The sequence below is a fragment of the Carcharhinus amblyrhynchos genome, chromosome 2 (genome assembly GCF_965287045.1).
Source record: "Carcharhinus amblyrhynchos chromosome 2, sCarAmb.v2.hapA, whole genome shotgun sequence".
NCBI classification, from domain to species: Eukaryota; Metazoa; Chordata; class Chondrichthyes; order Carcharhiniformes; family Carcharhinidae; genus Carcharhinus; species Carcharhinus amblyrhynchos.
The window spans coordinates 150,127,039-150,362,145 of record NC_137325.1 but is presented as its reverse complement, the minus strand read 5'-3'; the positions used below and the strand labels follow the sequence as shown (position 1 = coordinate 150,362,145).

At 46.9% G+C, this 235,107-nt stretch overlaps 1 protein-coding gene and 1 pseudogene across 2 annotated transcripts; both read right to left on the bottom strand.

The window, feature by feature from the left end:
* Positions 1-6,591: 6,591 nt before the first annotated feature.
* On the bottom strand, positions 6,592-110,836 carry LOC145360068 (nuclear receptor-binding protein 2-like). The gene is made up of 19 exons (XM_080215003.1): positions 110,825-110,836; positions 106,636-106,851; positions 98,420-98,542; positions 86,037-86,198; positions 77,162-77,251; positions 76,685-76,725; positions 55,327-55,421; positions 54,141-54,164; positions 48,058-48,141; positions 44,865-44,923; positions 39,701-39,796; positions 34,074-34,206; positions 30,566-30,668; positions 21,595-21,645; positions 17,305-17,440; positions 15,572-15,625; positions 12,861-12,924; positions 12,711-12,766; positions 6,592-6,876 (listed from the first exon to the last, which is right to left on the bottom strand). Exons 1-19 carry the CDS (start codon positions 110,834-110,836, stop codon positions 6,778-6,780), a joined length of 1,698 nt encoding a protein of 565 aa, XP_080071129.1. The 3' UTR covers positions 6,592-6,777.
* Positions 110,837-115,214: 4,378 nt separating this feature from the next.
* On the bottom strand, positions 115,215-138,475 carry LOC145359636 (plectin pseudogene; annotated as a pseudogene). The gene is made up of 2 exons (XR_013889609.1): positions 138,419-138,475; positions 115,215-119,217 (listed from the first exon to the last, which is right to left on the bottom strand). The product of XR_013889609.1 is annotated as a plectin pseudogene (transcript).
* Positions 138,476-235,107: the final 96,632 nt, after the last annotated feature.

Sequence of the window (235,107 nt, the reverse complement as noted above, 5' to 3'; positions counted from 1 at the left end):
GTCGTTTGGAAAACATGGACTGGATTTTGGAATGGAAGCCAGAGATGGAAAGCATTGTTGTGAAAGAGGATTTTAAAGTGTATTTTTTGGAAGTGGAATTTGGGAACTCTCACGTGACAATCAGGAGAAATCCACAGACATTCACTTGGATTCAGAGAAGAGAGCTGTAAACTGTTTAAGATATATTTTGTAATCCATATTAATCCTAAAATCTGTGTGTATCTGAGAGGTTACTGGGTGTATTGTATCATAATCCAATATTTTAATGCTTAATAAATTTTTTTGTAGTTAAAACTAATTAGCAGCCCTGCGACTCTTCTTCCATGTTTGATAAGAAATATGTCAAAGTTACGGTCTTTCATTCTGATTTATTCTGGGATCTTCCTGTTCAGTTAGAACATCAACCAGCATTGTTGCAAGAAGATTTTTGAATGGCATTACATGTAAAGGAGGAACCTATAGCTTCCCCACAGGGCCTGAACAATGAAGACCAGACACAGGAGACTGTCACATCAACTGCAACTAACCTTCCCCCAGGAAACACAAAGAAACCACTCTAAATCAATCTCTGAAGTTAAATATAATTTTACTTCTTAATACATTTTCTGGAAATATTATCCAAGTATCTTATTGCCTTGTTCAATCAAGAAGTTACATTGTTGATTAAAGATGGTATTGATAGGATATTGAGGAAGGATATTAGCATAGTTAATGTGGAATCTGTATGGATCGAGTTAAGAAACAGCAAGGGGCAAAAAACATTGGTGAGGGTGTTATACAGACCACCAAACTGTAATGGTAATGTTGGGAAAAGTATTAGACAGGAAATCAGACAGGCATGTGTTACAGGAACATCTGAGATTATGGGTGACTTTAATCTGCATATAGATTGGGAGAGTCAAATTAGTCACAGTACAATTGAGGAGGAATTTCTGAAGTGTAACAGGGGATGGATTTCTGGAGCAACACATTGAGGAACCAACAAGGGAACAGACCACCTTGGACTGGGTGTTGTGCAATGAGAAAGGATTGGTTAGCAATCTAGCTGTGAGAGAACCCTTGGGGACGAGTGACCATAATATGGTAGAATTGTTTGTCAAGGTGGATAGTCCTGAATCTCAGTAATGGGAACTATGATGGTATGAGGCATGAATTGGCCATGATGGACTGGGAAAGACAGCGGACAGGCAATGGCAGGCATTTAAAGGATGAATAGATGAGCTCCAGAAGTTGTTTATTCCTGTTTGGAGCAAGAGCGGTAAGGGAATAAGAACATAAGAAATAGGAAATAGGAGCAGGAGTAGGCCATCTAGCCCTTCGAGCCTGCCCCGCCATTCAATAAGATCATGGCTGATCTGTCGCTGCTCAGTTCCACATTCCCGCCCTCTCCCCATAACCCTTAATCCCCTCGCTTATCAAAAACCCATCAACCCACGTCTTAAAAATATTTAGCGAGGCAGCCTCCACCACTTCAACGGGCAGAGAATTCCAGAGATTCACCACCCTTTGAGTGAAGAAGTTCCTCCTCAACTCCGTTCTAAACCGCCCCCTCCCCCCTTTATCTTGAGGCTGTGCCCTCTAGTCCTACTGTCCTTTGAGTGGGAAGAGTCTCTCCACCTCTATCCTATCCATCCCATTCATGATCTTATATGTCTCAATGAGATCTCCCCTCATTCTTCTAAACTCTAACGAGTACAAGCCTAGTTAATTCAGCCTCTCCTCATAGCTCAACCCCCTCAACTCCGGCATCAGCCTAGTAAACCTCCTCTGCACTCCCTCCAAGGCCAAAATATCCTTGCGTAAGTGCGGCGACCAAAACTGCACACAGTACTCCAGCTGCGGCCTCACCAATGCCCTATACAGCTGCAGCAAGACCTCCCTACTTTTATATTCAATCCCCCTCGCTATGAAGGCCAGCATCCCATTCGCCTTCCTGACCACCTGCTGCACCTGCAGGCTGGGTTTTTGCGACTCATGCACAAGGACCCCGAGGTCCCTCTGCACCGTCGCCTGCTGCAGTTTTTCGCCCCGTAAGTAATAGTCCTTCCTACCATTATTCCTACCAAAGTGGACCACCTCACATTTGCCAACATTAAATTCCATTTGCCAGTTCCTGGCCCATTCGCCCAGCCTATCTAGATCCTTCTGCAGACTCTCCACACCCTCCGCACAATTTGCCTTTCCCCCAATCTTGGTGTCATCAGCAAATTTCGACACCCTACACTCGGTTCCCTCCTCCAGATCATCTATATAAATGGTAAAAAGCTGAGGCCCCAGCACCGACCCGTGGGGCACTCCACTAGTCACCATCCGCCAATCCGAATAGCACCCATTGACCCCCACTCTCTGCCTCCTATTTGACAGCCAATCCTCCATCCACGCTAACACCCTACCCCCAACTCCATGCCCCCTGACCTTCTGCAATAACGTCTTGTGAGGCACCTTATCAAACACCTTCTGAAAATCAAGAAAGACCACATCCACCGGTTCCCCTCTATCCACCGCCCTAGACACATCCTCATAGAACTCCAATAAATTCGTCAGACACGACTTCCCCTTAATGAAACCGTGCTGCGTCTGCTCTATCAAACCATTCTCCTCAAGATGCCTCGCTATTTTCTCCTTGATCACGGATTCTAACATTTTTCCTACAACAGACGTTAAACTAACCGGCCTATAATTCCCTGCCTTTTGCCTGCCACCCTTCTTAAACAATGGCGTAACATTAACTGTTTTCCAATCTTCCGGCACTTCCCCGGAATCCAGCGACGTTTGGAAAATAATCACCAAGGCATCCACTATCACCTCTGCCATTTCTTTCAGAACCCTCGGATGCATTCCATCCGGTCCTGGGGACTTGTCCACAATCAGCCCCTCCAGTCTGTCGAGCACCGCCTCTCTAGTAACAATAATGTCATTCAGGCCCTCCACTCCTACCATCTTTCCATCGCTAACACCCGGCAAATTACTCACGTCCTCCTCCGTGAAGACCGATACAAAAACGTTATTCAGGGCCTCAGCCATTTCCCCATCCCCTACCACTAAGACCCCCTCTCATCCTCTAAGGGTCCAATGTTCACCCTAGCCATCCTCTTCCTTTTTATGTATTTATAAAAACTCTTGCTATCCTTTTTTTATATTAAGCACTAGCCCAGCTTCATAGTTTCTCCTACCCTTCTTTATCAATTTCTTTGTCATTCTTTGTTGACATTTAAACCTCTCCCAATCCTCTTCTCGTCCACTACTCTTAGCTACTCTAAACGCCTCCGCTTTTAATTTAACACTTTCCTTCACCTCCTTCGTTATCCACGGCTGATTACGTCTCCTCCTACGGTCCTTTTTAACCATCGGAATAAATTTCTGCTGAGCACCAGGAAAGATCTCCTTAAAGATCCTCCACTGTTCCTCAGCAGACCTATCTTGCAATGTGCTCCCCCAATCAACATTCGCCAATTCCTCTCTCATCCTACCATACTCCCCTCTGTTCAAACAAAGGACACATGTCCGGGAACCCACTTTCTCCTCCTCCATTTGCATCAGAAACTCCACCATACAATGATCACTCTTCCCAAGAGGATCCTTCACCACAAGGTCCCTAATTCTACCCGCCTCATTACATAACACCAGATCCAAGATAGCTCGCTCGCTCCCTCGTCGGCTCCAACACACACTGTTAGAGGAAACTATCCCGGCAGCATTCCAAGAACTCCTCCTCAAGCCCACCGCGTCCAACATGGGTCAACCAATCAATATGTAGATTGAAATCCCCCATAATTATTGCTGCTCCATTCCTGCATGCAACATTTATTGTGGCCAAACCGTGGCTTACAAGGGAAATTAGAGAGTGTCAGATTCAAGGAAGAAGCATACAAATTGATAAGAAAAAGCAATCGGTCTGAGGATTGGGAGCAGTTTAAAATTCAGCAAAGGAGGAGCAAGGATAGATTAAGAAGGGAAAAACAGAGTGTGAAAGTAAACTCATGGGGAACATGAAAACTGACTAAAAGTTTCTATAGGTGTGTAAAGAGAAAAAGATTGACAAAAATGAATGTAGGCCCATTACAGTTAGAAATGGCCCCAGCAATCTCCTCTCTTGCCTCTCTCAATAACTCAGGGTAGATCCCATTAGGCCCTGGGGACTTATCCACCTTAATGCTCTTCAAGATACCCAACACCACTTCTTTCTTGATGTTGAAATGTCCCAACATATTACCACACTGCACACTAATCTCACTACCCCCATGTCCTTCTCCTCGGTGAATACCAACACAAAGTCCTCAGTTAGGATCTCACCCACATCCTCTGTCTCCAAACACAAGGTCCTTCCTTTATCCTTGAGTGGTCCTACCTTCTCCCAAATTACTCTCTTATTTCTAATGTCTATATAACATATATCGGGATTCTCTTTAACCTTACTTGCCAAGGTCACGTAGAGAATTATTTTTCAAACCGGAGGCCTGTGACCAGTGGTGTGCCTCAGGGATCAGTGCTGGGCCCACTGTTATTTTTCATTTATGTTAATGATTTGGATGAGAATATAGGGGGCATGGTTAGTAAGTTTGTAGATTACACCAAGATTGGTGGCTTGAAGAAGGTTACCTAGGATTACAAAGGAACCTTGATCAATTGGGCCAGTGGGCTGACGAATGGTAGATGGAGTTTAATTTAGATAAATGCGAGGTGATGTATTTTGGTAGATTGAACCAGGGCAGGAGTTACTCAGTTAATGGTAGGGCACTGGGGAGAGTTAGAGAACAAAGAGATCTAGGGGTACATGTTCATAGCTCCTTGAAAGTGCGGGCAATTGGGACTAGGTTAATAGCAAAAACTGGGTGGCATGGACAATTTGGGCCGAAGGGCCTATTTCCATGCTGCAAACCTGTCGTGGTCCCTCTTTGCTTTCCTAATTCTCTGCTTGAATTCTTTGCTGCTTTCTTTAGTACTTTGGTAGAAATAATAGTAGGAGGGATTACTATTTAAAGGGCGAAAAGCTGCAGCATGCTACGGTGCAGAGGGACCTGGGGGTCCTTGTGCACGAATTGCAAAAACCCAGTCTGCAGGTGCAGCAGGTGATCAGGAAGGCGAATGGAATGTTGGCCTTTATAGCGAGGGGGATAGAATATAAAAGCAGGGAGGTCTTGCTGCAACTGTACAGGGCACTGGTGAGGCCGCAGCTGGATTACTGTGTGCAGTTTTGGTCGCCGCACTTACGGAAGGATATATTAGCCTTGGAGGGAGTGCAGGAGAGGTTCACTAGGCTGATACCGGAGATGAGGAGGTTGGACTATGAGGAGACATGAAATAGACTGGGTCTGTACTCGTTGGAGTTTAGAAGGATGAGGGGGAATCTTATAGAGACGTATAAGATAATGAAGGGGATGGATAGGGTAGAAGTGGAGAGATTCTTCCTGCTTAGAAAGAATAGCAGGACTAGAGGGCACAGCCTCAAGATAAGAGGGCGGGGGGAGCAGTTTAGATCAGAGTTGAGGAGGAACTTCTTCACTCAAAGGGTGGTGAATCTCTGGAATTCTCTGCCTGTTGAAGTGGTGGAGGCTATCTCGCTAAATATATTTAAGTCACGGGTAGATAGGTTTTTGGTAGGCAAGGGGATTAAGGGTTATGGGGAGAGGGCGGGAATGTGGAACTGATCCACTTCAGATCAGCCATGATCTTATTGAATGGCGGGGCAGGCTTGAAGAGCTAGATGGCCGACTCCTGCTCCTATTTCTTATGTTCTTATGTTCTTTTGTTCTTTAAATTCCTCAGGGGCTCTGTCTGATTTTAGCTTCCGAAACCAGACAAATGCTTCTTTTTCCCTTCTGAATAAATCCAAGACAAAGCTACCCATTTGATGGGCACCCTACCCACCACTGATGCAAAGTAACAGCATAGAGTCACAGTCATCAAGTCATAGTGATCTAATGCACAGAAAAAGTATCATTTGGCCCATCGCGCCTGTACTGGCCAAAGGCAAACCACCCAACTATTCCAATCTCATTTTCCAGCACTTGTGTGCTTTGAAATCGCAAGTGCAAACCTAAATACTTGCTCAATGTTATGAGAGTCTCTGCCTCCAAAACCCTTTCAAGCAGTGGGTTCCAGACTCCCACTGTCCTCTGACAGTGAAGACCGTTTACTAGATGCACTGCAGACACTTGTCAACCTTCCTTCAACAGCAACTCCCAAACTTACCACCTCTACAGCCACCATGAAGGTCAAAAGAGTCCTGTGTCCTGGGAGTGTTTGATGGGGACAGTGTAGAGGGAGCTTTACTCTGTATCTAACCCCGTGCTGTACCTGTCCTGGGAGTGTTTGATGGGATTCAGTGTAGAGGGAGCTTTACTCTGTATTTAACTCTGTGCTGTACCTGTCTTGGGAGTGTTTGATGGGGGGACAGTGTAGAGGGAGCTTTACTCTGTATCTAACCCCGTGCTGTACCTGTCCTGGGAGTGTTTGATGGGATTCAGTGTAGAGGGAGCTTTACTCTGTACTTAACTCTGTGCTGTACCTGTCCTGGGAGTGTTTGATGGGATTCAGTGTAGAGGGAGCTTTACTCTGTACTTAACTCTGTGCTGTGCCTGTCCTGGATGTTATGAATTAAATAATGAATTGTGAATATGTAAGTAAAGACAGGCGTAGGCTGTGTACAGCGGGTTGTATTTTATTGAAGCTGGGAGGTGAATCTTTGGTAAGACTTGCTGCTTTAGAGTTTCCTGCTGAAATGCTGAGGGTGCAGGTGAGGTGTGGCAGTGTCTGAGAGTTTCCAGTTTTCTCTTGCTAATCTTTCATCACCTGCTGTGAGTGGGCTGCAACACCTTTTCCTTCGCGCTTTCTGAAAGTGTCTTCTAGAAAGGTGGCCAACTTCTGACAGTCATCCTGGAGAGGGAAATGAGAAGAGAAATTCTTGTTACTGAAACAGGTGTTTGATCTGAATGGTAAAACTCAAAATGGGTGAATTTGTGGTGTCTGCAGTCTGACTGTAACTGAAACAAAGTGCTGGAAAATCTCAGCAGGCCTGTGGAGAGAGAATCGAGCCAAGGTTTTGAGTCTGGATGACTTTTTGTCAGTGTTTCCACCGAGGCTGTCAGACCCGCTGAGATTTTCCAGCATTTTCTGATGCAGATGGAGGAGGAGAAAGTGGGTTCCCGGACACGCGTCCTTTGTTTGAATAGAGGGGAGTACGGTAGGATGAGAGAAGAATTGGCGAATGTGGACTGGGGGAGCACGTTGGAGGGAGGGTCTGCTGAGGAGCAGTGGAGGATCTTTAAGGAGATCTTTCTTGGTGCTCAGCAGAAATTTATTCCGATGGTCAAAAAGGACAGTCGGAGGAGAGGTAATAAGCCGTGGATAACGAAGGAGGTGAAGGAAAGTGTTAAATTAAAAGTGGAGGCGTTTCGAGTAGCTAAGAGTAGTGGGCGAGAAGAGGATTGGGAAAGGTTTAAATATCAACAAAGATTGACAAAGAAGTTGATAAAGAAGGGTAGGAGAAACTATGAAGCTGGGCTAGCGCTTAATATAAAAAAGGATAGTAAGAGTTTTCATAAATATATAAAAAGGAAGAGGCTGGCTAGGGTGAACGTTGGTCCCTTAGAGGATGAGCGAGGGGACTTAGTGGTAGGGGATGGAGAAATGGCTGAGGCCTTGAATAACTTTTTTGTTTCTGTCTTCACGGAGGAGGACGTGAATAATTTGCCGGGTGTTAGCGATGGACAGATGGTAGGAGTGGAGGGCCTGAATGACATTATTGTTACTAGAGAGGCGGTGTTTGACAGACTGGAGGGGCTGATTGTGGACAAGTCCCCAGGACCAGATGGAATGCATCTAAGAGTTCTGAGAGAAATGGCAGAGGTGATAGTGGATGCCTTGGTGATTATTTTCCAAATGTCGCTGGATTCCGGGGAAGTGCCGGAAGATTGGAAAACGGCTAATGTTACGCCGTTGTTTAAGATGGGTGGCAGGCAAAAGGCAGGGAATTATAGGCCGGTTAGTTTAACGTCTGTTGTAGGTAAAATGTTAGAATCCGTGATCAAGGAGAAAATAGCGAGGCATCTTGAGGAGAATTGTTTGATAGAGCAGACGCAGCACGGTTTCATTAAGGGGAAGTCATGTCTGACGAATTTATTGGAGTTCTATGAGGATGTGTCTTGGGCGGTGGATAGAGGAGAGCTGGTGGATGTGGTCTTTCTTGATTTTCAGAAGGTGTTTGATAAGGTGCCGCACAAGAGGTTATTGCAGAAGGTCAGGGGACATGGAGTTGGGGGTAGGGTGTTAGCGTGGATAGAGGATTGGCTGTCAAATAGGAGGCAGAGAGTGGGGGTCAATGGGTGCTATTCGGATTGGCGGTTGGTGACTAGTGGAGTGCCCCAGGGGTCAGTGCTGGGGCCTCAGCTATTTACCATTTATATAGATGATCTGGAGGAGGGAACCGAGTGCAGGGTGTCGAAATTTGCTGATGACACCAAGATTGATGGAACGGCAAATTGCGCGGAGGGTGTGGAAAGTCTGCAGAGGGATCTAGATAGGCTGGGCGAATGGGCCAGTAACTGGCAAATGGAATTTAATGTTGGCAAGAGTGAAGTTGTCCACTTTGGTAGGAATAATGGTAGGAAGGATTATTACTTACATGGAGAAAAACTGCAGCAGGCGACGGTGCAGAGGGACCTCGGGGTCCTTGTGCATGAGTTCCAAAAACCCAGCTTGCAGATGCAGCAGGTGGTCAGGAAGGCGAATGGGATGCTGGCCTTCATCGCGAGGGGGATTGAATATAAGAACATAAGAAATAGGAGCAGGAGTAGGCCAACTAGCCCTTCGAGCCTGCCCCACCATTCAATAAGATCATGGCTGATCTGTCGTGGCTCAGTTCCACATTCCCGCCCTCTCCCCATAACCCTTAATCCCCTCTCTTATCAAAAACCCATCAACCCGCGTCTTAAAAATATTTAGCGAGGCAGCCTCCACCACTTCAACGGGCAGAGAATTCCAGAGATTCACCACCCTTTGAGTGAAGAAATTCCTCCTCAACTCCGTTCTAAACCACCCCCCTTTTATCTTGAGGCTGTGCCCCCTAGTCCTACTGTCTTTTTTGAGCGGGAAGAGTCTCTCCACCTCTATCCTATCCATCCCATTCATCATCTTATACGTCTCAATGAGATCTCCCCTCATTCTTCTAAACTCTAACGAGTACAAGCCCAGTTTATTCAGCCTCTCCTCATAGCTCAACCCCCTCAACTCCGGTATCAGCCTAGGAAACCTCCTCAGCACTCCCTCCAAGGCCAAAATATCTTTGCGCAGGTGCGGCGCCCAAAACTGCACACAGTACTCCAGCTGCGGCCTCACCAATGCCCTATACAGCTGCAGCAAGACCTCCCTACTTTTATATTCAATCCCCCTCGCCGTTGAAGTGGTGGAAGCTGCCTCGCTAAATATTTTTAAGAAGCGGGTTGATGGGTTCTTGATAAGAGAGGGGATTTAGGGTTATGGGGAGAGGGCGGGAAAGTGGAACTGAGCCACAACAGATCAGCCATGATCTTATTGAATGGCGGGGCAGGCTCGAAGGGCTAGATGGCCTACTCCTGCTCCTATTTCTTATGTTCTTATGAAGGCCAGCATCCCATTTGCCTTCCTGACCACCTGCTGCACCTGCAAGCTGGGTTTTTGCGACTCATGCACAAGGACCCCGAGGTCCCTCTGCACCATCGCCTGCTGCAGTTTTTCGCCCCGTAAGTAATAGTCCTTCCTACCATTCTTCCTACCAAAGTGGACCACCTCACACTTGCCAACATTAAATTCCATTTGCCATTTCCTGGCCCATTCGCCCAGCCTATCTAGATCCTTCTGCAGACTCTCAACACCCTCCGCACAATTTGCCATTCCCCCAATCTTGGTGTCATCAGCAAATTTCGACACTCTACACTCGGTTCCCTCCTCCAGATCATCTATATAAATGGTAAAAAGCTGAGGCCCCAGCACCGACCCCTGGGGCACTCCACTAGTCACCAACCGCCAATCCGAATAGCACCCATTGACCCCCACTCTCTGCCTCCTATTTGACAACCAATCCTGTATCCACGCTAACACCCTACCCCCAACTCCATGTCCCTCGACCTTCTGCAATAACCTCGTGAGGTACTTTGTCAAACACCTTCTGAAAATCTAGAAAGACCACATCCACCGGCTCTCCTCTATTCACCGCCCTAGACACATCCTCATAGAACTCCAGTAAATTTGTCAGACACGACTTCCCTTTAATGAAACCGTGCTGCGTCTGCTCTATCAAGCAATTCCCTTCAAGATGCCTCGCAATTTCCTCCTTAATGACGGATTCTAACATTTTACTTACCACAGACGTTAAACTAACCGGCCTATAATTCCCCGCCTTTTGCCTGGCACCCTTCTTAAACAACGGCGTAACATTAGCCATTTTCCAATCATCCGGCACTTCCCCGGAATCCAGTGACGTCTGGAAAATAACCACCAAGGCATCCACTATCACCTCCGCCATTTCTTTCAGAACCCTCGGATATATTCCATCCGGTCCTGGGGACTTGTCCAAAATCAGCCCCTCCAGTCTGTCGAGCACCGCCTCTCTAGTAACAGTAATGTCATTAAGACCCTCCAGTCCTACCACCTTTCCATCGCTAACACCCGGCAAATTATTCACATCCTCCTCCGTGAAGACAGAAACAAAAAAGTTATTCAATACCTTAGCCATATCCCCATCCCCTACCACTAGGTCCCCTTTCTCATCCTCTAAAGGACCAACATTCACCCTAGCCAGCCTCTTCCTTTTTATATATTTATAAAAACTCTTGCTATCCTTTTTTATATTATGCGCTAGCCCAGCTTCATAGTTTCTCCTACCCTTCTTTATCAACTTCTTTGTCAATCTTTGTTGACATTTAAACCTCTCCCAATCCTCTTCTCGCCCACTACTCTTAGCTACTCTAAATTCCTCCGCTTTTAGTTTAACACTTTCCTTCACCTCTTTCGTTATCCACGGCTTATTACCTCTTCTCCTACTATCCTTTTTGACCATCGGAATAAATTTCTGCTGAGCACCAAGAAAGATCTCCTTAAAGATCCTCCACTGCTCCTCAACAGACCCTCCCTCCAACGCGCTCCCCCAGTCCAGAATATAAAAGTAGGGAGGTCTTGCTGCGGCTGTATAGAGCATTGGTGAGGCCGCAGCTGGAGTACTGTGTGCAGTTTTGGGCGCCGTACTTATGCAAGGATATTTTAGCCTTGGAGGGAGTGCAGAGGAGGTTTACTAAGCTGATGCCAGAGTTGAGGGGGTTGAGCTATGAGGAGAGGCTGAATAGATTAGGCTTGTACTCGTTAGAGTTTAGAAGAATGAGGGGAGATCTCATTGAGACATATAAGATGATGAATGGGATGGATAGGATAGAGGTGGAGAGACTCTTCCCGCTCAGAAAGGATAGTAGGACTAGAGGGCACAGCCTCAAGATAAAGGGGGGGGGGGGCGGTTTAGAACGGAGTTGAGGAGGAACTTCTTCACTCAAAGGGTGGTGAATCTCTGGAATTCTCTGCCCGTTGAAGTGGTGGAGGCTGCCTCGCTAAATATTTTTAAGACGAGGGTTGATGGGTTTTTGATAAGAGAGGGGATTAAGGGTTATGGGGAGAGGGCGGGAATGTGGAACTGAGCCACGACAGATCAGCCATGATCTTATTGAATGGTGGGGCAGGCTCGAAGGGCTAGATGGCCTACTCCTGCTCCTATTTCTTATGTTATGTTTTTAGATTCCAGCAGTATTTTGCTTTTATCACGGTCTGACTGTGATTGGCTACAATATCAAGCTGGCCAGGGGGTACAGTACAGTGAGAGGGTGAAGTGATGCTTTGGGTGGTTTAACAAGGGTCGGGAATACACAATGAATGGTAGGTCAGTGTGGAGTAACGAGGAGCAAGGCAGCTTGGTGTACAGGTCCACAGATTCCTGAAGGTGGCAGCACAGGTAGATAGAGTGAAGAAGGCACATGGAATACTTGCTTCCATTGCCGGGGTTTAGATTATAGAACTTGGTACAACTTCATAAAACATTAGTGAGGCCACAGCTGGAGAACTCACTATCGGGAGGACGTGATTGCGCTGGAGGGAGATTCCCCAGGACGCTGCCTGGGATGGAAAGTTTCAGCCACGGGGAAAGACTGGATAGGCTTGGATTTCTTTCCCTGGAGCAGAGGAGGGATCTGAGGGAGGGACAAAAAATGATGAGGCATTGTTAGGGTAGATCATTCAAATCTTCTCCCTATGACAGAGATGTCTAAGATCAGAAAGTTTAAGGTGAGGAGTAAGTGGTTTAGAGGGGATTGGAAGAAAAATCTTTTCTCCCGGAGGGTGGTGGGAATACGGATCACGTTGCCCGAGGTGGAGACACGGACTCTTACAACACTGAAGGAGCATCTGGACAAGTACTTAAATCACCACGGAATAGCAGGCCATGGACCCAGCACTGGGATTATGTAGACTGGTATTGGATGATTAGCAGAGACTGGGTGGGCCGAAGGGCCTGTTTCTGTGCTGGGTGACTCTATGACAAGGATGGAAGGATAGGAGAATGGGAGAATTCCCAATGGGAGTGTGGGAGCAGGGCAGGCGAGAATGAAGATGCAGGAGTGTGGAGAGGGGAAGGATGAGCAGAGAGGTGAGTGACGGTGGGAATACGGGAATGAGGGATGAACTGCTGTGGTTACCTGGTTGATGAATCCAAACCGGACCAATTCCAGGGCCAAATCCCGGGAATCATCAGCTGTCAGAGAGAGAGAGAGAGAGAGAGAGAGAGTCAGGTCACTGAGTAACGCTGATGCAGCAAGACATCGAGGTACAGAGACAAGGGTACTTACTGGGTAGAAGGTCACAGGTTAGATGTCTGTGCAATCGATCATCCAACTTCAGGGAGAGAATGAGCTGCAGTAAAACCAGAGAGAGGTTAGTGTGGGCTCAGTGTGGTGTAGAGGGGTCAATGTGGATCGAAGGGTCAGTACAGTTTACCCCTCAGACTGTGACCCCTGGTTCTGGACACCCCCACCATCTGGAATATCCTCCCTGCTTCTACCCTGTCTCGTCATAGAACACAGAAACACAGAAACACAGAACACAGAACACAGAAACACAGAACACAGAAACACAGAACACAGAAACACAGAACACAGAAACACAGAACACAGAAACACAGAACACAGAAACACAGAACACAGAAACACAGAACACAGAAACACAGAACACAGAAACACAGAACACAGAAACACAGAACACAGAAACACAGAACACAGAAACACAGAACACAGAAACACAGAACACAGAAACACAGAACACAGAAACACAGAACACAGAAACACAGAACACAGAAACACAGAACACAGAAACACAGAACACAGAAACACAGAACACAGAAACACAGAACACAGAAACACAGAAACACAGAACACAGAACACAGAAACACAGAACAGTACAGCTCAGTACAGGCCCTTCAGCCCTCAATGTTGTGCCGAGCTATGTCCAATCCCAAGATCAAGCTATCCCACTCCCTATCATTCTGGTGTGCTCCATGTGCCTATCCAATAACCACTTGAAAGTTCCCAAAGTGTCTGACTCCACTATCACACCAGGCAGTGTATTCCACACTCCAACCACTGTCTGAGTAAAGAATCTACCTCGGACATCCCTCCTATATCTCCCACCATGAACCTTATAGTTATACCCCCTAGTAACAGCTACATCCACCTGAGGAAATAGTCTCTGCACATCCACTCTATCTATCCCCCTCATCATCTTATAAACCTCTATTAAGTCGCCTCTCATCCTCCTCCGTTCTAAAGAGAAAAGCTCCAGCTCCCTCAACCTTTCCTCACAAGACCTACCCTCCAAACCAGGCAGCATCCTGGTAAATCTCCTCTGCACTCTCTCCAATGCTTCCACATCCTTCTTATAGTGAGGTGACCAGAGCTGAACCCAATATTCCAAATGTGGTCTCACCATGGTCCTGTATAGTCGCAAAATAACCCCACGGCTCTTAAACTCAATCCCCTACCATGAGTCCAAAGGAAGAAAATGTCATCGATGTATCTAGTGTATAGCATCGGTTGAAGATCCTGTGCGATGAAGAAGTCTTGTTCAAACCTGTGCATGAAGATGTTGGCATATTGAGGTGCGAATTTGGTTCCCATGGCTGTTCCATGTGTCTGGATGAAGAACTGGTTGTTGAAGGTGAAGACATTGTGGTCCAGGATGAAGTGGATGAGTTGTAAAATTGCATCTGGAAACTGGCAGTTGTCAGCGTTGAGTACTGAGGCAGTTGCAGCAATGCCATCATCGTGGGGGATGTTGGTGTAGAGCACCAAGACCATTGTGACGAGGAGTGTCCCTGGTTCAACTGCTCCATGTGTGCTGAGTTTCTGTAGGAAGTCCGTAGTGTCGTGACAAAAGCTGTGGGTTCTTTGTACAGTGGGTTTCAGGATGCCCTTGATGTAGCCGGAGAGGTTCTCGCACGGGGTCCCACTGCCCGATACGATGGGACAGAACCATGGCAGCTTTACCTTTAGATTTGTTGTAGGTAAAAGGACACCTCTGAGACTGTTAGTGAGTCAAAGTGCAGTAGTTTTATTACAAAAGCTTTTGGGAGAGATCTGGCACCTAACAGCGGTTTTCCAGGCTTCTCACTGAACATAAATAAGTGTGGGTATTTATACATCATAGTTTCCAGCACCAGTCATGATGCAAACTCCGGTATCAGTCAGGACCTGCAACGCTTCCGACTCCAGTCACGGTGCAGCCTCCGGCTTCAGCCAGGACCCGCAGTTTATCTGGCAGCTTCCGTCACGATGTAGCCATCGGTACAGTCATGACCCACAGCTTTTCCAGCAGCTTTGGCAGCTTCTCCATTGAAGTAAGTTGTGTGATCGCAGCTTCCCAGCAGGAGTCCTTCTGTCAAATAGCTGTTATCGCACTCTACCATCTGCAGCTGTTTAACTATGTTTAGCTAGTACAAACAGGTAAGGTTTGTAATGTCTGTAAAATAACATTCACATTTAACTATCTGTCTTTACAGAAATAAAAGTTAAAGAATGAAAGACATGAACCAGTAAGGAAAACGTGAATCAATCATTTTGATTGATGCCAGGAGCAGTATAAGCCTGGAGAGATCAGCTACGAGGAAGGGTTATGTTTGTGATAGATACAAAATGCATTAAATTCATTAACACTTTCCCTACTTCAGACTTGAAGAGACTGTTAAAAAGACTAGGGGGAGGTGAGGAAAATGTTTTTCACCCAAAGGGTTGTGGGGGTCTGGAGTTCAGTGTCTGAATGAGTAGGAAAAAGTGTTTGGAAAGGCACCTGACACACTGTAACTGACAGGGAAATGGAGCAAGTGCTGGAAGTGGGATTAGTCTGGGTGGCTCGGATATCCAATCAGCACAGACAAAATGGGCAGAGTGGCCTCTTTCAGAGTCATAAACTTCCTCTCATCCCATGATATTCTCTAATTCACATGCTTACACTTCCTGTGTCTCTCTCTGACTCTCTCATACTCACTCTAATCAGGTTGGTACTTACATGCCATCTTGTGTTGTCCTCGTGTAACTCCAATTGGCACTGCATCTGAATGACCTGTGAGGGAGAGAGATTTCAACCCAAAATATTCAACACAGTGACACACTCTCCCCAATCCCGCCTCACCATCTAACATAGATAGGAAATATACAGTAAATGGCAGAACACTTAAGAGTATTGATAGGCAGAGGGATAGAACATAGAACACAGGCCCACGAGTTGCGCCGATCACATCATCACCTACCAATCTATAGACCTACCTATAACCCCCAATCCCAATAAATCCCATATACTCACCCAGAAGTCTTTTAAAAGACCCCAGCGAGTTCACCTCCACCACCACTGACGGCAGCCGATTCCATTCACTCACCACCCTCTGAGTGAAAAACTTACCCCTAACATCACTTCTGTACTTGCCTCCCCGCACCTTAAATCTGTGTCCTCTCGTAGCGACCATTTCAACCCGGGGAAATAGCCTCTGAGAATCCACCCTATCTATTCCTCTCAACATTTTATAAACCTCTATCAGGTCGCCTCTCAACCTTCGTCTCTCCAGGGAAAAGAGTCCCAGCTCCCTCAACCTAACTTCATACCGCATGCCTCCCAGTCCAGGCAACATCCTTGTAAATCTCCTCTGTACCCTTTCAATAGCTTCTACGTCCTTCCTATAGTGAGGCGACCAGAACTGCGCACAGTACTCCAAATGAGGCCTGACAAGGGTCTTATAAGGATCTGGGCGTACAGGTCACAAAGTGGCAATGCAGATTGAGAAGGTAGTCAAGAAGGCATACGGCATGCTTGCCTTCATTGGCTGGGGCACTGAGTTTAAAAATTGGCAAGTCATGTTGCAGCTTTATAGAACCTTAGTGAGGCTGCACTTGGAATATAGTGTTCAATTCTGGTCGCCACACTACCGGAAAGATGTGGAGGCTTTGGAGAGGGTACAGAAAAGATTTACCAGGATGTTGCCTGGTATGGAGGGCATTAGCTATGAGGAGAGGTTGGAGAAACTTGGTTTGTTCTCACTGGAACAACAGAGGTTGAGGGGGGATCTGATAGAAGTCTACAAGATTATGAGAGACATGGACAGAGTGGATAGTCAGAAGCTTTTTCCCAGGATGGAAGAGTCAATTACTAGGGGGCACAGGTTTAAGGTGCGAGGGACAAGGTTTAAAGGAGATGTACGAGGCAGATTTTTTTTACAGAGAGTGGTGGGTGCCTGGAACTCACTGCCGGGGGAGGGAGTGGAAGTGGATACGATAGTGAGTTTTAAGGGGCATCTTGACAAGTACATGAATAGGATGGGAATAGAGGGATATGGTCCCCGGAAGGGGAGGGAGTTTCAGTTCAGTCGGGCAGTGTGGTCGGTACAGGCTTGGAGGGCTGAAGGGCCTGTTCCTGTGCTGTAATTCTCTTTTGTTTGTTTGTTCTTTTCTATCCCATTCACTCACTCATCACCTTCACCCACTCTCCCTCACACTCTGATTCACTCCACCAGTTGCTGCAGATCACAGGCTGAAGAGTCAGAAGCAGCATGGGGGGGGGAGCAGAGACCAGGGAGAGAATTGGGTCTCTGCCTACCATACCTGCGGCCTCAGGTTGATGGGGGTCTCTCTCCCCAGAGCCCCTGTGCTCCAATTTGTTACACAATCTGAGATCAATATTTATGTACAAGGGTCTCTCCACACACACTCTCCCAGCACTGTGACAAGGAGCATAGCCATATACAAACTCACCTTCCTAGTCTCCTGTCCATGAGCCTCAGCAATAGGAGATTTCACAAACTCTGTGGCTTCAGGGAGATGGGGATGAGCCCAGAACAAATGAAGCGGGCGACTGGAGGAAAAGTTCATTAAAGGATAGATTCCATTCCTAAAAGTGAACAGAGAGAGGTACAGAGAAGGAGCTGACTGCTGGAGTGAATGATAAGAAATCATTGTACCCTGCAGGAGGAGGCTATTTGGCCCATCAGATTTGGTGGCTGGCCAGCAAGGACTATAAAGCCATTCTCCAGCTCTTGGCCTAACAAGTGCATATCCAAGCACCTTTTAAACATTGAGAGGTTGTCTCACTCAAATCCTCCCTTTTTTTGACTTATTCTTTCATAGGATATATAGTCTGGTAATTATAGGCCGGTTAGTCTTATTTCATAAGAACATAAGAAATAGGAGCAGGAGTAGGCCATCTAGCCCTTCGAGCCTGCCCCGCCATTCAATAAGATCATGGCTGATCTGTCGTGGCTCAGTTCCACATTCCCGCCCTCTCCCTATAACCCTTAATCCCCTCTCTTATCAAAAACCCATCAACCCGCGTCTTAAAAATGTTTAGCGAGGCAGCCTCCACCACTTCAACGGGCAGAGAATTCCAGAGATTCACCACCCTTTGAGTGAAGAAGTTCCTCCTCAACTCCGTTCTAAACCGCCCCCCCTTTTATCTTGAGGCTGTGCCCCCTAGTCCTACTGTCCTTTCTGAGCGGGAAGAGTCTCTCCACCTCTATCCTATCCATCCCATTCATCATCTTATACGTCTCAATGAGATCTCCCCTCATTCTTCTAAACTCTAACGAGTACATGCCTAGTTTATTCAGCCTCTCCTCATAGCTCAACCCCCTCAACTCCGGTATCAGCCTAGGAAACCTCCTCTGCACTCCCTCCAAGGCCAAAATATCCTTGCATAAGTACGGCGCCCAAAACTGCACACAGTACTCTAGCTGCGGCCTCACCAATGCCCTATACAGCCGCAGCAAGACCTCCCTACTTTTATATTCAATCCCCTTCGCTATGAAGGCCAGCATCCCATTCGCCTTCCTGACCACCTGCTGCACCTGCAGGCTGGGTTTTTGTGACTCATGCACAAGGACCCCGAGGTCCCTCTGCACTGTCGCCTGCTGCAGTTTTTCGCCACGTAAGTAATAATCCTTCCTACTATTATTCCTACCAAAGTGGACCACCTCGCATTTGCCAACATTAAATTCCATTTGCCAGTTCCTGGCCCATTCGCCGAGCCTATCTAGATCCTTCTGCAGACTCTCCACACCCTCCACGCAATTTGCCATTCCCCCAATCTTGGTGTCATCAGCAAATTTCGACACCATACACTTGGTTCCCTCCTCCAGATCATCTATATAAATGGTAAATAGCTGAGGCCCCAGCACCGACCCCTGGGGCACTCCACTGGTCACCAACTGCCAATCCGAATAGCACCCATTGACCCCCACTCTCTGCCTCCTATTTGACAACCAGTCCTCTATCCACACTAACACCCTACCCCCAACTCCCTGTCCCCTTACCTTCTGCAATAACCTCTTGTGAGGCACCTTGTCAAACGCCTTCTGAAAATCTAGAAAGACCACATCCACCGGCTCTCCTCTATCCACCGCCCTAGACACATCCTCATAGAACTCCAGTAAATTCGTCAGACACGATTTCCCTTTAACGAAACCGTGCTGTGTCCGGTTTCGGTGGTCAGTAAGTTAATGGAAAGGGTCCTGAGGGATAGGATTTATGACCATTTGGAAAGATTCAGTTTAATCCAGGATAGTCAGCACAGTTTAGTGAGGGGTAAGTCTTGCCTCACAAATTTGATTGAATTCCTTGAGGAGTTAACTAAGTGTGTAGATGAAGGTAGAGCACTTGATGTTGTATACGTGGATTTTAGTAAGGTGTTTGATAAGGTTAGAACATAGAACATAGAACATTACAGCGCAGAACAGGCCCTTCGGCCCACGATGTTGCGCCGACCAGCTTTTAAAAAAAAACAACACTAACCCACTAATCTAAACCAATCCCATTTCGTCCATAAACCTATCCACAGATCTCTTAAACGCCCCCAAACTAGGCGCATTTACAACCGCAGCAGGCAGGGCATTCCAGTCCCTCACCACCCTCTGGGTAAAGAACCTACCCCTGACATCAGTCCTATAACTACCCCCCCTTAATTTAAAGCCGTGCCCCCTCGTGCTAGCTTTCTCCATCCTAGGAAAAAGGCTATCACTATCCACCCTGTCTAAACCTCTAATCATCTTATATGTTTCAATAAGATCCCCTCTTAGCCGCCTTCTTTCCAGCGAAAACAACCCCAAATCTCTCAGTCTCTCCTCAAAGGATCTCCCCTCCATACCAGGCAACATCCTGGTAAACCTCCTCTGCACCCTCTCCAAAGCCTCTACATCCTTCCTGTAATGTGGGGACCAGAACTGCACACAATACTCCAAGTGCGGCCGCACCAGAGTTGTGTACAGTTGCATCATGACGCTGCGACTCCTAAATTCAATCCCCCTACCAATAAACGCCAAGACACCGTATGCCTTCTTAACAACCTTATCTACTTGATTCCCAACTTTCAGGGATCTATGTACACGTACACCTAGATCCCTCTGCTCATCCACACTATTCAAAGTCCTCCCGTTAGCCCTATACTCAACACATCTGTTATTCCTACCAAAGTGAATTACCTCACACTTCTCCGCATTAAACTCCATCCGCCACCTCTCGGCCCAGCTCTGCAACCTGTCTAAGTCTTCCTGCAAACTATGACACCCTTCCTCACTATCTACCACACCTCCGACTTTGGTGTCATCAGCAAATTTACTAATCCACCCAACTATATGTAGTATATATGGACTTCAGCAAGGCATTTGATAAGGTGCCCCATGCAAGGTTTATTGAGAAAGTGAGGGGGCATGGGATCCAAAGGGACATTGCTTTGTGGATTCAGAACTGACTTGCCCACAGAAGGCAAAGAGTGGTTACAGATGGGTCATATTCTGCATGGAGGTCGGTCACCAGTGGAGTGCCCCAGGGATCCGTTCTGGGAGCCTTACTCTTTGCCAGTTTTATAAATGACCTGGATGAGGAAGTGGAGGGGTGGGTTGGTAAGTTTGCTGATGACACAAAGGTTGGAGGTGTTGTGGATAGTCTGGAGGAATGTCAGAAGTTGCAGCCAGATGTTGATCGGTTGCAAGACTGGGCAGAGAAGTGGCAGATGGGCTTCAACCCAGATAAGTGTGAAGTGGTTCATTTTGGCAGGTCAAATGGGATGGCAGAATATAACATTAATGGTAGGACTGTTGGCAGTGTGGAAGATCAGAAGGATCTTGGGGTCTGAGTTCATAGGACGGTCAAAACAGCTTCGCAGGTAGGGGATGTGGTTAAGAAGGTGTACGGTGTACTAGCCTTCATCAATCGAGGGATTGAGTTTAGGAGTCGGGAGGTAATGTTGCAGCTGTATAGGACCCTGGTCAGACCCCACTTGGAGTACCTTGCGCAGTTCTGGTCGCCTCATCACAGGAAGGATGTGGAAGCCATAGAAAGGGTGCAGAGGAGATTTACAAGGATGTTGCCTGGATTGGGGAGCATGCCTTATGAGGATAGGTTGCGGGAGCTCGGCCTTTTCTCCTTGGAGAGATGAACTATGAGGGGTGACCTGATAGAGATGTATAAGATGACAAGAGGTATTGATCAAGTGGATAGCCAGAGGCTTTTTCCCAGGGCTGAAATAGCTGCCGCAAGAGGACACAGGTTTAAGGTGCTGGGGAGTAGGTACAGAGGAGATGTCAGGGGTAAGTTTTTCACTCAGAGGGTGGTGGGTGAATGGAATCGGCTGCCGTTGGTGGTGGAGGCGGATTCAATAGGGTCCTTTAAGAAACTTTTAGATAAGTACATGGAACTCAGTAAGATAGAGGGTTATAGGTAAGCCTAGTAATCCCTAAGGTAGGGACATGTTCGGCACAACTTTGTGGGCTGAAGGGCCTGTATTCTGCTGTAGTTCTTCAATGTTGCTATGTTTCTAAATGACAAAATTTCACTTGCCTTTTTAATTATTTGCTGTAACTGCAGGCTAACTTTTCCTGATTCGAGAGCCAGGACACCCAGATCCCTCTGTAGCTCAAAATCCTGAAATCTTTCTCTATTTAAATATTATGATGCTAAGGTTATCAATTGGAATTTTAGCAGACAGAAACACACTGTCAAATATCCAATTAAAACAGCCTGGTTTATTTCTGTATAATTAATTCAAATACTTACTTTACATCCTCCAGAAACTTATCCAGTTCCAATGTGGACACATGGGAACACCTGGAATAGAGAATGAATCACTGATGATCAGAGAATGCAACAAAGTCTGATCCCATTGTGCTGACCCCTCGACCCCCGAGTGCTCTGTGAACAAAGAAAATTACAGCTCAGAAACAGACCTTTTGACCCTTCTTGTCTGTGCCAAACCATTTTTCTGCTTAGTCCCACTGACCTGCACCTGGATCATATCCCTCCACATCCCACTCATCCATGAACCTGTCCAAGTTTGTCTTAAATGTTAAAAGTGAGCCCACATTTACCACTTTATCCGGCAGCTCATTCCACACTCCCCCGACTCTCTGTGTGAAGAAGACCCCCCCACCCCAATATTCGCTTTAAACTTTTCCCTCTTCACCCTTAACCCATGTCCTCTAGTTTTTTTTCTCCCCTAGCCTCAGTGGAAAAAGCCTGCTTGCATTCACTCTATCCATACCCATCATAATTTTATACACCTCTATCAAATCTCCCTTCATTCTTCTACGCTTCAGGGAATAAAGTCCTAACCTATTCAACCTTTGTCTGTAACTCAGTTTCTCAAGTCCCAGCAATAGATGTTTCAGTAAGTGTAGGGAAGGCAGTAAACGAGGTGGAGGAGTAACATTGTTAATCAAGGATAGTTTAACAGCTGCTGAAAAGCATTTCGAGGGCGATCTGTCCACTGAGGTAATATGGGCTGAAGTTAGAAATAGGAAAGGATCGGTCACGTTATTAGGAGTTTTCTACAGGCCCCCAAATAGTAATAGAGATGTGGAGGAGGAAATGGCAAAGCAGATTATGGATAGGTGTGGAAGTCACAGGGTAGTTGTCATGGATGACTTTAACTTTCTAAATATTGATTGGAATCTTTATAGGCCAAATAGTTCAGATGGGACACTTTTTGTACAGTTTGTGCAGGAGAGTTTCCTGACACAATATGTGGATAAGCCGACAAGAGGTGGGGCCACATTGGACTTGGTACTGGGTAATGAACCGGGCCAAGTGTTAGATTTGTTTGTGGGGGAGCACTTTGGAAATAGTGACCACAATTTGGTGTCCTTCATTATTGCAATGGGGAGGGATAGGGTCACACGGCAGGGCAAGATTTATAATTGGGGCAGGGGTAATTATGATGTGATTAGGCAAGAATTAGGGAGCATAAGATGGGAACAGAAACTGTCAGCTATGGGCACAAACGAAAAGTAGAGCTTTCTCAAGAAACAAATACTGTGTGTTCTTGATAGGTATGTCCCTGTCAGGCAGGGAGGAAATGGCCAAGTGAGGGAACCATGGTTCAGAAAGGAAATTGAAAGTCTTGTTAAGAGGAAAAAGGAAGCGTATGTAAGGATGAAAAAACAAGGTTCAGTTGGGTCGCTTGAGTGTTACAAGGTAGCTAGGAATGAGTTAAAGAAAGGACTTAGGAGAGCTAGGAGGAGGCATGAGAAGTCCTTGGCTTGTTATAAAAGAAATCTGCAAGGCTTTTTACTCGTATGTAAGAAATAAAAGAATGACCAGAGTGAGGTTAGGGCCAGTCAAGGATAGTAGTGGGAACTTGTGCATGGAGTCAGAAGAGATAGGTGAGGCGTTGAGTGAATACTTTTCTTCAGTGTTCACTAAGGAGAGGGGCCATGTTTTTGAGGATGAGTGCGTGATACAGGCTGATAGGATGGAAGAGGTTGATGTTCTGAGGGAAGATGTATTAGCAATTTTGAAAAACCTGAGGGTGGATAAGTCCCCTGGGCCAGATGGGATACATCCTAGGATACTTTGGGAGGCAAGGGATAAGATTGCGGAGCCTTTAGCTTTGATCTTTGGGTCCTCACTGTCCACAGGGATAATGCCAGAGGACTGGAGAGTGACAAATGTTGTTCCTCTCTTCAAGAAAGGAAATAGGAATGACCCTGGTAATTATAGGCCAGTTAGTCTTACATCGGTAGTCAGTAAGTTAATGGAAAGGGTCCTGAGGGGTAGGATTTATGACCATTTGGAAAGATTCAGTTTAATCTGGGACAGTCAGCACGGTTTCGTGAGGAGTAAGTCGTGCCTCATAAATTTGACTGAATTCTTTGAGGAGGTAACTAAGTGTGTAGATGAAGGTAGAGCTGTTGATGTTGTATACATGGATTTTAGTAAGGCATTTGGTAAGGTGCCCCATGGTAGGCTCATGAAGAAAAGGTGGTGTGGGATAGAAGGAAATTTGGCCGATTGGATAAGTAACTGGCTGTTTCATAGAAGACAGAGAGTGGTGGTGGAGGGAAAATTTTCAGACTTGAGGCCAGTTACCAGCGGTGTACCACAGGGATCAGTGCTGGGTCCTCTACTATTTGTGATTTTTATCAATGATTTGGAAGAGGGGGCTGAAGGGTGGGTTAGTAAATTTGCTGATGACACCAAGATTGGTGGAGTAGTGGATGAGGTGGAGGGCTCTTGCAGGCTGCAAAGAGACATTGATAGGATGCAGAGCTGGGCCAAAAAGTGGCAGTTGGAGTTTAACCCTGATAAGAGGTGGATGGGGGTAAGGCAGTTGACGTGGTATATATGGATTTTAGTAAGGCGTTTGATAAGGTTCACCATGGTAGGCTTCTGCAGAAAATGCAGATGTATGGGATTGAGGGTAATCTAGGAAATTGGATCAGGAATTGGCTGGCAGATAGGAGACAGAGGGTGGTGGTTGATGGTAAATATTCGTCATGGAGTCCAGTTACGAGTGGTGTGCCTCAGGGATCTGTTTTGGGGCCACTGCCGTTTGTAATTTTTATTAATGATCTGGATGAGGGTATAGTTGGGTGGATTAGTAAATTTGCTGATGACACCAAAGTCGGAGGTGTGGTAGATTGTGAGGAAGGGTGTCATAGTTTGCAGGAAGACTTGGACAGATTGCAGAGCTGGGCCGAGAGGTGGCGGATGGAGTTTAATGCGGAGAAGTGTGAGGTAATTCACTTTGGTAGGGATAACAGATGTGTTGAGTATAGGGCTAACGGGAGGACTTTGAATAGTGTGGATGAGCAGAGGGATCTAGGTGTATGTGTACATAGATCCCTGAAAGTTGGGAATCAAGTAGATAGGGTTGTTAAGAAGGCATACGGTGTCTTGGCGTTTATTGGTAGGGGGATTGAATTTAGGAGTCGCAGCGTCATGTTGCAACTGTACACAACTCTGGTGCGGCCGCACTTGGAGTACTGTGTGCAGTTCTGGTCCCCACATTACAGGAAGGATGTGGAGGCTTTGGAGAGGGTGCAGAGGAGGTTTACCAGGATGTTGCCTGGTATGGAGGGGAGGTCGTATGAGGAGAGACTGAGGGATTTGGAGTTGTTTTCGCTGGAAAGAAGGCGGCTAAGAGGGGATCTTATTGAAACATATAAGATGATTAGAGGTTTAGATAGGGTGGATAGTGATAGCCTTTTTCCTCGGATGGAGAAATCTAGCACGAGGGGGCATGGCTTTAAATTAAAGGGGGGTAGTTATAGGACGGATGTCAGGGGTAGGTTCTTTACCCAGAGGGTGGTGAGGGATTGGAATGCCCTGCCTGCTGCGGTTGTAAATGCGCCTAGTTTGGGGGCGTTTAAGAGATCCGTGGATAGGTTTATGGACGAAAAGGGATTGGTTTAGGTTAGTGGGTCATTGTTTTTGTAACTGGTCGGCGCAACATCGCGGGCCGAAGGGCCTGTTCTGCGCTGTAATGTTCTATGTTCTAAGTGTGAGGTGATTCATTTTGGTAGGACAAACTTGAACGCAGATTACAGGGTCAACGGCAGGGTTCTGAGGAATGTGAAGGAACAGAGAGGTCTTGGGGTTCATATCCATAGATCTCTGACGGTTGCCACTCAAGTGGATAGAGCCGTGAAGAAGGCTTATAGTGTGTTAGCGTTTATTAACAGGGGATTTGAGTTTAAGAGCCGTGGGGATATGCTGCAACTATACTGGACCTTGGTGAGACCACATCTGGAATATTGTGTTCAGTTCTGGTCACCTCACTATAAGAAGGATGTGGAAGCATTGGAGAGAGTGCAGAGATGATTTGCCAGGATGCTGCCTGGTTTGGAGGGTAGGTCTGATGAGGAAAGGTTGAGGGAGCTGGGGCTTTTCTCTTTAGAGTGGAGGAGGATGAGGCGCGACTTAATAGAGGTTTATAAGATGATGAGGGGGATAGATAGAGTCGACGTTCAGAGACTATTTCCTTGGGTGGATGTAGCTGTTACTAGAGGGCATAACTATAAGGTTCATGGTGGGAGATATAGGAGCGATGTCCGAGGTAGATTCTTTACTCAGAGTGGTTGGAGTGTGGAATGCACTGCCTGCTGTGATAGTGGAGTCAGACACTTTAGGAACTTTCAAGTGGCTATTGGATAAGCACATGGAGCACACCAGAATGATAGGGAGTGGGATAGCTTGATCTTGGGTTTGGACATAGCTCGGCACAACATCGAGGGCTGATGGGCCTGTGCTGTGCTGTACTGTTCTATGCTTCTACAGCATCCTTGTAAACCTTCTCTGCACTCTTCCAACCTTATTAATATCCTTCCTGTAATTAGGTGACCAAAACTGCACACAGTACTCTAAATTCAGCCTCACCAATGTCTTATACAACCTCACCATAACATTCCAACTCTTATATTCAATACTTTGATTTATAAAGGCCAATGTACCAAAAGCACTCTTTACGACCCTATCCACCTGAGACGCCACTTTTAGGGAATTATGTATCTGTATTCCCAGATCCCTCTGTTCTACTACACTCTTCAGTGTCCTGTTTACCTTGTATGTTCTACCTTGGTTTGTCCTTCCAAAGTGCAATACCTCACACTTGCCAGCTTTAAACTCCATCTGCCATTTTTCAGCCCATTTTTCTAGCTGGTCCAAATCCCTCTGCAAGCTTTGAAAACCTTCCTCACTGTCCACTACACCTCCAATCTTTGTATCATCAGCAAATTTGCTGATCCAATTTACCACATTATCATCCAGATCATTGATATAGATGACAAACAACAATGGACCCAGCACTGATCCCTGTGGCGCACCCCTAATCACAGGCCTCCACTCAGAAAAGCAATCCTCCACTACCACTCTCTGGCTCCTTCCATTGAGCCAATGTCTAATCCAATTTACTACCTCCCCATGTATACCTAGCGACTGAACCTTCCTAACTAACCTCCCATGGGGGACCTTGTCAAAGGCCTTGCTGAAATCCAGGTAGACAACATCCACCACTTTCCCTTCATCCACTTTCCTGGTTTTTCCTCGAAAAACTCTGATAGATTGATTAAACATGACCTATCACGCACAAAGCCATGTTGACTCTAATAAGTCCCTGTCTATCCAAGTATTTGTAGATCCTATCTCTTAGTACTCCTTCCAATAATTTACCTACTACTGACGTCACACTTACCGGCCTATAATTTCCAAGATTACTTTTGAGCCTTTTTTAAACAACGGAACAACATGAGCTATCCTTCAATCATCCGGCACCTCACCCGTGGATACTGACTTTCCTTGACTGGCCCTAATCTTACCCTCGTCATTCTTTTATCCCTGATAGAAGGCTTTAGGGTTTTCCTTGATGATCCCTACCGAAGACTTCTCATATCCCCTCCTAGCTCTTCTTAGCTCTGTCTTTAGGTCCTTCCTGGCTAATTTATAACTCTCCAGCGCCCTAACTGAGCCTTCACGTCTCATCTTTACGTAAGCCTCCTTCTTCCTCTTCACCAGAGATTCAACTTCTTTAGTAAATCATGGTTCCCTCGCTCGACCACTTCCTCCCTGCCTGACAGGTACGTATTTATCAAGGACACACAGTAGCTGTTCCTTGAACAAGCTCCACATTTCAGTTGTGCCCATCCCCTGCAGTTTCCTTCCACATCCTATACATCCTAAATCTCACCTAATCGTATCATAATTACCTTTCCCCCAGCTATAACTCTTCCCCTGTGGTATATACCTATCCCTTTCCATCACTAAGGTAAACATAACCGAATTGTGGTCACTATCACCAAAGTGTTCACCTACCTCCAAGTCTAACACCTGGTCTGGTTCATTACCCAGTACCAAATCCAATGTAGCCTCACCTCTTGTTGGCCTATCTACATACTGTGTCAGGAAAGCTTCCTGCACACATTGGACAAAAACTGACCCCTCTAATGTGCTTGAACTATAGCTTTTCCAATCAATATTTGTAAAGTTAAAATCCCCCGTAACAACTACCCTGTTACTTTCGCACCTATCCAGGATCATCTTTGCAATCCTTTCCTCTACATCTCTGGAACTTTTTGGAGGCCGATAGAAAACTCCCAACAGGGTGACCTCTCCTTTCCTGTTTCTAACCTCAGCAGACAAGTCCACATCAAACCTCCTTTCTGCCACCGTAATACTGTCCTTGACTAACAATGCCACATTTCCCCCTCTTTTACCACCTTCTCTGATCTTACTGAAAAATCTAAACCCTGGAACTTGCAACAACCATTCCTGTCCCTGCTCTATCCATGTCTCTGAAATAGCCACAACATCAAAGTTCCAGGTGCCAACCCATGTTGCAAATTCACCCACCTTATTCCGGATGCTTCTGGTAGTGTGGCGACCAGAATTGAACACTATATTCCAAGTGTGGCCTCACTAAGGTTCTATTAAGCTGCAACATGACTTGCCAATTTTTAAACTCAATACCCCGGCCGATGAAGGCAAGCATGCCATATGCCTTCTTGACTGTCTTCTCCACCTGCATTGCCACTTTCAGTGACCTGTGTACCTGTACACCCAGATCCCTCTGCCTATCAATACTCTTAAGGTTTCTGCCATTTATTGTATATTTCCTATCTGTATTAGACCTTCTATGCCACACCGTGCCTCTCCACCTACCCCCACTCATGCCCTCTAGGTCAAGCTATGGCACTCCCATGCCCATTTACCCACGATACACCGTTTAGACCCAATAAATCCATTTGTGACAACAGGATGGGTCACTTTCTCAGTTCAGCTGGTGTGACTCAACCCCCTCCCCCAGCAATGACGATCCTGCATTTGTGAGGCCTTCTTCCCGAGACAGACATGCTGAGTTGGGAATTGTCCCGAATCCCGCTATCTCCCAGTCCCATTTGGCAATTAAATAGAACACGACAGCACAAACAGATCATTCGGCCCACAAGTTGCGCTGATCATATCCCTACATACCAGGCCTATCTATAACCCTCAATCCCGGTAAATCCCATATACTCATCCAGAAGTCTCTTAAAAGACCCCAGCGAGTTCACCTCCACCACCACCAATGGCAGCCGATTCCACTTACTCACCACCCTCTGAGTGAAAAACTTACCCCTGACATCTCCTCTGTACTTGCTTCCCAGCACCTTAAACCTGTGTCCTACTTTCAGTAGCTCGCTGAGAATTCAAATCAGTTTAAAGTTATTGGTCTCTTCGGGAATAACAAAACCCCGATTGGTCAGTACTCACTCTCAGACCTCTGGTTGGTCAGTGTTCATCTCTCAGACTCCCAATTGGTCCGTGCTGACCCCTCAGAGCCTTGATTGGTCCCTGCTGACCCCTCAGAGCCCTGATTGGTCTGTGCTGATTTAGTTTAGCGAATGTATATCCTACTGCAAGGTTACTGCCTGAATTTGTGCTGAGCTCCCACCTCCCTCCTGTGTCGATCCAGTCTGGGGAAGTTATATGATAAAGGGTAAGCCCGTAAGGAGTACAGAGTCACAGCGAGACCTGGGGGTGCAAGTGCACAAGTCTTTGAAGGTGGCAGTGCAAGTGGAGAGTGTGGTGAAGAAAGCCTATGGTACGTTAGCCTTTATAGGAAGGGGTATAGAATATAAGAGCTGGAGTCTAATGTTGCAGTTGTACAGAACGTTGGTTAGGCCGCATTTGGAGTACTGCGTCCAGTTCTGGTCACCGTACTACCGGAAGGACGTGGAGACTCTGGAGAGAGTGCAGAGGAGGTTTACCAGGATGTTGCCTGGTATGGAAGGACTGGGGAATGAGGAAAGATTGAAGAAATTGGGGCTTTTTTCCCTTGAAAGACGCCGACTGAGGGGGGATCTAATAGAGGTATATAAGATTATGAAGGGTATAGATAAACAGAGGTAAGCTATTTCCTATAATAGAGACACGTAGGACAAGGGGCCATGGACTTAAGGTGAGGGGGGGAGCAGTACAACACAGATATTAGAGGGAGGTTTTTCACACAGAGGGTAGTGGGGGTATGGAATGCTCTGCCAAGTAAGGTGGTGGAGGCAAACACACTAGTCCTTTAAGAGTAACTTAGACAGGCACATGACTGAGTTGGAGATGGGTGGATATAGGAGGTTGTTTTAAATAAGGCTCATTAGCATTGGGGCGTCCCTGGTAATGTAAATGGGTATGGTATGATAATAATGTTTTTTCTCTTTTCATTCACAGGTTTTAAGTCGGTCCACCTCGTGTCCAACGAGGGGCATACACGCGATGGGTCGTACTGGGGCTGCTCTTGGTTGTTCGAGATTGGCCTGGTGCTTCATGTCGTTAGTGTGTGCATAAACTGGACAAAATACTGGGCAAGACGACAGCTCAGTGACTATCACTGATTGCTGTGCAGACACATGGATTTGGGCCGGTGTCTGTGGGAGTTTACGCATTCTCCCTGTGCTTGCGTGGGTTTTCTCCGGGTGCTCCGGTTTCCTCTCACACCCCAAAGATGTGCTGTTGGGCTGATTGGCAGGAATAAATTGTCCCTAAATCAGTTTCCCTCAATCTGGACGGCCATAAAACATTAGATAGGGGTCATGGGTAGAGAGGTGGACTGGTGGTGTTGAGATGGCGGTGTGGGCTCGTTGGGCCTGTTTCCCGGGCTGTTTTTGTTCTTTCTTCTTTGTTCTTTGTAGTCTATCATTGGTTTACTGTGAGATTGACGGTGCGTACCAGTTTCTCACTGGTTACTTTATGAGCTGTGGATGGGATTGGAACAATCACTTACGTCCATTGTACCCCAGCACGGTCCCTGTGACGAATTTCTGCTATCACTGTGCTTCTGTTAATCCTCTTGGTCATCTCCTCCACACAGTTTTCCTGCATCAAATCTGGAACAATAATCCAATCTGCAGTTACAATCAAAACATTCATCATTTATACAGTCATTTACTATACACAAGGTGGTCATTCAGACCATTGGGTAAATGCTGGCTCCCAGTCCATCAGTCCAATCAATTCCACTCGCCCCATTTAAACACATTTTCCTTCAAATGATCATTTAACTTCCTTTGGAAATCATTGCTTCTGCTTCCACTACCCTCTTCGTGAGTTCCAGCTCATCACCGCTCACTGGGTAATAAAAATTCGTCCTCACAAACAGCCCCCCCCCAACACCCCCATGTCTCTGCTTTCGTGCACCATCAGCCAATGGGGAGAGTTTTCCTTGTCCACCTTATCTAAACCTGTCACAGTCTTGTACACCTTTACCCAGTCTCTCCTCACTCCCCTTCACTCCAAGGAGAACAACCCCAGCTTCTCCACCTGAACCTTGTAACTAAAATCCCTCATCCCTGGAACTATCCTGGTCAATCTTTCTCCGCACTCTCTCAACGTCCCTCACATCCTTCCCAAAGTGTGGTGACCAGAACTGGACACTATTCTCTAGTTGGGGCTGAATCAGGGTTTTAGGTCTATCACATGTCTGTCTGACTCTCCAGTCACCCTCCAGTCTTTGTTCTGGTTAGCGAGATTCAGGTTTCTGGAATAAGGGAATCAATGTCCAATTGGATAAAAGATTTGGTTTAAGGACAGGAAACAGTTAGCGATGGGAGATGGTTATTATGCAGACTGGAGGGTGATCGATCGATATTGATGTTCTCCGCGGGTCAGTGCTGGGACTCTGGATTGGTTCGATTTATAATAAATGACTTGGATCTTGGAACATGGAATCAAATTTCAATTTTCTGATGATACCAAACTTGGAGGAGTGGCCAACAGTGAGGATAATACAGATTAGCTGTAACAGCTTTGAGACACTCACAGAGGGATTGAATACAGAGACGTGTGAGGTGATGCATTTTGGCAGGAAGGATCTAGAGAGGCAAATATAGAGTTAGACAGTTCTAAAGAGTGCAGGAAGAGAGGGAGCTGGGGATTTGTGTACCCAGATCATTAAAGGTGTCAGGACATATTGTGGGAGTGGTTGGCAAAGCTTTTGGGATCCTGGGTTTCGTAAGAGTCATAGAGTCAGAGAGATTTACAGCATGGAAACAGGCCCTTCAGCCCAACTTGTCCATGCTGCCCTTTTTTTAAACACCTAAGTTAGTCCCAATTGCCTGTGTTTGGTCTATACCCATCTTACCCAATGTAACTGTCCAAATGGTCCTATTTTTGGATCCCTTGCCTTTCCCCTCGATTGGATATACCTACCCTGTACCTGAAGCATTGCTTCATTGAAGATCATTGTTCCATTCCCATTCCTCCTTTCAGTCTCTGGTTCCATTTTACTTTACATCCCACTGAAATTCGCCCTCTTCCAATTTAGTAGTTCTACTTTAGATTGTTACTAACTTACTAATTAGACTTACTAATCTAAATCTTCCACACAATCCCTACAAGTGCACAGGAGGCCATTCGGCCCATCGGGTTTGCACCATCCCTCTGAAAGAGCGCTCTACCTAGGCCCATCTCCGCCCAATGCCCAGAACCCCATCAATCATGGCTAATCCATCTAACCTGCACATCTTCAGGGCATAGGAGGAAACCGGAGCACCCGGAGGAAACCCACACAGACATGGGGAGAACGTGCAGTCTCCACACAGACAGTGACGTAAGGCCGGGAATCGAACCTGGCTCTCTAGCACTGTGAGGCAGCAGTATGCCACTACACCGCTCTAATCTCATGATACAATGATCACTCTTACCCAAATGTTTCCCCAGACACTTGGTCCACTTGGCCCATCTCATTCCCAGCACCAGATCCAACAATTCCCCTTTCCAATTGGGTTGAGAACATACTGAACGAGGAAATTCTCCTAAATATATTTCAGATACTCCGCCCCCCTCAATCTCAGCCTTTAACATTTTCCCTATTGAAATGTCACTTCACTATACTTCTTACGCTCTGAGATTTTCCTGTAGACTTGTTTCTCTCTTCCTCTCCAAAATGAAATAAGAACACAAGAAACAGGAGCAGGAGTAGGCCTTCTAGCCCTTCGAGCCTGCCCCGCCATTCAATAAGATCATGGCTGATCTGAAGTAGATCAGTTCCACTTTCCCGCTTTCTCCCCATAACCCTTAATTGCCCTGTCTATCAGAAACCTATCTACCCGTGACTTAAATATATTTAGCGAGGTAGCCTCCACCACTCCAACGGGCAGAGAATTCCAGACACTCACCACCCTTTGAGTGAAGAAGTTCCTCCTCAACTCCGATCTAAACTGCTCCCCGCCCCCCTTATTTTGAGGCTGTGCCCTCTAGTTCTGTTTTCCTTTCTAAGCGGAAAGAATCTCTCTACCTCTACCCTATCTAGCCCCTTCATTATCTTGTAAGTCTCTATAAGATCCCCCCTCAGCCTTCTAAACTCTAACAAGTACAGACCCAGTCTATTCAATCGCTCCTCATAATCTAACCCCTCATCTCCGGTATCAGCCTGGTGAACCTCCTCTGCACTCCCTCCAAGGCCAATATATCCTTCCACAAATAAGGGGACCAAAACTGCACACGGTACTCCAGCTGCGGCCTCACCAGTGCCCTGTACAGTTGCAGCAAGACCTCCCTGCATTTATATTCAATCCCCCTCGCTATAAAGGCCAGCATCCCATTCGCCTTCTTGATCACCTGCTGCACCTGCAGACTGGGTTTTTGCGACTCGTGCGCAAGGACCCCCAGGTCCCTCTGCACCGTAGCATGCTGCAGCTTTTCGCCCTTTAAATAGTAATCCCTCCTACTATTATTTCTGCCAAAGTGGATAACCTCACATTTGCCAATGAAATATTTCACACGTCTCTGTATTAAAGCTCATTTCCTCCCCCTAATTGTTAGCCGTTTTTTTACCAGCAGGTTAACATACTCCTGCAGTTTCTTTTTCTGCTCATTATGATTTAATACATTGTTGAATTTGCTGTTATTTATAAGTTGTGATAATCTGCCCTGTGTACTCAGGTCTAGGTCAGTAATACATAAAGAAGAGCAGTGACCTTACTGACCCTGGATGTGTGTGTGCCTCCCTCCAGACTGAGGAACGAGCCTTCACCACTACCCTCTGTACCCACAATCAACAATCACAAAACAGGAGCTTGGGACCCCAGAGTCAGAGAGCCTGTGAAAGCCCCCGGACTTCTCCTTCTCCCCCACCCATGTCCCCACTATCCCACACCCAGGAAAAGGGGTTCAAGCCCTGAGAATGAAGCGGGAGCTCTGAGGATGAGGGAGGTACACTGAGCCAGCGATGAAGGAGATATTGAGTAGGTGTTTCTCAGACACTGCTGCCAATATGTACACGAGGCACTCACACTGGTTGTTGATGAAGGAATGAGCAGCCAGCAGTTTGAGTGAATGAACCTCGAAGAGAACTCGATGGAAGAGAAGGTCGTGGGCGCTTGGTCGTTCTGAGGGGTCTCGAGCCAAGCATTTCTGGATAAATTCCTGAAACCAGAGAAACACACAACAGTTACTGGGGGAATTGAAATGAGGCTCGTGGTTTTTAGCATTCCCCTCACTGAACCAGAGACAGCCTCAATATCTCTCACCATGTAAAATACACACCATCCACTCTAACAGTACAGCATAAAACACCAACCTTTTAATAATGTATACAGACTGAATGGCTTGCTAGGCCATTAGTGAGGGCAGTTGAGAGTCAACTACTGTGGCTCTGGAGTCATATGTAGGCCAGACCAAACCAGATAAAGATGGCAGATTTCCTGGATGATGGGTTTTTAAGGCAATTGAGGTTCACTAGGCTGATACCAGAGATGAGGGAGTTGGACTACGAGGAGAGATTGAATACACTGGGTCTGAACTCGTTGGAGTTTAGAAGGATGAGGGGGGGATCTTATAGAGACGTATAAGATAATGAAGGGGATGGATAGGGTAGAGGTAGAGAAATTCTTCCTGCTTAGAAAGGATAGAAGGACTAGAGGGCACAGCCTCAAGATAAGGGGGGGCAGTTTAGAACGGAGTTGAGGAGGAACTTCTTCACTCAAAGGGTGGTGAGTCTCTGGAATTCTCTGCCCGTTGAAGTGGTGGAGGCTGCCTCGCTAAATATATTTAAGTCACGGGTAGATAGGTTTCTGTCAGACAAGGGGATTAAGGGTTATGGGGAGAAAGCGGGAAAGTGGAACTGATCCACTTCAGATCAGTCGTGATCTTATTGAATGGCGGGGCAGGCTCGAAGGGCTAGATGGCCTACTCCTGCTCCTATTTCTTATGTTCTTATGGTGGGATTTTCATTCCAATGGGGAAACAGTGCTGCCAATCTAGGAAAGTGTCACAGGCAGCCACACAATCTGTAAGATACCCGGGTGGGCTGTCTAAAAGCGCCCCCTCGCAGCTGTGGGACTTTGTCCCAGCTATAATGAAAAAAGTAAGATCTCTAACCCTCACCTTGAAATCCCATTATGTATTCTTGGCTCGAGAGCCCAGAATCCATTAGACTGTTGAAACAGCTGAGCCCCAGACAAAACATTGCTTGATTGACAGCTCTGACTCTCTGATCTCCTCTATCATTTTCACAATGTTTATTTTCACAAGACAAAGTGGTTTCAAATGCTTGCAGTTTCAGCTATTGACACTATCGTGTACCTGGACAACTGACACTTTTATTGGCCTGTAGTAAAAAGGAGCTTAAAAAAAAAGTAAAAATTACACAACCTATGGCATTCTTTAGTTCTAAGAACAAAGAACAACCCAGCACGGGAAACAGGCCCTTCGGCCCAACGAGCCCCGCCGCCATTTCAGCAAAGCCTTTTCCTACACCTACCCTGCCCTGTGTGTATTTGAATGGTACCCCTAATGTAGCCAGATTCAGGGGAGATTCTGTGCCATGAATGTGCATGAAAGTGCTATACTTTGGTATAGGGGAACATGAGGGGGCATAGAGGGTGGGCAGGGGGCATATATTCGCATGAGGGAGATGAGGAAGACCTTCTGAACTTATCTTTTAAAAGGTTCCCTCATGCAGACTATGGTTCATGACTTCTCTAAGGAACCACTCATTAACAAATGGGCCCGACTCCCTGAAAATTAGGATGGACTCTGTGTTGTGAAGTTAGTGTTTGTGAAAATTATAAATACTTGTAAAATGCTAAGAGTTGCAAAATTGTCTGTTTAAAAGATGGTTTTGTTTCCTTCTGCACCAAAGAACTGCACATGTGCCCAGTACCCAGACTGAAACATTTTGAGAGGCAAAAACAACAGGATTGCTTTGGTAACAGATAAGATAGAAGCAGGGAAGTTGTTTTCACTGGTGAGTGAAACTAGAACTCGGGGGCATAGCCTCCAAATAAGGGGAAGCAGATTTAGGACTGAGTTGAGGAGGAACTTCTTCACACAAAGGGTTGTGAATCTGTGGAATTCCCTGCCCAGTGAAGCAGTTGAGGCTCCCTCATTGAATGTTTTTAAGGCAAGGATAGATAAATTTTTGAACAGTAAAGGAATTAAGGGTTATGGTGAGCAGGCTTTAGCATTTGAATCAGAACATGGTTTTGAATTTTAGCCAATCAAAATGAAATAGGCATTTGAAAAGCAGTAGCCTATCAGATTTGAATTTTGATGTTTTGAGAACCCATGAACCAATCCTATTGTGTCAAATTTTGGTGTGTCACTGGGGGTAGAAAACCAGTTTCCAGCTCCAAACTGCCTGTGTCAGGGAAGCTGTCACAGTTCATAGCTCTCTCAGACAGAGACAGGCAGACAGCAACCTCCTGCCAGTCTAACAGCCACATTCTATGTCTTAACAGAAAGTCTCATTTCATCTCAGAAGAACAAACCAAGGGAACACAGGAGAAGTCAACAAAGAGGACAGAACGTTCTGGAAGTCGACAAACCTGACTGTATTTTGAGAGTGACTAAAAATTCTATTTTCTTTGTTAATGAGTGAGAATTGTTAATGAGTGAGAATAATGAGTGAGCATTCCATTCGAATCGTGTTGTATCAGCTTGTTAATAGATTAATTAACCTGTTCACTGTGAGTTAGCTAAATGAAGTGTAACAGAGTCACAGGGAGTTATTTTAACTACTGAAACTTGCTGAAGTGCAGGTATTAATCACACACATTAACAGATTAGGAAGCGAGTTACTTCTCTTTGAGTAGTTACGTGTTAGTTCTCAGGGAGAACATCAACCTCCGCTTCATAACGCTATGTCATGCCCGTCTCTGTAATGGAACCAGCCAGGGAGGGAGTGCTGAGCTCAGGCACAGAGCAGCTCACAATGTTCAAAGGTTTTAGTGAAAATCAGAAATGCCAGACTTGGCTCGGGAATGGCTGAATTCATTCCTGACCAGCACTCCTCAGGCAGCACCTTCTGAACCTGCAACCTCCACACATCTAGAAGGACAAGGCAGCAGATAAGAACATAAGATCTAGGAGCAGGAGTGGGCCATCTGGCCCCTCAAGCTCAGCCATTCAATAAGATCCCATGGCCGATCTTTTTGTGGACTCAGCTCCACTTACCTGCCCGCTCACCATAATCCTTAATTCCTTTACTGTTCAAAAATTGATCTATCCTTGCCTTAAAAACATTCAATGAGGTAGCCTCAACTGCTTCACTGAGCAGGGAATTCCACAGATTCACAACCCTTTGTGTGAAGAAGTTCCTCCTCAACTCAGTCCTAAATCTGCTCCCCCTTATTTTGAGACTATGCCCCCTAGCTCTAGTTTCACCTGCCAGTGGAAACAACTTCCCTGCTTCTATCTTATCTATTCCCTTCATTATCTTATATGTTTCTATAAGATCTCCCCTCATTCTTCTGAATTCCAGTGAGTATAGCCCCAGTCTACTCAGTCTCTCCTCATAAGCCAACTCTCTCAACTCCGGAATCAACCTAGTGAATCTCCTCTGCACCCCCTCCAGTGCCAGTATATCCTTTCTCAAGCAAGGAGATCAAAACTGTACACAGTACTCCAGGTGTGGCCTCACCAGCACCTTATACAGCTGCAACATAATCTCGCTGTTTTTAAACTCCATCCCTCTCGCAATGAAGGACAAAATTCCATTTGCCTTCTTAATTACCTGCTGCATCTGCAAACCAATTCCTTGTGATTCCTGCTCAAGGACACCCAGGTCCCTCTGCACAGCAGCATGCTGCAATTTTTTACCATTTAAATAATCGTCCATTTTGCTGTTATTTCGAACAAAATGGATGACCTCACATTTACCAACGTTGTACTCCATCTGCCCGACCCTCATCTACTCACTCAAGGGATATAGATATAGATTATCGATATCCCTTGCCAAATCCTGGGCACCCTCCCAAACAGCACTGAAATGGTTCATCTTCTCAAGGGCAATAAATGATGTCCTAGCTAGCAAAGCCCACATCCCATGAATGAATAAACACAAATGTGTAAACTAACTCTGATTTCTAACATTACTGTCAGATAACATGTAGGGGACAAATAGGAGGGATTTAAACATGGATTTCCAGGAAGGAGGGACATGGATTTGAGAGGCAACACGAGGCAAATGGTATGCTGGCCTTTAAAGAACACAGAAAATTCCAGCACAGGAACAGGCCCTTCGGCCCCTCCAGGCCTGCACCGACCATGCTGCCCGACTGAACTAAAACCCCCTACCCTTCCGGGGACCATATCCCTCTATTCCCATCCTATTCATGTATTTGTCAAAACGCCCCTTAAAACTCACTATCGTATCCACTTCCACTCCCTCCCCCAGCAACGAGTTCCAGGCACCCACCACCCTCTGTATAAAAAATCTGCCTCGTACATCTCCTTTAAACCTTGCTCCTCGCACCTTAAACCTGTGCCCCCTAGTAATTGACTCTTCCACCCTGGGAAAAAGCTTCTGACTATCCACTCTGTCCATCCCTCTCACAAGAGGATTGGAGTATAGGAATAAAGATGTTTCACTACAATTAAAGAAAGCCTTGGTGATACTACACTTGGAGTAATGTGTGCACTTTTAGTCTCCTTATTAAAGGAGAGGTATACTCGCTGTATAGGGAGTGCAGTGAGGATTCTCCAATCTAATTCCTGGGATGAAGGAGCAAATAGGCGGGGCCTTTACTCTCTGGAGTTTGGAAGAGTGAGAGGTGATCTCATTCAGCCATCTAAAATTCTTCCAGAGCTCAGCAGGGTAGACTAGAGGGCACAGCCTCAAGATAAAGGGGGGGCGGTTTAGAATGGAGTTGAGGAGGAACTTCTTCACTCAAAGGGTGGCGAATCTCTGGAATTCTCTGCCCGTTGAAGTGGTGGAGGCTGCCTCGCTAAATATTTTTAAGACGCGGGTTGATGGGTTTTTGATAAGCGAGGGGATTAAGGGTAATGGGGAGAGGGTGGGAATGTGGAACTGAGCCACGACAGATCAGCCATGATCTTATTGAATGGCGGGGCAGGCTCGAAGGGCTAGATGGCCTACTCCTGATCCTATTTCTTATGTTCTTATGTTCTTAGATGCAGAAAGGATCTTTCCCCGGCTGGTGAGTCTAGAACAAGGGGACACGGTCTCAGAATAAGGTGCAGGTTATTTAGAATTGCGATGAGGAGGAATTTCTTCATTCAGATGGTGGTGAATGTTTGGAATTTGCTGCCAGAGAGGGCTGTGGAATCTCAAACATTGAGCATGTTCAAAGCTTTCTAAATATTAAAAATACCAAGAAATATGGGGATAGTGCAGGAAAATAGTTCTGAAATATATCAGCCACGATTTCACTGAATGGCAGAATTAACTTGAAGGGCTGAATGGCCTCCTCATGCTCCTATTTCTTATGTTCTCAATATGTTCAAGTTGTTTCACCTAAGATAGAAATATATCCTTCCCATTTCACAATGCACGATAGAAACCCTTTGCTCTCTCAGAACACGAGTATATACCTTCCTCTCTCAGGTTAATTGCCTTTCCTCTCACACTATAGAATCTATACTGCCAATGGCCCTCCATACCAGCACCAGTTCTCACCTTCATCAGAGGATTCTCCAGAGATCGGCTGGCATTCGTGATAGAATTGGGAGGCACACTGTTGTCCGTATTCCTCTGTACCTCTAACACAGCCATCTAATGGAATAACAGCAAACAGATTGGCAACCATCAAATGCACTGCTCTCTGGTTATCTCAAAGACATTAACATCACAGCAAGTGTGCACAGAGTGTGACACACAGTCATACACTGACTGGCACAGAGAGACACAGAGACTGACACAGAAGCTGGAATATTCCATCCCCTCCTGCCAGAGCGATTTTCCAGTCCTGCCAGGCTGAGCAGAGATCTGAATGCCTTGCCACATCCCCTATAGAAAATGCCAGCCAGAAAGGGGAGGCTGTGGGAGAGGCTGGAGTTAATTCAGGAGAGTCTGCAGGAGTTTGAAAGGCAGGTCATGGTTGATTGATCAAATTAAATTTTCTGATGAAATAACAGAACGTGGATGAAGGGAATGTGGTAGATTTTGTCCAAATGGATTTTAAGAAAGTGTTTCACAAAGTGCCACAGGAAAGGCTGGTTAACAAAATTCAGGTTTCTGGAATAAGGGAATCAATGTCCAATTGGATAAAAGATTTGGTTTAAGGACAAGAAACAGTTAGTGATGGGAGATGGTTATTATGCAGACTGGAGGGTGATCGATCAATAGATATTGATGTTCTCCGCGGGTCAGTGCTGGGACTCTGGATTGGTTCAATTTATAATAAATGACTTGGATCTTGGAACATGGAATCAAATTTCAATTTTCTGATGATACCAAACTTGGAGGAGTGGCCAACAGTGAGGATGATACAGATTAGCTGTAACAGCTTAGAGAGACTCACAGAGGGATTGAATACAGAGACGTGTGAGGTGATGCATTTTGGCAGGAAGGATCTAGAGAGGCAAATATAGAGTTAGACAGTTCTAAAGAGTGCAGGAAGAGAGGGAGCTGGGGGTTTGTGTACCCAGATCATTAAAGGTGTCAGGACATATTGTGGGAGTGGTTGGCAAAGCTTTTGGGATCCTGGGTTTCATAAGAGTCATAGAGTCAGAGAGATTTACAGCATGGAAACAGGCCCTTTAGCCCAACTTGTCCATGCTGCCCTTTTTTTTAAACCCCAAAGCTAGTTCCAATTGCCCACATTTGGCCCATATCCCTCTATACCCATCGTACCCATGTAACCGGCTAAACACTTTTTAAAAGACAAAATTGTACCCACCTCTACTACTACCTCTGGCAGCTAGTTCCAGACACTCATAGAACCATAGAAAAATTACAGCACAGAAACAGGCCTTTTGGCCCTTCTTGTCTGTGCCGAACCATTTTTCTGCCTGGACCCACTGACCTGCACCTGGACCATATCCCTCCACACTCCTCTCATCCATGAACTTGTCCAAGTTTTTCTTAAATGTTAAAAGTGACCCCGCATTTATCACTTTATCCGGCAGCACATTCCACACTCCCACCACTCTCTGTGTGAAGACCCTCCCCTAATATTCCCTTTAAACTTTTCCCCCTTCACCCTTAACCCACGCTCTCTGGTTTTTTCCTCCTCTAGCCTCAGTGGGAAAAGCCTGCTTGCATTCACTCTATCCATACCCAACAAAATCTTACACACCTCTATCAATTCTCCCCTCATTCTTCTACGCCCCAGGGAATAAAGTCCTAACCTATTCAATCTGTCTCTGTAACTCAGCTTCTCAAGTCCCAGTAACGTCCTTGTGAACCTTCTCGGCACTCTTTCAACCTTATTTACATCCTTCTTGTAACTAGGTGACCAAAACTGTACACAATACTCTAAATTCGGCCTCACCAACATCTTATACAACCTCACCATAACATTCCAACTCTTATATTCGATTCTCCGATTTATAAACGCCAATGTACCAAAAGCACTCTTTACGACCCTATCTACCTGTGACACCACTTTTCGGGAATTATGTATCTGTATTCCCAGATTCCTCTGTTCATCTGCACTCTTCAGAGTCCTACCATTTACCTTGTATATTCCAACTTGGTTTGTCCTTCCAAAGTGCAATACCAGCTGGATGAAACAATTGCCCCTCTGGACCCTTTTCTACTTCTCCCCTCTCACCTTAAACTTATGCCCTCTAATTTTAGACTCCCCAACGTTTGGGAAAAGATATCGACTATCTAGCTGATCTGTGCCCCTCTATTTTATAGACCTTTATAAGGTCATCCCTCAGCCTCCTACGCTCCAGAGAAAAGAGTCCCAGTCTATCCAGCCTCTCCTTATAACTCAATCCATCAAGTCCCGGTAGCATCCTAGTAAATCTTTTCTGCACTCTTTCTAGTTTAATAATATCCTTTCTATAATAGGGTGACCAGAATTGCACACAGTATTCCAAGTGTGGCCTTACCAATGTCTTGTACAACTTCAACAAGACGTCCCAACTCCTGTATTCAATGTTCTGACCGATGAAACCAAGCATGCTGAATACCTTCTTCACCACTCTGTCCACCTGTGACTCCACTTTCAAGGAGCTATGAACATCTACCCCTAGATCTCTTTGTTCTGTAACTCTCCCTAACGCCCTACCATTAACTGAGTAAGTCCTGCCCTGGTTCAATCTACCAAAATGCATCACCTCACATTTATCTAAATTAAACTCCATCTGCCTTTCGTCAGCCCACTGGCCCAATTGATCAAGATCCCATTGCAATTGGAGATAACCTTCTTCACTGTCCACTATGCCACCAATCTTAGTGTGATCAGTAAACTTACTAACCATGCCTCCTATATTCTCATCCAAATCATTAATATAAATGACAAATAACAGTGGGCCCAGCACTGATCCCCGAGGCACACCTCTGGTCACAGGCCTCCAGTTTGAAAAACAACTCTCTACAACCACTCTCTGGCTTCTGTCAAGAAGCCAATTCTGTATCCATTTAGGTACCTCCCCCTGGATCCCGTGAGATTTAACTTTATGCAACAACCTACCATGCGGGACCTTGTCAAAGGCCTTGCTAAAGTCCATGTAGACAACATCAACTGCACTGCCCTCATCTACCTTCTTGGTTACCCCTTCAAAAAACTCAATCAAATTTGTGAGACATGATTTTCCACTCACAAAGCCATGCTGACTGTCCCTAATCAGTCCTTGCGTCTCTAAATGCTAAATATAAGGAGGATGTGGAAGCATTGGAGAGAGTGCAGAGGAGATTTACCAGGATGCTGCCTGGTTTGGAGGGTAGGTCTTATGGGGAAGGGTTGAGGGAGCTGGGGCTTTTCTCTTTAGAGCAGAGGAGGATGAGAGGTGACTTAATAGAGGTTTATAAGATGATGAGAGGGATAGATAGAGTGGACGTGCAGAGACTATTTCCTCAGGTGGATGTAGCTGTTACTAGGGGGCATAACTATAAGGTTCATGGTGGGAGATACAGGAGGGATGTCCGAGGTAGATTCTTTACTCAGAGAGTGGTTGGGGTGTGGAATACACTGCCTGCTGTGATAGTGGAGTCAGACACTTTAGGATCTTTCAAGTGGTTATTGGATAGGCACATGGAGCACACCAGAATGATAGGGAGTGGGATAGCTTGATCTTGGGATTGGACATAGCTCGGCACAACATTGAGGGCCGAAGGGCATATACTGTGCTATACTGTTCTATGTTCAAAATATCTTCCAACAATTTCCCCACCACAGATGTGAGCCTCACTGGCCTGTAGTTCCCAGGCTTTTCCCTGCAGCCCTTTTTAAACAAAGGCACAGCATTTGCCACTCTCCAATCTTCAGGCACCTCACCCGTGACTATCGATGATTCAAGTATCTCGGCTAGGGGACCCGCAATTTCCTCCCTAGCCTCCCACAATGTCCTGGGATACACTTCATCAGGTCCCGGGGATTTATCTACCTTGATGCACTTTAAGACTTCCAGCACCTCCTTCTCTGTAATATGTACACTCCTCAAGACATCAGTATTTATTTCCGCAAGTTCCCGAACATCCATGCTTTTCTCAACAGTAAAAACTGATGAGAAATATTCATTTCGGATCTCACCCATCTCTTGTGGATCCGCACATAGATGACCTTGTTGATGACTGATGTGCAGATCCACGTAAATGGAGTTGATGAGTACAGAAGTAAGGAAGTTTATGCTGAATCTTTCTAAAGCTCTGGTTAGGCCCCAACTAGAGAACAGTCTCCAGTTCTGATCACCACACTTTAGGAAGGATGTGAGAGACATTGGCTCCAGTGATGAGAGATTTTATAATGCTGCAACTTTATAAGACCCTTGTCAGACCCCACTTGGAGTACTGTGCTCAGTTCTGGTCGCCTCACTACAGGAAGGATGTGGAAGCTATTGAGAGGGTGCAGAGGAGATTTACAAGGATGTTGTCTGGATTGGGAGGCATGCCTTATGAAGACTGGTTGAGGGAGCTCAGTCTTTTCTCCCCGGAGAGACGAAGGTTGAGAGGCGACCAGATAGAGGTTTATAAGATGTTGAGAGGAATAGATAGGGTGGATTCTCGGAGGCTATTTCCCAGGGCTGAAATGGTCGCTACGAGAGGACACAGGTTTAAGGTGCTGGGAAGCAAGTACAGAGGAGTTGTCAGGGGTAAGTTTTTCACTCAGAGGGTGGTGGGTGAGTGGAATTGGCTGCTGTCAGTGGTGGAGGCAAATTCGATAGGGTCTTTTAAGAGACTTCTGGATGAGTACATGGGATTTAAGAACATAAGAAATAGGAGCAGGAGTAGGCCATCTGGCCCTTCGAGCCTGCCCCGCCATTCAGTAAGATCATGGCTGATCTGTCGTGGCTCAGTTCCACATTCCCGCCCTCTCCCCATAACCCTTAATCCCCTCTCTTATCAAAAACCTCTGCACTCCCTCCAAGGCCAAAATATCTTTGCATAAGTACGGCGCCCAAAACTGCACACAGTACTCTACTGGTCTCTATTCTGAAAAACACCCTTCCACTGCTACTGTCTGTCTTCTATAACCAAGCCTGTTCTCTATCCATCTGGCCAGCCCACCCCAAATCCCATGTGATTTTAGTTTTTGTACCAGTCTGCCATGGGGAGCCCCGTCAGAAGCTGAGGTTGTTCTATTTGGAGTGAAGGAGTGTGAGGGGAGATTGGATGGAGGTGGAGAAGTTTGTGACAGGGCTTTGATTTAGCATTTCTCCCAGATTCTTACCTCCAAGGCACAGATTCCAAATGCAAAAATATCCAGTGCTGTTGTGTCCTTATCCTGAACTGGAAACATAAATGAACAATGAGTAGAGACAAGGAATTGAAACAACTCAAGATATAAACTGGTGGCCAGAGGACAAGATTTAAACAGAAGCAAATCTGGCAGAATATTCCCTGGGGATAGGAATAGGAGTAAACTCTCCCGACTGCCACTGGAATACTACCGGGAGGGGGGGTTTGGGGGGGGCAGAGAGAGAGAAAGGGGAGGGGAGAAAGGGGAGACGGGGGAAGGTTTTCCAGTGTTTTCTGTACCAGCTGATCACCATCAGACTAAACTCCTCACTATCAACAACACTACCAATTATCGTGGCGGCTGCTAACTTCATAATTACACCTTCTACATTCACATCCAAGTGTCCACAGCCACCATCATACTGAATGGTAGAGCCTAGCAGCCTACTCCTGCTCCTATTTCCAATGTTTGTAAACAGAATGTATTCTCAGCTATTCCAGGGTATCCTGTCCAGGACATGGGATTTTCCCCATTATCAGGATCACCATTTCTCCCAATCCAATCTTTCGGGAGCACCTTATTTCCAGGAATATTTAACACCCAGTTCTGCTCTTCTTTCAGCCAGGTCTTTGTTATCGTAACAATATCATATTTCCAATAAACTTACTCTGTACATTCACATGCAGAGTAAACCAAAGGTAGATTTTACTCCTTTTTATCCCTGAAAGTTGGCACCCAGGTTGATAAGGTTGTTAAGAAGGCGTACGGTGTGTTAGCTTTTATTGGTAGAGGGATTGAATTTCGGAGCCGTGAGGTTATATTACAACTGTACAAAACTCTGGTGTGGCCGCACTTGGAGTATTGCGTACAGTTCTGGTCGCCGCATTATAAGAAAGATGTGGAGGCATTGGAAAGGGTGCAGAGGAGGTTTACCAGGATGTTGCCTGGTATGGTGGGAAGGTCTTATGAGGAAAGGCTGAGGGACTTGAGGTTATTTTCATTAGAGAGAAGAAGGTTATGAGGTGACCTGATTGAGGCATACAAGATGATCAAAGGATTGGATAGGGTGGACAGTGAGAGCCTTTTACCTCGGATGGTGATGGCTAACACGAGGGGACATAGCTTTAAATTAAGGGGTGGTAATTATAGGACGGATGTCAGAGGTAGGTTCTTTACTCAGAGGGTAGTAAGGGCGTGGAATGCCCTGCCTGCAGCAGTTGTGGACTCGCCAACATTAAGGGTGTTCAAATGGTCAGTGGATAGGCATATGGATAACATTGGAATAGTTTAGGTTAGAGGGTCATCAGATTGGTTCCACTGGTCAGCGCAACATCGAGGGCCGAAGGGCCTGTACTGCGCTGTAATGTTCTATGTTTCACTCCTATTTGGATTCCAGACAATAACTGACTACTCCCTACACCAGTGTATCCACCTCTCCCACTATGTCTGCACATCTTGACATTCCTCTCCAATACTATCTCTTGGTTCCCACACCCTTGACAAGTTTAAACTTTCCCCAACAGCAGGAACAAAAGCCCAGCAAGGATCTCAGCCTGGGCTCTGTGCAGGTGTATACTGCCTGGCTTGTACAGAGCACATCACCCCCAAGACTGTCTCTAACACAACATCAGAAATCTGAAGCACTCCATCCCATTCCATCTTTGCAGCCACATTTTCATCCCAAACAATGATCCCTGATTTTTAATGCCATGAGATGGATAGAAAGCTGGTTAGCAGATAGGAAGCAAAGAGTTGGCATAAATGGGTCTTTTTCTGATTGGCAGGCAGTGACTAGTGGGGTTCCACAGGGATCTGTGCTCAGACCCCAACTGTTCACATTATATATTAATGATTTGGAAGAGGGAATTGAATGTATTATCTCCAAATTTGATACAAAGTTGGGTGGGAGGGTGAGCTGTGAGGAGGATACAGAGATGCTTCAGTGTGATTTGGATAGGCTGAGTGTGTGGGTATCTGCATGGCAGATGCAGTATAATGGAATAAATGTGAGGTTATCCACTTTGGGAGCAATAATAGGAAGGCAGATTATTATTTGAATGCATGTAAATTGAGAGAGGTGGGCATTCAGTGAGACCTTGGTATCCTCGTGCATCAGTCACTGAAGGTAAGTATGCAGGTACAGCAGACAGTAAAGAAGGCAAATGGTATGTTGATCTTCATAGCGAGAAGATTTGAGTATAGGGATTGGGGTGTTTTGCTGCAATTGTATAGGGTGTTGGTGACGCCACACCTGGAGTATTGTGTACAGTTTTGGTCTCCTTATCTGAGGAAGGATGTCCTTGCTATAGAGGGAGTACAGTGAAGGTTTACCAGGCTGATTCCTGGGATGGCAGGTCTGTCATATGAGGAGAGACTGAGTGGGTTAGGATTATATTCACTGGAGTTCAGAGTGAGAGGGGATCTCATAGAAACGTGTAAAATTCTAACAGGGTTAGACTGGGTAGATTCAGAAAGAATGTTCCCAATGGTGGGGGAGTCTAGAACTAGGGGTCATAGTTTGAGGATAAGGGATAAACCTTTTAGAACTGAGGTGGGGAGAAATTTCTTCACCCAGAAGGTGGTGAATGGGTGGAATTCACTCCCACAGAATGTAGCTGAGGCTAAAAGTATTCACACAGGAAAAAGACAATGTTGTCGAGGAGAATACTGAGATACTACTAGACTAGACGGGATTGAGGTTCATAAGGAGGAGGTGTCAGCAATTCTGGAAAGTGTGAAAATAGATAAGTTCCCTGGGCCTGATGGGATTTACCCTAGGATTCTCTGGGAGGCTAGGGAGGAGATTGCAGAGCCTTTGGCTTTGATCTTCATGTCATCATTGGCTTCAGGTATAGTGCTGGAAGACTGGAGGATAGCAAATGTTGTCCCCTTGTTCAAGAAGGGGAATAGAGACAACCCTGTAATTATAGACCAGTGAGCCTTACTTCTGTTGTGGGCAAAGTTTTGGAAAGAATTATAAAGGATAGGATTTATAATCATCTAGAAAGGAATAATTTGATTAGGGCTAATCAACATGGTTTTATGAAGGGTAGGTCGTGCCTCATACGCACACGTGTGCACACAGTCACACACACGCGCGTACACACACACACACACACACACACACACACACACACACACACACACACACACACACACACACACACACACACAGTGTGTTTACCTCCATATTCTGGTGCAAAGAAATGTCGAATCTTCTGCTCCACTCTGGGGCTCCTGAGTGAGTTCTCCGGAGATTCAGCAATAACTGGGAGGAGAAGCAGAACAGTAACCATCCACTCGCCAGAAAATCACCCAGACAGCATCAAAACAACAAGCTTCATATTTCCTAAACAAAGAGGAGACTGTCACAGGGGAGATGCTGCCTCCCTAACAGTCCCCTGGTCACTGTGAGTTTACAAGCTGCCTACAGCCAGACTGAGGTCAGACATTGAGTACATCTTTGAGGGCAATGCTCTGTCCACTCTGCAAGTTACCATCAAGATGTGGACTCTGGGTAACTGCACTGTTCTGATGTGGAGATGCTGGTGTTGGACTAGGGTAAACACAGTAAGAAATCTCACAACACCAGGTTAAAGTCCAACAGGTTTATTTGGTACTAAAAGCCACTAGCCTTCGGAGCACTGCCCCTTCGTCAGGTGAGTGAGGACTTGTGTTCAGAAACAGGGCAAATAAAGACACAAACTCAATTTATAAAATAATGATTGGAATGTGAGTCTTTACAGGTAATCAAGTCTTAAAGGTACAGACAATGTGAGTGGAGAGAGGGTTAAGCACAGGTTAAAGAGATGTGTATTGTCTCCAGACAGGACAGTTAGTGAGATTTTACAAACCCAGGCAAGTCATGGGGGTTTACAGATAGTGTGACATGAACCCAAAGTCCAGGTTGAGCCCTGGGACTGTCCTGTCCCCATGGCAGGAACAACACCAAAGCTGTGGGCACAGTGGCAGCACACACTGAGGAAAGGCTATTCCTTATGATGGGATCTCAGAGCCCACCCAGGTCCTGGTGTTGATAGCCAGAAGCTATTACAGCCCAACTCTCCACCCCATTCAGAACCTACCGTCATCCAGAGGCCTTCCTCTGCTTCCTCCAAGGGAACCCCTCAACACCCTTCACGACATCCTCATCACAGGAGATGTGCTTCTGGTCTACCACCCCCCCGCCTCCCATCCACCTCTCTCTACCACTCCCCCTGCCTCTCTCCTGCCTCCTCTCCACCTCTCCCCTCCTGCCTCTACCCCCCCACCTCTACCCTGCCTCCCCCCGCCTCCTCTTGACACAAAGGTGAGCAGGAAAGCAAATTGCGTGGAGGGTGTGGAAAGTCTGCAGAGGGATCTGGATAGGCTGAGCGAGTGGGTGAGGACCTGGCAGATGGAGGAGAATGTTAGCAAGTGTGAGGTTATCCACTTTGGCAGAAATAATAGTAGGAAGGATTATTATTTAAAAAGGTGAAAAGCTGCAGCATGCTACGGTGCAGAGGGACCTGGGGGTCCTTGCGCACAAATCACAAAAACCCAGTCTGCAGGTGCAGCAGGTGATCAAGAAGGCGAATGGGATGCTGGCCTTTATAGCGAGGGGGATAGAATATAAAAGCAGGGAGGTCTTGCTGCAATTGTACAGGGCACTGGTGAGGCCGCAGCTGGAGTGCTGTGTGCAGTTTTGGTCCCCTTATTTGCGAAAGGATATATTTGCCTTGGAGGGAGTGCAGAGAAGGTTCACCAGGCTGATACCGGAGATGAGGGGGTGGGCCTATGAAGAGAGATTGAATAGGTTGGGCCTGTATTCACTGGAGTTTAGAAGGCTGAGGGGGGATCTTATAGACACTTACAAGATAATGAAGGGGCTAGATAGGGTAGAGGTAGAGAGATTCTTTCCACGTAGAAAGGAAACAAGAACTAGAGGGCACAGCCTCGAAATAAGGAGGAACTTCTTCACTCAAAGGGTGGTGAATCTCTGGAATTCTCTGCCCGTTGAAGTGGTGGATGCTATCTTGCTAAATATATTTAAGTCACGGGTAGATAGGTTTTTGATAGACAAGAGAATTAAGGGTTATGGGGAAAAAGCGGGAAAGTGGAACTGAGACACGACAGATCAGCCATGATCTTATTGAGTGGCGGGGCAGGCTCGAAGGGCTAGATGGCCGACTCCTGCTCCTATTTCTTATGCTATGTTTTCCCCGCCTCCTATACTGCCTTCCCCCACCAGCCTCTCATGCTTCCCCCCCTCTTCCCCCTTACCTCCTCCGCCGCCACCCCTATTTCCTCCCTGCCAGCTTCCCCTGCCTCCTTCCCTACCCTCCCCGTCTCCCCCAATCCCCTGCCAGCCCTCCCCACACCCCTGCAGCAGCACACCACAATGACCCGTGATACTGGGGGCTCCAGTTGGTTGCACCATCACAACTGTATCTTCAGAATGTCAGTTACCCATTGCACCAGCCTGAATTTCAGCACAATCTTCACCCACTCCCTGCTGCACTCTGTAACTGCTACACAAACATCAGCAGCACATCCAGAGGGGGCACCCCCTGTCCCAGAGGAGCCAACCCTGGAGGCACAGTGCTCCCTCTGGTATCTGAGCACAGCCAAGGATGTAGCTGTTGTGAATACTCCCCAAGACACTCCCTGTGATACTCGACACACTCCCTGAGACTATTCCCAGGACACATCTCTTTAACCTGTGCTTAACCCTCTCTTCACTCACATTGTCTGTACCTTTAAGACTTGATTACCTGTAAAGACTCACACTCCAATCACCATTCTGTAAATTGAGTTTGTGTCTTTATATGCCCTGTTTGTGAACACAACTCCCACTCACCTGACAAAGGGGCAGCACTCCAAAAGCTCATGGCTTTTGCTATCAAATAACCTGTTGGACTTTAACCTGGTGTTATGAGACTTCTTATAGGGGATCTCCGAGAGGATTGGAGAATAGCCAATGTTGTTCCTTTGTTTAAGAAGGGTCGCAAGAATAATCCAGGTAATTACAGGCTGGTGAGCCTTACATTAGTGGGAGGGAAATTATTGGAGAGGATTCTTCAAGACAGGATTTATTCCCACTTGGAAATAAGTAGACGTATTAGTGAGAGACAACATGGTTTTGTGACGGGGAGGTCGTGTCTCACGAACTTGGTCAGGTTTTTCGAGGAAGTGACAAAGATGATTGATGAGGGTGGGGCAGTGGATGTTGTCTACATGGACTTCAGTAAGGCCTTTGACAAGGTCCCTCATGGCAGGCTGGTACAGAAGGTGAAGTCACACGGGATCAGAGGTGAGCTAGCAAGGTGGATACAGAACTGGCTCAAAGAAGACAGAGGGTAGCAGTGGAAGGGTGTGTTTCTGAATGGAGGGCTGTGACAAGTGGCATTCCTCAGGGATCAGTGCTGGGACCTTTGCTGTTTGTAATATATATAAATGATTTGGAGGAAAATGTAACTGCTTTGATTAATAAGTGCAGATGAACAAAGGTTGGTGGATTTGCGGATAGCGATGAGAACCATCAGAGGATACAACAGGATATAGATCAGTTGAAGTCTTGGGCAGAGAGATGGCAGGTGGAGTTTAACCTGGACAAATGTGAGATAATGCATTTTGGAAGGTCTAATACAGATAAGAAATATACAGTAAATGGCAGAACCCTTAAGAGTGTGGATAGGCAGAGTGATCTGGGTGTACAGTTACACAGGTCACTGAAAGTGGCAACACAGATGGAGAAGGTAGTCAAGAAGGCATACGGCATACTTGCCTTCATCAGCCGGGGCATTGAGTTTAAAAATTGGCAAGTCATGTTGCAGCTTTATAGAACCTTAGTGAGGCTGCACTTGGAATATAGTGTTCAATTCTGGTCACCACACTACCAGAAGGATGTGGAGGTTTTGGAGAGGGTACAGAAAAGATTTACCAGGATGTTGCCTGGTATGGAGGGCATTAGCTATGAGGAGAGGTTGGAGAAACTTGGTTTGTTCTCACTGGAGTGATGGAGGTTGAAGGGAGACCTGATAGAAGTCTACAAGATTATGAGAGGCATGGACAGAGTGGATAGTCAGAAGCTTTTTCCCAGGGTGGAAGAGACAATTACAAAGGGGGCACAGGTTTAAGGTGCGAGGAGCAAGGTTTAAAGGAGATGTACGAGGCAGATTTCTTACACAGAGAGTAATGGGTGCCTGGAACTTGTTGCCGGGGGAGGTAGTGGAAGTGGATACCTGAGTTTTAAGCGGTGTCTTGACAAATCCATGAATAGGATGGGAATAGAGGGATATGGTCCCCGGAAGGGTAGGGGATTTTAGTTCGGTCAGGCAACATAAGAACATAAGAAATAGGAGCAGGAGTAGGCCATCTAGCCCTTCGAGCCTGCCCCGCCATTCAATAAGATCATGGCTGATCTGTCGCTGCTCAGTTCCACTTTCCCGCCCTCTCCCCATAACCCTTAATCCCCTCTCCTATCAAAAACCCATCAACCCGCGTCTTAAAAATATTTAGCGAGGCAGCCTCCACCACTTCAACGGGCAGAGAATTCCAGAGATTCACCACCCTTTGAGTGAAGAAGTTCCTCCTCAACTCTGTTCTAAACCGCCCCCCTTTTATCTTGAGGCTGTGCCCCCTAGTCCTACTGTCTTTTTTGAGCGGGAAGAGTCTTTCCACCTCTATCCTATCCATCCCATTCATCATCTTATACGTCTCAATGAGATCTCCTCTCATTCTTCTAAACTCTAACGAGTACAAGCCCAGTTTATTCAGCCTCTCCTCATAGCTCAACCCCCTCAACTCTGGTATCAGCCTAGTAAACCTCCTCTGCACTCCCTCCAAGGCCAAAATATCTTTGCGCAGGTGCGGCGCCCAAAAATGCACACAGTACTCCAGTTGCGGCCTCACCAATGCCCTATACAGCTGCAGCAAGACCTCCCTACTTTTATATTCAATCCCCCTCGCTATGAAGGCCAGCATCCCATTCGCCTTCCTGACCACCTGCTGCACCTGCAAGCTGGGTTTTTGCGACTCATGCACAAGGACCCCGAGGTCCCTCTGCACCGTCACCTGCTGCAGTTTTTCGCCCCGTAAGTAATAGTCCTTCCTACCATTCTTCCTACCAAAGTGGACCACCTCACACTTGCCAACATTAAATTCCATTTGCCATTTCCTGGCCCATTCGCCCAGCCTATCTAGATCCTTCTGCAGACTCTCCACACCCTCCGCACAATTTGCCATTCCCCCAATCATCAGCAAATTTCGACACTCTACACTCGGTTCCCTCCTCCAGATCATCTATATAAATGGTAAAAAGCTGAGGCCCCAGCACCGACCCCTGGGGCACTCCATGGTCGGTGCAGGCTTGGAGGGCTGAAGGGCCTGTTCCTGTGCTGGAGTTTTCTTTGTTCTTAGCACAGATATTCATGGCGGATGATGGATTCTTGAACTCTCGGGATCAAGGATTATGGGAATGGGACAGAAAAATGGAGTTGAGATTGGCAGGTGTCTATTGCCGGAATGTTATCAGGGCCCGTTGCCTCTGCAGTATCCAGTGCCTCCAGCCGCTTCCTAATATCAGGTGGACTGAACTGAATTGGCTGGAGACCGGCATCTGAGATGCTGGGACCACTGGAGGAGGCTGAGATGGGTCATCCTCTCGGTACTTGCTGCGAATGCTTCAGCCTTATCTTTTACACTGACATGCTGGGCTCCTCCATCATTGAGGGTGGGGATATTTGTGGAGCCTCCTCCAGTGAGTTGTTTAATTATCCACCACCATTCAGGACTGGATGCGGAAGGACTGCGGATCAGTGAGTGACTAGCACGGTGACTGGTACCCGGCACGGTAGCACAGTGGTTAGCACTGCTGCTTCACAGCTCCAGGGACCTGGGTTCGATTCTCGGCTCTGGTCACTGTCTGTGTGGAGTTTGCACATTCTCCCCATCTCTGCATGGGTTTTCCTCCAGGTGCTCCAGTTTCCTCCCGCAGTCCAAAGATGTGCAGGTTAGGTTGATTGGCGATGTTAAAATTGCCCCTTAGTGTCCTGAGATGTGTAGGTTAGAGGGATTAGTGGGTAAATGTGGGGGTAGGGCCTGGGTGGGATTGTGGTTGGTGCAGACTCAATGGGCCGAATGGCCTCTTTCTGTACTGGAAGGTTTCTATTCTATGAAACAGACTGTCTTCAGCAATCAATAATGAGAAATAAGAGAATCACAAATAAAAACACGTACCCCAATAAATCTAATAAATCTGAATGAATAATGATATCTGCTACTCACCATTCATAAACATCCTGTGCCAGACTGTCACCACCAGTGAGTCCCGCAGTATAGAGTGAGAGAGAGAAATGGGTAAATGTACTAATATTTCACTCTGTCATATTCCCAGATTCCATCTGATTTTCTTCATCTTTAACCCTTTAACCACTGAGGAGACGTGTGAAGACCCGGCTAGATGATGGGATATAGGATGGGTTTTCCAGGTTAGCAGACTGAGGGGTCGGACAGTGGCCCAAACGGTGTAAACCCAACAAGTTCCATCGTCAAACTTTTCCTCCCTTCCAGCTGGCAGGGTCTACTGGTCTCACCAATAGAAGACACCTCCCCCCCGGCTCCCCACCCCAGTGCTGGCCAATGATGGACTGCCTCCAGCATTGGAAATACACCATGCTGGGTCTGGGGGTGGTGGTGGTGGTGGTGGTGGTGGTGGTGGGGTTTGGTGGTGGTGGTAAATGATGCCCTGTGAGTGAAGGGAATCAGTGACTCAGTATCTCTGCTGCCAGCAACAGTTCACCAACACACTGCAGAAAATAAAGCAGATTTACAAATCCTAACTGTGATTCCTACATTGCTGAGATACAATAAAAAGCGCTCAACTCAAAAACGATTGGGTCGTGTGAACTCTGACCTTTCCACTCGGTTTAAAAGCGTTTGGGCAGCATGAACTCTGACCTTTCATAGAAACTAGAAGCAGGAGGAAACCATTTGGCCCTTCGAGCAATTTTGATCATGGCTGTTCATCAAATTTAATATTCTAATCGCCCCCTTTCCCCCCCTATCCCTTTAGCCTCAAGAGCGAAATCTAATCTCTTCTTGAAATCACACAATGTTTTGACCTCAACTACATTCTGTGGGAGTGAATTCCACACATTCACCACCCTCTGGGTGAAGAAATTTCTCCTCACCTCAGTTCACAAAGCTTTACCCCTTATCCTCAAACTAAGGCTCCACTCGGTTTTAGAATGATTGGGCAGTATGAACTCTAACCTTTCCCCTCAGTTTGAGTGTGAATGAGAGAATGGACAGTGTGAACTCTGACCTTTCTAGCTGGGGACTGTTGTCAGTCGCTATCGTCCCTCATCCCTTTCCCCACAAAACCTGACCCCAAACAAGCAGAGCCTTCTGTCCCTGAGCCAAAGCCCCACTCCTTCCTGGGACAAAGCAGGTTAAGGGAGAGAGTTGTTACCTGCTCCGATCTTGATCAGTCCATTGTGTTGAATGAAGATTGTGTCACAAGTCAGGGTCCCATGGATAAGGGGAGGCTCCCAAGAATGTAGGTAACTGTGGGATTGAAAATGTAATCAGACGTGACTCTCCGTCAATACACCTCGCTCTGTTCATGAGACAAAAGGCGAGAATTTACGGGCCCTTCATGCCGACGGGATTCTCCGCTCTCCCTGCAGTGAACGGAGAATTGACCGAGCACCAAACTCTCTGCCCTCACTTACAGGGGCAGCGAGGTGTGAACAGCCACAAAATTCCAGCCAATATGTTTAACCCCCTCTTCCAACATCCTTCCCAGTTTGATCACAATTCCTTCTGAGTGGCACAGTGGTTAGTGCTGCTGCCTCACAGTGTCAGGGACCTGCCTCGGGTCACTGCCTCTGCAGAGTCTGCACATTCTCCCCGTGTCTGCATGGATTTCCTCCGGGTGCTCCAGTTTCCTCCCACAGTCCGAGAGACGTGCTGGTTAGGGTGCATTGGCCATGCTAAATTCTCCCTCAGTGTAACCCGAACAGAAGCCAGAGTGGAGCAACTAGGGGATTTTCACAGTAACTTCATTGCAGTGTTAATGTAAGCCTTACTTGTGACAAGAATAAATAAACTGAAAACTTAAACTTCTGTACACAGTATAAAATCCCACCTGGCCACTTCCTTCATTTCTTCCTGGGATGATTGTGGTCTTGGCTGTTTGGAATTTGAAAGAAAGCCGTATTACATATCTGATTCCCTTTCACAGAATCACAGACTCCCAACAGTGCAAAAAGAGATCATTCGGTCCATTGAGTCTGCACCGAACACAATCCCACCCGGACCCTATCCCCAAAACTCTAGCTAATCCCCCTGACATCAAGAGGCAATTTAGCATGGCCAAACCACCTAACCCGCACATCTTTGGAGTGTGAGGGGAAACCAGAGTACCCGGAGGAAACCCACGCAGACATGGGGAGAATGTGCAAACTCCACACAGACAGTGACTCGAGCTGGGAATCGAACCCAGGTCCCTGGAGTTGTGAGGTAGCAGTGCTAACCACTGTGCTACCGTGTGGTTTGCGGTGGTCATGTGACCTCTGCCACGAGGAAAAATCAGTTCAATGAAGACAGAGTGAGGAAACACTGCTGGTATCATAGAACATTATCATAGAACCCTACAGTGCAGAGAGGCCCTTCAGCCCATCGAGTCTGTACCAAACACAATCCCACACAGGCCCTACCCCAATATCCCTCCACATTTACCCACTAATCCCTCTAACCTAGACATCCCTGGACACTAAGGGGCAATTTCTTAGCATGGCCAATCAAACTAACCCACACATCTTTGGACTGTGGGAGGAAACCCACACAGACACGAGGAGAATGTGCAAACTCCACACAGACAGTGACCTGAGCCAGGAATTGAACCCAAGTCCCTGGAGCTGTGAAGCAGCAGTGCTAATCACTGTGCTACCGTACTACCCCAGACGTGGATTCACAATAACATTTTAAAATCTGATGCTGCTACAGAAAGGCACTAAAACCTCTTAAATACCACAGAAAGGAGCAGGAAGCAGTGGCTGGGATCTTCCACGTGACCTGCTGCAGGTCTCACAGCAGTGCAGCCTACCATTGGCTGGCAGTGGAATCCTCTGGATCCACTGGCTTTCCCACTGATTGGATCCTTCACCGCAGTGAAACCCAGGGCAGGGCTGCCATTGGAGGAACCTGAACAGCCCGCCAGTGGGAATAAAAAACACAGAAAATTCCAGCACAGGAACAGACCCTTCGGCCCCTCCAAGCCTGCACTGACCATGCTGCCCGACTGAACTAAAACCCCCTACCCTTCCGGGGACCATATCCCTCTATTCCCATCTTATTCATGTAGTTGTCAAGATGCCCCTTAAAACTCACTATCGTATCCGCTTCCACTCCCTCCCCCAACATTGAGGTCCAGGCACCCAGCACCCACTGTGTAAAAAATCTGCCTCGTACATCTCCTTTAAACCTTGCCCCCTCGCACCTTAAACCTGTGCCCCCGAGTAATTGACCCTTCCACCCTGGGAAAAAGCTTCTGACTATCCACTCTGTCCATGTCTCTCATAATCTTGTAGGCTTCTATCAGGTCTCCCCTCACCCTCCATCGCTCCAGTGAGAACAAACTTAATTTCTCCAACCTCTCCTCATAGCTAATGCCCTCCATACCAGGCAACATCCTGGTAAATCTTTTCTTTAGCCTCTCCAAAACCCTCCACATCCTTCTGGTAGTGTGGCGACCAGAATTGAACACTATATTCCAAGTGCGGCCTCACTAAGGTTCTATAAAGCTGCAACATGACTTGTCAATTTTTAAACTCAGTGCCCCAGTCGATGAAGGCAAGCATGCCGTATGCCTTCTTGACTACCTTCTCAACCTGCATTGCCACTTTCAGTGATCTGTGTACCTGTACATCCAGATCCCTCTGCCTATCAATACTCTTAAGGGTTCTGCCATTTATACATCATAGCTCCTAGTACTAATCCAAGCTCTAAGTTCATCTGCCTTACCTGTTACACTTCTCACATTGAAACAAATACACTTCAATCCACCAGACTCTCTCTGATTAGCAATCCCACCCTGCCTGTTGTTTCTCTGAATCTTACTGCCTGGTTCCCCTTCTGTCTCTGGTTCCCCTTCAGCTAATTCATCTTTACTCTGGTTCCCACACTCCTGTCAAACTAGTTTAAATCCCCCCGTGTGACACTAGCAAACCTCCCGGCCAGAATATTTATACCCTTCCAGTTTAGATGCAACCCGTCCTTCTTGTACATGTCCCACCTGCCCCGGAAGAGACCCCAATGGTCCGGATATCTGAAACCCTCCCTCCTACACCAGCTGTTTAGCCACATGTTGAGCTGCACCATCTTCCTATTCTTAGCCTCACTGGCACATGGCACAGGGAGTAATCCTGAGATTATAACCCGAGAGATCCTGCTTTTTAACTTTCTACCTAACTCCCTAAGCTGCTGCTGCAGGATCTCATCACTCTTCCTGCCTATGTCGTTCATACCAATATGTACCACGACCTCTGGATGTTCACCCTCTCCCTTCAGAATGTTCCGGTCAGTGTGTGATTGCAGTAATACAGCTGACAGAATCATCTGAATCTGGGTAGATAAAAGCAGATCAAATATTCTGAGGGATACAAGAACCCTCTGTGAGGATTTGATTTGATTTGATTGAACCTTTCCTTCTCTATGAACGGAATGCTTTGTATAGCGCGCAAGAAACAATACTTTTCACTGTGTCCCAATACATGAGACAATAATAAATAAATCCAATCAAAAGGAGCTAAGCACTGGATGGAGGGAGCTGGGGTTAGAACAGGCACTTTGTTAACCTTGGGCTGGCATGGACGAGATGGACTGAATGGCCTCCCTCTGTGCTGTAACTTTTCTGTGGTTCTATTTGTGTTCAAATACTGCAAAGGATATCACACAAAGGAAAGTAAGGACTGGCCGGCACGGGGAAAACAGTGTTTTAACAGCAAGGTGCTGAATAATTTTGCACAGGAGAGACTGGCTAGAAAATAGCAAAACAGGTCTGTACAGATGGCCCTGGAAAAGATATCAGCAGAAGAATCTGATGAATCACCACACACAATACCACAGGAAGGTTCCATCATGTTTCTAGATGATAAATAGGTCGTGACTGCTAGAATGCTTAGTGTATAAGAACATCAAGTGCAGAAGGGGCGTTGGATAAACACCGGTACAAAAGTATCTTTATGATCTTTTCAGTTCTGTGAGAAGTGAGTCAACGTGGTAATCTGTAAAAGGAACCTTTGAAAGTAAGGTTGAGGCTACAGAATGACACAATACTCAAACTGAGAGAACAAATTAGTCTGAGTGCCCAAGACTTTCCAGATCATAGATGGAATACAACAGCCAATCATCTCAGCTGAACCTAAAGCCTGAACTGATATCAGGACAAAATCTTTATTTAAAATCCTTCCCACAGCCTCTGCGTTGACACGCAAGTTCCCTTCTTCATCTCTGATATGTTCCACCTTTTCCTTTAGTAACCTTTTACTATTAATATATTAGTTAACGTATCTTTGGCTTTTCTTTAACTCTACTTGCTAATTGTTTTCCACGCTTTCTCCATTTCCTCATTCTCTTGTTTATTTTGCCCCCTGTGCTTCCTACATTTCTCTAGTCGATCTGCAGCACTCAGTTCTTTGTGCCTATCGTATACTTTCTTCTGTTTGAGCTTCCTCTAGATAACTGGGAGGGGTGGGGGGGGGGTTGGTCTAAATTTCACCGCTCTTATTTTTGGAGGGGACATGGCTACCTTGTGCCATTAACATCTTGCTTTTTATCCTCGATCAGTGCTGTCCAGTCCACCTCAGCCAAGTCCCTTCTCATTCCTGCAAAATGTTCCTTCTGCCAGTTCAAAACTTTTACTCTCTGCCTTTTTCCATGGAAATAATAAATCTAACAGAATTGTGATCACTATGCAATGTTAAAGCTTTTGCACTGCTGTGCTGGGCTCCCCTAGCAGTGAGGCTGGGGATTTATAAATCCACTGATAATGAAGTGTATGCTGGAATTGTGAGTGAGGGAGGGTGTTACTGACTGAGGAAAGGTTATTATTCATCAATACAAGAACAGGTCTGCACCTGGGTCAAGGTGGATAGGAGGAGAGGGGAGCTGGTTTGTGTGAAGAATGCTATGTTAATGAAAGACTGGCTTTTTCCCAGACTGGATGAGAATGCGTCAATATGACAATTGTGGAGCTGCTTCCTCTGATTAATTATTTAATTTTCCACTGCCATTTCCTTCCAATCCTCCACCTGAGGAGAATGTGGAATCCCACACAGGTAGCTATCTGTAGCAGGGACTGTGGTGCAAAAGCAATCTTTGTCCAAATACAGCAAGATCTGGACAATATTTACAAAGACACAAGCATGGCAGAGGACCTGCCACCCATCGAGTCTGCACTGATCCCAGTTTCGAGCACTTGGCTTACTGCTTTGAATGTTCTGACATTTCAGGTACTGGTCCTTGTACTTTATAAAGTTTCCCATCTCTGACACCCTCTAGGCAGTGGATTCCATACTCCCTCCACACTCTGACTGGAAAGAGTTTTCCTCAAATCCCCTCTAAACCTCCTGCCCCTAGCCTTAAATTAATGCCCTTCATGATTGACCCCTCAACCCAGGGGAACAGCTGCTCCCTATTCACCCTCTCTGTACCCCTCAGAACCTCATACACCTCAATCATGTCCCCCCTCAGCCTTCTCTGCTTTATAGAAAACAATCCTAACCTATCCAGTCTCTCCTTATAGTGTAAACGCTCCATCCCAGTGAATCTCCTCTAGTGCAATCATATCCTACTTGTAATGAGGTGACCAGAACTGCACACGGTACTCCAGCTGTGGCCTCACCGATGCTCTGTATAATTCTAACATTACCTCCCTACTCTGAGAATGTGAGCGCACATGCTTGCTTTCTTCGCTTTTTGCTAACTGGCACTGCATTAGGTGGCACGGTGACACAGTTCTGACCACGACTGCCTCACAGCACCACGGACCCGGGATTAAGTTCAGCCTCAGGTGTCTGTCTGTATAGAGTCTGCACACTCTCCCCGTGTTTGTTGGAGTTCTTTGAAGATGTGACTAGTAGAGTCAATGTGGTATATTTGGACTTTCAGAAAGTGTTTGACAAAGTCCCACACAAGAGTATTATTGTTTGCAGGGAGCGGTCGGAGTTGAGTGTAACTGGGAATATAAAATTAACTTACCAGCAAATCTGATTGGTGGTTGCAGGTAAGATTTGCATAGGTGCAGTCACTGCGACAAGGTGGTGGTTTGTGGAGGAGTTATTGTAAAGGGGACGGTTAAACCTCAAACACTACTTCAGTGTTTCCCTCCCTACCACCAGTGGCACACAGTAATTTTTGAAGCATGTATATAGTTTTAAGTATTGAAATGAAATAGCTGTAATTTGTATAGAACTGTAAAAATGTTTTATTCTGCACTGTTTGCAATTTATGGACATGTAGATTTGCAATGTTTTAATTGAGATTTTTATCAATAAAGTATATTTTTAGGAAAAAAAAGACGTTGGGAGGGCCACAAGCAAGGGAGAGGTAGATTGAGATTCTTTTATCTGTTTACCTGTATAAGGGCAGTATGGCAGCTAGGGCAGTGGTATGCTCCTCCTGCCAGATATGGGAAATTAGGGAGTAATCGAGTTTCTCTCACAACTTTGTCTGCAGGGAGTGTGTCTAGTTGCAGCTGCACAGACTGCATTGTTCGGTTGGAGCAGCAGGTGAATGCCCTGCGGAGCGTACAGGAGGCAGAGAGTGTGATGGACACCAGTTACAGGGAGGTTGTCACACCACAGGTTCAGTAAAGTAGATGGCTCACTGCCAGGACAGGCAGGCAGGTAGTGCAGGAGTCTCCTGTGGCTATTCTCCTTTCAAACAGGTATATCATTTTGGATACTGTTGACGGGGATAGACCGTCGGGGGGAGATACCAGTAGCAGCCACGCCTGTGGCACCACAGCTGGTTCTGCAGGAGACCAGGGTCGGGCAAAGAGCAAGCGAGCAGTAGTAATAGGGGTCTCGCTAATTAAAGGCACATACAAGCGTTTCTGCGGCCACAGTCGGGACTCCAGGATGGTGTGTTGCCTCCCTGGTGCCAAGGTCAAGAACGTCTGAGTGATTGGGGGAGGGTGAGCAGCCAGAGGTCATTGTACATATTGGTACCAACAACATAGGTAGGAAAAGGGATGAGGTCCTGAAATGTGAATATAGAGAGTTAGGCAGAAGGTTAATGCGCAGGACCTTGAAGGTAGAAATTTCAGGACTACTACTGGTACCACGTGCTAGTGAGAGCAGGAATAGGAGGATTAGGCAGATGAATGCCTGCCTTGAGAGCTGGTGCAGAGGGCAGGGATTTAGATTTTTGGATCACTGAGATCTTTTCTGGGGAAGGGCTGATCTGTTCAAGAGGGATTGATTACACCTGAACTGGAGGAAGACTAACATCCTGGAGGGGAGGTTTGCGAGAGCCACTTGGGAGGGTTTAAACTAGTTTGGAGCCCGAAGCAGTAGGGAGACAGAAGAGAAGGTTGAGGACAGCACAGAAGTTAAACAGAGCACATTAAATAGTAAAGGCAGTGTCAGTAATCCCAGTACCAGACAGATCAGACAGAAGCAAGACAGAGAGCAAGGGAAGTCCAGATCAAACTGCATTTATTTCAATGTAAGAGGCCTGATGGGCAAGGCAGATGAACTCAGGGCATTGATGGGTAGGTGGGACTGGGATATTATAGCAATTACTGAAACATGGCTAAGGGAGGGACAGGACTGGCAGCTCAATGTTCCAGGATTCAGATGCTATAGGAAAGATAGAACAGGAGATACATAAGAACATAAGAAATAGGAGCAGGAGTAGGCCATCTGGCCCCTCGAGCCTGCCCCGCCATTCAATAAGATCATGGCTGATCTGTCGTGGCTCAGTTCCACATTCCCGCCCTCTCCCCATAACCCTTAATCCCCTCTCTTATCAAAAACCCATCAACCCGCGTCTTAAAAATATTTAGCGAGGCAGCCTCCACCACTTCAACGGGCAGAGAATTCCAGAGATTCACCACCCTTTGAGTGAAGAAGTTCCTCCTCAACTCCTTTCTAAACCGCCCCCCTTTATCTTGAGGCTGTGCCCCCTAGTCCTCCTGTCCTTTCTGAGTGGGAAGAGTCTCTCCACCTCTATCCTATCCGTCCCATTCATCATCTTATACGTCTCAATGAGATCTCCCCTCATTCTTCTAAACTCTAACGAGTACAAGCCTAGTTTCTTCAGCCTCTCCTCATAGCTCAACCCCCTCAACTCCGGTATCAGCCTAGTAAACCTCCTCTGCACTCCCTCCAAGGCCAAAATATCTTTGCGCAGGTGCGGCGCCCAAAACTGCACACAGTACTCCAGCTGCGGCCTCACCAATGCCCTATACAGCTGCAGCAAGACCTCCCTACTTTTATATTCAATCCCCCTCGCTATGAAGGCCAGCATCCCATTCGCCTTCCTGACCACATGCTGCACCTGCAAGCTGGGTTTTTGCGACTCATGCACAAGGACCCCGAGGTCCCTCTGCACCGTCGCCTGCTGCAGTTTTTCGCCCCGTAAGTAATAGTCCTTCCTACCATTATTCCTACCAAAGTGGACCACCTCACACTTGCCAACATTAAATTCCATTTGCCATTTCCTGGCCCATTCGCCCAGCCTATCTAGATCCTTCTGCAGACTCTCCACACCCTCCGCACAATTTGCCGTTCCCCCAATCTTGGTGTCATCAGCAAATTTCGACACCCTACACTCAGTTCCCTCCTCCAGATCATCTATATAAATGGTAAAAAGCTGAGGCCCCAGCACCGACACCTGGGGCACTCCACTAGTCACCAACCGCCAATCCGAATAGCACCCGTTGACCCCCACTCTCTGCCTCCTATTTGACAACCAATCCTCTATCCACGCTAACACCCTACCCCCAACTCCATGTCCCTCGACCTTCTGCAATAACCTCTTGTGAGGTACTTTGTCAAACGCCTTCTGAAAATCAAGAAAGACCACATCCACCGGCTCTCCTCTATCCACCGCCCTAGACACATCCTCATAGAACTCCAGTAAATTTGTCAGACACGACTTCCCTTTAATGAAACCGTGCTGTGTCTGCTCTATCAAGCAATTCCCTTCAAGATGCCTCGCAATTTCCTCCTTAATTTAGCGAGGTAGCCTCCACCACTTCAACGGGCAGAGAATTCCAGAGATTCACCACCCTTTGAGTGAAGAAGTTCTTCCTCAACTCCGTTATAAACCGTCCTCCCTTTATCTTGAGGCTGTGCCCCCTAGTCCTACTGTCCTTTCTGAGCGGGAAGAGTCTCTCCACCTCTATCCTATCCATCCCATTCATCATCTTATACGTCTCAATGAGATCTCCCCTCATTCTTCTAAACTCTAACGAGTACAAGCCTAGTTTATTCAGATAAGAGAAGAGGGGGAGTTGCACTTTTGATTAGGGAAAGCATCACGGCCGTACTGAGAGGGGATATATCTGAGGGTTCAGCCACTGACTCTATATGGGTAAAACTGAGAAATAAGAAGGGGAAAATCAGTTTGATAGGATTGTACTATAGCCTGAAAATAATTGGCAGGAAATTGAGGAGCAAATATGTAAGGAGATTACAGATAGCTCCAAGAAAAGTAGGGTGATAATAGTCGGAGATTTTAACTTTCCCAACATTGACTGGGACAGCAATAGTATTAGAGGGTTGGATGGAGAGAAATTTGTTGAGTGTATTCAGGAGGAATTTCTCATTCAGTATGTGGATGGCCCGACTAGAGAGGGGACAAAACTTGACTTCCTTTTGGGAAATAAGGAAGGACAGGTGACAGAAGTGTTAGTGAGGGATCACTTTGGGACCAGTGACCATAATTCTATTAGTTTTAAGATAGTTATGGAGAACGATAGGTCTGTCCCAAAAGTTAAAGTTCTAAATTGGGGCAAGACCAGTTTTGATGGTATCAGGCAGGAACTTTCAAAAGTTAATTGGGGGAGTCTGTGGGAAGGAAAAAGGACGTCAGGTAAGTGGCACACTTTCAAAAGTGTATTAACCAGGGTAAACACATTCCTCTTAGAGTGAAGGGCAAGGCTGGTAGAGGTTGGGAGCCCTGGATGTCTCGGGATATTGAGGCCCTGAACAAGAAGTAGAGGCACATGACATGCATAGGCAGCTGGGATCAAGTGAATCCCTTGAAGAGTATAGGGGGTGTAGGAGCAGAGTTAAGAGAGAAATCAGGAGGGCAAAAAAGGGGACATGATGTTTGGGCAGATAAGGCAAAGGAGAATCCAAAGAGCTTCTATAAATGCATAAAGGGTAAAAGAGTAACAAGGGAGAGAGTAGGGCCTCTAAAGAATCAACAAGGTCATCTATGTGTGGATCCACAAGAGATGGTGAGATCCTAAATGAATATCAGTCTTTACTGTTGGGAAAAGCATGGATGTTAGGGAACTTGGGGAAATAAATAGTGACGTCTTGAGGAGTGTACATATTACAGAGGAGGTGGTGCTGGAAGTCTTAAAGTGCATCAAGGTAGATAAATCCCCGGGACCTGATGAAGTGTATCCCAGGACATCGTGGGAGGAAATTGCAGGTGCTCTAGCCGAGATATTTGAATCATCGATAGTCACGGGTGAGGTGCCTGAAGATTGGAGAGTGGCAAATGCTGTGCCTTTGTTTAAAAAGGGCTGCAGGGAAAAGCCTGGGAACTACAGGCCAGTGAGGCTCACATCTGTGGTGGGGAAATTGTTGGAAGATATTTTGAGAGACAGGATCTACAGGCATTTAGAGATGCAAGGCCTGATTAGGGACAGTCAGCATGGCTTTGTGAGTGGAAAATCATGTCTCACAAATTTGATTGAGTTTTTTGAAGGGGTAACCAAGAAGGTAGATGAGGGCAGTGCAGTTGATGTTGTCTACATGGACTTTAGCAAGGCCTTTGACAAGGTACCGCATGGTAGGTTGTTGCATAAAGTTAAATCTCACAGGATCCAGGGGGAGGTATCTAAATGGATACAAAATTGGCTTCTTGACAGAAGCCAGAGGGTGGTTGTACAGAGTTGTTTTTCAAACTGGAGGCCTGTGACCAGCGGTGTGCCTCAGGGATCAGTGCTGGGTCCACTGTTACTTATATTAATGATTTGGATGAGAATATAGGAGGCATGGTTAGTAAGTTTGCAGATGACACTAAGATTGGTCACACTACAGTGAGGAAGGTTATCTCGGATTGCAATGGGATCTTGATCAATTGGGCCAGTGGGCTGACGAATGGCAGATGGAGTTTAATTTAGATAAATGTGAGGTGATGCATTTTGGTAGATTGAACCAGGGCAGGACTTAGTTAATGGTTGGGTGTTGGGGAGAGTTACAGAACAAAGAGATGTAGGGGTACATGTTCATAGCTCCTTGAAAGTGGAGTCACAGGTGGACAGAGTGGTGAGGAAGGCATTCGGCATGCTTGGTTTCATTGGTCAAAACACTGAATACAGGAGTTGGGACGTCTTGTTGAAGTTGTATAAGATATTGGTAAGGCCACACTTGGAATACTGTGTACAGTTCTGGTCACCTTATTATAGAAAGGATATTATTAAACTAGAAAGAGTGCAGAAAAGATTTACTAGTTTGCTACCGGGACTTGATGGATTGAGTTATAAGGAGAGGCTGAATGGACTGGGACTTTTTTCTCTGAAGCGTAGGAGGCTGAGGGGTGATCTTATAGAGGTCTATAAAATAATGAGGGGCACAGATCAGCTAGATAGTCAATATCTTTTCCCAAAGGTAGGGGAGTCTAAAACTAGAGGGGATAGGTTTACGGCGAGAGGGGAGAAATGCAAAAGTGTCCAGAGGGGCAATTTTTTCACACAGAGGGTGGTGAGCGTCTGGAACAAGAGGAGATTTACCAGGATGCTGCCTGGTTTGGAGGGTAGGTCGTATGAGGAAAAGTTGAGGGAGCTGGGGCTTTTCTCTTTAGAGCAGAGGAGGATGACAGGTGACTTAATAGAGGTTTATAAGATGATGAGAGGGATAGATAGAGTGGACATGCAGAGACTATTTCCTCGGGTGGCTGTAGCTGTTACTAGGGGGCATAACTATAAGGTTCATGGTGGGAGATATAGGAGGAATGTCTGAGGGTAGATTCTTTACTCAGAGAGTGGTTGGGGTGTGGAATACACTGCCTGCTGTGATGGTGGAGTCGGATACTTTAGGATCTTTCAAGTGGTTATTGGATAGGCACACGGAGCACACCAGAATGATAGAGAGTGGGATAGCTTGATCTTGGGTTTGGACATAGTTCGGCATAACATTGAGGGCCGAAGGGCCTGTACTGTGCTGTAATGTTCTATGTTCTATGAAACTAAGAGTAGGAATTAATGGGTGCTTTTCTAATGGCCGGCAGTAACTAGTGGGGTGCCACAGGGATCGGTGCCGGGACCCCAGCTATTCACAATATATATTAATGATTTGGATGAGGGAACAAAATGTAACATCCCAAAGGTTACAGATGGTACCAAGTTGGGTGGGAGGGTGAACTGTGACGAGGATACAGAGATCCTTCAGAATGATCTGGACAGGTTGGGTGTGTGGGCTAATCAATGACAGATGCAGTATAATTTGGATAAATGTGAGATTATTCACTTTGGAAGCAAAGACAAAAGGGCAGATTACTACCTGAATGGCTGTAATGGGAGAGGGGAGTGTGCAGAGGGATCTGGGTGTCCTTGTATAGCAGTCACTGAAGGTAAGCGTGCAGGTACAGCAGGTGGTAAAGAAGGCAAATGGTATGTTGGCCTTCATTACGAGAGGTTTTGAGTACAGGAGCAGGGATGTGTTGTTACAATTATACCAGGGCCTTGGTGAGGCCACACCGAGAGTACTGTGTGCAGTTTTGGTCTCCTTTTCTGAGGAAGGATGTTCTTGCTCTCGAGGGAGTGCACTGAAGGTTTACCAGGCTGATTCCGGGGATGGTGGGACTGATGTATGAGGAGAGATTGACTTGGTTAGGATTGTTTTAACTGGAGTTCAGACAAACGAGGGGGGATCTCATAGAGACTTATAAATTTCTAACAGGATTAGACAGGGTAGATGCAGGGAGGATATTCCCGATGGTGGGGGAGTCCAGAACCAGGGGTCACAGTCTGAGGATTCAGGGTAGACCATTTAGGACGGAGGTGAGGAGACATTTCTTCACCCAGAGAGTGGTGAGCCTGTGGAATTCATTCCCACAGGAAGTAGTTGATGCCAAAACATTGAGGCAGCTGGATATAGCACTTGGGGCGAATGGGATCAAAGGTTATGGGGAGAAAGCAGGATTAGGCTATTGAGTTGGATGATCAGCTATGATTGTAATGAATGGTGGAGCAGGCTTGAAGGGCCAAATTGCCTCCTCCTGCTCCGATCTTCTATGTTTCTATGTGGAATTCCACTGGGGTCCGATTTCCACCCACACTCCAAAGATGTGCAGGTTAAATGGATTGGCCATGCTAAGTTACCCCTTAGAGGGTTAAATCGGTGGGGTTACTCAGATAGAGCCTGGCTGGGATTGTGGTTGGTGCAGGCTCGATGGGCTGAATGGCCTCTTTCCACACAGTAGCAATTCTATGATTTTGTTCAATTAATTTGTGGGACATGGGTGTTGTTGGCTGGACCAGTGTTTATTGCCCATTCCTAGTTGCCCTTGAAGGGCAGTTGAGAGACCAACAATGCTGTGGCTCTGGAGTCACAGGTTGGCCAGGCTAGATAAGGATGGCAGACTTCCTTCTCAAAAAGATATTACTAATCTATGCCATAACTGATAAAAGCGAATGCACCGTCTGCTTTCTTAATTACAGATATATCTTCCTGCAACCTAATAACTTCTTGCTCACTGATAACCATCCTTTGTGTCATTCACAAACTTACTTCTCCCACGTTCTCATCCAGATAATTTGTATAGATAACAATCGCGGAGAGTCTCAGCGTTGATCCCTGTGGTATACCACTGGACACTGGCATCTGGTCACACAAACTGCCTACTGCCGCTACCCTCTGTCTCCTACACTAAGCCAGTTTTGGATCCATCTTGTTAAGTTACCTGGAGAATCCCATGTGTTTTTACCTTCCTTATTATTCTCCCATGTGGGATCTTGTCAAAGACTTTGCTGAAATCCATATAAACCACATTCAACTGAAATCTTAGGAGACAAATTCTCCAGGATGATACTTTATGTCACATCTGAAACACCAATTCACTTTCTCTGGGATTCATTTGTCTATTTTTGCTGTTTCAGTTCTGTTTTTTGCTGGAATAGTCAGATCTGTGGAAGATATTCTCACCTCATTCTGCCTGTTTTCAATGCTTCGATTGTATTGCCTGCTGATGCAGTGTCTGGGTCATTTTGCAAGTTGGCAATCATTCATCCCCTGACTCTGTGTCACAGTGGAATGTCTCCTTTGTTCCACAAAGCCTGAAGGAAATGACTGTTCCCAATTAATATTTTCCAGCCAGTAGCTGTCGAGTCAGATAAGGTCTCGAACACAGAAACTGGAGACAGCTGACAGTAGGGAACCTGTGCACATGAGGCACCGGAGAACCAGCCAGCAATTTAAACATCTGGAGCCATCCCAACAGTGAAATTTATCAATCTTTTACACAATCAGTTTGAATTGGTAATATGTTCTTCCCTGGACAGAGAACCTGTTTTCTGAAATCTCCCTGTCTCACAGACAATCAGCAGACCATGCTGTATGTAAGTTTTACAGAGGAACTGGTCATGCCTGGTATGGAGGGGAGATCCTATGAGGAGAGACTGAGAGATTTGGGGTTGTTTTCGCTGGAAAGAAGGCGGCTAAGAGGGGACCTTATTGAAACATATGATTAGAGGTTTAGACAGGGTGGATAGTGATAGCCTTTTTCCTCGGATGGAGAAAGCTAGCACGAGGGGGCATGGCTTTAAATTAAGGGGGGGTAGTTATAGGACTGATGTCAGGGGTAGGTTCTTTACCCAGAGGGTGGTGAGGGACTGGAATGCCCTGCCAGCTGCAGTTGTAAATGCGCCTAGTTTGGGGGCGTTTAAGAGATCTGTGGATAGGTTTATGGACGAAAAGGGATTGGTTTAGATTAGTGGGTTAGTGTTGTTTTTTTTTAAAAGCTGGTCGGCGCAACATCGTGGGCCGAAGGGCCTGTTCTGCGCTGTAATGTTCTATGTTCTAAACCTTTCATACTATTGAACTGACAGGAATCTCGCTCATAAAATACTTTGCCTGTTGGAATTAACGATGGCAAGGCCAAACCTTGTAGCTCTTTGCTCAAAATCTAACCCAGGTCCACATGTCCCCTTCAATCTTCCACTTGAACACTGGAGGAAATCCCGACATTTTACACATGCCATTGCTGCCCGGATTGTGGGAAAAAAATGTTATCATTTCCAACCTCCACACTCCTGAACATATACTCTGTTTCTAGATTCTTCCATTCAGCTCTTCTAGCCTGCTTCACTGTTCATTTTGACCACAGCTGATCATCAAGTCCAAGATCCTGTTCTGTGTTGCTACGTTGGTGAACATTTTGGTGATAGTGACCACAATTTGGTTACGTTCACCATAGTGATGGAAAGGGATAGGCATGAACCTTGGGTCAGTAGTTTTAGCTGGGGTAAGGGTAATTATGAGGCTATTAGGAGCGAATTAGGGAGCATAGGTTGGACTAGGAGACTACAGGGGCTGGGAACGTCCGAAATGTGGAGTTTATTCAAGGAGCAGCTACTGCGAGTCCTTGATAAGTATGTCCCTGTCAGGCAAGGAGGAAATGGTCAAGCTAGGGAAGCGTGGTGCACTAAAAAAGTTGATTCGCTGGTTAGAAGGAAAAAGGAGGCTTATGTCAGGATGAGGCTTGAGGGCTCAGGTAGTGCACTGGAAAGCTATAGATTAGCCAGGAGGGAGTTAAAGAGTGAGTTAAGAAGAGCTAAAAGAGGACACAAGAAGACTTTGGCTGATAGGATTAAGGAGAATCCTAAAGCTTTCTTTAGATATGCTAAGAATAGAAGATTGGTTAGGGCAAGATTAGGGCCAGTCAGAGACAGCAGTAGGAAGTTATGTGTGGAACCGGAAGAGATTGGAGAGGCACTGAACAAATATTTCTCTTCGGTATTCACGCAGGGAGACGTAAATGTAGTTGTGGAGAACACTGGGTTGTAAACTGGATAGTATTGCAGTAGATAAGGAGGATGTGCTAGATACTCTTGGGGGTTTGAAAATAGTTAAGTCCCCTGGGCCGGACGGGATTTACCCTAGGATTCTCTGGGAGGCAAGAGAGGTGATTGCAGAGCCTCTGGCTCTGATCTTCAGGTCGCCGTTGGTCACAGGTATAGTGCCAGAAGATTGGAGGATAGCGAATGTTGTCCCATTGTTTAAGAAGGGGAATAGAGACTTCCCCGGGAATTATAGACCGGTGAGTCTTACTTCTGTTGTGGGCGAAGTATTAGAAAAAATTATTAGGGATAGGATTTATAGTTATTTAGAGAGTAATGGATTGATCGGAGATAGTCAGCACGGTTTTGTGAAGGGTAGGTCATGCCTTACTAACCTTATTGAGTTTTTGAAAAAGTGACCAGAGGTGGATGGGGGTAAGGTAGTTGACGTGGTATATATGGACTTTAGTAAGGCGTTTGATAAGGTTCACCATGGAAGGCTTCTGCAGAAAATGCAGATGTATGGGATTGAGGGTGATTTAGTTAATTGGATCAGGAATTGGCTAGCTGATAGAAGACAGAGGGTGGTGGTTGATGGAAAGTATTCGTCATGGAGTTCAGTTACAAGTAGTGTGCCTCAGGGATCTGTTTTGGGGCCACTGCTGTTTGTAATTTTTATAAATGATCTGGATGAGGGTATAGAAGGATGGATTAGTAAATTTGCTGATGACACCAAAGTCGGAGGAGTGGTAGATAGTGAAGAAGGGTATCATAGTTTACAGAGAGACTTGGACAAGTTGCAGAGCTGGGCCGAGAGGTGGCAGATGGAGTTTAATGCGGAGAAGTGTGAGGTAATTCACTTCGGCAGGAACAACAGATGTGTAGAGTATAGGGCTAACGGTAGGACTCTGAATAGTGTTGACGAACAGAGGGATCTAGGTGTATATGTGCATAGATCCCTGAAAGTTGGGAATCAAGTAGATAAGGTAGTTAGGAAGGCATACGGTGTCTTGGCGTTTATTGGTAGGGGGATTGAATTTAGGAGCCGCAGCGTTGCAACTGCACAAAACTCTGGTGCAGCCGCACTTGGAGTATTGTGTACAGTTCTGGTCCCCACATTATCGGAAGGATGTGGAGGCATTGGAGAGGGTGCAGAGGAGGTTTACCAGGATGTTGCCTGGTATGGAGGGAAGGTCCTATGAGGAGGGACTGAGGGATTTGGGGTTGTTTTCGTTGGAAAGAAGGTGGCTAAGAGGAGACCTTATTGAAACATACAAGATGATTAGAGGTTTAAATAGGGTGGACAGTGATAGCTTCTTTCCTCGGATGGAGAAAGCTAGCACGAGGGGGCATAGCGTTAAATTAAGGGGTGGTAGTTATAGGACGGATGTCAGGGGTAGGTTCTTTACCCAGAGGGTGGTGAGGGATTGGAATGCCCTGCCTGCTGCAGTTGTAGATGCGCCTAGTTTGGGGGCGTTTAAGAGATCCGTGGATAGGTTTATGGATGGAAAGGGATTGGTTTAGGTTAGAGGGTCATTGCTTTTTTCTTAATTGGTCGGCGCAACATCGTGGGCCGAAGGGCCTGTTCGGCGCTGTAATGTTCTATGTTCTATAGAGGGAGTACAGCTGATTCCTGGGATGGCAGGTCTGTCATATGAGGAAAGATGAAGATGGATTATATTCACTGGAGTTTAAACGAATTAAGGTGATGTCATGAAAAGTTATAAAATTCTAACAAGGTTAGAATTCAGAAAGAATGTTCCCAGTGATGGGGGAGTCCAGAACTAGGGGATCATAGAATTAGAAGTACAGTACAGCACAGGAACAGGCCCTTCGGCCCTCCAAGCCTACACCAATCACATTGTCCTATCCAGACCAACCGCCTGTATCCCTCTATTCCCTGTCTGTTCATGTGTCTATCCAGATAAATCTTAAATGTGGCTAATGTATCTCCCTCAACCACCTCATTCCAGACCCCTGCCACCCTCTGTGTAAAAAACATCCCACTGTACATCTCCACTGAACCTTTTCCCCCTTATCTTGAGCCGGTGTACCCCATTGTAATCGTCATTTCTGCCGAGAAAAAGCTTCCAACTGTTCACCCTGTCCACACCCTTCATCATTTTATAAACTTCTATCAGGTTGCCCCCTCAGCTTCCGTTTTTCCAGGGAGAACAATCCTAATTTACTCAATCATCCCTCGTAGCTAACACCCAGACAGTATCCTGATAAATCTTTTCTGTACTCCTTCCAAAGCCTCCACATCCTTCTGGAAACGTCACAACCAGAGTTTTATACAACTGTAACATAATTTGCTAACTTGTATACTCAATGCCCCGTCCGATGAAGGCAAGCATGCCATATGCTTTCTTCACCACCTTTTCCACCTGTGCTGCCACTTATAAGGATCTGTGGACCTTTACTCCCAGGTCTCTCTGTGTGTCTATGCTCCTGATGGTTCTGTCATTTATTTTATGGCTTCCACCTGAATTGGATCGACCAAAACGCATCGCCTCGTATTTGTCCAGATTAAATTCTATCTGCTATTTCTCTGCCTAATTTCGCAGTCTACCTGCATGTGCTGTATTCTCTGACAATCTTCATCACTATCTGCAACTCCGCCAATCTTAGTATCATCTGCAAAGTTGCTAATCAGACCAGCTACGTTTTGTTCCAATGACCATTTAGATACCCTTAATGTTGGTGAATCCACTACTGCTGCAGGCAGGGCATTCCACGCCCTTACTATCTCTGAGTAAAGAACCTACCTCTGACATCCGTCCTATATCTGTCACCCCTCAATTTAAAGCTATGTCCCCTTGTGTTAGCCATCACCATCCGAGGAAAAAGGCTCTCACTGTCCACCCTATCTAACCCTCTGATCAGCTTGTATGCCTCAATTAGGTCACCTCGTAACCTTCTTCTCTCCAATGAAAATAACCTCAAGTCCCTCAGCCTTTTCTCATAAGACCTTCCCACCATACCAGGCAACATCCTGGTAAACCTCCTCTGCACCCTTTCCAATGCTTCCACATCTTTCTTATAATGCAGTGACCAGAACTGTACACAATACTCCAAGTGCGGCTGCACCAGAGTTTTGTACAGTTGTAACATGACCTCACGGCTCCGAAATTCAATCCCTCTACCAATAAAAGCTAACACACCGTACGCCTTCTTAACAACGTTATCAACCTGGGTGCCAACTTTCACGGATCCAAGCACATGGATTTCTCTGCTCAACCACACTACCAAGTAAGTTACCATTATCTCAGTACTCTATACTGAGAAAGGATATTCTTTCTCAGATAAGGACATCCAAAATGCACACAATACTTCAGGTGTGGCCTCACCAATGCTCTGTAGAATTCCAATAAAACATTCCTATCCCTATACTCCAATCCTCTCACTATGAAGGCCAACGTTCCATTTGCCTTCTTTACTGCCTGCTGTACCTGCACGCTTACTTTCAGTAACTGATGCATGAGGACACCAAGGTCTCACTGAATGTCCACCTCTCTCAATTTACACCCATTCAAATAATAATCTGTCTTCCTATTATTGCTCCCAAATTAGATAACCTCACATTTATCCACATTATACTGTATCTGCCATGCAGATACCCACACACTCAGCCTGTCCAAATCACACTGAAGCATCTCTGTATCCTCCTCACAGCTCACCCTCCCACCCAACTTTGTATCAAATTTGGAGATAATACATTCAATTCCCTCTTCCAAATCATTAATATATAATATGAACAGTTGGGGTCCCAGCACAGATCCCTGTGGAACCCCACTAGTCACTGCTTACCAATCAGAAGAAGACCCATTTATGCCAACTCTTTGCTTCCTATCTGCTAACCAGCTTTCTATCCATCTCAAGACATTACCTGGAATTTGCATAGTAAAGTTAAAACACATGGGCAGCACAGTGGTTAGCATGACTGCCTCTCAGCGCCACAGACCCGGGTTCAAATCCGGCCTTGGGTCGCTGTCTGTGTAGAGTCTACACGTTCTCCTTGTGTCTGCATGGGTTTCCCCTGGGTGCTCCGGTTTCCTTCCACACTCCAAAGATGTGAATGTTAGCGTGATTGGCCATACTAAATTGCCCCTAGTCTCAGAGGATTAACAGGTGGGGTTATGGAAATAGGGCCTGGGTGGGATTGTGGTCGGTGGTGACTCGATGGGCTGAATGGCCTCTTTCTGCTCTGCACAGATTCTATGATAGTAGTGTGTTAGGTGAGACTTTGGTGAACCATCCGCTGCTACACTGTGTTCTAAATCAGACAGGCAGCTGCTAAAGGATAGAACTGTAACCAAATTTTTATATAATTACAAGCTTTTATTCACAGGCACATATTACATAACCTGCACCTCCAACTGAATGATCACACTTTCAGCCTGCTCCTGTATCAGGCAAAGCTCAGATCAAATTCACACACAACAGCAATTTAACAGGGAGAGAGAGTGAGAGAGCAGAGTGAAGGAGAGATGGAGAGAACAAAGAAAATTCCAGCACAGGAACAGACCCTTCGGTCCCTCCAAGCCTGCACCGACCATGCTGCCCGACTGAACTAAAACCCCCTACCCTTCCGGGGACCATATCCCTCTATTCCCATCCTGTTCATATATTTGTCCAGACACCCCTTAAAACTCACTATCGTATCCGCTTCCACTCCCTCCCCCGGCAGCGAGTTCCAGACACCCACCACCCTCTGTGTAAAAAATCTGCCTCATACATCTCCTTTAAACCTTGTCCCTCGCACCTTAAACCTGTGCCCCCTAGTAACTGACTCTTCCACCCTGGGAAAAAGCTACTGACTATCCACTCTGTCCATGCCTCGCATAATCTTGTAGACTTCTGTCAGGTCTCCCCTCAACCTCTGTAGTTCCACTGCTACCCTCTGTCTCCTTTGACCGAGCCAGTTCTGTATCCACCTTGCCAGCTCACCTCTGATCCCGTGTGACTTCACCTTCTGCACCAGTCTGCCATGAGGGACCTTGTCAAAGGCCTTACTGAAGTCCATGTAGACAACATCCACTGCCCCACCCTCATCAATCATCTTCGTCACTTCCTCGAAAAACCTGATCAAGTTCGTGAGACACGACCTCCCCTTCACAAAACCATGTTGCCTCTCACTAATACGTCCACTCATTTCCAAGTGAGAATAAATCCTGTCTCAAAGAATCCTCTCCAATAATTTCCCTCCCACTGATGTAAGGCTCACCGGCCTGTATTTACCTGGGTTATTCTTGCGACCCTTCTTAAACAAAGGAATGACATTGCCTATTCTCCCATCCTCTCGGAGATCCCCTGTAGCCAGTGAGGATACAAAGATTTCTCTCAAGGCCCCAGCAATTTCCTCCCTTGCCTCTCTCAGTATTCTGGGGTATATCCCATCAGGACCTGGAGACTTGTCTACCTTAATGTTTCTCAAGAACCCTAATACCTCCTCCTTTTTGATCTCAACATGACTCAAACTATCTACACACCCTTTCCCAGACTCATCATCCACCAACTCCTTCTCTTTGGTGAATAACCAGAGATTGTAACATGGAATGAAACAAGACAAGTGACTGACCTGAGGGCAGAGAGGATTTGTGTACACCATCGTCTCCAAGCCTGAGGGCAAAAGAACAGTTAGACTACAGAGAGATATTCATACAATGAACATACATGCATATATGCACATAGATACACACACGCACACAGACACATGCAGATATGCACGCAGACACACGCATGAATTCAGATCGACACATGCACACAGACACACACACGCATGCACACACACACGCCTACAGACCCACACATGCACACAATGACACACAAACACACACATGTTCACACACGCATGCGCACACATGCACACGCATACACATGCACAGATGCAAACACAGATGCACGCAGAGGTGTGTGCATTGACACACATACACAGGTGCATGCACACACAGATGCACACGCACAGACAGACACATATATAGACACAGCAACACACAGATGAGTTGAATTGGATTCTCTGCTGCCATTTTCTTTGGAAACCTCCAAGCTCTCTCACCTTTTCATGCATGGTTTTGCGATTTTTCTTTGTTTTTTTGAGGAACTGTTTCAAACTCCCAGAAGATACATATTCAGTGATGAAGATAACCTGTGCGGAAGGTAATAAAGGCAAAAATTACTGCAGCTGGATACAGACACATGATTACATTCAGCTGCCCCTGGATAATTCCACTGTTTCAGTTTCTGTCTTCAGACACATGGTAAAATTCAAGGCAAGCATAGTTTTGTCAGAGGGAGGTCACGCCTAACAAATTTGACTGAATTTTTTGAGCATGTAACCAGCTATATGGATGAGGGGAGTACGGTTGATGTAGTTAGTCATAAAGTCATGGAGGTTTACAGCATAGAAACAAGCCCTTTGGCCCATGCCAGCCTTTTTTTTAAAACCCCTAAACTAATCCCAATTGCCCACATTTGGCCCATATCCCTCTATGCCCATCTTACCCATGTAACTGTCTAAACACCTTTTGGAAGACAAAATTGTACCCGCCTCTACTACTACCTCTGGCAGCTTGTTCCAGACACTCACCACCCTCTGTGTGAAAAAATTGCCCCTCTGGACCCATAGAACATAGAACATAGAACATTACAGCGCAGAACAGGCCCTTCGGCCCACGATGTTGCGCCGACCAGTTACAAAAACAATGACCCACTAGCCTATACCAATCCCTTTTCGTCCATAAACCTATCCAGAGATCTCTTAAACGCCCCCAAACTAGACGCATCTACAACTGCAGCAGGCAGGGCATTCCAATCCCTCACCACCCGCTGGGTAAAGAACCTACCCCTGACATCCGTCCTGTAGCTACCCCCCCTTAATTTAAAGTCATGCCCCCTCGTGCTAGCTTTCTCCATCCGAGGAAAAAGGCTATCACTATCCACCCTATCTAAACCTCTAATCATCTTATATGTTTCAATAAGATCCCCTCTTAGCCGCCTTCTTCCCAACGAAAACAACCCTAGATCCCTCAGTCTCTCCTCATAGGACCTCCCCACCATACCAGGCAACATCCTAGTAAACCTCCTCTGCACCCTCTCCAACGCCTCCACATCCTTCTTGTAATGCGGGGACCAGAACTGCACACAGTACTCCAAGTGCGGCCGCACTAGAGTAGTGTACAGTTGCAACATTACACTGCGACTCCTAAATTCAATCCCCCTACCAATAAACGCCAAGACACCGTACGCCTTCTTGACAACCTTATCTACTTGATTCCCAACTTTCAGGGATCTATGTACACACACACCTAGATCCCTCTGTTCATCCACACTATTCAAAGTCCTCCCGTTAGCCCTATACTCGACACATCTGTTGCTCCTACCAAAGTGAATTACCTCACACTTCTCCGCATTAAATTCCATCCGCCACCTCTCGGCCCAGCTCTGCAACCTATCTAAGTCTCCCTGCAGACTATGACACCCTTCCTCACAATCTACCACACCTCCAACTTTGGTGTCATCAGCAAATTTACTAATCCACCCAACTATACCCTCATCCAGATCATTAATAAAAATTACAAACAACAGTGGCCCCAAAACAGATCCCTGAGGCACACCACTCGTAACTGCACTCCATGATGAATATTTACCATCCACCACCACCCTCTGTCTCCTATCTGATAGCCAATTCCTGATCCAACTTCCTAGATTACCCACAATCCCATACATCTGCATTTTCTGCAGAAGCCTACCATGGTGAACCTTATCGAACGCCTTACTAAAATCCATGTATACCACGTCAACTGCCTTACCCCCATCCACCTCTTTGGTCACCTTCTCAAAAAACTCAATAAGGTTAGTAAGGCACGACCTACCTGCTACAAAACCATGCTGACTATTTCTAATCAATTCATTACACTCCAAATAACTATAAATCCTATCCCTAATAATTTTTTCTAAAACCTTGCCCACAACAGAAGTAAGACTCACCGGTCTATAATTCCCGGCAAAGTCTCTGTTCCCCTTCTTAAACAATGGGACAACATTCGCTATCCTCCAATCCTCCGGGACTACACCAGAGACCAATGACGACCTGAAGATCTGAGCCAGAGGCTCTGCAATCACCTCTCTAGCCTCCCAGAGAATCCTAGGGTAGATCCCATCCGGACCAGGGGACTTATCTATTTTCAGCCCCTCAAGGATTTCCAGCACATCCTCTTTATCAACCGTAATACTGTCTATTTTACACCCCTGCAACCCAATGTCCTCCTCAGCTATATTCATGTCCCCCTGCGTGAACACCGAAGAGAAATATTGGTTCAATACTTCTCCAATCTCCTCCGGTTCCACACACAACTTCCCCCTGCTGTCTGTAACTGGCCCTAATCTTGCCCTGACCAACCTTCTGTTCTTGACATACTTATAGAACGCCTTAGGATTCTCCTTAATCCTATCAGCCAAAGTCTTCTCATGTCCTCTTTTAGCCCTTCTCAACTCACTCTTCAACTCCCTCCTAGCCAATCTAAAGCTTTCTAGTGCACTATCTGAGCCCTCCAATCTCATCCGAACATAAGCCTCCTTTTTCTTTTTAACCATCGACTCAACTCTTTTAGTGCACCACGGTTCCCTAGATCTACCAAATCCACCATGCCTGACAGGGACATACCTATCAAGGACTCGCAGTAGCTGCTCCTTGAAAAAATTCCACATTTCAGATGTTCCCAGTCCCTGTAATCCCCTAATCCAATCCATGCTTCCTAATTCACTCCTGATAGCCTCATAATCGCCCTTACCCCAGCTAAAATTGCTGACCCGAGGTTCACGCCTATCTCTTCCCATCACTAAGGTGAACGTAACCGAATTGTGGTCACTATCACCAAAATGCACACCAACTTCCAAGTCTAGCACCTGGTCTGGCTCATTTCCCAGCACCAAATCCAATATAGCCTCACCTCTAGTTGGCCTGTCTACATACTGAGACAAAAAACCTTCCTGCACGCTTTGTACAAACACTGACCCCTCTAGCGAGCTAGAACTATAGCAACTCCAATCAATATTCGTAAAGTTAAAGTCCCCCATAACAATTACCCTATTACTTTCACTCCTAACCAGGATTGTCTCCGCAATCCTTTCCTTCTGTATCTCTCCTTTCTGTATCTCTCCTTTCCTTCTGTATCTCTCCCCTCTCACCTTAAACCTAAACCCTCTAGTTTTAGACTCCCCTACCTTTGGGGAAAGATATTGACTATCTAGCTGATCTGTGCCCCTCATTATTTTATAGGCCTCTATAAGATCACCCCTCAGCCTCCTACGCTCCAAAGAAAAAAGTCCCAGTCTATCCAGCCTCTCCTTATAACTCAAACTATACTGTGAAAGGTCTGACACTGAGAAGTCCCGAAGAACAAAAGGTATGTTTGTCCAGGGATTTCTGAAGGTGGAAAGACAGGTTAATAGCATGGTGAAATAGGCATATGGCACACTCGCCATTATCAATCTAGGTGTAGATTACAAAGGCAGAGAGGTCATGTTGGAGTTGTATCGAACTTTGGTGAGGCCACAGCTGGAGCACTGTGTACAGTTCTGGTCACCACATTATAGGAAGGATGTGATTTCACTGGAGGGGGTGCAGAGGAGATTCACCAGGATGCTGCCTGGGATGGAACATTTCAGTTATGAGAGAGGTTGGATAGGCTTGGGTTGTTTTCTCTGGAGAAGACTGAGGGGTGACCTGATTGAGGTGTTCAAGATTATGAGGGGCACGGACAGGGTGGATAGGGAGCGGCTGTTCCCCTTAGGTGAAGGGTCAGTTATGAGGAGACACAAGTTAAAAGTGAGGGGTGGGAGGGTGAGGAGATTTGAGGAAAAACTTTTTTACCCAGAGAGTGGTGACAGTCTGGAATGCGCTGCTGGGAGAACATAAGAAATAGGAGCAGGAGTAGGCCATCTAGCCCTTCGAGCCTGCCCCGCCATTCAATAAGATCATGGCTGATCTGTCGTGGCTCAGTTCCACTTTCCCGCCCTCTCCCCATAACCCTTAATCCCCTCTCTTATCAAAAACCTATCAACCCGTGTCTTAAAAATATTGAGCGAGGTAGCCTCCACCACTTCAACGGGCAGAGAATTCCACAGATTCACCACCCTTTGAGTGAAGAAGTTCCTCCTCAACTCCGTTCTAAACCGCCCCCCCCTTTATCCTGAGGCTGTGCCCTCTAGTCCTAAGGGGTGGGGGAGGCAGGATGCCTCACATCCTTTAAAACATACCTGGATGAGCACTTGGCACATCATAACATTCAGGGCTATGGTCCAAGTGCTGGGAAAAGGGATTAGGTGGGAGGTCAGGGCATTTCATGCGTTGGTGCAGACTCGATGGGCTGAGGGGCCTCTTCTGCACTGGTTGGTGTCTCAGATTCTGTGAATCAGGCAGTGTCAATGCTGCTGTGGAAGGGAAATCATATTTAACAATTTATTGGAGTTCTTTGAAGGAGCTACAGGTGCTGTGGATAAGGGAGAAGTGGTGGATGTAATGTATTTAAATTTCCAGAAAGCATTTAATAAGGTGCTGCATCAAAGTTTATTGTGGAAAATATGAGCTCCTGGTATAGGGGGTAATGTATTGGCATGAATTGAAGATTGGCTGACTGACAGGAAACAGAACTGGTATAATTGGGTCTTTTTGTGGTTGACTGGGTGTGATGAGTGGTATTGCACAGTGATCAGTGCTGGGGCAGCAACTCTGTACAATTTATATCAATGATTCGGATGAAGGGACCAATAGTATGGTTGCTAAAGTTATTGATGACACAAAGATAGTGAGAATAGTAAATGATGAGGACACAAGGAGGCTACAAAGAATCACAATGATAGGTTTACCGGGCAAAAATCTGACCAATGGAGTGTAATATGTGAAAAATGTGAAATTGTCCATTTTGGTAGGAAAATTAAAGAAGCTTTTTTTATATAATTCCTGGGGCATGGGCATCACTGGCTGGGCCAGTATTTATTGCCCATCCCTAGTTGCTCAAGGGCAGTTGTGAGTCACCCACATTGCTGTGGCTCTGGAGTCACATGTAGGCCAGACCGGGTAAGGACCAGCCTGCAGGTGCAGCAGGTGGTCAGGAAGGCGAATGGGATGCTGGCCTTCATAGCGAGGGGGATAGAATATAAAAGTAGGGAGGTCTTGCTGCAGCTGTGTAGGGCATTGGTGAGGCCGCAGCTGGAGTACTGTGCGCAGTTTTGGTCGCCGTACTTACGGAAGGATATTTTGGCCTTGGAGGGAGTGCAGAGGAGGTTTACTAGGCTGATACCGGAGTTGAGGGGGTTGAACTATGAGGAGAGGCTGAATAAACTAGGCTTGTACTAGAGTTTAAAAGAATGAGGGGAAATCTCATTGAGATGTATAAGATGATGAATGGGATGGATAGGATAGAGGTGGAGAGACTCTTCCCGCTCAGAAAGGACAGTAGGACTAGGGGGCACAACCTCAAGATAAAGGGGGGGCGGTTTAGAACGGAGTTGAACATAGAACATAGAACACTACAGCGCAGAACAGGCCCTTCGGCCCACGATGTTGCACCGACCAGTTAAAAAACAATGACCCACTAACCTAAACCAATCCCTTTTCGTCCATAAACCTATCCACGGATCTCTTAAACGCCCCCAAACTAGGCGCATTTACAACTGCAGCAGGCAGGGCATTCCAATCCCTCACCACCCTCTGGGTAAAGAACCTACCCCTGACATCCGTCCTATAACTACCACCCCTTAATTTAAAGCCATGCCCCCTCGTGCTAGCTTTCTCCATCCGAGGAAAAAGGCTATCACTATCCACCCTATCTAAACCTCTAATCATCTTATATGTTTCAATAAGATCCCCTCTTAGCCGTCTTCTTTCCAGCGAAAACAACCCCAAATCCCTCAGTCTCTCCTCATAGGACCTCCCCTCCATATCAGGCAACATCCTGGTAAACCTCCTCTGCACTCTCTCCAAAGCCTCCACATCCTTCCTGTAATGTGGGGACCAGAACTGCACACAGTACTCCAAGTGCGGCCGCACCAGAGTTGTGTACAGTTGCAACATGACGCTGCGACTCCTAAATTCAATCCCCCTACCAATAAACACCAAGACACCGTATGCCTTCTTAACAACCTTATCTACTTGATTCCCAACTTTCAGGGATCTATGAACACATACACCTAGATCCCTCTGTTCATCCACACTATTCAAAGTCCTCCCGTTAGCCCTATACTCGACACATCTGTTATTCCTACCAAAGTGAATTACCTCACACTTCTCCGCATTAAACTCCATCCGCCACCTCTCGGCCCAGCTCTGCAACCTGTCTAAGTCTCCCTGCAAACTATGACACCCTTCCTCACAATCTACCACACCTCCGACTTTGGTGTCATCAGCAAATTTACTGATCCACCCAACTATACCCTCATCCAGATCATTAATAAAAATTACAAACAGCAGTGGCCCCAAAACAGATCCCTGAGGCACACCACAAGAACTTCTTCACTCAAAGGGTGGTGAATCTCCGGAATTCTCTGCCCGTTGAAGTGGTGGAGGCTGCCTCGCTCAATATTTTTAAGACGCGGGTTGATGGGTTTTTGATAAGAGAGGGGATTAAGGGTTATGGGGAGAGGGCGGGAATGTGGAACTGATCCACGACAGATCAGCCATGATCTTATTGAATGGCGGGGCAGGCTCGAAGGGCTAGATGGCCTACTCCTGCTCCTATTTCTTACGTTCATATGTTCTTATTTCCTTCCCTAAAGGACATTAGTGATCCAGATGGGTTTTTCCGACAATCCACAATGGTTTCACGGTCATCGTAGATTCTTAATTCCAGACATATTCATTGAATTCAAATTGCACCAGCTGCGTGGCGGGATTCGAACCCGGGTCCCCAGAATGTTGGCTGAGTTTCTGGATCCCCTATTATCTAAATGGTGAGAGATTGCTCTGAGATAAGGAGGGGTCTGGATGTCTGAGTGCATGGATCACAAAAGGTGAGAATGAAAGTACGGCAAATAATCAGCTTCTATCGAAAGCTGATAGAATATTCAGCGAATCATAGAATCCTTACAATACAGGAGGCCATTCAGCCCATCGAGCTTGCACTAACAACAATCCCACCCAGGCCCTATCCCTATAACCCCCACAATTACCCTGCGAGTCCCCGACACTAACCAGCAATTTACCACAGCTTCTTAACATAGAAACACAGAAGATAGGAGCAGGAGGAGGCCATTTGGCCCTTCGAGCCTGCTCCACCATTCATTATGATCATAGCTGATCATCCAACTCAATAGCCTAATCCTGTTTTCTCCCCATAATGTTTGATCTCATTCACCCCAAGTGCTATATCCAGCTGCCTCTTGAGTACATTCAATGTTTTGGCATCAACTACTTCCTGTGGGAATGAATTCCACAGGCTCACCACTCTCTGGGTGAAGAAATGTCTCCTCACCTCCGTCCTAAATGGTCTACCCTGAATTCTTACTGACCCCTGGTTCTGGACTCCCCCCACCATTGGGAATCTCCTCCCTGCACCTACCCTGTCTAATCCTGTTAGAATTTTATAAGTCTCTATGAGATCTCCCCTCATTCGTCTGAACTCCAGTGAAAACAATCCAAACCTCGTCAATCTCTCCTCATACATCTAACCTGGACCGTGTGTCTTTGGACTGTGAGGAAACCCATGGGGAGAATGTGCAAACTCCACACAGACAGTGCCCCAAGGCCAGAATTGAACCTGGTTCCCTGGCGCTGTGAGGCAGCCGTGCTAACCAGCGCCAGACAAGGTAAGGATGGCAGACTTCAAACAACAAAATACAAAAAGTACAGCACAGGAACAGGCCCTTCGGCCCTCCCAGCCTGTGCCGATCATGATGCCCTAACTAAACTAAACAAAAACCTTCTGCCCTCACTCGGTCCGTATCCCTCTATTCCCTCCCTATTCATGTACCCATCTAGATGCCTCTTAAATGTTGCTATTGTGTCTGTTTCCACCACCTCCTCTGGCAGAGCATTCCAGGCACCCACCACTCTCTGTGTGAAAAACCTCCCCCATACATCTCCCTTAAACTTTCCCCCTCTCACCTTGAACCTGTGTCCCACTGTGTAATTGACTCTTCCACCCTGGGGAAAAGCCTCTGACTATCCACCCTGTCTGTGCCTCTCATCATTTTGTAGACCTCTTTCAGGTCTCCCCTCAGCCTCCGTCTTTCCAATAAAAACAATCCCCGTGTATTCAACCTCTCCTCAGAGCCAACACCCTCGAGACCAGGCACCAACCTGATGAACCTTCTTTGCACTCTCTCCAAAGCTTCCACATCCTGGTAGTGTGGTGACCAGAACTGCACACAATGCTCCAAATGCAGCCTAACCAATGTTTTATATAGCTGCAACATGATTTCCCAACTCCTGTACTCAGTGCCCCGGCTGATGAAGAAAAGCATGCCATATACCTTCTTAATCACCTTGGCCGCCTGTGTTGCCACTTTTAGGGAACTGTGGATCTGTACACCCAGATCCCTCTGTATGTTACTAGTTCATCCTCACATCCCCTCCCATGTCTCTGTTTCCATGCACTATCAGCCAATGGAGAGAGTTTTCCTTGTCCACCTTATCTAAACCTGTCACAATCTTGTACACCTTTACCCAATGTCTCCTCACTCTCCTTTGCTCCAAGGAGAACAACCACAGCTTCTCCAATTGAATCTTGTAACTAAAATCCCTCATCCCTGGAACCATCCTGATCAATCTCCCCCACAGGTTTATAAAAGATTGCAAAAATTTTAAACAATCTAAACTATTGTACCCCAAACCCCAACACTGTCTCTACCCTTATATCCTGTCTGCCTTTACTACACTGATCCAATACGCAATACCTTTCCAGATAATCAACTGCTGCCCAAACTCTACTCACCTTGGTGAGGCTCTCTCCAGCAGGGCTCCCTCTGGAGTGGCTCTCTCCAGCAGATGTTTTCCTGGCAGGAATCTCTCCACTCTCTATCCAGTACTTGTGAAATTTTACTATGTTAGGGTGGTCAAGCTGCATGTACTGTTCAAAAACTAATTTAATATTCTCCTGTTGAGAGAAAGCCAGAGTTAGAGACAGTTAGTGAAACTCACAGAACTAGACAGACCCACAAAACAATTAAGCCTCAACACCACACAGGAAGCATTCTTTCTGGTTGTATCACAGCTTGGTATTTCTCCTGCTGTGCCCAAGACTGCAAGGAACTACAAAAGGTTGTTAATGTAGTCCAATCCATCATGCAAACCAGCCTCCCATCCATTGACTCTGTCCACACTTCCCACTGCCTTGGGAAAAGCAGCCAGTATAATTAAGGACCCCACGCACCCCGGACATTCTCTCTTCCACCTTCTTCTGTCGGGAAAAAGATACAAAAGTCTGAGGTCCCGTACCGACCGACTCAAGAACAGCTTCTTCCCTGCTGCTGTCAGACTTTTGAATGGACTTACCTTGTATTAAGTTGATCTTTCTCTACACCCGAGCTATGACCGTAACACTACATTCTGCACTCTCTCCTTTCCTTCTCTATGAACAGTATGTTGTGTCTGCATAGCGCACAAGAAACAATACTTTTCACCACATACTAATACATGTGACAATAGTAAAGCAAATCAGGTTGGGTGTCATAGAGATAGACATCTTGGAAACAGGCCCTTCGGCCCAACTGGCCCATACCGACCATTTTCCTGCATTTGGCCCAAATCCCCCTGAACCTTTCCTATCCATGTACCTGTCCAAATGGCTTTTAAATGTTGTAATTATACCCACCTCTACCACCTCCTCTGGCAGCTCATTCCATGGCACCACTCTCTGTGTGAAGTTGCCCTCAGGTCCCTTTTAAATCTTTCCCCTCTCACCTTAAATCTCTGCCCTCTAGTTTTGGACAGCCCTACCCTGGGGGAAAAGAGCTTGGTTATTCACCTTATTTATGCCCGGGATGATTTCATAAATTTTGAGAAGTTCACCCCTCATCCTCCTACATCCCAGGGAAAGAAGTCCCTGTCTACCCTGTCTCTCCTTATAATTCAAACCTTCCAGTCCCAGGGACATCCTTGTAAATCTTTTTTGCACCCTTTCCGGTTTAATAACATCCTTCCTATAGCAGGGCGACCAGAATTGTATACAATACTCCAAATGTGGCCTCATCAATGTTTTGTACACTTGTAACATAACATCCCAACTCCTGTACTCAGTGCTCTGATCGATGATGGCAGTTGTCTTGAAGTATGGTTTATAGCCTATGGAGAGAGTGCTTTTAAACATAGAACATAGAACATAGAACATAGAACATTACAGCGCAGAACAGGCCCTTCGGCCCACGATGTTGCGCCGACCAGTTACAAAAACAATGACCCACTAGCCTATACCAATCCCTTTTCGTCCATAAACCTATCCAGAGATCTCTTAAACGCCCCCAAACTAGACGCATTTACAACTGCAGCAGGCAGGGCATTCCAATCCCTCACCACCCGCTGGGTAAAGAACCTACCCCTGACATCCGTCCTGTAGCTACCCCCCCTTTTCGCCATCTGTTTTCCAGCCCTCGCTTTCTTTTCCTTGAATGTTAAATTTGATGGAATAAAAATGGATTTTTTTTTGTTTCTGGGTGGAATGTAAGTGATGCTAACGAGATAACATCTGTTGCTCATCCCTTATTACCCTTGAGAGCATGGCAGTGAGCTGCCCTGTTGAACTGCTGCAGTCCATCTGATGTTGGTACAAATGTCAGAGAGTGATTTCTAAGTTTTTGATCCAGCAACAGTGAAGGAATGCTGAAATGGTTCTAAAATAGGGTGATGTCTGCTTGAAGGGAAACTTGTAGGTGATTGTGTTTCCATGCATCTGGCCTTCTAGGTGCTTTGGAAGGTGCATTGAAGAAGGCTTTGTGAATTGTTGCAGTGCACTTTGTTGATAGTGCACACTATTGCCATTGTGCTGATGGTCAGCTGGGGTGCTGAGGTTTTTGTGTTGTTGGACCCCCACTCATCCAAGTGCGGCGAATATTTCACACTCCTGATTTGTACTTGTAGATTTTGGGCAGATTGTTTTGGGCAATGAGTTACTAACCATGTAATTATCAGCTTTTGACCTGCTGTTGCATGACTGGTCCAATTCAGTTTCTGATCAGTGGTGACCCTGAGATTGTTGATAGTGTGGGATTTGGTGCACATACATTTTTTTCAATTCCTCTGATATGTCCCTTAAAGTTACTAATTTTTAAACTTGCCATTTTTTTAAGAATAATCAAACATTCAGGAATCAGTTGTCATTAGCATCAAAACATTGTGGTTTCTGTCATGCCTACCTATATCCTGTAAATCCATGTATGAGAAAAATTTATGAATATATGAAAATGTCAGATGGGAAAAGACCAGTTGATTCATTAAAAACAGCCCATACCAAGATATCTGGACTGTCCTGGTGAAACACTTGTTCACTATCCCCTTCATCCCCCACTATTCCTCAGCCATGTAATCTCCTGGGATAGAGTCAGAGGTTTACAGCAGGAAAACAGGCCCTTCGGCCCAACTTGTCCATGCTGCCCTTTTTTTTAAAACCCCTAAGCTAATCCCACTTGCCTGCATTTGGGTCATATCCCTCTATACCCATGTAACTATCTAAATGTATTTTAAAAGACAAAATTGTACCTGCCTCTACTACTGTGTCTGGCAGCTTGTTCCTGATACTCACCACCCTCTGTATGAAAAAATTACCTCTCTGGACACTTAGGTATCTCTCCCTCTCGCCTTAAACCTATGCCCTCTAGTTTTAGACTCCCCTACCTTTGGGAAAAGATATTGACTATCTAGCTGATCTGTTCCCCTCATTATTTTATAGACCTCTATAAGATCACCCCTCAGCCTCCTACGCTCCAAAGAGAAAAGTCCCAGTCTATCCAGCCTCTCCTTATAACTCAATCCACCAAGTCCCGGAAGCATCCTAGTAAATCTTTTCTGCACTCTTTCTAGTTTAATAATATCCTTTCCATAATAGGGTGACCAGAATTGTACACAGTATTCCAAGTGTGGCCTTACCAGTGTCTTGTATAACTTCAAGACATTCCAACTCCTGTATTCAATGTTCTGACCGATGAAACCAAGCATGCCAAATGCCTTCTTCACCACTCTGTCCACCTGTGACTCCACTTTCAAGGAGGTATGAACATGTATCCCTAGGTCTCTTTGTTCTGTAACACTTCCCAAAGCCCTACCATCAATTAAGTCCTGTCCTGGTTCAATCTAACAAAATGCATCACCTCACATTATCTAAATTAAACTCCATCTGCCATTTATCAGCTCACTGGCCCAATTGATCAAGATCCCGTTGCAATCGGAGATAACTTTCTTCACTGTCCGCTATGCCACCAAGCTTAAGTCATCTGCAAACTTACGAACCATGCCTCCTATATTCTCATCCAAAGGGATGAGGGAAAAAAGAAGCAAAGTGGGAAATAAGTTCCTCTTTGTCCATTAGATGGCCGGCATACTGCCTTTCTTTCGATTTTAACGTCAGATATACCCTTTGCTTCTTTCTTACTCCCTACCCTGGATCAGAATTTTGTCATTTTGAGGTATTCTATTTTAAGACTGTTCTATTTTAAAACTGTAACTTAACATAATGAAAATGTGGTATATGTTTCCTTGAATATTTTTAACATTTATTACTTTACCCATATCCTCCATGCCCCACTCCCCATCCAATTCCTTTCCATTTTGTCATAGTTCATATTTTGGCTTTACCATTACCTACTGGTTCTCAGATCCATCTTCTGTGGTGCCAATCAAACTCCTAGCTTCTTGAGTGACCCCTCTGAATGTAACCTTTTTTTAGTTGCTGACAGCATCCCAAAAACATGGTGTATTACAAGCCTCTTTTTCTATTCATATGTGCCAACCACAGATGTTTTGATTCCTCCGAGCAGCATTTTGTGTCTCCAACCATTGTCCTCATTTACTCCAATCTGCAGGTGTTGCAGCATCTGTTCCTACAGAGACCTTTTTTTACAATATGTGAATTTTACAATGTGATGAATATGTGCAGATATTGTAGCATCTGTTCCTACCAAGACCAATTTTTTTACGCTGTGATTAGTATCTATTTTATAGTTTATCATAGCATTTTAGAGTAACTTCGTGCATTATACTTTAAAGAGTGGGACCATGTTGACTTGAGGGGCTAGCAGCTAGATAGCTCCTAAAATAGCAGCTGGGCCTGGTTAATGGGAGAGCTGGAGACATAATGTCTACACTTCCTGCAAAGCAGTAAAGAACAATGCTTTACTTTGGGGGTTAGAGACAAATTATTTTAAAAACATTCAGTGAAGCCTGAAAGGCTAGGTTGTCATGGAGATGAGTGCAGCTTAAGAAGGTTCCCTGATTTCGATGTATCAGGCTGTTTGGTATAGTTAGGGCTCAGGAGAAATCCTTGAAGCCTGAGAAGGTGCTGGAAGGACGTTGGTTCAGTGATGGAAACAGTTCAGAGAAGCCATTTATAGCTCAACGCAGCAGGGAGGTGAATTTGGAGAAACCCAGGGGCAGTGTTGGCTAAGTGAAGCAGACAGTTGGAAATGAGCCATGTGGGAGTATAGCTTTGTGAATCATGGACTGAGGTTTCAGGAGATGAGATGAGCAGTCGTTGAAGCAGCCTTGAGTCAGCAGATTTTAAGGGAATTCAGAGGCTAGATCTTTGACAATGAGGAGTTGAATTCCCTCATGGGGGAGGCTGTTTTGAACGAGGTTTTATGTCTCTCGGTCTCTGTTTGACTAGGTTACTAAGAAATCTATCATATCTGTATGTGTGTGCAGTTTTGGGCGCCATACTTACGCAAGGATATTTTGGCCTTGGAGGGAGTGCAGAGGAGGTTTACTAGGCTGATGCCGGAGTTGAGGGGGTTGAGCTATGAGGAGAGGCTGAATAAACTAGGCTTGTACTCGTTAGAGTTTAGAAGAATGAGGGGAGATCTCATTGAGACGTATAAGATGATGAATGGGATGGATAGGATAGAGGTGGAGAGACTCTTCCCGCTCAGAAAGGACAGTAGGACTAGGGGGCACAGCCTCAAGATAAAGGGGGGGCGGTTTAGAACGGAGTTGAGGAGGAACTTCTCCACTCAAAGGGTGGTGAATCTCTGGAATTCTCTGCCTGTTGAAGTGGTGGAGGCTGCCTCGCTAAATATTTTTAAGAAGAGGGTTGATGGGTTTTTGATAAGAGAGGGGATTAAGGGTTAGGGGGAGAGGGCAGGAATGTGGAACTGAGCCACGACAGATCAGCCATGATCTTATTGAGTGGCGGGGCAGGCTCGAAGGGCCAGATGGCCTACTCCTGCTCCTATTTCTTATGTTAACTCCATCTGCCACTTCTCTGCCCAGTTTTGCAACCTATCAATGTCTCTCTGCAACTTCTGACATCCCTCCAGACTATCCACAACACCTGCAACCTTCGTGTCGTCAGCAAACTTAGCAACCCATCCCTCCACTTCCTCATCCAGGTCATTTATAAAAATCACAAAGAGTAAGGCTCCCAGAACAGATCCCTGGGGCACTCCACTGGTGACTGACCTCCATGCAGAATATGACCCATCTATAACCACTCTTTGCCTTCTGTGGACAAGCCAGTTCTGGATCCACAGAGCAACATCCCCTTGGATCCCATGCCTGGTTTGGAGGGTATTCACTATGAGGAGAGGTTGGATAAACTCGGTTTGTTCTCAATGGAACGATGGAGGTTGAGGTGTGATGTGATAGAGGTTTACAAGATTATGAGGGACATGAACAGAATGGATAGTCAGATGCTTTTCCTTGACAAAAGTCAACTACTGGGGACAGATGTTTAAGGTGTGTGGGAAAAGTTTAGAGGAGATGTGCAAGGTAAGTTTTTTACAGAGGGGGGTGAATGTCTGGAACGCGCTGGGAGGGGGCAGGAGCAGGTACCATAGCGGTATTTAAGGGGCAACTAGACGAATACATGAACAGGATAGGGATGGAAGGATACGGAATCCGTAAGTACAAATGGTTTTAGTTTAGGTCGGCATCATGACCAGCACAGGCTTGGGGGGCTGAAGGGCCTGATCCTGGGCTTTGTTTTTTGATTTATCTCCCTCTACACATATTACGACCTCTTCCACCTTCACTTCTGTAAGTGGATGGCTTTTCTAATTTCCAGAGTTCTTGACATGTCTTTCTCCACAATAAACCACTGAGGAGGAATCTTCCTTCAGAATTTCACCTATAGATCATAGAACCCGACAGTGCAGAAAGAGCCATATCCTGTGGTCCCACACAGAGACAACCTCATTGATCTTTAAGGAGCTCCACTCTTTCCCTAGTTACTCTTTTATCTTTAACATACTTGTAGAATCTCTTTGGATTCTCCTTTACCTTATCTGCCGAAACTATCTTGTATCCCTTTTAGCTTCCTGATTTCCCTTTTAAAACTACTCCTACGCTACCTACATCCTCAAGTGGTTAGAATCATAGAATCACATCTGCAGAAGAGGCCCTTTGGCCCATCGAGTCTGCGCCAACACATTAGAAACACCTGAACTCCCAACTAATCCCATCCACCAGCACTTGGCCCATAGCCCTGAACATTAAGATATACCAAGATGCATCCTGCCTCCCCTACCCTCCCAAGGCAGCACATTCCAGACCCTCACCTCCCTCTGGGTAAAAACGTTTATCCTCACATCCCCCCTAAACCCCCTGTCCCTCACCTTGAGTCTATGTCCCCTTGTGACTGACCCTTCAGCCAAGGGGAACAGCTGCTCCCTATCCACTCTGTCCATGTCCCTCATAATCTTGAACACCTCAATCGGGTCGCCCCTCAGTCTTCTCTGCTGCAATGAAACAACCCAAGCCTATCCAATCTCTCTTCATAATTTAAATGTTCCAACCCCGGGCAGCATCCTGGTGAATCTCCTCTGCACCCCCTCCAGTGCAATTACATCCTTCCGATAATGTGGTGACCAGAACTGTACACAGTACTCCAGCTGTGGCCCCACCAAAATTCTATACAACTCCAACATGACTCCTCTGCTTTTGTAATCTATACCTCCATTGATAAAGGCAAGTGTCCCATATTCCTTTTTCACCACCCTACTAACATGTCCTTCCACTTTCAGACACCTGTGGACAAACACGCCAAGGTCCCTTTGTTCCACAGAACTTCCTAGTGTCCCACCATTCAGAGTATTTTCTAGTTAAATTACTCCTTCCAAAGAGCATCACCTCACACTTTTCAGGGTTAAATTCCATCTGCCACTTATCCGTCCATATCCTCCTGTGACCCAAGACACTCCGCCTCACTGTTCACCACCCGACCAATCTTTGTGTCATCAGCAAACTTACTGACCCTTGACCCCAGCTGCCTCTACCTGACCTATGCTTCCTTCTTTTTTAAAGTTAAAGTTTATTTAGTATTACAAGTAGGCTTACATTCACACTGCAATGAAGTTACTGTGAAAATCCCCTAGTTGCCACACTCCAGCACCTGTTCAAGTACATTGAGGGAAAATTTAGCAAGGCCAATGTACCTAACCTGCATGTCTTATGGACTGTGGGAGGAAACCGGAGCACCCGGAGGAAACCCACATTGGAATGGGGAGAATGTGCAAACTCCACACAGACAGTGACCCCAGCTGGGAATTATTGACCAGAGCCTCAATATCTCTCATCATCCAGTGTTTCCTCCTCCTGCCAACCTTACCCTTCACACTAACAGGACCATGCTGGCACTGAAAAAAAAACAGGTCTCTGAAAAGTTCCAGAGATGTAGAGGCAAGGATTGCAAAGATGATTCTGGATAGGAGCAAAAGTAACAGGGTAGTTGTTATGGGGGACTTTAACTTTACAAATATTGACTGGAAACACTATAGTTTGAGTACTTTAGAGGGGTCAGTTTTTGTCCAATGTGTGCAGGAAGGTTTCCTGACACAGTATGTAGATAGGCCAACAAGAGGTGAGGCCACACTGGATTTGGTTCTGGGTAACGAACCGGGCCAGGTGTTAGACTTGGAGGTAGGTAAACACCTTGGTGATAGTGACCACAATTCGATTACATTTACTTTAGTGATGGAAAGGGATAGGTATATACGCAGGGGAAGAGTTATAGCTGGGGGAAAGGTAATTATGATACGATTAGGTGAGATTTAGGATGCTTAGGATGTGGAAGGAAATTGCAGGGGATGGGAACAATTGAAATGTGGAGCTTGTTCAAGGAACAGCTACTGTGTGTCCTTGATAAATACGTACCTGTCAGGCAGGGAGGAAGTGGTCGAGCGAGGGAACCGTGGTTTACTAAAGAAGTTGAATCTCTTGTGTTATCATACAGTGAAAAGTATTGTTCCTTGCACACTGTACAGACAAAGCACACTGTTCATAGAGAAGGAAAGGAGAGAGTGCAGAATGTAGTGTTACAGTCATAGCTAGGGTGTAGAGGAAGATCAACTTAATACAAGTTAAGTCCATTCAGAAGTCTGACAGCAGCAGGAAAGAAGCTGTTCTTGAGTCAGTTGGTATGTGACCTCAGACTTTCGTATCTTTCTCCCGACAGAGGATGGTGGAAGAGAGAATGTCCGGGGTGTGTGGGGTCCTTGATTATGCTGGCTGCTTTCCCGAGGCAGCGGGAAGTGGAGACAGAGTCAACGGAAGGTTTGCATGTCAGATCGAGCTACATTCAGATGCAGATCTTGGTGGTAGTCGCAAATATTCAAACGAGAACTTTGAAGGCCGAAGTGGAGGATGGTTCCACGCAAACAGCAGTTGAACATGGGTCAGTCGGTCCTAAGAGTTGCTTGCGGAACTACAATTAGGTTTGCGTGCTTCAGGACAATTAATAAAAATACAAAATCTCAGGCAAACCAACAACTTTCTAGTGAAGAGAAGAGAGCGCTGATTGATTGGTAAGTGGACCCTGGAAGAGGTATTGCCATGGAAAGTACACTAGTTGATGGTAGCTGATTGTTAACTGCCTAGCACTGTTTGAAATTTAAACCGGGCAGCTTGACTTTGGTCAAAGTATTGTCCTGAGCAATGAACCAGTGAATGGCTATCATTTATTGCATTTAGATGAAACAGGCTTAATGTCTGTGTACAAGACAGAGCAAGGTAATTTTCCATATTGCTGGGTAGACACCAGTGTTACAGCTGGCTAAAGGCATAAGAGGTTTTAAAGCAAAAGCTATTTCTGCAACACTGTCAGAGTCCATAGTCTTTATGTCTACAATGCCTTCAGCCATTTCTCGATTGAACGTGGAGTGAATTGAATTGGCTAAAGGCTGACTCCGGAGGAAGCTGAGATGGATCATCCAGCTCGGTATTCTGGATGAAGATTGCTGCGAATACTTCAGCCTTATCTTTTGCTCTGATGTCATAGAGTCATAGAGGTTTACAGCATGGAAACAGGCCCTTCAGCCCAACTTGTCCATGCCGCCTTTTTTTTTAAACCCCTAAACTAATTCCAATTGCCCTCATTTGGCCCATATCCCTCTATACCTATTGTACCCATATAACGATCTAAATGCTTTTTAAAAGGTAAAATTGTACCCGCCTCTACTACAACCAGCTCTGGCAGATTGTTCCAGACACGCACCACCTTCTGTGTGAAAAATTGCCCCTCTGGACACTTTTGTATCTCTCCCCTCTCACCTTAAACCTATGCCCTCTGGTTTTAGACTCCCCTACCTTTGGGAAAAGATATTGACTATCTACCTTGTCTATGCCCCTCATTATGTTATAGACCTCTATAAGATCACCCCTCAGCCTCCTACACTCCAGAGAAAAAAGTCCCAGTTTATCCAGTCTCTCCTTATAACTCAATCCATTGAGTCCTGGTAGCATCCCAGTAAATCTCTTCTGCATTCTTTTTAATAATATCCTTTCTATAATAGGGTGACCAGACCTGTACACAGTATTCCAAGTTTTACTCAGAGGGTAGTAAGGTCGTGGAATGCCCTGCCTGCAGCAGTTGTGGACTCGCCAACTTTAAGGGCGTTCAAATGGTCAGTGGATAGGCATATGGATAACATTGGAATAGTTTAGGTTAGAGGGTCATTAGATTGGTTCCACTGGTCGGCACAACAGAGGGCCGAAGGGCCTGTACTGAGCTGTAATGTTCTAAGTGTGGTCTTACCAATGTTTTGCACAAGATGTCCCAACTGTGCTGGGCTCCTCCATCATTGAGGGTGGGGATATTTGTGGAGCCTCCTCCAGTGAGTTGTTTAATTGTCCACCACCATTCAGGACTGGATGTGGAAGGACTGCAGAGCTTAGATCTGATCCATTGGTTGTGAGATCAATGAGCTCTACTGTGTGCTGCTTTCACTGTTTGGTATGCAAGTAGTCCTGTGTTTTAACTTAGGGTTCAGACCTCTGGTATGTCTGGTGTTACTCCTGGAAAGCCCTCCTGTACTCTTTATTGGAGCAGGGAGGATCCCCTTGCTTGGCAGTGATGGTAGAGTGAGAGATATGCCAGTTATAGATGATAGTTGTATAAAATTCTGCAGCTATTGACAGCCCACAGCACCACCTTGGACGACAGGATTGTCACATAAGGAGAGACTGGGTTGAATGGGCTATAATTCGCTGGAAGAGTATCTCCTTGAAACATATACATTTCTGACAGGGCTGAACAGACTGGATGTAGGGATATTGTCTCCTCCGGCTGACAGGGAATCTAGAATCAGGGAACACAATCTCAGGATAAGGGGGGAGGCCAATGTGGAAACATTTCTTCACTCAGAGGGTGGTGAACCAATGGAATTCTCTACGACTGAATGTATTTGAGGAGGAAATAGATTTGTAGACTGCACAGGGGGTGAGGGGAGAGCACGGCAGTATGGAGTTGGGATAGAAGATTAGCGATGATAACAAAGAGCAGGCTCCAGGGGTCGAAAGGCCAACTCTTGCTCCTATTTTCTATGTTACGACGCCTAGCTTTGAGTTGTTAGATATAGAACATAGAACACTACAGCACAAACAGGCCCTTCGGCCCACGAGTTGCGCCGAACACATCAACACCTACCAATCCATAGACCTATCTATAACCCCCAATCCCATTAAACCCCATATACTCATCCAGAAGTCTTTTAAAAGACCCCAGCGAGTTCGCCTCCACCACCACTGACGGCAGCCGATTCCATTCACTCACCACCCTCTGAGTGAAAAACTTACCCCTAACATCACTTCTGTACTTTCCTCCCCGCACCTTCAATCTGTGTCCTCTCGTAGCGACCATTTCAACCCGGGGAAATAGCCTCTGAGAATCCACCCTATCTATTCCTCTCAACATTTTATAAACTTCTATCAGGTCGCCTCTCAACCTTCGTCTCTCCAGGGAAAAGAGTCCCAGCTTCCTCAACCTAACTTCATAAGGCATGCCTCCCAGTCCAGGCAACATCCTTGTAAATCTCCTCTGTACCCTTTCAATAGCTTCTACATCTTTCCTATAGCGAGGCGACCAGAACTGCGCACAGTACTCCAAATGAGGCCTGACAAGGGTCTTATAAAGTTGCAGCATTACCTCCCGACTCCTAAACTCAATCCCTCGATTAATGAAGGCCAGTACACCATACACCTTCTCGACCACCTCCTCCACCTGCGAGGCCGATTTAAGAGTCCTGTGGACCCGGACCCCAAGATCCTTCTGCTCTTCAACACTACTAAGACTCTTGCCCTTGATAGTGTACTCGTTCATCCCATTGGTTCTGCCAAAATGGACGACTACACATTTATCCGCGTTGAAGTCCATCTGCCACTTCTCCGCCCAGTCCTGCATCCTATTTATGTCCTGCTGCAACTTTTGACATCTTTCCAGACTATCCACAACACCACCGACCTTCGTGTCATCAGCGAACTTACTTACCCATCCTTCCACTTCCTCATCCAGGTCATTTATGAAAATGACAAACAGCAAGGGTCCTAGAACAGATCCCTGGGGCACTCCACTGGTGACTGACCTCCATTCAGAAAAAGACCCATCCACAACCACTCTCTGCCTTCTGCAGGCAAGCCAGTTCTGGATCCACAGGCCAAAGGCCCTTGGATCCCATGCCCTCTCACCTTCTCAAGAAGTCTTGCATGGGGGACCTTATCAAACGCCTTGCTGAAGTCCATGTACACCACGTCCATGGCACTTCCTTCGTCAATATGTTCAAAATTTATCCCAATTAGCTCAGTGATGGTGCCATACAAAACAACACTTTACCACGCTGAATACGCTATACAAATATAGATTACTGGCGTACTGCTGGAGGCGATTGGGCAGAGTGGGAGTACCTCATGAATCCGGAAGACTCGTTGGTCGGTGAAGTGAACTTCATTCCAAGTTACTTCCAGCCCTTCCTCAGTGTCCATCGCCAGGAAGGTGGTCTCAATCCCGTGGACATTCCCTTGTCTCAACTGTGGGAATATCAGAAATTACAGTGGGTCACAAAGTCTCGAGAGTGTGAGACCACACACTGTTCATCAACAGAGTGAGGTATCACTGTTCCTCAGTCCGCCCCGATGCCCGGCGCGAGCGCAGTGGCTCCTAAACACAATCCCTCTACCAATAAAAGCTAACACACCGTACGCATTCTTAACAACCTTATCAACCTGGATGCCAACTTTCAGGGATCTATGCACATGGATACCAAGATCTCTCTGCTCATCCACACTACCATGTGACTTACCATTAGCCCAGTACTCTGTATTCCTGTACTCCTCCTTCCAAAGTGAGTCACTTCATACTTTTCCACATTAAACTCCATCTGCCACCTCTCAGCCCAGCTCTGCAGCTTATCTATGTCCCTCTGCAAACTGTAACATCCATCCTCACTGTCGACAACTCCACCAACTTTAGTGCCATTCGCAACCCATCCTTCTACACCCTCATCTAGGTCATTTATAAAAATGACAAACAGCAGTGTCCCCAAAACAGATCCCTGAGGTACACCACTTGTAACTGAACTCCAGGTTGAATATTTCCCATCAACCACCACCCTCTGTCTTCTATCAGCTAGCCAATTCCTGATCCAAACTGCTAAATCACCCTCAATCCCATGCATCTGCATTTTCTGCAGTAGCCTACTGTGGGGAACCTTATCAAACGCTTTGCTAAAATCCATATACACCACATCAACTGCCTTACCCTTATCCACCTCTTTGGTCACCTTCTCAAAAAACTCGATAAGGTTTGTGAGGCACCACCTACCCGTCACAAAACCGTGTTGACTATCCCTAATCAATTTATTTCCCTCTAGATGATTATAAATCCTATCTCTTACAATCCTTTCCAAAACTTTGCCCACAACAGAAGTAAGGCTCACTGGTCTATAATTCCCAGGATGGTCTCGACTCCCCTTCTTGAACAAGAGGATAACATTTGCTATCCTTCAGTTTTCTGGCACTATTCCTATAGACAATGATGACCTAAAGATCAAAGCCAAAGGCTCTGCAATCTCCTCCCTAGCCTCTCAGAGAATCCTAGGATAAATCCCATCTGGCACAGGAGGCTTATCTATTTTCACACTTTCTGGAATTGCTAACACCTCCTCCTTATGAACCTCAATCCCGTCTAGTCTAGTAGCCTGTATCTCAGTATTCTCCTCGACAACATTGTCTTTTTCCTGTGTGAATACTGATGAAAAATATTCATTTAGCGCCTCTCTTATCTCTTCGGACTCCATGCACAACTTCCTACTGCTGTTCTTGATTGCCCCTAATCTTACCCTAATCATTCTTTTATTCCTGACATACCTATAGAACGCTTTAGGGCTTTCCTTGATCCTACCTGCCAGACTTCTCATGTCCCTTCCTGCCTCTTCTTAACTCTCTCTTTAGGTCCTTCTTGGCTAACTTTAACTCTCCAGTGCCCTAACTGAGCCTTCACGTCTCATCTTTACGTGAGTCTCCTCCTTCCTCTTCACAAGAGATTCAACTCTGCTAGTAAACCATGGTTCCCTCGCTCGAGCACTTCCTCCCTGCCTGACAGGTACATATTTACCAAGGACACTCAGTAGCTGTTCCTTGAACAAGCTCCACATTTCAGTTGTGCCCATCCCCTGCAGTTTCCTTCCACATCCTATACATCCTAAATCTCACCTAATCACATCATAATTTCCTTTCCCCCAGCTATAACTCTTCCCCTGTGGTATATACCTATCCCTTTCCATCACTAAGGTAAACGTAACCAAATTGTGATCACTATCACCAAAGTGCTCACCTACCTCCAAATCTAACACCTGGTCTGGTTCATTACCCAGTACCAAAGGGTGAGGAAGGGTGTCATAGTTTGCAGGGAGACTTAGACAGGTTGCAGAGCTGGGCCGAGAGGTGGAGGATGGAGTTTAATGCGGAGAAGTGTGAGGTAATTCACTTTGGTAGGAATATCAGATGTGTCGAGTATAGGGCTAACGGGAGGACTCTGAATAGTGTGGATGAACAGAGGGATCTAGGTGTATGTGTACATAGATCCCTGAAAGTAGGGAATCAAGTCGATAAGGTTGTTAAGAAGGCATACGGTGTCTTGGCGTTTATTGTTAGGGGGATTGAATTTAGGAGTCGCAGCGTCATGTTGCAACTGTACACAACTCTGGTGCGGCCGCACTTGGAGTACTGTGTGCAGTTCTGGTCCCCACATTATAGAAAGGATGTGGAGGCTTTGGAGAGGGTGCAGAGGAGGTTTACCAGGATGTTGCCTGGTATGGAGGGGAGGTCCTATGAGGAGAGGCTGAGGGATTTGGGGTTGTTTTCGCTGGAAAGAAGGCGGCTAAGAGGGGATCTTATTGAAACATGTAAGATGATTAGAGGTTTAGATAGGGCGGATAGTAATAGCCTTTTTCCTCTGATGGAGAAATCTAGCACGAGGGGGCATGGCTTTAAATTAAGGGGTGGTAGTTATAGGACGGATGTCAGGGGTAGGTTCTTTACCCAGAGGGTGGTGAGGGATTGGAATGCCCTGCCTGCTGCAGTTGTAAATGCGCCTAGTTTGGGGGTGTTTAGGAGATCCGTGGATAGGTTTGTGGATGAAAAGGGATTGGTTTAGGTTAGAGGGTCATTGTTTTTTAACTGGTCGGCGCAACATCGTGGGCCGAAGGGCCTGTTCTGCACTGTAATGTTCTATGTTCTAAATCCAATGTGGCCTCACCTCTTGTTGGCCTATCTACATACTGTGTCAGGAAACCCTCCTGCACACATTAGAGGGGTCAGTTTTTGTCTAATGTGTGCAGGAAGGTTTCCTGACACAGTATGTAGATAGGCCAAGAAGAGGCGAGGCCACATTGGATTTGGTACTGGGTAATGAACCAGACCAGGTGTTAGATTTGGAGGTAGGTGAGCACTTTGGTGATAGTGACCACAGTTCGGTTACGCTTACATTAGCGATGAAAAGGGATAGGTATAGAAATATAGACTTAGGACAGGGCAAGAGTTACAGCTGGGGGAAAAGGAAATTATGATGCGATTAGGTGAGATTTAGGATGCATAGGATGTCCCACCATCCCCGGAACAGTCCGTTAAACCCTCACTGCACTGCCTCGAGAGCAAGAACATCCTTCCTCATAAGTATAATATTCCAGGTGTGGTCTCACGAAGGCCCTGTATAATTGCAGTAGGATATCCCTGCTCCTGTACTCAAATCCTCTCACTCAAGACCAACATGTCATTTGCCTTCTTTACCACCTGCTGCACCTGCATGCTTACTCTCAGTGACTAGTGCACAAGGACACCCAGGTCCCTCTGCACACTCCCCTCTCCCAATTTATAGCCGTTCAAATAATAATCTTCCTTCCCATTTTTGTTACCAAAATGGATAACCTCATATTTACCTACATTATACGACATTTGCCATTCATTTGCCCACATACACAGCCTGTCCAAATCATCTCTGCATCCTCCTCACAGCTCACCCGCCCACCCAACTTTATCTCATTTCTAAATCTGAATATATTATGTTTTGTTCCCTCATGTAAATTATTGATATACATAGTAAATGGCTGGGGTCCCAGCACCGATTCCTCTGGCACCCCACTAGTCACTGTCTGTGGTTTGGAAAAAGACCTGTTTATTCCTGCTCTTTCATAGAATCCCTGCAGTACAGAAGGCCATTCAGCTCATCAACGCTGCACGACAACAATCCCACCCAGATCCTATCCTATAATCCTATGTACGTAAAATAATAAAAGGAAATTACTGTGGATGCTGGAATCTGAAGCCAAAAGAAATGCTAGAAAAATCTCAGCAGATCTGGCAGCAAGTGTAAGGAGAAAAAAGAGCTGACAATTCGAGTCCAGATGACCCTTTATCAAAGCTAAAAGGCATAGAAAGTTATACTACAGGGTGAAGGAATGAGAGATGAGTTATTCCCATAGAAACCAGGGGAAGACACTGCTAATGGCTGTCCACAGAGAGAATAAAGGGTGTGAATGGCCAAACGGCAGAGAAGCTAGAATGAGGATGTGGTGGTGGTAACCAGTACCTCACTCCCTTGCTTCAGTCTTCACAAAATACAACATGAATAACGTGTCAGAAATGCTGAGAGGGACATGATTTATTGAGGAGCTGAAGGAAATCAGCATTAGTAGAGAAATGGTTTTGGGAAATTGATGGGATTGAACGTGGATAAATCTCCAGGTCCTGATAATCTTCATCCCAGAATACTTAGAAAGTGGCGGAAATAGTAGATCCTTTGGTAGTTATTTTCCACAATTGGACTCTGGACTGGTTATTTCACAAATACCGAGGGTCATTATAATCTGCTGCAATCTAGCCTCCAGAAGAACGAGATCACCCGTTCTGCAACAACAGCCATCTGACCAGAGTCTGATTACACTGGAGGGGAGATTCTCACCCCCGTGCTGTCCTGTCTCATTCTCTCACTCTGTTTATCTGCCTCGCCTCTGCACTGTGCAAGGAACTCTCCTGGCTCCAGCCTGGAGGTGAATGGGTTCAGCTGATACAAACATTGCAAAGAGACTAGGCATTGTGCAAAACTCAAATTCAAAATGACCTTCAGCCTGTGCCAGAACCCAGAACTTGTGACAGCAAATGTAAAGAATCAGAGCCAGGAGTCAGCTGCTGGAAAGAGGCACAAACTGGGGGAATACACAGAACTTAGGAACTAGAAGGCCACTCGGCCCTTCGAGCCTGCTCCGCCATTCATTTTGATCATGGCTGATCATCGAATTCAATATCCTGATCTCCTCTTCCCTCCATATCCCTCAATCCCTTTAGGCCCAAGAGCTACATCTAATTTCTACTTGCAATCAGACAACGTTTTAGTGTCAACTACATTCTGTGGGAGTGAATTCCACACATTCACCACCCTCTGGGTGAAGAAATTTCTCCCCACCTCAGTTCTAAAAGGTTTACCCCTTATCCTCAAACTCTGATCCCGAGTTCTGGACTCCCCACCATTGGGAACATTCTTTGATTCCAACCTGTCTCACCCCGTTGGAATGTTATACATTTCTATCAGATCCTCTCTCACTCTTCTAAACTCCAGTGAATATAATCCTAACCCACTCAGTCTCTCCTCAAACGACAGACCTGCCACCCCAGGAATCAGCCCGGTAAATCTTCACTGTGTTCCCTCTATAGCAAGGACATCCTTCCTCAGATAAGGACACCAAAACTGTATACAATACTCCAGGTGCGGCCTCACCAACACCCTATACAATTGCAGCAATTCATCCTTATCCCTATACTGAAATCCTCTCACTATGAAGGCCAACATATCATTTGCCTTCTATACTGCCTGCTGTACCTGCGCACTTACTTTCAGCAACTGATGCATGAGGATACCAAAGTCTTGCTGAATGTCCACCTCTCTCAATTTACACCCATTCAAATAATAATCTGCCTTCCTATTATTGCTCCCATAATGGATAACCTCACATTTATCCACATTATACTGCATCTGCCATGCAGATACCCACACACTCAGCCTGTCCAAATCACACTGAAGAATCTTTGTATCCTCCTCACAGCTCACCCTCCCACCTAACTTTATCATCTGCAAATTTGGAGATAATACATTCAGTTCCCTCTTCCAAATCATTAATATATAATGTGAACAGTTGGGGTCTGAGCACAGATCCCTGTGGAACCCCACTAGTCACTGCCTACCAATCAGAAAAAGACCCATTTATGCCAACTCTTTGCTTCCTATCTGCTAACCAGCTTTCTATCCATCTCATGGCATTTGCTGCAATCCCATATATTTTAACTTTACATAGTAGTCTGTTTTGTGAGACCTTGTTGAAAGCCTTCTGAAAGTCTAAATAAACCACATCCACTGGTTCTCCTCCATCAAATCTACTACTTACATCCTCAAAAAATTCCAATAGACTCAAAGAACAAAGAAAATTCCAGCACAGGAACAGGCCCTTCAGTCCTCCAAGTCTGCACTGACCATGCTGCCCAAGTGAACTAAAACCCCCTACCCTTCCAGAGACCATACCCCTCTATTCCCATCTCATTCACGTATTTGTCAAGACGCCCCTTAAAAGTCACGACCGTATTCACTTCCACTACCTCCCCCTACAACGAGTTCCAGGCACCCATTACTGTGTGTAAAAAATCTGTCTCGTACATCTCCTTTAAACCTTGTCCCTCGCACCTTAAACCTGTGTCCCCTAGTAATTGACTCTTCCACTCTGGGAAAAAGCTTCTGACTCTCCACTCTGTCCATGCCTCTCATAATCCTGTAAACTCATCAAGCATGCTTTCCCTTTTGTAAATCCATGCTGACTGTGTCTGATTATCCCACTACCTTCCAGATGTTGAGTTATGAAATCCTTGATAATGGATTCTACCAACTTCCCCAGTACCGATGTTAGACTCACTGGTCTGTAGTTCCCTGTTTTCTCTCTACCTCCCTTACATCAGCGACCCTCCAATCTGTAGGAACTTATCCAAAGAACTTCAGAAAATAACTACCAATGGATCTACTATTTCCAGGGCCACTTCCTTAAGTATTCTGGGATGAAGATTATCAGGGGCTGGAGATTTATCCACCTTCAATCCCATCAATTCCCCCAAAACCATTTCTCTACTAATGCCGATTTCCTTCAGCTCCTCACTAAAACATGTTTCTCTCAGCATTTCTGGTACATTATTCATGTCTTCCTTTGTGAAGACTGAAGCAAAGTATAAATGTAATTCCCAGCCATTTCTTTATTCCCCGTTATGAATTCTCCCGTTTCTGACTGTAATGGGCCCACATTCATTTTTGTCAATCTTTTTCTCTTTACACACCTATAGAAACTTTTAGTCAGTTTTCATGTTGCTGCTAGCTTACTTTCACACTCTATTTTTCCCTTCTTAATCTATCCTTGCTCCTCCTTTGCTGAATTTTAAACTGCTCCCAATCCTCAGACCGATTGCTTTTTCTTACCAATTTGTATGCTTCTTCCTTGAATCTGACACTCTAATTTCACTTGTAAGCCACGGTTTGGCCACAATTCCCTTACTGCTCTTGCTCCAAACAGGAATAAACAACTTCTGGAGTTCATCTATTCATCCTTTAAATGCCTGCCATTGCCTGTCCGCTGTCTTTCCCAGTCCATCATGGCCAATTCATGCCTCATACCATCATAGTTCCCATTATTGAGATTCAGGACTATCCACCTTGACAAACAATTCTACCATATTACGGTCACTCGTCCCCAAGGGTTCTCTCACAGCTAGATTGCTAACTAATCCTTTCTCATTGCACAACACCCAGTCCAAGGTGGTCTGTTTACTTCATAGAATTACAGAATCGCTACAGTGCAGAAGAAGGTCATTCGGCCCATCAAGTCAGCACCAACCATAATCAGACCCAGGTCCTATCTCCATAACCTATACATTTACCCCAGCCAGTCCCTCAATACTAAGAGGCAATTCTAGCACGGCCAATCCCCAAACCCAAACATCTTTGGACTGCGGGAGGAAACTGGAGCACCCGGCGGAAACCCACACAGACACGGGGAGAATGTGCACACTCCACACAGACAGTGACCCGAGGCTGAACGCAGGTCCCGGGTGCTCTGAGGAAGCAATGCTAACCACCGTGCTGGTTCCTCAATCTGTTCCTCTAGAAATCCATCCCATTCACACCCCACCCACCCCTCACTCCACCCTCACCCCCCTCACCCCCCCTCACTCCACCCTCACCCCCCCCTCACTCCACCCTCACCCCCCACCCCCCCCTCACTCCCCCCTCACTCCACCCTCACCCCCCCTCACTCCACCCTCACTCCACCCTCACCCCCCCCTCACTCCACCCTCACCCCCCCCTCACTCCACCCTCACCCTCCCCCTCCTCACTCCACCCTCCTCACTCCACCCTCACCCCCCCTCACTCCACCCTCCTCACTCCACCCTCCTCACTCCACCCTCACCCCCCCTCACTCCACCCTCACCCCCCCTCACTCCACCCCCCTCACTCCCCCCTCACTCCACCCTCCAGCACTGCTCCCTCTCTCACTCCCTCCTCCCCCCACTCCCTCCTCCCCCCACTCCCTCCTCACCTCCTCCCCCCTCCTCCACCGCCCACACGGACTTTCTGGAACATTCTCCGTCTCCTCCTCACTCTCTTCCTCCGGAGCCGCTTTCCCGCCACCGCCGCCAGACATCCTCGCGGATCCACTGGATCGCCCCGCCCCCGGGACCGGGACCCACTGGATCGCCCCGCCCCCCGGTACCGGGATCCACTGGATCGCCCCGCCCCCCGGTACCGGGATCCACTGAGGGAGGAATGACGAAAGGGGAAGGGAATGAGGAGAGTGAGGGGATGAAGTGAGTGAGGGGGAGGGAGTGAGGAGGGAGGAGAGGGTGTGAGGGGGATTGTTGAGATAGTGGGTGAGGTGAGGGGAGTGAGTGAGGGTGAAGGTAGAGGGTGAGGGGTAGTGGGTGAGAGGAGTGAGTGAGGGTGGGTAGTGGGTGAGGTTCAGGATAGTGGGTGAGGGGAGTGAGTGGGGGTGGGTAGTGGGTGAGGGGAGTGAGTGAGGGTGAAGGTAGTGGGTGAGGGGAGTGGGTGAGGGGAGTGAGTGAGGGTGAAGGTAGTGGGTGAGGGGAGTGGGTGAGGGGAGTGAGTGAGGGTGAAGGTAGTGGGTGAGGGTAGTGGGTGAGGGGAGTGTGAGGGTGGGTAGTGGGTGAGGTTCAGGATAGTTGGTGAAGGTAGTGGATGAGGGTGAGGGTAAAGGTGAAGGTAGTGGGTGAGGTTTGGGATAGTGGGCGAGGGTAGAGGGTGAGGGTAGTGGGTGAGTTTTGGGGTAGTGGGTGAGGGTCAGGGAAGGGGTGGGTGCCCCTGTTGAGAATAACAATAAGAAGACATAGATGTTGAGTAACAGTTTTTTATTGCAGGAACAGGCCCTTCGGCCCTCCAAGCCCCTGCCAACCCACATCTGGGGCTCCTGAAATTGACCTTTAACAGTCCAGGTGAGAGCGGGGGAGCGGGCTGGTGGTTGCAGGTAAGATCTGCATCGACGCAGTCATTGCGACCAGAAGGTGGTTTGTGGAGGAGCTGTCGTAAAGGGACAACTAAACCCCCAACGCTACTTCAGTATTTCCCATCTACCTCCCCCTCTAACCAAAAAAAAGACGTTGGGAGGGCCACAAGCAAGGGAGAGGTAGATTGAGATTCTTTTATCTGTTTACCTGTATAAGGGCAGTATGGCAACTAGGGCAGTGGTATGCTCCTCCTGCCAGATATGGGAAATTAGGGGGTAATCTAGTCTCAAAGAACAGTACAGCACAGGAAACAGGCCCTTCGGCCCTCCAAGCCTGCACCGCTCATTGGTCCAACTAGACCATTCTTCTGTATCCCTCCATCCCAGTCACTCATGTGACTATCCAGATAAGTCTTAAACGATCCCAGCGTGTCCACCTCCACCACTCTGTTTGGCAGCCCATTCCAGGCCCCCACCACCCTCTGTGTAAAATACATCCCTCTGATATCTGAGTTAAACCTCGCCCCCTCTCACCTTGAACCTGTGACCACTCGTGATCGTCACCTCCGACCTGGGAAAAAGCTTCCCACTGTTCACCCTATCCATACCCCTCATAATTTTATACACCTCTATTAGGTCTCCCCTCATTCTCTGTCTTTCCAGGGAGAACAACCCCAGTTTACCCAATCTCTCCTCATAGCTAAGACCCTCCATACCAGGCAACATCCTGGTAAACCTTCTCTGCACTCGCTCCAAAGCCTCCACGTCCTTCTGGTAGTGCGGTGACCAGAACTGGACACAGTACTCCAAATGTGGCCTAACCAACGTTCTATACAGCTGTAACATCAGACTCCAGTTTTTATACTCTATACCTTGTCCTATAAAGGCAAGCATGCCATATGGCTTCTTCACCACCTTCTCCACCTGTGATGCCACCTTCAAGGACTTGCACACCCAGGTCCCTCTGTGTGTCTATACTTTTGATGGTTCTGCCATTTATTGTATAGTTCCCCCCTACATTAGATCTACCAAAATGCCTCACTTCGCATTTATCTGGATTAAATTCCATCTGCCATTTCTGCGCCCAACTTTCCAGCCTATCTATATCCTGCTGTATTCTCTGACAATATTCATCGCTATCCACAAGTCCAGTTATCTTTGTGTCATCCGCAAACTTACTGATCACACCAGTTACACCTTCTTCCAAATCATTTATATATATCACAAATATTAGAGGTTCCAGTACAGAGCCCTGCGGAACACCACTGGTCACAGACCTCCAACCGGAAAAAGACCCTTCCACTACTACTCTCTGTCTCCTGTGGCTCAGCCAGTTCTCCACACATCTAGCCACCTCTCCTTTTATTCCATGAGATTTAACCGTTTGTACCAGCCTGCCATGAGGGACCTTGTCAAACGTTTTACTAAAATCCATACAGACGACATCCACGGCTCTACCCTCGTCAATTGTTTTTGTCACCTCCTCAAAAAACTGCACCAAATTTGTGAGGCATGACTTCCCTCTTACAAAACCATGCTGCCTGTTCTAAATGTGTATACATTCTATCTCTAAGAATCCTCTCCAACAATTTTCCTACCATGGATGTCAAGCTCACCGGCCTATAATTACCCGGGTTATCCTTGCTACCCTTCTTAAATAACAGTACCACATTTGCTATCCTTCAATCCTCAGGGACCTCACCTGTGTCCAATGAAGAGACAAAGACCTCTGTCAGAGGCCCTGCAATTTCATCTCCTGTCTCCCTGAGCAGTCTAGGAGAGATGCCATCAGGCCCTGGGGATTTGTCTGTCGTCATGTTCCCTTAAAAAACACTTCCTCCCTTGTAATGGAGATTCTCTCTAACGTGTCTCCCTGACAACTTTGTCTGCAAGAAGTGTGTCCAGTTGCAGCTCCTTACAGACCGCATTGTTCGGTTGGATCGGCAGATAGATGCACTGTTGAGCACACAGGAAGAAGTCTCACAACACCAGGTTAAAGTCCAACAGGTTTATTTGGTACTAAAAGCCACGAGCTTTTGGAGTGCTGCCCCTTTGTCGGGTGACTGGGAGTTGTGTTCCCAAACAGGATATGTAAAGACACAAACTCAATTTACAAAACAGTGATTGGAATGTGAGTCTTTACAGGTAATCAAGTCTTAAAGGTACAGACAATGTGAGTGGAGAGAGGGTTAAGCACAGGTTAAAGAGATGTGTATTGTCTCCAGACAGGACAGTGAGTGAGATTTTACAAACCCAGGCAAGTCATGGGGGTTTACAAATAGTGTGACATGAACCCAAGATCTCGGTTCAGGCTGTCCTCATGTGTGCAGAACTTGGCTATCGGTCTCTGCTCAGCGACTGGAGCAGGCGGGTAAGTGGAACTGGTCCACTTCAGATCAGCCATGATCTTATTGAATGGCAGGGCAATCATTATTCTCCTTTCAAACAGGTATACCATTTTGGATACTGTTGAAGGGGATAGACCGTCAGGGGAAGATACCAGCAGCGGCCAGGCCTGTGGCACCACTCTTGGTTCTGCTCTGGGACAGAGTCGGGCAAAGAGCAAGCGAGCAGTAGTAATAGGGGACTCGCTAATTAAATGCACAGACAGGCATTTCTGTGGCCACAATCGGGACTCCAGAATGGTGTGTTGCCTCCCTGGTGCCAGGGTCAAGGATGTCTGAGCAATTGCAGGACATTCTTAATGGGAGGGAGAGTAGCCAGAGGTCATTGTACATATTGGTACCAACGACATACGTAGAAAAACGGATGAGGTCCTGAAGTGTGAACACAGAGAGTTATGATGTGGAGATGCTGGCGTTGGACTAGGGTAAACACAGTAAGAAGTCTCACAACACCAGGTTAAAGTCCAACAGGTTCATTTGGCAGTACTAGCTTTTGGAGCCTCAAGCTCCTTCTTCAGGTGAGTGAGGAATTGTGTTCACAAACAGGACATATAAAGACACAAACTCAATTTACAAGATAATGGTTGGAATGTGAGTCTTTGCAGGTAATCAAGTTTTAAAGATACAGACAATGTGAATGGAGAGAGGGTTAAGTCCAGGTTAAAGGGATGTGTATTTTCTCCAGACAGGACAGTTAGTGAGATTTTACAAACCCAGGCAAGTCACGGGGGTTACAGATAGTGCGACATGAACCCAAGATCCCGGTTGAGGCCGTCCTCATGTGTGTGGAACTTGTCTATCAGTCTCTGCTCAGCGACTCTGCGCTGTCGTGTATCATGAAGGCTGACTTGGAGAACGCTTACCGGACGTACCATGCCTTGAGACATCGCATTTGGAGTACTGCGTCCAGTTCTGGTCACCTTACTACCGGAAGGACGTGGAGACCCTGGGGAGAGTACAGAGGAGGTTTACCAGGATCCTGCCTGGTATGGAAGGACTCGGGTATGAGGAAAGATTGGGTAAACTGGGGCTCTTTTCCTTAGAAAGACGGAGATTAAGGGGGGATCTGATAGAGGTGTATAAAATAATGAAGGGTGTAGATAGAGTAAACAGTGGCAGGCTTTTCCCTAGATTGGAGACAAATATCACGAGGGGCCACGAGCTAATGGTAAGGAGGGAGAAGTATAATTTGGATACTAGAGGGAGGTTTTTCACACAGAGGGTCGTATGGAATGCACTACCGAGTAAGGTGCTGGAGGCAGGCACGCTGGACTTGTTTAAGGTTTACTTAGATAGACACATGAGCGAAACAGGTATGGAGGGTTATAGGAGACGGTTTTAAATAAGGATCAGAGCCTCGGGACGTTCCTGGAGATCTAATGCTACATGTGTTGATGTTTTTGTCTCTTTTACTCCACAGGTGTGTCGGTCCACCTTGTTGTCTAATGAGGGGCATGCACACGGCGGGTCTTGCGTGGGCTGCTCTTGGATGTTTCGAGAGTGGCCTAGTACTTCGCGTCGTTTGTATATGCTTAAAACTGGACCAGCAGATGGGCACCACGACAGCTCAGTGACTATCACTGCTAGCTGTGCAGATACATGGATTTGGGCCAGTGTCTGTGGGAGTTTGCGCATTCTCCCTGTGGTTGCGTGGGTTTCCTCCGGGTGCTCCGGTTTCCTCCCATACCCCAAAGATGTGCTCTTAGGCTGATTGGTGTAACAAATTGTCCCTAAATTAGTCTCCCCTGAATCTGGATTCCAATGGGGGTACCATAAGCATAGACATGGGTCAAGAGAGGTGTAGGAAAAATACAAAAGACTTGTTGAGAAGGTGAGAGGGCATGGGATCCAAGGGCCTTTGGCCTTGTGGATCCAGAACTGGCTTGCCTGCAGAAGGCAGAGAGTGGTTGTGGATGGGTCTTTTTCGGCATGGAGGTCAGTCACCAGTGGAGTGCCCCAGGGATCAGTTCTAGGACCCTTGCTGTTTGTCATTTTCATAAATGACCTAGATGAGGAAGTGGAGGGATGGGTTGGTAAGTTCGCTGATGACACGAAGGTCGGTGGTGTTGTGGATGGTCTGGAAGGATGTCAGAAGTTGCAGCAGGACATAAATAGGATGCAGGACTGGGCGGAGAAGTGGCAGATGGACTTCAACGCGGATAAATGCGTAGTCGTCCATTTTGGCAGGACCAATGGGATGAACGAGTACACTATCAAGGGCAGGAGTCTTAGTAGTGTCGAAGAGCAGAAGGATCTTGGGGTCCGGGTCCACAGGACTCTTAAATCGGCCTCGCAGGTGGAGGAGGTGGTCAAGAAGGCGTATGGTGTACTGGCCTTCATAAATCGAGGGATTGAGTTTAGGAGTCGGGAGGTAATGCTGCAACTTTATAAGACCCTTGTCAGACCTCACTTGGAGTACTGTGCACAGTTCTGGTCGCCTCACTATAGGAAGGACGTAGAAGCTATTGGAAGGGTACAGGGGAGATTTACAAGGATGTTGCCTGGACTGGGAGGCATGCCTTATGAAGATAGGTTGAGGGAGCTGGGACTCTTCTCCCTGGAGAGACGAAGGTTGAGAGGCGACCTGATAGAGGTTTATAAAATGTTGAGAGGAATAGATAGGGTGGATTCTCAGAGGCTATTTCCCCGGGTTGAAATGGTTGCTACGAGAGGACACAGATTTAAGGTGCGGGGAGGAAAGTACAGAAGTGATGTTAGGGGTAAGTTTTTCACTCAGAGGGTGGTGAGTGAATGGAATCGGCTGCCGTCAGTGGTGGTGGAGGCGAACTCGCTGGGGTCTTTTAAAAGACTTCTGGATGAGTATATGGGGTTTAATGGGATTGGGGGTTATAGATAGGTCTATGGATTGGTAGGTGTTGATGTGATCGGCGCAACTCGTGGGCCGAAGGGCCTGTTTGTGCTGTAGTGTTCTATGTTCTATGTACATTGTTAAGATGGCGGCGCGGGCGTGTTGGGCCGAAGGGCCTGTTTCCCGTGCTGTGTTGTTCTTTGTTCTTTGTATCACTTAGTGGCCTCAACCGGAATCTTGGGTTCATGTCACACTATCTGTAACCCCCATGACTTGCCAGTCCTGTCCCTCCCTTAGCCATGTTTCAGTAATTGCTATAATATCCCAGTCCCACGTACACAACCATGGCCTGAGTTCATCTGCCTTGCCCGTCAGGCCTCTTACATTGAAATAAATGCAGTTTAATCTGGATTTCCCTTGCTCTCTATTTTGCTTTTGCCTGATCTGCCTGGTAGTAGAATTACTGACACTGCCTTAACATGCTCACTTTAACTTATGTGCTGTCCTCAGCCTTCTGTTCTGTCTCCCTCCTGTTTTGGATCCCACTGCCATGCCAAACTGAGTGACTGTAGCAAATCTCCCACCCAGGATGGTAGTCCCCTTCCAGTTCAGGTGTAACCCGTCCCTCCTGCCCCAGAAGAGATCCCAATGATCCACAAATCTAAATCCCTGTCACCTGCACCACCTCTCAAGCCATGCATTCGTATCTCTAATCTTCCTATTCGCACTGGCACATGGCACCAGTAGTAGTCCAGAAATTACTACCTTCAAGGTCCTGCACTTTAGTCTTCTGCCTAACTCTCTATAGTAAGAAGTCTCACAACACCAGGTCGAAGTCTAATAGGTTAATCTCACTAACTGTCCTGTCTGGAGACAATACACATCTCTTTAACCTGTGCTTAACCCTCTCTCCACTCACATTGTCTGTATCTTTAAGACTTGATTACCTGTAAAGATTCGCATTCCAATCATTATTTTGTAAATTGAGTTTATGCCTTTATATGTCCTGTTTGTGAATAGAACTCCTACTCAACTGACAAAGGAACTGTGCTCCGAAAGCTAGTGGCGTTTGCTATCAAATAAACCTGTTGGACTTTAACCTGGTGTTGTGAAATTTCTGACTGTGTTTACCCCAGTCCAATGCCAGTATCTCCACATCATGATGACAGAAGCCAGAGGGTGGTTGTAGAGGGTTGTTTTTCAAACTGGAGGCCTGTGACCAGCGGTGTGCCTCAGGGATCAGTGCTGGGCCCACTGTTATTTGTCATTTATATTAATGATTTGGATGAGAATATAGGGGGCGTGGTTAGTAAGTTTGCAGATGACACCAAGATTGGTGGCATAGTGGACAGTGAAGAAGGTTATCTCGGATTGCAATGGGATCTTGATCAATTGGGCCAGTGGGCTGACGAATGGCAGATGGAGTTTAATTTAGATAAATGTGAGGTGATGCATTTTGGTAGATTGAACCAGGGCAGGACTTACTCAGTTAATGGTAGGGCGTTGGGGAGAGTTACAGAACAAAGAGATCTAGGGGTACATGTTCATAGCTCTTTGAAAGTGGAGTCACAGGTGGATAGAGTGATGAAGAAGGCATTCAGCATGCTTGGTTTCATCGGTCAGAACATTGAATACAGGAGTTGGGACGTCTTGTTGAAGTTGTACAAGACATTGGTAAGGCCACACTTGGAATACTGTGTACAATTCTGGTCACCCTATTACAGAAAGGGTATTATTAAACTAGAAAGAGTGCAGAAAAGATTTACTAGGATGTTACCGGGACTTGATGGATTGAGTTATAAGGAGAGGCTGGATAGACTGGGACTTTTTTCTCTGGAGTGTAGGAGGCTGAGGGGTGATCTTATAGAGGTCTATAAAATAATGAGGGGCACAGATCAGCGAGATAGTCAATATCTTTTCCCAAAGGTAGGGGAGTCTAAAACTAGAGGGTATAGGTTTGAGGGGAGAGATACAAAAGTGTCCAGAGGGGCAATTTTTTCACACAGAGGGTGGTGAGTGTCTGGAACAAGCTGCCAGAGGTAGTAATAGAGGCGGGTACAATTTTATCTTTTAAAAAGCATTTAGACAGTTACATGGGTACGATGGGTATAGAGGGATACGGGCCAAATGCGGGCAATTGGGATTAGCTTCTGTATTTAAAAAAAAGGGCAGCATGGACAAGTTGGGCCGAAGGGCCTGTTTCCATGCTGTAAACCTCTATGACTCTATAACGAGCTCCTTTCATTTCTTTGAACAATGAGAACAGTGGCTATAACATTAATTCTAACAGAGCGACACGGTTTGAGATTTTCTCTGCTGCGGTGTTCTCTCGGAGGCAGAATCTGAGATGCCAAAACTTTTCTTTGAGGATAAAGAATTGCAGCTGTGGTCGTACAAGATACTCAGGAGCTGTGAGAACAGTGAAATCAATGGAAAAATAACAGTTTATTGAAATTCAATCTTTATTTAATTCATTCATTTCTTAAGCAACAACAAACAGAGACCAGTCTCTGGCTCTTTAATGCATCTCTTCATCAGCTGCAGGTAGGTCAAGTTCTCTTTGGTGTTGGGGTCAAAGAAACCTTTTGTGTCGTCACCGGCATCTGAAAGGATCTTGTTCATCTCTTCATCAAACATGCCTCGCTTGGAGGCCACGTCGACGGGCAGTCGGTGACTGTGCACTGGGTCAATGATACCTCCTGTGGCAATCTGTGCCTCAAGGAGGCGGATCCCGTGGTCTTTAACAATCAGATCTTTCTTCAGAGCCTGGAACAGAGAGATCACATCACCTGTATAAGGGTCTCTGTAACCAGTGACTGCTCTTTCTGCAGATCGAAGTTTCTGACGGAGACCTGGACTAACAAGATTTTCCTTAACTGCCTCATCGACAGTGAACTTTGCATTCTTCACAGGATCAATGAGGAATCCAGTTGCTGCCTGAGCTTCCAACAGGATCAAGGCTGTTCCTGACATCAGCAGATTCCTCTTCTTTGCCTCATAGATACTCATCTTCTCATTGGTTGACTCCACAAAGACTCCAGCGATGCTGTCGGATCCCTGGATATATCTCTTGACTGATTCCAATTCACTGACCTGTTGCACTGTCTTCTTACCTTCCTTCAGATCCTGCAATGTTTTTTGGTCTATGATCTTAGACTCGACCAGTTCTTCTGCAGAGATTTCAGATCTAAAACCAGAAAAAGTGAGTGACATTTCTTTGTGTGTTTGAGTTTCCTCGAGGATTGTGCGGATGATTGTGATGATTGTCTGCATATCAATCTCCTTTCTTCGGTATTGTTCAATCAGTTCCTTCCTCCTGTCTTCAGTGAAGAGTTTGGAATAGATGAAACACCAGGCAGAGAAACACACCATTTCATTTCTCAATGCAGCTTCAACCTCTTCAGCAGTAAAAGTCTCACATTTGACAAGAGGTGTTTGAGTGACTGTCTCAGTTTGAGTTTGCTCAATGATTGTGGTGATCATTTTGATGATGGTCTTCATATTAATCTCTTTCCTGCTGTATTTCTCAATCAACTCCTTCCTCTTCTCTTCAGTGAAATGTTCCGAATGAAGCAATTCCCAGACTGAGACAGACTTTCCTTTGAATTGACCAGATGTGACAAATATGACTTCCCTCCTGAAAAATTGTTCAACTTCTTTGATGCTGGCTGTCAGATTCTTCTTCTCTCTTTTGTTGGTGATAGGCAACAAACAGAGACCAGTCTCTGGCTCTTTAATGCATCTCTCCATCAGCTGCAGGTAGGTCAAGTTCTCTTTGGTGTTGGGGTCAAAGAAACCTTTTGTGTCGTCACCGGCATCTGAAAGGATCTTGTTCATCTCTTCATCAAACATGCCTCGCTTGTAGGCCACATTGACGGGCAGTCGGTGACTGTGCACTGGGTCAATGATACCTCCTGTGGCAATCTGTGCCTCAAGGAGACGGATCCCGTGGTCTTTAACAATCAGATCTTTCTTCAGAGCCTGGAACAGAGAGATCACATCGCCTGTATAAGGGTCTCTGTAACCAGTGACTGCTCTTTCTGCGGACAGCAGTTTCTGACGGAGATCTGGACTAACGAGATTTTCCTTAACTGCCTCATCGACAGTGAACTTTGTATTCTTCACAGGATCAATGAGGAATCCAGTTGCTGCCTGAGCTTCCAACAGGATCAAGGCTGTTCCTGACATCAGCAGATTCCTCTTCTTTGCCTCATAGATACTCATCTTCTCATCGGAATGCTTTAGAATGACTCCAGCAATGCTGCTGTCACCCTGTAGGTATTTCCTTACTGAGGCCTCCTGAAGAAATTCTGAAACTGATTTCTTGCCTGTCCGAACTTCTTCAAACATTTGGACATCAGTCACTCCAGAATTCAGCAGCTCCAGAAGAGGAACCTTCTTTCGAATACCATCGACACTGATGTCTGTCTGAGTTCTGCATTCTGTTTCTTCCGTAATGCTGATGAAGATGCTAATGATCTGTTCGATTGTTATTCTTTTTGAGATAAATCCTTGAATGATCTCTCTTCTTTTTGTATCTGTGATGTAATCCGAGTTGAGAAATTCCCAGAGTGATATAGTTCTTCCTTGGAATCTTCCCTTTGCAATGGAGAATTTAGCCCCTTGGAACGCGACCATTGTTTGATTATCTACATAACGCAGGTCCCTCAGACACAACAGGCAAAGCCCAGTTTCCTGCTCAATCTTGCATCTCTCCATCAGCTGCAAGTACGTCAAATTCTCTTTAGTGCTAGGGTCAAAAAAACCTTTGGTATCATCACTGGAGTCAGCAAGGATCTTGTTCATCTCTTCATCAAACATGCCTCGCTTGTAGGCCACATTGACGGGCAGTCGGTGACTGTGCACTGGGTCAATGATACCTCCTGTGGCAATCTGTGCCTCAAGGAGACGGATCCCATGGTCTTTAACAATCAGATCTTTCTTCAGAGCCTGGAACAGAGAGATCACATCGCCTGTATAAGGGTCTCTGTAACCAGTGACTGCTCTTTCTGCAGACAGCAGTTTCTGACGAAGATCTGGACTAACGAGATTTTCCTTAACTGCCTCATCGACAGTGAACTTTGTATTCTTCACAGGATCAATGAGGAATCCAGTTGCTGCCTGAGCTTCCAACAGGATCAAGGCTGTTCCTGGCATCAGCAGATTCTTCTTCTTTGCCTCATAGATACTCATCTTCTCATTGGTTGACTCCACAAAGACTCCAGCGATGCTACATGTGCCAGTTAGATATCTCTCTACAGATGCCAGCTGTGAAATCTGTTTCGTAGTGGTTAGTCCTTGTTCTAGATCATCAAATGTTTTCTGGTTAATGATCTGGCAGTCCAACAATTGCTTAGAAGACACCCTGCGCCTCAGGCCACGAAATGTCACTAGCGTCTTCTTTTCTTCCTGTTGAATGATTTTGGTAACACTGGTGACAATTGTTTCAACTGGGACATTTCCTGATTTGAAATTTTTGATAAATTCCTCCATTTGATCTTTGGTGAAGTATTCAGAATTGAGAATTTCCCATAATGTCACTTTCCTGTCTCTGAATCTGCCGCATTTTACTGATACCAAAGTTTTTCTGAAGATCTCCTTGGATTTTTCATCCACTTGAATCTGGATTCCCTCGAGTACCCGATCTGTCACAATTAACAGGCAGAGACCTGAAGAAGGGTCAGTCACACATCTCTGCTTCAATTCCAGGTAACTGAGGTTCTCTTGTGTATTGGGGTCTAAGAACCCTCTGGTGTCATCACTTGGGTCAGAGAGCATCTTGTTCAACTCGTCATCAAATATTCCCTTCTGAAAGGCAACATCCACAGGAATACGGTGACCTGTGAGTGGGTCAATGATGCCACCGGTCGCCACCTGAGCTTCCAGTAAACGGATTGCGTGAGAATGTACAACCAGGTCTTTCTTCATTGCTTGGAAGAGGGAGATGATGTTCCCTGTGTAAGGATCTTTATAACCTGATACTGCTTTTGCTGCAGAAAGCAGTTTATCATACACATCCCTTCCAATGATTCCTCCCTGGAGAGCCTCTGTCACAGACAGCTTTTGTTGTGTTACAGGGTCAATGATAAAGCCAGTAGCTGCCTGTGCCTCCAGCAGCAACAGAGCTGTTCCTGGACTCAGTAGATTCTTCTTCATGGCTTGGTAGATACTCATCTTTTCATTGGTTGAATGAATCAAGAGGCCAGCGATGCTACTTTCGCCCTTTTGGAACATAACACTGTTCTGTTTCTGGGAGGCCTTTGACACAGTGTCATCACAGATGGGTGACCTTTCCAGAGATTGCTTGCTGAGGCCCTTGGCTTTACATTGACTTCCAGGGGAAGAAAGCTCTGTGACCGTATTCATACCAGCTTCTCTCTGCCCTGGTTTGTCCATTGTCTCCGAGTGTTGGTGTCTGTGATGCTGATTCCACACAAATATCAGTGACTATCATTCAAAGACAAAACATCATTATTGGTCACAGCTGGACTATAGTTACAGCTCCTGAACCCTAACAATATACAGCCAATAAACTATTCTGGAGCAGTGGAATACCATGTATTCTATACAGTTCGATTGTAGATTAAAGAAACTCTCAATAATAAGAAAACATAAGAAATAGGAGCAGGAGTAGGCCATCTAGCCCTTCGAGTCTGCCCCGCCATTCAATAAGATCACGGCTGATCTGGAGTGGATCAATTCCACTTTCCCGCTTTCTCCCCATAACCCTTAATCCCCTTGCCTACCAAAAACATATCTACCCGTGTCTTAAATAAATTTAGTGAGGTAGCCTCCACCACTTCAACGGGCAGAGAATTCCAGAGATTCACCACCCTTTGAGTGAAGAAGTTCCTCCTCAACTCCGATCTAAACCGCCCCCCCTTTATCCTGAGGCTGTGCCCTCTAGTCCTATTGTACTTTCTGAGCGGGAAGAATCTCTCTACCTCTACCCTATCCATCCCATTCATCATCTTATACGTCTCTAAGATCCCCCCTCGTCCTCCCAAATTCCAACGAGTACAAACCCAGTCTATTCAGTCTCTCTTCATCGTCCAATTAATCATTGTATTAATCATTGTATTATTCTTACATAAGAAACATAGGAAATAGGAGCAGGAGTAGGCCATCTAGCCCTTCTTGAATAGGAGAATAACTGAAATATGATGGGCTGTTTTAAACTCCAGCCAGGTAAAGTCATGGCCCAGATGTTAACCTGGGCAATGACTGGCTATATTCCCTTTGCCCATTGTGGATCAAGCCTCACTACAGTGGGGCTGGCATGGCCTCAGAGTTCTGGATATCAGTGCTGAACATCAAGTTCACTTTGTGGTTCAGCACCTTTCAGCAATCAGAGCTCCAGTAGCTGGACTGGAGATAGGGCTTGGACTCAGGGCTGAATCTGGTTGGGAATCACACAAGCTGGCAAAGGGTTAGGTTCAGAATTGGAAATGGGAAGAATTGATTCCTTTAAAGAGGAGGTCGATTCCTGGCTGAGATGGAGCACAGTAACAGCAACATAAGTTAATGAGAATTAAGGGTAGGCCATTTGGCCCATTGATGGCTGATGTGATTGTGGTCTTATCTCCATTCTCCTGCCTGTTCCTCCCATAACCCTCAACTCCCCCAATCAAAAATCTGTGCAACTCTGTCTGAAATACGTTCAATGAGCCAGCCTCCACAGCTCCCCGGGGAAGGGAACTCAATGGACAAAAGACCCTTTGAGAGGAAAAATATTCCCTCAGACCCGAATTTGAGTTTCCTCAGGGAGCTGCGCTCACAAATAAAAGACCCTGGTATTTATTGTTGATTCGCCAGAAAGAACTCTCCAGATGTAGGTGATAAAATAAAACTTACTCCACCTTATAAATCAAAAAATAGGTTTAATAAAGAAACTTTATTACTCCAGCACTGAGGCCTCACCCTGGGCCATTCCAAGCTCCCACAAACCCCAGCAGCTGCTTATTTACACTGAGTCAGCTGATCACCACATCATTTTATCATTGGTTACGTAGCTTACTGGGTCAGCTGACACTACAACAGATCATTGGTTCATTCTAACATTTACATGGGTTCAATATTTAAAGTGTGGGTAATTTACATGTATTACTTTCTATTCTCAATCAAAATTGTGCACAGATCACTTCCAGCCAGAAATACCTGCTCATTCGCTCCCCAACATGTTGGGGCCTTTGTAATGGAGTCATGTCCAATAAAGGAGTTCATAAGAACATAAGAAATAGGAGCAGGAGTAGGCCATCTGGCCCTTCGAGCCTGCCCCGCCATTCAATAAGATCATGGCTGATCTGTTGTGGCTCAGTTCCACTTTCCCGCCCTCTCCCCATAACCCTTAATCCCCTCTCTTATCAAAAACCCATCAACCCGCTTCTTGAAAATATTTAGCGAGGCAGCCTCCACCACTTCAACGGGCAGAGAATTCCAGAGATTCTCCACCCTTTGAGTGAAGAAGTTCCTCCTCAACTCCGTTCTAAACCGCCCCCCCTTTATCTTGAGGCTGTGCCCCCTAGTCCTACTGTCTTTTTTGAGCGGGAAGAGTCTCTCCACCTCTATCCTATCCATCCCATTCATCATCTTATACGTCTCAATGAGATCTCCCCTCATTCTTCTAAACTCCAACGAGTACAAGCCTAGTTTATTCAGCCTCTCCTCATAGCTCAACCCCCTCAACTCCGGCATCAGCCTAGTAAACCTCCTCTGCACTCCCTCCAAGGCCAAAATATCCTTGCGTAAGTACGGCGCCCAAAACTGCACACAGTACTCCAGCTGCAGCCTCATCAATGCCCTATACAGCTGCAGCAAGACCTCCCTACTTTTATATTCAATCCCCCTCGCTATGAAGGCCAATTCTCTGCCAATCACTGGATCAGGGCCCTGGTGTTGATGTTGAAGATTAGTACCTCATCACAACAGGCACTAGCACTTCCCTTATGACCCTCACTGGTGAGAATGGCATGATTATCCATCCCCAGTTGCCCTGAGAAGTTGGTGGTGAGCTGGTTTCTTCAACAACTGCTCACAGTGTGATGCAAACTGAGGGCTTGTTCACTGGAAGGTCATCCAGACACAAAACATAGAAATATAGAAAAACTACAGCACAATACAGGCCCTTCGGCCCACAAAGTTGTGCCGAACATGTCCCTACCTTAGGGATTGCTAGGCTTACCTATAACCCTCTATCTTAATAGGTTCCATGTACTTATCTAAAAGTCTCTTAAAAGACCCTATCGAATCCACCTCCACCACCGTTGCCGGCAGCCCATTCCACTCACCCACCACTCTCTGAGGGAAAAACTTACCCCTGACATCTCCTCTGTACCTACTCCCCAGCACCTTAAACTTGTTTCCTCTTGTGACAGCCATTTCAGCCCTGGGAAATAGCCTCTGAGAATCCATTCAATCTATACCTCTCCACATCTTATAAACCTCTATCAGGTCACCTCTCATCCTTCGTCTCTCCAGGGAGAAAAGACCGAGCTCCCTCAACCTATCCTCATAAGGTATCCCACCCAATCCAGGTAACATCGTTGTAAATCTCCTCTGCACCCTCTCAATAGCTTCCACATCCTTCCTGTAGTGAGGCGACCAGAACTGAGCACAGTACTCCAAGTGGGGTCTGACCAGGGTCCTATACAGCTGCAGCATTATCTCCCGACTCCTAAACTCAATTCCTCGATTGATGAAGGCCAGTACACCATACGCCTTCTTAACCACATCCTCTACCTGCGAAGCTGTTTTGAGCGTCCTATGAACTCGGACCCCAAGATCCTTCTGATCTTCCACACTGCCAAGAGTCCAACCATTAATATTATATTCTGCCATCCTATTTGACCTGCCAAAATGAACCACCACACACTTATCTGGGTTGAGCTCCATCTGCCTCTTCTCTGCCCAGTCTTGCATCCTATCAATGTCTCGCTGCAACTTCTGACATCCCTCCACACTATCCACAACACCTCCAACCGTTGGCTCTATTCTCTCTTCACAGATGCTGTCAGACCCACTGAGATTTTCCAGCATTGCCTGTGTTTGTTGTGGCTTGCTCACCCACTTCAGACGTAGTTCGGCCAATTATGTTGGTGTTGGTTAATGTTTCATATAGACCCGACCAGGTAAGGCCAACAAGTTTCCTGTTCCATTAATGAACAGGGGTTTTCACAAAGTAACAGTTTTATCCTCACTTTTAATAACAGAAGATATAGTATGATCAAAAATAGTCAGCACGGCTTTATTAGAGGCAGATCGTGTCTTACAAGCCTGGTTGAGGTTTGTGAAAATGTGACTAAACAGTTTACATTGACGAAGGAAGAGCTGTGGATGTCGTTTATATGGACTTCAGCAAGGTGTTCGATAAGGTCTCCCATGCAAGACTTCTTGAGAAGGTGAGAGGGCATGGGATCCAAGGGGCTTTGGCCCTGTGGATCCAGAACTGGCTTGCCTGCAGAAGGCACAGAGTGGTTGTGGATGGGTCTTTTTCTGCATGGAGGTCGGTCACCAGTGGAGTGCCCCAGGGATCTGTTCTAGGACCCTTACTGTTTGTGATTTTTATAAATGACCTGGATGAGGAAGTGGAGGGATGGGTTGGTAAGTTTGCTGATGACACGAAGGTTGGTGGTGTTGTGGATAGTGTGGAGGGATGTCAGAAGTTGCAGCAAGACACCGATATGATGTAAGACTGGGCAGAGAAGTGGCAGATGGAGTTCAACCCAGATAAATGTGAAGTGGTTCATTTTGGCAGGTCCAATGGGATGAAGGAATATAATGTAAAGGGTAAGACTCTTAGCTGTGTGGAAGATCAGAAGGATCTAGGACTCTCAAAGCAGCTTCGCAGGTAGAGGATGTGGTTAAGAAGGTGTATAGTGTACTGGCCTTCATTAATCGAGGGATTGAGTTTAGGAGTTGGGAGATAATGCTGCAGCTATATATGATCGTGGTCAGACCCCACTTGGAGTACTGTGCACAGTTCTGGTCACCTCACTATAGGAAGAATGTGGAAGCCATAGAAAGGGTGCAGAGGAGATTTACAAAGATGTTACCTGGATTGGTTGAGGGAGCTTGGTCTTTTCTCCTTGGAGAGACGAAGGATGAGAGGTGACCTGATAGAGGTGTATAAGATGTTGAGAGGTATTGATCAGGTGGACTCTCGGAGGCTTTTTCCCAGGGCTGAAATGGTCACTACGAGAGGACACAGGTTTAAGGTGCTGGGGAGTAGGTACAGAGGAGATGTCAGGGGTAAGTTTTTCACTCAGAGGGTGGTGGGTGAGTGGAATCGGTTGCTGTCGGTGGTGGTGGAGGCAAATTTGTTAGGGTCTTTTAAGAGACTTCTGGATGAGTACATGGGACTTAATAGAATTGAGGAGTATGGGTAAGCCTAGTAGGTAGAGATATGATCGGCGCAACTTGTGGGCCGAAGGGCCTGTTCGTGCTGTAGTTTTTCTATGATTCTAAGATTTTATTTCAACTTATTTTTACACTGAATTCAAAATTGCACGACAATGTTTGAACTGCTCTATTGATTATTAGTCAAGAAAAACAACTACTACTTTAGATTATCCTGTCTGGTTCCACTTTTGCACCCTATTATGTAATCTATAGAGACATTATCCATCTAATATAATGACCTAGGGCAACTGACATGCCATGTAATCCCCGATGGTTACTTCGTTGAACCACACACAATAATCAGCAGCTGCAACAAAACTAAATGGATGGTTCCTCATTCTATTGCTAAGCAAAAGTGTTCTAGAAGAGGCTCTTATTGATGAATGGTGTGTGTGAGGTCAGTAAAGTGATGGAAGGGGTCATCGACAGTGCTATCAAGCAGCACCTGCTGGGTGATAACCTGCTCAGTGATGACCGATTTGGGTTTCACCAGGGTCACTCAGCTCCTGACTTCATTACAGCTTTGGTTCAAACATAGACGAAACAGCTGAATTCCAGAGGTGAGAGTGACAGCCCTCGACGTCAAGGCAGCATTCGACCCAGTGTGGCATCAATCCCTCCACCATCAACACACAGTGACAGCCGTGTGTACCATCTACAAGATGCACTGCAGCAACTCACCAAGGCTCCTTAGGCAGCACCTTCCAAACCCACCACCACTTCCATCTAGAAGGACAGGAGCAGCAGATACCTGGGAACACCCCCCACCTGGAGATTCCCCTCCGAGTCACTCACTATCCTGATTTGGAAATATATCGGCCGTTCCTTCACTGTCGCTGGGTCAGAATCCTGGAACTGCCTCCCTAACAGCACTGTGGGTGTACCTACACCTCAGGGACTGCAGCAGCTCAAGAAGGCAGCTCAGCAGCACCTTCTGAAGGGGCAATTAGGGATGGGCAGTGAAGGCAGCTCCCCAGCACCTTCTGAAGGGGCAATTAGGGATGGGCAGTGAAGGCAGCTCCCCAGCACCTTCTGAAGGGGCAATTAGGGATGGGCAGTGAAGGCAGCTCAGCAGCACCTTCTGAAGGGGCAATTAGGGATGGGCAATAAATACTGGTCTAGCCAGTGACAGACACATCCTGTGGTGAATTTAAAAGTATGTTATATAGGAAAATGGAAAGTTCCATGATTCTAATACTAAATTGGACCGCTCTCGTTGTCCCATAAATAGATGAGTGAGATTTCTTTCAATGCAATGTGCTGCTCTGTTTGATGTCTTCCTTTTTGAGATCAGTGCTATTGCTGAGTAGCTCCATACGGGTGGATTTTCCTTCTGAGTACCTCTCAGTGTTCTGGCTGCCACGTGAGTCCCGATTTATCTCTTTTGCCCAAATCTTCCAATGCTCAGAACAATGATATTTTGGAAAATGAGACCTTGCGGACATGCATTGGAATTGCTCAACTTCTGCTGGACTCATAGAATCCCCTACAGTGCAGAAGAGACCATTCAACCCATCAAGTCTGCACCATCTCTCTGACAGAATATTTAACACAGGCGCTCTACCCTACCCTATCCCTGTAACTCACACATTTACCACGGCTCCACCTAACCCGCACATCTTTCGGACTGTGAGAGGAAACCGGAGTACCCGGAGGAAACCCAAGCAGACACGGGGAGAACGTGCAAATTCCACACAGACAGTGACCCAAAGCTAGAATTAAACCGAGTCCCTTGAGCTGTGAGGCAGCGGTGCTAACCATTGTACCATCCTTTACCCTGTACCAATGTTTGAACCCAGCTTTACCTGGGTACTTACCTGGAAATATTGCACTGGTTCACCAGTTGAAACTCCTAACTGAACTGAGAATCCACAACTGACCCATCCAGTCACCTGTCTGACTGGATCACACCCTCACTGACTCAACCATATCCCCCAACCCAATTGCCCTGCCAACCCAATTAATCCCCCCCTTATCTGTCCCAATTATTCCTCTATCCAAGCCAACTAAAAACAAAATAGTTTATTTATTAGTCACAAGTAGGCTTACATTAACCCTGCAATGAAGTTACTGTGAAATGTCTCTAGTCGCCGCATTCCGGTGCCTGTTTGGGAACACTGATGGTGAATTTAACATGGCCAATGCACCTAACCAGCACATCTTTCAGACTGTGGAAGGAAACTGGAGCATCCGGAGGAAACCCACACAGACACGGGGAGAATGTGCAGACTCCAGATAGACAGCGACCCAAGCCAGGAATTGAACCCAGGTCCCTGGTGCTGTGAGGCAGCAGTGCTAACCGCTGTGCCACTGTGCCAACTATTCATCCTGACTAGACTGCCTACCCCACAACCTGACCCAACAGCTCCATCCAATCTGCCAACTCACTCATCCAGCCATCAACTCATTCATTAAAAGACTCGAGATCTTCAGATCAGTACTGGGACAGGGCGGTGAATGTGGTAAACAGGGCCGTGTGCTTTCTTGGCTGGTCTCTGTTATGCTTGCCAGATAGACAGTCTGTCCAGATAGACAGCTCACCTCTGATCCCGTGTGACTTCACCTTCTGCACCAGTCTGCCATGAGGGACCTGGTCAAAGGCCTTACTGAAGTCCATGTAGACAACATGCACTGCCCTACCCTCATCAATCATCTTCGTCACTTCCTTGACTTCCATTTCAGCCTCAGTGGGGACCGGATGTCCAGGATCACTGCAACACAGAACCTTTCTCAGGCTGTGCAGTGTCACTCAGGAGAAGATCTGTAGCTTTCCCCCTTGATGGGTTAAATTTGTCTGTGTAGAGGGAAAGATTTAGAGATTTGAAGAATATGCAGGATGAGATTTGTGTGGAATATTACAAAGAAACAAGAAAATAGAGCACAAGAACAGGCCCTCCCAGCCTGTGCCGATCATGACGCCCTAACTAAACTAAACAAAAACCTTCTGCCCTGACTCAGTCCGTATCCCTCTATTCCCTCCCTATTCATGTACCCATCTAGATGCCTCTTAAATGTTGCTATTGTGTCTGTTTCCACCACCTCCTCTGGCAGAGCATTCCAGGCACCCACCACTCTCTGTGTGAAAAACCTCCCCCATACATCTCCCTTAAACTTTCCCCCTCTCACCTTGAACCTGTGTCCCCCTGTGTAATTGACACTTCCACCCTGGGGAAAAGCCTCTGACTATCCACCCTGTCTGTGCCTCTCATCATTTTGTAGCCCTCTATCAGGTCCCCCCTCAGCCTCCGTCTTTCCAGTGAAAAATGCTAATGACTGTCCTCTGCTCCAACTGAAGGATGGGTGTGACAGAACAATCAGACTCTGTTACTAATGTGTAAAGATAAGGAGACTAAGATAAACAAAATGGAGAATTTCTGGAGAATAATAAACATCAACATGAGGAAAGCAGCGTGAGAACAGGGCATGAGTCCATCTGGATGCAGTGATGATATCAGCCATTTGATGCTAATCACATTTATTAGTAACATATTTTCACATGAAGCTCCCACTCAGTTTATTTGTTTGGCCAAGTACTTCGAAGTCTTTGACCCATGTTGTAGAACAATCATCATGTGTATACAATCATTCCATTGTTAAGGCTTATCAAAAGGTGATGATGAAAGGGGTTTATTATTGAGGTACAGAGCAGAGAAACAATCTGTTAATGGTGAAGGAGAAGGTCGATTCCTAGCCTCTCACCATCTTCCCAGCACTCAATATCCGCCGCAATCAATTTAGAACATAGAACACTACAGCACAAACAGGCCCTTCGGCCCACAAGTTGCGCCGATCATATCCATACCTACCAGGCCTATCTATAACTCTCAATCCCATTAAATCCCACGTACTCATCCAGAAGTCTCTTAAAAGACCCCAGCGAGTTCGCCTCCACCACCACCGACGGCAGCCGATTCCACTCACCCACCACCCTCTGAGTGAAAAACGTACCCCTAACATCTCCTCTGTACTTGCTTCCCAGCACCTTAAACCTGTGTCCTCTCGTAGTGACCATTTCAGCCCCGGGAAATAGCCTCCGAGAATCCACCCTATCTATTCCTCTCAACATTTTATAAACCTCTATCAGGTCGCCTCTCAACCTTCGTCTCTCCAGGGAGAAGAGTCCCAGCTCCCTCAACCTATCCTCATAAGGCATGCCTCCCAATCCAGGCAACATCCTTGTAAATCTCCTCTGCACCCTCTCAATAGCTTCCACATTCTTCCTATAGTGAGGTGACCAGAACTGCACACAGTACTCCAAGTGGGGTCTGACAAGGGTCTTATAGAGTTGCAGTCATAAAGTTATTGCCCATTTCCAGTGAGAGGCTGAATAACACATGTAAGTAGATGGAAAATAGAATTAACATTGATTTAATGATTCCAGGATGCAATTGTCACGACTCACTTATCTCTGTAGCCTCACCTGGAGAGGTTTGTATCAGTGAGGAAAACCCCAGCTCCCCACAAACAGGGAACAGCCATTGTAGCCTCAGCCTAGAACTGGAAGTCATTGAGGCTACCCTGGGGAAGTCGAGGGCAAGGTGGGGGTGTCTCCTGGGCAGTGCCAGCCTGGAACCCTGGCACTGCCTATCGGGTGCCTTGGCATTGCCTGCTGTCACTCTGCATCAGATTGGTGGAGGGAAGAAGCGCGATTGATCTGGGCACTATGGGGCTTGCAATCAGCTGTGGGCCCCCATGAAAGCGGGAGGAGGGGTGGTTGTTGGTTCAAGGCCGTCTGCAGCAGCTCTCAGACCTGTCAGTTTTCTGCTGTTTGCCATTGCGCATGTGCAACCACATAGCGCCCTCTGCTGCTGCAGCAAGCTAGCTGGTGAGTTAAGTTTCACTCCCTTCCCTGACAGGCAAGGAATGGTTTAGCCCATTTTTTCATTCGTGCATAAAATTCGGGATTTGAACTTGCTGAACAAAACGGGTAAGAAACTTTCCTGTTTTTCTGCCAGTTCTGGATTGCCCCCAGTGTGTGGGAATACATATGAGGCATAGGGCGGAAATTCCAGCCACGCTCACACCAAGACTGAAATATCCCACCCAAACTCAACGCACCTTTGTATAGCCTGTGGTGGGCAGGTAAATTTCACCCCGAGACTTTCACAGCACAGAAATTGTAGAATCATTCTATGCCTACATTGCAGAAGGAGGCCATTCAGCCCATTGTGTCTGCACTGACACAATCCCACACAGGCCCTAGCCCCTTAACCACATATATTTACCCTGCTAATTCCCCCTGTCACTAGGGGCAACTTAACATGGCCAATCCACCTAACCCGCACATCTTTGAACACTTCAGCCCGTGGTGTCTGTACTGACCATCCAGCACTTACCAAACAGGAGTGTTGCTGTCCATTTATGCCACGCACTGATGAACCCAGTTCCGATGAAAGATCATCTTGACCTGAAACATTAACTCTGTTTCTCTCTCCACAGCTGTTGCCAGACCCGCTGAGCTTTTCCAGCATGCTTATGTTTCTATTTCAGAGTTCCAGCGTCTGCAGTATTTTGCTTTTGTGAGTGAATGGAAGATAACAGATATGGGGGGAGTTTTCTCTACCTGCCGGGCATGGGGGCAGATCATGCACAGGTCCATTGACCTTGGGTGAGATTAGAATGGGCTCAGCTGGAAAACCCCAGTGTGCAGGGAAAGACAGCCTGATCAGGAGATAAACTAGAAGCCCACACTCTTCACTCACCTGATGAAGGGGCTGCACTCCGAAAGCTCGTGATTCCAAACAAATCTGTTGGACTTTAACCTGGTTTTGTGAGACTTCTTACTGTGCTTAGAACATAAGAACATATTACCCCAGTCCAACACCACATCTCCACATCTTGAGGGTGTTTTAAATAGAGGCAACATAATGTTATGTTCATGTGATGGTAAACCAGAACATGTGAATTCAACTCCCTCCTTCACCACACTGTAATCCCTCTCATTAAACACTGTGGTAATGTGTGCTGAAAATAATTCCTGTATTCATCAACAACTGAAAAACATCCCAGCAAAACAAATTGTGGATCAGCAGGAGGAAATATTTGCCTAATCTCACATTGTGGGAGTGTCAAAGTAAACAGCTGCTCTCGGTGTGACCTTTGCCTGGTTACGATTTACATTGCCTCCATGAAGATAGAAACATAGAAAATTGGAGCAGGAGTAGGCCATTCGGCCCTTCGAGCCTGCTCTGCCATTCAATATGATGGTTGCTGCTCATGTAGTTTCAGTATCCCACTCCCGTTTTCTCTCCATTCCCCTTGAATCCCTTTAGCCATAACGGCCACGTCCAGCTCCCTCCTGAACATATCTAACAAACTGACCCCAGCAGCTTTCTGTGGGAGAGAATTCCACAGGTTCACAACTCTCTGAGTGAAGAAGTTCTTCCCCATCTCAGTCCTGAAAGGCTTACCCCTCAGACTAAATGTGGAGTTGTTGGTGTTGGACTGGGATCGGCACACAAAGCAGTCTCACAACACCAGGGTAAAGTCCAACAGGTTTATTTGGTAGCACAAGCTTTCAGAGTGCAGCCCCTTCATCAGGTGAGTCAAGTGTATCCCAGGACATTGTGGGAGGCGAGGGAGGAAACTGCGGGTCCCCTAGCCGAGATATTTAAATCATTGATAGTCACGGGTGAGGTGCCTGAAGATTGGAGAGGGGAAAATGTTGTGTCTTTGTTTAAAAAGGGCTGCAGGGAAAAGAACAAAGAACAGTACAGCACAGGAAACAGGCCCTTCGGCCCTCCAAGCCTGCGCTGCTCATTGGTCCAACTAGACCATTCTTCTGTATCCCTCCATCCCAGTCACTCATGTGACTATCCAGATAAGTCTTAAACGATCCCAGCGTGTCCACCTCCACCACTCTGTTTGGCAGTGCATTCCAGGCCCCCACCACCCTCTGTGTAAAATACATCCCTCTGATATCTGAGTTAAACCTCGCCCCTCTCACCTTGAACCTCTGACCCCTCGTGATCGTCACCTCCGACCTGGGAAAAAGCTTCCCACTGTTCACCCTATCCATACCCCTCATAATTTTATACACCTCTATTAGGTCTCCCCTCATTCTCTGTCTTTCCAGGGAGAACAACCCCAGTTTACCCAATCTCTCCTCATAGCTAAGACCCTCCATACCAGGCAACATCCTGGTAAATCTTCTCTGTACTCTCTCCAAAGCCTCCACGTCCTTCTGGTAGTGCGGTGACCAGAACTGGACACAGTACTCCAAATGTGGCCTAACCAACGTTCTATACAGCTGTAACATCAGACTCCAGTTTTTATACTCTATACCCTGTCCTATAAAGGCAAGCATGCCATATGGCTTCTTCACCACCTTCTCCACCTGTGATGCCACCTTCAAGGACTTGCACACCCAGGTCCCTCTGTGTGTCTATACTTTTGATGGTTCTGCCATTTATTGTATAACCCCCTACATTAGATCTACCAAAATGCTTCACCTCGCATTTATCTGGATTAAATTCCATCTGCCATTTCTCCGCCCAATTTTCTAGCCTATCTATATCCTGCTGTATTCTCTGACAATGTTCATCGCTATCCGCAACTCCAGCCATCTTCGCGTCATCCACAAAAGCCTGGGAACTACAGGCCAGTGAGCCTCACATCTGTGATGGGTAAATTGTTGGAAGATATTTTGAGAGACAGGATCTACAGGCATTTGAATCATAGAATCATAGAACCCTACAATGCAGAAAGAGGCCCTTCGGCCCATCGAGTCTGCACCAACCATAATCCCGCCCAGGTCCTACCCCCATATATCCACTAATCCCTCTAACCCACGCATCCCTGGACACTAAGGGGCAATTTCTTAGTATGGTCAATCAACCTCCTATCTGTCCCTCTAACCATCGTGTCCCCAATTACTATTGCTCTCCTGCTCTCCTCCCTTCCCTACTGAGGCACAGGGACGGACTCAGTGCTGGAGATCCGGTCACTCTGGTTTACCACTGGTCGGTCGTCTCTCCTAACACTATGGTCTGAAATGCAGGTTTTCACAAACAGACCTTTGTTTCCAACAAAGTAAACTAGACATAAAAATGTTTTGAAAACCTTAAAAAAAATGGTATAGAAGGATATGGGCAGCTGGGAGGAGCTTTGTAGTAAAAACTGAACAGCATGGACAAGTTGGGCCGAAGGGCCTGTTTCCATGCTGTAAACCTTTATGATTCTGTGACTTGAAACTTTTTCTGCCCTCTTTCTAGTTTAATAATATCCTTTCTATAATAGAGTGACCGGAGCTGCACACAGTATTCCACATGTGGCCTTACCAATGTCTTGTACAATTTCAACAAGACGTCCCAGCTTCCTGCATTGGTTTCCATCTCCCTGTCACATTAGTTTAACCCCCCTCCCCGACAGCACTAGCAAACACTACCCCCCAGGACACTGGTTTCAGACTGTCTGGCTTATACTGGTCCCACCTCCCCCACAACTGATTCCAATGTCCCAGGAATGTGAATCCCTCCCTCTTGCACCATCCCTCAAGATATCTGAACTTCAATACAAGGCATGGAGTAAACATTGGCAAAGGATTCCTGAGGCTAAATGACCAGCAGGCTCTCGAATTCTCCCTCTAAATCTGCTCCCCATCCTCCGCCCCGAGATCTCATTTCTGTTTCAAAACACTGTTTAAACTGTGTTTCTATGACCAGCCTTTGATCATCGAACAAATTTTTAAAATATTCATTCATGAGATAAAGGCAACGCTGGATAGACCAGCATAGGGTGGCACGGTGCCACAGTGGTGAGCACTACTGCCTCACAGCGCCAAGGACCGGGGTTTAATTCCCAGCTTGGCTCACTGTCTGTGTGGAGTTTGCACATTCTCCTCATGTCTGCCTGGATTTCCTCTGGGTGCTCCGGTTTCCTCCCACAGTCCAAAAGATATGCTGGTTATGGTGTATTGGCCATGCAAAATTCTCCCTCAGTGTACCCGAACAGGTGCTGGAGTGTGGCGACTAGAGAGAGTCATAGAGATTTACAGCATGGAAACAGTCCCTTCAGCCCAACTTGTCCATGCCACCCCTCTCACCTTAAACCAAGCCCTCCAGTTTTAGACTCCCCTACCTTTGGGAAAAGATATTGACTATCTTGTTGATCTATGCCTCTCATTATTTTAAAGACTACGATAAGATCACCCCTCAGCCCCCTAAACTCCAGAGAAAAAAGTCCCAGTCTATCCAGCCTCTCCTTATAACTCAATCCATCAAGTCCCGGTAGCATCCTAGTAAATCTTTTCTGCACTCTTTCTAGTTTAATAATATCCTTTCTATAATAGGGTGACCAGAAATACACACAGTATTCCAAATGTGGCCTTACCAATGTTTTGTACAACTTCAACAAGACGTCCCAACTCCTGTATTCAATGTTCTGACCGATGAAACCAAGCATGCTGAATACCTTCTTCACCACTCTGTCCACCTGTGACTCCACTTTCAAGGAGCTATGAACATGTACCCCTAGATCTCTTTGTAACTCTCCTCAACGCCCTACCATTAACTGAGTAAGTCCTGCCCTGGTTGTTTATTAAAATGCATCACCTCACATTTATTTTCTCAGTAACTTCATTGCAGTGTTAATCACAGGTTGGTATAGCACCTGCTCTGCCCAAGACTGCAAGAAACGACAACTTCTATTTGTGGTATATATTAATGACTTGGAAGAGGGGGTAGGTGGTGTGATCAGCAAATTTGCTGATGACACCAAGATGGTTGGATTGGCGGGTACTGAGGAGCAGTGCCTGGCAATGCAACAGGACATAGACAGGCTGGTAGATTGGGCAGATAGATGGCAAATGGAATTTAATCCGGAGAAATGCGAGGTGATGCACTTTGGCCGGAATAATGTGGAGGGGAGTTATACAATAAAAGGTAGAACTATCCGGAGTATAGATACGCAGAGAGACCTGGGGGTGCAAGTGCATAAGTCCCTGAAGGTGTCGGTACAGGTGCAGAATGTGATGAGGAAAGCGTATGGTATGTTAGCCTTCATAGGAAGAGGTATAGAATATAAGAGTAGGAGTCTGATGTTGCAGTTGTATAGAACGTTGGTTAGGCCTCACTTGGAGTACTGCGTCCAGTTCTGGTCGCCGTACTACCGGAAGGATGTAGAGATCCTGGAGAGAGTGCAGAGGAGATTTACCAGGATGTTGCCTGGTATGGAAGGGCTGTCTTACGAGGAAAGATTGGATGAACTTGGGCTGTTTTCCCTTGAGAGACGTCGGCTGAGGGGGGATCTAATAGAGGTTTATAAGATTATGAAGGGGATAGATAGAGTAAATGGTGGTAAGCTTTTTCCGCTACAAGAAATGGATAGAACGAGGGGTCACGGGCTTAGGGTGAGGGGGGCTAGGTATAAGACAAATATTAGAGGGCAGTTTTTCACGCAAAGGGTAGTGGGGGTGTGGAATGCACTGCCGAGTAAGGTGGTGGAAGCAGGCACGCTAGGGTTGTTTAAGAGTCACTTAGACAGCCATATGAGCGGGCTACATATAGGGGGATATAGTAGGCCTTACTGAACATTGTAGGCTTGGGAATACGTTTTGCCTCAGGATTGTTAGTCTTTGCCTGTTTAATAATGAATTTTTTGTCTCCACAGGCATTTAAGTCCAGCAAGGGGCATGCAGGCGGCAGGTTGTAGTGGGCTGCTCTTGGATGTTGCTTCGGGAGTTGCCTATTGCTTCATGTCGTTAGTGTGCTTAAACTGGACCATCTCGAGGGCAACATGACAGCTCAGAGACTATCTCTGTTGCTGTGCGGACACATGGATTTGGGCCTGTGTCTGTGGGAGTTTGCACGTTCTCCCCGTGGTTGCGTGGGTTTCCTCCGGGTGCTCCGGTTTCCTCCCACATCCCCCAAAGATGTGCTTTTAGGCTGATTGATTGGGTACTAAAATTGTCCCTAAATTGGACCTCCCTGATCCTCGCACGTTAGGCGTAGACTAAAATCATGAATAGGTCACTGAGATAGTAGGACGGCGGCGCGGGCTCGTTGGGCCGAAGGGCCTGTTTCCCGTGCTGTGTTGTTCTGTGTTGTTCTAAAAGGTTGTGAATGTAGCTCAATCCATCGCACAAACCAGCCTCAAATCCATTGACTACACTTCCCGCTGCCTCAGCAAAGCAGCCAGCATAACTAGGGACCCCACACACCCTGGAAATACTCTCTTCCACCTTCTTCCATTGGGAGAAAGATACAAAAGTCTGAGGTCACGTACCAACTGACTCAAAAACAGTTTCTTGCCAGCTGCCATCAGATTTTTGAATGGACTGACCTTGCATTAAGTTGATCTTTCTCTACACCCTAGCTATAACCGTAACACTATATTCTGCACTCCTTTCCTTCTCTATGAATGGTATGCTTTGTATATTGCACAAGAACAATATTTTTCACTGTATACTAATACATGTGACAATAATAAATCAAATCAAATTAACGTAAGCCTACCTGCGACAATAATAAATAAACTTAAATTTAGCATTTATTGCCCATCCCTAGTTCAGAAGGTGGGGGTGAACTGCCTTCTTGAATCACTGTAGCATCGCAAACTGGGCGTCACTGAGCAGGTTATTGCTGAGCAGGTGCTGCTTGATAGCACTGCTGATGACCCCTTCCATCACTGCGCTGATGATCAAGAGTAGACTGATTGGGCAATAATTGGCTGAGTTGGATTTGTTCTGTTTTTTCTGTACAGGATGTACCTGGGCAATTTTCCACATTGCTGCCCTGGAACAGCTTGACTGAGGGAGTGGCAAGTTCTGGAGGACAAGTCTTCAGTTCTGTTGCCAGAATATTGTCAGGACCCGTAACCTGTCAGCTCCTGCTCTAATAATCAATGGAGTTTGGCAGGTGTTAACTGGATGGTCTCTGCAGTACTGCCCTTGCTGGGAACCCATCTTGTGCCAGTCACAAGGGTACGTCTCCAGCATGTGTCTGAACTGCAAGCCATTCCTGGAAAGCATGGTACCAGACATCTAGTTGGTTCCCCCCATGTCAGGAATTCCCAATGGGGACCCATATGCTCTCTGTGAAGGTGCAGTGATAGTTACCAACTCATCCAGGTGGTGCATGGCAGCAGGGATGGTCTCAGGTTGCCGTTGTCCGCACTCGTTTGAGACATGGATTGCTGGGATGGGGTGCAGGTCCCAGAATGGATAAGCTCGTGGACTGATTCTACACCCCCCCCTCTGCCCCACAGCTCCACACTGGGCAAAGATGGGTTTCAGCATGGAGCCAATAGACCTGGTGGTCATTCTTGTGGCTGCGGAGGAGAAGGAGGAGGGAGACGTCTGTGCACTGGCCTTGGGGAGACTAGAGCACCAGCCAGGACAGAGACCCCAGCATGTTCTTCAATGAGCAGTTGGACACCTTGTGTGCCTGTCACAGGCTCCAGCTCAGTAAGGAGACAGAGTCAGATTGTTATGGACCTGACACCTTGGGGGACAGGGGACCCCCCCACCCTCCTCAGTGGCTGTAAAGGTTACAGGGGCCCTCAACTTTTCCACAGTTGGGTCCTTCCAGACTGCCAGTCCCAATCCACAGATGTGTCCACGAGGTGATGGTGCTCTGTTTGCCTGGGATGCCAGTGCATGAATTTTGACATGGCCAGGCCCAGCAGGAAGCCTGGGCTGCAGGCTTTGCTGCCATTGACAGAATGCCACATAGGCAGGGGCTAGTGATTGCCCACATGTCACCCTGCAGTCCCCAAAACATCAGGCATTGTCTCCGTCAATAGAACTGTTCCACTCCCTGAATGTTTAACCGGTTTGCGACCACGCAATGAACTTCATGAAGGTGTCAGTGTGGAGATACTGGAGTGGTTCATACTTGTGGGTGTGATACTGATGTGCAGTATTACCTGAGGGGCAATGCAGAGGGTGCCCTCCCTGGTCCATATTTGTCTCGTAACCAAATTATAAAAACGATTTGTGGTCACTATGATGGACCCGGCTATTGTGTGTCTTACATTCCAACAGTAATTATACTTCATAAATCACTAAATAAAACACTGAATACTAGATATACTCATCAGCTCTTACAGAATCTGTGAAAAATTGGAAGTATTTAAGTATGACTTTCCCTCAGAGCCACCGTCTGAAGGACATTCATATGTGAATGGAATTGTTAACTCTGATTTCCTTTCCACAGATACTGTCAGACCTGATGAGTATGTTCAGCGATTCCTCTGTTATTTCAGAAATTTGCAGAACTTGGCTGTTATTTACTTCAAAAATCCTTCTTGGCCATAAATTGTGTTTGATCATTAGGCAATGGTGAAAGAACATAAGAAATAGGAGCAGGAGTAGGCCATCTAGCCCTTCGAGCCTGCCCCGCCATTCAATAAGATCATGGCTGATCTGTCGTGGCTCAGTTCCACTTTCCCGCCCTCTCCCCATAACCCTTAATCCCCTCGCTTATCAAAAACCCATCAACCCGCGTCTTAAAAATATTTAGCGAGGCAGCCTCCACCACTTCAACGGGCAGAGAATTCCAGAGATTCACCACCCTTTGAGTGAAGAAGTTCCTCCTCAACTCCGTTCTAAAACGCCCCCCCTTTATCTTGAGGCTGTGCCCCCTAGTCCTACTGTCCTTTCTGAGCGGGAAGAGTCTCTCCACCTCTATCCTATCCATCCCATTCATCATCTTATACGTCTCAATGAGATCTCCCCTCATTCTTCTAAACTCTAACGAGTACAAGCCCAGTTTATTCAGCCTCTCCTCTTAGCTCAACCCCCTCAACTCCGGTATCAGTCTAGTAAACCTCCTCTGCACTCCCTCCAAGGCCAAAATATCCTTGCGTAAGTGCGGCGACCAAAACTGCACACAGTACTCCAGCTGCGGCCTCACCAATGCCCTGTACAGTTGCAAAGGTGTAACAGAAAGGTGTGATAGGATGTCTTTCTTATTGCACGGATACCGATTTACTACCTGTCTCATTGTTAACCTTATCTGAAACTTCAGTAATTACAACTAAAACCCTTTAATATCCCAACCAGTCGAATCCCACTCTCTCCCTCACTCCCTGTACCGTTTTTCTGTAACCCCTACCAAGTAATAGGGATTTATTTGAATGGACAGTGTCCTTGGCGCCAATTTCTGCCCAGTTCCTTTCTCTGTGACAGTTGAAAGTTTAGAATTGTTTCTGAATGGAATTTGCAGCTTCCCATTTGCCAGATTAAATGTGTAAACCTGTCCCTGAAGAGGAAAGGGAAAAAGCAACAACAGAGAAAAGGTTAGTCATTCACCTGTCTGCCACTGCGATCTGAGACCAGTTCTCTCCGGCTTGTATCCGCCTCTGCCCCTGTCTGTTCAGGAGCTAGAGCTTTATGCAGGGACAGTCACCGCCCTGGTATTTGAGCAAAGTTTGCCTCAGCAGGTTTTGGATTCCAGTGCGGAGGCGAGGCCAATGCAAACCAGTGCAAACCTGCCTCAAGGAATGCAGAGAGAAATCAGAGCAGCTCAAAACACAAACAGCCCAGAGGCTCTGCCACATCAGTGCCAAGAAAAACACTTCATAATCAGTCTCAACAGGAGTCTTTAGCAAACTACAAACACCAAACACCCATTCACATCTAACCCTAAACACTGACCCTAATCCCCAACCCTAACCTGATCCTAATTCCCAACAATAACCAAACCCTAACCCCTAAACTAAACCCCGAACCCCACCCTAACACCAACCCTGACCTGACCCGAACTCCAAACCCCAACCTGACCCTCACCCCTAACCCTAGCCTGACCCTAACCCTGAACCTTAACCCCTAACCCCACTCTAACCCCAACCCTAAACCTAACCCCAACCCCAATCAAACACTCATCCACACCTAATCCGAACCTGAACCATAACCCTAACCCTAATCGTAACCCTACCCTGAACCCTAACCCTAACCCTAATCTAACACTAACCCTAACCATAACACGAACCATAACCTAACCCGAACCCTAACTCTAACCCTAACTCTAACCTTAACCCTAACCTTAACCCTAACCTCAACCCTAATCCTAACCCTAATCCTAAACCACACCTAGCCCTATCACTAACCCACACCTAACTTTACCCCGAATCTGCACCTAACCTAGCCCAAACCCACACCTAACCCTAACCCACACCTAGCTCTAACCCTAAATCACACTTAACCCTAACCTAGCCCTAACCCTAATCCACATCGAGGGATTGAGTTTAGGAGTCGGGAGATAATGCTGCAGCTTTATAAGACCCTAGTTAGACGCCACTTGGTGTACTGTGCGCAGTTCTGGTCGCCTCACTATAGGAAGGATGTAGAAGCTATTGAGAGGGTGCAGAGGAGATTTACAAGGATGCTGCCTAGATTGGGAGGCATGCCTTATGAGGATAGGTTGAGGGAGCTCAGTCTTTTCTCCCTGGAGAGACGGAGGATGAGAGGTGACCTGATAGAGGTGTATAAGCTGTTGAGAGGTATAGATAGGGTGGATTCTCAGAGGCTTTTTCCCAGGGCTGAAATAGTTGCCACAAGAGGACACAGGTTTAAGGTGCTGGGGAGTAGGTACAGAGGAGATGTCAGGGGTAAGTTTTTCACTCAGAGGGTGGTGGGTGAGTGGAATTGGCTGCTGTCAGTGGTGGTGGAGGCAAATTCGATAGGGTCTTTTAAGAGACTTCTGGATGAGTACCTGGGATTTAATAGGATTGAGGGTTACAGGTAAGTCTAGTAGGTAGAGATAAGATTGGCGCAACTTGTGGGCCGAAGGGCCTGTTTGTGCTGTAGTTTTTCTATGTTCTACGTTCTAACCCTAATAAGCCCCTGGATCACTTTAAAATAATATAACATATGAAATCATTCATTTAATGGCAGCACGGTGGCACAGTGCTTAACACTGCTGCCTCACATCAGGGACCTGGGTTCAATTTCCAGTTTGGGTCACTGTCTGTGTGAAGTTTGCACATTGTCCTTGTGTCTGTGTGGGTTTCCTCCGGGTGCCCCGGTTTCCCCCCACACTCAAAGATGTGCAGGTTAGATGCACTGGCCATTCTAAATTCTCCCTCGGTGTACCCTTCCACAGTAACTTCATTACAGTGTTAATGTAACCCTACCTAGAATACTAATAAATAAATAATTTGGAGTTTAATGCAGAGAAATGTGAGGTAATTCATTTCGGTAGGAGTAACAGATGTGTTGAGTATAGGGCTAACGGGAGGACTTTGAATAGTGTGGATGAACAGAGGGATCTAGGTGTATGTGTACATAGATCCCTGAAAGTTGGGAATTAAGTAGATAAGGTTGTTAAGAAGGCATACGGTGTCTTGGCATTTATTGGTAGGGGGATTGAATTTAGGAGTCGCAGCGTCATGTTGCAACTGTACACAACTCTGGTGCGGCCGCACTTGGAGTACTGTGTGCAGTTCTGGTCCCCACATTACAGGAAGGATGTGGAGGCTTTGGAGAGGGTGCAGAGGAGGTTTACCAGGATGTTGCCTGGTATGGAGGGGAGGTCCTATGAGGAGAGACTGAGGGATTTAGGGTTGTTTTCGCTGGAAAGAAGGCGGCTAAGGGGGGATCTTATTGAAACATATAAGATGATTAGAGGTTTAGATAGGGTGGACAGTGATAGCCTTTTTCCTCGGATGGAGAAAGCTAGCACGAGGGGGCATGGCTTTAAATTAAGGGGGGGTAGTTATAGGACGGATGTCAGGGGTAGGTTCTTTACCCAGAGGGTGGTGAGGGATTGGAATGCCGTGCCTGCTGCAGTTGTAAATGCGCCTAGTTTGGGGGCGTTTAAGAGATCCGTGGATAGGTTTATGGACGAGAAGGGATTGGTTTAGGTTAGTGGGTCATTGTTTTTTAACTGGTCGGCGCAACATCGTGGGCCGAAGGGCCTGTTCTGCGCTGTAATGTTCTATGTTCTATAATTTGTCAAAGAAGTAATTTTTGGAATGTTAACAAAGGTTCTTGCCTCATGCCAACCACAGAAACCATCCTGATTAACAGGGATGTTCCACCTCCCCTTCGCTCCGCCAACTAATGCCCCCACCTCAGCCTGGTGCATATTACCCAAACCCACAAAATGTCATCCTGCCCAAGACAACATCAAACACCCACAAACAAGAAGTCAACCCATCCCACCGGCTCCAGGAGCTCCCCCCCCCCCACCCCACCCCATCCCACCGGCTGCAGGAGCCCCTCCCCCACCCCACCCCGTCCCACCGGCTCCAGGAGCTCCCCCCCCACCCCACCCCATCCCACCGGCTCCAGGAGCCCCTCCCCCACCCCACCCCGTCCCACCGGCTCCAGGAGCCCCCCACCCCACCCCATCCCACCGGCTCCAGGAGCCCCCCACCCCACCCCGTCCCACCGGCTCCAGGAGCCCCCCACCCCACCCCGTCCCACCGGCTCCAGGAGCCCCCCACCCCACCCCGTCCCACCGGCTCCAGGAGCCCCCCCCCCACCCCACCCCATCCCACCAGCTCCAGGAGCCCCCCCCCCCCACCCCATCCCACCCCACCAGCTCCAGGAGCCCCCCCCCCCACCCCATCCCATCCCACCGGCTCCAGGAGCCCCCCCCCCCCCACCCCACCCCATCCCCACCAGCTCCAGGAGCCCCCCCCCCACCCCATCTCCTCCCACCTCCCTTAACTGCCACACACGGGAGGCGAAAGAGCCAAGACGTGGGAAGGCAACAAACCACCCTTCAAGCCACAACCCACTCACCAATATCTCTATCAGGAAACCCCCAGGTTTGCCCCCCACTGGCTGACCGACCCCCGTACCGCATCTGCCAACCCTCTCCCCCCCACCCCGCAAAAAACCAGAGTCTGACTCAGCAACAGACACAAAACCTCCGCAGGACGGAAACCTCCCAAAACACTCTCCCAACACACACCCCACCCTGACATCCACCCCAGAAACACATAATCCCCCAACCTAATAGCCCCCTCCCCCTAACACACACCACCTCCCCGCAACCGCCTAAAACATGGCAGAAGCAGACCAGCACCCTGCTTTCCTTTCCCCTCCACAACCCTCCTTTTCTTCTGCTATACGAGGGTACCCCACCCCCTCATTTACCACCCTGCACAAGAACTGGAGTAATAGTATCGAAGAAAAAGGTCCAGGAGACAAGAAGCCAGAAGATAAAAGCAAATCGCCAAAGGGACAACAAGGACTGGACATGTGCTGAAAGAGAAGATGGGAGTCATGATGTGGAGGTGCCAGCATTGGATTGGGGTAAACACAGAACGAACTCTTACAACACCAGGTTAAAGTCCAACAGGCTTATTTGAGCGCCAACGCCACTAGCTTTCGGAGCACTGCTCCTTCATCAGGTGTGTGGGAGTTGTGTTCACAAACAGGATATATAAAGACACAAACTCAATTTACAGAATAATGGTTGGAATGTGAGTCTTTACAGGTAATCAAGTCTTAAAGGTACAGACAATGTGAGTGGAGAGAGGGTTAAGCACAGGTTAAAGAGATGTGTATTGTCTCCAGACAGTACAGTTAGTGAGATTTTACAAACCCAGGCAAGTCATGGGGGTTTACAGATAGCATGACATGAACCCAAGATTCCTGTTGAGACCATCCTCATGTGTGTGGAACTTGGCTATCGGTCTCTGCTCAGCGACTCTGTGCTGTCATGTGTCGTGAAGGCCACATTAGAAAGTTATTCCAGTGCAGTACAGGCCCTTCGGCCCTCGATGTTGCACCGATCACATCAACACCTACCAATCTATAGACCTATCTATAACCCCCAATCCCATAAAACCCCATATAGTCATCCAGAAGTCTTTTAAAAGACCCCAGCGAGTTCGCCTCCACCACCACTGACGGCAGCCGATTCCATTCACTCACCACCCTCTGAGTGAAAAACTTACCCCTAACATCACTTCTGTACTTTCCTCCCCGCACCTTCAATCTGTGTCCTCTCGTAGCGACCATTTCAAACTGGGGAAATAGCCTCTGAGAATCCACCCTATCTATTCCTCTCAACATTTTATAAACCTCTATCAGGTCGCCTCTCAACCTTCGTCTCTCCAGGGAAAAGAGACCCATGCCTCCCAATCCAGGCAACATCCTTGTAAATCTCCTCTGTACCCTTTCAATAGCTTCTACGTCCTTCCTATAGTGAGGCGACCAGAACTGCGCACAGTACTCCAAATGAGGCCTGACAAGGGTCTTATAAAGTTACAGCATTACCTCCCGACTCCTAAACTCAATCCCTCGATTAATGAAGGCCAGTACACCATACACCTTCTTGACCACATCCTCCACCTGCGAGGCCGATTTAAGAGTCCTGTGGACCCGGACCCCAAGATCCTTCTGCTCTTCAACACTACTAAGACTCCTGCCCTTGATAGTGTACTCGTTCATCCCGTTGGTTCTGCCAAAATGGACGACTACACATTTATCCGCGTTGAACTCCATCTGCCACTTCTCCGCCCAGTCCTGCATCCTATTTATGTCCTGCTGCAACTTTTGACATCCTTCCAGACCATCCACAACACCACTGACCTTCGTGTCATCAGCGAACTTACTAACCCATCCCTCCACTTCCTCATCCAGGTCATTTATGAAAATGACAAACAGCAAGGGTCCTAGAACAGATCCCTGGGGCACTCCACTGGTGACTGACCTCCATGCCGAGAAAGACCCATCCACAACCACTCTCTGCCTTCTGCAGGCAAGCCAGTTCTGGATCCACAAGGCCAAAGGCCCTTGGATCCCATGCCCTCTCACCTTCTCAAGAAGTCTTGCATGGGGGACCTTATCAAACACCTTGCTGAAGTCCATGTACACCACGTCCACGGCACTTCCTTCGTCAATGTGTTCAGTCACATTATCGAAGAACTCAACTAGGCTTGTAAGGCACGACCTGCCCTTGACAAATCCATGCTGACTATTCCTGATCATGTCAAACCTCTCCAAATGTTCGTAAATCTTGTCCCTCAGAAGCCTCTCCATCAGCTTACCAACCACTGAGGTCAGACTCACCGGTCAGTAATTTCCCGGGCTATCTCTGTTCCCTTTCTTGAAAATAGGAACTACATCCGCAATCCTCCAATCTTCCGGAACCTCTCCCGTCTCCATTGACGACGCAAAGATCATCGCCAGGGGCTCTGCAATCACTTCCCTCGCCTCCCACAGTATCCTGGGGTACATCCCATCTGGTCCCGGCGACTTATCTACCTTGATAGAATTCAAAAGTTCTAACACATCCTCCTCCTTAATATCCACAAACTCAATCCTTTCCATCTGCTGCAAATCCGTAGCAAAATCTCCCAGATCAGTTTCCACTGTGAATACTGAGGCAAAGTACTCATTAAGCACCTCTGCCATTTCTTCTGGTTCCACACAGACCTTTCCCCCCTCACCTTTTATAGGTCCTATCCCTTCTCTTCTCATCCTTTTACTTTTCACATATTTATAGAAGGCCTTGGGATTCTCCTTAATCTTACCCGCCAAGGTCTTCTCATGGCCCCTTCTGGCTCTCCTAATTTCCCTTTTAAGCTTCTTTCTACAATCCTTATACTCCTCAAGATCCTTAACATCTCCGAGTTCCCTGAACCTTTTGTACACCTTCCTTTTCCTCCTGACTAGGTTCAACACAGCCTTCGTGCACCATGGTTCCCTCGACCTACCAAAACCTCCTTGTCTCATCAGAACGTTGTCATGCAGAGCTCCAGACAAACATTCCTTGAATATCCGCCACCTTCCTTCGGTACTTTTCCCTAAGAACGCCTCCTTCCAGTTTATTTGTCCAAGTAACTTCCTGACTTCTTCGTATTTCCCCCTACTCCAGACAAACACCTTCCTATCCTGCCTGATCCTATCTCGTTCCAATGCAATTGTGAAGGAGATAGAATTATGATCTCCATCCCCAAGATGCTCTCCTACCGAGAGATCCATCACCTGTCCTGGTTCATTCGCCAGTACCAGGTCAAGTACAGCCTCTCCCCTCGTAGGCTTATCCACGTACAGTGTCAGGAAACCTTCCTGAACACACCTAACAAACTCCTCCCCATCCAAACCCCTTACCCTAGGGATATTCCAGTCGATGTTTGGGAAATTGAAGTCTCCCATCACGACAACTCTGTTATTACTACATCTCTCTAGAATCTGTTTCCCTATCTACACCTCAACTTCCCTGTCACTATTGGGCGGCCTATAGAATACACCCAGCAAAGTTTTCGACCCTTTGCTGTTCAGCTTTAAGGGCGTTGAAATGGTCAGTGGATAGGCATATGGATAACATTGGAATAGTTTAGGTTAGAGGGTCATTAGATTGGTTCCACTGGTCGGCACAACATCGAAGGCTGAAGGGCCTGTACTGCACTGTAATGTTCTATGTTCCGTATTCACACCTAACCCTGAGCCTAACCCACACCTAACCCTGACCCTAACCCACACCTAACCCTGAGCCTAACCCACCCCTAACCCTGACCCTAACCCACACCTAACCCTGACCCTAACCCACACCTAACCCTGACCCTAACCCACACCTAACCTTGACCCTAACCCACACCTAACCCTGACCCTAACCCACACCTAACCCTGACCCTAACCCACACCTAACCCTGACCCTAACCCACACCTAACCCTGAGCCTAACCCACACCTAACCCTGACCCTAACCCACACCTAACCCTGACCCTAACCCACACCTAACCCTGACCCTAACCCACACCTAACCCTGACCCTAACCCACACCTAACCCTGACCCTAACCCACACCTAACCCTGACCCTAACCCACACCTAACCCTGACCCTAACTCACACCTAACCCTGACCCTAACCCACACCTAACCCTGACCCTAACCCACACCTAACCCTGACCCTAACCCACACCTAACCCTGACCCTAACCCACACCTAACCCTGACCCTAACCCACACCTAACCCTGACCCTAACCCACACCTAACCCTGACCCTAACCCACACCTAACCCTGACCCTAACCCACACCTAACCCTGAGCCTAACCCACACCTAACCCTGAGCCTAACCCACACCTAACCCTGACCCTAACCCACACCTAACTCTGAGCCTAACCCACACCTAACCCTGACCCTGACCCTAACCCACACCTAACCCTGACCCTAACCCACACCTAACCCTGAGCCTAACCCACACCTAACCCTGACCCTAACCCACACCTAACCCTGAGCCTAACCCACACCTAACCCTGACCCTAACCCACACCTAACCCTGACCCTAACCCACACCTAACCCTGACCCTAACCCACACCTAACCCTGACCCTAACCCACACCTAACCCTGACCCTAACCCACACCTAACCCTGACCCTAACCCACACCTAACCCTGACCCTAACCCACCCCTAACCCTGACCCTAACCCACACCTAACCCTGACCCTAACCCACACCTAACCCTGACCCTAACCCACACCTAACCCTGACCCTAACCCACACCTAACCCTGACCCTAACCCACACCTAACCCTGACCCTAACCCACACCTAACCCTGACCCTAACCCACACCTAACCCTGACCCTAACCCACCCCTAACCCTGAGCCTAACCCACACCTAACCCTGAGCCTAACCCACCCCTAATCCTGACCCTAACCCACACCTAACCCTGACCCTAACCCACACCTAACCCTGACCCTGACCCACACCTAACCCTGACCCTGAGTGATAACTCAAAGAAGACCACGGCATTTTATTGTGCTTCACAGATTCAATAAGTAAAAAAGCCAATCCTTATCTATAGGCTCATCTTCTATCACAAGCTATACAAGAATGGAGAATCCTTCAATCAAAAGCAGAGAAACAGCAAAAATTAAGCAAGACAAATGCAATTTAAAAATTTGGCATGCGGGATAAATGGCACAGTGAGTACAGAACATCAATAATAAAATTCACTTTCACCAGATTTAGATGGTTAATATGTTAACTTGACAGTCGTGCGGGAGAACAGGAGCTGGTCTTACCTGGCTGGGTGCTCTCTTGATCCAGAGCCATCATTCCTTGACAAAGAAATAAGCGAGGACTCCAACAGTCGCCTAAAAAGTTAAAACAAGGCAGTTTCAAATGACATTCTATACAAATAGGAAAGCCAATTACTGTGACAAATCTGATGATTGACCTATATTTAAAGAATCATTGAGTGCTCAAAGCATGATCCTAAGTCAAATTTCCAAAGTTTAGAAGAGTTTGTTTATAATACAACGTATGTTTTTTGACTCAAACCTCTATTCCATGCTGCTGGTCCACAGGCATGACCAACACCCCACTCCCCATAATATACAGAATGGCTATCCTGCCATACCTGAGCTTTGATAGGGAAAGTTGCTTGATACTCAACTGAACAGCACACAGCGGATCATCAAGAAAGTGCTATTTGAATATTTTAAATAAACACACGAGACAAAAAGCTGCAGATGGTGGCGATTTGAAACAAAAACAGAAACTTTTGCAGATACACAGGTTAGTCAGCATCTGTGGTGAGTTTTTACTTTAGGCATAGATCCTTCATTATTAGTCACATTCTAACAAAAGACCCTTCATTAGTAGTCGTATTCTAACGTAGGTTCTAGGCCTGAAACCATAATTCACTTGTTCTTTCCATCATTGCTGATTGACCTGTGGTTGCAGCGAATTCACTTCTTGTTTATTCAAAGTACATGGCCTTTTCTGCACAGTGATCTCCAAACGCTCTAGCACAATTCGTTGTTTCATTTATGAAGCACCCCTCCAAAAATAAATTGATTTTAAGATATAAATGAATAGGTGCTTATAAGCAGCAATGTGAAACAAACAGTTACCACTGAGGTTGAATACATTTTGTGAAACATATAACACACAAAAATGCTCAAGTACAGGTGGAGAAAATCCAAAAGTTCTCAGTTCTATTCGGTCTCCAACCCATCTGAATTTCAAATGCCACATCTTCATTCCTCCTTGACTCTACGCCACCAAATTTCTGCAAAATCATTCCACCTTTCATTCCCTCCCAGACTCTTTGCTCCTTTTGCACACTACTCCCTTCTTTTAGCCAACCATTGATGGAGGAACTACCTTTACAAAGCCACTTGTCTTCTGCCTCCAACGATTAAAATACTGACTCACTTTCCTGTCACAACATATTGTTCAATATTTTATTCCTCTACATATATATTCTCCGTCTTCTTTGCAGCATACTTGAGATTTATGCTACTTTAAAAGGCATTATATAAACAAATGTTGCTTTTGACATTCTAAAAATGACAGGACATTTTTGAAAAAAAAATAACAGATGGGAGTCTATCATTTTTCACATTATTAGACATAAAAAGGCTAAAAATAAAATCAGTCAGCACCCATCAGTATAAAATATTGTTTAGACTAACTGAATTACCTACACTTTGTTTACACAAGACTAATTCAAAGCAAATCGAATCTTACACCACAGTTGAACCTGCAGCAAGGTGTAGGTGTTTGTTATATTTCTTTTTAAATCAAACCCTCTCATATATCAATACAATGACACCTATTAAATTAGCATCCTATCCTAAAATCACAACTCTGTGTAAAGAGATCAGATTCTTGGCACTTCAAAGTTTAAAAGTACTGTGAATTAAACCAACATACAAAGTTCAATTCTACCTAAACAAAAAAAAGTGTTATAAATAAAACTGCTGATCTACAGGCACAAATTGCTATAGGGGGGATATGCTATACCAGCCTCAACAGAAATGTAGCTTAGGTTAGGCCAGGGTGAAGCTGAACATTCCTAGCTGAAATATATTTGGGTGAAATAGAAAAAAAACACAAAAAAAAGGTAGTGTTCATTAAAAACTTTAGTACTTGGGATGATCCGCGAGATGGTATAAGTTGAATTCATTTAATTAAAAATAAGGGAATTATTAGAAGTAGATTAATCACAAAAAGGAGAGAGAGTAAAAGAACGTGAACAAATTAGATAAAACATGCAACATGTCAGCCACAATACCTAGTAGCCTTAATTATCCAAACATAGACTGGGGTAAAGAAATGCCCAGAGGCCAAGATATGCATGACCTTACTTTCAAGATCAGAAAGCATTTACTTGAAGGAAACAGACACTTCTGGATCTTATTCTAAGAAATTAAGTGGAGCAATTAAGTAATGCAAGAGGAGTAGTTGGGAAATTACAAGCAAAGATGGGGTCGGACAGAAATGTGCAAAATGAGGAGGGTGCTAATCCATTAAAGATTTATAAATGACGTTCGGGGAAATAAATCTAGGATACCAAAGAGACAGTAGCCCAGTTCAACCAGGAAAACAAAATTGCCTAATAAACGCAGACAAATACTGGGAAATGTTGTTATCAGAGAAACTCATTCAGACGAGCCAAATGCCTCGAGAAATTTTTGATAAGCGAGGGGATTAAGGGTTATAGGGAGAGGGCGGGAATGTGGAACTGAGCCACGACAGATCAGCCATGATCTTATTGAATGGCGGGGCAGGCTCAAAGGGCTAGATGGCCGACTCCTGCTCCTATTTCTTATGTTCTTATATTCTAAACCTCCTCTGCACTCCCTCCAAGGCCAAAATATCCTTGCGTAAGTACGGCACCCAAAACTGCACACAGTACTCCAGCTGCGGCCTCACCAATGCCCTATACAGCTGCAGCAAGACCTCCCTACTTTTATATTCAATCCCCTTCGCTATGAAGGCCAGCATCCCATTCGCCTTCCTGACCACCTGCTGCACCTGCAAGCTGGGTTTTTGCGACTCATGCACAAGGACCCCGAGGTCCCTCTGCACCGTCGCCTGCTGCAGTTTTTCTCCACGTAAGTAATAGTCCTTCCTACCATTCTTCCTACCAAAGTGGACCACCTCGCACTTGCCAACATTAAATTCCATTTGCCATTTCCTGGCCCATTCGCCCAGCCTATCTAGATCCTTCTGTAGACTCTCCACACCCTCCGCACAATTTGCCTTTCCACCAATCTTGGTGTCATCAGCAAATTTTGACACCATACACTCGGTTCCCTCCTCCAGATCATTTATATAAATGGTAAATAGCTGAGGCCCCAGCACCGACCCCTGGGGCACTCCACTAGTCACCATCCGCCAATCCGAATAGCACCCGTTGACCCCCACTCTCTGCCTCCTATTTGACAACCAATCCTCTATCCACGCTAACACCCTACCCCCAACTCCATGTCCCCTGACCTTCTGCAATAACCTCTTGTGAGGTACCTTGTCAAACGCCTTCTGAAAATCCAGAAAGACCACATCCACTGGCTCTCCTCTATCCACCGCCCTAGACACATCCTCATAGAACTCCAGTAAATTTGTCAGACACGACTTCCCTTTAATGAAACCGTGCTGTGTCTGCTCTATCAAGCAATTCCCTTCAAGATGCCTCGCAATTTCCTCCTTAATGACGGATTCTAACATTTTACCTACCACAGACGTTAAACTAACCGGCCTATAATTCCCCGCCTTTTGCCTGGCACCCTTCTTAAACAACGGCGTAACATTAGCCGTTTTCCAATCTTCTGGCACTTCCCCGGAATCCAGCGACATCTGGAAAATAACCACCAAGGCATCCACTATCACCTCCGACCCAGGTCCCTGGTGCTGTGAGGCAGCAGTGCTAACCACTGTGCCACTGTGCTGTCCTTGTAAATGTGAAGTGAACCGAGCTAGTGAGGATTCTCTTGTGGATTTGATGGGGAATTGCACCGTGTGGCTATTTTATGTACCATTATTACAAGCTCTCCTTAAATCTGTTATAAATGTCACAACAATAATTTAGAGGGAATGAGCAGGAGAGTGCAATGAATGACGTTGGTCTTTAAGATGCAGCACAGAGACAGTGGGGTATCCTGCCTAATACGATGAGCGTGAGTACTGAGGATGTGAAACCGATGAGCTCATGAGAGAAGTCTTTCATCTTTCAAATTGAGCAATTTCTGCTGTCGACAGAAACAGTAATGATTGCCCATCCCTAATGGCGATAACAACAAGTCACAGCAACTCAGGTGGGGAAAGAAATTCCCAGAACCGTACCAAAGGCAGTTCCACATTGGTGAGCTGGCACATTACTGCTTGTGAAATCTCACTGGAACAGTTTTGCTGGATTGATTTTCCGGTGAAATCGGCCAGATATTTCATTCAACTTCTGAGACAAGGAGCAGAGCAGAATATTATGAACAAATCACAATGAATTCTGCTTACTCTGTAAACAGCCAGCAGCTCATAAACACCACACCTCACAAAGTTGTGTCCAAATCCCACTGAATTTCAGCATTTTGATTCAGCAGGCAGGACAGTGCAGTGCTGAGGGAGTGCAGCACTGTCAGAGGGTCAGTGCTGAGGGAGTGCCGCACTGTCAGAGGGTCAATGCTGAGGGAGTGCAGCACTGTCAGAGGGTCAGTGCTGAGGGAGTGCTGCACTGTCAGAGGGTCAGTGCTGAGGGAGTGCCGCACTGTCAGAGGGTCAGTGCTGAGGGAGTGCCGCACTGTCAGAGGGTCAGTGCTGAGGGAGTGCAGCACTGTCAGAGGGTCAGTGCTGAGGGAGTGCAGCACTGTCAGAGGGTCAGTGCTGAGGGAGTGCCGCACTGTCAGAGGGTCAGTGCTGAGGGAGTGCCGCACTGTCAGAGGGTCAGTGCTGAGGGAGTGCAGCACTGTCAGAGGGTCAGTTCTGAGGGAGTGCCGCACTGTCAGAGGGTCAGTGCTGAGGGAGTGCCGCACTGTCAGAGAGTCAGTGCTGAGGGAGTGCAGCACTGTCAGAGGGTCAGTTCTGAGGGAGTGCCGCACTGTCAGAGGGTCAGTACTGAGGGAGTGCCGCACTGTCAGAGGGTCAGTGCTGAGGGAGTGCCGCACTGTCAGAGGGTCAGTGCTGAGGGAGTGCCGCACTGTCAGAGGGTCAGTGCTGAGGGAGTGCCGCACTGTCAGAGGGTCAGTACTGAGGGAGTGCCGCACTGTCAGAGGGTCAGTGCTGAGGGAGTGCAGCACTGTCAGAGGGTCAGTACTGAGGGAGTGCCGCACTGTCAGAGGGTCAGTGCTGAGGGAGTGCCGCACTGTCAGAGGGTCAGTCGTGAGGGAGTGCCGCACTGTCAGAGGGTCAGTACTGAGGGAGTGCAGCACTGTCAGGGGATCAGTGCTGAGGGAGTGCAGCACTGTCAGGGGATCAGTGCTGAGGGAGTGCCGCACTGTCAGAGGGTCAGTACTGAGGGAGTGCTGCACTGTCAGAGGGTCAGTGCTGAGGGAGTGCCGCACTGTCAGAGGGTCAGTACTGAGGGAGTGCCGCACTGTCAGAGGGTCAGTGCTGAGGGAGTGCCGCACTGTCAGAGGGTCAGTGCTGAGGGAGTGCCGCACTGTCAGAGGGTCAGTGCTGAGGGAGTGCCGCACTGTCAGAGGGTCAGTACTGAGGGAGTGCCGCACTGTCAGAGGGTCAGTGCTGAGGGAGTGCAGCACTGTCAGATGGTCAGTACTGAGGGAGTGCCGCACTGTCAGAGGGTCAGTGCTGAGGGAGTGCCGCACTGTCAGAGGGTCAGTCGTGAGGGAGTGCCGCACTGTCAGAGGGTCAGTACTGAGGGAGTGCAGCACTGTCAGGGGATCAGTGCTGAGGGAGTGCAGCACTGTCAGGGGATCAGTGCTGAGGGAGTGCCGCACTGTCAGAGGGTCAGTACTGAGGGAGTGCTGCACTGTCAGAGGGTCAGTGCTGAGGGAGTGCCGCACTGTCAGAGGGTCAGTACTGAGGGAGTGCCGCACTGTCAGAGGGTCAGTGCTGAGGGAGTGCCGCACTGTCAGAGGGTCAGTGCTGAGGGAGTGCCGCACTGTCAGAGGGTCAGTACTGAGGGAGTGCCGCAGTGTCAGAGGGTCAGTGCTGAGGGAGTGCCGCACTTTCAGAGGGTCAGTACTGAGGGAGTGCCGCACTGTCAGAGGGTCAGTTCTGAGGGATTGTGTCAAGCTTGGAGCCGATCCTGGGTTCATGGCACTATGAGGCAGCAGTGCTAACCACTGTGCCACTGCCGCCTGGTCAGGCAATGTTACTAGATCGTTTTTTAGGTTGTTAGAATGTTGTCGGTTTCTCAGATCATCAACATCAAGGACCTCTAACAACTGTGGAGAAGTTTATTCCTCCGCTCAGCAGTTCCATTTGTACTTGTGCTCTGCCCAGGAATGACTCCCACATTCCCACCACACAACGTCTTAATTAGCCATATCATCACGTTCTCACTTGACCACTCCATCTACAACTTTGCTATTTAGTTGGGACACCAGTGGCATGAGATATAAGATTGTGTTCCATAGGAAACTACACATAGGCCATTGTGTTGTTGTGGGAAATCAGCATTCGGAGTCAGTTTTAAAGATACCACATGCAGTTTATTGGACAAAGCTTTGGGAGAAGCGTTGTGTACTCGCAGTCACCTTCTGAATTTTAAAATGGCAGCTGAGCTTCTTCAATACATTTTAAAGAGTCGACAAGTATAGACATTAGCAGTTATCACATCATTAACCAATTATGCCTCCCATGGCAATGACTGACCTCGTTAACAAAACTTATTGTTTTGTCCCACTTTATCTTAAACTAAGCTGATCATCTGGACCTCAAGGTCTGGATTTTTATCTGTTCTGTAGTAATTAGACAATAAGAACATAAGAAATAGGAGCAGGAGTAGGCCATCTAGCCGCTCGAGCCTGCCCCGCCATTCAATAAGATCATGGCTGATCTGTCGTGTCTCAGTTCCACATTCCCGCCCTCTCCCCATAACCCTTAATCCCCTCGCTTATCAAAAACCCATCAACCCGCGTCTTAAAAATATTGAGCGAGGCAGCCTCCACCACTTCAACGGGCAGAGAATTCCAGAGATTCACCACCCTTTGAGTGAAGAAGTTCCTCCTCAACTCCGTTCTAAACCGCACCCCCTTTATCCTGAGGCTGTGCCCTCTAGTCCTACTGTCCTTTCTGAGCGGGAAGAGTCTCTCCACCTCTATCCTATCCATCCCAATCATCATCTTATACGTCTCAATGAGATCTCCCCTCATAACTCTAACGAGTACAAGCCTAATTTATTCAGCCTCTCCTCATAGCTCAACCCCCTCAACTCCGGTATCAGCCCAGTAAACATCCTCTGCACTCCCTCCAAGGCCAAAATATCCTTGCGTAAGTACGGCGCCCAAAACTGCACACAGTACTCCAGCTGCGGCCTCACCAATGCCCTATACAGCCGCAGCAAGACCTCCCTACTTTTATATTCAATCCCCCTCGCGATGAAGGCCAGCATCCCATTCGCCTTCCTGACCACCTGCTGCACCTGCAAGCTGGGTTTTTGCGACTCATGCACAAGGACCCCGAGGTCCCTCTGCACCGTCGCCTGCTGCAGTTTTTCGCCCCGTAAGTAAAAGTCCTCCCTACCATTATTCCTACCAAAGTGGACCACCTCACACTTGCCAACATTAAATTCCATTTGCCATTTCCTGGCCCATTCGCCCAGCCTATCTAGATCCTTCTGCAGACTCTCCACACCCTCCGCACAATTTGCCGTTCCCCCAATCTTGGTGTCATCAGCAAATTTTGACACCATACACTCGGTTCCCTCCTCCAGATCATCTATATAAATGGTAAATAGCTGAGGCCCCAACACCGACCCCTGGGGCACTCCACTAGTCACCATCCGCCAATCCGAATAGCACCCATTGACACCTACTCTCTGCCTCCTATTTGACAACCAATCCTCTATCCACGCTAACGGTTTCCTCCCACATCCCCAAAGATGTGCTTTTAGGCTGATTGATTGGGTACTAAATTGTCCCTAAATTGGACCTCCCTGATCCTCACACATTAGGCGTAGACTAAAATCATGAATAGGTCACAGACAGTGGGACGGCGGCGCGGGCTCGTTGGGCCGAAGGGCCTGTTTCCCGTGCTGTGTTGTTCTTTGTTGTTCTTTGTTCTTTGTTCTAACACCTACCCCCAACTCCATGTCCCCTGACCTTCTGCAATAACCTCTTGTGAGGCACTTTGTCAAACGCCTTCTGAAAATCTAGAAAGACCACATCCACCGGCTCTCCTCTATCCACCGCCCTAGACACATCCTCATAGAACTCCAGTAAATTTGTCAGACACGACTTCCCTTTAATGAAACCGTGCTGCGACTGCTCTATCAAGCAATTCCCTTCAAGATGCCTCGCAATTTCCTCCTTAATGACGGATTCTAACATTTTACCTATCACAGACGTTAAACTAACCGGCCTATAATTCCCCGCCTTTTGCCTGGCACCCTTCTTAAACAATGGCGTAACATTAGCCGTTTTCCAATCTTCCGGCACTTCCCTGGAATCCAGCGACGTTTGGAAAATAATCACCAAGGCATCCACTATCACCTCCGCCATTTCTTTCAGAACCCTCGGATGCATTCCATCCGGTCCTGGGGACTTGTCCACAATCAGCCCCTCCAGTCTGTCGAGCACCGCCTCTCTAGTAACAATAATGTCATTCAGGCCCTCCACTCCTACCATCTGTCCATCGCTAACACCCGGTAAATTATTCACGTCCTCCTCCGTGAAGACAGATACAAAAAAGTTATTCAAGGCCTCAGCCATTTCCCCATCCCCTGCCCCTAAGTCCCCCTTCTCATCCTCTAAGGGTCCAACGTTCACCCTAGCCAGCCTCTTCCTTTTTATATATTTATAAAGACTCTTGCTATCCTTTTTTATATTAAGCGCTAGCCCAGCTTCATAGTTTCTCCTACCCTTCTTTATCAACTTCTTTGTCATTCTTTGTTGATATTTAAACCTCTCCCAATCCTCTTCTCGCCCACTACTCTTAGCTACTCTAAACACATCCGCTTTTAATTTAACACTTTCCTTCACCTCCTTCGTTATCCACGGCTTATTACCTCTCCTCCTACAATCCTTTTTAACCATCGGAATAAATTTCTGCTGAGCACCAAGAAAGATCTCCTTAAAGATCCTCCACTGCTCCTCAGCAGGCCCTCCCTCCAACGCACTCCCCCAGTCCACATTCGCCAATTCTTCTCTCATCCTACCGTACTCCCCTCTGTTCAAATAACAGGATTTAGGTCATTGTGCAGTGTCTATGTCGAAGTCAGCACATTTTAATGTCTTTCCACAGAGTCCATTTTGTACCAGGTAACCATCTTGTATCTTCTAATTTCGGGATTCCCTCTGGCAGCTTCTCACTTTTACTCCAACGATGTGACATGTAATGAAACAAACTGACAATACCGTTTACACATATATACTGAGACATGGATTAAGCTGTAGCAACTGGTGCATAGCCCATCACGTCTCTTTACTCCCCCTCCCCTTTGCTGTTGGAAAGAAAGCTGAACATCAAAAGTCAACTAAAGGTTGAGTGGTAATAAACTCCTGGAATCTTGTTTTGGGCTGTGCAGGCACCCTGAGAGTGTGATTACGCTGGTCAGTGGTGTTATTGTGTTTCTGTAACCAGTGTCCTCATTGTTAGCAACACAGGATGTTTCATCTATGTACAGGTTAGGTGCAGGGTTTCCCGTGCTGGCCTCTATCAGGCCCTGTATGTGTGTTGGTGCAGGAGGCTGGTGCCATAGGTTGGATAATTGAAATGCTGTGTTATCTGTTGCTGCTGCTTCTGCTCCTTGTAGAAAGTGATGGTAATTGTTGCATACACAGTAGGCACTGTCTGAACTGACTGTGTAGCTGTTCCATTGTGGGACATTCCAGTGTACCACTGATCATGGTCACACACACTTGGAATCCTGACCACTTGACCAGGTGTTAGAGGGCCAAGCCTCTGGGCATCTCAATCAGGGTTACATGAGAGCTTCATTCATATTGGTTCCAAGTTTAGTCTGCAGCAGATCCTGAGCAGTAAGAATCGTCATCCTGGTGTGTGTGGAAGAGAGTTGTTGTGTTACTGAGGACAGCTCCTGTCATGATAGATTTCACAGGCAGAGTGCAGCATGGGCCTGTTCACATTTCTCTTGAAGATACTTGTCTGAGCTTTTACTGTGGATACAGGGAGCTGCTCTTGATACGCTCAAATCAGCTTTAACAAAGGGTCGTCTGGACTCAAAACGTCAGCTCTTCTCTCTCCTTACAGATGCTACTAGATCTGCTGAGATTTTCCAGCATTTTCTCTTTTGTTCAAATCCCATGTGTGTGTGTGTGGAGAGCTGTGGAGATCAGTGAAGATGTATTGGTGAGCGTTGTCTCTGTGGGAGATCTTGTACGATGAAATGTCTCCCAATCTTGATGATGACTGGGTCACTGTTTGTGTTTGGAAAACCCACCCAAGATACGAATCAGCTGAGACCAAATGTTGTTTACCATTCCACTGAATCTAATCTGAGTGTCAAAGTATTAACAGCAAGGTAGAGTTGATAGCCCAGATTACAACATGATGAGAGACATGAACTGGGTATTCAACATTCCGGGGTGTACAATGTTCTAGAGAAACAGGCTAAAGGGGAAAGGAGATGGGGTCACATTGTCAATCAAGGAACGTTTCAGAGCAACGGATAAAAGCAAATTACTGCAGATGCTGGAATCTGAAACCATAAGAGAAAATGCTGGAAAATCTCAGCAGGTCTGACAACATCTGTAAGGAGGGAAAAGAGCTGATGTTTTGAGTCTATGACTCTATGATTTCAGATGACCCTTTGTCAAAGCTAAAAAGCACAGAAAGTGGGAGATATTTATACTGCAGGGGGAGGGAATGCGGAAAAGTGTGAGGTAATTCACTTTGGTAGGAATAACAGATGTGTTGAGTATAGGGCTAACGGTAGGACTCTGAATAGTGTGGATGAACAGAGGGATCTAGGTGTATGTGTACATAGATCCCTGAAAGTAGGGAATCAAGTCGATAAGGTTGTTAGGAAGGCATACGGTGTCTTGGCGTTTATTGGTAGGGGGATTGAATTTAGGAGTCGCAGCGTCATGTTGCAACTGTACAAAACTCTGGTGCGGCTGCACTTGGAGTATTGTGTGCAGTTCTGGTCCCCACATTATAGGAAGGATGTGGAGGCTTTGGAGAGGGTGCAGAGGAGGTTTACCAGGATGTTGCCTGGTATGGAGGGGAGGTCCTATGAGGAGAGACTGAGGGATTTGAGGTTGTTTTCGCTGGAAAGAAGGTGGCTACGAGGGGACCTTATTGAAACATATAAGATGATCAGAGGTTTGGATAGGGTGGACAGTGATAGCCTTTTTCCTCGGATGGAGGAAGCTAGCACGAGGGGGCATGGCTTTAAATTAAGGGGGGGTAGTTATAGGACGGATGTCAGGGGTAGGTTCTTTACCCAGAGGGTGGTGAGGGATTGAAATGCCCTGCCTGCTGCAGTTGTAAATGCGCCTAGTTTGGGGGCATTTAAGAGATCCGTGGATAGGTTTATGGATGGAAAGGGATTGGTTTAGGTTAGAGGGTCATTGCTTTTTTAATTGGTTGGCGCAACATCGTGGGCCGAAGGGCCTGTTCTGCACTGTTATGTTCTATGTTCTAGATGAGTCATAGCCACAAAAACCAGGGGAAAGGCTGCTAATGGCAGCCCATAGAAAGAATAGAAGGTGTGAATGGCCAAAGAGCAGAGAAGCTGTAATCAGAGGGTAATCTGTAACAGATGAAGATGTGTGTGTGGGGGGGGTTGGTGGTGGGGGGGGGGGGGGGGGTGGGGGGGGAAGGCGGCGTGCGGGTGGATGGGTAGGGGAGGGGTAAATTTAGAAAATTTCTTCTTGCCCACTTCTTTGGGCACGAGTCCTCCCCCGTTCCACTAATCCTTTCACACTCCTCCAACATTCTACCTCCAATTGGACACCCCCTCCAGGAGAATGAGCTGCCCTCGATCTTTTCAATGGGAACTGTCATCGGGACATTGGCCGTCTCCCTTTTTCTGCTCTCCCTTACCCATTCCAACCCCTCTCTCTCTGAGCTTTCTGCCCTTCACTCCCTCAGGTCCAAAACTGACACTCTCATCAAACTTGCTGACAAAGAGGATGCTGTTGTTTCTGGCGTACAAACCTCTACCTCGCAGAGACTGAGCACCAATTCTCAGACACCGGCTCCAACCTCCCCCTGGACCACACCACTGAACATCAGGCCATTATCTCCAACACCGACAGTAACCTCATTTCCTCCGGACGCCTTCCAACCTCATAGTCTCCCAACCCTGGCCGCTTCTACCTACTTCCCAAAATCCACAAAGAAGACTGACCTGGTAGGCCCATTGTGTCAGCGTGCTCCTGCCCCACTGAACTTATTTCCTTCTATCTTGATTCCATCCTCACTCCCCTGGTCCATTCCCTTCCCATCTACATCCGGGATTTGACTGATGCCCTGGGTCATATTGACAGCTTCCAGTTTGCAGGCCCTAATCACCTTCTATTCATCATGGACGTGCAATCTCTCTACACCTCCACCCCGCACCAGGACCGCCTGAAAGATCTTTGCTTCTTTCTTGAAAATAAACCTGAACAATTGCCACCCAGCACCACTCCTCTCCGCCTGGCTAAACTCGTTCTATCTCTCAGCAACTTCTCCTTGAACTCATCCCACTTTCTCCGTGGATGGCCGCATGGGTCCGAGCTACACTTGTCTTTTTATGGGATATGTGAAACATTCCTTGTTCCAGGCATGCCCATGTCCTCTCCCACAACTCCTTTACCAGAACATCGATGAGTATTTTGGTATTGTTTTCATGCTTTCGTACAGACCTCGAAAAATTCATCAACTTTGCTTCCAGTTTCCACCCCTCCATCACCTTCACCTGCTCCATCTCACACATTTCCCTGCCCTTCCTTGATCTTTCTGTCTCCATTTCTGGTAATAGACTATCCACCAATATCCATTACAAGCCCACTGACTCCCACAGCTATCTGGATAACTGCTCTTCACAGCCCACATCCTGTAAGGATTCCATCCCTTTCTCTCAGCTCCTTCACCTCCGTCACATTTATTCCAATGATGCCACTTTCCAAAGTGGTGCTTCTAATATGGGCTCCTTTTCCCTCAACCGTGGATTCCCATCTCCAGTTATCGACAGGGCCCTCAACAGTGTGCGGTCCATCTCCTGTGTAACGATTCTCACCCCCTCCCCTCCCTCCCACAACAAGGATAGAGTCCCCCTTGTTCTCACATTTCACCCCACCAGCCTCTGCGCGTAAAGCATAATCCTCCACTATTTTCACCAACTCCAGTGTGATGCCACCACCAAACGCATCTTCCCTTCATTCCCTCTGTCAGCATTCCACAGAGACTGTTCTCTCCGGGATAACCTAATCCATTCCTCCACTATACCCAACACCTCTCCCCTTGGTCATGGCACTTTCCCATGTAATGGCAGAAGGTGTAAACACCTGCCCCTTTACCTCTTCCATGCTCACCATCCAAGGTCCAAAGCTCACATTCCAGGTTAAGCAGTGTTTCACTTGTGCCTCTTTCAATTTGGTGGATTGGGTTCGCAGCTCCCAATGTGGTCTCCTCTATATTGGAGAGACCAAGGCTAGACTGGGTGATCACTTTGCTGAGTACCTTCAGTCTGTGCACAGTCAGGATCCTGACCTGCCGGCTGCCATTCTAACACATGATCCTGCTCCCATGTCTGTCCTTGTCCTGCTGCAATGTTCCAGTGAAGCTCAACGCAAACTGGAGGAACAGCATCTCATCTTCCGGCTCGGCACTTTACAACCTTCCCGTCTCAACATCAAATTCAACAACTTCAGATGATTTGCTCGAGCTCACCTCCACCTCTCTGTTTGAAATCATGAGTAGCAGTGAATGGACACCTCATGGTTTACTGATTGAAGACTGTTTGGGTGGCATGGTGGCACAGTGGTTAGCACTGCCTCCTCCCAATCCCTGAACCCTGGGTTCGAATCCTGGCTTGGGGTCACTGTCTGTGTGCAATTTGCATGTTCTCTCGTGCTCTGGTTTCCTCCCACACTCCAAAGATGTGCAGGTTAGATGGATTGGCTGTGCTAAATTGCCCCTTAGTGTTGGGGGATTAGCTAGGGTAAATATCTAGGATTATGCAGATAGGGCTTGGGTGGGATTGGAGTCAGTGCAGAAACAATGGGCCGAATGGCCTCATTCTGCACTGTAAGGATTCAATGGTTCATTCTTTTTTGACATTCATCCGGAGCAATCAAGACAACCGTTCTTCGTTGTTTCTTAAAGACCCGTATAATCTGGGAATCTCTACTGATGGACCTAGACTGCACGTAGTTGATAACCTTTTGTCTGGGATTCTTGGAATATAAATGCATATTGTATACAGATGGACACAGTAAGAAATCTCACAACATCAAGTTAAAGTCCCACAGGTTTATTTGGAATCATGAGCGTTTCATAGAACCCCACAGTGCAGAGAGGCCCTTCAGCCCATCGAGTCTGCACCGAACACAATCCCACACAGGCCCTACCCCCATATCCCTCCACATTTACCCACTAATCCCTCGACACTAAGGGGCAATTTCTTAGCATGGCCAATCAACCTAACCCACACATCTTTGGACTGTGGGAGGAAACTGGAGCACCCGGAGGAAACCCACGCAGACACGAGGAGAATGTGCAAGTTCCACACAGACAACAACCCGAGCCGGGAATCGAACCCAGGACCCTGGAGCTGTGAAGCAGCAGTGCCAACCACTGTGTTACTGTGCCGCTCCTTTTGAAGCTCTGCTCCTTCATTAGGTGAGCCACTGATGTTGTGAAACTGTTTCCTGTGTCCACTTCAGTCCAACACTGGTATCTCCACATCATGACACACGGATGGGGCACAATGTGGGAAAAAGTGAACTTGTCCCCTTAGACAGGGAGAACAGAGAAGCAGTGTACTATTTAAATGGAGAGAGATTGCAGGACTCTGAGCTACAGAGGGTTCTGGCTGTCTCGAGACGTTTTGTTTCATTCATTCGTGGAACGTGGGTGTCACTGGCTGGCCAGTATCTATTCCCATTCCTTCTCGAATTGCTGCAGTCCATGTGCTGTGGGTTGAAATGAGTCAGTCTGCTGGTACAGTAAGTGATTGGGATGGGAAATAGAATATTGGTGTTTCTGACAAGGGAAATGGAATATAAAAGCTTTTACTAGTGTACAGGGCATTGAGATCAAAGGACTGGATTAGGATCTAGATTCGAAACGTTTGCTCAATTCTCTCTCCACAGACACCGTCAGGCCGGCTGAGATTTTCCAGCATTTTCTGTTTTAGTTTCAGATTCCAGGTTCCAGAGCATTTTGCCTTTATATTCAAGTACTGCATACAGTTTTGGTCTCCTTATTTAAGAAAGGATATTACTGTGTTAGAAGCAATTCAGAGAAGGTTCATTTCGGCATTCGCTACGATGGGAGAGTGTGTGTGTTTTTTACAATAAAGACGGGACAGGTTGAGCCGCTATGCAGCAGGTAATTAAAAATAGAATTTTGTCCTTCATTGCGAGAGGGATGGAGTTTAAAAACAGCGAGGTTATGTTGCAGCTGTATAAGGTGCTGGTGAGGCCACACCTGGAGTACTGTGTACAGTTTTGGTCTCCTTACTTGAGAAAGGATATACTGGCACTGGAGGGGGTGCAGAGGAGATTCACTAGGTTGATTCCGGAGTTGAGAGAGTTGGTTTATGAGGAGAGACTGAATAGACTGGGACTATAATCATTGGAATTCAGAAGAATGAGGGGTGATTTTATAGAAACATATAAGATTATGAAGGGAATGGATAAGATAGAAGCAGGGAAGTTGTTTCCACTGGTGGGTGAAACTAGAACTAGGGGGCATAGCCTCAAAATAAGGGGGAGCAGATTTGGGACTGAGTTGAGGAGGAACTTCTTCACACAAAGGGTTGTGAATCTGTGGAATTCCCTGCCCAGTGAAGCAGTTGAGGCTCCCTCATTGAATGTTTTTAAGGCAAGGATAGATACATTTTTGAGCAGTAAAGGAATTAAGGATTATGGTGATCGGGCGGGTAAGTGGAGCTGAGTCCACAAAAAGATCAGCCATGATCTTATTGAATGGCGGAGCAGGCTCGAGGGGTCAGATGGCCCACTCCTGCTCCTAGTTCTTATGTTCTTAAACACTGAGGTTTAGATTGGATTTTGATTTGATTTATTATTGTCACATGTATTAACAGACAGTGAAAAGTATTGTTTCTTGCGCGCTATACAGACAAAGCATACCGTTCACAGAGAAGGAAAGGAGAGAGTGCAGAATGTAGTGTTACAGTCAGAGCGAGGGTGTAGAGAAAGATCAATGTAATACAAGGTAAGTCCATTCAAAAGTCTGACAGCAGCAGGGAAGAAGCTGTTCTTGAGTCGGTTGGTACGTGACCTCAGACTTTTGTATCTTTTTCTCGACAGAAGAAGGTGGAAGAGAGAATGTCCGGGGTGTGTGGAGTCCTTAATTATGCCGGCTGCTTTTCCCAAGGCAGTGGGAAGTGTAGACAGAGTCAACGGATGGGAGGCTGGTTTGTGTGATGGATTGGGCTACATCCACGACCTTCTGTAGTTCCTTGCGGTCTTGGGCAGAGCAGGAGCCCAGACCAAGCTGTGATACAACCAGAAAGAATGCTTTCTATGGGGCATCTGTAAAAGTTGGTGAGAGTCATAGCTGACATGCCAAATATCTGGAGTCTTCTGAGAAAGTGGAGGCGTTGGTGGGGCTTTCTTAACTGTAGTGTCAGCATGGGGGGGACCAGGACAGGTTGTTGGTGATCTGGACACCTAAAAACCTGAAGCTCGTGACCCTTACTACTTCATCCCCATTGATGTAGACAGGGGCATGACCACCTTTACACTTCCTGAGGTCAATGACAATCTCCTTTGTTTTGTTGACATTGAGGGAGAGATTATTGTTGCTGCACCAGTTCACCAGATTCTCGATCTCATTCCTGTACTCTGCCTCATCATTGTTTGAGATCCGATCCATTTTGGTGGTGTCATCAGCAAACTTGAAAATTGGAGGGGAATTTGTCCGCACCGTCATAGGTGTATAAGGAGTATAGTAGGGGGCTGAGAACACAGCCTTGTGGGGCACTAGTGTTGAGGATGATCGTGGAGGAAATGTTGTTGCCTATCCTTACTGATTGAGTTAGGAAGTTCAGGATCCAGTCACAGAGGGAGGTTCCGAGGCCCAGGCCACGGAGTTTGGAGATGAGTTTTATGGGAATAATGGTGTTGACTGTTGGCTGAGCTGTTGTCAATAAATTGGAGTCTGGCATGGGTGTTCTTTGTTATCTAGGTGTTTCAGGGTTGAGTGCCACCAGGGAGACGCCACCAGGGAGGACGCCACCAAGACAAGTTTCAGCTGATGAGAGTAAATTCTCTCACAACAGCAATGCTGGTGGAGAATCCATCTACGTCCCATCCTTGCTGGCAGCACTCAGCCTTTCAGGACACACGCTTCATTCTGGTTAGTCTTTAAATAAAAGCAAATTACTGCAGATCTTAGCTTCAGCAAATGGTCGTCCGGATTTGAAACATCAGCTCTTTTCTCTCCTTACAGATGCTGCCAGACCTGCTGAGATTTTCCAGCAAGCCATGAATTGGGCAGCCAGTGTGAAACCAAACAGCAAAGAACAACACAGCAGGCGAAACAGGCCGTTCAGCCCAATGAGCCCGTGCTGTCCATTTTAACACTGTGAGTGCCCTCCTCTACCTTTGACCTTTGTCTACGCCTATTGGGGAAGATTGAGGGGAGACTAATTTAGGGACAATTTGTTACACCAATCAGCCTAAGAGCACATCTTTGGGGTGTGGGAGGAAACCGGAGCACCCGGAGAAAACCCACGCAAGCATGGGGAGAATGCGCAAACTCCCACAGACACTGGCCCAAATCCATGTATCTGCACAGCAATCAGTGACAGTCACCGAGCTGTCGTGGTGCCCAAATTGCACTTTGGGTCTGATTGAGGTCAGATTCACTTCAGGCTAGCCAGATACATAAGCCCCAGTCAGCCAAAAAAATCAGGCAATGGGTTTGAAAAATGATTTGATTTATGTGCTCACACCAAAATCACATACTACAATTCTCAGATACTTACATCCTCTGCCAATTTCAGAGTTCCCCACTCAGCATTTCTTCTCCCTAATTGTATAATCACAGTAAGAACCTGCTCACAACACCAGGTTCAAGTCCAACAGGTTTATTTGGTTGCAAACGCCACAAGCTTTCAGCGCACTGCCCCTTCATCAGGTGAGTGGGAGTTGTGTTCACAAACAGGGCGTATGCCCTGTACCAGCAGTCAGTCACGCCTGCCTGAACCAACTCACTCAGATTTAAAAATGGGAATCTGACTGATGAGGTCTTGCTTTCCCATCCTGTTGTCCATTCCGCTCACCTGTGACATAACAAGGCTCTCACCCAGAAATAAATTTAAATATAATTAAAGAGCTTCCTCACAATATGTTCCCCCTTCACTGAAAACCTATTCTAGACCTCACCAACATGAGAAACTTACCAAGAAGACAAATGTACATGGGATACAGGGTGATCTGACAAGGTGGATTTATAATTGACTTTGTAGAAGGAGACAGAGGGTGGTGACAGGCAACTACTTTAGTGACTGGAGGGCCATGACCAGTGACACACCACAGGGATCCACGCTGGGTCCCCTATTGTTCATCATTTATATAAATGACATTGATGACTATATGAGGGGTAAGTTTGCTGATGACACAAAGACTGGCCGGGTGGTTAACAGCGAGACGGAGTGTCTTGGGTTACAGGAAGATGTAGATGAGATGGTTAAATGGGCTGACAGTGACAGATGGAATTTAACCCTGAAAAGTGTGAGGTGATACACTTTGGAAGGAGTAATTTGACAAGGAAGTATACAATGAAAGGTCTGACACTGGGAAGTCCCGAGGAACAAAGGGACCTTGATGTGTTTGTCCATAGATCTCTGAAGGTGGAAAGACAGGTTAATAGCATGGTGAAATAGGCATATGGCACACTTGCCATTATCAATGGAGGTATAGATTACAAAAGCAGAGAAGTCATGTTGGAGTTGTATAGAATTTTGGTGGGGCCACAGCTGGAGTACTATGTACAGTTCTGGTCACCACATTATCGGAAGGATGTAATTTCACTGGAGGGGGTGCAGAGGAGATTCACCAGGATGCTGCCCGGGGTTGGAACATTTAAATTATGAAGAGAGATTGGATAGGCTTGGGTTGTTTCATTGCAGCAGAGAAGACTGAGGGCCGACCCGATTGAGGTGTTCAAGATTATGAGGGACATGGACAGAGTGGATAGGGAGCAGCTGTTCCCCTTGGCTGAAGGGTCAGTCACAAGGGGACATAGACTCAAGGTGAGGGACAGGGGGTCATAAAGTCATAGAAGTTTACAGCATGGAAACAGACCCTTCGACCCAACTTCCCATTGCCACACTCACCGGGTGGTACAGCAAGCTGGTAACATTGTTCCCTTCATGTGAGTTATAATACATGTTCATACATTTTAAAAATCTGACAATAACAGCTTTTCCTAATCCTTTCCATTGAAAAAAGGATTAAATAGTTGTAAACACATGAGAGGATTGAATTTGTCCTGCTCTTTATGGATGGGAGGTGTCTGGGCAATTTTCTCGATAGTCAGCTTTTTGACAGTGTTGTGTACTGGAACAATTTGTCAAGGCTGTTCTCAACTTTAAACTGTACTGGTCTCTGTTGTCACAAAATGCCAATGGTGTTTAATGTCAACAGTATCTGACAGGCTTTGGCATTGATGTCAACTGTCAGATACTTGCATCCTCTGCCAATTTCAGAATTCCCATTCAGCATTTCCTCGCCCTACTGATTTGTAAAATTCCCTGTGAGAAAAGCCACTTCCTCCAGACTGTTTCACTGGAAATGACATATCAGCACCAGCAAGAGGCAGGTCCACGCCTGAACCAGTAATCAGTGAACCCTGCCTGGGCCAACTCACTCAGGTTTAAAAATGGAAGACATGGAGAACATCTGAGCACTGCCTCTCAGCAAGGAGCTCGGCAGAAGGCAGGGAGATTCACCAGAATCACATCGGGGTTAAAAGTTATGAGACCAGGGGCAGGATTTTACAGCCTCGCTTTCCCAAAACCTCAAAATCCCACCCAAGGTCAACGGACCTTCCCATGGCCCATCCCTCGCCCCATCCCATTCCTGTGGCAGCGGAACGGTAAAATTCCAGTACAAGTTTTTTATAGAATAGCCTTGTGTCTTCTCGTGTAGAAAATTAAGCAGTCATTGAAGTTGAGTGTTTTAAGATGATTCATAGAGTTCTTGAGTAAATAGAGAGAAACTACTTCTGTTGGGTCTCCATATCTCGCGATGCTGAAACATAGGACCATAAGACTTAGGAGCAGGAATTGGCAAATTCAGCTCTTCGAGCCTGCTCTGCCATTCAATCAGATCATGGCTGATCTCTCCCTGGTCTCAAATCCACCTCCCCACCTGTTCCCCAGATCCCCTCATCCCTTTTTTTCATCAGAAATATATCTATCACCTTCTTGAAACCATTCAATGATTCAGATCTCATCGTGCTATAGGGCAGCGAGTTCCACAAATTCACCCCCCTCTGTGAGAAGGAGTTCCTCCACATCTGACATGGCTCTGACATCCATCATTATGAAGTGTTTCAAAAGGTTAGTCATGGCACAAATCAGTTCCAGCCTCCCGGACTACCTGGATCCACTACAGTTTGCCTATCACCGCAACAGGTCCACAGCAAACACCATCTCCGACCCTGCACTCACCCCTGGAACACCTAGATAACAAGGACACCTATGTCAGGCTCCTATTTATTGACTACAGCTCAACCAATAGTCAACACCATTATTCCCACAAAACTCATCTCCAAACTTCATGGTGTGGGCCTCGGCACCTCCCTCTGTGACCGGATCCTGAACTTCCTAATTCACAGATCACAATCAGGATGGATAGGCAACAACACCTCCTCCACGATCATCCTCAACACCGGTGCCCCACAAGGCTCAGCCCCCTGATATACTCTTTATCTATGTATAACTGTGTGGCCAAATTCCCCTCCAATTTGATTTTCAAGTTTGCTTGTGGGTTGGACCTCAAGCAATGATGGAACTAAATACAGGAATGAGATAGAGAATCTGGCAAGAGAAACAATTTCAACAAAATTAAGAAGGCTGTCATTGACTTGAGGACGAAGTAGAAAGGGTGGAGAGCTTCAAGTTTTTAGACGTCCAGATCACCAACAACCTGTCCTGGTTGCTCCATGCTCCCATACCATAGTTAAGAAAGCCCACTAACATCTTTACTTCCTCAGAAGACTAAGGAAATTTGGCATGTCAGCTACGACTCTCACCAACTTTTACAGATGCACCATAGAAAGCATTCTTTCTGGTTGTTTCACAGCTTGGTCTGGGCTCCTGCTCTGCCCAAGACTGCAAGGAACTATAAATAGTTGGAATGTAGCCCAATCCATCAGGCAAACCAGCCTCCCGTCCATTGACTCTGTCTACACTTCCCACTGCCTTGGGAAAAGCAGCCGGCATAATTAAGGACCCCACACACCCCGGACATTCTCTCTTCCACCTTCTTTCATCGGGAAAAAGATACAAAAGTCTGAGGTCCCGTACTGACCGACTCAGGAACAGCTTCTTCCCTGCTGCTGTCAGACTTTTGAATGGACCTACCTCGCATTGAGCTGATCTTTCTCCCTAGCAATCACTGTAACACTACCTTCTGCACTCATTTTTTTGTCTATGAACTTTGTGTGTATAGCGTGCAAAAACAATACTTTTCACTGTATTTTAATATATATGACAGTAATAAATCAAATCAAATTCAAAGGTGATGTCAGGAAGCACTTCCCCACACAAAGCAAATAATCAAATCCCCAATTTTAAGTGAAAGATCAGGCCACCAATTTTAAAGATCCCTGTGGTACACTACAGGACACTAGCTTCCAGTCACTAAAGCAACCTTCTGTCATCATCCTTTGTATCCTAAAATTCAACCAATTGAATCCACTTTATCAAATTACCCTGTATCCCGTGTGAATTTACAAGTCTCCCATGTGGGACCCTGTCAAGGCTTTTCTGAGATCCATATAAACTACATTGACTGCACCCCCCTCATCTACACACCTGGTCACCTCCTCAAAAAATTCAATCAGATTTGTTAGGTATGACCTCCCTCTGAAGAATCCATGCTGACTATCCCTGGTCAAGCTTTAGTGGGGATAGATGCTCTCCTTCAGAAGTTTCTCCAATCGTTTTGCTCCCACTAATGCGAGACTCACTGCTCTGTAATTCCCTGGTTTATCTCTGTAACCCTTCTTAATCGCTGAACCCCATTTGCTGTTCTCCAGTCGCCTGTCACCTCCAGAGAGAGAATTGAAAACTCAGGGCCATTGTTAATTCCGATCTTTGTGTTTGTGAGGGTGGGGATGGCAGGTTTTGTGTGTATGGACTGTTCAGTTGGGAGGGAGGGGTTTGCACCTTTACTCTTTTGTGTCATTATGGTCTTTAAAACTGGTGGCCTGATCTTTATAAAATGAAGTTGCTGGCACTGCAGGTTCACTGCCCGTACCAGCTGCTTTACCCTCTGGAACCTGCCCCTCTGCTTCTGTGTCTAAGAGGTTAATGATATGGTAGTGAAAGGCACTGTTGGTGCCAGCCATTTCCCAATCCTGCTACCTCATTCTGCATATTTTCTGCCCTATGTTTTAAAGAAGCAGCTTCCTGGAGGAAATAGAAGTTAAGGGAAGGAATACCAGAGCTTAGGGCCTTGGTACAATGGAGATCAATGGTGGAGTGATTAATATTGGGGATTTGATTATTTGCTTTGTGTGGGGAAGTGCTTCCTGACATCACCTTTGAATTTGATTTGATTTATTACTGTCATATATATAAAAATACAGTGAAAAGTATTGTTTTTGCACGCTATACACACAAAGTTCATAGACAAAAAAATGAGTGCAGAAGGTAGTGTTACAGTGATTGCTAGGGAGAAAGATCAGCTTAATGAAAGGTAGGTCCATTCAAAAGTCTGACAGCAGCAGAGAAGAAGCTGTTCCTGAGTCGGTCGGTACGTGACCTCAGACTTTTGTATCTTTTTCCCGACGGAAGAAGGTGGAAGAGAGAATGTCTGGGGTGTGTGGGGTCCTTAATTATACTGTCTGCTTTGCCGAGGCAGTGGGAAGTGTAGACAGAGTCAATGGATGGCCCCCCTATTATATATAATGTACATCAAAGACATTGATCACGATGTTGAGGGGTAGGATCAGTAGGTTTGTGGAATGACACAAAGATTGGCCGGGTGATTAACAGTGAGGTTCAGTGTCTTGGGCTACAGGAGGATATGGTCGGAATGATCAAATGGGCAGATCAGTGGCAGATGGAATTTAACCCAGAAAAATGTGAGGTGATACACTTTGGAAAGAGTAATTTGACCAAGGAAGCATACAATGAATGGTGGGACATGTGGAAGTTCTGTGGGACAAAGAGAACTTGGCATGTTTGTTGACAGATCTTTGAAAGTGGAAGGGCATGTCAGTTGGGTGGTGAAGTAGGCATGTGGGACACTCGCCTTTATCAATGGAGGCATAGATTACAAAAGCAAGAAAATCATGATGGAATTGTATAGAACTTCAGTGAGGCCACAGCTGGAGTACTGTGTGCAGTTCTGGTCACCTCATTATAGGAAGGAACACAGCTTGGTCTGGGCTCCTGCTCTGCCCAAGACTGCAAGGGTCTACAAAAGGTTGTGAATGTAGCCCAATCCATCACACAAACCAGCCTCCCATCCATTGACTCTGTCTACACTTGCCACTGCCTCGGCAAAGCAGCTGGCATAATTAAGGACCCCACACACCCCGGACATTCTCTCTTCCACCTTCTTCCGTCAGGAGGAAGATACAAAAGCCTGAGGTCACGTACCGACCGACTTGAAAACAGCTTCTTCCTGCTGCTGTCAGATTGGATTTGATTTGATTGGACTTACCTTGTATTAAGCACCGCAGCAATGACTATAACACGACATGGATAAGAGGGATGTGGGGATGGATATGGTCCAGGTGCAGGTCAGTGGGACAAGACAGAAAAATGGTTCAGTACAGACAAGAAGGGCAAAAGGCCTGTTTCTGTGCTGTAGTGTTCTATGGTCCTATGTAATTGCACTGGAGGGGGTGCAGAGGAGATTCACCAGGATGCTGCCCGGGGTTGGAACATTTAAATTATGAAGAGAGATTGGATAGGCTTGGGTTGTTTCATTGCAGCAGAGAAGGCTGAGGGGCGACCCAATTGAGGTGTTCAAGATTATGAGAGAAATGAGGGTAAAAGAGTAACAAGGGAGAGAGTAAGGTCTCTTAAGGATCAACAAGATCATCTGTGTGTGGATCCACAAGAGATGGTGAGATCCTAAATGAATATCAGTTTTTACTGTTGAGAAAAGCATGGATGTTAGGGAACTTGGGGAAATAAATAGTGATGTCTTGAGGAGTGTACATATTACAGAGAAGGTGGTGCTGAAAGTCTTAAAGTGCATCAAGGTAGATAAATCCCCGGGACCTGATGAAGTGTATCCCAGGACATTGTGGGAGGCGAGGGAGGAAATTGCGGGTCCCCTAGCTGAGATATTTGAATCATCGATAGTCACGGGTGAGGTGCCTGAAGATTGGAGGGTGGCAAATGTTGTGCCTTTGTTTAAAAAGGGCTGCAGGGAAAAGCCTGGGAACTACAGGCCAGTGAGTCTCACATCTCTGGTGGGGAAATTGTTAGAAGGTATTTTGAGAGACAGGATGTACAGGCATTTAGAGACACAAGGACTGATTAGGGACAGTCAGCATGGCTTTGTGAGTGACAATCATGTCTCACAAATTTGATTGAGTTTTTTGAAGGGGTAACCGAGAAGGTAGATGAGGGCAGTGCAGTTGATGTTGTCTACGTGGACTTTAGCAAGGCCTTTGACAAGGTACCACATGCAAGGTTGTTGCATAAGTTAAATCTCACAGGATCCAGGGGGAGGTGCCTAAATGGATACAAAATTGGCTTCTTGATGGAAACAGTAGTCTCACAACACCAGGTTAAAGTCCAACAGGTTTATTTGGTGCAAAATCCACTAGCTTTCAGAGCACTGCTCACAGGGCAAATAAAGACACAAACTCAATTTACAAAATAATGGTTGGAATGTGAGCATTCTCCAAGGTGGCCTTCACGATACACGACAGCACAGAGTCGCTGAGCAGAGACCGATAACCAAGTTCCGCACACATGAGGACGGCCTCAACCGGGATCTTGGGTTCATGTCACACTATCTGTAACCCCCATGACTTGCCTGGGTTTGTAAAATCTCACTAACTGTCCTGTCTGGAGACAATACACATCTCTTTAACCTGTGCTTAACCGTCTCTCCACTCACATTGTCTGTACCTTTAAGACTTGATTAACTGTAAAGACTTGCGTTCCAATCATTATTTTATAAATTGAATGCCTTAAGAGCCTAGTTGAGTTCTTTGAAAATGTGACTGAACACATTGACGAAGGAAGTGCCGTGGATGTGGTTTACATGGACTTCAGCAAGGTGTTTGATAAGGTCCCCCATGCAAGACTTCTTGAGAAGGTGAGAGGGCATGGGATCCAAGGGCCTTTGGCCTGTGGATCCAGAACTGGCTTGCCTGCAGAAGGCAGAGAGTGGTTGTGGATGGGTCTTTTTCTGCATGGAGGTCGGTCACCAGTGGAGTGCCCCAGGGATCTGTTCTAGGACCCTTGCTGTTTGTCATTTTCATAAATGACCTGGATGAGGAAGTGGAGGGATGGGTTAGTAAGTTCGCCGATGATACGAAGGTTGGTGGTGTTGTGGATAGTCTGGAGGGATGTCAGAAGTTGCAGCGTGACATAGATAGGATGCAAAACTGGGCGGAGAAGTGGCAGCTGGACTTCAACGCGGATAAATGTGTAGTGGTCCATTTTGGCAGGTCCAATGGGATGAACGAGTACACTATCAAGGGTAGGAGTCTTAGTAGTGTTGAAGAGCAGAAGGATCTTGGGGTCCGGGTCCACAGGACTCTTAAATCGGCCTCGCAGGTGGAGGATGTGGTCAAGAAGGCGTATGGTGTACTGGCCTTCATAAATCAAGGGATTGAGTTTAGGAGTCGGGAGGTAATGCTGCAACTTTATAAGACCCTTGTCAGGCCCCACTTGGAGTACTGTGCGCAGTTCTGGTCGCCTCACTATAGGAAAGACGTAGAAGCTATTGAAAGGGTACAGAGGAGATTTACAAGGATGTTGCCTGGACTGGGAGGCATGCCTTATGAAGATAGGTTGAGGGAGCTGGGACTCTTTTCCCTGGAGAGACGAAGGTTGAGAGGTGACCTGATAGAGGTTTATAAAATGTTGAGAGGAATAGATAGGGTGGATTCTCAGAGGCTATTTCCCCAGGTTGAAATGGTCGCTACGAGAGGACACAGATTTAAGGTGTGGGGAGGCAAGTACAGAAGTGATGTTAGGGGTAAGTTTTTCACTCAGAGGGTGGTGAGTGAATGGAATTGGCTGCCATCGGTGGTGGTGGAGGCGAACTCGCTGGGGTCTTTTAAAAGACTTCTGGATGAGTATATGGGGTTTAATGGCATTGGGAGTTATAGATAGGCCTGGTAAGTAGGGATATGATCGGCGCAACTTGTGGGCCGAAGGGCCTGTTTGTGCTGTAGTGTTCTATGTTCTACATTCTATGACACCAAGATTGGTGGCATAGTGGACAGTGAAGAAGGTTATCTCCAATTGCAATGGGATCTTGATCAATTGGGCCAGTGGGCTGACGAAAGGCAGATGGAGTTTAATTTAGATAAATGTGAGGTGATGCATTTTGGTAGATTGAACCAGGGCAGGACCTACTCAGTTAATGGTAGGGCGTTGGGGAGAGTTACAGAACAAAGAGATCTAGGGGTACATGTTCATAGCTCCTTGAAAGTGGAGTCACAGGTGGACAGAGTGGTGAAGAAGGCATTCAGCATGCTTGGTTTCATTGGTCAGAACATTGAATACAGGAGTTGGGACGTCTTGTTGAAGTTGTACAAGACATTGGTAAGGCCACACTTGGAATACTGTGTACAATTCTGGTCACCCTATTATAGAAGGGATATTATTAAACTAGAAAGAGTGCAGAAAAGATTTACTAGGATGTTACCAGGACTTGATGGATTGAGTTATAAGGAGAGGCTGGATAGACTGGGACTTTTTTCTCTGGAGCGTAGGGGGCTGAGGGGTGATCTTATAGAGGTCTATAAAATAATGAGGGGCACAGATCAGCTAGATAGTCAATATCTTTTCCCAAAGGTAGGGGAGTCTAAAACTAGAGGGTATAGGTTTAAGGTGAGAGGGGAGAGATACAAAAGTGTCCAGAGGGGCAATTTTTTCACACAGAGGGTGGTGAGTGTCTGGAACAAGCTGGCAGTGGTAGTAGTAGAGGCGGGTACAATTTTATCTTTTAAAAAGCATTTAGATAGTTACATGGGTATGGAAGGATATGGGCCAAATGCGGGCAATTGGGATTAGCTTAGGGGTTTTAAAAAAGGGCAGCATGGACAAGTTGGGCCAAAGGGCCTGTTTCCATGTTGTAAACTTCTATGACTCTATAACACGGACAAAGTGAATAAGAAGAGCTGCTCCCCTCAGTTGAAGGGTCAGTTACGAGGGGACACAAGTTCAAGGTGAGGCGTAGGGGGTTTAGGGGGGATGTGAGGAAACATGTTTTTACCCAGAGGGTGGTGAGGGTCTGGAATGTGCTGCCTTGGGAGGGTGGGGGAGGCGGGATATCTCACATCCTTTATAAAATATCTGGATGGGCTCTAGGCACAGCGTAACATTCAGGGGCTGTGGGATCGGGGGGGGGGAGTTCAGATGTTTCTAATGTGTTGGCACAGACTCGATGGGCTGAAGGAGCTCCTCTGCGCTGAATGATTCTATGCCCCCCCCCCCACCACAACTCACAGATATCAGGGCAACTGACAGGGAATGATGGTCTAGCGGTATTATCGATTAATCCAGAAACTCAGCTAATTTTCTGGGTACCCGGGTTCAAATCCCCACCACGGCAGCTGGTGGAATTTCAATAGAACATAGAACACGACAGCACATACATGCCATTCGGCCCACAAGTTGCACCAATCATATCCATACCTACCAGGCGTATCTATAACTCTCAATCCCATAAAACCCCATATACTCATCCAGAAGTCTTTTAAAAGACCCCAGCGAGTTCGCCTCCACCACCACTGACGGCAGCCGATTCCATTCACTCACCACCCTCTGAGTGAAAAACTTACCCCTAACATCACTTCTGTACTTGCCTCCCCGCACCTTAAACCTGTGTCCTCTCGTAGTGACCATTTAAACCCAGGGAAATAGCCTCTGAGAATCCACCCTATCTATTCCTCTCAACATTTTATAAACCTCTATCAGGTCGCCTCTCAACCTTCGTCTCTCCAGGGAAAAGAGTCCCAGTTCCCTCAACCTAACTTCATAAGGTATGCCTCCCGGTCCAGGCAACATCCTTGTAAATCTCCTCTGCACCCTTTCAATAGCTTCCACGTCCTTCCTGTAGTGAGGCGACCAGAACTGCACACAGTACTCCAAGTGGGATCTGACAAGGGTCCTATAAGAACATAACATAAGAACATAAGAAATAGGAGCAGGAGTAGGCCATCTAGCCCCTCGAGCCTGCCCCGCCATTCAATAAGATCATGGCCGATCTGTCGTGGCTCAGTTCCACATTCCCGCCCTCTCCCCATAACCCTTAATCCCCTCGCTTATCAAAAACCTATCAACCCGCGTCTTAAAAATATTTAGCGAGGCAGCCTCCACCACTTCAACGGGCAGAGAATTCCAGAGATTCACCACCCTTTGAGTGAAGAAGTTCCTTCTCAACTCCGTTCTAAACCGCCCCCCCCCCCCTTTATCTTGAGGCTGTGCCCTCTAGTCCTACTGTCCTTTCTGAGCGGGAAGAGTCTCTCCACCTCTATCCTATCCATCCCATTCATCATCTTATACGTCTCAATGAGATTTCCCCTCATTCTTCTAAACTCTAACGAGTACAAGCCTAGTTTATTCAGCCTCTCCTCATAGCTCAATCCCCTCAACTCTGGAATCAGCCTAGTAAACCTCCTCTGCACTTCCTCCAAGGCAAAAATATCCTTGTGTAAGTGCGGCGACCAAAACTGCACACAGTACTCCAGCTGCGGCCTCACCAGTGCCCTATACAGTTGCAGCAAGACCTCCCTACTTTTATATTCAATCCCCCTCGCTATGAAGGCCAGCATCCCATTCGCCTTCCTGACCACCTGCTGCACCTGCAGGCTGGGTTTTTGCGACTCATGCACCAGGACCCCGAGGTCCCTCTGCACCGTCGCCTGCTGCAGTTTTTCGCCCCGTAAGTAATAGTCCTTCCTACCATTATTCCTACCAAAGTGGACCACCAGAGGGATCTAGGTGTATGTGTATATAGATCCCTGAAAGTAGGGAATCAAGTAGATAAGGTTGTTAAGAAGGCATACGGTGTCTTGGCGTTTATTGGTAGGGGGATTGAATTTAGGAGTCGCAGCGTCATGTTGCAACTGTACACAACTCTGGTGTGGCCGCACTTGGAGTACTGTGTGCAGTTCTGGTCCCCACATTACAGGAAGGATGTGGAGGCTTTGGAGAGGGTGCAGAGGAGGTTTACCAGGATGTTGCCTGGTATGGAGGGGAGGTCCTATGAGGAGAGACTGAGGGATTTGGGGTTGTTTTCGCTGGAAAGAAGGCGGCTAAGAGGGGATCTTATTGAAACATATAAGATGATTAGAGGTTTAGATAGGGTGGACAGTGATAGCCTTTTTCCTCGGATGGAGAAAGCTAGCACGAGGGGGCATGGCTTTAAATTAAGGGGGGGTAGTTATAGGACGGATGTCAGGGGTAGGTTCTTTACCCAGAGGGTGGTGAGGGATTGGAATGCCCTGCCTGCTGCAGTTGTAAATGCGCCTAGTTTGGGGGCGTTTAAGAGATCCGTGGATAGGTTTATGGACGGAAAGGGATTGGTTTAGGTTAGAGGGTCATTGTTTTTTTAACTGGCCGGCGCAACATCGTGGGCCGAAGGGCCTGTTCTGCGCTGTAATGTTCTATGTTCTATGTTCTATGTTCTACCTCGCACTTGCCAACATTAAATTCCATTTGCCATTTCCTGGCCCATTCGCCCAGCCTATCTAGATCCTTCTGCAGACTCTCCACACCCTCCGCACAATTTGCCGTAACACCAATCTTGGTGTCATCAGCAAATTTCGACACCCTACACTCGGTTCCCTCCTCCAGATCATCTATATAAATGGTAAAAAGCTGAGGCCCCAGCACCGACCCCTGGGGCACTCCACTAGTCACCATCCGCCAATCCGAATAGCACCCATTGACCCCCACTCTCTATCTCCTATTTGACAACCAATCCTCTATCCACGCTAACACCCTACCCCCAACTCCATGCCCCCTGACCTTCTGCAGTAACCTCTTGTGAGGCACCTTGTCAAACGCCTTCTGAAAATCAAGAAACACCACATCCACCGGCTCTCCTCTATCCACCGCCCTAGACACATCCTCATAGAACTCCAATAAATTTGTCAGACACGACTTCCCCTTAATGAAACCGTGCTGCGTCTGCTCTGTCAAACAATTCTCCTCAGGATGCCTCGCTATTTTCTCCTTGATCACGGATTCGAGCATTTTTCCTACAACAGACGTTAAACTAACCGGCCTATAATTCCCTGCCTTTTGCCTGCCACCCTTCTTAAACAACGGCGTAACATTAGCCGTTTTCCAATCATCCGGCACTTCCCTGGAATCCAGCAACGTTTGGAAAATAACCACCAAGGCATCCACTATAACCTCCGCCATTTCTTTCAGAACCCTCGGATGCATTCCATCCGGTCCTGGGGACTTGTCCACAATCAGCCCCTCCAGTCTGTCGAGCACCGCCTCTCTAGTAACAGTAATGTCATTAAGACCCTCCAGTCCTACCACCTTTCCATCGCTAACACCCGGCAAATTATTCACGTCCTCCTCCGTGAAGACCGAAACAAAAAAGTTATTCAAGACCTCAGCCATATCCCCATCCCCTACCACTAGCTCCCCTTTCTCATCCTCTAAAGTTGCAGCATTACCTCCCGACTCCTAAACTCAATCCCTCGATTAATGAAGGCCAGTACACCATACGCCTTCTTGACCACATCCTCCACCTGCGAGGCCGATTTAAGAGTCCTGTGGACCTGGACCCCAAGATCCTTCTGATCCTCTACTCTCTGATCCTGTGATTAAAATACCCGGAATTAAGAATCTACTGATGATCATGAAACCATTGCTGATTGTCAGAAAAACCCACCTGGGTCACTAACGTCCTTTAGTGAAGGAAATCTGCCGTCCTTACCCAGTCTGGCCTACATGTGACTCCAGATCCACAGCAATGTGGTTGACTCACAATCGTCCTCGAGCAGCTAGGGATGGACAATAACTGCTGGCCAGCCAGCAATGCCCATGTCCTATGTCTGAATTAACTGCCCATTTCCCAACACGCGCACTCACATAGGCATCAAAGAGTATTACAGCACAGGGACAGGCCCATCAGCCCGTGAAGCCTGTTCCCAATCCTTATTCAGACCCATGTCGATCCGTGGTGCCACTGCTCCAGTTGTTGCTGTAGTCTCCTGATGGGCCATCGCCCTCATCATTATCCAAAATGGAGTACTGGTTTGACAGGGACACAGTCCCAGCACTGACTGCCTGCCCTGTCTCACTGTCACCCACCTATCCTGCTGTACCTTGGGTGTGACCACATCTCTGTAACTTCTCTCCATGGCAATCTCCACACAGATATCCCAGTGACTCCACTCCCTCCCACACAAGCATCAGGCATCCTCCTACCCCACAACAATTGAAATGGCCCCCCCCAACCCCCCAGTCCCCACCACCACATCACACAATCCATCAGTGCAGGAGAGGCCCTTTGGCCCATCGAGTCTGCAAGGCCCTGACCTGCCCAGCACTTGGTCCATAGTCCTGAATGTTATGATGTGCCAAGTATTCATCCAGGTACGTTTTAAAGGATGTGAGGCATCCCGCCTCCCCTACCCTCCCAGGCAGCGCATTCCAGACCCTCACCACTCCCTGGGTAAAAAAACTTTTCCTCAAATCCCCCTAACCCTCCCACCCCTCACTTTTAACTTGTGACCCCTTGTGACTGACCCTTCACCTAAGGGGAACAGCTGCTCCCTATCCACTCTGTCCATGCCCCTCATAATCTTGAACACCTCAATCGGGTCGCCCCTCAGTCTTCTCTGCTGCAATGAAACAACCCAAGCCTATCCAATCTCTCTTCATAATTTAAATGTTCCAACCCCGGGCAGCATCCTGGTGAATCTCCTCTGCACCCCCTCCAGTGAAATTACATCCTTCCGATAATGTGGTGACCAGAACTGTACACAGTACTCCAGCTGTGGCCCCACCAAAATTCTATACAACTCCAACATGACTTCTCTGCTTTTGTAATCTATACCTCCATTGATAAAGGCAAGTGTCCCATATTCCTTTTTCACCACCCTACTAACATGTCCTTCCACTTTCAGACACCTGTGGACAAACACGCCAAGGTCCCTTTGTTCCACAGAACTTCCTAGTGTCCCACCATTCGTTGAGTACTTTCTGGTCAGATTACTCCTTCCAAAGTGTATGACCTCAGGCTGTCGTGTCCAGCCTCTGTGTCTGGATTGTCCTTGCCCTGTGGGAGAGTACGCTGCTGCTTCACCAGCAGCACTCTGCCCTCCCTCTGCAGGTTCTGACTCTGGCTGGTCTTGCCGTGGCTGTATGACTCCTTCCACCCCCTCAGCAGCCTCCACCACGATGGCCAGCACAACAGCCAACAATCCAAAATCCATCTGTATGGTGGGGGGTTACAGACAGCATGAGATAGATACATGTCTTTGCTTTTCACTATCCCAGCACACCCTTCCAGGCACGTGTCAAGCACACAGGGCAGGGACAGTCTCCTGATTCTTCCCATTCACTGCAGAGCAGATGCAGTTTGAGTGTCTGTGTTAACATGAGCACCCCCAGCTCGGACCACCAGCTGCCTGACTTGGTGAGCCCTCAAGCAGCACATGATGCCCTTGCCCCCCCACTCCCCAAAACCCCAGTGTCAGTGGAGTCCCTCACCCTCACCCCACAGCCAGAATAAGGGAACATCCCCGGCCCTGGAAACTGCAGCCCCCCCCACCAGCACTGAGTAAAGTCTCTCACCCCACAGCCAGGACACATGAACCTTCTGGGCCTGGGAACAGCACTTCCAGCACTCAGAGAACTCCCCCATCCCACCCAGAAAGTTTCCAGCCCCTGCACCCTCCCCCCAATACTCCAGGGGCTGCAGCTCCATCACACCTACTGTCTCCTCTTCAGTGCTGCCAAGCCAGATCCCGATTTTTACAGAGGGCTTCTAAACCCCGGCAGTGTAACATCTCACTGGAGGGGGGGGAGACACTGGCAGCTGGGGCAGAATGGCAGGGTGTGGGGGCAGGGGTAGAATTCTGTCACTAATTACATGTAAAGGTACTGTAATACAGGTTACTAGCCACTACGCTAAGACTGGTGCTGGAAACCCTGGGCTGGGGGATGTGTGGAGGTCTGGTGAGCCTGCAGGAAGCCCATGGTGCGTCCTGGCCTGCTGCCGTACAGTGCAGCCGGCTGGGAGAACTGTACCCAACCCCCCGGCCCCCCGTCACCCTGGGCTACACACACGGATTTGAGGAAGGGATAATGAAGATGTTCCTGTCTGGACTGTGGATCAATTATCCACCCCGCTCCAATGATCTTTTCATGTCCATTGGTTATTGGGCAGCTTTGGCAAACTGTCCCTTCCCAAAGCGACACAGCTGAAACATTCAGACTAAAAGCAGGCCAAACCAAGTCCATCAGTCTAATCTCCATCCACAGAAAGGTCATTATAGTCAGAGTCACACAGTGCAGAAAAGGCCCTTCAGCCCATCGAGTCTGCAGCAACAAGATCTCCCACTAAAGGCACTAATCCCATTTTCCTGCACTTGTCCAATTTCCTTCAATGTTCTGATGTCTCAAGCGCTCATCCAAATACTTTTTAAAGGTTGTAGTGTTTCTGGCCTCCACTCTCAGGCAGCGCCGTCCAGATTCCCACCACCCTCTAAATGAAAAAGTATTTTCTCAAATCCTCTCTGAATCTCCAGCCCCTCACCCTGAAACTCTGTCCCCTCGTGATTGACCCTGCTCCCTATTCACCCTCTCTGTACCCCTCAGAACCTCATACACCTCAATCATGTCCCCCCTCAGCCTTCTCTGCTCTATAGAAAACAATCCGAACCTATCCAGTCTCTCCTTATCAACAATCTCTATCGAAGGAAGGATGTGCCAGCCTTGGAAAGGGTCCAGAGGAGGTTCACAGGAATGATCCCTGCAATGAAGAGCTTGTTGTATGAGAAACGGTTGAGGAGTTTAGAAGGATGAGGGGGGAATCTTATTGAAACTTACAGGATACTGCGATTCCTGGATGGAATGGACGTGGAGAGGATGTTTCCACTAGTAGGAAAAACTAGAACCACGGGGCACAACCTCAGGATAAAGGGACGATCCTTTAAGACAGAGATGAGGAGGTATTTCTTCAGCCAGAGAGTGGTGAATCTGTGGAACTCTTTGCTGCAGAAGGCCATAGAAGCCAAGTCATTGAATGTCTTTAAGACAGAGATAGATAGGTTCTTGATTAATAAGGGGATCGGGGGAGTTATGGGGAAAAGGCAGGAGAATGGGGATGAGAAAAATATCAGCCATGATTGAATGGTGGAGCAGACTCGATGGGCTGAGTGGCCTCATTCTACTTCTATGTCTTATGGCGCAGAAGTTCCATCCCATTCTACATCCTGGTGAATCTCCTCTGTACCCCCTCCAGCACAATCACATCCTTCCTACAGTGAGGTGACCAGAGTTGTACGCAGTACTCCAGCTGTGGCCTCACCAATGCTCTGCACAGCTCCAACATTCCCCCTTGCTCTTATAGTTCAGATGGGACACTTTTTGTACAGTTTGTGCAGGAGAGTTTCCTGACACAATATGTGGATAAGCCGACAAGAGGTGGGGCCACATTGGACTTGGTACTGGGTAATGAACCGGGCCAAGTGTTAGATTTGTTTGTGGGGGAGCACTTTGGAAATAGTGACCACAATTCGGTGTCCTTCATTATTGCAATGGGGAGGGATAGGGTCACACGGCAGGGCAAGGTTTATAATTGGGGCAGGGGTAATTATGATGTGATTAGGCAAGAATTAGGGAGCATAAGATGGGAACAGAAACTGTCAGGTATGGGCATAAACAAAAAGTGGAGCTTTCTCAAGAAACAAATACTGTGTGTCCTTGATAGGTATGTCCCTGTCAGGCAGGGAGGAAATGGCCGAGTGAGGGAACCATGGTTCAGAAAGGAAATTGAAAGTCTTGTTAAGAGGAAAAAGGAAGCGTATGTAAGGATGAAAAAACAAGGTTCAGTTGGGTCACTTGAGTGTTACAAGGTAGCTAGGAATGAGTTAAAGAAAGGGCTTAGGAGAGCTAGGAGGGGGCATGAGAAGTCCTTGGCGGGTCAGATAAAGGAAAACCCCAAGGGTTTTTACTCATATGTGAGAAATAAAAGAATGACCAGAGTGAGGTTAGGGCCAGTCAAGGATAGTAGTGGGAACTTGTGCATGGAGTCAGAAGAGATAGGTGAGGCGTTGAGTGAATACTTTTCTTCAGTGTTCACTAAGGAGAGGGGCCATGTTTTTGAGGATGAGTGCGTGATACAGGCTGATAGGATGGAAGACGTAGATAGAAGAGAGAACATAGAACAGTACAGCACTGTACAGGCCCTTCTGCCCCCGATGTTGTGCCGAGCTTTGTCCGAAACCAACATCAAGCTATCCCACTCCCTATCATTTTGGAAGATGTTCTGAGGGAAGATGTATTCGAATTTTGAAAAACCTGAGGGTGGATAAATCCCCTGGGCCAGATGGGCTACATCCTAGGATATTTTGGGAGGCAAGGGATGAGATTGCGGAGCCTTTAGCTTTGATCTATGGGTCCTCACTGTCCACAGGGATAATGCCAGAGGGCTGGAGAGTGACAAATGTTGTTCCTCTGTTCAAGAAAGGAAATAGGAATGACCCTGGTAATTATAGCCAGTTAGTCTTACATCGGTAGTCTGTAAGTTAATGGAAAGGGACCTGAGAGATAGGATTTATGACCATTTGGAAAGATTCAGTTTAATCCTGGATAGTCAGCACAGTTTCGTGAGGGTTAAGTCCTGCCTCACAAATTTGATTGAATTCAATGAGGAGTTAACTAAGTGTGGAGGTGAAGGTAGAGCAGTTGATGTCATATACATGGATTTTAGTAAGGTGTTTGATAAGGTTCCCCATGGTAGGCTCATGAAGAAAATAAGGAGGTGTGGGATAGAGGGAAACTTGGCCGATTGGATAAGTAACTGGCTGTATCATAGAAGACAGAGGCTGGTGGCGGAGGGAAAATTTTCAGACTGGAGGCCAGTTACCAGCGATGTATCACAGGGATCAGTGCTGGGTCCTCCACTATTTGTGATTTTTATCAATGATTTGGAAGAGGGGGCTGAAAGGTGGGTTAGTAAATTTGCTGATGACACCAAGATTGGTGGAGTAGTGGATGAGATGGAGGGCTCTTACAGGCTGCAAAGAGACATTGATAGGATGCAGAGCTGGGCCGAAAAGTGGCAGATGGAGTTTAACCCTGTTAAGTGTGAGGTGATTCATTTTGGTAGGACAAACTTGAATGCGGATTACAGGGTCAACGGCAGGGTTCTGAGGAATGTGGAGGAACAGAAAGATCTTGGGGTTCATATCCACAGATCTCTGAAGGTTGCCACTCAAGTGGATAGAGCCGTGAAGAAGGTTTATAGTGTGTTAGTGTTTATTAACAGGGGGATTGAGTTTAAGGGCCGTGGGGTTATGCTGCAACTATACAGGACCTTGGTGAGACCACATTTGAATATTATGTTCAGTTCTGGTCACCTCACTATAAGAAGGATGTGGAAGCATTGGAGAGAGTGCAGAGGAGATTTACCAGGATGTTGCCTGGTTTGGAGGGTAGGTCTTATGGGGAAAGGTTGAGGGAGCTGGGGCTTTTCTCTTTGGAGTGGAGGAGGATGAGAGGCGACTTAATAGAGATTTATAAGATGATGAGGGATAGATAGAGTGGACATTCAGAGACTATTTCCTTGGGTGGATGTAGCTGTTACTAGGGGGCGTAACTATAAGGTTCATGGTGGGAGATATAGGAGGGATGTCCGAGGTAGATTCTTTACTCAGAGAGTGGTTGGGGTGTGGAATACACTGCCTGCTGTGATAGTGGAGTCGGATACTTTAGGAACTCTCAAGCGGTTATTGGATAGGCACATGGAGCACTCCAGAATGATAGGGAGTGGGGTAGCTTGATCTTGGGTTTGGACATAGCTCGGCACAACACTGAGGGCCGAAGGGCCTGTACTGTGCTGTACTGTTCTATGTCTCTGTACTCTGTGCCACTGCTGATAAAATCTAGAGTCCTCTAAGCCTTTTTAACAACCCTATTCACCTGCTCTGCCACTTACAGGGATCTGTGAATAATTATCCCAACATCCCTCTGTTCCCAGTGTCCTGCCATTCATTAAATACTCTCTCAAAGAACAAAGAAAAGTACAGAACAGGAACAGGCCCTGCGCCCCCTGCCCCCCCCCCCCAAGCCTGTGCCGATCATGATGCCCTAACTAAAAATACCCTCTGCCCGTACTCGTTCCGTATCCCTCTATTCCCTCCCTATTCATGTACCCATCCAGGTGCCTCTTAAATGTTGCTAATGTACCTACTTCCACCACCTCCTCTGGCAGCACGTTCCAGGCACCCACCACTCTCTGTGTGAAGAACCTCCCCCATACATCTCCCTTAAACTTTCCCCCTCTCACCTTGAACCTGTGCCCCCCCGTGTAATTGACACTTCCACCAATGAGAACATCTTGATCTTCTTCCAGTGCTGGCTAGGCCTGCATTTATTGCCCATCCCTAATTACCCCTTGAGAAGATGGTGGTGAGCTGCCTTCTTGAACCACTGAAGTCCGTGGGATGTAGGTACACCCCCAGTGCTGTCTGGCGCATTTGGCCCGTTGACATGAAGCTTTGTCAAAGTGGCAGGTTTTAAGGAGTGAGGTAGAAAGACAGAGAGAGATGCTGTGAGGGTGGAGCCTGAGGCCTGGATCTTTCACCAATGGTGGAAGATTCGTAATTGGAAATTCACAACAGAGGTTTACAGCATGGAAAGAGGCCATTCAGCCCAAATTGTCCATGCCGTCCTTTTCTTTTTAAACTCCTAAGCTAGACCCAATTGCCCACATTTGGCCCATATCCCTCTATACCCATTTTACCCGTTTAACTGTCTAAATGCTTTTTAAAAGACGACCTCTGGCAGCTTGTTCCAGACACTCACCACCCTCTGTGTGAAAATATTGCCCCTCCGGACACTTTTGTACCTTTCTTATAGGTTTATAAGATGATGAGGGGGATAGACAGAGTGGACGTTCAGAGACTATTTCCTCGGGTGTCTGTAGCTGTTACTAGGGGGCGTAACTATAAGGTTCATGGTGGGAGATATAGGAGGGATGTCCGAGGTAGATTCTTTACTCAGAGAGTGGGTGGGGTGTGGAATAGACTGCCTGCTGTGATAGTGGAGTCGGACACTTTAGGATCTTTTAAGTGGTTATTGGATAGGCACATGGAGTACACCAGAATGATAGGGAGTGGGATAGCTTGATCTTGGGTTTGGACATAGTTTGGCACAACATCGAGGGCTGAAGGGCCTGTACTGTGCTGTACTGTTCTATGTTTCTGTGTTTCTGTGTTTTCCCCTCTCACCTTAAACCTATACCCTCTAGTTTTAGACTCCCCTACCTTTGGGAAAAGATATTGACTATCTAGCTGATCTGTGTCCCTCATTATTTTATTGACCTCTATAAGATCACCCCTCAGTCTCCTACGCTCCAGAGAAAAAAGTCCCAGTTTATCCAGCGTCTCCTTATAACTCAATCCATCAAGTCCCGGTAGCATCCTAGTAAATCTTTTCTGCACTCTTTCTAGTTTAATAATATCCTTTCTATAATAGGGTGACCAGAACTGTACACAGTATTCCAAGTGTGGCCTTACCAATGTCTTGTACAACTTCAACAAGACGTCCCAACTCCTGTATTCAATGTTCTGACCGATGAAACCAAGCATGCTGAATGCCTTCTTCAACACTCTGTCCACTTGTGACTCCACTTTCAAGGAGCTATGAACATGTACCCCTAGATCTCTTTGTTCTGTAACTCTCCCCAACGCCCTACCATTAACTGAGTAAGTCCTGCCTGGTTCAATCTACCAAAATGCATCACCTCACATTTATCTAAATTAAACTCCATCTGCCATTCGTCAGCCCACTGGCCCAATTGATCAAGATCCCATTGCAATTGGAGATAACCTTCCTCACTGTCCACTATGCCACCAATCTTGGTGTCATCTGCAAACTTACTAACCATGCCCCCTATATTCTCATCCAAATCATTAATATAAATGACAAATAACAGTGGGCCCAGCACTGATCCCTGAGGCACACCGCTGGTCATAGGCCTCCAGTTTGAAAAACAACCCTCTACAGCCACCCTCTGGCTTCTGTCAAGAAGCCATTTCGAAATCCATTTCACTACCTCATCCTGGATCCCAGAGGCCAGCATCAGCAGAGAGGCAGGTTCCAGGTTTACAGAATCTTTAAAACCAGTTCAGCAGGAAACATGCAAATAAAACTTCTGAATGAAGCTTGAAGTGAAGTTGATTAAATCATTGACATTGAAAAGAACGGTTGTAACCCATTCGTGTTTGAATTCCACACAGATGATTATCAGTGGATAAAGTTGTAGTTTTTCAAATTATACAGCTGACCCTCCCTGCAAAGTCAGCAGAACCTCTATAACAATGCGGGTGGCACGGCAGCAATTCTGCAGCTCAGCACTGCAATCTCACATATGCAATTCTAGCCTCAGGTCACGTTCTTTCTGTGTCTGTGTCTCCCACAGTCCAAAGATGTGCGGGGTAGGTACATTGGCCGCTATGTGTCCTTGAGCAGGAATCACAAGGAGTTGGTTTGCAGATGCAGCAGGTAATTAAGAAGGCAAATAGAATTTTGTCCTTCATTGCGAGAGGGATGGAGTTTAAAAACAGTGAGGTTATGTTGCAGCTGTATAAGGTGCTGGTGAGGCCACACCTGGAGTACTGTGTACAGTTTTGGTCTCCTTACTTGAGAAAGGATATACTGGCACTGGAGGGGGTGCAGAGGAGATTCACTAGGTTGATTCCGGAGTTGAGAGGGTTGGTTTATGAGGAGAGACTGAATAGACTGGGGTTATACTCACTGGAATTCAGAAGAATGAGGGGGAGATCTTATAGAAACATATAAGATTATGAAGGGAATAGATAAGACAGAAGCAGGGAAGTTGTTTCTACTGGTGGGTGAAACTAGAACTAGGGGGCATAGCCTCAAAATAAGGGGAAGCAGATTTAGGACTGAGTTGAGGAGGAACTTCTTCACACAAAGGGTTGTGAATCTGTGGAATTCCCTGCCCAGTGAAGCAGTTGAGGCTCCCTCATTGAATGTTTTTAAGGCAAGGATAGATCAATTTTTGAGCAGTAAAGGAATTAAGGGTTATGGTGAGCGGGCAGGTAAGTGGAGCTGAGTCCACAAAAAGATCAGCCACAATCTTGTAAGTGGAACGGCAAATTGCGCGGAGGGTGTGGAGAGTCTGCAGAGGGATCTAGATAGGCTGAGAAAGTGGGCGAGGACCTGGCAAATGGGGTACCATGTTGGCAAGTGTGAGGTGGTCCACTTTGGTAGGAATAATGGTAGGAAGGACTATTACTTACGGGGCGAAAAACTGCAGCAGGCAACGGTGCAGAGGGACCTCGGGGTCCTTGTGCATGAGTTGCAAAAACCCAGCTTGCAGGTGCAGCAGGTGGTCAGGAAGGCGAATGGGATGCTGGCCTTCATAGCGAGGGGGATTGAATATAAAAGTAGGGAGGTCTTGCTGCAGCTGTATAGGGCATTGGTGAGGCCGCAGCTGGAGTACTGTGTGCAGTTTTGGTCGCCGCACTTACGCAAGGACATTTTGGCCTTGGAGGGAGTGCAGAGGAGGTTTACTAGGCTGATGCCGGAGTTGAGGGGGTTGAGCTATGAGGAGAGGCTGAATAAACTAGGCTTGTACTCGTTAGAGTTTAGAAGAATGAGGGGAGATCTCATTGAGACGTATAAGATGATGAATGGGATGGATAGGATAGAGGTGGAGAGACTCTTCCCACTCAGAAAGGACAGTAGGACTAGGGGGCACAGCCTCAAGATAAAGGGGGGGCGGTTTAGAACAGAGTTGAGGAGGAACTTCTTCACTCAAAGGGTGGTGAATCTCTGGAATTCTCTGCCCGTTGAAGTGGTGGAGGCTGCCTCGCTAAATATTTTTAAGACGCGGGTTGATGGGTTTTTGATAAGCGAGGGGATTAAGGGTTATGGGGAGAGGGCGGGAATGTGGAACTGAGCCACGACAGATCAGCCATGATCTTATTGAATGGCGGGGCAGGCTCGAAGGGCTAGTTAGAACATTACAGTGCAGAACAGGCCCTTTGGCCCACGATGTTGCGCCGACCAGTTAAAAAGCCAATGACCCTCTAACCTAAACCAATCCCTTTCCATCCATAAACCTATCCACGGATCTCTTAAACGCCCCCAAACTAGGCGCATTTACAACCGCAGCAGGCAGGGCATTCCAATCCCTCACCACCCTCTGGGTAAAGAACCTACCTCTGACATCCGTCCTATAACTACCACCCCTTAATTTAAAGCCATGCCCCCTCGTGCTAGCTTTCTCTATCCGAGGAAAAAGGCTATCACTGTCCACCCTATCTAAACCTCTAAACATCTTATATGTTTCAATAAGATCCCCTCTTAGCCGCCTTCTTTCCAGCGAAAACAACCCCAAATCCCTCAGTCTCTCCTCATAGGACCTCCCCTCCATACCAGGCAACATCCTGGTAAACCTCCTCTGCACCCTCTCCAAAGCCTCCACATCCTTCCTGTAATGTGGGGACCAGAACTGCACACAGTACTCCAAGTGCGGACGCACCAGAGTTTTGTACAGTTGCAACATGACGCTGCGACTCCTAAATTCAATCCCCCTACCAATAAACGCCAAGACACCGTATGCCTTCCTAACAACCCTATCTACTTGATTCCCAACTTTCAGGGATCTATGTACACATACACCTAGATCCCTCTGTTCATCCACACTATTCAAAGTCCTCCCGTTAGTCCTATACTCTACACATCTGTTATTCCTACCAAAGTGAATTACCTCACACTTTTCCGCGTTAAACTCCATCCGCCACCTCTCGGCCCAGCTCTGCAACTTGTCCAAGTCTCTCTGTAAACTATGACACCCCTCCTCACTATCTACCACACCTCCGACTTTGGTGTCATCAGCAAATTTACTAATCCACCCAACTATACCCTCATCCAGATCATTAATAAAAATTACAAACAGCAGTGGCCCCAAAACAGATCCCTGAGGCACACCGCTAGTAACTGAACTCCATGACGAATATTTACCATCAACCACCACCCTCTGTCTCCTATCTGCTAGCCAATTCCTGATCCAATTACCTAGATCACCCCCAATCCCATACATCTGCATTTTCTGCAGAAGCCTTCCATGGTGAACCTTATCAAACGCCTTACTAAAGTCCATATATACCACGTCAACTGCCTTACCCCCATCCACCTCTTTGGTCACTTTCTCAAAAAACTCAATAAGGTTAGTAAGGCACGACCTACCCTCCACAAAACCATGCTGACTATCTCTAATCAATTCATTACTCTCCAAATAACTATAAATCCTATCCCTAATAATTTTTTCTAAAACCTTGCCCACAACAGAAGTAAGAGTCACCGGTCCAAAATTCCCGGGGAAGTCTCTGTTCCCCTTCTTAAACAATGGGACAACATTCGCTATCCTCTAATCTTCTGGCACTATACCTGTGACCAACGACGACCTGAAGATCAGAGCCAGAGGCTCTGCAATCACCTCCCTTGCCTCCCAGAGAATCCTAGGGTAAATCCCGTCCAGCCCAGGGGACTTATCTATTTTCAAACCCTCAAGAATATCTAGCACAGGCCTACTCCTGCTCCTATTTCTTATGTTCTTAACATAGAAACATAGAACAGTACAGCACAGTACAGGCCCTTCGGCCCTCGATGTTGCGCCAAGCTATGTCCAAACCCAAGATCAAGCTATCCCACTCCCTATCATTCTGGTGTGCTCCATGTGCCTATCCAATAACCACTTGAAAGATCCTAAAGTATCCGACTCCACCATCACAGCAGGCAGTGTATCCCACACCCCAACCACTCTCTGAGTGAAGAATCTACCTCGGACATCCCTCCTATATCTCCCACCATGAACCTTATAGTTATGCCCCCTAGTAACAGCTACATCCACCAGAGGAAATAGTCTCTGCATGTCCACTCTATCTATCCCCCTCATCATCTTATAAACCTCTATAAAGTCGCCTCTCATCCTCCTCCGCTCTAAAGAGAAAAGCCCCAGCTCCCTCAACCTTTCCCCATAAGACCTACCCTCCAAACCAGGCAGCATCCTGGTAAATCTCCTCTGCACTCTCTCCAATGCTTCCACATCCTTCTTATAGTGAGGTGACCAGAACTGAACACAATATTCCAAATGTGGTCTCACCAAGGTCCTGTATAGTTGCAGCATAACCCCACGGCTCTTAAACTCAAACCCCCTGTTAATAAACACTAACACACTATAAGCCTTCTTCACAGCTCTATCCACTTGAGTGGCAACCTTCAGAGATCTGTGGATATGAACCCCAAGATCTTTCTGTTCCTCCACATTCCTCAGAACCCTGCCGTTGACCCTGTAATCGGCATTCAAGTTTGTCCTACCAAAATGAATCACCTCACACTTATCAGGGTTAAACTCCATCTGCCACTTTTCGGCCCAGCTCTGCATCCTATCAATGTCTCTTTGCAGCCTGTAAGAGCCCTCCATCTCATCCACTACTCCACCAATCTTGGTGTCATCAGCAAATTTACTAACCCACCCTTCAGCCCCCTCTTCCAAGTCATTGATAAAAATCACAAACAGCAGAGGACCCAGCACTGATCCCTGTGATACACCGCTGGTAACTGGCCTCCAGTCTGAAAATTTCCCTTCCACCACCACCCTCTGTCTTCTATGAGACATGATGCAGAGATGCCGGCGTTAGACTCGGGTAAACATTACTATCAAACAAACTGGTTGGACTTAAACCTGGTGTTGTGAGACTTCTCATTTCTATGAGACAGCCAGATTCTTATCCAATTGGAGAAATTTCCTTCTATCCCACACCTCCTTACTTTCTTCATGAGCCTACCATGGGGAATCTTATCAAACGCCTTACTAAAATCCATGTAAATGACATCAACTGCTCTACCTTCATCTACACACTTAGTTACCTCCTCAATGAATTCAATCAAATTTGTGAGGCAGGACTTAACCCTCACGAAACTGTGCTGACCATCCAGGATTAAACTGAATCTTTCCAAATGGTCATAAATCCTATCTCTGAGGACCCTTTCCATTAACTTACAGACTACCGAAGTAAGACTAACTGGCTATAATTACCAGGGTCATTCCTATTTCCTTTCTTGAACAGAGGAACAACATTTGTCACTCTCCAGTCCTCTGACACTATCCCTGTGGACAGTGAGGACCCAAAGATCAAACCTAAAGGCTCCGCAATCTCATCCCTTGCCTCCCAAAATATCCTAGGATGTATCCCATCTGGCCCAGGGGATTTATCCACCCTCAGGTTTTTCAAAATTCGAATACATCTTCCCTCAGAACATCAACCTCTTCCATCCTATCAGCCTGTATCACGCACTCATCCTCAAAAACATGGCCCCTCTCCTTAGTGAACACTGAAGAAAAGTATTCATTCAAAGCCTCACCTATCTCTTCTGACTCATAGAACATAGAACATTACAGCGCAGAACAGGCCCTTTGGCCCACGATGTTGCGCCGACCAGTTAAAAAGCAATGACCCTCTAACCTAAACCAAACCCTTTCCATCCATAAACCTATCCACGGATCTCTTAAACGCCCCCAAACTAGGCGCATTTACAACTGCAGCAGGCAGGGCATTCCAATCCCTCACCACCCTCCATGCACAAGTTCCCACTACTATCCTTGACTGGCCCTAATATTCCAGTGAAGCACCATGGGACACTTTATTCAAATGACGTAGATATTATCAGAGGATCATTGCATCATCCCAGCACAGAGGGAGGTCATTGGGCCCAGCCTGTTTGTGCTGCTCTGTTTGAAGGGTAATATTTCTCATCTCATTTTCCTATTCCTAGAAACAAAGAAACAACCGAGAACAAAGGAAAGTACAACACCCTCAGCCCTGAGAGCCTGCACCAAAACATAGAAACTAGAAACAGACGCAGGCCATTCAGCCCATCCATCCTCTTCTGCCACTCACCTTGATCATGGCTGACATCCTCATCCCCCATTCACTCCATCCCTTCAGCCCCAAGAGCGAAATCTCATTTCTTTTTGAAATCAGACAATATTTTGGCCTCAGTTACTTTCTGTGGGAGTGAATTCCACACATTCCCCACGCTCTGGGTGAAGAAATTTCTCCCCACCTCAGTTAACATAGAACATAGAACACTACAGCACAAACAGGCCCTTCGGCCCACGAGTTGCGCCGATCACATCAACACCTATCTATAACCCCCAATCCCATAAAACCCCATATACTCATCCAGAAGTCTTTTAAAAGACCCCAGCGAGTTCGCCTCCACCACCACTGACGGCAGCCGATTCCATTCACTCACCACCCTCTGAGTGAAAAACTTACCCCTAACATCACTTCTGTACTTTCCTCCCTGCACCTTAAATCTGTGTCCTCTCGTAGCAACCATTTCAACCCGGGGAAATAGCCTCTGAGAATCCACCCTATCTATTCCTCTCAACATTTTATAAACTTCTATCAGGTCGCCTCTCAACCTTCGTCTCTCCAGGGAAAAGAGACCTAGCTCCCTCAACCTAACTTCATAAGGCATGCCTCCCAGTCCAGGCAACATCCTTGTAAATCTCCTCTGTACCCTTTCAATAGCTTCTACGTCCTTCCTATAGTGAGGCGACCAGAACTGCGCACAGTACTCCAAGTGGGGCCTGACAAGGGTCTTATAAAGTTGCAGCATTACCTCCCGACTCCTAAACTCAATCCCTCGATTAATGAAGGCCAGTACACCATACGCCTTCTTGACCACATCCTCCACCTGCGAGGCCGATTTAAGAGTCCTGTGGACCCGGACCCCTAGATCCTTCTGCTCTTCAACACAGCTAAGACTCCTGCCCTTGATAGTGTACTCGTTCATCCCGTTGGTTCTGCCAAAATGGATGACTACACATTTATCCACGTTGAAGTCCATCTGCCACTTCTCCGCCCAGTCCTGCATCCTATTTATGTCCTGCTGCAACTTTTGACATCCCTCCAGACCATCCACAACACCACCGACCTTCGTGTCATCAGCGAACTTACTAACCCATCCCTCCACTTCCTCATCCAGGTCATTTATGAAAATGACAAACAGCAAGGGTCCTAGAACAGATCCCTGGGGCACTCCACTGGTGACTGACCTCCATGCCAAAAAAGACCCATCCACAACCACTCTCTGCCTTCTGCAGGCAAGCCAGTTCTGGATCCACAAGGCCAAAGGCCCTTGGATCCCATGCCCTCTCACCTTCTCAAGAAGTCTTGCATGGGGGACCTTATCAAATGCCTTGCTGAAGTCCATGTACACCACGTCCACGGCACTTCCTTCGTCAATGTGTTCAGTCACATTTTCGAAGAACTCAACTAGGCTTGTAAGGCATGACCTGCCCTTGACAAATCCATGCTGACTATTCCTGATCATGTCAAACCTCTCCAAATGGTCGTAAATCTTGTCCCTCAGAAGCCTCTCCATCAGCTTACCAACCACTGAGGTCAGACTCACCGGTCGGTAATTTCCCGGGCTATCTCTGTTCCCTTTCTTGAAAATAGGAACTACATCCGCAATCCTCCAATCCTCTGGAACCTCTCCCGTCTCCATTGACAACGCAAAGATCATCGCCAGGGGCTCTGCAATCACTTCCCTCGCCTCCCACAGTATCCTGGGGTACATCCCATCTGGTCCCGGCGACTTATCTACCTTGATAGAATTCAAAAGTTCTAACACATCCTCCACCTTAATATCCACAAACTCAATCTTTTCCATCTGCTGCAAATCCGTAGCAAAATCTCCCTGATCAGTTTCTACTGTGAATACTGAGGCAAAGTACTCATTAAGCACCTCTGCCATTTCCTCTGGTTCCACACAGACCTTTCCCCCTTCACCTTTTATAGGTCCTATCCCTTCTCTTCTCATCCTTTTACTTTTCACATATTTATAGAAGGCCTTGGGATTCTCCTTAATCTTACCCACCAAGGTCTTCTCATGATCCCTTCTGGCTCTCCTAATTTCCCTTTTGAGCTCCAGTTCTAAAAGGTTTATTCCTTATCCCCAAACTCTGACCCCTAGTTCTGGACTCCCCCACCATTGGGAACATTCTTTCTGAATCTGCCCTGTCAAACCCCGATGAAATTTTATACGTTTCTATGAGATCCCCTCTCACTCTGAACTCCAGTGAATATAATCCTAACTGACTTAGTCTCTCCTCATATGACAGACCTGCCATCCCAGGAATCAGCCTGGTAAACCTTCACTGTGTTCCCTCTATAGCAAGGACATCCTTCCTCAGATAAGGAGACCAAAACTGTACACAATACTCCAGGTGTGGCGTCACCAATGCCAATGGGGAGGTAATGCTGCAACTTTATAAGACCCTTGTCAGACCCCACTTGGAGTACCGTGCGCAGTTCTGGTCGCCTCACTACAGGAAGGATGTGGAAGCTATTGAGAGGGTGCAGAGGAGATTTACAAGGATGTTGCCTGGATTGGGAGGCATGCCTTATGTAGATAGGTTGAGGGAGCTGGGTCTCTTTTCCCTGGAGAGACGAAGGTTGAGAGGCGACCTGATAGAGGTTTATAAAATGTTGAGAGGAATAGATAGGGTGGATTCTCAGAGGCTATTTCCCAGGGCTGAAATGGTCGCTACGAGAGGACACAGGTTTAAGGTGCAGGGAGGCAAGTACAGAAGTGATGTTAGGGGTAAGTTTTTCACTCAGAGGGTGGTGAGTGAATGGAATCGGCTGCCGTCAGTGGTGGTGGAGGCGAACTCGCTGGGGTCTTTTAAAAAACTTCTGGATGAGTATATGGGATCTGATGGGATTGGGGGTTATAGATAGGTCTATGGATTGGTAGGTATGTGATTGGCGCAACTTGTGGGCCGAAGGGCCTGTTTGTGCTGTAGTGTTCTATGTTCTATGTTAAGTCATGATCTGTCTTCCTATTATTGCTCCCAAAGTGGATAACCTCACATTTATCCACATTATACTGTATCTGCCATGCAGATACCCACACACTCAGCCTGTCCGAATCATACTGAAGCATCTCTGTATCCTCCTCACAGCTCACCCTCCCACCCAACTTTGTATCATCTGCAAATTTGGAGATAATACATTCAATTCCCTCTTCCAAATCATTAATATATAATGTGAACAGTTGGGGTCTGAGCACAGATCCCTGTGGAACCCCACTAGTCACTGCCTACCAATCAGAAAAAGACCCATTTATGCCAACTCATTGCTTCCTATCTGCTAACCAGCTTTCTATCCATCTCAAGACATTACCGGCAATCCCATACATTTTAACTTTATATCGTAGTCTGTTGTGAGGACTTGTCTAAAACCTTCTGAAAATCTAAATAAACCACATCCATTTGTTTCTTTGGTCAACTCTACTCGTTACATCCTCAAAAAATTCCCAATAGATTCATCAAGCATGATTTCTCTTTTGTAAATCCATGCTGACTGTGCCTGATTATCCCACTGCCTTCCAAATGCTGAGTTATAAAATCCTTGATAATGGATTCTAGCAACTTCCCCAGTACTGATGTTAGACTCACTGGTCTGTAGTTCCCTGTTTTCTCTCTACCTCCCTTTTTGAATAGTGAGCTTACATCAGCGACCCTCCAAACTTAGGAAATATACCGGAGGCCAAAAAATTTTGGAAAATACCTGCCAATGGATCTACTATTTCCAGGGCCACTTCCTTAAGTATTCTGGGATGAAGATTATCAGGAGCTGGAGATTTATCCACCTTCAATCCCATCAATTCCCCCAAAACCATTTCTCTACTAATGCCGATTTCCTTCAGCTCCTCACTAAAACATGTTTCTCTCAGCATTTCTGGTACATTATTCATGACTTACTCTGTGAAGACTGAAGCAAAGTAGAAATGTAATTTCTCAGCTTCTCTGCATCCTGATGTCTCTAGCGACTTAAGACATAGTAAAAAGTCTGACAACACCAGGTTTTAGTCCAACCGATTTATTTGATAATAGACTCACAAGCTTTCGGGGTTAGCCCCTTCGTCAGGTGAATGGAGAGTTCTGGCCTCAGACAGAGCATATAAAGCACAGACAGATATGCTCTGTCTGAGGCCAGAACTCTCCATTCACCTGACGAAGGGGCTAACCCCGAAAGCTTGTGAGTCTATTATCAAATAAATCGGTTGGACTAAAACCTGGTGTTGTCAGACTTTTTACTGTGTTTACGCCAGTCCAACGCCGGCATACCCACATCATGACTTAAGACATAGACATAGAACATAGAACACTACAGCACAAACAGGCCCTTCGGCCCACGAGTTGCGCCGATCACATCAACACCTACCAATCTATAGACCTATCTATAACCCTCAATCTCATTAAACCCCATATACTCATCCAGAAGTCTTTTAAAAGACCCCAGCGAGTTCGCCTCCACCACCACTGACGGCAGCCGATTCCATTCACTCACCACCCTCTGAGTGAAAAACTTACCCCTAACGTCATTGTTAGGGCCTCATTGTTCCTGAGGAGCAGTATCCAGACGCAGCGATTTTTGGGCGTGTGAAGAGGCAGCAAGAAAGGTGCATTTTTCTGTTTATTTTGTTTAACTGTTTATTTCTAGTTTAAGTCGCGAGTTTTTTTCGGCGGTTTTTTTTTAAATTAGTTAGAAACCGGAAGTCGTCACTAGGACGCTTACCGGTAGTTAAACAAAGAACAAAGAACAACCCAGCACGGGAAACAGGCCCTTCGGCCCAACAAGCCTGCGCCGCCGCATCACCCTACACCTATTCTACCCTGCATGTCTACAAATACAACCCCTGACTTAGCCAGATTCAGGGGAGAATAGTGTCAATTTGGTAAAACCAGTCAGCCTAAGAGCACATCTTTGGGGTGTGGGAGGAAACCGGAGCGCCCGGAGGAAACCCACGCAACCACAGGGAGAATGCGCAAACTCCCACAGACACAGGCCCAAATCCATGTATCTGCACAGCTAGCAGTGCTAGTCACTGAGCTGTTGCGGCGCCCGTCTACCGGTCCAGGATCAAGCACACACACCGACACGAAGTACTAGGCCACTCCCGGAACCTCCAAGAGCAGCCCACACACGACCCACCGTGTGCATGCCCCTCGTTTGACAACGAGGTGGACCTCCACCTCTGGAATGAAAAGACAAAAACGTTAAGCACAAGCCTGCCTTTCCGGTGTCTCCCGAGGTTCTAACCCTTATTCAATAACCCCTGCCATAACCCTCCATCCTCGTTTCACTCATGTGCCTATCTAACTGAACCTTAAACGAGTCCAACGTTCCCGCCTCCACCACCCCACTCAGTAGCGCGTTCCATACCCCCACAACTCTCTGCGTAAAGAACCTTCCTCTCATATCCAAATTATACCTCTCCCCCCTCACCCTTAAATCATGTCCTCTTGTATTCGTAACCAATCTAGGGAGCAGTCTCTCACTATTGACTCTGTCTATTCCCTTCAGTATCTTATATACCTCTATCATGTCACCCCTCAATCTCCGTCTTTCCAAAGAGAACAGTCCCAGTTTCTCCAAGCTTTCCTCGTAACCCAACCCCTCCATGCCAGGCAACATCCTGGTAAACCTCCTCTGCACCCTTTCCAGAGACTCCACGTCCTTCCGGTAGTAAGGTGACCAGAACTGGACGCAGTACTCCAAATGTGGTCTAACCAACGTTCTATACAACTGAAGCATTAGACGGCAGCTTTTAAACTCTATACCCCTTCCTATAAAGGCTAGCATTCCATAAGCCTTCCTAACAACCTTCTCCACTTGTGTCGCAAACGTCATGGATTTGTGAACCTGCACTCCCAGGTCCCTCTGTGTTTCTATACTCCTAATTTGTCTACCTTTAATCACATAGCTCCTCTCTACATTATTCCTTCCAAAATGCATCACCTCGCATTTGTCAGGATTAAATTCCATCTGTCACCTATCTGCCCAGTGCACCAACCTATCTATATCCTGTTGTATCACCTGACAATCCAGTTCAGTACCCGCCAACCCTGCCATCTTGGTGTCATCAGCAAACTTGCTGATCACACCACCTACGCTCTCTTCTAAGTCATTTATGTATACTACAAAGAGGAGAGGTCCCAGTACTGAGCCCTGCGGCACACCACTGGTCACTGGCCTCCAGCCCGACAAGGTCCCCTCCACAACTACCCTCTGTCTCCTATTTCCCAGCCAGTTCTCAATCCACCTAGCTACCTGACCCTGTATCCCATGCACCTTAACCTTTTCTACCAGCCTACCATGAGGGACTTTGTCAAACGCCTTACTGAAATCCATATAGATGACATCAACGGCTCTCCCATCGTCAACCGTTTTTGTCACCTCCTCAAAGAATTCCACCAGATTCGTAAGGCAAGACCTCCCTCTAACAAAGCCATGTTGCGTATCCCTAATCAGATCGCAACGCTCCAAATGCTCATACATCCTACCCCTAAGTACTTTTTCCATTAATTTCCCTACCACCGATGTCAAACTCACCGGCCTATAATTCCCAGGGTTATCCCTACTACCTTTTTTGAACAGCGGTACCACATTTGCCACCCTCCAGTCTTCTGGGACCTCACCTGTGACCAAAGAAGAGACAAAGATTTGCGCCAGAGGCCCAGCAATTTCATCTTTCACCTCCCTAAGCAGCCTGGGATAAATACCATCAGGCCCCGGAGCTTTATCCGTCCTTACGCTACCTAAAAGCCCTAGCACTTCCTCCCTCGTAATAGATATTTCCTGCAACTGAACCTCCGCTCCCTCCAAGAGACCGCACGATTCCGAACCCCTCTCCTCCGTGAATACCGACGCAAAGTATTCATTCAGGAGCTCCCCCATTCCCTCCGACTCAATACACAACTCTCCACTCTTGTCCCTAAGAGGACCAATTTTCCCTCTAACTACTCTCTTGCTCCTAATATAGGAATAAAATGCCTTTGGATTTTCCTTAATTCTACCAGCAAAAGCCATCTCATGCCCTCTCTTCGCCCTTCTAATTCCCCTTTTTAGCTCCCTCCTACTCTCTCTATATTCCTCCAGCGCACTCTCCGTACCCAGTCGTTTCGACCGAACAAAAGCCTCCCTCTTCTTCCTGACCCCCTGACCTCTTCTTCAATACCCCCTGTAATCCACGACTCTCTAATCCTACCTTTCCCATCCTTCCACTTAACCGGAACATACCTCCCCTGCAACAACTTCATTTTGTCCCTAAAAGCCTCCCACTTGCCAACCGTGGACTTACCAGCTAACAGTCCCTCCCAATCAGTTTGCTGCAGCTCCCTCCTAATCCTGCCATAGCTCGCCTTTCCCCAGTTCAGCACACTCCCGTTCGGCCGGCACTCGTCCCTTTCCATTTTTATCCTAAAGTAGACGGACTTGTGGTCACTGTTAGCCACATGTTCGCCTACCTCTACCTCACCCACCTGCCCCAGCTCGTTTCCCAACACTAAATCCAGTATAGCCCCTCCCCTAGTCGGGCTAGTTACATACTGTTCTAGCGACCCTTCCATAACACATTTCACAAACTCCTCTCCCTCCGTACCCCCAGCTCTAGGCCCCCTCCAATTCACTCCGGGAAAATTAAAATCACCCACTACAACCACTCTATTCTTCCTGCACCTGTCCAAAATGCCCCTGCAAATGCCTTCCTCCACTGACTTTGGGCTGTTGGGTGGCCTATAGTACACCCCTAGCAACGTAGCTGTAGTTTTTTTTTCTTGAGCCCCTAATCCTATAAATTAGCGTAGAGAGGTAACCCGATCCTCTACACTGGTAGAGAATCCCACCCCCCCCACCTCCTCTAACCTAAATTATAAGTGTGGGAAAGTTTTTTTTTGTTTCTGTTTTTTTTTCTCTGCTGGTAATTGTTTCAGGGATGGCAGTTCAGGCAGTGTGCTGCATCTCCTGTGGGATGTATGTGGTGAGGGACTCCAGTAGTGTTTCAGGTGATTTTACTTGTAGGAAGTGTGTTAGATTGCAGCTTCTGGAGGAGCGTGTAAAGGAGCTGGAGGTGGAATTAGAGGAACTCCGCATAATTCGGGAGGCAGAGGTGGACATCGATAGGAGTTATAAGGAGATAGTCACTCCTAGAAATGAGTCTTGGGTCACTGCCAGGAAGAGGGGAAAGAAGCAAGTGGGGGGACAATCCCCTGGGGCTGTTCCCCTCCAAAATAGGTTTTCGGTCCTGGAGGCTACAGTTGAGGAGGAATCAACTGGGGATAGCCAAAGGGAGCAGGCTGCTGGGGGTGAGCCTAGTGTGAAAGCTCAGGTGGTTAGGGGATGTAAAAGATTGGGCCTGGTGATTGGGGATTCCACAGTTAAGGGGACGGATAGGAGAGTCGGTAGTAAGGGTAGGGACTCAGGGCTGGTGTGTTGCCTACCAGGGGCTGGGGTCCGGGATGTATCGGAAAGGGTATTCAGGACTCTTAGGGGAGAGGGAGATCAACCCCAAGTTATAGTTCATGTGGGGACGCATGATATAGGGAGGTTAAGGGAAGGGGATATTAAGCAGAGATTCATGGAGTTGGGGTGGAAACTAAAGGCCAAGACAGACAGAGTGGTTATCTCTGGACTCTTGCCTGTGCCACGGGATAGTTTAGAGAGGAATAGAGAGAGGGAAAGTTTGAACTCGTGGCTGAGGGGATGGTGCAGGAGGGAGGGGTTCAGGTACTTGAGCAATTGGGGCTCATTCTGGGGAAGGTGGGACCTCTATAAGAGTGATGGTCTACACCTGAACCAGAGGGGAATCAATATCCTGGGGGGTAAATTTGTGAAGGCTATGCAGGGAGGTTTAAACTGATTCAGACGGGGGGTGGGATCCTGAGTAGAGGGGGTGAAAGTGAGGGGGGCATAGATGGGGACTGCAATGCACGGCATCGTGGGGGTGGGGCAGAGCAGGGTTTGAAATGTGTATACTTTAATGCGAGGAGTATTCGCAATAAAGTGGATGAACTTGCAGCGTGGATCAGTACCTGGGACTTTGATGTTGTGGCCATTTCAGAGACATGGATAGAGCAGGGGCAGGAATGGTTGTTGCAGGTCCCGGGGTTCAAATGTTTTAGTCGGAGTAGAGAAGGAGGTAGAAGGGGGGGAGGGGTAGCATTATTAGTCAAGGACTGTGTCACAGTGTCAGAGAGGAAGTTTGATGAGGACTTGTCTGTTGAGGTAGTATGGGCGGAGATTAGAAATAGGAGAGGAGAGGTCACCCTGTTGGGAGTCTTTTATAGACCTCCTAAAAGTTCTAGAGAGGTTGAGGAAAGGATTGCGGAGACGATCCTGGTTAGGAGTGAAAGTAATAGGGTAATTGTTATGGGGGACTTTAACTTTACTAATATTGATTGGAATTGTTATAGCTCTAGCTCGTTAGAGGGGTCAGTTTTTGTTCAAAGTGTGCAGGAAGGTTTTTTGACTCAGTATGTAGATAGGCCGACTAGAGGTGAGGCTATATTGGATTTGGTGCTGGGTAATGAGCCAGACCAGGTGCTAGACTTGGAAGTTGGTGTGCATTTCGGTGATAGTGACCACAGTTCGGTTACGTTCGCCTTAGTGATGGAAAGGGATAGGCATGAACCTCGGGCCAGTGGTTTTAGCTGGGGGAAGGGTAATTATGAGGCCATTAGGAGAGAATTAGGAAGCATAGGTTGGACTAGGAGATTACAGGAACTGGGAACATCCGAAATGTGGAATTTTTTCAAGGAGCAGCAACTGCGGGTCTGTGATAGGTATGTCCCTGTCAGGCAAGGAGGATTTGGTAGGGCTAGGGAACCGTGGTGTACTAAAAAAGTTGATTCGTTGGTTAGGAAGAAAAAGGAGGCTTATGTTCGGATGAGGCTTGAGGGCTCAGGTAGTGCATTAGAAAGCTTTAGATTGGCTAGGAGGGAGTTGAAGAGGGAGTTAAGAAGGGCTAAAAGAGGACATGAGATGACTTTGGCTGATAGGATTAAGGAGAATCCTAAGGCGTTCTATAGGTATGTCAAGAACAGAAGGTTGGTTAGGGCAGGATTAGGGCCAGTTACAGACAGTAGAGGGAAGTTGTGTGTGGAACCGGAGGAGATTGGAGAGGCGTTGAACGAATATTTCTCTTCAGTGTTCACGCAAGGGGACATGAATGTAGCTGAGGAGGACACTGGAGTGCAGGGGTGTAAAATAGAAAGTATTGCAGTTGATACCGGGGATGTGTTGGATATTCTAGAGGGCTTGAAAATAGATAAGTCCCCTGGTCCGGACGGGATTTACCCTAGGATTCTCTGGGAGGCTAGAGAGGTGATTGCAGAGCCTCTGGCTCTGATCTTCAGGTCATCGTTGGTCTCTGGTATAGTACCGGAAGATTGGAGGACAGCGAATGTTGTCCCATTGTTTAAGAAGGGGAACAGAGACTTCCCTGGGAATTATAGACTGGTGAGTCTTACTTCTGTTGTGGGCAAGGTTTTAGAAAGAATTATTAGGGATAGGATTTATAGTTATTTGGAGAGTAATAAATTGATTAGAGACAGTCAGCATGGTTTGTAGCAGGTAGGTCGTGCCTTACTAACCTTATTGAGTTTTTTGAGAAAGTGACCAAAGAGGTGGATGGGGGTAAGGCAGTGGACGTGGTATATATGGATTTTAGTAAGGCATTTGATAAGGTTCACCATGGAAGGCTTCTGCAGAAAATGCAGATGTATGGGATTGGGGGTGATCTAGGTAATTGGATCAGGAATTGGCTAGCAGATAGGAGACAGAGGGTGGTGGTTGATGGTGAATATTCATCATGGAGTTCGGTTACGAGTGGTGTGCCTCAGGGATCTGTTTTGGGGCCACTGCTGTTTGTAATTTTTATTAATGATCTGGATGAGGGTATAGTTGGGTGGATTAGTAAATTTGCTGATGACACCAAAGTTGGTGGTGTGGTAGATTGTGAGGAAGGGTGTCATAGTTTGCAGGGAGACTTAGACAGGTTGCAGAGCTGGGCCGAGAGGTGGCGGATGGAGTTTAATGCAGAGAAGTGTGAGGTAATTCATTTCGGTAGGAGTAACAGATGTGTTGAGTATAGGGCTAACGGGAGGACTTTGAATAGTGTGGAGGAGCAGAGGGATCTAGGTGTATGTGTACATAGATCCCTGAAAGTAGGGAATCAAGTAGATAAGGTTGTTAAGAAGGCATACGGTGTCTTGGCGTTTATTGGTAGGGGGATTGAATTTAGGAGTCGCAGCGTCATGTTGCAACTGTACACAACTCTGGTGCGGCCGCACTTGGAGTACTGTGTGCAGTTCTGGTCCCCACATTACAGGAAGGATGTAGAGGCTTTGGAGAGGGTGCAGAGGAGGTTTACCAGGATGTTGCCTGGTATGGAGGGGAGATCCTATGAGGAGAGACTGAGGGATTTGGGGTTGTTTTCGCTGGAAAGAAGGCGGCTAAGAGGGGATCTTATTGAAACATATAAGATGATTAGAGGTTTAGATAGGGTGGATAGTGATAGCCTTTTTCCTCGGATGGAGAAAGCTAGCACGAGGGGGCATGGCTTTAAATTAAGGGGGGGTAGTTATAGGACGGATGTCAGGGGTAGGTTCTTTACCCAGAGGGTGGTGAGGGATTGGAATGCCCTGCCTGCTGCAGTTGTAAATGCGCCTAGTTTGGGGGCGTTTAAGAGATCCGTGGATAGGTTTATGGACGAAAAGGGATTGGTTTAGATTAGTGGGTCAGTGTTTCTTTTTAAAAAAACTGGTCGGCGCAACATCGTGGGCCGAAGGGCCTGTTCTGCGCTGTAATGTTCTATGTTCTATGTCACTTCTGTACTTGCCTGCCCGCACCTTAAATCTGTGTCCTCTCGTAGCGACCATTTCAACCCGGGGAAATAGCCTCTGAGAATCCACCCTATCTATTCCTCTCAACATTTTATAAACCTCTATCAAATCGCCTCTCAACCTACATCTCTCCAGGGAGAAGAGTCCCAGCTCTCTCAACCTATCTTCATATGGCATGCCTCCCAATCCAGACAACATCCTTGTAAATCTCCTCTGCACCCTCTCAATAGCTTACACATCCTTCCTGTAGTGAGGCGACCAGAACTGCACACAGTACTCCAAGTGGGGTCTGACAAGGGTCTTATAAAGTTGCAGCATTACCTCCCGACTCCTAAACTCAATCCCTCGATTAATGAAGGCCAGTACACCATACGCCTTCTTGACCACATCCTCCACCTGCCAGGCCGATTTAAGAGTCCTGTGGACCCAGACCCCAAGATCCTTCTGATCTTCAACCCAGCTAAGACTCCTACCCTTGATATTATACTCCTTCATCCCATTGGACCTGCGAAAATGGACCACTACACATTTATCCGTGTTGAAGTCCATCGGCCACTTCTCCGCCCAGTCTTGCATCCTGTCTATTGTCTCGCTGCAACTTCTGACATCCCTCCAGACCATCCACAACACCACCAACCTTCGTATCGTCGGCGAACTTACCAACCCATCCCTCCACTTCCTCACCCAGGTCATTTATAATAATGACAAACAGCAAGGGTCCTAGAACAGATCCCTGGGGCACTCCACTGGTGACTGACCTCCATGCAGAAAAAAGTTTGACAGACATCTCATGATGGCTCAGGGCTTGGAGCACCCCAACCTGACAAGAACATAAGAACATAAGAAATAGGAGCAGGAGTAGGCCATCGAGCCCCTCGAGCCTGCCCCGCCATTCAATAAGATCATGGCTGATCTGTCGTGGCTCAGTTCCACATTCCCGCCCTCTCCCCATAACACTTAATTCCCTTGTCTATCAAAAACCTATCAACCCGCGTCTTAAGTATATTTAGCGAGGCAGCCTCTACCACTTCAACGGGCAGAGAATTCCAGAGATTCACCACCCTTTGAGTGAAGAAGTTCCTCCTCAACTCCGTTCTAAACCGCCCCCCCTTTATCTTGAGGCTGTGCCCCCTAGTCCTACTGTCCTTTCTGAGCGGGAAGAGTCTCTCCACCTCTATCCTATCCATCCCATTCATCATCTTATACGTCTCAATGAGATCTCCCCTCATTCTTCTAAACTCTAACGAGTACAAGCCTAGTTAATTCAGCCTCTCCTCATAGTTCAACCCCCTCAACTCCGGCATCAGCCTAGTAAACCTCCTCTGCACTCCCTCCAAGGCCAAAATATCCTTGCGTAAGTACGGCGACCAAAACTGCACACAGTACTCCAGCTGCGGCCTCACCAATGCCCTATACAGCTGCAGCAAGACCTCCCTACTTTTATATTCAATCCCCCTCGCTATGAAGGCCAGCATCCCATTCGCCTTCCTGACCATCTGCTGCACCTGCAAGCTGGGTTTTTGTGACTCATGCACAAGGACCCCGAGGTCCCTCTGCACCGTCGCCTGCTGCAGTTTTTCTCCATGTAAGTAATAGTCCTTCCTACCATTATTCCTGCCAAAGTGGACCACCTCACATTTGCCAACATTAAATTCCATTTGCCAGTCCCTGGCCCATTCACCCAGCCTATCTAGATCCTTCTGCAGACTCTCCACACCCTCCGCACAATTTGCCGTTCCACCAAACTTGGTGTCATCAGCAAATTTCGACACCCTACACTCGGTTCCCTCCTCCAGATCATCTATATAAATGGTAAAAAGCTGAGGCCCCAGCACCGACCCCTGGGGCACTCCACTAGTCACCAACCGCCAATCCGAATAGCACCCATTGACCCCCACTCTCTGCCTCCTATTTGACAACCAATCCTCTATCCACGCTAACACCCTACCCCCAACTCCATGCCCCCTGACTTTCTGCAGTAACCTCTTGTGAGGCACCTTGTCAAACGCCTTCTGAAAATCAAGAAACACCACATCCACCGGCTCTCCTCTATCCACCGCCCGAGACACATCCTCATAGAACTCCAGTAAATTCGTCAGACACGACTTCTCCTTAACGAAACCGTGCTGCGTCTGCTCTATCAAGCAGTTCCCCTCAAGATGCCTCGCTATTTCCTCCTTGATCACGGATTCTAACATTTTTCCTACAACAGACGTTAAACTAACCGGCCTATAATTCCCCGCCTTTTGCCTGGCACCCTTCTTAAACAACGGCGTAACATTAGCCGTTTTCCAATCTTCCGGCACTTCCCCGGAATCCAGCGACGTTTGGGAAATATTCATCAAGGCATCCACTATCACCTCCGCCATTTCTTTCAGAACCCTCGGATGCATTCCATCCGGTCCTGGGGACTTGTCCACAATCAGCCCCTCCAGTCTGTCGAGCACCGCCTTTCTAGTAACAGTAATGTCATTAAGACCCTCCAGTCCTACCACCTTTCCATCTCTAACACCTGGCAAATTATTCACGTCCTCCTCCGTGAAGACCGAAACAAAAAAGTTATTCAAGACCTCAGCCATTTCCCCATCCCCTACCACTAGGTCCCCCTTCTCATCCTCTAAGGGACCAACATTCACCCTAGCCAGCCTCGTCCTTTTTATATATTTATAAAAACTCTTACTATCCTTTTTTATATTAAGCGCTAGCCCAGCTTCATAGTTTCTCCAACACTTCTTTATCAACTTCTTTGTCAATCTTTGTTGACATTTTAACCTTTCCCAATCCTCTTCTCACCCACTACTCTTAGCTACTCTAAACGCCTCCGCTTTTAATTTAACACTTTCCTTCACCTCCTTCGTTATCCACGGCTTATTACCTCTCCTCCTACGATCCTTTTTGACCATCGGAATAAATTTCTGCTGAGCACCAAGAAAGATCTCCTTAAAGATCCTCCACTGCTCCTCAGCAGACCTACCTTCCAACGCGCTCCCCCCGTCCACATTCGCCAATTCTTCTCTCATCCTACCGTACTCCCCTCTGTTCAAATAAAGGACGCGTGTCAGGGAACCCACTTTCTCCTCCTCCATCTGCAACAGAAACTCCACCATACAATGATCACTCTCCCCAAGAGGATCCTTCACCACAAGGTCCCTAATTCTACCCGCCTCATTACATAACACCAGATCCAAGATAGCTCGCTCCCTTGTCGGCTCCAACACACACTGTTCGAGGAAACTATCCCGGCAGCATTCCAAGAACTCCTCCTCGAGCCCACTGCGTCCAACATGGGTCGACCAATCAATATGCAGATTGAAATCCCCCATAACTACGGCCGTCCCATTCCTGCACGCCGCACTTATTTGTGCGTTAACAGCCCGCCCCACCTCCAGATCATTATTCGGGGGCCTATAGGCGACACCCACCAGCGTCTTCCTCCCTTTGCTGTTCCTAATCTCGACCCACAACGATTCCGCTTTCTGCTCCTTGGCTCCAATATCATCCCTTGCTACCACCCTGATGCTATCCTTAATCAGCAGAGCTACGCTCCCCCCCTTTTCCCTCCCACCTATCCTTCCTAAACACTTGATAGCCCTGGACATTCAGCTCCCAGTCCCTGTCACCTTGCAGCCACGTTTCTGTAATGGCCACCAGATCATATCCATTTGTGTCGATCTGCGCAACCAACTCATCCACTTTATTCCGAATGCTTCGTGCATTCAGATAAAGTGCCTTCATCCCAGCCTTCACCTGGACCCTATTTGCCATAACGCCACCAACCATACTCACGCCCCCTACTCCCTCTATTATTGGGACATCCTCGGCCTCTTCCCTTACATGTACCCTCTCCTTTACTTTAGACCCCGTAATGTCACCTACCCTCGCACACCCCCCCCCCCCCCCCCCCCCCCACTAATTAGTTTAAAGCCCTGTCTACAGTCCTCTTTACTCTATTCGCCAGCACTCTGGTCCCAGCACGGTTCAGACCAACCCCATCCCACCCGAACAGGTCCCACCTACCCCAATACTGATGCCAACATAGAACATAGAACATTACAGCGCAGAACAGGCCCTTCGGCCCACGATGTTGCGCCGACCAGTTAAAAAACAATGACCCACTAACCTAAACCAATCCCTTTCCATCCATAAACCTATCCACGGATCTCTTAAACGCCCCCAAACTAGGCGCATTTACAACTGCAGCAGGCAGGGCATTCCAATCCCTCACCACCCTCTGGGTAAAGAACCTACCCCTGACATCCTTCCTATAACTACCCCCCCTTAATTTAAAGCCATGCCCCCTCGTGCTAGCTTTCTCCATCCGAGGAAAAAGGCTATCACTGTCCACCCTATCTAAACCTCTAATCATCTTATATGTTTCAATAAGATCCCCTCTTAGCCGCCTTCTTTCCAGCGAAAACAACCCCAAATCCCTCAGTCTCTCCTCATAGGACCTCCCCTCCATACCAGGCAACATCCTGGTAAACCTCCTCTGCACCCTCTCCAAAGCCTCTACATCCTTCCTATAATGTGGGGACCAGAACTGCACACAATACTCCAAGTGCGGCCGCACCAGAGTTGTGTACAGTTGCAACATGACGCTGCGACTCCTAAATTCAATCCCCCTACCAATAAACGCCAAGACACCGTATGCCTTCTTAACAACCTTACCTACTTGATTCCCAACTTTCAGGGATCTATGTACACATACACCTAGATCCCTCTGCTCCTCCACACTATTCAGAGTCCTACCGTTAGCCCTATACTCAACACATCTGTTATTCCTACCAAAGTGAATTACCTCACACTTCTCCGCATTAAACTCCATCCGCCACCTCACGGCCCAGCTCTGCAACCTGTCTAAGTCTTCCTGCAAACTATGACACCCTTCCTCACTATCTACCACACCTCCGACTTTGGTGTCATCAGCAAATTTACTAATCCACCCAACTATACCCTCATCCAGATCATTAATAAAAATTACAAACAGCAGTGGCCCCAAAACAGATCCCTGAGGCACACCACTCGTAACCGAACTCCATGACGAATATTTACCATCAACCACCACCCTCTGTCTCCTATCCGCCAGCCAATTCCTGATCCAATTTCCTAGATTACCCTCAATCCCATACATCTGCATTTTCTGCAGAAGCCTACCATGGTGAACCTTATCAAACGCCTTACTAAAATCCATATATACCATGTCAACTGCCTTACCCCCATCCACCTCTTTGGTCACTTTCTCAAAAATGCCCCATAAATTCAAACCCATTCCTCCCACACCAATCCCTGAGCCACCCATTCACTTCCTTAATCCTATCAACCCTACGCCCGTCTGCACTCGGTTCAGGCAGTAGCCCAGAGATAACCACCTTGTCGGTTCTACTCTTTAATTCCATTCCCAGCTTTTCATACTCCCTCCCCAGATCCTCAGTTTGCATTTTGCCTGCGTCGTCGGCACCCACATGTGCCACAATGACCGGATTCTCACCCTCCCACTCCAGGTTCCTCTGCAGCCCAGATGCGACATCCTGTACCCGAGCACCAGGCAGACAACACTCCCTTCTGTGCACTTTGTCATTGTGACAAAGGACAGTGTCAATACCCTTAACCACACTATCCCCAATCACTATGTTCCTTTTCACCTTCTCTTTGCCTATGTTCTGCTGCATCACTGTACCGTGTGCAGTTTGCTCACCAACCTCACCGCCCTCGTCCTCGTCCAGACTGGAAGCAAGAACCTCAAACCTGTTATGCAGATTGAGAGGCTGAGGCCTCCGCTCCCCACCCCCCTTCCTCCTCTCCCCACCCCCTTCCTCCTCTCAGCAGCCCCCTCTTGTTCCTGACCCTTAGAGTTAGCCAGTCTAGGGGGGGTGGATGTCACTTGCACCCCATTGACAATGTCACCCTCCCTCTCCCTCAGTGAGGGAGCCTCAGTGTCTGTAGCTCAGAGGCCAGCTCATCTACCTTGAGCTGGAGCTCCTCCAGCAACCTGCACTTACTGCAGACATGGTCACTGGGAAGGACCCTGGGGTCCACCAGTTCCCACATCATACAAAAACCACACATCACATGCCCCTCCATTATTCACTGTAGTAATATTGAATATTTCAACACGAACTTACCTGGCCCTCTTCCTCTCCAGCCCTTTCGATATTAAGCCCTAGTAGCTCACTCTGCTTCCCTCTCACTCCACTGCCCGCTGTCTACACCAGGCCTCCTTTTAAACCTGGCGCTGATTTAAAGCTTGCTGGTCCACAACTCCCTTCTAACCACTCCCTCAGAATTCTTAAAGAGGTAAGTACAAAAAGCCCACAAAAATGCTTTTAAATGATTTAAACAGTTCTACAAGGTTAGTTCTTACTACAAAGTGCTTTAAACTTATTTAAACAGGTTTTTAACAGGTAATTTCTTATCTGTCTCCCTGCTCCTTCACTCGTCTGCTCCAGCAAACAATGGGGTCTCCACCTCAGAAGCAGAAACACCCTCAGTGACCTGAACAGCTGAGTGGATATGGTCGTAGAATTACAGAATTGTCAGTGCAGACGGAGGCCATTCAGCCCATCCTGTCTGTACTGGCTGTCCAAATGAGCATCAAATGTGCTATCCCTCCGCCCTCTCCCCTGCCCCCCTGCCCTCTCTCCCCCCCCGCCCCCTCCCCCTCCCCCACATATTGATTATCTGAATGGAAACATCGAGTTCCCTCTCGAACGCCTCGATTGAAGTTCCTCCAGCAACTTCCAGACAGAGCGTTCCAGATCCCAACCACTCACTGGGTGAAAATGTTTTTTATCAAATCACTTTTAATCTGTGCCCCTCATTCTCCATCCTTTTCCGAAGCAGGAACACTTTCTCCCAATCGACTCTGTCCAAACCCCTCATCATTTTGAACACCTCTATCAAATCCCCTCTCAAGAAGGACAGTCAAAGCCTCTTCAATCTCTCCTCTTAGCAGGAGTTTCTCATGCCTGGAACTATTCTTATGGGGGGATAGTGACTCAGTGATATTGTAACTGGATAATAATCCAGGGACAAAGGGCAATGCTCTGGGAATCTGGGTTCAAATTCCAGGGGCAGGCACGAGGGGCTGGATGGCCTACTCCTGCTTCTATTTCTTATATTCTTATGTTCCATCACTGCAGGAACTTGTCAGTTGTTGTAAAGGTGCATCTTGTTCACTAATCTGCCATTTAGAGAAGTGTCTTGTGTTAGCACAGGCTTGATGGGCTGAAGGCCTGCTCCAGTGCTGTCCTTACCCTTACCAAGTCTGGCCTACATCTGACTGCCAACCCACACCAATGTGGCTGCCTCTTAACTCAGGCAGAATTCAGGATGGGCAATAAACACTGGCTCACTTCCCATAAACAAATATAAAAAAACCTCTCTGATGCATTCACATTCCCCCTTGAACTACACAAGCCCAGAGCTGTAAACAATATTCCAGCTGAGGTCTAACCTGTGTAAGTTCCACAGCACCAAGTTCAAGTATTTGGGATTTTCTCCTTGGAAACAATGCAGGCTCTTACTTAGCAACCCTCATTTTCCCATGTGACCTGCTAATCCTCAAATCATTGTTTCAAGAACTTTATCCACTTCTGCTGTTCAACTGAACGTTCTGTAATTGCTGGGGCTATCTTTATATCATAGAAACCCTACAGTGTAGAAGGAGGCCATTCAGCCCATTGTGTCTGCACCAACCACAATCCCACCCAGTCCCTATCTCTGTAGCCCCATGGATTCATTCTGCTCGTCCCTCTAATACCAAACGGCAATTTAGCATGGCCAATCAACCTAACCCACACATCTTTGGAGTGTGGGAGGAACCCGGAACACCCAGAGGAAACTGGAATACCCAGAGGAAACTCACACAGACATGAGGAGAATGTGCAAACCCCACACAGACAGTGATTCAAGCCAGGGATCAAACGCAGTTCCCTGACGCTGGAGGCAGCAGAGTTAACCTAACCACTGTGCCACCTTTCTTGAACAAGGTTGTGATATTTGTAATTCTCCAGTCCTCTGGCACTCCTGAGTTTATAGAAGCTGGAAGATGATAGCCAGCGCTCCTGTAATTTCCATTCTCACATTCTTCAATATCTTTAGATACATCTCCAGTCCCAGGACCTTGTTAAATTTCAGTCCTGACAGTCTATTCAACACTTCCTCCTTATCAATTTTGAACCCTTCGAGTGACAGAGGTTCCTCTCTGTTCCCATAGAACATAGAACATAGAACATTACAGCGCAGAACAGGCCCTTCGGCCCACGATGTTGCGCCGACCAGTTACAAAAACAATGACCCACTAGCCTATACCAATCCCTTTTCGTCCATAAACCTATCCAGAGATCTCTTAAACGCCCCCAAACTAGACGCATTTACAACTGCAGCAGGCAGGGCATTCCAATCCCTCACCACCCGCTGGGTAAAGAACCTACCCCTGACATCCGTCCTGTAGCTACCCCCCCTTAATTTAAAGCCATGCCCCCTCGTGCTAGCTTTCTCCATCCGAGGAAAAAGGCTATCACTATCCACCCTATCTAAACCTCTAATCATCTTATATGTTTCAATAAGATCCCCTCTTAGCCGCCTTCTTTCCAACGAAAACAACCCTAAATCCCTCAGTCTCTCCTCATAGGACCTCCCCACCATACCAGGCACCATCCTAGTAAACCTCCTCTGCACCCTCTCCAACGCCTCCACATCCTTCTTGTAATGCGGGGACCAGAACTGCACACAGTACTCCAAGTGCGGCCGCACTAGAGTAGTGTACAGTTGCAACATTACACTGCGACTCCTAAATTCAATCCCCCTACCAATAAACGCCAAGACACCGTACGCCTTCTTAACAACCTTATCTACTTGATTCCCAACTTTCAGGGATCTATGTACACACACACCTAGATCCCTCTGTTCATCCACACTATTCAAAGTCCTCCCGTTAGCCCTATACTCGACACATCTGTTGCTCCTACCAAAGTGAATTACCTCACACTTCTCCGCATTAAATTCCATCCGCCACCTCTCGGCCCAGCTCTGCAACCTATCTAAGTCTCCCTGCAGACTATGACACCCTTCCTCACAATCTACCACACCTCCAATTTTGGTGTCATCAGCAAATTTACTAATCCACCCAACTATACCCTCATCCAGATCATTAATAAAAATTACAAACAACAGTGGCCCCAAAACAGATCCCTGAGGCACACCACTCGTAACTGTACTCCATGATGAATATTTACCATCCACCACCACCCTCTGTCTCCTATCTGATAGCCAATTCCTGATCCAACTTCCTAGATTACCCACAATCCCATACATCTGCATTTTCTGCAGAAGCCTACCATGGTGAACCTTATCGAACGCCTTACTAAAATCCATATACACCACGTCAACTGCCTTGCCCCCATCCACCTCTTTGGTCACCTTCTCAAAAAACTCAATAAGGTTAGTAAGGCACGACCTACCCGCTACAAAACCATGCTGACTATTTCTAATCAATTCATTACACTCCAAATAACTATAAATCCTATCCCTAATAATTTTTTCTAAAACCTTGCCCACAACAGAAGTAAGACTCACCGGTCTATAATTCCCGGCAAAGTCTCTGTTCCCCTTCTTAAACAATGGGACAACATTCGCTATCCTCCAATCCTCCGGGACTACACCAGAGACCAATGACGACCTGAAGATCTGAGCCAGAGGCTCTGCAATCACCTCTCTAGCCTCCCAGAGAATCCTAGGGTAGATCCCATCCGGACCAGGGGACTTATCTATTTTCAGCCCCTCAAGAATTTCCAGCACATCCCCTTTATCAACCGTAATACTGTCTATTTTACACCCCTGCAACCCAATGTCCTCCTCAGCTATATTCATGTCCCCCTGCGTGAACACCGAAGAGAAATATTGGTTCAATACTTCTCCAATCTCCTCCGGTTCCACACACAACTTCCCCCTGCTGTCTGTAACTGGCCCTAATCTTGCCCTGACCAACCTTCTGTTCTTGACATACCTATAGAACGCCTTAGGATTCTCCTTAATCCTATCAGCCAAAGTCTTCTCATGTCCTCTTTTAGCCCTTCTCAACTCACTCTTCAACTCCCTCCTAGCCAATCTAAAGCTTTCTAGTGCACTATCTGAGCCCTCCAATCTCATCCTAACATAAGCCTCCTTTTTCTTTTTAACCATCGACTCAACTCTTTTAGTGCACCACGGTTCCCTAGATCTACCAAATCCACCATGCCTGACAGGGACATACCTATCAAGGACTCGCAGTAGCTGCTCCTTGAAAAAACTCCACATTTCAGACGTTCCCAGTCCCTGTAATCCCCTAATCCAATCCATGCTTCCTAATTCACTCCTGATAGCCTCATAATCGCCCTTACCCCAGCTAAAATTGCTGACCCGAGGTTCATGCCTATCTCTTCCCATCACTAAGGTGAACGTAACCGAATTGTGGTCACTATCACCAAAATGCACACCAACTTCCAAGTCTAGCACCTGGTCTGGCTCATTTCCCAGCACCAAATCCAATATAGCCTCACCTCTAGTTGGCCTGTCTACATACTGAGACAAAAAACCTTCCTGCACGCTTTGTACAAACACTGACCCCTCTAGCGAGCTAGAACTATAGCAACTCCAATCAATATTCGTAAAGTTAAAGTCCCCCATAACAATTACCCTATTACTTTCACTCCTAACCAGGATTGTCTCCGCAATCCTTTCCTCAACCTCTCTAGAACTTTTAGGAGGTCTATAAAAGACTCCCAACAGGGTGACCTCTCCTCTCCTATTTCTAATCTCCGCCCATACTACCTCAACTGACAAGTCCTCATCAAACTTTCTCTCCGACACTGTGATACAGTCCTTGACTAGCAATGCTACCCCACCCCCCCTTCTACCTTCTTCTCTACTCCGACTAAAGCATTTGTACCCCGGAACCTGCAACATCCATTCCTGACCCTGCTCTATCCAAGTCTCAGAAATGGCCACAACATCAAAGTCCCAGGTACTGATCCACGCTGCAAGTTCATCCACTTTATTGCGAATACTCCTCGCATTAAAGTACACGCATTTCAAACCCTGCTCCGCCCCACCCCCACTATGCCGTGCCTTGCATTCCACAACTATGCCCCCCTCACTTTCACCCCCTTTCCTCACTATCCCTCCCCGCCTCCGAATCAGTTTAAACCTTCCTGCATCGCTTTTGCAAATTTACCCCCCAGGATATTGATTCCCCTCTGGTTCAGGTGTAGACCATCCCTCTTGTAGAGGTCCCACCTTCCCCAGAATGAGCCCCAATTGCTCAAGTACCTGAACCCCTCCCTCCTGCACCATCCCCTCAGCCACGAGTTCAAACTTTCCCTCTCCCTATTCCTCTCTAAACTATCCCGTGGCACAGGCAAGAGTCCAGATATAACTACTCTTTCTGACTTCGCCTTGAGTTTCCACCCCAACTCCATAAATCTTTGCTTAATATCCCCTTCCCTTAATCTCCCTATGTCATGTGTCCCCACATGAACTATAACTTGGTGTTGATCTCCCTCTCCCCTAAGAGTCCTGAATACTCTGTCTGATACATCCTGGACCCCAGCCCCTGGTAGGCAACACACCAGCCCAGAGTCCCTACCCTTACCTCCAACTCTCCTATCCGTCCCCATAACTGTGGAGTCCCCAATCACGAGGCCCAATCTCTTACCCCTAACCACCTGAGGCTTGCCAATAGGCTCACCCCCAGAGACCTGCTCGCTTTGGCTATCCCCAGTTGATTTCTCCTCAACTGTAGCCTCCAGGACCGAAAACCTATTTTGGAGGGGAACAGCCCCAGGGGATTGTCCCCCCAACTGCTTTTTGCCCCTCTTCCTGGCAGTGACCCAAGACTTATTCCTAGGAGTGACTATCTCCTTATAACTCCTTTCTATGTCCTGCTCCACTTCCCGAATTATACGGAGCTCCTCTAATTCCCCTTCCAGCTCCTTTACACGCTCCTCCAGAAACTGCAATCTAACACACTTCCCACAAGTAAAATCACCTGAAACACTGTGGGAGTCCCTCACTACATACATCCCACAGGAGATGCAGCTTACAGCCTGAACTGCCATCCCTGAATCAATTACCAGCAGAAAAGTAAAAATATAAAAAAAAAACTTCCCTCACACTTATAATTAGGTTAGAGGAGGTGGAAGGGTGGGATTCTCTACCAGTGTAGAGAATCGGGAATCCTCTCTGCACTAATTTATAGGGTTAGGGGCACGAGAAAAAAAAACTACAACTACCGGTAAGCGTCCTAGTGACGACTTCCGGTTTCTAACTAATTTAAAAAAAACCGCCGAAACTCGCGACTTAGCACTAAAAATAAAAAGTTAAACGGAATAAACAGAAAAATATACCTTGTTTTTGCCTCCTCGCACGCCCAAAAATCGCTGCCTCTCGACTCTGCTCCACAGGAACAATGAGGCCGAGACATGTCCTGGGTAGCAACTACCTCCCTGGTAAAGACCGGTCAAAATATTTGTTTAATACCTCATCCAGGCCCCTTACTGCCATGTGTCAATTCCACTCAAGCTCCCTAATGAGGGTAATACTCTTCCTTTTGCCACCCTTTTATTATCGATGTGCCCTGTAGACTTTGGGATTCTCCTCCATGTTAGCTGCCAGTCTTTTCTCATAATCCCACTTTGTTTCTCTAATGTACTCTTTCACCTCCCCTCTGAACCTGCTGAATTCCTATTGGTTCTCAGTGCATTTTCTACCTGACACCCGTGATAAGCACAGCCTTTCTTCCTTATCTTAATTCCAATCTCCTTTTCATCCGGGGCCACTGGATTAGTTTGCCTTCCCTTTCCGATTGAGGGGAATGTACCGTCACTGTGTCTGGACCATTTCTGTCACCCATTGTCCAGGGACAGCTTTTCCTTCATTCCGGCCTAACCAGCCCAGTTCCATGATTCATTTGTGGGACACGGGTGTTGCTGGAAGGCCAGCAGTTATTGCCAATATTGCTGTGGCTCTGGCCTGCATGTGACCAGGACAGGTAAAGACGGCAGATTTCCTTCCCTGAAGATCAGCTGGGTGGTTAACAGGGAGACGGAGTGTGTTGGGCTCCAAGAAGATAGAGACAGAGTGATCAAATAGGTCGATAAGTAGCAGCTGGAATTTAACCCTGAAAAATTTGAAGTGATATAATTCGGAGGCAGTAATTTGACAAGAAAGTGCTCAGTGGATGGTCGGACACTAGAAGTTCTGTTAGAACATAAGAAGTAGGAGCAGGAGTCGGCCATCTAGCCCTTCGAGCCTGCCCCACCATTCAATAAGATCATGGCTGATCTGTCGTGGCTCAGTTCCACATTCCCGCCCTCTCCCCATAACCCTTAATCCCCTCTCTTATCAAAAACCCATCAATCCACGTCTTAAAAATATTTAGCGAGGCAGCCTCCACCACTTCAACGGGCAGAGAATTCCAGAGATTCACCACCCTTTGAGCTTCCCAGTGTCCTGCCATTCATTAAATACTCTCTCAAAGAACAAAGAAAAGTACAGAACAGGAACAGGCCCTGCGCCCCCTGCCCCCCCCCCCCCAAGCCTGTGCCGATCATGATGCCCTAACTAAAAATACCCTCTGCCCTTACTCGGTCCGTATCCCTCGATTCCCTCCCTATTCATGTACCCATCCAGATGCCTCTTAAATGTTGCTAATGTACCTACTTCCACCACCTCCTCTGGCAGCACGTTCCAGGCACCCACCACTCTCTGTGTGAAAAACCTCCCCCATACATCTCCCTTAAACTTTCCCCCTCTCACCTTGAACCTGTGCCCCCCCGTGTAATTGACACTTCCACCAATGAGAACATCTTGATCTTCTTCCAGTGCTGGCTAGGCCTGCATTTATTGCCCATCCCTAATTACCCCTTGAGAAGATGGTGGTGAGCTGCCTTCTTGAACCACTGAAGTCCATGGGATGTAGGTACACCCCCAGTGCTGTCTGGCGCATTTGGCCCATTGACATGAAGCTTTGTCAAAGTGGCAGGTTTTAAGGAGTGAGGTAGAAAGACAGAGAGAGATGCTGTGAGGTGGAGCCTGAGGCCTGGATCTTTCACCAATGGTGGAAGATTCGTAATTGGAAATTACAGGTTTACAGCATGGAAAGAGGCCATTCAGCCCAAATTGTCCATGCCGTCCTTTTCTTTTTAAACTCCTCAGCTAGACCCAATTGCCCACATTTGGCCCATATCCCTCTATACCCATTTTACCCGTTTAACTGTCTAAATGCTTTTTAAAAGACAAAATTGAACCCGCCTTTGCTACTATCTCTGGCAGCTTGTTCCAGACACTCACCACCCTCTGTGTGAAAAAATTGCCCCTCTGGACACATTAAACCTCTCACCTTAAACCTATGATCTCTAGTTTTAGACTCCTCTACCTTTGGGAAAAGATCTTGACTATTTAGCTGATCTATATCCTTCATTTTATAGACCTTTATAAAATCACCCCTCAGTCTCCTACATTCAAGAGAAAAAAGTCCCAGTCTATCCAGCCTCTCCTTATAACTCAATCCATCAAGTCCTGGTCGCATCCTAGTAAATATACTATGGATGATCTGGAGGAGGGAACCGAGTGTAGGGTGTCAAAATTTGCTGATGACACCAAGATTGGTGGAACGGCAAATTGTGTGGAGGGTGTGGAGAGTCTACAGAAGGATCTAGATAGGCTGGGCGAATGGGCCAGGAAATGGCAAATGGAATTTAATGTTGGCAAGTGTGAGGTGGTCCACTTTGGTAGGAAGAATGGTAGGAAGGATTATTACTTACGTGGCGAAAAACTGCAGCAGGCGACGGTGCAGAGGGACCTCGGGGTCCTTGTGCATGAGTCGCAAAAACCCAGCTTGCAGGTGCAGCAGGTGGTCAGGAAGGCGAATGGGATGCTGGCCTTCATAGCGAGGGGGATTGAATATAAAAGTAGGGAGGTCTTGCTGCAGCTGTATAGGGCATTGGTGAGGCCGCAGCTGGAGTACTGTGTGCAGTTTTGGTCGCCGCACTTACGCAAGGATATTTTGGCCTTGGAGGAAGAGCAGAGGAGGTTTACTAGGCTGATACCGGAGTTGAGGGGGTTGAACTATGAGGAGAGGTTGAATAAATTAGGCTTGTACTCGTTAGAGTTTAGAAGAATGAGGGGAGATCTCATTGAGACGTATAAGATGACGAATGGGATGGATAGGATAGAGGTGGAGAGACTCTTCTCGCTCAGAAAGGACAGTAGGACTAGAGGGCACAGCCTCAAGATAAAGGGGGGGCGTTTTAGAACGGAGTTGAGGAGGAACTTCTTCACTCAAAGGGTGGTGAATCTCTGGAATTCTCTGCCCGTTGAAGTGGTGGAGGCTGCCTCGCTAAATATTTTTAAGACGCGGGTTGATGGGTTTTTGATAAGAGAGGGGATTAAGGGTTATGGGGAGAGGGCGGGAAAGTGGAACTGAGCCACGACAGATCAGCCATGATCTTATTGAATGGCGGGGCAGCCTCGAAGGGCCAGATGGCCTACTCCTGCTCCTATTTCTTATGTTCTTATGTTCTAAATCTTTTCTGCACTCTTTCTAGTTTAATATTTTTTCTATAATAGGGTGACCAGAATTGTACACAGTATTCCAAGTGTGTCCTTACCAATGTTTTGTACAACTTCAACAAGACGTCCCAATTCCTGTATTCAATGTTCTGACCAATGAAACCAAGCATGCTGAATGCCTTCTTCACCACTCTGTCCACCTGTGACTCCACTTTCAAGGAGCTGTGAACATGTACCCCTAGATCTCTTTGTTCTGTAACTCTCCCTAACGCCCTACCATTAACTGAGTAAGTCCTGCCCTGGTTCAATCTACCAAAATGCATCACCTCACATTTATCTAAATTAAACTCCATCTGCCATTCATCAGCCCACTGGCCCAATTGATCAAGATCCCATTGCAATTGGAGATAACTTTCTTCACTGTCCACTATGCCACCAATTTTGGTGTCATCTACAAACTTACTAACCATGCCCCCTATATTCTCATCCAAATCATTAATATAAATGACAAATAACAGTGGGCCCAGCACTGATCCCTGAGGCACACCGCTGGTCACAGGCCCCCAGTTTGAAAAACAACCCTCTACAGCCACCCTCTGGCTTCTGTCAAGAAGCCATTTCGATATCCATTTCACTACCTCATCCTGGATCCCAGAGGCCAGCATCAGCAGAGAGGCAGGTTCCAGGTTTGCAGAATCTTTAAAACCAGTTCAGCAGGAAACATGCAAATAAAACTTCTGAATGAAGCTTGAAGTGAAGTTGATTAAATCATTGACATTGAAAAGAACGGGTGTAACCCATTCGTGTTTGAATGCCACACAGATGATTATCAGTGGATAAAGTTGTAGTTCTTCAAATTATACAGCTGACCCTCCCTGCAAAGTCAGCAGAACCTCTATAACAATGCGGGTGGCACGGCAGCAATTCTGCAGCTCAGCACTGCAATCTCACATATGCAATTCTAGCCTCAGGTCACGTTCTTTCTGTGTCTGTGTCTCCCACAGTCCAAAGATGTGCGGGGTAGGTACATTGGCCGTTATGTGTCCTTGTGCAGGAATCTCAAGGAGTTGGTTTGCAGATGCAGCAGGTAATTAAGAAGGCAAATGGAATTTTGTCCTTTACTGCTAGAGGGATGGAGTTTAAAAACAGCGAGGTTATGTTGCAGCTGTATAAGGTGCTGGTGAGGCCACACCTGGAGTACTGTGTACATTTTTGGTCTCCTTACTTGAGAAAGGATATACTGGCACTGGAGGGGGTGCAGAGGAGATTCACTAGGTTGATTCTGGAGTTGAGAGGATTGGCTTATGAGGAGAGACTGAGTAGACTGGGGCTAGACTCATTGGAATTCAAAAGAATGAGGGGAGATCTTATAGAAACATATAAGATGTGGTGTTAGCAATTCCATGAGGTGTTAGCAATTCTAGAAAGCGTGAAAACACATAAGTCCCCTGGGCCGGATGGGATTTACCCTAGGATTCTCTGGGAGGCTAGGGAGGAGATTGCAGAGCCTTTGGCTTTGATCTTCATGCAAGACTTCTTGAGAAGGTGAGAGGGCATGGGATCCGAGGGCCTTTGGCCTGTGGATCCAGAACTGGCTTGCCTGCAGAAGGCAGAGAGTGGTTGTGGATGGGGCTTTTTCTGAATGGAGGTCAGTCACCAGTGGAGTGCCCCAGGGATCTGTTCTGGGACCCTTGTTGTTTGTCATTTTCATAAATGACCTGGATGAGGAAGTGGAGGGGTGGGTTGGTAAGTTCGCTGATGACACGAAGGTCGGTGGTGTTGTGGATGGTCTGGAAGGATGGCAAAAGTTGCAGAAGGACATAGATAGGATGCAGGACTGGGCGGAGAAGTGGCAGATGGACTTCAACGCGGATAAATGTGTAGTCGTCCATTTTGGCAGAACCAACGGGATGAACGAGTACACTATCAAGGGCAGGAGTCTTAGCAGTGTTGAAGAGCAGAAGGATCTTGGGGTCCGGGTCCACAGGACTCTTAAATCGGCCTCGCAGGTGGAAGAGGTGGTCAAGAAGGCGTATGGTGTACTGGCCTTCATAAATCGAGGGATTGAGTTTAGGAATCGGGAGGTAATGCTGCAACTTTATAAGACCCTTGTCAGGCCTCATTTGGAGTACTGTGCGCAGTTCTGGTCGCCTCACTATAGGAAAGACGTAGAAGCTATTGAAAGGGTACAGAGGAGATTTACAAGGATGTTGCCTGGATTGGGAGGCATGCGGTATGAAGTTAGGTTGAGGGAACTGGGTCTCTTTTCCCTGGAGAGACGTAGGTTGAGAGGCGACCTGATAGAGGTTTATAAAATGTTGAGAGGAATAGATAGGGTGGATTCTCAGAGGCTATTTCCCCGGGTTGAAATGGTCACTACGAGAGGACACAGGTTTAAGGTGCGGGGAGGAAAGTACAGAAGTGATGTTAGGGGTAAGTTTTTCACTCAGAGGGTGGTGAGTGAATGGAATCGGCTGCCGTCAGTGGTGGTGGAGGCGAACTCGCTGGGGTCTTTTAAAGGACTTCTGGATGAGTATATGGGGTTTTATGGGATTGGGGGTTATAGATAGGTGTTGATGTGATCGGCGCAACTCGTGGGCTGAAGGGCCTGTTTGTGCTGTAGTGTTCTATGTTCTATGTTCTATGTTCATGTCATCATTGGCTACAGGTATAGTGCCGGAAGACTGGAGGATAGCAAGTGTTGTCCCCTTGTTCAAGAAGGGGAGTAGAGACCATCCTGGGAATTATAGACCAGCGAGCCTTACTTCTGTTATGGGCAAAGTTTTGGAAATGATTATAAAAGATAGGAATTATAATCATCTAGAGAGAAATAAATTGATTAGGGATAGTCAACATGGTTTTGTGAAGGGTAGGTCGTGCCTCACAAACCTTATCGAGCTTTTTGAGAAGGTGACCAAAGAGTTGGATAAGGGTAAGGCAGTTGACGTGGTGTATATGGATTTTAGCAAAGTGTTTGATAAGGTTCCCCATGGTAGACTAATGCAGAAAATGCAGATGCATGGGATTGAGGGTGATTTAGCAGTTTGGATCAGGAATTGGCTCGCTGATAGAAGACAGAGGGTGGTGGTTGATGGGAAATATTCAACCTGGAGTTCAGTTACAAGTGGTGTTCCTCAGGGATCTGTTTTGGGGACACTGCTGTTTGTCATTTTTATAAATGACCTAGATGAGGGTGTAGAACAAACAAAAAACAAAAAGAACAACCCAGCACGGGAAACAGGCCCTTCGGCCCAACAAGCCCACGCCGCCGCATCACCCTACACCTATTCTACCCTGCGTATCTACAAATAGAACCCCTGACTTAGCCAGATTCAGGGGAGAATAGTGTCAATTTGGTAAAACCAATCAGCCTAAGAGCACATCTTTGGGGTGTGGGAGGAAACCGGAGCGCCCGGAGGAAACCCACGCATCCACAGGGAGAATGCGCAAACTCCCACAGACACAGGCCCAAATCCATGTATCTGCACAGCTAGCAGTGCTAGTCACTGAGCTGTTGCGGCGCCCGTCTACCGGTCCAGGATCAAGCACACACACCGACACGAAGTACTAGGCCACTCCTGGACTTCCAAGAGCAGCCCACGCACGACCCACCGTGTGCATGCCCCTCGTTTGACAACGAGGTGGACCTCCACCTGCGGAATAAAAAGACAAAAACGTTAATCACAAGCCTGCCTTTCCGGTGTCTCCCAAGGTTCTAACCCTTATTTAATAACCCCTACCATAACCCTCCATCCTCGTTTCACTCATGTGCCTATCTAACTGAACCTTAAACAAGTCTAACGTTCCCGCCTCCACCACCCTACTCGGTAGCGCGTTCCATACCCCCACAACTCTCTGCGTAAAGAACCTTCCTCTCATATCCAAATTATACCTCTCCCCCCTCACCCTTAAATCATGTCCTCTTGTATTCGTAACCAATCTAGGGAGCAGTCTCTCACTATTGACCCTGTCTATTCCCTTCAGTATCTTATATACCTCTATCATGTCACCCCTCAATCTCCGTCTTTCCAAAGAGAACAGTCCCAGTTTCTCCAACCTTTCCTCGTAACCCAACCCCTCCATGCCAGGCAACATCCTGGTAAACCTCCTCTGCACCCTTTCCAGAGACTCCACGTCCTTCCGGTAGTAAGGTGACCAGAACTGGACGCAGTACTCCAAATGTGGTCTAACCAACGTTCTATACAACTGAAGCATTAGACGGCAGCTTTTATACTCTATGCCCCTTCCTATAAAGGCTAACATTCCATAAGCCTTCCTGACAACCTTCTCCACTTGTGATGCAACCTTCATGGATTTGTGAACCTGCACTCCCAGGTCCCTCTGTACGTCTATACTCCTAATCGGCCTACCTTTTATCACATAGCTCCTCTCTGCATTATTCCGTCCAAAATGCATCACCTCGCATTTGTCAGGATTAAATGCCATCTGCCACCTATCTGCCCACTGCACCAACCTATCTATATCCTGTTGTATCACCTGACAATCCAGTTCCGTACCCGCCAACCCTGCCATCTTGGTGTCATCAGCAAACTTGCTGATCACACCACCTACGCTCTCTTCCAAGTCATTTATGTAGACTACAAAGAGGAGAGGTCCCAGTACCGAGCCCTGCGGCACACCACTGGTCACTGGCCTCCAGCTGGACAAAGTCCCCTCCACAACTACCCTCTGTCTCCTATTGCCCTAGAAGGATGGATTAGTAAATTTGCTGACGATACCAAAGTCGGAGGAGTTGTAGACAGTGAGGATGGATGTTACAGTTTGCAGAGGGACATAGATAATCTGCAGAGCTGGGCTGAGAGGTGGCAAATGGAGTTTAATACGGAAAAGTGTGAGGTGATTCACTTTGGTAAGAGTAACAGGATTACAGAATATAGGGCTAATGGAACATAGAACATAGAACATAGAACATTACAGTGCAGAACAGGCCCTTCGGCCCACGATGTTGCGCCGACCAGTTAAAAAACAATGACCCACTAACCTAAACCAATCTCTTTTCGTCCATAAACCTATCCACGGATCTCTTAAACGCCCCCAAACGAGGCGCGGAAGGGCTCTTAGTAGTGTTGATGAGCAGAGAGATCTCGGGGTACATGTGCATAGATCCCTGAAAGTTGGCACCCAGGTTGATAAGGTTGTTAAGAAGGCGTACGGTGTGTTAGCTTTTATTGGTACACGGATTGAATTTCGGAGCCGTGAGGTCATGTTACAACTGTACAAAACTCTGGTGCGGCCGCACTTGGAGTATTGCGTACAGTTCTGGTCGCCGCATTATAAGAAAGATGTGGAGGCATTGGAAAGGGTGCAGAGGAGGTTTACCAGGATGTTGCCTGGTATGATGGGAAGGTCTTATGAGGAAAGGCTGAGGGACTCGAGGTTATTTTCATTTGAGAGAAGGTTACGAGGTGACCTGATTGAGGCATTCAAGATGATCAGAGGGTTAGATAGGGTGGACAGTGAGAGCCTTTTACTTCGGATGGTGATGGCTAACACAAGGGGACATAGCTTTAAATTAAGGGGTGGTAATTATAGGACGGATGTCAGAGGTAGGTTCTTTACTCAGAGGGTAGTAAGGCCGTAGAATGCCCTGACTGCAGCAGTTGTGGACTCGCCAACTTTAAGGGCGTTCAAATGGTCAGTGGATAGGAATATGGATAACATTGGAATAGTTTAGGTTAGAGGGTCATTAGATTGGTTCCACTGGTCGGTGCAACATCGAGGGCCGAAGGGCCTGTACTGAGCTGTAATGTTCTATGTTCTACCACGTGGGGCAAATGGGACCAAATGCCATGGGGAAAAAGCAGGATTAGGTTATTGAGTTGGATGATCAGCCATGATTGTAATGAATGGCGGAGCAGGCTCAAAGAGCTAATTGTTGGGGGGGGTGCTATTTGTGCCAGAGTTTGACAGTTCTGGAACTCCGTGCTTGCTCAGTGGCCCTGATCTGTCAGCCTCTGGTTTGCTGGCCATCCCAATCATCGGCCAGCCCAATGCCCCCACAGGGCTGCCCCTCCAGCTCACCCCATGGCTTGATCGCACCCTGATCGCAGCCCTCGCAAGCATTCACAGGTCAGCCCCGACCCCATCCTGTCCAGGAACACCCCAATCTCCAGCACTCACCCCCTGCCCCCCAGCAGTGACAATCCCCCCACCCCAGCAGACCCACCACCCCACGGGAGGCAGACCCCTCCCCCCCAAGAGGCAAACCCCCACCTCCCCACTGCCAGCCCATCCTGTTTGCTGGCCTCCCTCCAGTCCCAATGCAGAATGGCAGCAGGACCCCCATCTATTGCCCCTAGGCCCCACCCCTTGGCACTGTCCAATGCCCAGTGGGCAGTGCTGAGGTGTCCCCTGGGCATGGGCACAGGCTGGCACTGTCAGGGAGCCCATGCCCCAGGAGCACCACCTCCCCACTGTGTTAGGGGCCATGGAGTTGGGGGTAGGGTGTTAGCGTGGATAGAGGATTGGTTGTCAAATAGGAGGCAGAGAGTGGGGGTCAATGGGTGCTATTCGGATTGGCGGTTGGTGACTAGTGGGGTGCCCCAGGGGTCGGTGCTGGGGCCTCAGCTCTTTACCATTTATATAGATGATCTGGAGGAGGGAACCGAGTGTAGGGTGTCGAAATTTGCTGATGACACCAAGATTGGGGGAACGGCAAATTGTGCGGAGGGTGTGGAGAGTCTGCAGAAGGATCTAGATAGGCTGGGCGAATGGGCCAGGAAATGGCAAATGGAATTTAATGTTGGCAAGTGTGAGGTGGTCCACTTTGGTAGGAAGAATGGTAGGAAGGACTATTACTTACGTGGCGAAAAACTGCAGCAGGCGACGGTGCAGAGGGACCTCGGGGTCCTTGTGCATGAGTCGCAAAAACCCAGCTTGCAGGTGCAGCAGGTGGTCAGGAAGGCGAATGGGATGCTGGCCTTCATAGCGAGGGGGATTGAATATAAAAGTAGGGAGGTCTTGCTGCAGCTGTATAGGGCATTGGTGAGGCCGCAGCTGGAGTACTGTGTGCAGTTTTGGTCGCCGCACTTACGCAAGGATATTTTGGCCTTGGAGGGAGTGCAGAGGAGGTTTACTAGGCTGATACCAGAGTTGAGGGGGTTGAGCTATGAGGAGAGGCTGAATAAACTAGGCTTGTACTCGTTAGAGTTTAGAAGAATGAGGGGAGATCTCATTGAGACGTATAAGATGATGAATGGGATGGATAGGATAGAGGTGGAGAGACTCTTCCCGCTCAGAAAGGACAGTAGGACTAGGGGGCACAGCCTCAAGATAAAGGGGGGGTGCAGTTTAGATCAGAGTTGAGGAGGAACTTCTTCACTCAAAGGGTGGTGAATCTCTGGAATTCTCTGCCCGTTGAAGTAGTGGAGGCTGCCTCGCTAAATATTTTTAAGACACGGGTAGATAGATTTTGGTAGGCAACGGAATTAAGGGTTATGGGGAGAGGGCGGGAAAGTGGAACTGAGCCACTTCAGGTCAGCCATGACCTTATTGAATGGCGGGGCAGGCTCGAGGGGCTAGATGGCCTACTCCTGCTCCTATTTCTTATGTTCTTATGAATCTTCCAGTACGCATTTTACAAATTCCTCCCCATCCAGACTGCCGCCGTAAGCACTTTCCAGTCTATATCAAGGAAATTAAAGTCCCCCACTACAATAACCCTATTTTTTCTGCACCTATCCAGAATCTCCTTACATATCCATTCCTCCACACCCTGTGGGCTGTTGGGAGGCCTGTGGTATACCACCAGCATAGTGACTGCATCCTTCCTCTTTCTGAGTCCACCCACAGTGACTCATTACATGACCTTTCTAAATTGTCCACCCTCTGCACCGCTGTAATATGCTCCCTAACTAATATTGCTACTCCCCTACCTCTTCTAGCCCCTCCCATGTCTCGCCTAAAAACTTATACTGCCTGTCCTTCATAAACTCCCTTTCTTTCTGAATCCAACTCCACATATAATTCTTCAACAACAGTGCCACCTGTCGTTCCTTTATATATCAGTGACTGCGATTGAATAATTGACATCAAATTCGGACTTAGTTGGAAGATCTGTCCTTTTTTAAGGTCAAACCAAATAGACAAACTCAAATTAAATTAAGACAAAGTAAAAGGGGCGGCTCCCCAAAAGGAAGGGGAACAGCCGGAACAAAAACAAAAGTACAAAGGAAACTTCAGACACCCCATCCCCTGCGGTGCCCAGCCAGTGTGAAAGGCGTTGATTGCGCCCCTGGACACCGCCTGCTCCCTCTCCAGGGACACCCCGCTGTGGTAGAGGGGCAGACAGTCAGGATGGACAGCCCCCTCGATCGCCCGCTGTCTGGACCTGTCAGTGGCACGTTTCACCAGGCCCAGGAGCAGGGTCACGAGGAGGTCGCCATCCCGGGTAATTGGAAGATCTGTTAACTCATTCCAAACAAAGTCTGGGTGAAGGAATTAGAATGTAGTTATTTTTGGTGGCTGGGTCTGGATGCTGAGATTGAAGAAAAAGTGGACAATCCTGTGCACAAGCAAGAAATACATCACCGTTACCTCCTTTATACCTTGGGAGGGACTCAAATACCATGGATATGATTGCATGTAAATTTTGCTGGTCCATTTGATAGTTATAGGTTCTGATGCACCCTCAGAGAGGCCACAATTTGTTATCATGACACCTATACAATTGAACAAAGCATTGAAAAACTCGATGAACTATTTGCAAGATTTGGTAAACTGGGATAGATTGTTCGGAATAATGAATCAGAGTTTACTTCACAAAGGTTTGGGGATTATCTCAGAGTAAATGGTATTCAGCACATTAAATCCACACTTTATCATTCTTAAACCATTGGATTTGCTGGAAGATTCATACAATCCTTAGAACCATAGAACACCACGGCACAGAAACAGACCTTTTGGCCCTTCTTGTCTGTGCCAAACCATTTTTCTGCCTAGTCCCACTGACTTGCACCTGAACCATATCCCTCCACATCCCACTCATCCATGTACCTAACATAGAACGTAGAACATTACAGCGCAGAACAGGCCCTTCGGCCCACGATGTTGCGCCGACCAGTTACAAAAACAATGACCCACTAGCCTATACCAATCCCTTTTCGTCCATAAACCTATCCAGAGATCTCTTAAACGCCCCCAAACTAGACGCATTTACAACTGCAGCAGGCAGGGCATTCCAATCCCTCACCACCCGCTGGGTAACCTGTCCAAGTTTTTCTTAAATGTTAAAAGTGGCATTTACCACTTTATCCGGCAGCTCATTCCACACTCCCCCCACTCTCTGTGTGAAGACCCTCCCCTAATATTCCCTTTAAACTTTTCCCCCTTCACCCTTAACCCACACTCTCTGGTTTTTTCTCCCCTAGCCTCAGTGGGAAAAGCCTGCTTGCATTCACTCTATCCATACCCAACAAAATCTTACACACCTCTATCAAATCTCCCCTCATTCTTCTACACTCCAGGGAATAAAATCCTAACCTATTCAACCTGTCTCTGTAACTCAGTTTCTCAAGTCCCAGCAACATCCTTGTGAACCTTCTCTGCACTCTTCCAACCTTATTAATATCCTTCCTGTAATTAGGTGACCAAAACTACACACAATACTCTAAATTCAGCCTCACCAATGTCTTATACAACCTCGATGTGGGTATGCCGGCGTTGGACTGGCGTAAACACAGTAAAAAGTCTGACAACACCAGGTTTTAGTCCAACCGATTTATTTGATAATACTCACAAGCTTTCGAGGTTTCCCTCTTCGTCAGGTGAATGGAGAGTTCTGGCCTCAGACAGAGCATATAAAGCACAGACAGTTTAGAGATTACTGATTAGCCTGACGAAGAGGGAAACCTCGAAAGCTTGTGAGTATTATCAAATAAATCGGTTGGACTAAAACCTGGTGTTGTCAGACTTTTTACTGTGTTATACAACCTCACCATAACATTCCAACTCTTATACTCAATACTTTGATTTATAAAGGCCAATGTTCCAAAAGCACTCTTTATGACCCTATCCACCTGTGATGTCACTTTTAGGGAATTCTGTACCTGTAAGCCCAGATCCCTCTGTTCCACTACACTCTTCAGTGTCCTACTATTTACCTTGTATGTTCTACCTTGGTTTGTCCTTCGAAAGTGCAATACCTCACGCTTGCCAGCTTTAAACTCCATCTGCCATTTTTTAGCCCATTTTTCTAGCTGGTCCAAATCCCTCTGCAAGCTTTGAAAACCTTCCTCACTGTCCACTACACCTCCAATCTTTGTATCATCAGCAAATTTGCTGATCCAATTTACCACATTATCATCCAGATCATTGGTATAGATGACAAACAACAATGGACCCAGCACTGATCCCTGTGGCACACCACTAATCACAGGCCTCCACTCAGAAAAGCAATCCTCCACTACCACTCTCTGGCTTCTTCCATTGAAAAAAGTCTGACAACACCAGGTTTTAGTCCAACCTATTTATTTGATAATATTCTCACTAGCTTTCGAGGGCTCCATTCACCTGACGAAGAGGCTGTCCCCTCGAAAGCTAGTGAGAATATTATCAAATAAATAGGTTGGACTAAAACCTGGTGTTGTCAGACTTTTTACTGTGTTTACGCCAGTCCAACGCCGGCATACCCACATCATTCTTCCATTGAGCCAATGTCTAATCCAAGTTACCACCTCTCCATGTATACCTAGCAACTGAACCTTCCTAACTAACCTCCCATGGGGGACTTTGTCAAAGGCCTGACTGAAGTCCATGTAGACAACATCCACCGCCTTCCATTCATCCACTTTCCTGGTAACCTCCTTGAAAAACTCTGATAGATTGATTAAACATGACCTATCATGCACAAAGCCATGTTGACTCTCCCTAATAAGTCCCAGTCTATCCAAGTATTTGTAGATCCTATCCCTTAGTATGTTGTCCCATTGTTTAAGAAGGGGAACAGAGACGTCCCCGGGAATTATAGACCGGTGAGTCTTACTTCTGTTGTGGGCAAGGTTTTAGAAAAAATTATTAGGGATAGGATTTATAGTTATTTGGAGAGTAATGAATTGATTGGAGATAGTCAGCATGGTTTTGTGGAGGGTAGGTCATGCCTTACTAACCTTATTGAGTTTTTTGAGAAAGTGACCAAAGAGGTGGATGGGGGTAAGGCAGTTGACGTGGTGTATATGGATTTTAGTAAGGCGTTTGATAAGGTTCACCATGGAAGGCTTCTGCAGAAAATGCAGATGTATGGGATTGGGGGTGATTTAGTTAATTGGATTAGGAATTGGCTAGCAGATAGGAGACAGAGGGTGGTGTTGATGGTAAGTATTCGTCATGGAGTTCGGTTACGAGTGGTGTGCCTCAGGGATCTGTTTTGGGGCCACTGCTGTTTGTAATTTTTATTAATGATCTGGATGAGGGTATAGTTGGGTGGATTAGTAAGTTTGCTGATGACACCAAAGTCGGAGGTGTGGTAGATAGTGATGAAGGGTGTCTTAGTCTACAGGGAGACTTGGACAAGTTGCAGAGCTGGGCCGAGAGGTGGCGGATGGAGTTTAATGCGGAGAAGTGTGAGGTAATTCACTTTGGTAGGAATAACAGATGTGTCAAGTATAGGGCTAACGGGAGGACTCTGAATAGTGTGGATGAGCAGAGGGATCTAGGTGTATGTGTACATAGATCCCTGAAAGTTGGGAATCAAGTAGATAAGGTTGTTAAGAAGGCATACGGTGTCTTGGTGTTTATTGGTAGGGGGATTGAATTTAGGAGTCGCAGCGTCATGTTGCAACTGTACACAACTCTGGTGCGACCGCACTTGGAGTATTGTGTGCAGTTCTGGTCCCCACATTACAGGAAGGATGTGGAGGCTTTGGAGAGGGTGCAGAGGAGGTTTACTAGGATGTTGCCTGGTATGGAGCAGAGGTCCTATGAGGAGAGACTGAGGGATTTGGGGTTGTTTTCGTTAGAAAGAAGGCGGCTACGAGGGGATCTTATTGAAACATATAAGATGATTAGAGGTTTAGGTAGGATGGACAGTGATAGCCTTTTTCCTCGGATGGAGAAAGCTAGCACGAGGGGGCATGGCTTTAAATTAAGGGGGGGTAGTTATAGGACGGATGTCAGGGGTAGGTTCTTTACCCAGAGGGTGGTGAGGGATTGGAATGCCCTGCCTGCTGCAGTTGTAAATGCGCCTAGTTTGGGGGCGTTTAAGAGATCGTGGATAGGTTTATGGATGGAAAGGGTTTGGTTTAGGTTAGTGGGTCATTGCTTTTTAACTGGTCGGCACAACATCGTGGGCCGAAGGGCCTGTTCTGCGCTGTAATGTTCTATGTTCTAGTACTCCTTCCAATAATTTACCTACTACTGACGTCACACTTACCGGCCTATAATTTCCCAGATTACTTTTTGAGCCTTTTTTAAACAACGGAACAACGTGAGCTATCCTCCAATCATCCGGCACCTCACCCGTGGATACCGACATTTTAAATATATCTGCCAGGACCCCTGCAATTTCAACACTAGTCTCCTTCAAGGTCCGAGTGAATACCCTGTCCGGTCCTGGGGATTTATCTACTCTGATTTGCCTCAAGACAGCAAGCACCTCCTCCCCTTTAATCTGTACAGGTTCCATGATCTCCCTACTTGTTTGCCTTATTTCCACAGACTCCATGCCAGTTTCCTTAGTAAATACGGATGCAAAAAACCCATTTAATATCTCCCCTATTTCTTTTGGTTCCATACAAAGCTGACCACTCTGATCTTCAAGAGGACCAATTTCATCCCTTACTATCTTTTTGCTCTTCATATACCTGGAGAAGCTCTCAGGATTATCCTTCAGCTTGACTGCCATAGCAACCCCATGTCTTCTTTTAACCCTCCTGAATTCCTTCAAAAGCAGTTTCTTGCACTTTTTATACTCCTCAAGCATCTTATTTGTTCCCTGTTGCCTATACATGTCATACATCTCTCTCTTCTTCTTTATCAGAGTGCCAATATCCCTTGAGAACCAAGGTTCCTTATTCTTATTCACATTGCTTTAATCCTTGAAACATGAGGGAGTGGTTAGCAGGCAGTTGTGGGCCATCAGCTTTAATTATCAACTGACCACACGGTGAAGCCTTCCATTGTTTGCTGGAGCAGACGAGTGAAGGAGCAGAGAGAGAGAGCTAAGATTTTACCTGTTAAAAACCTGTTTAAAATAAGTTTAAAGCACTTTGTTCTTTGTAGAACTGTTTAAAGCATTTATTTATTGTATTTACTGCTTTAAGAATTCTGAGGGAGTGGTTAGAAGGCAGTTGTGGGCCAACAGCTTTAAATCAGCGCCAGGTTTAAAAGGAAGCCTGGTGTAGACAGTGGGCAGCGTCTGAGCGGGCAGCGGAGTGAGTGGGAAGCAGAGTGAGCTATTAGGGCTTAATATCGAAAAGGGCTGGAAGGAAAAAAGGCCAGGTGAGTTCGTTTGAAAAACAAGGAAAAAAAAAAAATTTTTTTCAAAACTACTACAGTGAATAATGGAGGGGCATGTGATGTGTGGTTTTTGTATGATGTAGGAACTGGTCGACCCCAGGGTCCTTCCCAGTGACCATGTCTGCAGTAAGTGCAGGTTGCTGGAGGAGCTCCAGCTCAGGGTGGATGAGCTGGCCTCTGAGCTACAGACACTGAGGCTCATCAGGGAGAGGGAGGGTGACATTGTCAATGGGGTGCAAGTGACATCCACCCCCTCTAGACTGGCTAACTCTAAGGGTCAGGAACAAGAGGGGGCTGCTGAGAGGAGGAAGGGGGTGGGGAGAGGAGGAAGGGGGGTGGGGAGCGGAGGCCTCAGCCTCTCAATCTGCATAACAGGTTTGAGGTTCTTGCTTCCAGTCTGGACGAGGACGAGGGAGGTGAGGTTGGTGAGCAAACTGCACACGGTACAGTGATGCAGCAGGACATAGGCAAGGAGAAGGTGAAAAGGAACATAGTGATTGGGGATAGTGTGGTTAAGGGTATTGACACTGTCCTTTGTCACAATGACAAAGTGCACAGAAGGGTGTGTTGTCTGCCTGGTGCTCGGGTACAGGATGTCACATCTGGGCTGCAGAGGAACCTGGAGTGGGAGGGTGAGAATTCGGTGGTTGTGGTACATGTGGGTGCCAACGACGTAGGCAAAATGCGAACTGAGGATCTGGGGAGGGAGTATGAGAAGCTGGGAATGGAATTAAAGAGTAGAACCGACAAGGTGGTTATCTCTGGGCTACTGCCTGAACCGAGTGCAGACGGGCGTAGGGTTGACAGGATTAAGGAAGTGAATGGGTGGCTCAGGGATTGGTGTGGGAGGAATGGGTTTGAATTTATGGGGCATTGGCACCAGTATTGGGGTAGGTGGGACCTGTTCGGGCGGGATGGGGTTGGTCTGAACCGTGCTGGGACCAGAGTGCTGGCGAATCGAGTAAAGAGGACTGTAGACAGGGATTTAAACTAATTAGTGGGGGGGAGGGTGCGAGGGTAGGTGACATTACGGGGTCTAAAGTTGAGGAGAGGGTACAGGTAAGGGAAGAGGCCGAGGAAAAGAAGGCGGGGAATTACAGGCCGGTTAGTTTAACGTCTGTGGTAGGTAAAATGTTAGAATCCGTCATTAAGGAGGAAATTGCGAGGCATCTTGAAGGGAATTGCTTGATAGGGCAGACGCAACACGGTTTCATTAAAGGGAAGTCGTGTCTGACCAATTTACTGGAGTTCTATGAGGATGTGTCTAGGGCGGTGGATAGAGGAGAGCCGGTGGATGTGGTCTTTCTGGATTTTCAGAAGGCGTTTGATAAGGTACCTCACAAGAGGTTACTGCAGAAGGTCAGAGGACATGGAGTTGGGGGTAGGGTGTTAGCGTGGATAGAGGATTGGTTGTCAAATAGGAGGCAGAGAGTGGGGGTCAATGGGTGCTATTCGGATTGGCGGTTGGTGACTAGTCGGGTGCCCCAGGGGTCGGTGCTGGGGCCTCAGCTATTTACCATTTATATAGATGATCTGGAGGAGGGAACCGAGTGTAGGGTGTCGAAATTTGCTGATGACACCAAGATTG

Excerpts from the sequence above, each read along its gene's own strand:
- LOC145360068 (XM_080215003.1), bottom strand. Across the intron at positions 76,726-77,161 it reads GCAAAACCATGCATGAAAAG|GCTTGGAGACGATGGTGTAC; the intron begins GTGAGAGAGCTT and ends TTTTGCCCTCAG. Across the intron at positions 21,646-30,565 it reads CGTGCTGGGGTACAATGGAC|GTGTTCCCATGTGTCCACAT; the intron begins GTAAGTGATTGT and ends TCTCTATTCCAG.